The sequence below is a fragment of the Squalius cephalus genome (assembly GCF_949319135.1).
Source record: "Squalius cephalus genome assembly, chromosome: 9".
NCBI classification, from domain to species: Eukaryota; Metazoa; Chordata; class Actinopteri; order Cypriniformes; family Leuciscidae; genus Squalius; species Squalius cephalus.
The window spans coordinates 37,694,611-37,975,411 of NC_137130.1; the positions used below are offsets into that span (position 1 = coordinate 37,694,611).

The following is a 280,801-nucleotide window of genomic DNA, read 5'->3' on the forward strand; positions in this document are numbered from 1 at the left end:
ACTGCTTTTAACACCCCCAGGGGTCACTTTGAATACTTGGTCATGCCCTTCGGGTTGTCCAACTCCCCAGCAGTCTTCCAGGCTCTCGTCAATGACGTGCTGCGAGATATGGTCGATCAGTTCATATATGTTTACCTGGATGACATATTGATTTTTTCTTCTTCTCTCCAGGAACATGTGCAGCACGTCCGACGAGTGCTTCAGAGGTTGCTAGAGAATGGGCTTTTTGTCAAGGCGGAGAAATGCGAGTTCCACGCACAGTCGGTTCCATTTCTTGGGTACATCATTTCGTCTGAGGGAGTACGTATGGACCCTGATAAGGTTAAGGCTGTGGTGGAGTGGCCAATCCCAGATTCTCGCAAGGCCCTGCAGAGGTTTCTGGGATTCGCCAACTTTTACCGACGTTTCATTCGTAATTTCAGCCAACTAGCCGCACCTCTGACTGCCTTGACCTCCCCCAGAACTACGTTCAGGTGGTCAGACGCGGCTGAAGCCGCGTTTGCCAAACTGAAGAGCCGCTTCGTTTCGGCTCCCATTCTGATAGCCCCTGATTCTTCACGTCAGTTCGTGGTGGAGGTCGATGCGTCAGAGGTGGGGGTAGGTGCAGTGTTGTCCCAACGTTCTTCCACAGACGAAAAGATGCATCCCTGCGCGTTTTTATCTCATCGTTTGTCCTCTGCCGAACGTAACTATGACATTGGTAATAGGGAGTTGTTGGCAGTCAAGTTGGCGTTGGAGGAATGGCGTCACTGGTTAGAAGGGTCGGGGGTACCTTTTATCGTCTGGACCGATCACAAGAATTTGGAATACATTCGATCTGCTAAAAGATTGAACTCCAGGCAGGCTCGGTGGGCACTTTTTTTCGGTCGTTTTGATTTCACTCTATCGTACCGCCCGGGTTCTAAAAACATCAAACCCGATTCCTTATCTCGCATTTTTGATCGCTCCGAACGCCTGGTTACTCCCGAGTGCATTTTACCCGAGACCCTATTTGTCTCCACACTCACATGGGAGGTCGAGTCGAAGGTCAAGAAGGCCTTAGAAGGGGTAACGCCCCCGGTCGGTTGCCCACCGAACCGTTTATTTGTGCCGGAGGGATTACGGTCAGACGTTATTCAGTGGGGACATTGTTCCAACGTAGCCTGTCATCCAGGAGTGACTCGTACTAGTTTTCTGGTTAAACAACGATTCTGGTGGCCTCTCATGGCCCGGGACATTCACAGTTTTGTTTTGGCTTGCTCGGTTTGTGCCATTGGTAAGTCTTCCAATCGACCCCCAGATGGGTTACTTCAACCGCTGCCTGTCCCTTCGAGACCCTGGTCCCACATCGCGCTAGATTTTGTTACCGCCCTCCCACCCTCCCAGGGCAACACGGTAGTTTTGACCGTGGTGGACCGGTTCTCGAAGGCGACTCACTTTATTCCCTTGCCCAAATTACCCTCAGCCAAGGAGACAGCGGTGGCTGTCGTGGATCACGTCTTTCGTTTACATGGCCTTCCGATTGACGTGGTTTCCGACAGGGGACCCCAATTTGTGTCCAAATTTTGGAGAGAGTTTTGTAAACTACTGGGCGCGACTGTTAGTCTGTCCTCAGGGTTTCATCCCCAGAGCAATGGTCAAACCGAGAGAGCCAACCAGGATCTGGAGAGAATGTTGCGGTGTTTGGTATCCAAGAATCCTTCTTCCTGGAGTCAACAACTGTCTATGGTGGAGTACGCCCACAATACATTACCAGTGTCATCCACGGGTCTATCTCCGTTTGAGTGTAGTGTAGGTTACCAGCCACCTATTTTTCCCAGTCTGGAGTCCGAAGTCGCGGTTCCCTCCGCACACGCCTTTGTCCAGAGGTGTCACCGCACCTGGACTAGAGCCCGTGAGACTCTACTCCAGGTGAGGTCGCGCACCAAGGCTAAAGCCGATCGCCACCGGTCGAAGCCTCCCGTATACGTCGTTGGTCAAAAAGTGTGGCTTTCTACTAAAAATATTCCTCTCCGTTCCGTATCGAATAAGCTCGCACCCAAATTTATTGGCCCGTTTTCTGTCACCAAGATCATTAGTCCGGTGGCAGTCCGCCTCAACCTTCCTCCCGCGTACAGGAGAATTCACCCCGCTTTCCATGTATCCAAGATTAAGCCTGTGTTTCGATCAGCAATTAACCCGCCAGTTCCGGTTCCTCCCCCGCCGCGTCTCGTAGATGGGGAACCTACTTATTCGGTAAATCGTATTCTGGACTCTAGGCGGAGGGGACGCGGAGTCCAGTACTTGGTGGACTGGGAAGGTTACGGTGCGGAGGAGAGAAGTTGGGTTCCTACAAGAGACATTCTGGATCACTCCCTTATCGATGATTACAATCGACAGGTAAGGGAGTCTGGGGACGCCAGGAGGCGTTCCTAGGAGGGAGGGTACTGTCACGGTTTTCAGATGCATTGTTTCCTTCTTGTCTCGTGCTTTTGTTATTTGTGTGTGTGTCTGTGTCGCGTGGGTTGGGCGTGGCCCAAACAATCCTGTTCATTCATTCAATCTCTAATCAGCTCGGCACCAGCTGCAACTCATCTCCATAGCCTATTTATACTCACCGGTTTCTTCTCTCCACTGTCAGATCGTTGTCGATGTCTAGATGTCTGGTGTTCTTCGTCTGTGATCGTGTGGTGTTGTTCGAGTTTCCTGTTACCAGTTCCAGTTCGTGTTCACATCGGATTCATCACCATCATCATCACATCACCCTGCACCAGCTCTTCTCACTGTGTTTGGCCATCGAGGTCCCTGCGCTGCCCACCCACCAGTGTTGTTTGTTGCCTCTGTTTGAACTTGTCTCTAATAAAGAGTTGACTGCACCTGCTTTTGCTTCCTCGTTAATCCAGCATGACACCTTTAAAGCTGCAGTCCGTAGCTTTTTGGGGTTAAAAATTATACAAAATAAATGTTTGAGCAAGTACATCACCAGCCAGTGTTCAAAACTCTCTGCTTGCCGTAGCTTGATTCAAAATGGTAAGCTTGTAATAATGTTTTTAACTCCAGTGGAACTGGTGGATTTCCGCGGGAAGTAGGGCATGTCTTTGCGTCATTACGTCACATCTGTACACATAAAGAAGAGTTTTGGCTAGTAGGCTATGAGTGTGAGGATGCTGGAGGTGGAGATTTATAGCCTTTTCTCACAGCACTTGATATAATTAAACTTATGTATTTGATGGCGGATCCAGAAAGGTTCAAACGACGATCACCAGTGACAACTGGAGATTCACCCGTTGTTAAACACAAAAGACTTCGGACTTCGGAGTGGCTACAGAAAAAAAGAGACTGCGACCGGCCCATGCGAAAACAAGGACAAATATTGGAAGGGCTTTAAATGTAGTCACGCAATGCTGATGTTGTTAACATTAACAGTTTGAGAGCAAAGTATAATTTGCACGGTTTAACGTGATATGACAAGCGATCTTTAGATTTAATCAGCGCGATTTTCTGCAATGCTTTTTTCCCCTTAGTTGGTCAGAACAAAAGTGAATGTTACGTACTTGTTCAGACGACATTAACCGGTGAAAATTATTATGTTGGTCATACTTCCAAAAAGTAGGATCTGTGATTGCGAATGACAGGATCCACACCGGCGCGGTGATTGATAGACGCACATTCTCCTCAAAACACTGGATTCATCCGTGCTGTGCCATTATAATAATTATCATAATTCCGCGAATAACTGCAATTGCAGATTTCGAACAGAGATGGCGACAAAGAGGAAAAACTGCGGACTGCAGCTTTAAAACCCAAATGCAAATGAACACAGACACAATGTGCAAATAAAATCTAAACATCCTGACTGTATTTTACAGTGACGGATATAAGTGTCTCTGTGTACAGAGGACACACGCTGCCACAGAGGGTAAGAGACGGAGAGAGCGTCTGATACACACTGACAGGGTCACCCAAGGTCATCAATCACCCTAAAACACATGCATCAGCAGCTGAGCGGTGTGGTCATCAAACAAACAAATTAACAAAACACTGAGTACAGTAAACAAGGTCATTCTGTCAGCGCAGGTTAAGTGTGAGCAGCGAGGGCTGTTCTGAGCTGATCTGAGGTCAGGGGCGGCACTGCGGTTCTGTTCAAAGCTTTCCGTCTAAACAGATGGCCTGATCTCCAACCAGTTTACCCACGACAGGAACACACACTCTCACAGAGCGAGAAGTGGCTGTCATTCTTAATGGAAGGACAAAGGCATATGCACATACTCAAACTTTGAATACACAACTATTCGCACACACAAACACACACACACACACACACCCACACACACACACACACACACACACACACACACACACACATATGTTGGTGTACTGTGCATCTATCATTATGGGAACATTCCATAGGTGTAATGTTTTTATATTGTACAAACTGTATATTCGCTCCCTTAACCCTAACTATCACAGAAAACGTTCTGCATTTTTTAATTTTTAATAAAACATGGTTTAGTATGGTTTTAAAATCCATTTTAATTACAAGGACTTGTAATAGTACTCGAAATCTCCTCATAAACCACATTTATGTTGTAATACCCAGTGTAATACCCATGTCATTATACAAATTTGTGTCCTCATAAATCAAAATTAACAACCACACTCATTTACACACACACACACACAATTCAATTCACATTTAATGTAATTATTTATAGCGCATTTCACAATACATATTTCAAAGCAGTGTGTCTACATTGTGTCTAAATTACAATTTAGAGTGATCTGTTATCAGAGGTAACTGTGTCCAAGTTATGTATTTCAGAAATGTACATATACAAATCATACAGTTAGCTGATTAAGTGGTTAAGATGTATAGAAAATTTAGCATGGAGTCCTGTCGAGTCATCTCTTCACAGGTGTTGGCGTCATCTGAAGTCTACATAAGTGCTATGATTCATGTCTGTGTTCCCCTGTCTTGTCCCATGGTTAGCAGTTCCCTGTTATGTTGATTAGTTTCCCCAGGTGTTTCTGATTAGCCACGCCCCCTTGTTATCTTGTTTAGCTTGTTTGCCTCTGTATTTAAACCCTGTGTCTTGTGTCAGTGTTTGTGGGTTCTTGATGTTGTTAAGTGGATGTTGGTTGTTCTGTTCCTGAGTCCTGTTCCTGTTCCTGTATCTGAGTTTGTAAGTCTGGAGTTGGTTTAATAAAGTGTGCTGCATTTGGATCCTGCTTCCTCCATGTTTTAACCGAATCATAACAATAAGAGGCTGGACCAAACTGGAGCTGATGGACTCTCTACACTGTCAGAAAGAAAGTACAAAACTGTACCTTTTAGGGTACAAGTGGCCATCAGTGGGTTAGCCCCAGTGGGTGGTGCCCTGAAGGGTACCTTATTGTACCTTTGATTGAAGGTTGTACCATTTAAGGGACAATTTTGTACCCCACGTAACAATTGCGCATACTGCAATTAAAGTACAACATTGTACCTTATTAAAAGGATCCCCAGGGTATTGCCCAATGACAAAGCAGTTTTGATCCTATGGTGGGCAAAAACAAAATATCTTAAGCCCTATTCGCACGGGATTAGTATTACCTGGTGACCTCAAGTAATTTGTAATAATTGCGGAGGTTGTCTGTGATCTTAATCCCGTGCGAATCGGCCATGTCTGTAATTTGTAGAGTAAAAATTCCCCCGCAAATGACCTACCATATTTCGCCGAACACCGAGGTCCTGTGATAATATTAGTCCCGTGCGAATCGGCATCTCTGTGATTTGGCGGGGTCGTAGGCTATATAATTTTTAAAGGTTTTTGTTTCCTGTGCGCTTTTTTATCCATCTTTCGCGAATAATGGAGGCTGCGTTGGAGTGTTTTGATAGTGTTATATGATATTTTGGGTGCTGGGTCATATCACTATACACCATTCAACTATACACAATTTGCAGAAAGAGAAAGCTGACAACCATCAGAAAAGCAAAAAGAATGATTAGATGGAGATGAATGACACAGCAGCATGCGGCAAGGAACATTATTCTGTTTATGACGATCTCATGAAAGGCCTATACCAGAAATTTAATTTCTCGTGCTATTTATACCCAAAAATGTTTTTTTTTTTTTTTTTTTTTTTTTGCATATGCTACGCACTATAAATTTTAGTATTGGGAGTGTGGAGTGCGTGCGTATTACACGCCATAAAGTGCGTATCATATGCATGCGAAAACTGTATCATACACACGCAAAAACTATTTTTGCCATATAAATGGCACGAGAAATTAAATTTGTGGTATAGATACGCACTTTCATGAGATCGGGCTGGATAAGTCCGTAAAATCAAGTAAAAATCACAGGCTTCGTTTATCCCGTGCGAATGCGCCACATGAAAATCAGATCTGGGTGGGTAATTTCTAAATCACACGTGGTCCCCAGATAATACTAATCCAGTGCGAATAGGGCTTTAAACTGGCTTAGATATGCAGGTTTTACAGATATTACATTTATTTATATTTAGAGATTATATAGAATTTATATTTATTTATTTACAACCTTCTTTTACAAAGAGAATTACTTGAAATGCATTATATCACTTCACAGCAGCAGGTGTGAGCAGCAGCAAATTAATTGTTCATGGCACATAAAAACTCATTAGACATTACTCAACAAATATAATCAGAAGTATAAAGCAGTCATTTAAAACTGTAACACCTTCAAAAAGAAAAAAAAAAAAAAAAAAGGTAACAGGAGTACAAGAAATTGTCTGTAGAATACTACCAAATGAACATTAAAGAAAAGTTATACATTGTTTCAGTTTTCCACTGCATGGTACGGCTCGGTACAGCTCACTTTTGGGGGGTTTTCCACTGTGTACAGTACCTAGTACTTTTCTTTTAGTACCACCTCAGTTGAGGTTCCAAGCGAGCTGTACCGATACTAAATAGTGACATGTAAACACTGTAGATCACTGATTGGTCAGAGAGAATCGTCACTACTTTCGTCATTGGATGTGTGACACGAGACACCAAACCCGCTAGATTTAAATAGTCAGCAACAGCCACCCCAGTATCATTTCTTCTCACTACTTTTTTAAAGCTACACTGTGTAACTTTTTTAGTTGATTCTTAGCAAAAAACACTTAGTTCTTTCAAAAATATATGTGCTCATTAATGTATATTTACTTCTTTCAAGTAATAAAGTATTCTCGTAAGTTTATAATCTGCCATTGAAAGTACATACGGGTGAGGGGTTTGAATGCTGGTCGCCATGTTGCCCCTCCATCTTGAAACTACTTTAGCCAAAGAGGGACATACCAGTAAATTAAAGCTTCGCCTTTCGCGCTTTACACTCAGTGACGCAGAGACGAATGCGAGGGGGAGATTACTCGCGACTGCTGGCAGATTTGAAAGATAGTGTGGTGTGTGTGTGTGTGTGTGTGCGTACTCACATTTGAAAGAGAGAATTAAAATGTCAACGCGACAGACAAATCAGCAAGACCATAGTCAATATTGGAGTAACTTTTCCCAGATGGAAAGAGCTCATGAGGAGAAAATATTTTAAAACGGACGCCGAGGTTGCCTGCTTTCTTCTCGACAGGTAATTCAGCCTGTTGTAATTCATTTGTGTAAATTCGAAGTTTTATAGTTGCTTGTCTAACCATAGCATGGTTGTGCATAACGCCAGAACAACCTCTAGTATAACTTCATCCTCGCGTCAATGGTGAAAAAGTATTGTTTACCTTGTAACATAAATCTGTGCTGCGACGGATCACAGGTGATGGCGCAATTTTTTAAGATATATATAAAAAAAAAGGACACTGTAAATTTTAGTTATTTTTAATTGCTTTTACTTTGTACACATTGTAACGTTAGCCTAATCTGATTATGCTGGGATAGCCGATTCCAAGGGTGACGTTTACCTCCTGACATCTGTCCTGTAGTTTTATTCATTTTAGACGTATTGTTTATTATTGTCATGGACGAAGTGATAACTGGAAGCCATGTTAATCTTGGAATAATACGGCCACCGTAGGAGTTAAAACGCCCTCGAAATTGAGAGGAACAGAAACTAATATTCACTGGGTAGTCATATACAATTTCACCGCTAGATGAGGGTAAAAATCACACAGTGTAGCTTTAAACTATACTTGCTTTAAATGACAATCGCACGCAACTTGAAAATAGAAATGGCTGTATTGTTGTCAGTAGATGAGATGGCGGCACAACTTTCATGATCAATCTATAATCCATCCCACTTTGAAGCAGTACTAAACTGCAGTGGAAAAGTAAACTTAAGGTGTCTGCGGCAGCCATAGCTTGTGGCTATGTTTGTTGTCACCACCTTGTGACTGTTGTACCCTGAGGATGAGGCCTACGGCTCAGGTTAGAGTTCCATCATGGGATCTACCCGTGGTTCTAGAAGCCCTTGGACTCTCCATCTGACAAATGCATCATTCTAAATAAGGCATTCTTGCTGGTGATCACATCACTCAAAGGAGTAGGAGACTTTCAAGCTACTGCCCTGTTAGGCCCGTTGAGTTTTATGTCCAGACGACCTATCAGTGGAGAAAAACTGATCAGTTGCTGGTACTGTATGCTTCAGGCTCCCTGAGAAGGTCTGCCCGGCTACCAAACTAACTGTAAGATTGTGGAAGCTATTTCTATGACTTATGAGGCCATGTGGAATGTCCTCTGATTAGAAGCACTGTGTGTGGCATCTTCTACTGTCGGAAACTCCTCTCCGTGTAAATTCACTGTCAATCACGGCTTTGCAGGGCTAATTGCTTTATTCTATAATGAGGACAGAACTGTTTGTGTATATAATCTATATAATTGTGTGTATGTCCATTTGTAAGTACTACTGACTCACCATAGCTTTAACTTTCCCACAACTCAAAAAAAAAAAAAAAAAAAAAAAAAAAAAAATTCTAATTTAGGATATTCCCAAATGTACCCAAAGGGACATTTTTGTCAAATTTATCTGACTTCTGGGGCTAAACCTGACCCCAGATGATAGCTAAAAGTCACTATTATATTATAATAGTAGTAGTAGTAATATTAGTAGTAATAATGTGATCACTATATATAATTTGTTTAATTTAAAACAGCTGTTTTCTTTGTGAATATATTGTAAAGTGTAATTTATTCCTGTGATCAAAGCTGAATTTTCTGCATCATTACTCCAGTCTTCAGCAAAAGCAGTTTATGCTTAACCTGCTACTGTAGCCAACACAGCACAACACAACACAACAAAACTTCCTTTTTCTTGACAAACTCATTGGAACAATTTCCGTTGCATCTCTTTTGTCAGATGACTTATGTTTCGATGAGCCAGCATATGTTTTTTTTTTTTTTTTTATTGGTTTTGTTTTTTAAACTGTCACCCAGGCTGTGTAGAGGTCAGTGTGTGGTGGAGTGACTGATGGAGACAGAAGTGGACACCATCGAAGGGCAGGCCTCTGTATTCAGCCAGGAAAACCCTCTTTATGGCAACAACATGAAGCTCTTTGAGGCCGAGTGCTACGACTTCCAGCACAGCGGTGAGTCTGGAATGGAATGTTTCATTCTGATCAATCATGACATTCAGTGCTCTGATATTTCATAATATTGATTGACTGTTGTTGGTCATGGAAAGCTATGTATTGTAACTTAAAATAGTGCTAATCCCTCATATCATATCACTTATAATGGACTTATGAAATCAGTTTTCTGTAGTTTAATCAAGAGTTCTGCATTGTTTGTTACAGAGCTGACACCAAGGAAACCAGCGAAGAAACGTCACTGTATTCCTGTCCTCATAGTGTTTCTCCTGCTGCTGATTGCACTGAATTCTGTGCTGGCCTATAAAGGTAAGATGGAACTGAAATAAATTCACATTTAAAAAGTATAATTTTATAAATGTCCTTGCATTATATACAAAATGTCAAACCAAGTGGCATTGATTTTAAACCAAGCAAGTTTTAGGGTTTAAATAATTACATTATAAATAAACTGATAGTTAATGTGATTTCTACACCTGTGGTTTCTCTGAGATGACTCTGACTTAAAAATTGCGCTAATAATCACCAAAACACCAGCTGATTAAAACCTATTGAGCAAAAATTATGAAGAAAAGGAAATGTATTGAAGAGAAAAGCTATATTCCTTTACAGATGTCACCGATAGGTTGTTGTATAATGCAATGAAATTTGTATATTTTTAGTTGTAGCCTTAAGGTGCAGTCACATTCACCATTGCTTGGCGAAATTTCATGGGCAAAACTCATTCTAACAGGAATCCGTGCGATCGGGTGCAAAAAAATCCCCTATGCAGATTTCACTGATTTTCAAGATGGTCAGTTGAATTCACCACACTGACCAATAGAAAGCTGCTTGGTTTGAAAGTGAATTCTGTGTGAGCTGAGCTTTATACATCGCTCTACTATTAACAATAACTGACCATTTTTATCTAATGTGATTGCACCTTACAGTAAGTGTCCAACACTTTTTGTGAACATGAATATTTCACGGCATCATGTAAGCTATCACCTTGTTTCTGTTGTTCCATGATTTAATCTGCTTTGTATGATGTGTATTGTATGCAGTCTTCACTCTGGAGGCTTGGGTTCACACTCACTGTACATCAGCTGAAACCAGATCAGAGGAACTCCAGTCTGCTGAAGGATTCAAGCTGGGCAGCTCCAGCTCAGATGAGGTTTATACACACACTTCACACCATCATTCATGTTGTGCCATACAAACACATACTCGTATTAGGCCTGTTTTGAGTGTGTCAGAGCTGAAGGGGGGTGTGTGTGTGTGTGTGTGTGTGTGTGTGTGTGTGTGTGTGTGTGTGTGTGTGTGTTAACAGGAGTGTCTGTCCGATCTGTGTGGGAACGATGGGACTCTAGAAAAACTGAGGACTCAACTAAACCAACTCAACGTTAGTGCACATAGAGGTACACAACTTTGTCTTTGGTACACACAAGAGAAATCCTATTGGTTGACCAGGTACTATTTTGAGAATCTGCCATGATTTCAATCATTAAATGGGTCATGAAATGCATTTTCAGATCTATACATTATATTTACTGCCTTTAACAACTACAGTATGTATTAACATTTAAATTAATAATTTGATACAATGCACTTATTGTGCACATGCTTTAACACTGTACTTATGTTTAAAACATACCTGCATGTAATTACAGCTGTTATTCATTTCTGTAATTACATCTACAATGACTCTGTTGACCTTCTCTTACCCCTTAACCCTACCCATACTACCAAACCTGTCCTAACCTCACCTGTATCACCTCAATAGCAGCACAAGTGTTTTGGATAGTCGTTACATCATGAATGAGGAGATTTCAAATCTTGTCGTTTCATAAGGGTGGAAAACAAAAACACATATTTAACTAATATTAAAGGTTTGAAAGTTGCAGTATGATTTTATTGTTTATGTGGAAATATCCAAAACATTTAGATTTTCCATTTCATGACCCATTTAAAGCATTTTGTCTGGAGACACCATAGGTGTGTCTCACAGAATTAAAGTTATTGTTTTCCTTTATATTTCATAGTCATGGTTTGTCCGCCTGGTCCACCTGGAACACCTGGATTACAAGGTAACTGTGTACTGTGACAATGCCTTGAAAATATTGTCACTCAGTCACCTTCTCACTCTAACATTAGTAGATTGCAATATTTAGGCAATAACTAATAAGGGAGATAATCGTGACTTATTTGCCCAAAGCTTGGCTACAACTATCAGCGTGAGGCATCAGCTTGAACAATTCAAAGCGTTTAAAATTCAGTAAAACAACTTATTAAAAGTTATTTGAACAAATCATTTAAAATCTAGCTGTTTTTTGAGGGATGTTAGCAGACTACGCTAATGTAACTATTCCTACTCGCACCACTCCGAACGGGATTCGTCAACTAGGGCGCTTAAAGCCAAAGCCCCTTGAAGTTTTACCTGCACAGCTCTTACTAGCTGGCATCCAGTACACAGAACACCCTGAACGTCACTCCACTCCGGGTCACGGCACCAATGTAACGGGTCCTACTCGCACCTCTCCGAACAGGATTCGAACCATCGTCAACTAGGGCGCTTAAAACCACTGCCTCTTGTGCATCTCTTAAGGTTCACCTGCACAGCTCTTACTAGCTGGCCTTACTAATGGGATTCAAACCATCATCAACCGGCATGGGAAGACAGAGGAGTGAGGTTTTACCTGCACAGCTCTTCCTAGCTGGCCTCCAGTACACACCGCCCTGAACGTTTCTCCCCTCCGGGTCACGGCACCAATGCAACCGGTCCTAGTCGCACAGCTCCTAACGGGATTCAAACCATCATCAACCGGCATGGGAAGGCAGAGGAGTGAGGTTTTACCTGCACAGCTCTTCCTAGCTAGAATCCAGAAGGATACCAAACATCTGTGAGGCACCCAAAATCTCTGAGATCCTGTCCCCAGTTTAAAGGGGTGAAAATTGGCTAATTTTCATCTCTTCTATTGAAAGCAGCAGCAGATCTCAGTGACCAGAATAGAGCCGATCACTTTCCACATGTTCCTTCACAATCTGTGTGGTTTTAGTGCTCCCTGCTGGTCAAAACAGACATAAACACTGAACTGAACTAAAGCTGTCATTTGACCTTTGATGACTTCCATCCTTTTTTCCAACAGATGCATGTGAATAGTATTTTGTCATTGTTATGTCATGCTTTGAGCAGTCAGTTTTTATACTCCAGCTGTGCTCTGTATTAGGTTCTCCTGGAATACCAGGGTACCCAGGACAGAAAGGAGGCCTTGGCTCACCAGGTTAGTGTATTTTTGTATATCTGTATGAGTTTGTATGCATACTGTATGTGTATGGGTGTGAGTACTCTTGAGAAGCATGTGTGAGTATTGTGCTCTTCATTTTTCACCAGTTTTAACGAGCTGCATAGGCTTAGGAAATAATTGTACGTTAGTAATGCTAAAGCATTCACTTTTTTGGTGTACACAAAGAAAATGCTGCAAAACAATGAACATTAATTGAAAATGATTGTATTTATTTCAGGGAGGGTAGGTGAGCCTGGAGCTCCAGGTGAAAAAGGACAGAGAGGAGACCCAGGTCTCGCAGGCGTAAAGGGAATGGTTGGCGCTCCGGGTGCACCTGGTAATCGCCTCCTTACTTTCACACACGTCTCATCCCAGTATAGCAGATCCACATCTCTCCCTGACTGTATTTATTTCTGTCTCCAGGTGTTTCAGGCTTAAAGGGGGATCCAGGAGAGAGAGGAATACAAGGTGCCTGATTATTATGATGAAAGGCCACCTTAATAATTCATACTGCAATAAAACAGAAAATATGTGTTGTGGAATGCCTTGCACATTTTTCCATGCTGTAAGAGTTTTATACTGCTCTAATGACTACTGCTCTGTGCACACAAGGTTTACCTGGGAATGACGGTCGTCCAGGTGCCGATGGAAAGAATGGTTTGGCAGGAACACCAGGGGCCCGTGGAAATCCAGGTACTTCTTGAAAGATAAATCTGACCCGAATGATTTGATAGTTTGTTTATAGCTGCTAATTACTACTACTGATAGAAAATAAGATTTTTTACAGTGTAGTGCAGTTGTGCAAAAGTACAACCACACCGCAAAACCACTGATGCTTTCCTTATTAAACACCACTAAAACTAAATCTCAGTCAAAGCCACACTTTGTTCTGCATTTTGTCACTTTTTGATACCTTGAAATCTCTCTTCCTCAGGGCCTAAAGGAGACCAAGGTCCCAGTGGCGAGCGAGGAGGGCAGGGACCTCCAGGTGTAAGCGGTAAGAAACCTTTTGGAAAGAAACAATACAACACTACTTAAAGGTATTTAGCAGTGACATTGTCAGGCTTTTTTATTTACAACAAAATAATCTAATTGCATGGTCCAGATGTAATATAACAATATAACAATGACGTTTACAGTGGATTTATAAATTAATTAAAAACATAAAAAAGCAAAACACACCTGATTCAATTATTTGTTCTTCGTTCTCTAGAAGTAGAGTTTAAAAAACTTGCTGTATTTTTGTGTAGTTAATTAAGAGAAGGTACACTGCCATCTTGCTCCGACAAAAGAGATTTACCAAAAACTTACCAACTCGTAAATTTCCCCAGAGGACTTGAACTTACCAGTAGCCAGACTTATGACAAATGACATAAAAATCTGGTGTACTTTGATTTATCTGAAATAGCTGATACCAAAATATCGGAGAAAGCTTATTGCACAGCAGTTTCATTCCAGAATCTATTATACGGCAAACACAAAAGTACTCAAAAGTAAAAAGGAAAACATATGTGTTGACTTTCAAAGATAATACGTTTTTTCAAAAACTACAGATTCTTTCACAGACAGTATTTACCTTCAAGTCACTAAACTCTACCACAAATTGGCAACTTCATTAAATACAGAGATTATAGTTCTTCCTCACAAGTGCTCATTGTATCATCCTGGTACCTTGTAAATGTGACTGTTTTCAGGCAGAATGGTGCACCCATGAAGTTTCATAATTCCTCATTTGGGCCCTAACCTGTGGTTGATTGGTCTTTTAGGGCCTCCTGGTCCACAGGGACCTCCTGGCCTGCGAGGACCACCTGGAGATAAAGGCTCGCCTGGACCAAAGGGAGACAGTGGCCTTGGCCTTCAAGGTATTGTAGGAGTGCTAAGAACATATGCACATAAAAGTGATATATGCTGTTGCCAATAATTTTGGGTAAATAATTGTTTTCAGGGCCCCCAGGACAACAGGGGGTAAAGGGAGATCAAGGTGTGCCAGGTAAATAAAGACAAACATGAAAACAGATGATAAACATCGGGTTTATATCATTCAGTCGTCATCTGAGTTCGATGTTGTATGTAGGTGTCCCAGGATCTCGGGGTCTGAATGGAGTAAAGGGCAGTAAAGGGGATTCAGGTGGGTTTATTAAAAAGTTTATTAATGACAAGAAGGCAACATTCATCTGTGTCTGTTTCTTGACTTTCTTCCTTTCCTCTTACCCTATTCTCTCCCAGGGCAAAAGGGGAATCAAGGTATGTTGTGGCATATTTTGTGTGTATCCACGATATCTGTGAGTGCACAGCAGTTATGTGATTATTAACCTGTTTTGCAAGTGAATTGATTGTATGTACATGTATGATGGTCTTAAACAGGTCTGAAGGGTGAGAAGGGTGATGTAGGACCCAAGGGTGGTGTGCCTGGTAATTTCCATAAATACAGATCCATCTCTCTGTACTACTGTGTGTCACTAGCTATGTTTCCATCCAAAGTTGCAGATTTAACTTGTGCGCAAAATTGCTTAAAACATTTGCGAATAAAGCAACGTTTCCATCCCATGTGTTCAAGAGAGCAAAATCATCACTTCCTGGGAAATTGATAATAAAAAATAACAACATTATCCGCCGCGTAAGTTTTTATGCATTTTTTAGAATTTATGCACATCTTGGTGATTCCATCCAGCGTTTTTTATGCAATAACCCAAAATTTGCATTAAAATAGGTGGATGAAAACATAGCTAGTGTTAACGTTTATTAAATTCTCAGAGATTCTTGTATTGTTGTTGCTGTTGTTTTTTTATCTACTCTACAAAATAACAGTCACTTTAGCATGACATATGAATGCCTGAACATGTTTCATATATGTGTATTTGTCTTTAGCTGTGGTTCGTTTAGTGGGAAGCTCCACCCGTGGAAGACTCGAGGTGCTGTATAATGGTGTCTGGGGAACGGTGTGTGATGACAGCTTTGACACTGTGGATGGGTTGGTGGTGTGTAGGATGTTGGGCTTCCAGAGGGCCATCCAGGTGTTCACGGCCCCTGCAGGTGATGTATCTGTCTATGCTTAAGGGGTTTTAGTTAACGGTTCATGGTATACAGGCTATAGTTTCCAAAACCCACTCAGAACGGTCTGCTGTGTATCTCCTGCAGGAACTGGAAAAATCTTGCTGGATGAGTTGAGATGTACCGGGACTGAGAGGAGCATTTTTGACTGTCCACATGGAGGAATTGAAGTTCACAACTGTAACCACGCTGAAGATGTGGGAGTTAGCTGTGCCTGAATAAAAAGAGGAAAAATTTTCACACCAAGAACTAATTTTGTCTGTGTTCTTGTGATTTTTAGAAAGGCAGTTCTCCTTACACAGATGCAGTTAATCAGATTAACTATTTTCCACTAATGTTTGAAAGTGTTTCATCATATGAAACCAAATTCTTTTTGTCAAATGTTAAAAAAAAGTGTGCATGGTGTCATCAAGGCAGCATTCATGCATTATTTTTTAAATGGGACTTGTGTGTGCGCAAATATTTGTTGTCTTTGTACAATATGAATGTATAAACAAACTCCTATCCTAAATCCTAAAACTGTCCTAACTCATAACACTTATACACAGCAAAATAAAGGGCTTACAGTAAAATAGCTTTTGACTCTAAAATGTGTCTTGTTTATGTACCTGTTCACTCAGGCCTTGTCCAAACTAATAGGTTTTCGTTTGAAAACACATCTTTTTCTCTCCGTTTTGGCCTTACGTCCACACTGAGACGGCGTTTTAATTAATGAAAACAAAGCTTTTTGAAAACACTCTCCAAAGTGGATAAATCTGAAAACGCTGTTGTAGTGTGGACTGTCAAAACAGGTATTTAAAAATAGATATTCATGTTACCAGTATTGTGGCTGTTATGTGCTGTTCACTTTCACACTGTTGTTAAAATATGTTACTTTGCACACATTTCATATCACAGTCATGCAAAGATTACAGAAAATGCACTCACATTTGCTGTCCTGTGAGAAAACATGAGAGCAATTGCGTTTTAGACCAAACAAATAATGGTGAGTGAGTGCGAACTGGACGCATCAGAAAATGCTGAGATATTTTGCTAAATAAAATGACCCTGCCAAAAGAATTGTGCGATAACTTTATTATTTATTATTTTCCATCTGTATCATCTCATTGAGCTTTTGTGAGGTTTTATGCATGCGCAGTAAAGGTGAATTTATCGTCTTCAGGCGTTTTCCAAGAATCCCAACAAACCCAATCGCATTTCTCTCACGATCCTTCTTTAACTAGCACTGTCCTGAATTTTGGATCTAAGAGACACTAAGCTACGATTATCATTCAGCTCCTGTTCTCCTCTCCAGGGAGTTCCTCTCCAGTCCTCTCTCTCTCTCACGGTGTCTGTCTGGCCCCTCATTAGCCGTGGGACCCTGGGTAAAGAAGACTGGGTTTGGGAGTGAGGTCCTCTGAAGGGCTAAGATGGTGCAGTAATAAATAAATGATCCAGTCGGTGACAGTAATAATAATGAGAGAGGAAGGGATACGGTAGCATTTATAAAGAGCTCCGGTCCACTGGGAGCAAGAGGCTCTGTGCTCTTTTATACTGAAGCCCAATCTGAGAACTGATCAACACCAGAGTGTGTCACTTACAGACAATAATTACCACAACACACTTACAATGGGAGCATTCAAGGATATACACCTCATGGACTTCAATGCATGAATCGCTAAAATTATTGACTATATTTTGAGACAAATGTCTTGTTAATGATTTTCAGTTTTCAGTTAGTGAGGGAAGGCATAAAAAAGCTATTTAAACAAAGCGCTAGTTGACTAAATGCCACTTAAAATCAAGGAGATACAAAAATCTGATACAAAAAATACTTTTTCAGGTACTGGACAAGAGATATTATCATGAATAATATATGAGCGGACCTTTATTTATTTCTATTAAATGTTTTACTCTTATTTTTCATTGACAATAATTTAATTGTATGTATTTTTCATGTTTATGCCAAAATTCTTAATTATCATTCATAGTAGTAGTAGTAGTAGCGCTGTCTATGTGTTATTGTTTAAGACTAATTAAATACATTTTACATTGTTACATTTCTTTATAAGGCAAGTACTGCAAGAACTGCATTAAAATGATGGATAAGACCACAACAAGCAACACACACAAGCAGCAAATCCTGTTTATCCGTCAAATTCATTTAGCCTATAAATTAAAACTCAACAGGTATGAAATATGATCAGTGAGTGAAAAAAAAAAAAAAAAAATGAAGTTCCTAAACGCAAGTTAGGGAGGAGTGAGCCCATCTAATCTTTCAATCAACAGCCTGAGTATATAAGCAGCCGCTTACCTCTCTCTAGCATCAAGCTGTTCCAGTATCCCTCCACCTCCCCAAACTCCACCTTCATCTCCGGTACCTTGCCCTTCAATTATCATATCCTACATTTAGCCACTGGGGGGTATATCAGAGCTCGAGTTGAAGCTGCTTCATCGAGCCCCTCTTCAGTGGACAGCAAGCCAAATAAGTTTAACCTAATATCTGAAAGATTTTATGGGCAAGCAAACTCGTTAAACATAAATGAGAAGATGAACACTTCACCGCTTCAGGTTAGCAGGGACATTTATTTATTATTCAAAATGCACATTTGGAAATAGGAATTTTATAGGAAGATCTCAGCCGGTTCAATATAATTCAGAAAAATATCCAAGGTACTTCTTCCAGCTTAAAAGAGTTAAAAAATGTATTTAACATCATGGCTAGCACAATAGAAACATTAAAAATGGCAGAAACGCTTCACACTAATGCATTTCAGCCATCAGCCTTCCTCACAGTGTGTCAGGGACTAAATGAGTCGCTGCTGTAGATGTAATCAGTTACTCAGTAGAACTGGGAAAAACTGGGGCTGCGTCCCAAATCGCGTACTTGCTTGAGTACATCTGCTGCCTTTAAAATCATTCAGATGAAGGAATCTCAGGAGATAGGAAGTAGATATAATATTGTTACCCATTACAAAGTATAATGACATGCATCAAACAAAAAAGCAAAAAGAGTAAAAAAAAAAAAGAAAATAATAATAATTCATGCAAAAAAAAAAATATTCATGTAAACACAGAGCATATGATTCATTGTGTTTTAATCAACTGACAGTCCTAAAACATAGTAATAATCTGTGTCTCATGAGTAACTGTCTGTATGGAGGTGCGCTGAATGGAGCGGCATTCACTACAAAGAGCCGTAGTTAACTGACAAGCTGAGCCATATCGCATTAATATCGTGGACGTATCGCCAGCGATAATTAATGCGATATGGCTCAGCTTGTCAGTTACCTACGGCTCTTTGTAGTGAATGCCGCTCCATCTGAAAGCAGGTGATGGCGATTTACTACTAATCAAGGAACCGGCTTTACTGAAGAGATGCGCCTAACAATGTCATGAGATATATCGCCCAACCCTAGAATGCTGTTAAAATGCCTGAGCCGTACAAGTAGAACGAGGAAGTAGTTGTGCAAGCTGGTCATTAACAACTTGTGCAACAGGAATAGGAAAGCATTTTAATTATTTATAAAAAAAAAAAAAAGTTATTCTAGAGAGTAAATGAGGAAGTACAATTGCTGAGGTTTCTGTAAAAGTAGCAGATGTGTGTTTGTAAGTGGGAGTGTGTGTACGCATGTGTTGTAAACAACACCGCAATATAGAGAAACTGCTGACCAGATCCAGCAGAGCTGAGTGTTCATGCCCGGTGTCCAGGATATCAACTAACTATTCATACGCGTTATTTTTCTTCTGGTGGACATCTGGTGGCCTGGCTCCGCCCTCCGACGTACTTTCGCTCAATTTTCATTTTTCTTCAGTACTCCGTCTGGGTTTGCGGTATATTCATGGGTTTTCTCCGGCCAAATTTTTACCGGTCCAATCAGTGAAGAGAGGGAGTGGCTGAGAACGATGACGTTGAGGTTGTGCACTAGTTTGAGTTGTAGGGTTACGTCACGAGCTCACGACCAAACGTTAGCGATTGGTTAAGGCAGATCCAGAGAAACTCTGGGCAGATCCAATAGTTTTAAACTTCAACAGTATACCCGACTTTAAGGTTAAGTTAACGCTTGTCAATGGAGAGTGGTGTTGGAACCTTTATTCCTTCATCGAAGCAAGACCAGGAGACTTGGGATGTATCTTTTAAGCAGAAGAGATTTATTCTTCCAAATCTATAGTTAATCAAGTCTGACTAAGGGAACATTTTCTTACAATTTATATACATTTAGGGGCAGGAACCAAAACTTTGTGACGAGACAGGTTTAGGAACCTGTTCTAGACTGAGAGTGTTGCCAATCCTAATCCACTCAGCATATCTATTCAAATGCTGAGACTCGAGTACAGGACTGGCAGGACTCTCTTGCTAAAACACAAGCTCCAAGAGCCATTAAGAGTTTCAGTAATCTTACAAATACAGAAAACAGGACTGGCCGGAGTCTCAGAAACTCTGATAATCATCATTTATACATAACCTTAACATGCTAAATTCAATGTAAACCTAAATTAAACAAATACAAATGAAATGTACGAGAGTCTGGTAGGACCAGGCTAGATATCTGGTGGATCACTTCTGAAAATTCCAGCACAGCACTACAACAACCATAATGAAATGAGCCTTCACAATAGATAATGCTTTACAAGAACTCTGTTAGAGAGCTACATAGGCTATGGCTGTTTATCTGTTCAATAAAATACCTTACTGACCTGGTAATACAAATAAACGCCATCTCCGCATCACTTTTACTGTTCCTAACTGAAGAAATAGACAAAAGAAATGCTGTCTTCAGTGTGAGAAGTGTCTAAGTGTGTAAGCCCCTCCCCTCGAACGCAGATGAGCCAATGGCAGTTGAGTATCAGTTGCACTGCGAATGAAACATTGGAAGATCCGAAGCTTTCATCGGTTTGATGGTGTTTATGCTACAAAAAATGGTAAAACACCAATCCCAATGAAGACGAAACCGTTAATTTTCCACCAAGAACTGGAGAAATTACAAGACTGACTCCACCTCGCATGAAACTGGGTCCATTTCCCTGGACTGACACCATTGAGAGAACCTTTCCCACTAGCAGCATTAGATGGGGCTTGCAGTGTTGTCAGACCTGCTTCTCCAAGAGCTCTGGAAGACTCCCGTCTAACGGCCAGACATGTAGATTGTACCTCCCTGGATCTGGTGCCAGATCTGACTTGGGCCTTCAAGATCCCCACTTTGGCCAGAACCGCTGGTAGATGTAGTAGAGGAGGAAATGCATAGTAGTAGAGGTGGCCATTTGCTTGCTAGAGCATCCACCCCGAGGGACACTATTGAATGACAATGTGCTCTAAACAAGTTTATAAAACGGATAGTTCCAGTCCTTGATTCTGATTGATTGAATCGCGTTCGAAGCCGTTGTAAATTACTCAACAAACACACACACACCTGTGACCGCGTTACATTAGTGTTACTGCGCAACTGCCATTTGTGAAGTTTTGTTGCTGCATGTGTTGCTTGGCAACATCTTTGGAACTATATTGCTTGGCGGAGGAATAAATGTGCTATCACGTTATAGATTTTGTTGCTGGTGTTTATTTTATGAATAAAATAAATATTAAAATGAATCTTTTTTATGGAGTAACCGTTATAAAAGCAATAAGCCACTTGAAGCCGTGTTTTACAGTGAATTTAGATCAGCTAAGGGGGTTTAAGGCACGACGGCTTCGAGGGGCTTATTGCTTTAGTTTGACCCTGCATGATTCATTGCGTGTTATGGTGCCTTCACACTGTCGTTGCTGTTTACCATTGTGTGTTTGATAAAAGCTCAGCAAACGGAGGCGCACATGAAACTGCCTGGTGGCCCGTCAAACTGACGTGGTCAAATGGGGTCAGAAGTTGTCTGATGTGGTTTCTTGGGGGTCTGTTGAGGTCTGATGGGGTCTGAAGTCATCTGATATGGTCTGTCTGAATTTGTATTGATCTGTCTGAGTTGGTCTGATTTTCTATCCGTCTAACAGTAAAAACTTCATATAACTACATATAACTTATCGCTGCAAATGTGATTATAGGCCAGAGAATAATCTGAGTGCTCATTTTGACTGACGGGGTCGTAAAAATTCTGTCATAATCTCTTACCGTCATTTTAATTTTAACTTAATAATTAATTTAATTTTTCATATTTTAATGATAATAAGACATTTAATAGGCTCTGTTTTTATTCACATTTTCATTATTTTTATTTTTTTTCCACAAACTTACAGGACAAGCATATAGGCTATGAAGAGAAAGTTGAACAGAGGCTGGGTCACTTTTCAGGTTTCATCATGAATGTTTGTCCAATAAATCGCAGTAAGCTTTGTGCTTTGTATCTGCTTTCAAATTCTGTCCATTTTATCACAAAATTCAAACAATACCGTTTTGGCGCTCTTTAATGTGGCGCGAGAGATCACTAGCGCCTCAGTTCAAGCGAAGTGCGAGTGAACGCGACCCTCCCTTCCTCTTTACTACAGAACGAAATAAACATGAATGAACATCAGAAAATACGTTGAAAGATACAGTCCAACTTACCGAAATCCGTATCATGTCTCTCATGTAACTGCTCAATCAGTGTTTCAACCGCAGAAAGACATCAATAAAATATAGACTGTATAAAAACAGCTTAGTAAACAATGTAACTCAGAAAAGCCATTAACTTTATAGTCAGCAAGAGCGCACTCGCCACCAAGTGGACAGGAGTGAGAATTACAGTTACAAGTTACAATCGTATCATTATCCTCAGTGCATCTGTCAAAATGAGATTGATTTCAGATTTTGCCATTCAGTGAAAAAGAAAAAAAAATCATTTGAAAAAAAAAAAAATTCCGGTTAACGCGACATCTGCTATAGGCACCTTCATCTGGTGTGTGACGGACATCAGCAAAAAATGTTCAGAAAGACTAACCTTTACCAGCCGCATCCCATTAAAGTCTCCTTTCTCCTGAGCTAAATGTATGACAATAATACGCTTCATGTCCTTGATGTGACCAATAACACATTTTGTTTTGTTTTCTATGGGAGCTGTGCAGTGAAATAAGAGCACAGTAAGTACGTGAACTGCTGTTTTGTGTCAGCTTTTACTAAATTGTGTATTTTAAAACTGTAATGTTGTATTGACGAATCAAAATTCAGGATCGGAACATCACTATATTCACTATATTTCAGCCTTTTTCAGTGCTCTTGTCCCATTACTGCTCTGCGAGAAGATTTTTTATTGACCTTTGTGACTAAATAGTATTAAGGCTTTGGATATGATCCTCTTTTCTAAAGTGTCATGTTGTCCTCTATAACACATGATATTGGGGAAGGAAGGTCTCATTTGGGCAGTGCTGTGTCCTTTGACCCAGAATCTGTTTTTCTTACGAAATATTATAAATTTAATTGTGCAAGTAATCATTTTTCTTACAGAGGGTTGCATGACTCTTCACTGTCATTTTTGTCAATGCTTGTACTTTTTACCTCTGTATATTCTACTGATAAAAGCCTGGTGTTTGTCTCTGTACTCTTGAGGCACTGCAGAACTAATGCAAATGTCAAAAAGTAGTTAATGTCAATGCAAAGAAAGACACCAAGCTCTTGTAGTTATTTTGATAATGCTGATATGTACAGCACCACTATCAATTTATTTGAAAGTTAGTGGAGTAAAAATTACACGTTACAACAATTTTGTAAATGAAAGTTTCATCACAAGTATTCATATTACAGTACGCTTTTATTCAGAAGGACTAACAAATGAGAATAATAAAAGAAGAAGTTATTAATCCAAGGGTGAAAACATGGCAAGCACAGCCATACAACATTTCAGCTGAGTGGATCAAAAGTGTAAATGCAGAACATTTCAAGTGCAACTAAATTAGTTGCTCAAATTTGTTATGTTCTTTAGATAGACAGACGAACACGAGCACCTGCTCCATCACATAACTTTATTAAACTGACTTCAGTAACAAAACATACACACGTGACTCTGGATGTCATTATATCAGATGACCACTAGATGTCCTCATAACCTCATATATGTATAACCTAATATGTAACATCCCCCTTCTTAAGTATATTCCTTTATACTGATGCATAGAACTTCTGCACAAATTTCTAAACACAACATTTGAGTTTCATTTACCAAACTTTCAGCATAACTGCAAAATTATTCAACACATTTTCACAAATGCATTTGTACTCATAAACTATTGCATATCCAACAATGCACATACATTGTGTTCACTCTCAGTCTTTGTATTTTTCAGGTATTTTTACAATTCTTCCAGACCTTGTACGGTGAACTTGCTCTTTCTCTACGCTTTCATTACCCTTTCTTTCATTTGAAATGTCCTTACTGTCAAGTGCATTGCTCTGTGATGCATCAACCGACTGCTGACTATCAGTATCCATGTCAACGCTTTTCTCAAATGTTGAAGAGTCTGTTTCTCTTGTTTTTCTTAAATGTCTGCGATTTCGTCTGAACAGCTTTCCATCAGGAGTCTTTACTATAAAAGAACATGGCTGTTCATGCTTTCCCAGAACAACAGCTGGCTTCCATGAATCTCCCTTTTGTATCCTTATTCCTTCTCCAGGTTGCAGATCAGGTAAGTATATTTAGCCATCCTGTCGTAGTACTGCTTCTGTTTCTTCTGTCACTGCTTAAGTTGCTCATGCACTTGTGACATTGTCTCCGTGGTAAGCAATGCAGATGATGTTGGTAGCTTCGTCCTGAGACGTCTCCCCATCAGTAATTGTGCAGGTGATAATCCTATCCCTTCCATTGGCGTGTTACGGTACTCCAGTAGTGCTATGTACGGATCACATTGACTACTCTGCGCTTTCTTTAAGAGATTTTTCACTGTTTGCACTGCTCTCTCGGCTTGTCCATCAGACTGTGCATAACCCGGACTTGAAGTCACATGCTTGAATCCCCATTCCTCTGCAAAACTTGAAAATTCAGCACTTGCCTACTGAGGTCCATTGTCAGATACTACTATATCTGCAATTCCATGTCTTGCAAAGATGGACTTCATTTCCCTGATGACTCCACAGCTTGTCATGTCCCTGAGTCGTTTTACCTCAATGTACTTTGAAAAGTAGTCCACGCATAACAGAAATGCTGAACCACTATGGTAAAAAATGTCTGTACCTATTTTTTCCCAAGGTCACCCTGGCACTTCATGTTGGAAAAATGGCTCTTTTTGATTGTTGTTCCTGTTTTCATTGCAGGTAGCACATCTGGATACTGCATCCTCAATTTGTGTCGACATACCTGGCCAGCACAAAATGTCTCTGCCTCTTGCCTTACATTTGACAATTACCAGGTGTGACTCATGTATTTTGTTTTTAACATAATTTAATAAACATAATTTTAATATCTGCTATGTATAGTTCCTTACCAGGTTTGTACATCACCTTCAGATTGTATCTCTGTAGTCATAGAAGCATTCTTTGTAATCTCATAGGAGCCTGATGCAGCGGCTTCTTAAATATACTCTCTAATGGCTTGTGATCACTTTCAATCGTGATTTCCTTTCCGTACACATACTGGTGAAATTTCTTACATCCATAATAATGGCTAACAACTCCTTTTCAATTTGCGCATATCTACGCTGACAGTCGTTCAGAGCTCTCGAGCCATAAGCCACTGGCCTTCCTTCTTGCAGAATCACAGCTCCTATTCCTTCTGAACTGGAATCTACCGACAATGTGACCGGTTTGCTCACATCAAAGAATTTCAAAGTAGGACTTTGAGTAACCAAATATTTTAGTTTTTCAAAACTTTGCTGTTGAGCATCCTCCCAGTGCCACTCTGTCTCTTTCTCCAGCAATTTCCTCAAAGGTGCACTTATGTCAGACATATTGGGAATGAACTTTGCCAGATATTGCACTACTCCAAGAAATCTTTGCAGTTCTTGCTTGCTTTGTGGTGGTGGAATTTCAGTCACTGCCCTTTTTCTTCATCTGGCTTAACTCCTTGAGCACTCAGTATGTGTCCTATGTATTTGCTCTCCGTTATTCTTATTTTGCACTTGTTCCTGTTGAGCTTTAAATGTTTTTTTCTTGCACATTCCAGCAGCTTTATTAGCCTTTCATCATGCTCTTGAATGGAGTCTCCCCACACCAGCAAGTCAACGATGATATTTACCACACCTTCCAGTCCTTCTATCATTTGTGCAATGGATCTCTGAAAGACTTCTGACGCTGAGTATATACCGAAAGGTAACCTAAGAAAACGATATCGCCCAATTGGCGTGTTTATTGTAACACTGTAATGAATTGCTGTAAAAATTACAGCATTATTTTACAGCAGCTGGCTGTTTTCTAATAATACAGCATATTGCTGTAAACTGCAATGCATTCTGGGGTCGCTAGGCGGTTTAATTCAAAATACAGAATATTGCTGTAAATTTCAAATCTTCAGAGGCATTGTGATCTTCAACGGTCGTGTCGTCGACTTTCGGGTAGCGCAAGAGGAGTGCTTCACAACTCTGTGGTAAGTGACATTTCAGTTTCTTATTTTTCATGTTTGGTAACTCGTAGACTATGAAGGTAACGTTATATTCGCGGTTCATATTGGTAACCCCGGATCACGCATCCTCCACCTCAGACCGCGGGGCGCGAATGAGCATTGCGCCGGGCTTCAGCAGCGCGGACGCGGTAGCTAGCACTTTACACATCTCACCCCGGCGCTACAGCGGCTATGGGCAGAACATCTATGGGCTCTTATTTTAAGAATTACATGCTTTAATGACAACAGTTGGTAGTCACACGAGCTTCGTGTTGATCAGCACACTTCGCCGTGATTATTTTATGGTGTAGTAGCCTAAATCAAATCAAAATCAAGTTATCTGTTAAAATGGGCGCCGAAATGAAAACGCCGTTGCTAAAGCCTTGCGTCAGACTCACGGAGGAGGTGTGTAATATAAATTCTGAATGATGCTGTAATAAGTTACCAGTTTTGTCGCACTTTTAATATGCCGGTGTAAAAATCCCTAGTTGGCTTACATTTCAGTACGAATGTGTTTTTTAGCTGTAGCCTACTCTGTGTGTGAAATTTGCTTATTGTTTGTTTGCAATGCTGTTGTTAACTTTATTTAAAATAAAGATTTCCTGCACTCTGAATACTAAAATATAGTTTAAATGTAAAAAGCTGAAAAATAAAAATGGTATAGTTAAAAATAACTATTGTCACGTTGTATTGTTTTAGGAGACAAGTGGACACTGGAAGGCCAAGTTGTGTGTGAGGAGGGCTTTCAGCACAGCTTCCTGTCTGGCCTTGCCATACTGTTCACAGCATATTACATATTCAATCAGGAGGAGGCAGTCTGTACCTTGGAGTTCATTCAAAGGTAATGATTGAATTCTTAACAACCTCAGTACCTGCATTTTACACATTCAATATCAGAACTTGCCTTTTATAGATATATTATCTGTTGAGGCCTTTAACACAATGTTTCTCAACTCGAGAAGGGAGATTTTTTGGGCGAATGATTTAGATGTCTCCCTCTTTAACACTAGCAAGCTAATGACTAATGAGTTAAATCAGGTGTTTTAATTAGTGGACATATAAAACTTCCTGGGAGGTCCTCATGACTGGAGTTGAGAAACACTGCTCTAATATATGGTCCAATTTGAAAAGCATGATTACAAGCCTCAAAAACTTAAAACCAATCTTAATTACATATTGTCTGTTTCCTGACCCTTAAAGCCTGGTTCACACGGCAGGATAATTAGGCCGATTTTAGCCCCGATTCACCCCTTCCGACAATCTTAAGGATGCTCCGATATCGTAAAATAATCTGATCAGATATTCCTGCCGTGTGTGGTGTGTTAAGACTGCTCTCGTCTGCTCGGAAGGACTTCGGGACCGCTCCGATCTCAAATCGGGGATATCCAACATGTTGGATTGTTTTGGCCCGATTTCTCCTCGTGTGTGGTGTCCCCCGCGACAAACGAGCACGCAGCCTGTGGACTGTGGCGTGTAGATTTTTTCTTTCATCCATTGGCTGCTCTATACTATAGTATTTTATCACGCTATTCATTCAAGTGCTAAACTATTCAAGCGCGATAAAACGCAAAAAAAGAACTTAAATCTGTACTGGCGGTGCGCTGTCTGTAAATCTCCTCTCTGTGTGATACACACACACACACACACACACAGAACTCATGCGCACAGAATGCCGCTTCAGACAGCGCGCTGCCGCATTGAGTTCTCTTTCACGCTTGAACGGACAAAAACACACAAAAGTATGCCAAAATGTTCACTTTGTCAAGTATCCTCGTAAGCACAGTATTAAATTACGTTTGATCTCGAGGGATTTTGCGAGATTTCCCGTCTGACATGGGAATGCTCGGAGTCAAATCTGTTTGTGTGTGATGTGTTGATTTTGCCGTGTGGCTGCGCACCACACACTGTACGACCAAAACTGTTAGACCCGTGATTTTTTATCGCCGTGTGTGGGGTCTCTCAGGTTTGGAAAATCGGCCGACAATTTTAAAATCGTCCCGTGTGAACCAGGCTTTAGGCGCTTTGTATGTATTAATCTGGAAAGAGGAACAAAGAAGTCAAGAGGAAAATTGCCATCTAAAACGACAGGGCAAATGGTACAGAAGAAACAGGTTGCAGTGAACCCACATGTTGCCACTCTGCCCAGCAAAGTGATGGATTATCAGTGGAATTTCTGAAATGTAAGTAGTACACACACACACAGATCTATTTTTCCTTTAATTGTAACCTTTTAATATTCTCTATCTGTCTCTAAAGCCCCTTTCACACAGCGTGATGATCCCGGCAAATTGCCGGGAAATTGCCAGAACACCTTCTGTGTGAACGCAAACACGACCCGGGATTGATGCCGGGATCGATGCCGGGTTGGGGACCTAGTAACATTGGCCTGCTCAGTCCCGGAACGCGCGCTGTGTGAACAAAAGCCGTAATAATGCCGCGTCGTAGTGATGACGCTGAAACCGGGATCGTTCGCCAGCTGTGAAACGGTACGTAATGCGCAAGTTTATGATCAAATCAGAGAAAAAAAATGCATAAGCATGGTTTCTCGAGAGAGAGAGAGAGAGATCGCAGCTCATAAGCAAACTTAAGACGCCGCTGAGACATTACAAGTCACATCGATGTCACGTGTCTTTACGGGATTTTTACGGGTTGTGTGTGAACGCACTCTCTGATTCTGGAAAATCACTGGCAGTGTGAATGAACCAAAATCAAACTAACCCGGGTCAAATCTCGGGTCACTTTATCCTTGTATTTTCCGGAATCTCTGTGTGAAAGGGGCTATGTATCTGTCATCCCTCTTTCTGTCTCTGACTGTATCATTATGTTTTGTAATATATCTAATATACTGTCCTCTTTGTTCTTTTCAATGTTTCTAGCCACTCTTTGCATCATGTGATGGAACAGCATTCTGGAGCTGAACTGTTCTTCATTTTTGATCAGAAGTTTGTTGGACTCACTTAGGGCCTTGTTGTTTGGACATTTTTGTCTGGTAATGAAGTGTAGAGCTTAGATCGGGCCCAACAAATCAAGCCCGACCCTACCCGAGCCCGAGCCCGTTGTGTCCGAGCCCGGCCCGGCCCGACACGTTCACTGTAATTATGAGCCCGAGCCCGATTTAAACCCGACCATTTTTAATATGTGGGCCGTTATAACCAGAGGCGGCGCCAGAATTTTTTTTTAACGCAGGTGCTGCTGTGCTAGATTATTTAGGCTGCTACAGGGGGGAGCTGCGCAGTTATATATATTATATAAATACTATTAATAAATGAGCAAAAATTGGCCACTCAATATTTAATATTCAAATATTTTAATTATCACAATTAAAGTTTTAATATTATTAAATTGAACAAGCACAACATTCAGCATTCAATCAAATATTCTTAAAGATTAATTATTATTAATAATGTTACTTCAACATATTGTTATTTTAACATAATATGTGTGTGAGCAACAAGCAAGATATGCATTTGTAAATTCGGTGACAGCGTGTGTTACGAGTTTAAAATGGTGTAAGTGACCGCGGCGCGGCACGCCGACGACTCCATCCATGTCATGATTATAGTGTCTGCTATGTTGCTTTTTATGTATTAAACTCCAGGCAATTGGTTGATGAAAAATGTATCAAAATTTAAGATACAATTTATACTAAACGAAATTCACTTTAAAGAAAAGCTTTCTTCAAAACAAAACTTAAACTTTAAACTAAATGTGCTTATATAATGGCTGAAACACGTAAGGCACTACAGACTCTCTTTTTGTACAAATTGCAGCACATTCATTTAATTCTGAATTTTGCACATGTTGAAAGGCATTTGTTTGTGGAAAGTAAAACATATCTGTAACATTTATCAAGTTCATAATTGTGCCTGCATTTATTAATTATTATCTTAATGAATAATGCGACAAGGAAGAAGCATGTAAACTGCGTTGTTTATTCAGAAATAATTGAATGGATCGTAAATAGATCTGAAATTCCGAATGAAGAAATGTAAAAAATAAAAATAAAAAATAAATCGTGAATAATGATAAACAGAAAATGATGGCCTAAGATAGGCCTACTACTTTAATATAATTAAACAATGTTTTAGAACATATAATATTTTTTAAACAAAATAAATATTTGTAAAGCCTATTATAAAACGTAGGCCTATAGTGCAAAAACACTGCTCCATTCTGGTAGCCTCCTGCTGTGTATGAGCCGAGCCTGTATGAAGTGTGAGAAATTGATTAGGCCAAGGCTGCCTGCTATATAATCATTATATAATACCATATTAATCACAAAGCTATAGCCTACTTACATGGTTCTACATGTTGTCATGCAAGAACAAGATTGCGTCCACAGTTTCTGGTTTCAGAGCGGTCCTCCTCTGCTCTATCGTTCGGCCAGCTGCGCTGAACACCCGCTCGCTGCTGCTGCTGCTTGCTGGAATGCAGAGGACGGATCTTGCCAGCCTGGCTAGTTTTGGGTACACCAATCCGTTCACTTTCCACCATTTCAGTAGGTCCCGGTCGTCATCCATGGCATGCTTCTGTGAATTGTACTTAGCCACCTCATCCTCATCTGGTTCGTTATCATCGTCTTGGTTCTCCCACTCAGCAAATTCGGAGTCTCTCCTGGGCCTGGCTGCTGGTGGTGTGAAGCCAGTACTGCTCATTGCACTGTCAGCCGCTGCAGCATCTTCCTCCACAGGCAAGAGTAGGGTGCGAACGTGGGTATGTACTTCAGCTATCTCTACAGGAGACATCATCCTCAATTTGTTGAATTTGGGCCAGAGGAAAAGAGCAACTTTGTGCAGCATGTTCACCTTGATTTTTTGCACAATGAACTCGGCATGTCTCTGGCGCACAAATGCTTGCTGCGGTGAGTCTGTGGGAGAGGGCTCGCAATGTCTCTTCAGTCTCTCAACCCAGAGGCAGACCAGGTTTATGGTTGCGTATTTGTCACCCTCCAACTCTCTCTGGGCATTATAGAATGGCTCCAAAAATGTGACCAGAAAGCTCAATAAGTCAGGTGCAATATTTTCGATGCGCTCAACCTCACCGCGGGTCTCCAGTTTCTCCCGTAGCTCTGAGTATATGTCTTGCACTGACTTGAGTGTGAGGTACACTGTGCTGAATCGCGTCTCCCCCATCTGTAGCACTGTCTTTGACAATTGCGCAACCAGGCCAGATTGTTTTAGATATCTTACAAGTCCTTTCGCAGCAGATATGGTCTCTCCTATATCCGGCGCGTTTTCGGACAGTGCGTCGGCATGCAGACCGTGGCGAAGGACAGTATTAATTAGGTGATCGAGACAAGAAAGCCTCCTATATGGTTCCAGGGCTTTGATTATGTTGCTGCCTTCATCTGTTACCCACACTATTCGGCTGAGGGAGCTAGGGTCGAGGCCAAATTTGTTGACCAGCAAGCACACTATCTCGCGTCTGATGTTTTTTCCCGTTTTAGCATCTTCCACGGGAAACATTGCGGTGGTGAGAGTTTTACCAACTAAATTATAGTCGTCGGTGATATAATGGCACGTTATTGCGATGTAACTGATCTTTTTGTAGTCATCAGTCCACATATCTGTGCTCATTGCTACGTCTCCATTCTTCAGAGCATCTTTGAGCGTCTGTGCCAGAATTTTCCTCCTCTCATCTGCCTTTTCTATGCAAGCCTTGGAAACGGTGCTATGGTGAGGCAGAATGGACTGGGCCGATACACGACCATATGTAGCACCAACATTGATTAATTCTTGAGCTAGCCGCTCGAAGCCCTGGCCACTTACAACGTAAAATGGCCTTATGTCCCTGCAGCAAAACTCAACGCATTTCTCTGTGATGGCTTGCCTCGCCCTCTGGGGAATGCTTGGAGAAGTAACAAAAGAGGACATTGAGGGCTGAGGCTGACTACTTTTATCATTTCTGTCATGGCAAGCCTGCTTCATGTGCCTGTTCATAGTCGAAGTCCCCGTTTTTTTGCTGTCATAGGCGAGCAGCGTGCCGCATTTAATGCAGGAGACAAAGCCAACACATATGTTGTCACTCCCTTCGACTAGCTTAAAATGTTTCCATACCTCTGATTTTCCTTCAAACTTGCGCAGAGTTAATTCTCCTGTTTTTATTTGTTTCTTTGCCTCTTCAATCTCCATGTTGCACTATAGTACAGTAGAATAGTAGGCTACAGCACGCCCAGCAGGTGTGATACGTCGAGCGTGCGAGACTTAGTTCGAGTGCGAGTGGACGAGACGCTGCGCATGACACGTGACGTGCTTTATCAAGGGCCCGACCCGACCCGGCCCGACGACAGTGAGGGAAATATCGGGCCCGACCCAGCCCGCGGGTCGGGTCGGGTCGAGTCCGGGCTCGGGCTCGGGCAGAGAATCTAAGCTCTAATGAAGTGGTGAAAATTCATCCGTGTCTTTGTGTTTTTTATTATGATCATGTTGGTCAACTTGTGGTTTTAAATGCATTTTGTTTGCGTATTTCTTCTTTGTGTGAAGGGCCATGACGGCTAATTTGTTTCAAGTAATTTAAAAATATTTAATTTCATGTCCATTTAAAAAAATACAATTTTGTTAATAAAACAAATCAAAATGATACAAAATACACTGTTTTATGACTTTTTTTCCATACAGATTTTAAAGTTATAAATTAATAAATTGACCTGTTTTTCAAGATTAGTATGTTGAATAATTATTTTGTTATTGTGAAGTAATAGGGGAATTAAGTTGTGCATTATACAACACTTTATGTATTTAAAAACAATTGTTTAAAGCTTATGCAGTTCATAAATAATTTACATTTAAAATTCAGCTGCCAGTCATTAATATTCAGAAATCAGGAAAATATATTGTATATTCTCCATTTTACATACTTCCTCTAGATATAGCAAATACAGAGATTATGTAGCTTACTGTAAAAATATAAAAAATACAGTTATTTACTGTAATCAGAGAACACAGTAAAATTCTGTAAATTAAATTACAGAAACGCTACTGTAAAAAATACAGTAACTGGCTGGCAACCCTGCTGCCAGTATTTTACTGTAAAATTTACAGGTCATTTTTAACAGTGAAGCTTTGAACTTTCATGATCCAGCTTTATCTGCCAAAACCCTTGATTCGCATCTAGCACAGAAAAGTACTTTGCATTCGGCATTCTTGAGACCACATCTTCTACTGTCAGCATTGGATAATGCTCTCTTTTTAATCGCCAGATTGAGATCCTTAGGATCCATACAAATGCGCATTTTCTTCGATGTAACTACAGTTACCATGCTGTTGACCCATTCAGATGGCTCAGTTTGCTTTGCGATGACCCCCATCTGCTCCATTCTTTGTAGTTCTTCAACCACTTTCTCTCGCAGAGCTACAGGTATCCTTCTTGGCACATGCACAACTGGTCTGATATTTGGATCAATTTGTATGTGGTGTTCTCCTGGTAAACAGCCTAATCCTTCAAATAGATCATTAAAATCCTTGAGAATGTCACTGCTCTTTTCAATTTCACAGTCTTTTGACCATGCCAATTTTTTGACATGCAGATCGTCCTAGAATGGCAGGTGCATCATGCTTCATTATTTCAAACATGATTTTGTATTTCTGTCCTTTGTACTTTCTTGCCCAATGGCGCCATCTTGTGTCCAGAATATGTAACAAGTTTGCAGCTTGACCTCTGCAGTCTCCCTGCTATGTTTAGCAACTTGTACACTCTTTATGACATGACATTACATTCGGCTCCTGTATCCAGTATCACTTTTACATCATTCTTGTTTATCTGGATTGTCTCGACCCATTGTTCATCCTCCTTACTTGAGTTGATGGACATTACATTTCTTTCTTTTTCCACTGTTACTGTACCAATAAACATGTTACCATCTTGTTCAATCACGTGCATTCTTTTACTCTGACTCTGCAGGTCTTTGGTATTACACATCTTTGCAAAATGATTTTTCTTCTGACAAGACTTACATGTTTTCCCGTAGGCTGGGCATTTTCTGTACTCGTGCTTGTTGCCGCATCTGCTGCATTCCTTTCTCATCACTGACGCCTGCTCTGATTTGGTGTCTCTTTTCTTTGGCTTTATGGATTCAACTTTGTGTACATTTACTTCATCATTGAGTGCTTTCATCTGACTCGACGTGATCTCGCTGGCCCTGCAAATGTCTATGGCCTTTTCCAATGTGAGATCCGTTTCTCTTAGAAGTCTGCCTTTTAGTTGATCCTCTCTTATGCCACATACAATCCTATCACGAATTAATGAATCATGCAGATCACCAAATTCAGTCTTTTGCTTTGCTTTTCAGATCAGTGACATACATGTTGATTGTTTCTGCAGGCCCTTGCGATCTCGTGAAAAACACGTGTCTGATGTATGGTAGGTTTTTTCGAGGCTCACAGTAATTTTTAAACTTGTCTTTTAGTGCTTGTATTTTATTTCTCTCCTCTTCTGAGAACTCAAATGTATTACATACTTTTATGGCCTCTTCCCCCGCCACGTGCAGAAATGTAGCACACTGCACCGTCTCAGACTTCTCTGCTACTCCGCTAGCTAGCGAGCAAAGTTCAAACCTCTGTATCCAGTTCTTCCAATTTTCCGAGAGATTTCTTTGCAGAATCAATGGCGGTGGTGGCTGTAACTGTGCCATCCTCTTTTCTTGCATTTATATCAGTTTTATTCTGACACCATGTTCTGTTCTCTACACAGACCGAAGAACACGAGCCCCTGCTCCATCACATAACTTTTATTATCGCACTTCCGTCAAAACATACACACGTGACTCTGGATGTCATTATATCAGATGACCGCTAGATGTCCTCATAACCTCATATATGTATAATAACATATATAATATGTTACAATAACTAAACTAAGAGAAAGCAAGAGAAAACTTAAGAAATACACTATTGTGGCCGCTTGTTGTCACCATCACTGCTCCTCAACTATACAAAGGATAAGGGGAGCCGAGACATGGACCTGTTGGAGAGAAGGGCCCCCCTCCTCCCAATGGGCTCATTAAACTCATCATTTAACGGCATCATACAGCACAGGTTAAGCCATCTTTAAGCCATGCAGTAACAATTACTTTAAAACTTTTACCCGCAACATTAACACATTTAACACATCAACTACCAAACAAACAAAGGATCCAAAACGAGAGTCCATTGAAACAAGAGTCCATGTGAGCTTACCGATAGCCCGTCATGATCAAAAGTCTCAGTTCCTCACAGTGAATGCGTTTGTGCCTCTGCCGTCCTCTTTGTCCATCGTATTTCAGTTAAATGACTAATGCGCGTATTTGAAACCATTTCGTGAACTGAGCGCGAGCTTCCAATTTCCCCAATTCAATTCACCTGGTCAAGCATGCACCAGAGCGCGCGCAGTCACGTGCGGGCTGCCTTGCAGAGCGCGCGCAGGGGAGGAAAAGACGGGTACACAGGAGACAGCCACACCTCCACCGGGTTAGCGCGACAGATAATATTTCCCTTATTAGGGATATGTATGATGTCTCTAAGTTATCAAATAGTGATATTGGATTGATTTCGCTCGACCAAGAAAAAGCTTTCAACAGAGATGAACACCCATACTTATGGGAAACGTTAAAAGCTTTCGGTTTTAGTAAAAGTTTTATAAATAAAATTAAAGTTTTGTTTAGTGATGTTGAGAGCATAATTAAAATTAATGGTGGCTTATGCACTCCTTTTAAAGTTTTTAGAGGTGTGAGACAGGGATGCCCGCTCTCTGGAATGCTATATTCGCTAGCAATAGAACCTCTACTAAAACAATTGAGAAAAAATGTGCAAGGTTTTAATTTGCCTAATTTATAAGTATAAGAGTCTCTGCACATGCTGAGGATGTTTTAGTGTCTGTTAGTCAACAGAATGATGTACAGGTTTTAATGAGTGTACTTGATGATTTAAAAAAACTGTCCTCTGCTAAAATTAATTTGGAAAAAAGTGAAGCAATACTAATAGGGGATTGGAAAAATGGTTCTTTTTCCCTTCCTCCTGGCTTAGTATGGAAGAAAGGAGGCTTTAAATATTTGGGGTTTTTTTAGGAGATGAAGCAAATATGCAAAACAAATTGGGAAGGAGCTCTTGAAAAAGTTAAATGTCGACTTGAAAAATGGAAGTGATTGATCCCAAATATATCATATAGAGGTCGAACTTTAGTTATAAATAATTTAGTAGCTTCCTCTTTATGGCATAAGTTAACCTGCATTGATCCTCCTTTACAGCAGAGATTCAAGCGATTTAGTAGATTTTTTCTGGGACAAGTTACATTGGGTTCCTCAGAGTGTTTTGTTTTTACCTAAAGAAGAAGGAGGACAAGGATTGGTACATCTTCAAAGTAGAGTAGCCGCTTTTCGTTTACAGTTTTTGCAAAGATTTCTTAATGGTTCAATAATTTCAAGCTGGAAAGTAGTTGCGTGTAAAATATTACAAAATCTTGGAAATTTGAAAATGGACAGAAATCTTTTCTTTATGGACTTGTCAAAACTGAACCTCAATGGAATACCTATTTTTTATCGGAATGTTTTTAAAGTGTGGAACATGTTCAAAGTACAAAGAGAAGGACAATTTGAATGTCTTCACTGGCTCCTTGAAAAAACGCTAATATATGGAGCACGTTTTGATTTAACACACAATTCCTGGACTTACGGAATCACTTGTGGCTTCCAAAATATGTACAATTGGGAGTCTAGTTGTAATGTCGCAGACGCTGAGGGATCCATTTGCAGTTTTTTATTAGAGTGGTCAACAGGCAGGGTAAATCAACAGCAAACAGATCAACGGAGAGAACACAGAGCAGAACGAGGTCACAGGCAGAAGTCAGGGCAGGCAGCAAAAGGCAAAGTCCAATAAGCAATCCGGGTCAAGGCAGACAGAGAACGATCAGAGGTCGGGGTACACAGTCCTAGGTCAGTAATCAGATCAGCAAACACAGAGATAAACGCTTGGAATTGAAAGCCGGGGCAATGCAATACTTCGCAGAGAAGTGGAGTGTGGAAGTGGGTTTTGTGTGTGTGAATGAGGTGCAGGTGTGTAGCGCAATCAGTCCCAGGTAAGAGGTATGATGGGATATTGAGTTCATGACGGTGTTTAATATTCCGGAGACGGATCCCTCCGGTGGTGGAGAGGAAGCAGTACGGGAGCCTGCTCCGTTACACTAGTTAACTTGACAGGGCCAGACTTTGGGAACATGGAAGAACCCAGATAGCAAATTGGCTTTGGGCCGGATCTGGCTAAATTTCAGCTGAGATTTTGGCCCACATACCGCATGGAATTACGGTCCAAGGTTGGCCCAAGTGCTGTTTGCCTAAAGTCAACCAGATCAATGCCGGAAGCAGACCAAAACTCACCCAAAGTCTTACAATGTACCCAGATATTATCCAGAACTGGCCCAAAACAACGCCGTAATCCCCAGATGTCTGCCAGACAAGGGCCAAACTGCCACCAGCTTTACCCCAGAACTCAGCCACAACTTATCCAGAAGCTCCAGAAAACAGCCATAATGGGGCCAATATTATACCAGTCCCCAAAACTGAACCAGAAATGATCCCTGTGTAATACTTATATATTGTGCAAGAAATAATAAAATAATGACACTACACAAATGTAAAGTACAGCATTTTATTGAGAGGGGAAGAAAATCTCAGCCAGATAAATGTCAAAATAAAAACTATTGGAAAAAGACAAGATAAACCAATACTAGAGTAAGGCAAAACAAAAGCAACAAATAGTCACAATACAAGAATAATAAAAAGACAGAGCACTAAATTAAAATGTTACAAAAATAATGCAATTTAAAAAAAAAAAAAGTGTATGTGGCATGCTTAAATAATGAAATACAGAAACGAACCAAAATACGGTGGCCGAGAGATCTCATCGCATGGAAACAGAAGAAAACATGCAAACAGGTAAAAACACCAGCAAATTATGAAAACATCTTCATCAGTTTGACAACACACATGCTGAAAATACTCAACGCAACCAAATACAAAAACGCGCTGCAAACAGCAAAAGACTTTAACGTCCTGCAACAGAAGAAAACATGCAAATAGGAAAAACACCAGCAAGTTAAGAAAACATCAGTTTTCTTAATTTGCTTGTGTTTTTCTATTTCCATGCATTTTCTTCTGTTGCAGCGTGTTGAGCCCTCTCGGCCACCATACTAAAAAGCAACAGAAACCAAGCAATAAATTAAACTGATACAAACAATAAAGCAAAAGTGTAAAAGCAAAAGTGTAAATGTGTCATGCATAAATCGTAAAATACAGAAAAAAACTAAAATATGGTTATAAAAGACAAATGAAATACAATTTATATTTACAGATGTGCAAAAAAGGTAAAAATATAAGTTGCAACAATGCAAAAGTCCCTAATAACTTAAAATGTGTGGTTTACATTAACATTTTGCAAAGGTGTCTTTCTTTTTCTGCCACCCTCGCGATCACCAGCTAGATGAAACCACCTTTTAATAACTTTTTCGACCTCCAGCTCAGATGTCCGTGCACACACAGGATTTCTTCTTACAGCCTCTAGAATAGGAGCATACAAATACAGTTAAAAAAATACTTTTAAATAAAATTAACAATAGAGACATAAAGCATTTGTATTAAAAGACACCACCAGTCAAACAATTAAAACTTTCAACATTCATTTCATGAAGGGGGGAATAGTCATGAAGTTCCAGATAGACTTAGACACAATAAAAATGCACTTACCAATCACAATGTTTTTAAGCTGCAAGCTTTTCCCATGTACACTTCTCCAGTTTACCACTTTGACAAAGTCATTTTTGATTGCTTGCCTCATAATCTGCCAGACGGTGTCCTTTACGACGACTCCACCCAACAATCCCAGTACAAGCATAGATATCATATATAAACGCTAGATGTCTTATGGCGCAGTCACTTCCGGTATCACCGTTCGGCCATCTTACGGCAGTGCTCTGTGCATTAAGGTTAATGATCAGCACGTACACAAATCCTCATATCTCGATGAAATCTCGACGGATTTACAAACGGTTTGGTTTCTTACAAACGTTATTAACATGGCTATAATTCCGAATGCTTGAACATGCATGTTATAATTTTTCATATGTATGCAGTTTATGTATGCAGTGTCGTAACTACATCTCTGACGTTTATAACAAACCAAACCGTTTGAAAATCGGTAGAAAATTGAGCAAGTTATGGTTATTTTAAAGTACATGCACCATTAAACGAGTGAGCGAGCACCCTGTCGCAAGATGGCCGCCGTGTGCGGACGTCGACCTCCATTGGCCAACAGCGCGGACGAGGTATCTAGTGTTTATATATATATCTATGAGTACAAGTACCTGAAATATTTTTAAAACATGCCATCACTATTAGGTCAAAACACTAAAACATGCTTTTGTTTCTAATATAGATATTATATTTACCAAATTAGACAAATATAAATACTTTTTGTTATTGTTAGATTTTTTCATGTTTTAAATTGATCACACACACCATTTAATTACAACAGTAATTACAACCAGACTTATGAGTGATAACAGCATGCAACTGTGCATTACTGACAAGTGTTACCTACCACTTTTTGTCTTGTTTCTGGACATGATCGAAGATCACTTTGCAGGGAAGTTAAGTCTTCAATTGGAAACAGTTTTGGATTTTGGTTCTGTGCCTCTGTGATCTCCCGAACGTTGTTTCCTTTGAGATCTTGCACCATCCAATGTTCCTCTGCTGCGCCATAAGAATTTCTTCTTTAGATATTATGTCATGGAGAAGTGCTAAAACATTAAACACAGGTATTGAAAGGTTTACCACACCACCTCTGCTATGACATGAGCCTTACGCTAACAGTGAATATATGATGGAAAAAAAACCAAGAAGAAATCTTACATCTTATTAATCGGTCATCGCTTGAGAGGCTTTTTCTCTGTGGTCTGGGTGTTTCATGATGCCACGGTGATTGTATTGCCTGTTCGGGAGACTGTAAAGTTGTATCCTGAATTAATTTCTTTTTCCAAAGATTCAAACATCTTGTTGACTCTTTTAATAGCTTTTTTTTAAAGCGGATTTAACACCGTATATGTAAATCAACTACTATTTCCATGATGCATTGCAAACTGCGTCATCGTATCAGCAACCACAGACGCCGCATTGACCCGTCTGCCGAGCAAGACTGCTCTAAAAAACAGTTTAACCACGGTTTTTGTAGTAAAACTGTCGTTATACTGTACAAATGGTAATCAATTCGCCAAAACTTTTTTTGTGGCATATTGACTACCATTTGGATAATCACAAAGTACTCATTCAGTCCCATTCAATCTTTTGTCTTATATGATGCTGCAGACTGAACTATTTGTCTTTGTCTTCAAACATTTTGCAAACATCTCATTTTTTTTGTTGTTGTTTTTTTTGTTGTTGTTTTTTTTCATTCTGCACATTGTCACCTCCTTAACTACCTATTAAAATAATCTTGCCAACAGAATAATCAAGTCTTATTTCCTTTAAAAAAGGAAAGGTCTTCTTGCCTCCTTATGTGTAAAAGTGTACTATTTGAATAAATATCTATAGGTATTTTTTAACTAGGCCTATAATAAACAGATTTCATTTGATTCTTTTTGACAAAATTAACCTTATAATTATGTATAAAATATGAACCAATTAACACCACATCTTACACGCTATTTTACAGTAGAGCACATTCATGCCAGAGATCTTTTATTTCCTCTTCTACCAAAACCCAACCAGATCTCAGCCAAATATTTTCTTATTCTGGCAGACCGAGCTCAAGCCAGGGCTCAGCCAAAAAGATACAGTACAATTAGATTTTTGTTTCTTTTGGTTAGCCAGACTCCAGCCAGAGCTTAGCCTAGTACTGTTTCACACAAGAGTGTGAAAAAAACAGTGCCAGAATTAAGCCAGAAGTGCCTAATGTAAGCCAGACTCGGCCCAGACTTTGTTGCTATCTGGGAAGTTGCTTTGAGTCTGAAAATTAAGTCTAGACGATTTGTTTTTCATATATTAGAAAAATGGAAACAAAGACTCATTTCTGATGAACTGAAACTTTTATCAGACTACTGTGAAAAAAGAAATGTTCCTAATGAAAAAGTATTATCTGAGTTTTTAATTTTTCCTGTTAGATGATGTTTCAGGAATATTTTTAAGCTCTGGAAAATCCCTATGTCTTAATTTTTTTTCAAGTATTGGTAAAGTTTTTTATAAAGCTTGTGTTCTTGTTTTTAACAAAAAAAGTGCTTATAAGAGGGTTGAAACACCATGGCGTAATGTTTTAAAACTGTGTGATGATGATAAACCAGAATGGAGATCATTGTATAAGCCACCTTTAAGTAAAAGAGTTGGGGACATACAATGGTATGCTAATGCTATTTTTCTTTTAGGTCAAGCAAATCTGGCAATCTATATGAGTAGAAAAAACAAGATAGAAATGGGTGCAGATCAAGATATTAATATTCTGTTTTTAGCCACAGTTAAATCCAGAAAACTCATTGATTTTATAGTTCCATGGATGATGTTATCACATTTGAAATGAAATGGTGTAAGAATGAGGCTCTGTGCTCTGTTATTGATGGAAAAATATATTTTTCTCTTCTGCTAATGTAGGAATTTTTATTTTATTTTTTATTTGTAGTTCTTTGTGGTATTGAAGGTAAATGTAAAATGGTGTAATAAGGGATCCACTGGAGGCAAGTTGAAAGATGAGAACCCAAGTGCAGTTTATTGTAACTAAAATAAAACATGAAACAAAAACATGGCGTGGCATGAAAACAAAAACCAAAGCATGAACATGAACATTGCACAACAGCAGACTACAGGAAACAATACTTGACCAAGACACATGGCAAACATGAGGGCTTAAATACACAGACTAATGACAAAACAAGGGACACCTGTGAACAATGATCAGACAATTAACCAATGACAAGACATGGCAGGATCACATGACAAACAGGGAATCACATGACAGACATGGAAACAAGACATGACACAGAAGCATGACAAGAACAAACCCAAAACGTGACAGAATCCCCCCCTCTAAGGGCATCTCCCGACGCCCAACAAAACCAAAACACAACATAAAACCAGGAGGGAGGTGGAGTGGAGGAGGTCATGGGGGAGGGATGGTGGGCCTGGGTCGTGGCATGGCGTGGGCGGACCTGGGCCGTGGCAAGGCGTGGGCGGACCTGGGCCGTGGCAAGGCGTGGGCGGATCCGGCAGTGCAGGAAGCCAGGTCGAATCCGGCAGTGCAGGAAGCCAGGTCGGATCCGGCAGTGCAGGAAGCCAGGGCGGATGCGGCAGTGCAGGAAGCCAGGGCGGATCCGGCAGTGCAGGAAGCCAGGGCGGATCCGGCTGTGCTGGAGGCCAGGGTGGACCAGACAGTTCAGGTGGCCAAGGTGGACCAGACAGTTCAGGTGGCCAGGGTGGACCAGACAGTTCAGGTGACCATGGCGGCGCGGCCTCCATGGTCCTATCAAGGTCCCTACTGCTCCCCTCCAAAATTTTCTTGGGGACAGCTATGGGGTTATGGGCTGGAACAGACAACGGCTCAAGAACAGAAATGACGTGAAAAGTCTCAGCAGTCGTGACGTGAACAGGCTCTAGCTCGGCAGACGTGACGTGAACAGGCTCTGGCTCGGCAGACGTGACGTGAACAGGCTCTGGCTCGGCAGACGTGACGTGAACAGGCTCTGGCTCAGCAGACGTGACGTGAACTTCAAATGTGTGCACCGACCACACACACCATATGGCTGTGGCCATAATTGTTAGTGTAGCCATAATTGAGGACTCAAGATTAGTGGCAGCCATCTTTGCTGAGGGCTCAGGTTCAGGCGTGGCGTTGGCCATCTCTGCTGAGGGCTCAGGTTCATGCGTGGTGGCGGCCATCTCTGTTGAGGGCTCAGGTTCAGGCGTGGCGGCGGCCATCTTGTCAGGAGACACAGGCTCGGCGGCGGCCATCTTGTCAGGAGACACAGGCTCGGCGGCGGCCATCTTGTCAGGAGACACCGGCTTGGCGGCCGACGTGGCGTGAATAGACTCAGACTTGGCAGGCATGACGTGAAGAGATTCAGGCTTGGCAGACATGACGTGAAGAGATTCAGGCTTGGCAGACATGACGTGAAGAGATTCAGGCTTGGCAGACATGACGTGAAGAGATTCAGGCTTGGCAGACATGACCTGAAGAGATTCAGGCTTGGCAGACATGACGTGAAGAGATTCAGGCTTGGCAGACATGACGTGAAGAGATTCAGGCTTGGCAGACATGACGTGAAGAGATTCAGGCTTGGCAGACATGACGTGAAGAGATTCAGGCTTGGCAGACATGACGTGAAGAGATTCAGGCTTGGCAGACATGACGTGAAGAGATTCAGGCTTGGCAGACATGACGTGAAGAGATTCAGGCTTGGCAGACATGACGTGAAGAGATTCAGGCTTGGCAGACATGACGTGAAGAGATTCAGGCTTGGCAGACATGACGTGAAGAGATTCAGGCTTGGCAGACATGACGTGAAGAGATTCAGGCTTGGCAGACATGATGTGAAGAGATTCAGGCTTGGCAGACATGACGTGAAGAGATTCAGGCTTGGCAGACATGACGTGAAGAGATTCAGGCTTGGCAGACATGACCTGAAGAGATTCAGGCTTGGCAGACATGACGTGAAGAGATTCAGGCTTGGCAGACATGACCTGAAGAGATTCAGGCTTGGCAGACATGACATGAAGAGATTCAGGCTTGGCATGAAGAGACTCAGGCAAGGCGTGGAGAGACTCAGGCAAGGCGTGGAGAGACTCAGTTAAAAACAAAATAAAGTCTATTTGCTGGCATAGTGTAGAATGGTGATCAAACGAAGGCATTAACTCAGTGAGTTCATCATCCAATCCATTTTGAAAGCACCATTTTAAATAAGTCTCATCCCAAGGTACCTGATCCGTGAAACATAGAAAATCCTTAATATACGCTTCCAGGGGACGATTCCCCTGCCGTAGATTTAGGAGTGCAGCTGCTGGGTTCATTGTACTGTAGTAGGTCAAGTAGGTCAAGTTTGTACACATAACATTGAAACTATGGAGTGTGTTGTGGTTGCTTCATCTGCAAGAGCTTCTAACACAGGCTTCTGGCTGCTTTATTTTAAATAAACACCAGATGGCGCTGTTCTCGACACTCTCGAAGCTTTGAATCTTTTCCTGGAACAGTCAGGGGAAAGCTTCAGTGATTCATGAGGCTTCATTTTCCCATCCCTACCAAGACACATGGCAAACATGAGGGCTTAAATACACAGACTAATGACAAAACAAGGGACACCTGTGAACAATGATCAGACAATTAACAAATGACAAGACATGGCAGGATCACATGACAAACAGGGAATCACATGACAGACATGGAAACAAGACATGACACAGAAGCATGACAAGAACAAACCCAAAACGTGACAGATGGTAAATGTTGATTTGTTGAAAAAATGGTTCATGTGAAAAATTGTAATAAAGTCGTCTTTCAAAATTCAAATTCTCTCTCTCTCTCTCTCTCTCTCTCTCTCTCTCTCTCTCTCTCTCTCTCTCTCTCTCTCTTTCATCTGATCGTGCCCTGTGAAGTAAGATTTCAAATCGCAGGCAGTGTATATGTGCAATCAAAATATATATTGATATATGATTTTGAGCACAACCTCAGCACTAGACAGTTTGGCAAAAATAAAGGAGTTGAGGGTCTGGTCTTCCATTACAGAGTCGGCGAAAGGGGCATAAATTATCCCCAACTTGAAAATCATACATGGCCCATTCACTTATTTGTCGGACCATAAACAAACTTGTCGCAACCATGAAACAAAAAGCTACTGAGCAAATGCAGATGGTAGAGCAATGAATAATATTACATTAAAGGTTGTATCAGCGATTTCAGGCCCAAAAATAAATTATCACATTCATCTAATCTTTCCTAACGATCCGCTAGCTGCTCGCCCCATAAGCATGCCTTCAAAAAAACGCGTCTCTCTAGGCAACCTAGGCTCTGAGATCTGCACACAAAAACAGTTGCTTTCACTACCACTCAAAACCAAAATAAATAGTGTTCCAACCAATCACAGACAGGGGTGGGTGTTGTGAGGTTTTCGCGTGCAGCTGTCATAGGCAGCCGTGCACGAGTGCAAAACCTCACAACACCCACCCCTGTCGGTGATTGGTTGGAACACTTTATTTTGGTTTTGAGTGGTTGGTGTACCACTCAAAACCAGATTGTTTTTGTGTGCAGATCGCGGAGCCTAGGCTGCCTAGAGAGACGCGTTTTTTTGACGGCATGCTTATGGGGCGGGCAGCTAGCAGATCGTTAAGAAAGATTAGATGAATATGATAATTTATTTTTGGGCCTGAAATCACTGATACAACCTTTAAGCAAAAAGGAAAACTGCCTAGGCCAACGTATTCGAAAATTCGATCTCATCAATACACAATTTCAGCAGTTTTACAATGAATGCAGACAAGTTATTTTGACTCATCCTTCCTGTTTAGGAATTGGCCCCTTTCACTTCCACTTCAAGTGCCTCATTGTAACCCAGATTTTATTGAGACCTTAAAAAATGTAAATCCCATTACTAGACATAGATAAGTGTGAGGCACACATGTGACCATTACAAAGACCATAGTAATAGTTAAGAAGGTTTGTAGGGAGCAGTGGACACTGCAGTGTAACTTGTCTTCTTGTCTTTTCGGTTTAGCTTAATAGGTTAGCTTTTTTGAGTAGGCACACTTGCTTTAATACTACTTTCCACCCTTGACCTCTTAGCAATAATCTCCCCCACTGACACTAACTTTAACTTGTGATTGCTTCATGTTAAACTTATTTTAAACGGTTACTTTTTGACTTAACTTGATATTTTTATTTGAAATAACATGTTTCAATCAAGTAACCTAACCATGCACTCCAAAAAAAAAGCTATTTAAACTAACTCAATTATGGACAGTGGTTCCACACAACCAACTTAGTTTTTTATTAACATTATAGGTTTGTTTTTAATCTATGCAAAATCCTTGTGTTGTGACAAAACAACTGACTGAGGAAGAATCTAAAATAGTCCTACCAACTCAATTCAATCACTTCACTGTAACTTAGACTGGTTACATTTTCTGAACATGTGTTAGTAACATGTGCATCACTCAGTCAAACAGGACTTTCCAAAGGGGCTGAATTAGGAGAGTAAATATTGAAATAAAGTGTTATTTTAAGCATTTATTAGCAAGATGAGAAGATGGTGAGACCTTTTAATGTTTTATGTTCTATGATGTTTGTATTTAAAAGTTTCTGTAATGTTAGTGTTTCATCATTGTGGTGAAGTGTCGAGCGTGTGCTATGGGTTGAGGACCTGCTAACAAGAATTCAAATCACGCTAATAATAAAGCCATCATATGGTAGTGCTCTGGGTAAAGCCAGTATCACTACTGCCAACACAAAAATAAGTTATATATAGTTTGATGTTATGTAAATCATAGGACTAAACAATATGTTGCTTCGGTGAAAAATATTTGGATAATTTTTACTAGACCAAAACATGTTCAGAAAACGAAACCAGTTTAAGTTACAGCAAAGTGATTAAATTGAGTTGGCTGGACATCATTTTTCATAGATTCTTCCTCAGTCAGTTGTGTTGTCACAACGCAAGTATTTTATATTGATAATTTTGGAAAATAATGGTAATTAAAAATAATTTGGTTATATAGAACCACTGTCCATAATTCAATTGAGTTAAAGTATAGCATTTTTTTAAATGTATCCTAACTTACAGTGACCCCTAAATATGCCAGCAACTGCAGAAACATACTTGTGTGTGTTTCACCACACTGTACTGTGTGAGATTCTCCTGAGAAAGCAGAAGTACAGTGAGGTCATCTTCCCTAAAAAACACCTCTCATCCTCATGTTACCCCCTCTATCCTCAACGAGGATAAAAAGTTGAGTAAACTTAAAAAAATAAAGCAACCAGCTGCAAAGCATTTTTGAGTTTCACTTCAGTACTTAACTTCAGTGATCTAAGTTGTGTCAAATCATTTTTTAAAGTTCACTAAACTTATTTAAGTTACTTATACCTTCCTCAGTAAGTTAATCTAACTACCAGTCAAACTCAAAGAAATGAGTAAGCACAACTACAGAGGTCCTGAAGATCAGTAAACTCAAAAAAGCTTTGCAGCTGGTTGCTTTACTTTTTTAAGTTGATTCAACTTCTTCAAACATCTCACCCAGATACTTGTATAGCCTTCACATTAAGAATCCAAATGCAGGGAGTAAACCATACCATAAATACAACACAATACAACACAATACAAAAGACATTGCTATCATTCAGAACTTATTTATTGACAAATATTCTGCATTCTGCAAAACAGCACATTTTCTATCTGCATTAGGTACACATATTAGAAGGTGATGAAGTTCTATTCCACTCTTCAAGATTTATAAAAAAAAAAAAAAAAACTATGCCCAAAATTAGAGTACAAACTGATATAAATAAATGCTCAACCTTACAATTACCATATGGATTGCAGCTCATTGGACAATTTTTTGAAGGACTATGCAAAAAATCAGCCTTGCAGAGCACTTTAGGTCAAGATAAATAAACACTTAAAAAAAAAAAAAAAAAAAAAAAAAAAAATCTTAACCAGTTACTACTGGTGTATTTTAATACTTTAGGATAGTTCACACTGAGGGCATAAATCAAGCCAAAGAGGAGAGTAACAGCTGTGGCAAAGGTCTTGCACATTATCTGGCCGAATCTGCTCTTATAGTACTACAGAGAGGCACCTTATATATGGGTTTGAGTGAATAGTGGCAACATCATCTTCAACGATAGTTCAACGATCCTCATCTTCTCCCCTTGTGAATGTCTCCTGGCTCTGCATTAGAAAATAAATCAGCATAAAATTAGAGTACTTTTTTTTTTTTTTTATTGAATTATGTTAGACCACAGAGTGTTCCTAAAGATGTGATCATGTACAGTTTGAACTTGTACAAGGCCACTTGAAAAGTAAAGGTGGTCATTTTTTTTAAGCATGTTCAAATTCAGCCATAGAACTAAAACTGATAAACTGAAAACGTTTCCCAACTCCAAACAATGCCATATCAGCATTGATGTGATTGCCTGTGGCACTCGTCCACAGCAGAATCCACGGCCATTCTGATTTAATGCTTTTTATTTTAGGTCACCCAAAATCGTACATCACATTCTCATGCTCACATTCTGTTCATCACCCAAAACTGGTCGTATTGCATCAGTGAAGATTGGTTTAAATCATTAGAGTCACATGGATTAAATTCATGCTTCCTTTTCTTGTTTATATCCCCTATATTCATATTCTTTCATATTATATTAATTTGATTTACTCTGCTATTGCTACATTACTGTTTAACCTTATGATTGTGCACTGTATTGTTTTCACAGGTTAGATATCAGAGGGAATGTCTCCGGACAGTTTTGTGAAGCAGTAATTTTCCACTGTCTTTGCTTTGGTAAAATAACAACTTGTTGAATTTGTGCTATCAGATGAAGTCAAACTGATCACTGAGAAAGTTTCAACTACGATTATTTAATTATTTTTACCATGACTTTGTCTGTAGATGATAAGTTTTGTATATCACACAAAACCTATCTCCTAACAGCATCTGGTAAATAGGTGAAATATATAAGGTGTGAGTGTATATGCTGTTGATCTTCTTACCAGGCAAGTCTTCAGGATGTTTCCAGACTTTTCCCTCATAAACAAAGGCAGACCTTTAAGAGTTGTAGCCTTTCTTTGAGCAAGCACATTGGAGTTTCTGTGTCTGAAAGACAGAAAAACAAATACGGAACCAGTTATATCCAAAGAGAAGCATGGGAATTACCTTGAAAAAGAGATGGCACCATTCAGCCTTTAACCAGAGAGATATGATCACACGCACAATAATTACCTGATGATCAAGTTGGTCTAGGAGGATCTTCATCTCATCTCCATACGCTCCACCACTTGCTCTGTACAACTAGATGTCTATTCATCTAACAAAGAGAAAAAGGTACTCTTTGGATTAGTTTGTGTGATTCTGTAATACTCAGCAGAGTCCCTTAAAAAAAAAAAACATTGTTAAAACAGTAAGAATTAAGTGTAGACCAACACAAGTAAATTCAGTTCAGCCAATTAAAAGTAAACTCACCTGATCTTTTAAAAAACAAAGGCCACTGTTTTAGCACATCCAAGGATCTTGTCACTGTACTGATGTTCTTTAGTCTAAAAAGGACAAATACAACAGAACAAAGATACATAATTTTTCTAAACAAAACAACAACCAAAAAAAATCAGTTACAGTAGGTTTAATTTAACATGTAGTAAAAATAATACAGAAATTGAATAATCAAGTGTGAAAAAGAGTCAATGCATAGTTTTCACTGTATTAATTAAATATTACAGATATTAAAGATACAAAAGTTATTATAAGAGCAGTGAGCGATTTTGTCTTTTGTTAACTGATTAACATTAAGGATATAGCCTAATATTTGTTTAAGGATACACAATATTTTTTATCCAATATTCACTTTAAACATACCGCACACATACTACCCATTCTATTATTTAATATGCAAAGCTAACATACATATTTTTAACATAACACATTAGTTTTGCATATAGGCCTATATTATTATTTTTTTCTTATAAATTGTATTGTATTTAATTATATTGCACTACTGTAGAATGCCTGAGCCTCAACCTAAGCATGTACAAACTGTAACTGACATTTGTATATGTGACAAATAAACTTGAAATTAAATTGAATGGACTGCGGTCAATTAAGAGCTCATGGATCTAATATTGAAACAACTGGGTTTCACCAAATTGGTTCTGTTTCATTCCTACTGACCGCCAGAGGCAGTGCAAAGCACTAGTGGATAATCGCTGCGCCAGCTAGATAGATCAAGAAGAATATAACAACAAAGTCACGTCATGACGCAGACCGAGACGCGTGGATATAACCCACAGCGACTCGGTGCCCAGCCTCTTTCGCTTTCTCGCTTTTGATAGGTCGTTTGTTTTCACGCTGTCCCGTGCAGCTTACCTGAGTTGCGAGGATTCGCTCTCCCCAGCTGTGACAGCGCGCTCTACACTATCATCAGGACGGATATCTTGGATTATTTTTCTTCATTACGTGAGTGCTTACGATTATTTGTTGTTGTGTCGGCGATACTCTGTGCTTCACGGTACTATCCGGTGGCTGGTTTCCGCAAACCTATAACGTTATATCTGTTTTATATAAATATATATATATATTTATATTATCATATTGTGGCATGAGTTACACTGCAGCTTTAAGGAAACCGACTACGCCACTCTGACATCACAGAGAATGATTGATACCCTTTATCTTAAGGCACACAAGTTCGTTGCACTAGTAAGGAACAGAGAAATGCAAATCATACAAAAATAATTCTTTATTACTAAAAGCACACAGGAGTAAACTGGGCGTATCAGGCAAGACTCTCACAGCATCTGCTCATAAAGTATATATGTTATGCAAGCAGAGGATAAATACGGTCATTCAAAAGTCAGTCACTACAAAATGAACATACAATGTTACACTCAAAAGCTTTCCAGCTGAGGACTAAAGAACAAGGAACCCAACCACACACTGTAGAGTAACTCTTATCACTCACACACAAGATCCATGCGTCTCACTGCACACAGCACCCAGTGTTCAAACCACCACCAGCACGCTGAAGAAACAAGGGAGGATTCCTGACTGAAGTCCCCAGCATCTAGCAGAAGAAGTTTACAGTTGCACATACACACAAAATCAAGAGACAAAAATATCACAATTGGAATGAATCAAAACTGAATCAAGTCAATATAAACAAAAAAACAATAATAACAATAATAAACCAAAAACACACTTAACTAGAAACTATAATCACACTAACACAATCTCAAAAGAAAAAAACAAAGGAAACAAAGAAAATGACTAGCAGCGTCATTCAACACACATAAAACAAACCACACTTGCCAACCAGACTAAATAAAACAAACAAAATCCACAAAACCGTAGGTTGTAGGACAACGGCGATTCCTCGCATTAAATACTGACAAAAAGGCAGAGAGGAAAAATCTCAGACACCTTAGAAGGGAAACACAATGGTTAAACGCCCGCACGAATGCCCAATGTTCTCAACCCAATCAGGAACAGACTCACCCGCCGATAGAACCAGGTCAATCACTTGGAACAAACCACTCTAGATCGCTCGTTGATTCATTTGGATCCTGCAGCGCTGCATTAACTGGTTTGCGTATGCCTGAAACAAGCTAAAATCATATCCACTTTCCCAATCAATGCTTAAGCACACATAACCCATAACTTCCTATGATAAAGACTTACCCGACGATAGAATCAAACACTCTGAACCGTATCACTTTTAGATCTCTTGGTCTCATTTTGATCCTGCAGCGTCGCACATGTTTGTTTACATATGCCTGAAATACGCTAAAAACCATACCCACTCGTCAGAATCCTGACCAAACAGTTGGTTCCCACAAACTTACTGCAATAACAGCTTACCAACAGAAATCATTTCAGGAGCACGCAAAAGCTGGCGTACAGCCGCAGTCAAATCTCCCGCACGTTGGAGGCAAATGGGAACCCCCGGGTCAATCGGAGGTGACGCATGTCTTGACAGGAATGGAAATGCGCTATTTATAGCCTGATCGGAAATGACGCGTCACCCAGACTAAAAGGAAATTTGTCGGCGGCAAGCTCTAATTAAATAATTAATATTCATAAAAAAATGGGAGGAGAGCATCTGGTCACAATATCTTAGATTCATTGCATACTCGCCATTGTGCTAGTCATTGAATGCCACGCGGTTCTATCCGAAGGCAGACTTGACTTTAACGTTGTGAGAACGTTTCATGTAATAGAATTTTCGGTTCTATACGAAGATTTTTTCAAATTGCTCAGTGGGTGTTATTACAGTTTTAAGTGCCTACGGTGCGAAACGAAGACATGTTATTGACGGAGTCATGGATCATAGCTCTCTCATCTCCGTTTCAAATTGCAAATTGTGTCCGAATATGCTTCTTCCCGACGACGGACACGATCAATGCCCATCATGTTTAGGCGCTCAAAATCTAAAGGAGGCCCTGACTGATCCGTGTTTGCATTGTAGTATGCTACTGATGTCAGAGAGACAGCTTCGCCTTGCTGAGTTAGACAACTCGCCTGTTAGCCTCGCACAACAGCCGCGTCGCGCGTCAGCAGCTGCTGGCGCTCCGCCAAGCAAGGAGAAATCTGTACAACAGAAAGACACTTCAGAACACTTGTTATCGAAGACTGTAGCTTCTCTCTCTTCAGAAATGATGGAGATGAAACATCTTCTTCAGTCTCTACAACCCCCAGTGCCGGCCCCACATACTGAGAACACACCAGTGGATGAGAGTGATTTCCAACCCCCACATGCTATAGATTTTGACGCTCTCTCCATGAGCTCGTCTAATTCTCATTTTCTTGATGGAGAATTGGTGGAACCTGTCATACAACCCACCCTCCCAAACGATGTTTTTTCTAACCTATCTGCTACAGGTGGTTCAAGCGGTGGGTCTGTACATTCATCGGGAGCAGGCCCATCTGCTCCAGACGATGTTTTATCTGTTCTGCAGATGGCGGTGGCTCGTTTGGGTCTTGACAAATCACCTGTCCAACCCATTCAAACCAATGTGTTCTTCAGACAAGCTGCTGATAGTAATGTGTTCACAATGCCTCTGTGTAAGGATTTTGTGACAGAATTCTCCAGTGCACTTACCAGTCCCTATGTGCCTAGGAGGAGGTCAAAGACAGTCCGCACTCTTGCCACAATGGCTGAGGCTGACTCCATTGTGGTAGGACGGGCGCCTGAAATTGAACAGCCGGTTGCAACTTTGGTGGTATCACCAGATGAGGCTCTAAGAGGCAATGTACGCTGCCCGAGTGCACAATGTGGACGTACTGACACTTTCTTGAAGAAGGCATACGAGTCGGTAGCCTATATAACTTGAGCTGAGAATACTATCTGCCAGCTGCTTCTTGCCTGCAATAACACATTAGAGTCAGCGAGCGTTGACGCTTCTACATCTCATTTCTTACAGACGGCTCTGTTGACTATGGGTCATGTGACTCGGGAACTTGGGACACTTTCAGCGACCCTTCTAACAGCCCGGCGTCAGGTATGGCTTGCTCAGGCAAGGTTACCTGAAGATTGTAAGAAGACACTGAGAGAACTGCCAATTGTACCAGGACATCTTTTTGGCCCCAATGTTTCTGAGGTATTGGAGAAGAGAATAAAGTTGTCAGAAGCCACACGACAACTGACTCAGGTTCCACGAGCACCACCTTGAGTGCGACAGCAGAGCGTTTCTCAGCTTCAGGCTCCACACCGACATAGAGGGGCTGAGGAGGCCCAGGGACGCCGCCCTTTTCACCGTCACCAGCAGGGGAGACCACGTCAGCGCCCCCCCACAGGTCCTAAAGGCAGAGGCCAAAAACCCTGAAGCTATGGGGCCGGCGGTCGGTCATTTCAGCGTCTGTGCAGCATCTACATTATTGGGAAAATTCAGTATCCGACCCCTGGGTTCTGGCGACTTTGAGCAGGGGATACACTCTGCAATTCCGACGCCGGCCTCCCAAGTTTTCAGGATTCTTTCCGACAGTTGTCAAAGATGTAACCAGTTCAATGGCCCTTTCCTTAGAAATTCATTCACTGTTACTGAAAGGAGCCATAGAAAAAGTTCTTCCCCTCAGTCAGAGGGACGGGTTTTACTCCACGTACTTACTTGGTCCAAAGAAAGATGGCGGTTTTCGTCCAGTTCTGGACCTGAAACGCCTAAACGTGTTCTTAAAGTCTCTTCCTTTCCGAATGTTACGCACAGTCGACGTTCTTCGATCTGTGACGAAAGGAGACTGGTTTGTGAGTGTGGACTTGAAGGACGCTTACTTCCATGTTCCCGTTGCTCCCCACCACAGGAAGTTCCTAAGATTCAGCTTTCAGAATCAAGCCTATCAGTTCAGAGTTCTACCATTTGGTCTATCTCTGGCTCCTCGTGTTTTCACAAGATGCATGAGTGCGGCCCTGTCTCCTCTTTGGTCCAAGGGCATGAGGATTCTGCCCTACTTAGACGATTGGCTGCTCTATGCCCCAACAAGACGACATGCGTTACACAACACCAGGATTGTGCTGGAGCATATCCAGAGGTTGAGCCTTACTGTGAACGACACAAAGAGTCATCTGGTCCCAGAACAGACCATAACCTTCATAGGAATAACACTCAATTCAATCACAATGTCTGCCACATTGTCTCACGCACGAACAGACAATATTTGTCAGTTACTGACTCGTTTCGGTCAGGGGACAAACCTTCCTTATGGTGTCCATCTGCAACTAATGGGGATGTTAGGCGCCGCCACATCCGTGATGCCCTTGGGCTTGCTTCACCTCAGGCCTCAGTCCAGATCGCAGTTAATGGATTGTGAACCAACAGTAGTGAACACTATCGGCAACGCTAGGGCTCCTTCGACACGACAGCTTTATGCTGCTCGTTGTAGGATATTTTCTTCTTAGTGTGGGGATCAAGGAATTGACCCAGTTCACTGTACTGTGCCGACAGTATTGAGTTTGTTGCAGCATCTATTTGATGACAACAGGGCTGCCTCCACTTTAAAAGTTTATGTTGCTGCCATATCTGCTTATCATGACCAGGTTGCTGGTGCTTCCCTTGAGTCTCATAACCTTGTTTGTAGTTTTCTGAAGGGTTATATTCTGTTATATTCTTCTCGATCTATCTAGCTGGCGCAGCGATTATCCACTAGTGCTTTGCACTGCCTCTGGCGGTCATCCGGAATTCACAGAACCACAGTTACATACGCAACTAGCGTTATGCTCACTTAAGACATTGCCGACTGTGTTTACTTTAATTTTTTTTTTTTTTTTTGACATAATTGTAAAGTTATGTGTATTTCACTGTTAAATCACAATACGCCATGAAAGATAGCTGAATTCACTCTCAGATTCTGTCCGAGAGAAGCAGCTTTCTATCTCTCAATCAGCGCAAGCACCGCATTTTAGTCTTTATTCACGACTTACTGAACTTAAAGCTATAGTAGGTAATGTTGGAGAGCTAGCCAGATTTGAAAGTGGCACCTCTTCTAAGCTCCGCCCCCTCCTGTCAGTGCTCCGTCCAAAGCTACGCCCCCCCCCCACAAACATGAACGCTCATCCACATTTGGAGTCAGCTGCAGGTCACAGGAAAGCCGAGTACTTCAGCACATTATGGGCATCAACCAAACTACTTCATGTCTCATTCACCTGTAAGTAAACTATATTATAATTACAATGAATGCAATAAAAAAATTAAAAAACATGGCTATTGTTAGTAATGTTACTCGCAGCTGTCAGGCTAACGTTACACGTTTGGTGTTGTATGAACTCGGAAATGTAGCTATGTCTCTTTGGATAAAAGCGTCTGCTAAATTAAATGTAAAAATTTAACGTTTTGTTTTGTTACTATCACTGGCAAACGTGAATTTTATGTTTTTATAAATCTTCGTTATTTTCGTTCAAATGCTGAACCAATGTTGACCCGAGTTTGTCCTCTGGCTTTATCAAGTGCCAGTTTCGTTGCAGCCTTTTCTGCCTCAGACTTTCTTTTTTTAGCCTTTTTGTCAGGGCGAGTAGTTACAAGCAAAGCTGGTATTGGTAGTTTTGGCTGCATTTTATCTGCCATTGTGCCGCAAACTCCTGCTTACTCGGTGTAGTGAGCTAAATGTTTCCGGAAACGGTGACATGTGATTAGTGCACGCAGGGCTGTGCACGCAGTGGTGCTCGGGCACGAGACATGAAGGCATCTGATTGGTTCTTTACAATGGCAGTGATTGGTCAGAGTTTTTACTGTCCTACAGCTGCTACAGAGGTCAGATTTTTTTCATTCCTTTTTCTGAACTCATAATGTATTGACTACTATCAGAATGGAAGGACCATTTCACCCAGTATAAAAAAAATGTTTCCGAACAGGATTACCTACCCTAGCTTTAACATTTTTAACATCTTTTAAACACCATGCACGTCCTTGTCCTTCTTTTCTCATTCAAGCATGTTTCCTCACTCTAGTCTGGGTAGCAATAACGTTAAGTAGCAATGTGCTACATGGATAATCTCTAACAACAGAAACTTATCGTTACCACGAAATATATCTTTTAACATAATACTATACTTTATCAACATATGTGTGCAATTTATAGCTATTTTCATTCATAAAGCTTAAAGAAAACTTAACGCAATCAGATGAAATCCAGTCCCTTCGATAGCGTGGTGGAAGGAGGAAACCCCGACTAATGTACAGCGAGACAGACTGCGCATGCGCGATGACGGGAAGTTAAATGTTCGAACTATGAAATCAAAATATTACGTTTTCTCAACTTAATTGTTTGTGTTCATCGGACAAAATAGTAGTACACTTGCAGTTAAATAGTTTTTATAAGTAAACTCAACATTGCAGTTAAAAAATTGCCCACTCAACTTAAAATTTTCAACTGAGTTACCAATTTGCAAGTTGGATTTTTTACAGGTTTCACCATCAAGACAAACGAGTTGCGCATCAAACTCAACTTCCTGCATGATTTTGTTGTATCCGCAGTTTGTTTATTTGTGCTTATCAAGTTGTTGTTCCTTCCTTAATCACAGTGACAACTAAATGTGAAGATCTAAATGTCCCATCCATATGAGGGGATACTTTGTTTTATGTAGCAGGGTGGAGTAACTCCACCTATTGGGAGATCGTGCGCATGCGTGTGGCTTATTGTCTGCCCTTGTATGGAGTATAAAAGGAGTGGGTTTTGGCGACCGGATATGAAAGCTTTAGCATAAGTTCTGCCGGGAAGACTCAATTACTACGTCACCTATTGCCTTCACTTCTATCCAATCATATTCGTAGGCTCATTGTATAAAAGCTCGGTACTTACACATGTTTGAGTTCGCAGATACTGAAGCAACGATTACCCCCATCCTCCCCACCACCACCAGGATGGTCCTGTCCATACCTCCCGGGGGGATCGGCTGCGCCCCTGCCCTCATCTTCAGGCAGGAATTGCAGATCCGATACCCTCGGATTATGCACTACGGACGGGGCCTACGCCAAATGACTTTGTATATTATCAGCTTGCTGAGCTGTCAATAAATGTATGGTTTATTGAAATAATTCTCCCGAGTCTTTCTGGAGATGCGTTTTTGGTATTGCCGTGATGTCATGTCATCTGTTGCCGCCGACGGTTTAGGCTGTGTTCTTGTCTTCCTGTCTGCTGTGCGCTCGCTGTCTACTTATTACAGGTATGTTCAGCCTTATAAACAAGTGTTGACCGTGTTAAGCTGCTATCTGTTCTATTTCCAGTAAATATTTATAGCATGTTATTTACAGCGGTATGTTTCGGATCGAGCGGCTGTATTCCCGCATGGTGCGCGGCCATGAATGGTTTGTTTACATTGACCATCCCGCGGTATGTATAATTATAGCTTTGTTGTTTAGTAATCTGTTACTCTCTTTTACATATTGTTGTTATGCTCTGCAGATCTGAGGGTCCTCCCGGCCTACTCAATGGGATTGAGCGTCAATATTGAATCGTGAAGCGTCTAATTGTGACTACGTTGCTGTTTTGCCTCTACGTCTAATTTATAGTAACTGTGCGCACGTTGCGGTGTCGTTACGCGCCTCGATCGGGGCTGGTGCGGCTTGCTGGCTGGTTCGTCTTTACCAGCTGCTACCTGCTTGATCCTTGATTGTGCACCAGCATATTGAGTCTATTTTTTTTATGAATGTTTATTTTTTCGTTATGGTTCATAATTCACTCTGGGCATTGTAATTTATAACTGCTGAGAGTCTGAGTGAAGTGTATGCTTTTAATTTGTTTTCTCTTAAGATAAGTCATTTGTATTTTGTGTCTGTTTTCTTTTGTTATACCTATATTGTCTTTTATAAGCTTTGTATCTGTTTATTTTCTGTGCAGGAGCTGGGGGTTTCTGGAGTGGGGAGGCTAGCTGCCATCGTATGGTGTGTGGTGATTACACCTAGTGCCGTGTGTTTTCTTGCATCCAATCTTCACATGTGTGTGCGGGCGTGTGTTTGGGTTACTAGGGTTCTTCTAATTGAGGCAGCTAGCCTGTGCCCCCAGGCACCTCCGCTGCTGGTCAACTAGTTCAATTTAAATATAGATTTGTAGTTGTTATCTGTGTCTGGTACAAATTGTGCACGTTACTGTAAAATTGATTCTAAGAATCTTGTGACATTTTAAATATTTATATTTTCAATGTTGATGAAAATAAACGTGTATGTCTTTTTTCTATATGACTCACGTCTCCTCACCCATCCTTGATTAACAAACCTGTGCGCCCTTAGGGCTGTTATTCCCCAGTATTCTGGGGTGGCGTAGTCGACTATTGTTGCCATTATTGGCGTCTCCGCTGGAGTCGCCACTGTCCCCCGCTTTGCCACATTTGGCGTAGTCGGCAGGATAATCTGTGTTTGGGCAGAGACGTGGGTCTGTTTAAAGAGAAAAAAATTATGTTTTTGTCTGTTTTTTATTATTTTTTTATATTTTGAGGCAAAACAGCAGCGTAGGTGGTTTGAACCGGATCTCTTCCGTCGGCTGGCTCCCTCTACGGTTGGTAAGTGGGATGTGAGTTATCGAGTAAGAATTGCAACATTTAGAGGGAGAGGCACGGGAAGAGATTTAGTATCATTCTTATGTATTTCTCGTTGTGTAGCCGTCATGGCAGAGAGCTTGTGTGTCACTCGTTTCTCATTGTATAGCCGTCATGGCAAGAGGTCTTGTAACAAGTATCTCTCATGTGTTTCTTGTTGTATAGCCGTCATGGCAAGAGGTCTTGTAACAAGTATCTCTCATGTGTTTCTCGTTGTGTAGCCTTCATGGCAAAGAGCTTGTGTATCACTCGTTTCTCGTTGTATAGCCGTCATGGCAAGAGGTCTTGTAACAAGTATCTCTCATGTGTTTCTCGTTGTGTAGCCTTCATGGCAGAGAGCTTGTGTATCACTCGTTTCTCGTTGTATAGCCGTCATGGCAAGAGGTCTTGTAACAAGTATCTCTCATGTGTTTCTCGTTGTGTAGCCTTCATGGCAGAGAGCTTGTGTATCACTCGTTTCTCGTTGTATAGCCGTCATGGCAAGAGATTTAGTATTATCTCTCATGTGTTTCTCGTTGAGTAGCCGTCATGGCAGGGCACTGGTAACAGGTGTCTCCCTCGTGTTTCTTGTCGTGTAGCTGTCATGGCAAGAGGACTTGTAACAAGGGTCATGTTCTGGTGTAACATCCAGTGAGGAATCAGCTCCCCTTTAGGTCTCGGGATGATTCCTGAGGTTTGTTCATCGTCGGGACGACGATGTGTAATGGGGGGGTAGATGTAGCAGGGTGGAGTAACTCCACCTATTGGGAGATCGTGCGCATGCGTGTGGCTTATTGTCTGCCCTTGTGTGGAGTATAAAAGGAGTGGGTTTTGGCGACCGGATATGCGTTTTGGTATTGCCGTGATGTCATGTCATCTGTTGCCGCCGACGGTTTAGGCTGTGTTCTTGTCTTCCTGTCTGCTGTTCGCTCGCTGTCTACTTATTACAGGTATGTTCAGCCTTATAAACAAGTGTTGACCGTGTTAAGCTGCTATCTGTTCTATTTCCAGTAAATATTTATAGCATGTTATTTACAGCGGTATGTTTCGGATCGAGCGGCTGTATTCCCGCATGGTGCGCGGCCATGAATGGTTTGTTTACATTGACCATCCCGCGGTATGTATAATTATAGCTTTGTTGTTTAGTAATCTGTTACTCTCTTTTACATATTGTTGTTATGCTCTGCAGATCTGAGGGTCCTCCCGGCCTACTCAATGGGATTGAGCGTCAATATTGAATCGTGAAGCGTCTAATTGTGACTACGTTGCTGTTTTGCCTCTACGTCTAATTTATAGTAACTGTGCGCACGTTGCGGTGTCGTTACGCACCTCGATCGGGGCTGGTGCGGCTTGCTGGCTGGTTCGTCTTTACCAGCTGCTACCTGCTTGATCCTTGATTGTGCACCAGCATATTGAGTCTATTTTTTTTATGAATGTTTATTTTTTCGTTATGGTTCATAATTCACTCTGGGCATTGTAATTTATAACTGCTGAGAGTCTGAGTGAAATGTGTGCTTTTAATTTGTTTTCTCTTAACCCTCTGGGGTCTGGGGTGTTTTTGGGGTCCTTGAGATGTTCTGACATGCCCTGACATTTGTGCTTTTTTCAGTTGCTTATAAACATATTAATGGCAAAGGTGTAAATTCACTCTATATAGCACAAACAGGACTTCCATAATATGTGAGCCACATGTATGTACATGTTTTCATTTTTGAGAGAATAATGTTTATGCATGGTTATCGAAAAAACAAAAAATTAAAGTTTCTGAAATAAGGCCACAAAACACATACTAAATATGTGGCAATAAGACTTTTGACTAATGGATTTCATCGCCTAGTGTTTTTCTTCAAAATGATATGAAAATCATCCTGCCTAATCATTCACAAAAAAACGATACATTGATTTTAGTTTTGTGAAACACTTTTAGTTTGGAAAGCCAATATGCAGATGGGGCGTAACCGCTCCAACAGCATCATGCATATTTAGTAGTTCACACCTGGTGAGACTACGTCCCTGCATACTTAATGAGCCATTCATTCAGGTGTGTCACCTATAGCTAACTTTTCTAGGAGAAAATTTCAGATGGCATTTAGAGGCTTTTGCATCTGAACTCTTCATATATACACACACACATATATATATGCATGAACATACATACTTTATAATCTTTTCAAAACTAGTCAACGTCTTTCAAAACTAAAGTATACATTTTATCATACGTATTTCAAAGTAAAGGATTCATTAGTTAGTTGATGACTTTATTTTTGACAAAACACATACAGTATATATTCCTCATCTCAGTATAGCAATAGAGTTTGCTAAAAGCTGTTCATTCAATACAGCAGTATTTGAAAATCGATCATATTTTGTAAAATTACATTTATATTTGCATTTATGTCAAAACCTAGACACTTTTAAACATCAAAAGGACATTTATTAATATGTATTCGTGTCAAAATGACAAATAAACAGATTTTCCTATTCAATTTTGCATGGAAACGCTTCCAAGACGCTTGCGTGTCGCGTGAAAAATAGGCGTCGGTTCTATTTCTAGAATGCACGCGTTTTCCACGCGCGTCTCACACAGGCAGTATGCAAACTCTAAACTGTTAACATGGATGGGAGCCGAAATAAAAACGGACACGCCACGCAGCCGAGACGCTTACGCCACGCATCCAGTGTTTCACCGGCCTTATCCAGCGGATGTGGGCGTTTCACAGGTTTGTATGGATCGCCTCACATTTGCGTTTGAATAGCGCGGTCTCCGTAGGCGGAGTCACATTAAAACTTAATTAGCTGAGATGAGAACGACTGACATCTCTCTCTTTACATACATATTATATAAACTGTGAATATTTGTTTTTTATAAAAATTACTTCATTTGAAAGAAGAGAATTCAAGCTTCATGCCTGTGTGACTGTATGCCTGTTTGACTGAGTATTCGCTGAGTTACAGTTCATTTTCGGACGCGTTTCAGAATTGACTTCACTGACGGAGAGTAGGCAGAACTCGCATCATGTTTATTTTTCTTTATTTGGCGAAAAGCACAACACTTTGTTTTTATTATGAGCATACACAAAAAAAATACACACTAAACAGGATCGATTGATGTATAACACAAGCATATAAGATACAAATTAATATTTTTTATTTATTTATTTTTTGCACTCATACGGAAAAAAACGAGCGGCGCGATAGCCGACCTCAGGGGGTTAAGATAAGTCATTTGTATTTTGTGTCTGTTTTCTTTTGTTGTTATACCTATATTGTCTTTTATAAGCTTTGTATCTGTTTATTTTCTGTGCAGGAGCAGGGGGTTTCTGGAGCGGGGAGGCTAGCTGCCATCGTATGGTGTGTGGTGATTACACCTAGTGCCGTGTGTTTTCTTGCATCCAATCTTCACATGTGTGTGCGGGCGTGTGTTTGGGTTACAAGGGTTCTTCTAATTGAGGCAGCTAGCCTGTGCCCCCAGGCACCTCCGCTGCTGGTCAACTAGTTCAATTTAAATATAGATTTGTAGTTGTTATGTGTGTCTGGTACAAATTGTGCACATTACTGTAAAATTTATTCTAAGAATCTTGTGACATTTTAAATATTTATATTTTCAATGTTGATGAAAATAAACGTGTATGTTTTTTTCTATATGACTCACGTCTCCTCACCCATCCTTGATTAACAAACCTGTGCGCCCTTAGGGCTGTTATTGTGGCGTAGTCGACCATTGTTGCCGTTATTGGCGTCTCCGCTGGAGTCGCCACTGTTCCCCGCTTTGCCACATTTAGTTTCTTGTAAATCGTGAGACTGTGATGTGAAGGACACTCTTGTGTGAAAAGCACTGTGTATCTAAACATGATTGAGCTTTTAATCTTAGGCAATCAGTATTTTCTCCAGAAGGGTATTGCACAAAAGTAGAATTAAGAAAGCCAGGATAACAGAACAGTCACGGCTTGACCTAGTTTAATCAGTGCACCCTGGCTTAATCCGTTGCACGTTTGCTGAGCCAGGATGAGAACGCGCGGATATGTCAAGCCAGGTGTATATAGTTTGGATAAATGCACGTTCACGGCATTCTAAAAAAGATCACGAAATCGATCACAGAATCACAGATGCAAAAATGGACAAAACCCGTGCAGCATACTTTTCGCCTAATGAGTAACAGCTTCTTATGGAAACGTATGAAGAAGTGAAACATATAATATGTAAAAAAGGCAATACAGCTGCTGTAATAAAGAGAGAATGCCTGGCAAACAATAGCGGACCGACTGAATGTGTAAGTAGTCCAAATAACCAGTGCTCCACTGAAACCCTCATAATTATGACCGCCGCTAGCGTAGCTAGCGAAAGCGGTCATATAGGGATTGTCAAAGTTGTTTTTTTTTTTTTTTTCATCATCTACTGAATTTTTCGTCAACGATACCAGGGACACCGAAACACCGGGGAACATGAAATTTGGTGGGCATGTAGCCTCACTAGACTTTTACGGAAAAATTTCGTTTGGTCCCCGGGGGCCACTCCCCCCCCGCGCTGGGCCTCCCCAAACCCAAAAAATGCAGTTTTTCCTAAATAACTACCTGAACCGTGGCACAGAGGATGAAGAATTTTTTATGGTATGTTGGTCTTAAGGGCCCACATCAACCTAGCCCATAATCGATTGTCAAAGTTTTTTTTTTTTTTTTCCCGTCATCTACTGAATTTTTTCGTCAACGATACCAGGGATACCGAAACACCGGGGAACATGAAATTTGGTGGGCATGTAGCCCCACTAGACTTTTACGGAAAAATTTTGTTTGGTCCCCGGGGGCCACTCCCCCCCCCGCACTGGGCCCCCCCAAACCCAAAAAATGCAGTTTTTCCTAAATAACTACCTGAACCATGGCACCGAGGATGAAGAAATTTTTATGGTATGTTGCTCTTAAGGGCCCACATCAACCTAGCCCATAATCACTCATTTGTGATTTGCGCCCCTCCCATAAAAAATGAAAATGCAATATTATTCTGCTTTAATCGCCCCTATCTTCAGTTGAGACGTTCAGAACTGCACCATATTTCATGTGTATGATTAACTTGACATCCTCTGGGGGTATGCTAAGTTTCGTAGAATTTCATCCATGGGGGGGTATAAAATAAATTCATTTATGTGCACATTTAGTGACTGTACACTCATCGGCCTGTAGATGGTGGTGTTGAGCGAAGGGTTGCTGGTTTAGGATGATACTGTCTCACACTCACACACATGCAGGAATACAAACAAACGCAAGCATGCACACACACTGACATCCACACGCACAGACACACACCCATACACACACATACAAATCCACATGCACAGACACACACACACAAACACACACGCGCACACACATGTACGCACGCACACATACACGCACAGACACACACACACACAGACACACACATACACAACACACACACACACACACACACACACACACACACACACACACACACACACAGACAGACATGCACATACTACTACTTTTTTTAGGTATCAGCCATATACCCGATTTACCAATACCCAATGTGTTATGCTTGGGCAGTATACTAATGACGTGGGTGGGACATGTTTCATGCCATGTTAGATCACATCCTGAGAGTTTACGCTTTCAGAAAATATATAGTTTATATAGTTGAATCAGTTTTCTCTTCATGGTACAGACCAAAATGTATTATGTGTACACTTTCTTCACCTAAATCCATAAAATCCCATTAATTTCAATGGGACATTTACTTAAGTGTTCTACTAGGTACAGTGGGAATGAGTTTAATTTTGTTAACATTGTTTTTTTTTAAACTCTGGGACCAGGGCTACAAGATAAAACCACTTTTTTGGGGAAATTTTTTTTTTTATTTCAGTAAAACACAACAAACCCATGCCAAAGTCAGATGACGTTTTCACATTATGGATGTTAAGTGTCTAAACTAATGACTTTTGATATAAAACTTAAATAGTAATGGCAAATAATTACAAAACTCTAAATTATCCACGATCCACAGGAATACTCCAGAAAGTCTTTTAAAATATACAACTTATATACATAAACACGCAATACAGCCAAATTGCTCCACGTCATTTATTTTTGTGGAAAGCCAGTGCAGGCCTGAGCGGCGGTCATATTTTGTACCGCCATGCGGTACATCTAGTTACAATTCAAGGAGTTACTTGTCATTTTCAAATATAATTGTATACTTTGCCTTAAATGTGACCAGTGGACATGCATTTAACATGAAGAAAAATGTCAAACACTTACCCACTATGTGCATCTATTTGATCTATTCAGTTTCTTTTATGTCTATAATCTGTTTAATCTTTTTACTCTTATCTATTTGTATGTAGGTTTTGTTTCTAATTGATTTGATGTAATCTATAATCAGATAATTTGCTCTATTTTTATCCATCTAATCTATTTGATCATTTGTATCTATCTATTCCTCTTAAAGAACAAACATGTCTGGCCAAAAAATATTTTGCAGGCTGGTAAGTGACTTGTTTGTGGAGAACATATGTGACATGTTTGCTGACATTTTATTGTCTGTGCTGATTTTAGCAATAAAAAAAAAGTCATATATCTGGTACGGGGGGTGGCCCTCCAAACCAAGACTTCACCACAGCAGAGGAGCTGGCCCTGGACTTAAATAAAGGGAAGCCAGTGATTGAAGGGATCCAGGGAGGGACAGCCACTGACTCTGGCCCAGCAAGGGATACTGGCCTCTTCATACAAGGTACATTATTGCCATACTACTGCACATGGAAAATATTGAAATCCATATATATTTTGTTATGTGGACTGTGTAACTTTGCCTTACCTTGCAGTGGCTGGTAACACCCTTACACTTTTGGAGCCACCAGACTATGATTCGCCGGTGAGTACACTTTATTAAATCATAGGCTTTGCATGTCCTGTCAAAAATATCAATACAAGTATTGAATATGGCAGAGGGAAGCCACATCTACAGCAGTGGAGTGCACTTCTGCCGATGATGAGACCGTGTTGCTGGACTCCATAAGGCTCGAGGTATCATGTCAATTTTGTGGAAATAGACACATTTTTTTAAGTTCATAATAGATAAGAAGTCAGGGAAGTGGTACTAATAGAAAATATCATTTGTTACAGGATCCTGACATTGGGCAGCCTGATAAACAGCCTGGTAACATAGTGAGTATTGCCTAAAGTAAATTTACATTAGGCAAAAATTCTGCTATGCTAACTAAAAGGTGTTCACAGAATTCACAAACTGTCAGATATCTCTACACAACGCATCTTAAGAGACAGATCGAGCTGACAGAGGTCAAGATTGATGTGAACAAAAGAAAGCTGCAGGACATGGACCTTGAGATGCAAATTAAACGCAAGACACTGAGGAAACTAGAACTGGAAATCCAGAAACTAGAAAGAGAAGTAAGTGACTTCAGTTCATACTGTAACCATGACGGTAACACAATGTATTAATCATCATAATTTTTTCTCTCCAAAGCTCCAAGCTGACAAGTGATAACAGCAAAATAATAAAAGAAAAATATTCCAAAACCATTGTGGTCTTGTAACGTTTTTTATGAATGTCAAGTACACTTTATAGTTATTGATCCAGTGAAGTGGAACTAGAATTTGGGAAGATAACCACAGTGTGTGCTACCGATGCCAAATAAAATGCATGTACAAATGAAAAAGTTATATAGCCCACATTATCCTTTATTAAGGGATGGGCTAAATCAAAACTAAATTAACTGAAATAATTTGCAATGTATTGTTCTCTAACAAGTCTACCATTTCTGTTATTTTGAAAATCTCAGCACTTGAGACCAACGCCAATCTTCAAGACGAGCGTATTTCGATTTTGGAAAAGTCCAGTGCTTCATTGTTGGCAAATAACGCTAAACTGCTGGCCAAAGTGGCTGATCTGGAATCACGCAGCCGGCGCAATAATATTAGGCTATTGAGGGCGGCCAGCCCTCTTCCTTCTTCTCGGTGCTTTTGATGGAGGTATTCGGTGAAGGTGCTCTTGGCTCCCTGCCGGATTGTGACATGGCTCACCGTGCTCTCTCTGCTAAACCAAGCCCAGGTCAACGACCTAGGCCAGTTATTATACGTCTTTTAAGACACCAGCAGAAAGTGACTATCATACGCGAAGCCAGAGCTAGAAGAGGAAAGCTTCAGTACCGTGGGTCACCTATCGCGATCTATGATGACTTTACTCCTGAAGTAATGGAACAGCGATCAAAGTATCGTGAAGTTATGTCGGACTTCTATAAACTTGGACTTAAGCCCGCGCTACTGTTTCCTACAAGACTTTCCATCAATGCGAAGGAGGGAGGTAGGAAAATGTTCTCCTCAGCTGATGAAGCCAGAGATTATGCAGCACTCCTTTCTGCTAAGTAGCGTTCTTTGGTATTTTTGTTATTGTGGTTTGCAGCTTTGTGCTTTGCTGTTTTGATTTAATTTGGATATTTTAATGGCATAAACACGCTATACTGTTTTTTTTTTTTGTGAAGGCCTGATTGAGGATGTTTTAGTCTGATGTCCCGATCTGGTTTGTTTTTGTGCTCTACTTAGCTATTGTGAGTCTTTGTGCATTAAGCTACTCATAATTTGTAAATGTATTAATTTATTTAAGGCCTCTAGTAAAGTCTATGCCTACTATGAATTGATTAAAGATTAAAATAAAGTAAAAAGCTTAGCCATTTTTAGTTATGTGGGCTTTGAGATTCCCTGAGTTATTTATTTTCTATAGTTAACTTAATGACCACCGAGCAATTGTGCTCAGTTGAAATTTTGTTGGTTTGTTGTATGTTTAATTGTATGTTTTTGTTTTTTGTTTTGTTTTTGTTACTGTGGCTTTTTACACCTTCCCCTTATATACCTTTCACCATGGCACCATGACACGCTTTTCTCTTCTCATTTTCAATGGAATCCACTAAAGGTCTAAAGGTTGTTCACATTAATATCAGGAGCCTTACTTCAAAAATTGATTATCTTAGAACCTGGGTTGCCTCAGTACAAACCTAGTATTATTACCATCTCAGAAACTTGGCTAAATAATTATACTTCTGATAGTGATATTGAAATAAATGATTATGTATTGTACAGAGCTGATAGGCTGTCCAGAGGAGGTGGTGTGGCCACATATGTTGATGCAAATCTTAGCTCTGAATGTATTACCCCTGAAGCTGATCCAGTTAACTTTGAATGTATTTTTATTAATATTATTTTTCATGCAAATAAACACTTAATTATTGGCAATATTTATAGACCTCCGTCTGCCCCATCCGATTCCACAAAGTGTATTTTGTCTACTATCAATTCATTAGGCAGGCATAAAGAATTGATTATTCTTGGTGATTTCAATTGCAATTGGCTGAATCGTTCCTCCACTGGGGATAAAGATTTATTTAGTAGTATTAATCTCTCACAGCTTATTAAGGAACCCACTAGAGTGGATAGCCGGTCCTCCTCTTTGCTTGACTTGATATTGGTTTCTAATCCGGAAAGGATAGTTAAATCTGGTGTCTTATCAGATTGTTTTAGTGATCATTCTGTCATTTATTGTGTCTGGGAAATTAAACTGCCTCATTTTCCTCCGAAATATATTAAAATACGTCAAAGAAAAAATACCAATGTTGATTGCTTTATACAGGATTTGAAATCTATTAATTGGGACAGGTTTCAGCTAATTCCTTTTGTGGAAGATGCATGGACTTTTTTTCACTCTGAACTCATTAATGTAATTGATAAGCATTTTCCGTTTAGAACTATTAGAGTTAAAGGGAAGCACTTACCCTGGATCAGTTCTCATTTACTCAATCTTTTTAAGCAAAGAGATAAGGCATGGGCCAAATACCGCCTTACTAAATCTGCCCCCGACTGGGATTATTACAGATCTCTTAGGAATCAGTGCAAGACCCACACCCGAAATGCTAAATCCAGTTACTATAGAGATGTTTTCTTAATGACTTTAAAAACCCTAGACAGTTTTGGGATCATTTGAATCGAGTTCTCAATAGGAACCAATTGAAAATGAATAATGTTACAATTACTGATCCTACCGCTATTGCTCATGCTTTCAATCAGCATTTTACTGCAATTGGTGACTCCAATCATGTTTATTCTCATACTAATGATCATGTCTCAACCTTTTCTTCTGCATCTGGCTCATTTAAATTTAATACAATTATGCCCATTGATGTTTTTAATGCTATAGCTGATCTGAAGGAATATAGTAGTGCTGGTCCGGACGGGCTTGAGGCTAGGTATATTAAACTTGCTGCTCATGTATTGATATTTCCACTCGCTGACCTATTTAATCTGTCTTTGAATACTTTTACTGTCCCCGCTACATGGAAATGTGCGAAAGTTACCCCTTTATTAAAAACTGGTGATGGTTCTATTATGAATAATTATCGTCCTATCTCTATTATCTGTTCCACTGCCAAAATATTTGAGAAAATTATTTTTAATCAATTATCCAAATTCATTATTCAGAATAATATCTTATCTGCATTTCAATCTGGCTTTAGGCCCAATTTTTCTACCACCACAGCTTTATTAAAGTTTACCAATGATATTTTTTCTGCCTGCGATAAGGAACAGCTAACTGGTGCTATTTTTATTGATCTTTCAAAGGCCTTTGACATGGTGGATCATTACATTCTTCTTGATAAGCTTTATGCAATAGGTCTGAATCAAAGTGCTCTATTATGGTTTAATTCTTATCTTCATAATAGAAGGCAGTGTGTTGCTTTTAAAGGTTCACTGTCTGATTATTTATTGGTTGATAAGGGTGTTCCTCAAGGTTCCACTCTAGGACTCCTTTTGTTCTCGATCTTTATCAATGATTTATCACACATCTTTTCCATGAGTAAGATTCATCTTTATGCTGATGATACAGTAATTTATACTGCTGACTCTGATATTCACCAGACCCAGAATAGGTTACAAGTTGACTTTATTATGACTCAAAAATGGTTTCACAGTAACAACCTGGTGTTGAATATGGAAAAGTCCTGTTGTATGTTGTTTGGGACGAGGCACAGAAGACCATGTGCTCTTAACTTACAACTGTATTTTGCTAATGGGTCCTCTATGGTGAAATCTGAAAAATTTAAATATCTTGGGTTGTGGATGGATTCTGAGCTTACCTTCAAACCTCACATTGACTATATCACAAAGAGAATATATGGTTGTCTCAGTACACTTTATAGATCTGTTAATTGCTTTACATTGGAAGTGAGGAAACGGTTAATTTCTCAGTTGATATTGCCGATTATTGATTACGCTGATATTATCTACATGAACACTAGTGACGCTGCTCTTAAGCCACTTAATGTTGTTTTTAACTCTCTATGTAGATTTGTTCTGAGGTGTCCTTTTAAAACACATCATTGCGTAATGTATGCATCATTGAATTGGCTTCAGCTGAATTCAAGAAGAGACTTTCATTGGTTTCTTTTTATTTTCAAATGTGCCTACTTCGAATGTCCTCCATATCTGAGAGAACTCTTGGTTCCACGTAGTTCTTTGTATCCCCTTAGAGATATGCAATCTCTTGTCTTTACTGTACCAGGAATCTTTTCAGCCACTGGTCGTAAAACTTTTCACTACAAAGCTACTAGTGATTGGAATAATCTTCCTCTTTCATTGAGGTCCATTTGATCTTTTCGTAGATTCAAGTTAACTTTATTCCAATATCTAAACAATGTGTGTGCATGCTTGTCTTTTGTTTCATGTAACTGCACTGTAAAAATAAAAGGTGCCTGGAGGAACCTTTTGGGGTTCTTCACTTTGCCACACCGGCAGAACCGTCTGTAGATCCTCTAGGCACCCTTTAAAAAGGGGTGGTTCTCTGAGGAACCACACAAGTTTCCTGAGGAACTCTTATATTAGGCACTGTGCGGGACCACTTTGGGTGCCTCCAGGAACCAAATTTCATTTTTTTTTTATATTTAATTTCATGTTGTTACTATGGTTACCTTTGACTTCTATTATAATAAACAAATTGAACCAAATACAAAATAAGAATTGTTTATTACATATTTGATATTCATTTTATTACATAAACTTCCATGCACATGGGAAAAAAAAGCTAACTATAGATTAATATCAATGAATACACAAAAAAATGTATAATACATAAGCAACATGAATAATCAACCATGTATATACAATAGATAAACAAGAAATGACATCTCAACAAAATGCATGGAAACACATATGTTCCACGAAATAAATCAATGTAAAAAAATTAAATTTTGACTAATTAAAAATGTCCATCTTTACTTAACTTTAAAACATTGGTGTTTCAGTCCGATGGTAGGTCTGACATCACTGTTTCCAAGTCCAAAAGCTCTATCAGATGCCAAAAACAAACAAACAGTGCTAATATGCACTCATTGTGCTGTAATATTCCTGAAAATTATGATCCTAACCTTTATCTCTATACCGAAATCTCAGATGGTTAGTTTTTCAGCTATTTTGAATCATAAAATGTTGAAGTCTGGGATGCCGTTAGACTGGAGACTGTAATGTACACTATGGCTTTTGAAAAGCTTAAATGTGTGACTTGAATCAACAATGTTCATAAATGGTTGTTGAGTATTCTCATGAAACAAGATAGAGGAAGTAGAAGTAGAGGCTTCGACCCAGAAACAGTATTAAGGTGCAGTAAAATTATCTGTTGTTCTGTGAATGTTTACTGGTGAATTCCAGTCATTTTTAAATAAGAATCCACACGATCAGCAATTTCGTTTGTGGTCAAAAATGTCACTAAGGGACCAAGTTGGTGTGATACTTAAAGAGTTAGAAAAGTGAAAAGGTACAGCAGATTCATTTTCCGTTTGTTTTTCCTCTTTTCTGGTGGATGGTCCAGGCACTTCAATGATTTTCAGGTCTACAGGAGGATTTTTTATTCTTGATCAAACTTGTATTTCAGCTTACCGAGATCCCTGCAAAGTACAAAAAGTACTGTTAGTAAGGTTATTAAAGTGATAGTTGTGAAATTTAAATAATTTCCTCAGCCTTGTGACGTTCCAAACCTGTTTGACTTTCTGTCTGTGGAACCCAAAAGCAGATCTCAGGCATAATGCAACCCCAGTCACCATTCAATTTCACTGTATGAAACACAAGCAGAAAAAAATTGTGTAAATCATTCATGAAACCATTCTTATGTACACTTGTCTAGTTCAATTCAATGAAACAATTTATGTAAAAATGGTTAAGCTCCAAAAATGTCCCAGAAAAGATCCTAAAAATAATCAATGAGTTCACAACTCATGTGTTATGGGTTGTGTTGTAAGTCTTCTGGAGCCATATAATAGCTTTTTCCTTTTTTTGTCGAAAAAGACTAAACTTGAAGATAGAATTCAGAGTTAAAATGTCTTATATTCAAATGCAAATGATAAAGATATAAGAAAAAGTGCATAGCATTATTTGTGAACCAAACCTGTGATATTATTTTTCTGAGTAACATGAATGAGATTTGAGAGCATGAGGAAAGATTTTCAGAGAATAACTGATTAAAAAACACAAGTACACAGTCAAACAATACAATTTCACACAGATAAAGTTCATAGTAATAAAGTACTTACATGTGGTTCAGGTAACTTACTGTAATTCAATGTTGCCACTGAAATGTTCAGATTATTTTAGAAATGTAATGGTTGTTCTGGGGAAACAAAAGAACAAAGCAAAATATTTATTGACCAGTAAATAGCTTTAAATGGTATTTGAGAGAATGAGGGCACCTGTAGTAAGTTAAAGTTAAAGTTAAAGTTAGGCTAACGTAAACAAAAACAGCCCAAACTTGATTTTGTTAGCAACTATTCATAACAAACGCCAATGACAAAATAAATGAGTTACGTTAGGCTATATCAGCAATTTGAAGACACAGTTGTACAGAATATGTTGAATTGAATGACTAAATCAATCTAAGACAATAAGTCAGTAATTTCCATTTGTTCATTAACGTTAGATCAACGTAACGTAGTTAACATCGCGGCTAAAACCTTCATACCAGATACTGTGCAATAAACGAGTGGTAAACACTGTAAAAACGTAGTAATGTATAATAAATTTAGTTTATATATGTGTGTGTTTGAATATATCGTGAGTATACTCTGTATTTATATTTATTTGGCGAGTTTACAAACCTTGTAACGGAGAGCCGAACAAACGGCGGAAGCTGCGGCAGGCGTTGATGAGAGAGGAGCTGTTACTTTCAAACCCGATGACGTCGATCAGCTGAGCTTAGTTGCGCGCGAGTAGTGCGAGCATCACTGAAGTGACGACAGTAGCAATAGCGGCAGTTTCGTGACATAATAAAACTTCTCTCCTCCTGGTTCTTCTTCTTCATATTATTAATATTATTATTATTTAGTGTTGTTGTTTAAGGTTTAAATTACTCGATAAAATAGGCCTACTAAATAAATGTAAGCTACCCAAGTGAAAAAGACGTAGGCTACTGTTAAATGTATTAAAAATACATTAAAGTATATTTGTATTGTAGGTCTACTAAAAACACACTCAAGTACATTTTTAATACATTTAATAGTATGTATTTTTCACCTGGGTATGTATAGGCCTACTGAATCAAACTTAAGTATAGCCTCGACTACTACTACTACTAATAATAATAATAAATATAATCTTATTCTGGCCTCACTGAACCATTGGGTTCCTCCAGATGCTGGCTTTAAAATAAGAAATCTTCCAGGAACCACTTAAATGTTAAAAGATCTTCCAATAACCCTTTTATCGCATTCAAGTTCCTCTATTTTCCCCCAAAGCACTTCGAGGTCTCATGGTAATGAAAAGGTGACTCCAGAACCTCTGAACTAAATACAAAGTGCTTAAAGGATCCGATAAGTTCCAGCAAGAACCTCAAAGATTGTCAATGCTCCTCCAGTAACCCTACTATAGGAGAAAGAGCTTTGAGGCACCAAAATTACATTTTGAAGTTCCTTGAGTATCCGACAGGATATTTGAGGCTCCTTTAGTTTTTACAGTGTGTTTAACTGATTTACCTTCTGTTGATTCAACCTCGGTCCTTCTTATGTGACACCTTTTTGTTTACTGCATTTCTTGCATTATGGTTCCAATTGTATAATGAGTAAATGTGATGTGCTTTTTGAGACATTTATAACATGTCAGGGCTATGATGTGTCTTAGGTTTGGTGTAATGGTGTAAGCTGCCTAGTAGCTCAATGGTTTTGAGCATTTGTTTTGCCTGTTTTTTTTTTTTTTTTTTTTTTTTTTCTGTTGTTGTTGTTGTTGTTGTTGTTGTTGTTTTATGTCTATGTGTACTTGGACCCTCTTGAAAATGGGATGTTGCATCTCAAGGGGCTATCCATTAATAAATTGAAATTGAAATTGTCTGGGAATATGGCAGCATTGTCCCAATCAACATCCAAAGCAACTCTGGGAGCCCTTTCTTTTCTTAGGCTGGCAATATTGTGCAGCACTGTGCAGGCAACAGTCACGTCACATGCTCTGTCTGGGGAGACCCTCAGGTGGTGCAGGCACTGAAATCGTGATTTCAGGAGGCCGAAGGTCATTTCAATTTGAGCCCTGGTTTTGGCATGGGCATGGTTGTAAGCTTGCTGTGCTGGGGTTTGGGGGTCTGTAAGGGGAGTCATCAGAAATGTCTCACAGGCATAGCCTTTGTCCCCCAGCAGCACACCAGAGAACTCACCTGCGAATACAAAACATAATTCTTACAAGTACTGTACTCTTGGTGTTCAAGGTGCTTAAAAAAATGGGGTGGGTTACCTAGAGAGAGTCTCTGGTAAATTCTACTGGCCCGAAAGATTCTGGAGTCATGGACTGAGCCAGGCCACTTTGCCTCTAAATTTGTGATAAGGCAGTCAGCATCACAGATCATCTGTAAAAATATATAGCCTATTAAGGTCATTTAATGCACAGAATAATTATGTAGCTGACAGTAACCATAACTCAATCTTACCTGAACATTGACACTGTGGAAGGATTTCCTGTTAACATAATCTCCCTCATGTGCCCCTGAGGGGCGTTGGATACGAATATGGGTGCAATCCACTGTACCAATTACATTAGGAAAAGCTGTAACACAAAATAATGAGTGTCATACTGTGACTGTGCTAATGTAACATTTTGTAGTAATCTGTTATTATTCATACCTGCAATCTTGTAGAACTCCTCCTAGATGTGGATGAATCTTCTGTGACCAGGGAAGGTGATAAATATGTGCACAAGAGATTTCAATGCCAGACTTACATTTCTTATTGTGCGACAAATAGTGGCTTTATTGAGGTTTTCTGCATCACCGACAGAATACAGAAACATGCCACTTGCAAAGAATTGCAGTGCTACGCAGACCATCTGTGGGACAGTGAGAGCATGGCTCCGTGCTGTCCTGTGCTGTATGTTTGGACCCAGCAGCCTACACAAATATCTGATGCCATCACCTGAGAATCTGTACCTCTCAGTCAGATATTCGTCTGAAAAGGCCAATGGGTCTGCCCTATCTCGGAAGACTCTTTCATGCCTGAATGCTCGTCTGAGTATTAAAACTTCCTCATCAACTACATCATCCAACAAAGGGCAAGCCATTGTGAATAGGAAACACACAAATCTTTAGTCTATATATACATATTGACCTCGTTACGGACTTAATTGAAACCACATTTGCAACTTCATGAGCCATTTCTTATTATCTCATCAACTGCAATAAAATATAATATATTGATATTCTTTCTCATTCAACAGTACATTTCTACTCTATACTTGCATAGATATACATAGTCTATATTCTATTTCTCATATTGTATAGTATAGTTCTTTTGCACTGTGTTGACATTCATTGTGGACAGCAAAATAATAATTGCTTAGGAAAATCTGCTTTCCTCACTGGGTGTATGACAATAAATGCTTTAAATCTCGAATAATATATATATATTCATCAAACCTCTGACAGTGAAATGAACAGCAGTTTTCAATAATAACTAAATTCAGCCAGGATAACTGGCAAATCCCAGCTTAATCCCTTATCTTGCTTTTGTGCAATACCCCTCTGGTGTGTGATGCTTATTTACCCAATAAATGCAGACAAATCATAAGCAAAGAACAAACAAATATGTCTAATACTTCTAAATAACGCCTGCATAGTTTCTGTTAGTTATTGCATGACTATGCGCTATGCTTATTTGTTTATGTTAGTGAATATACTGCTTTTTATAATAGTAAATTACAAATGTATGTCTAAAATAAGACATTACACACCACAAAAATGACACGCAGTGCTATTTTTGTAATGGATTTCAAGTATTTGGAAACCAAAGAAAGTTGTATCACTAAAATGTCATGTTTGTGCATGTTGTACAGTTATTTATTAAAAAAATACAGGTTTGTGATTTTGTAATAATAAATAATTATTTATTATTATATTATATTGGATATTGTACAGATATATAATCTTTGTATTATATATATATCATTCTTGAATTTTGAAATCAACTACATTGAAATCAACATCGGCACAGACGGCAAAAATGTTTCACAAAAATAAAGGTTTTTTTATTGCAGGTGATGGTTCCCTGAAGAACCTTTAACATCCATTGAAACTTTTCGTTCCACAAAATGATCTTTATAGTGGAAAAAGTTTCTTCAGATTATTAAAATGTTCTTTACATTAAGAAAAAAATATTAATTTAAGAACTGATCATTGAAAGAAATCTATGGCATCACTTGAAAACCATCTTTACAACCTTTATTTTTAATTGGTTTATTTTATTGTACCCATCATATGTTTGCAGAACCAAGTCTAAACATAAAAATGTATATATTCATAATATGAAAAATAACTTTCACATGTCTCCTTGCTGTCTATAATTGATGGAATATAATATTATAATGGAAAGAATGAAATGCTCATATTTCATGAACGGAAGGTGTTTTGGTGGGTTGACCATATGCAGGTAATAATTTTCGGGTGGGACAGGTGGGTCGTGTCCCCACCACTGTTTTGACGAGGAGAAAAAGTCGACCCGAGGGTGGATTAGAGCCCAGAACCTCTGACACAATAAACAAAAGCACTCCCACTAGACCAGAGTACACAAACAAACTTTGCGGATCTATGTATTTATTCACGTGAAAAATCTTGTCACTAACATATGGAGCGAAATCAATCTCATTAGGCAAGGCAAGGCAAGGCAAGTTTATTTATATAGCACATTTCATACACAATGGCAATTCAAAGTGCTTTACATAGAAGAAATTAAAATAATAAAAAGAGATAAGAATAATTAAAACAGTTTAGAAAAATAAAATAAAATACAGTACAGTACAAACAGTCGGACGAACATTGGCACAGTGCTCATTCAGTAAATGCATAGCTAAACAGAAGTGTTTTGAGTCTGGATTTGAAAATGACTACAGTAGGAGCACATCTGATCTCCTCTGGAAGCTGGTTCCAGCTGCGGCTGGCATAATAGCTAAAAGCGGACTTGCCATGCTTAGAGTGAACCCTTGGTATTTCTAGCTGATATGATCCTAATGATCTGAGTGATCTGTTGGGTTTATATTCAGTGAGCATATCTGCAATATATTGAGGTCCTAGGCCATTGAATGATTTATATACCAGCAATAATACTTTAAAATCAATCCTAAATCTAACTGGGAGCCAGTGTAAAGACCTGAGGACTGGTGTGATGTGTTCATTTGTTCTGGTTCTGCTCTGCGTTCTGTATGAGCTGACACTGTCTTATGGTCTTTTTGGGAAGGCCAGTGAGGAGTCTATTACAATAATCCACCCTGCTGGTGATGAAAGCATGAACAAGTTTCTCTAAGTCTTGTCTGGAAACAAAGCATCTAATTCTTGCAATATTTTTCAGATGATAGTATGCTGATTTAGTTATTGCTTTGACATGACTACTGAAACTAAGGTCTGACTCTAGTGACACACCAAGATTCCTGACTTGATTTTTAGTTGTTTGACCACTAGAGTGAAGGTATGCGTTCACCTTGAGAACTTCATATTTGTTTCCAAACGCAATGACTTCAGTTTTGTCTATGTTTAACTGAAGAAAGTTTTGACACATCCAACTGTTGACTTCGTCAATGCATTGGCACAGGGAGTCAATGGGGCTGTAATCGTTAGGTGATAGGGCTAAGTAGATCTGTGTGTCGTCTGCATAGCTGTGGTAAGCAATTTGGTTCTTTCTCATTATTTGGCTCAGTGGGAGCATATACAGGTTGAACAGGAGTGGCGCAAGAATTGAGCCTTGAGGGACTCCACATGTCATGGATGTCCACTCAGACTTATGGTCTCCTATACTCACATAATAACCTCTCCCATCTAAGTATGACCTGAACCATTTTAGGACTATCCCAGAAAGCCCCACCCAGTTTTCCAGCCTGTCAAGAAGTATGTTGTGATCGACAGTGTCAAATGCAGCACTGAGGTCGAGTAGTACCAGCACTGATAATTTTCCTGAATCAGTATTTAAGCGAATATCGTTTATTATCTTTATGAGCGCTGTCTCTGTGCTGTGGTGCGGTCGGAAACCAGATTGAAAGTTGTCAAAGTATCCATTCAAGCATAAGCATTTGTTCAGCTGATTGAAGACAACTTTTTCAATGATCTTGCCTATGAAAGGAAGATTTGAAATCGGCCTATTGTTGCTTAATATGGTCTTATCCAGATTGCTCTTTTTCAGGAGGGCCTTGACAACTGCAGTTTTCAGGGAGTTTGGAAAACTCCCAGAGAGAAGTGAGACATTTACCACTTCTAGAAGATCTGCTTCTAAACTGTTTAACACACTTTTGAAAAAAGATGTGGGAAGTGTGTCAAGGGCGCATGTTGATGTTTTAAGGTGCTGTACTGTTTCTTCCAAAATTTTGCCATCAATTTCTTTGAAATCAGACATAGTAACTACTTTCTCAGGTGGTCTGATCTGTCTGACCCCAGCGCAACTCAAGCATGTGCTGATCACCTTTCTGATATTATTGATTTTCTCAGAGAAGAAAGAAGCAAACTCACTGCACTTGTAGTCTGAGAGCATTTCACTGGGAATCTGGCTTGGGGGGTTTGTCAGTCTCTCTACAGTAGCAAAAAGAGTGCGTGTGTTGTTTAAATTGCTGTTTATAATATTTGAGAAGAAAGTCTGTCTAGCTTTGCCTAGTTCCATATTGAAAGCATGCAGGCTGTCTTTGTAGATGTTATAGTGGACTACAAGTTTTGTCTTCCGCCACATGCGCTCTGCTTTTCTGCATTGTCTTTTCATATTTTGCACTGCTGTTGAGTTTCTCCAAGGTGCTTTTTGTCTGCCATTCTTCTTCCTGACTTTCACAGGAGCAATATCATCAATTATACCTTTAACTTTTGAATTAAAAGAACCAAGGAGAAGATCAACAGAGTCAGCAGATATGCTTGGTGTTAAAGATATAGCCTTCATAAATAGTACACCAGTGTTCTCATTTAAGCATCTCTTCTTGACAGACACAGATCTAGCTTCAATGGCAGAAGAGATCAATATATCAAAGAAAATACAGAAATGATCAGACAGTGCTACATCCTTAATAACAATCGATGAAATGTTTAGACCCTTACTGATAAGTACATCTAGAGTGTGTCCACGATTGTGTGTGGGTCCATGTACATGCTGAGTCAGATCAAAAGTTTTTAAAACAGTTTTGATTGCTTTTGCCATATTGTTTTCTGCACTATCTAAGTGAATGTTAAAATCCCCAGCAATGGCAAAACAGTCAAACTAAGGTAACTAAACTGAGGAAATTGTTGATAACAGTTCTGTAAAGTCCTCAGCAAAGGCTGGAGAGTATTTTGGAGGCCTGTAAATAATGATAAGTAAAATGCGTGGAGCACCTTTTAACACAGTACCCAGATATTCAAAAGACGGGTAATTCCCAAATGATATTTGCTTACATTGATAGATATCTTTAAAAAGAGCAGCTAGACCCCCACCTCTCTTAACAGCTCTGCAGACACTCATAAAAGTAAAGTTAGGAGGGGCTGCTTCATTGAGGACTGTTGCACTGCAGCTGTCTTCTAGCCAGGTTTCATTTAGAAACATAAAGTCCAGGTTGTTTGTGGTTATTAAGTCGTTGACTAGAAGTTATTTATTTTTAAAGGGGGGGTGAAATGCTCATTTTCACTCAATCTCCTGTTAATCTTGAGTACCTATAGAGTAGTATTGCATCCTTCTTATCTCCAAAAAGTCTTTAGTTTTATTATATTTATAAAATAAAGATAGGCTGTACCGAGTCTTTCCGGAAAAAAACGAGCTGCTGAAGGCGGGCCGTGTGGGCGGAGCTAAAGCTGTGCTAACGCGCCGAGCTAACAACACACAGAGACATTTGAAGCAGTTTTACTCACCGCCCGGTTCCAACGCACGACCGCAAACCTTTATCATTGTGACTGCTCGATCCTTAAGCATTAGACGATCTGCAAATCCGTCGATCTGGGCTTTGTTTATAAAACAATCATCGTCGAAATGCAGGGAACAAACAGTCTTGCACAACCTCCGTTGATGCTCTGGAAAAACAAACTCCATCCACTGGTCCCTTAACGCTGGGTTCTTTGGGAATCTGTGCAGGGTTGTCTTGCCCTGGCAACCAAAAACCCACTTCTTTGGTGACATTGACTTCCCTAAAGCCGAGCATAGCGCTTTGATGGGCGTACTGCTTTCGCTCTCTTGCTCTGGTCTACGGTTGCGCGCGCACCCACGTCCTTCCGGAGAAGTGCCCCCCCTTTTTAGCATTTCACCCCCCCTTTAAAGAAATAAAATATAAATCACTTTCTCTGTTCTCATTTCTCATCAATTCACATAAATGCAGAAAAACTATAAACTTAAGTAACCATCTTTTACATATTTTGTATAATTGAAAAACAGATAGAGGAAAAACGCCGACCTAAAATGGCGCAGTTACACAGTTCAGCACGTGCGAGCACATAGCACGTGTGTTAATGCTAATACTCAACTCGGCTAATACATTTCCACACAGAACATGACAAATCCAAATATAACACATACCTGGGACAAACACGACCAAAAGTTGGTTAATGTGCATCAACGTTGCTCAAAGTCTTGAATGAAATAAACAGAGATACTGAGTTCACAAGCAGGTTACACACACACACACACACACTAGGGCTGGACCCGAATATTCGAATAATCGTTCGGTGGGTTGGTATTTGATTTGAAAATTTAACATTCAAATATTTGGGGGGTTTTTTTGTTTTGTTTTTTTTTGTTTTTTTTTTGCACACCTGGGATCCCCCGCGAAACGGTTCTCATTCGCGCTTGAATAAGGCCGGCTACTCACTGGCTGCGTGGCGTGTCTGTTTTTTTTCGGCTCCCATGTTAACAGGTTGGAGTTTGCACACTGCCTGCGTGAAACACGCGTCTCAGGCGCGGCTCGAGCCACGCGGAAAACGCGTGCATGCTAGAAATAGAACCGACGCCTAAGTTTTCCAGCAATAGGAGTGTTTTCTTTATTTAAATTTCGTTTTTCTTTATTTAAATTTCGTTTTTCTTTATTTAAATTTCGTTTTTTCTTTATTTAAATTCGGTTTTTCTTTATTTAAATTTTTTTTTTTTTTTTTTTAAATCTAGCCTTGACTGTATCAGTATTTTGTTAGTCAGAAAAATATTAGACTTCCTCAAAAGTATTGCTTAATTTAACAGACCTGTGTGTGTGCGTTTTATATCACTAGTGCAGTGTAAAAAAAAAAAAAAAAAATAGATAAATAAATGTGATAAATAAATAAATAAATGTGATAATAGGAAAATAAAGAAAGAAATAAACGACTTGATAAAATAAATATGATTCATTTTTAATCAAATTCATTTTTGTTTTATTTTTTCCACTTAATGTATTATTTTCTGCTGTTATACATTTTTACATTTTTAAAAAATCGTTTTAACTTTTATTTATTCGTTAATTATTTATTTATTTCTTTTTATATTTTTATATTTATTCTTACATTTATTGTTTATATTTATTTATTTATGCATTCATTTATTTATAGATTTATTTATTGATTGATTCATTTATTTTTACATTTATTTATTTATTGATTCATTTATTTTTACATTTCTTTGTGTAACATGGAAATGAGGAAGGCGGTCCTTGTGTAGCTTCAGTGCATCATTGGTTGAGAGCGGTTGAGAGCTCACGAATAGAATCGTCAGGCTTAGCTAATAGAGAGGAGATTTTTCAAAAAAAAAAAAAAAAAAAGGCGGCAAGAAATAATTCGTTGTCCAGTTTGCTACGGGATGTGGCAGATCAGCTGGAGAGTTGTAAGTAATTTTCACCTAATCACATTATGCCGAAATATTTTGTAGCGTCAACTATTTTTCTAGAAATAATAACACGAAGCTGAAACTACTTATGTGATCCCTCTCAGCATCGTCGTTATCCCTCTCAGTATCGTCGCCGTCATCGAGTGTGGAACCGTCGGCGTCGACGTCAGACGCTGGGTTTATGACACCCAGACACCCAGTGGATGGTTGGTTTTCTAGTCTAATGACTGTTCTGTAATAAATGACTAGATCTTCACTCTAAATGACTGAAATGGTTGCATTTCTCAACCACCGATGGCTATGAAAATCGGAACAATCCAGGGCCGCGTTTCCCTATTATAGGTCCACGGCTAGGCCTTTTGGGAAACGCGGCCCTGGATTTTTCGGTTCTATGATTGTCAATGTCAACTGGGTAAAAATAAAAATGAAATCCAGACACAGTATCTTACTGATAAGGTTATAAGTAAGGGTTAATGCCCGACGAGGTGTCCATTGTCAGGTATTAATGGACGACGGCGAGGCGTGAACGATTGCCTCCGCCAAGTCCAAAGTCCATTAATACCTGACAATGGACACCTTGAATAACCCGCTTATACCATGGTCACTTGCCAAATAACACATTTTTAAAAAATTAGTTTATATTTTAATTAGTTTTACAATCAAAATCTAAAGTTTTTACAAACAATAACTTGGTTTCGGAGATATTTAGGCTATAGTCCGCTCAGCTCGTAGAACCCTTCAGTGGTTACTCACAGCTGATGTAGCCAGCGCATTTATTTATTCATTTCGAACGGTAAACAGTCAGTTTCACCCATAGACAGTATATAAAGGTTTCACCAGAGCTCCTTTACTAGGTGTCCTCTATCACTTTTTAATGGACACCCTGCAGCCAATCAGAATCGAGTATTCACCAAGACATGGTATAAAGAGGTTATAAATAACTCTGTAAATGAGTTATGTTACAGTACATACCTGCAAAATAAACGTTTAATGCTCAAATGTTTGTAGTAAGTTACTTGGAGGATCATAAAATTGTCATAGAAAATGAATAATAAAATATAGGAATTAGTGGTTATTGTTCAGTATTTGTTTTTTTATTTTTGCCAGCTAAAAGCAAGAAATAAGAAAAATAAAACATGTCAATTTGACAAAGGTCAGACATTTTTGTTTTATTGCACTTCTGTTACTATTGTCCCCTTCACTTAAAAATGATGGCTGATTTGTTTACTTTCCTACACGTTCTAGCTGAAGTTGCAAGACTATTTACACCTTACAACAGAGGAAGAGGATTTGCAAGACGAACAAGCTTGCCTGGAATAAGTCGAGCAGTGTCCTGCAGCTTTACACATAACTTTTGCTGTCTTGATGACAAAAATGCAGAATTAGTACCCAGTCGCTGTGCAAAAGACAGTTTGTTCTCTGCTGGGTTAGGGGAGAAACGTGTCACCTTTCGAGGTATGTAAAAAGCAGCTTATTGGAATGTTATTGTTTAAAAGCAAGGTTTTCTTGAACACATTTGGATTATTAATTAACTGTTGTCTTCTATAGTAGAACACAATAATATGGTTCTCAGTGGTGCCCCAACACTGTTGGTTGCAAATATTCTTTAAAAAACATTCCTTTTAAAAAAACAGTACGGTCTGTCAGTAGTCATTTTAAATAAAATTTTAACAGAAGTTGTCTGGAGCTTTCAAAACTGAACTGAACTGTATGTCAAAAAATAAGTGATAACTGTCAGATTTGTCCCAATATCTTACATTTTATCTTTTTATTATTATTTTTATTAAATGGTGCCATGCAGATCCCAAGAAATTTAAGGATGTCATCTTGGAGGCTTATCCAAAACTCAGACAAGGTGGTGGGTTTGAGTTATTAAAAATATCTGGGAACACAAGGAGCCGTTATCTCAGCCTGATACCCTGTCCAAATGAGGGATACAATGTTAAATATTTGAAAGATCCTCAAAACCAAATTGGTCATGCAACCATTTTCAAGTTGAACCAGTAAGTTACATACTTTCAAACAGGGAATGTTTTAACATTTACATTAAACATGAATGACATGTTATTTTGTTGTGATGTTTTCTTGCAGGCGAGTCTTCCTAGCAGAGATGAGTTGATTGGACCACCTCAGAAATGCGTTGTGTGTGGAGACGAATTTTCCTTTGCAGCTATCAAGTCTCACAGTGATGAGTGCGAGAGGTATTTGAGGTTTTATTTTTTAAATGTGGAGTCTCTTATGGAAATGTTTATTTATCATTGTTTTGGGTTTACAGGACAGAACTATTATCTATTGAATGATAGTAGACTTTGTCAGTTTGAACCAGTCAATGTATATATAAACCCTCCTAGTTACTAAAATGTCATTATTATTATTATTATTATTATTATTATTGTTGTTGTTGTTTTTAAACCATTTAAAGGCTAAATTCACCCAAAAATGAAAGTTATATTAATTACTTGTCCTCATGTCTTACCAAACCCATAAGTTTTTCATTCATCTTCACAACACAAATGAAGATAAAACCCTCCATTAGACAGAATAGTGTCCATTGAGAACTCATATTTCATTAAAAAGATCTAATTTGTGTTCTGGAACAACATGAGAGGGATGAATTGATGACAGAGTTTCCATTTTTGCATGAACTATCCCTTTAAACAGTCCCTTTTCTGAAGGTCAGTGGAGGTCAGTGTTGAGGTAGTGAGTGAGAGAGCTACAGAAAGGGCCACTTCAAGCAGCACTGAAAGTACAGTTGTGAGGCAGGAAAGAAATGATGTAAATCCCAGCACCAGTTACTGCACAATGCAAGATCAGGAAAGCATGACAGTTTCACAGCTCATCACAATAGATGAAGAGAGCTTGATGGTTTGTATAGTTGACTTGCACAATATATCTTTGAATTATGCATTCATTTATTTTTAGATTTATTTATTTCCACAATTAATAAATTAAGCAGAGAAATACAGGTATAGAACAAAAAGCAAATCTCATAATGTTCATTTGAAAACACAACATGTGCCTACGGTCTTCAAAGATTACGGGTCATGTTTTTTGGGGTTTTTTTTCTTTTCTTTACCCGATCATATGCCTGTTAATGTTTGTTTCTGTGGATAATGTCTCTGGTTTTAGATTGGAAATTTGAGCCAGATGCAACAGAGGCCTCAAAGAAGTACAGAGAAAACCTTTTGAAGACACATGAAAGGGGAAAGGAGCTCAGTTTCCAGATGGACATGAGAGACAGTCCTGAAGACAGGGAGAGAGCAATCTTGACTTTCTACAAGATGGCAAAAGTAGAATGGGCTTGTCCTTTAAAATGTACACTACATGGTAGGTAAAGGAAATCCTATAATACAGGGGTGTCCAGCCCAGCTCCTGAAGGGCCACTGTCCTGCAGAGTTAAAGCAGGGCTCAGTAGTTCCGGGATTTCTTCGCTGTATTCTCGCTTTTTGCTCGCAGGTTTCTCTCTATAGCTCCCCCCACAGCTTCGGAATAGATATTTGACAACACTGACTACGTTTACATGCAGCCAATAACCCGTTCAAAACCGGGATATTAGCAATAACCCGGTCGCGCACGGCCATGTAAACACCGGCAAAAACCCGGATATGCTCATATCCCGGTTTTTAAAAACCCGGATATTATACCTGGGGTACCCCTTTTCTAACCCGAATATGTGGTCATGTAAACGCGTATCGGCATATCCCCATCAAAAGGAACATTGATTTGTGTTCTGCGCATGTTCTATTCGCAAGGAATCTTGGTCTTTTGAGTAGAGACGGCGCATACAGAAACCCGCGTGCAGTATACCGGAAGTAAACAAGAAGTAGAGGTAAACATGGCGAGACGCAGCACAGCACCACACTTTTGGAGCGAGGAGGAAAGCGCAAACAAAGGCGATCGCTATCTGCCCCGAACTATTCATTATCCGCGTGCTGCTGCTGTTGTTGTTGTCTTTGGATACAGGAAGAAGAATCGGAAATGACGCATATTGCGTCTTAAGGTTGTCCGTACGTCCAGACGCTAACCGTGCGTCGCCGTTTACATCGGGATATTACCAATTGATTACAAGTTCCATGTATACAGGAGTAACTCTCTCTGCTCACGCATGTAAACGGGTTATTCCGAATGTTTCAGAAACTCGAATAGTGACCTTAACCCGACCATAACCCGGTTATTGGCTGCATGTAAACGTAGTCAGTGTTGTAAAAACTCGTTGGCAATTCTCAGACACCAGCGGATCAACAACATCAAAGCAGATGGGACATTCTTTAAAACTTCTTCTTCATTCGGGTTCGAACAGCGTGAGGGAGCGCAATAATGACAGCATTTTAGCAGATTTCTTTTGGCCGTAAAGCAATTGTTTACATCGCGAGACCTGATATCACGCAATGCTTCCTGATGCGGCGGCCAGCCGGCTCAAAGTTGCAAGTGCGGATTTTCCGCTCACGGGCACCAGGGGGGTGCGAAACGACCACCATTCAACCCGAAATAAGTAATAAGTAATATAACCATTCCAATGACCCCGAAGCTGTTCAGTTGAGGTAAAAAAGTTACTTAGTTCACCTTTAACCCGCTGTTCTGCACATTTTGTATGTCTCTCTTATCTGACACACTCAAATCAGTTCATGGAGTTTCTCCTAACGAGCTGATGATCTGGGATATTCGTTTCTCTAAATACCACGTGTAAATGTGGCCTTAACCTCCAACTAGCTCCAACAGACTTGCCTTGAAGTTTTTAGTGAGTCTAATGGTCTTAATTAGTTGGATCAGGTGTGGTTAATCAGGGTCGGAGCTAAACTCTGCAGGACAGTGGCCCTCCACAAGCAGGATTGGACACCCCTGCTATAATGTGATACAGTTCTGAATCTGATTTTTGCTTGCATTAATGTCCTGTTATACCTTTGCCTTTAAGGGGATCCTGCAATTGGAGACGGTGTGACTCGTCATGTTTTCGCAACCATCATGTCAAAACTCCAGCATGGTTTTGAACTACAACTTGGTTAGTGACCTATACAATACATGTTCTGTCTTTTTCTGTTTTCTTAGGATAACTTTGAAAGAAGTTTGCAGCAATTTGTTGGCATCAACAGTTAATTACTTGCCATTACTTAGGGTTGATGCATTAAAGGAGACATATCATGCTTTTAAATCGTTCCTTTTTACATATAAATCATACATTTGTGGTCTATATAAAGCGGAACTGCAATGCTTGGGTCTGAATATTGGGTCCTCATTATTATTATTATAGCTCCACAGGCCCCTTTTCTACCCCTTTTCTGATGTGCGTCTCAGGTCAACTCGTTTTGGTGCGGTCTTTTTAAATGCAAATGAGACACTTCATACCCCGCCCCCTCTCCAGGTTGCAGAGGTGGCACTCGGTTCAACTCCACCCCGTTCGGCCATTTTTGTAGTTTGACCTGAAGAGACTAATTTCAAATTTTCTATACTTCTAAACACTAAAAATATACAACAAAATGCATTTAAGGGCTAAAAAAGGGCTAAAAAAGTGGATTTAGCATGATATGTCCCCTTTAAGGTTTCTGCATTTTGTATTATTGTGATAGGTGTTTTGTGTAGCAACAACGTTTAGTTCACGAGTTATTGAACGCGGAAGTCCGCGAATGTGCGAATATAAAACCAACTTTACCTAAGTTTCAAGCTGATATTTATTATTGTAATGCATGCCGGATTGTAACATGTTGCTTGGCTTTATTTCTTTAAGTGCCCGGAGGAACACTTCTTTTTGAAGGTGAAAAGGATCACTTGATTCCCTCAACATCACAGAGTCTTCTGGATAGTGACTTCTTTGTGGTGGCTGGCCGTATAATCGGACACTCATTCCTGCATGGTGGTCCATGCTTAACTGGTTTAAGCCCAGCAATAATCCACGTGCTTTTTGGTGGACCCCCTGAAACTGCCACAATAGATATACTGGACTGTGTGGACACTGATGTCCGTCAAGTAATAGAGATGGTTAGTTAATCTTTACTCTTATTCATTTTCATTAAATATATTAGCTGGGAATAAAAAACGTACTTACACAAAAACAAATACACTATGCAGCCAAAAAAAAATTGTTGTTTAGATTTTATTAGGCAAATACTTCGGAGACTATGATTGGATCATTATTGCAGTGATTATTATGTTTCTAGCATGTTATATGTTTGGCTGCAGTTCTTCTAACCCTAATTGATGGAGTGTGCAGCTTTTCATTTCTTAAACAACCATGTAGGAAGAAACATCATGGCCATATTCCAGGATGACAAAGTCCAGATTCAACAGGCTCAAATTGTGAAAGAATGGACTATTAGGAGGAATAATTTTCACACGTGAATTGGCACCTCTGAGTCCTGACATTAAAGGAACACTTCGACTTTTTGGGACTTTAGCTTATTCACCGTATTCCCCAGAGTTAGATAAGTCCATACATACCTTTTACATCTCCATGCATGCTGTAAGTCTGTTTGACCACCCACCGCTAGCCTAGCTTAGCACAAAGACTGGATGTAAATGGCTACAGCTAGCATACTAATCCCAATAAGTGACAAAATAACGCCAACATTTTCCTATTTACATGTTGTGACTTGTATAGTCACAGTGTGTACAAATAACAAGGTCATATGAGACACAGCCATTTTTTAAACGTTTAAATGCTGGACTTATCTAACTCTGGGGGATACAGTGAATAAGCTAAAGTCCCAAAAAGTCGAAGTGTTCCTTTAACCTCAGTGAAAGTCTTTTGGATGTGCTGGAGACTTTACAGAGTGCTCACCTCTTGCGTTGTCAATACAAGATTGACACTTCAAGTATTTGCCTATTAAAATTCAAACTTTGACACTTTTTTTTTGGCCTGGCAATGTATATAATTATTATTTTATGACCAGTTGGAAGACACAGGTGAATTATCAGAGGAGGAAAAGAGGGCTATTACAGACCTTGCCGTGTCCTGGGATTTGCCTGCTGTGACATCAGAGAACAGAAGATGGCTGCTTGAGAAACTGCTCATTCATGCAGTGAGTATGCACTATTGGTTGGAATACTCTTAAAATGTAGAAATGTAATGTATGTTTCCAATCCAAATTAAATTATGTGAAGGTCCTTGAAAGAACTTCCAAGCAAGTAAAGCAGCTTCGGCGGGGTTTGAAGGAAACATTGATCTGGCCTTTGCTTACTGAGAGGAAAGACACTATTCCTCTTCTCTTTCCTAGGACTTGTGATACAGTGTACACCCCACTGGTAAGATATGGACCATTTATGTAATTTTGTTGAGCTCTACAATTCTTAAGTAATGCTAATTTTGTCAATGTGTCAGATGGTTTTAGAGAGGATATTTTGGCCAACACATGATGAAGACAGCGAGGCTTCTCTTGAAGACACATGTAGGCTCACCGGATTCCTTCGCACCTTCATTGGAAATGGTAATTATATGAGAAATCAACTGATTTTTTTTGCTTTAGATGCTGGATTTTTTTTAATTATTTTGTTTTTTGAGGTGCATTCATGTTAATAGGGCTGTCACTAACGATTATTTTGGTATTCGAGTAGTCGGTTCATTATTCCGACGATTAATTGAGCAATCGGATTTATTTTTTGGTGATTAATAAAAATAGCACACATTTGTAAGTGAGCAACAGCCTTGACTTAGAATATATATCTAGTTACTTCCTACCTACTGCAACTTGACAGACAGACAGACAGACAGACAGACAGACAGAATCACACAAAATCACACAACACACAAACACACTGCACAGGTCAAATAGACCTATATTCAGTCTGTCCAATGGTTGATACAACACAGTATCCCACCGGTCACAATTGTGACCGATCATATAACACACTTTTTCACACACTTTTCCATGAAAATTTCTAAAAAGTATGATTGATTGTTTCAAAGGGATACTAATACTAATGACACATGATTTGGATATTTTTGTGTCTGGGAAAAATTTGGGATTAAATTGGTTAATATTGACTTAGAACATTTAATCAAATGTCCACTTAATTTTGTATATTTGGACATTTAGAAATGCTACAGCCACTGTAATTTCTTGAACAAGAACATGCTGAGTGAGGGTTAACTTATTTTGAAATCACAATGAGCAGTTAGCATATTTTTAATTAACATTTAAATCCAATATGTAAATCTGTGATGCTACAAATGCCTTTTTCTTTTCTTTTTCTTTTTAATGCAGCTTCTTGTAATATCTTACGGTTTCTAATGAAATTCTGGACTGGATGGGATGTGCTGCCCAGAAGCCTAGACGTCGAGGTGGTGGATGGAAACCTACCCAAGTCTTCCACATGCTATCAAACTCTCAAGCTTCCTAGTCATTACAAGGACTACGTTTCCTTTGAGAGAGATATTTTAGCTGCTATCTGGAGCTCAGATTATGGATTTGGAATGGTCTAAGTTATAATATCAGATGCCATTTTTCAAAATGTTTCATGTCTAAATCGGATATTTAGTCAGAGAATCTCAAACATGTTTGGTATGCTGCAATGTTCAGAGCTTTGGCTATGTCATAACATTTGTTATTAAATGTAAGAATTTATTTGCTTGGATGTACTAAAAAGATACTGTTCTAGAAATTCTAGCTATACTAAATGGTTTGGAAATATGGAAGAATATTCATTGGTTGCGAGAGTTCATTCATATTAACTGCCACTGTTAAAATGTCCCACTTTTTCTTCCTGGAAATCCAGTCTGTGAATCTTGTAAGCAATTTTTACATGTATTCAGACCTTTGTTGTCAAATTTATACTAAACTAAGCTTTGGTCAAATAAGTTATTTGAAATATTTATTGACCTTGGTACATTACAAATATTGTGTGGCTGTTCAAAGTCATTACACAAGTTCAATAAAAATGTTTGGTCGTCCATGCATGGTTCTGCATTACTGAGATCAGAACTAGTGAAATACATATTTAAACAATGTTGATAAGAGGTCAAAAACAGGCACATAACATTTTATGCAACATAAGCGCAACTTGCTGATGCTCTTTGAAATTGTGTATACTTGCTACTCAAGCATTTCGGATAACATCATTACAGTCTCTCTGTACACCTCCAACACATTAGACATCTGGGTCTGGCAATCTTTCAACATCCTTCTGTGTAAGTTGATGTATTTGTACTTCAGGAATCACCACACCGGGTTCATGGTGACCACATGGCCCTCTCCAGTCAATACCATATTGCATAGCATCTACCTGTAATAGACAATTGATAATTAAAAAATTCTGACTGGGGTTGCTATATGTTGTCTAATTGATCTAACTTATGGTTTTCCTAAAAATGATTATCAAAACTCAGAAAAATCCCATAGATTATGGAGAGAATCTTCTGATGAGCCAAGACTGTTAAAACTCAATTTAAACACACTGAAGCCCATTAGACTAATTTAAGATCCTCTAATTTATAATCTATCATCTAATATTTGTATCTAATATTTATCTATCCATTCAATCACATGTTAATTCATGTCATAATTGCTAACCAGCTTTGATATAAATACCTGGATAGGGTCTTGCAGTTGATGACTTAACCAGAGCTGTATTGGTGACTGGTTTCCTTCTGTCCGCAACTTGTGGTGGTTCCAGCCATCCAGAAAGTACTGAAGATGTTTCTGTACATGTGGCAAGAAGCACCTTTGGAGGGCATAGAGATGCACTTCATCATCTGGATTCAGAAGCCCGTCATTCTCAAGTTTGGTGAAGATTGTGTAGAAGAGATCAAGCACTCCACCATAAACATCTCTCCACAACCTTTCAATCCTAACACAGTAAAATAACCAAAATACAAAACATTTAAAACAACAACCAATATTTATAATGTTGTACATGAAGTGGAGTTTCCGTAGCCTAAAATATGAATAAAAAAATCTATTTTACAGATGTGGGGATTTAGTTTCACATACATTACAAACATTTAAAAAAGAAATTAAAGAATTTTGTTTTCAAGATTGATGGCATAGTCACCTGGTAACAATTTTCTAACGTTTTATTTTAGTCTAGAAACCATGCATATCTTGGTAATTGCTTGCATTTCTTTGTAAAAAAAAAAAAATCAAGGGGCCTGAAACCGCAGCAAGGCATTGTATATGTTTGATTATACCTCTGATTATGGACACTCTTCCCTGTGATGTGCGAGTTTCTGTTCTCTCCTCTGGTGGAAACCATGAAACGAGCAACCTCGATATTCTCCCCACCTTTATCTGACCTCACACGTGATGGCACACCATACAGGTTCACACCTTCTAAAAAGCTGGTCAGGACTGTAGCAGCTTTATTATTGGTGGCAGCTTTCAAAAATACGATTAGACGGCTAAAGCCATCGATTCCACCATGAACCACAATACGCCACCTGGAACAGATATAGGAAAATTTATTTCAACAACATTAACAACTAGGCTTTTGAGTGATGATAGAAAACACATTTTACTTTCTATACATCACAGTACATCACATACTTAAGACGATACCTTTTACATACAGGGGTTGGACAAAATAGGTGTGAAATAGACAATATTTCTTTATTACTGTTTAATCAAAATGTGCCTTTAATACAGATTACAACCTTATTAAACTAGATTAACAGATTAACTACATTAATAGCCTCCAGTTGAATGTCGTCTATCAGAACATCTGCAAATTTGTTCAGAGATGTTGAAGTTGAGAGTCTACTTCTCACTCACACTTCTCTCCAAAAATTTCCCGCAGTAGTTCAATAATACGCAAGTCAGGTGATTAAGCTGAGCAGGGCAGATGCTAAAGTTTATTTTAGTGCTCCAACTAGGGGTGGGGGAAAAAATCGATCCTTCGATGCATCGCGATGCGGACGTGGACGATTCTGAATCGATTCACAAATGTCAAAAAATCGATTTTCTAAAAAATATATATATTTTTTTTCTAATAACGTAATATTGACGGAACGCAAAAGGCGGAACTATAAGCGAACGTGCAGTGCGCGGACAGTCTGTGGCGTGCACATAATAGTAGGGAGGTTAAGCCCAAAAAATAGGCCTTTGACTTCAAGTCATGATGCAAAGGTCGTCTTTGGTATGGAAGTACCTTAGGGTCATACAAATAAATTTATCCTAAGACACAAGTGAGATCACACTTTGTATCAGAAATAAACAGTTTTTTTCAAAAATGGCCGCCAATGTGCCGAAAATACTCTAGAGCCCATATCTTTGCTTCTGTTATCACTATAATGACAAATTTGGTGTCAAAGTGTACATTTTTGGGGTCAAGGAATCCAATAAAATTGGTTTCAAGTTTAAAAAAACAAAAATTTTCCCCATACCATGACAATTGGGGGTAAATATGCACATTTCACATAAAAATTGTGTCATCAGAGTGACTTTACTTATCTTTTCCTTCAAAAACTTTAATTTTGTATTTAAGCAGTGCAGCTACTTCTGTACATTACATTTGTCCTAAGTAGCATGAGATTTCGACCAGTCAGGAGTAGCCTATAGCAAATCAGTTCCTGCAACGACACATCCCATCTGTACCAGGAGCTGTGACAGCTGTTGAAGGTCAGAGGTGACAGGTTAACACTTTGAGGTTCGTATGACTTCCTCATTAAATAGAAAAATGCTTTTAATGTTAGATAACTAGTAACTAGCTAGCTAGTAACTAGTTAGCTTCATTATAACTAGGTCGCTAGTAACTAGTTAGCTTCATCATAACTAGCTAGTGACTAGTTAGCGTCATTTTTATTGAAGCAAGCACATAGCCTACATGTTGCTAGCTAGTTAGTTAGCTTCATTATTTGATATTTTTTTACTTTTGCGAATGCTTGTTAATGCTCATATTATCTCTCTTATGATGTTAAAGCAACTTCATTTCTTTTTTCAGATTAGCCATAATGGAATGCCGTGACTGGAGTTTATGCTTCCTATGTCAGTCCGCCCTAAAGATTGAAAAAACATTAGATCCCTCTTAAACCGAGGACCGTGACGTCGCACGGTATGGCGCAGCCGGGGCCCCACCCTGGAGCCAGGCCCGGGGTTGGGGCTCGTATGCGAGTGCCTGGTGGCCGGGCCTCTCCCCACGGGGTCCGGCCGGGCTCAACCCGAAGGAGCGACGTGGGGCCGCCTTCCCGTGGGCTCACCACCTGCAGGAGGGACCGTAAGGGGTCAGTGCAGAGTACCCGGCCTTCTTGGGGTCTCTGGGAGGGGTGCTGGAAAGTGCTCCAACTGGGGACTCCGTCGTTCTACTGGGGGACTTCAATGCCCACGTGGGCAGTGGCAGTGACACCTGGAGGGGCGTGATTGTGAGGAACGGCCCCCCTGATCTGAACCCGAGCGGTGTTCAGTTATTGGACTTCTGTGCTAGTTACAGTTTGTCCATAACGAACACCATGTTCAAGCATAAGGGTGTCCATCAGTGCACGTGGCACCAGGACACCCTAGGCCGTAGGTCGATGATCGACTTTGTGGTCGTTTCATCTGACCTGCGGCCGTATGTCTTGGACACTCGGGTAAAGAGAGGGGTGGAGCTGTCAACTGATCACCACCTGGTGGTGAGTTGGATCCGATGGCGGGGGAGGAAGCTGGACAGACTCGGCAGACCCAAGCGTACTGTGGGGGTCTGCTGGGAACGTTTGACCGAGTCTCCTGTCAGAGAGATCTTCAACTCCCACCTCCGGTGGAGCTTCGACCGGATCCCGAGGGAGGCTGGAGATATTGAGTCCGAGTGGACCATGTTCTCCACCTCCATTGTCGAAGCGGCCGCTCGGAGCTGTGGCCGTAAGGTCTCCGGTGCCTGTCGAGGCGGCAATCCCCGAACCCGGTGGTGGACACCGGAAGTAAGGGATGCCGTCAAGCTGAAGAAGGAGTCCTATCGGGCCTGGTTGGCTTGCGGGACTCCCGGTGCATGTTGGACTCCGGCAGGGCTGCCCTTTGTCGCCGGTTCTGTTCATAATTTTTATGGACAGAATTTCTAGGCGCAGCCAGGGGCCGGAGGGTGTCAGGTTTGGTGACAACACGATTTCGTCTCTGCTCTTTGCAGATGATGTTGTCGTGTTGGCCTCATCAAACCAGGACCTTCAGCATGCACTGGGACGGTTTGCAGCCGAGTGTGAAGAGGCTGGGATGAGAATCAACACCTCCAAATCCGAGGCCGGAAAAGGGTGGCTTGCCCACTTCAGGTTGGTGGAGAGTTCCTGCCTCAAGTGGAGGAGTTTAAGTATCTTGGGGTTTTGTTCACGAGTGAGGGAAGGATGGAACGGGAGATTGACAGACGGATTGGTGCAGCTTTTGCAGTAATGCGGTCGATGTACCGGTCTGTCATGGAGAAGAAAGAGCTGAGCCGCAAGGCGAAGCTCTCGATTTACCGGTCAATCTACGTTCCTATTCTCACCTATGGTCATGAGCTTTGGGTCATGACCGAAAGGACAAGATCCCAGATACAGGCGGCCGAAATGAGCTTTCTCCGCAGGGTGGCTGGGCGATCCCTTAGAGATAGGGTGAGAAGCTCGGTCACTCGGGAGGAGCTCAGAGTAGAGCCGCTGCTCTTCCACATCGAGAGGGGTCAGTTGAGGTGGCTCGGGCATCTGTTCCGGATGCCTCCTGGACGTCTTCCCGGGAAGGTGTTCCGGGCGCGTCCCACTGGGAGGAGACCCCCGGGAAGACCTAGGACAGACTATGGAGACACTATGTCTCCCGGCTGGCCTGGGAACGCCTCGGTGTTCCCCCGGAAGAGCTGGATGAAGTGTCTAGGGAGAGGGAAGTCTGGGCATCTCTGCTTAGACTGCTGCCCCCGCGACCCGGCCCCGGATAAGCGGAAGAAGATGGATGGATGGATGGATGGATAGATCCCTCTTCATCATTCAAACTGAGAAACAATCCTGAAAGATTGCAATCATGTTACAAAGAAGCTTTAGATAACATCCAGGAGCTGAAGGCATTAGGGGATCTGCCTGAGTTTATAGTGGACATTAGTGGTGGTAGTCAGGATGTAGTTCAGCTGATGATTCAAAATCCTATGGTGTGGCACAAAAGCTGCAGAAATGCGATTGATAAACAAAAAGTTGAGAGAGCAAGAAAAAGAAAAACGCATGAAGAGTCTGTGAGTCCAGTAAAAACATGGCGCATGAGTGACAAGTCCACCACACTCGCTTTACCCAGACCCTCAAAATCATCATGTGAACCATTTGATAAACTGTGTCTCTTCTGTGGTGAAGTGGGCAAAAAAAAGGAACTGAGGAGGGCTGCCACCCTTGGCTTGGATAGAAAAGTGAAAGAATGTGCTCAGGTGGTGGGTGACAGGCATCTATTGGCTGAACTAGCTGCTGGTGACATGGTTGCTATTAATGCTGTTTATCATCGTGCATGCCTGACTAGGCTCTATAGAAAAGCAGAAACTGTTGGATGTGACTCAACTGAAAGTAATGTAACTCAGGTCATCAGAGCACATGTCCTCAATGAGTTGCTCGAATACATCGAGGACTATCGTTGCTCAGGGGAATCACTGGCAATGTCTGACTTGACAGCCCTCTATGACGAGCGCATTGCTGATCTTGGATTTCCAAACATCAAATGCAACACCACACACCTTCGGAAGGATATTGAAAGCCTGATTCCTGACATCAGATCAGTACAAATAAATCGTGTCTGGTCCGTTGTATTTGATGATGACCTGTGCAAAGCTGTTGCTAACATGAAAAACAACACTTCTACCGATGTCTCCATCATCTTCAAAGCAGCCAAAATCCTCCGGCAAGAGTATCTCCCCATGAAGCATGCTTTTACAGGTGCCTTCTCAACTTACTGTGAAGCTGATTCTATCCCTCCCATGCTGAGATCGTTCTTACACATGCTTCTTGATGGATCAGGTATTGATCAGCCACCTCCTGGACCTGAGAAGTTCCAGGCTGCAACATCCATTGGGCAGCAAATAATTTTCAACTCTGTAAGATGCAGATCCAAGAAACATGGCAGTGTTCCTCGTCACATAAGAGAGAGGGAAACACCAGCTTCGCTATATCTGGCAATGAAACTACACCAGCAAAGTGGTAGTAGATATCTGGTGGAGGCCATGCATAAAAGAGGAATGTGTGTCATATGACTGCTTGAAAACATTTAGCATAGATATAGCGAATTCAGTGATCAGTCACTAGGAGCAGATTGGTGTCGTGGTCCCACCTCAGGCAGTCCACTGAATAAAACGGCCAATTTTGTCAAATAGGGTGTCAAATTTCATTCAACCTACCCTCCATTAGATGGCAGACATGTCATACTTCATCCCCGACTCAAAAAACGTCATGCTTCTATACAAAATCTTAGAGCTAGAGTGCATTGAATCAGTGCGAACAAAAGTGGAGCTAGTGTGCGAGTGAGCCATTTTATCAGAGCAATATTGTCAACGTCAGCGAGTATTTGCATTAGATTATTATTATTATTATTATTATTATTATTATTATTATTATTATCTAATGGCATCAATAAAGCTTACCCGCAATGAAGTGTTGGGTCTTCTATTCGTGGACCCTGATTCTGAAGGGGAATATCTGCCTGATTCTGAAAGTGAAAGTATAGCCCTACACCAAGCACAAACGGTGAATCCTTTGCCCAATTTAGATGGTCCTTTACCCAATGTCAGTGGTGGGAACAATGTTTCTCGGGGTCGGAGTGTTCATCGCGAAGTTAGCAGGCGTGTTAGTGTTGTGGGGAACGAGGCGGGAGATTTTTACCGTGTGTGCCTCTCCACAATCGCGGCGACAGTATTGTGGTGGAGACTTTGTTTGTCTAATGCCACTGGGTATGTTAGACGAGGTCGAAGTATTCATAGGACAGTTAGGGGGCAACGTGGAGGCAGGGTGGGGAGTCACAATGACAATGACAGTAGTCCGAGCTGTGCACACTCGGCGCGCGCGCGAGGCAGATCTGGCCGCGCTGCTCGCAGCAGGAGCAGAGACGGTGTGACACGGGGCAGAGGGGCTATTATGCATAGTCTATTGCAAGCTGATGGGAATGCCGGCTTTTGAGTACTTGGCCAATGAGGATGATTTACTGTATGTAGTAAATAGAAAATCTCTACAGCAAAAGGCCAACCGCTACTTGCATTTGTTTCTACCATTTATTAGTAATGATTTACAGTTTGTTTACTACTTACTATTTACCTGAGCATTCAGTATTGTGCAATATAGCATACAGAAGGTGAGGGACATTTTGGGGGGAAAGAAGTGGTGCATTTGATCATTTTATCATTTAAACGTGACTTTTCATGAAAATTCTATAATCCAAGATGGCCGCCACCATAATGACGTCATAATATGCAAATTAGATGAGAAAATTTAATCCCTACATAAACTTTGGGTCATCCTTAATATTTCTCTAATTTACAGAAAGTCTCTATCTTTTATCACTTTTAAGATATAGCCTTTTGAAATTAAGATGTCAAAATCGAACATTTTAGGAAAAAACCTCTGGCGCCGAAACACTGTGTTTGGCATGTGTTTTTTAATAAAAAATTGCATACTTCACCTCCAATTGTCATGGTAAGGACAACATTATTGTGTTTTAGTCTTGGAACCTATTTTATTGGACTCCTTGACCCCAAAAATGTACACGTTGATACCAAATTTGTCATTATAGCTATAACAGAAGCAAAGATATGGGCCTCTCAAGTATGGTCGGCGGCCATTTTTTAAAAATGTGCGTATAAGATACAAAATGTGATCTCACGTGTGTCTTAGGATAAATTTATTTCTATGGCCCTAAGGTACTTCCATACCAAAGGGGACCTTTGCATCATGACTTGAAGTCAAAAGTCACTTAACCTCCCTACTATAACAGTTCTACCAAAAAGACTCAGGAGGATTCTCGAATTAAATAGAATTTATTTTATAAAAGGTTTTACAGACAAAATAAAAATAGATGCACGACAAGCTCCGTCTCAGTTCTTTGGCATAGGCCCCGTCCTCCGTCCGGGTCTGAAAGTTAGCTTGTAGGTCCTGCCTGATGATAGAGGCAGGGGCGGAGCCTACCCCCAAAAAGTAAGGAATATGAGATGAATTCTGGATTCATCAGGATTCTGAAAAGCATGCAGGAGAATTAGTAAAAATAGGAAAGACAATTAGACAACTTCTTATGATAAAATCTTTAATGCTTATCTAAGGTGCAGTATATGAGAGACTAAAACTAGACTAAAACTACGAGATATGCGCAGATAAAGACAATTGATTAGAAACTTTAACAAGATCGAGAGTGAGAATGTCACTGTATGTGAGCTGAGCTTATCTTCTAAATGTGAACAGAAGCCACGACTGGACGCAAATGATGAGGTGTAGATTTTAAACGAAGCCTCGATAGGCAGGGATGTTAAGCTGCATCCATCCGGGTTATAAAGAAAGGGAGAAAATAAAATAAAATAAAATAAAAGCAAAGTTAAATAGCATATGCACCCGCCCATGTCTTTCTTTAAAAATAGGTCCGTAATTAACCTTACATTTATGAATAATGAGGGCAGTCACCAGGCGACTTTACGAGGAGCCACAATAGGCAGAGATAACACAATAGGCAGAGATAACACATTGGGATGATGGCTATCAGGGAAGCTACGATATGCGTTGACGCACGAAGGCTGCGATTGGCCATGAAATATTTGGCTTTAGCGTACGGTCATGAAAGCTCGTTCAATAGTGATGCCTCGATAGGCTGAGTTCATACATCAGAACTAAGATTAGTCGAAAGCTTTGATAGCATTAATGTAATAGGCTACGTTTAGCCATGAAACAATAGCAGTGATCGTAAAATAGGTCCATGATTGACCTTACATTATAATGATAAAGGCTGAAGCCAGGGCGACTTTTCCTAGGAGCCACGATAGGCAGAGATATGACATTAAGATGATTACAATCAGGAAAGCTACGATATGCATTTATGAACGAATGCCGCGATCGGCCATGAAATATTTGGCTTTGGAGTACAATCATAAAAGCTTGTTCAATAGTGATGCCTCGACAGGCTGATGCCTCGACAGGCTGATGCCTCGACAGGCTGAGTTCATACATCAGAACCAAGATTAGTTAAGAGCTTCGATAGCATTAATGTAATAGGCTGCGTTTAGCCATGAAACAATGACAGTGATCATAAAATAGGACCGTGATTGACCATATATTTATAAATGAAGAGGGCTGTTGCCAGGCAACTTTCCGAGGAGCCACGAGAGGCAGAGATAAGACATTGAGATGATAACAGGAAAGCAACGATTTGCGTTTGTGAATGAAGGCCGCGATCAGCATGAAATATTTGGCTTTAGAGTACAATCATGAAAGCTTGTTCAATAGTGATGCCTCGATAGGCTGATGCCTCGATAGGCTGAGTTCATACATCAGAACTAAGATTAGTCGAAAGCTTTAATAGCATTAATGTAATAGGCTACGTTTAGCCATGAAACAATACCAGTGATCGTAAAATAGGTCCATGATTGACCTTACATTGTAATGATAAAGGCTGAAGCCAGGGCGACTTTTCCTAGGAGCCACGATAGGCAGAGATCTGACATTAAGATGATTACAATCAGGAAAGCTACGATATGCATTTATGAACGAATGCCGCGATCGGCCATGAAATATTTGGCTTTGGAGTACAATCATAAAAGCTTGTTCAATAGTGATGCCTCGACAGGCTGATGACTCGACAGGCTGAGTTCATACATCAGAACCAAGATTAGTCGAAAGCTTTAATAGCATTAATGTAATAGGCTACGTTTAGCCATGAAACAATACCAGTGATCGTAAAATAGGTCCATGATTGACCTTACATAATGATAAAGGCTGAAGCCAGGGCGACTTTTCCTAGGAGCCACGATAGGCAGAGATATGACATTAAGATGATTACAATCAGGAAAGCTACGATATGCGTTTATGAACTAAGGTCGCGATCGACCATGAAATATTTGCCTTTAGAGTACAATCATGAAAACTCATACAAGTGATGCCTCGATAGGCAGAGTTCATGCGTCGAGAACAAAATTAAGTCGAAAGCTTCTATAGCATTAATGAAATAGGCCACGATTGGCCATTTAAAAAAAAAATAAAATAAAATAAAATAAAAAAAATCAGTAATCGTAGAATTTCAGAAGCCGCGATAGACTTAGAATTATTGCAGATATCAGAAACGAAAGTCAAGTCAAATATATTTGTATAGCGCTTTTCAAATACAGATTGTATCAAAGCAGCTTCATGGTATTAAATTAAAATAATACAACAAGGTTTGTTTCTAGTGGAATTTATTGATTGATAAAATTAAATTAAATATCCCCAAAATATCCCCAACTGAGCAAGCCAAAGGCTTGCCAAAGCCAAAGAAAGAAAGCAAGCCAAAGAAAGCCAAAGAAGAAAGCAAGCAAAAGAAAGTCACGATAGACATAAGCAAGCAGGGATACAAATAACCTTGGAGCGTTGTTATGGTATTTTCACAAAGCTATACTTCATTAATCAATTATGGGCTGAGTTGACGGTAAAGAACGAGATAAAGAAATTGACTGCGTGTATAACTAAACAGATTTAGCAGCGAAAAGCAGACATATGATAGATGTATGGATCGTTAACCACCACCAGTAGCTAGCGAAGAAATTTACCTCGATTTTGGGTTGAGAGGGCTTGTTGAGCATTTAGTAGGCTACAATCTGAATATGAAAACAGGAAAAGTGACCATAACGGATGGGAAGTAATAAAAGGGGGGTTAAATGAATTTCACTTTTCTGTAATGTTGCTGTTAAAGCATAAACAACATCTGAAAAGTTACAACGCACAAACTTCAAGCATGGAAGACTTAATTAAAGAGAATGATTTTAAAGGACTGCAACAACGCTAAGAGGGACTGAGTGGCACTCCCTCTGGATTAGTGGCATCACAAACCCCAAAGTCACATAAATCCAGCTCCCGGAATATGATCTATAGCATATCAAAACAGAATGCAATGACAATTCCAGAACAGTATATTAAAATATCTTTGGGGAATTCCAAGCAAAACCCCTCACATGCACCCTGGGGACACTGAAGTACCCACCACACATCGATTTTGTAATTGTAGACGAGGAAGGAACAACTGGCCGTGATCAGGATGGGAAATAAGGGAATCTGAAAAGAAAAGCGAAACATTATAAACAATTCTGCAGAATATAAGCTTTTAAGGTGTAGGGAGCCACACCCATACGGTCTAGCTGGATTAAGCAAAGCGACTGATCGGATCGCTTAATTAGCACTGAGTGCCAGTGATAACAGACGAGAGATGAGCCTGCCTTGAAGAGATACATTTTTTATTTTTTTAAATAACCATTAAATCTTAATCTTATTAATATTAGTACGATACTTACCTGAAGTAAGGTGACGCATACCGATAAGATACAACCTCAATCACACTAGATATTCTGTTGTTGACTTTAAGCGTAGAATGTATTTCTCAGCTGTGCAGCGCACACCTGACATTACTCTCGAGTTGCTCTTGTATGAGTGAAGTTTTATTCACAGCCGAGAGATCACTGGCCATGGCAACCAAGGGAGTCCCTTGAATAGAATAATAAATGAACATTTAAATCATACAGATGAGTAAATACAATGTCACTCGAGTCTTCTTGACTGTGATTTGTCTGGTGATTGGTTTGAATTGTATGGTCTTATAAATTGTAATCTTAACTTATAACTGTTAGTTCTACGGTGTTAAGCACGTTTTAGTCTGTGACATTTGACCTGAGCATCCTAGTCTGCCTTTGTACATTTAATATCAACTACCTATAATGTAAATATTTCTATGACGCATATCGGTGGATTGACACCAAGAAAATTTGTATTAGCGATTGTACCATATTTATGTTAGTGAAGAATTTAAATATAAGTATTAAAAGATCTTGATATGAAAAAGAAAACAGTAGAACAGTTGTAGAGCACTGTAAATGTATCACTTACTTCCAATGTATTAAATACCCCTGCAACATATACCCATAACTCCTACCCTTCATAACCATGACTACTACGGCATACGCATAACATCCAATGACCAACTTGCTTTAAAGGTCAGCTTCTCTTTATGATATGGACATATTTACATGCATCATTTTCTAATTTTTACAACCCTTTTTAAATTATAACTTTCCCGGCGGTCGGGAAGTGATTTGGCTAAAACATCTCATAAATGCCGAAGCAATACCAAATCAGAGAAGGGAGTAAAACAAGTTACTGCTCCTTTAAGATAGAAGGCACTCTCACGTGGTAAGTGAGCAGATGAGGAGCGCGGACTGTGAATATGGCATAAAGCCGATTTAATAACTTAGTTGCTCTTAAGCTTAATTTAAATCTATTCAGCAACCCAGTTGTTAGTATTTTGCAACTACCCATGAGTGCGTGAGATCGACAACGCTAAAAATAGATTACCACTGCGTTCGCTGAGGAAATCAGTTACGTGAATCTTTGTTTACACTTGCTACAACCATTCAGCGAGCTATCCAGCCCTACTTTTTAAAGCGTTACAGTGAGTATGTTGCGTTGCAGACTGCTGTACATGTATCGGCAGTTTAATAAAACTACCACTTCGCCACAGTCACCATTTGATCTTATGAAGGTAAATCAGTAGCAAAACTCGAGAGCACGTAAATGTAAATTTGAGAACTTGTACAATAAATATTCGTACTTGTACATGAACATTTACACTCACAGCTCCAATGTGAAAACCTGTAAAATAAAAATCTGAAGTTGAATGTTGAAATTTGCACTCGCATACAATAGTCACAAACCTGTATTCTGAATCTGAAGCTGCAGACAAGTAGACACAAATGTGTAAAATGCCATTCACAGAAATACAACGACAGACACAAACTTGTAATATATATTTTGCGTTTAATCTTACGTTCACATTCGCAGTACTACCTCAATTAGGCACTTGCAACTTCTCAAATCTGTCACTGCAATTTCAAATTTCGCGCCTTGACTTTTGCTACTCTTTTCGCGATATATCAGGTGCAAAACTAACTTGTGCACTTGAAACTCAGAGGCGGTGAGAGAGAAAGGGGGGCGGGAGCGGGGGGTTAAAGGAGCTGTTTTATTGGTTGGCAGCTAGCCAATGAAATGGGACTTCGATGATGTCACGAAACCCGTGTGCACTGAAACGTTAACATGGCTTAATGCATTAGACTGATATTAAAAGAAATAAACGATTTTATCAAACTCAGTAAACACAATGCTTATAATGTATACTACAGAAAAGCAGATGAGCACAGCATATGAACACAACGCGTTTAATTGAGACAGTGGTATTAAAAGACCAAACTCAGGAAACACCATACAAATAAAGCAAAGCAATTGAGCTCTGAATATGGATGCAACGAGTTTAATTGTACGTTTTCCTCCCATAGAAAACCAAGAAAACGCTTAATAAGACTTAATGGACCAACAGTTATAAAATAAATAAAAAAACAAAAAAACACATAATTCGTTAAATTATTAATAAAACACAGGCAGCAAGTTTATTTGCACTGAACACACATTTGCTTTCTTTCGTCATATTCTGTGCTCATCTGCTTTTCTGTAGTATGCATTATAAGCATTGTGTTTACTGAGTTTGATAATATCGTTTATTTCTTTTAATATCAGTCTAATGAATTAAGCCATGTTAACTTTTTTTTTTTTTTTTTTTTTTTTTTCGAACAGGTTTTATTTTTTTTATTTTATTTTTTTTTTTTTTTTATTATAACAAAAACATTTCAGTCTTTCCAGTTCACATTCATTATAATAGCAACAATACAATACGTTAAATGTAAAAAAAAAAATAATAAAAATAAAAAAAATAACAACAATCAAGTTACCACTAAAGAAAAATAAATTAGTGACAGATTTGTATCCCATGACAAAAATAGTTCTCGTGACATATTATCCATTAAACATTTCTAAATGAATGTTCATTACTGATATGCATTTCTTGTTTGTAATTAATTTAAGAGACTTAAAATAAAAATCCACCTCTATCAAAAACAACTTAAATGATGGTGAAGAATTCTGGAATTTACATTTATGGATATGAAACTTGCCTAATAAAATGTAAAGGTTTATAATAGTACATAGTTTCTTTTCTTTGTATTCAAAATAAGTGATAATGTTCTTTCCCTCAATGATGACTTTGTGTTTCGTTTTACATAATATATAATTCTCAAGTTCTTTCCAAAATGCATTACTGTATGAACAACCATAAAACAAATGGGTTACATTTTCAGGTTCCTTTTTACAAAAAGTACATTTGTTATCAATATCAAGAAATCTTGAAATGTACATCTTAGATGGGTATATGTTGTGTAGTATTTTTAGATGTAATTCTCTAATTTTATTTGTGACACAAAATTTAAAAGGAACAAGCCATGCTTTCTGCCAATTAATATTCATAAAAATAGCATTCCAAAAAGATTTCCCTCTAGGTATTATTTTTTTGGCATTGTAGAAACATTCTCTGATATGTTTATTAGTACATTTTTTGCTTAGAATGTCAATACCGTTTATGTAAAGAATGTTAGGAGTAGTGGCTTGTACATTTTGCTCTACATAGCTTTTCATTAATTCTAATATTCCACTGGGAATAGAGTTAATTACTGAGCTAAATTCTTTAAATTTTACAGGGAAAGTTTTCTGTGTAAGAAAGTTTTCATAGCTAAGAAGCTGACCATTAGGGCTAAATAAGTCTTTTAAATAAATTATATTTTTATCTATCCAGTTTTGTAAATACAATGATTTGTTCCTTTTAATAATACACTCATTATTCCAGATGATAGATTTATGTGGTGAAAAATTGTGTGAATAACATAGCTTCCAGGCTAACAAAGCTTGTTGATGAAATTTCGACATCTTAACTGGTAATTTAGAGATACTGTAATTACAAGACAGTAAGAACTTGAGACCTCCAACCTTCTTGAATATATTATGAGGAATAAAATTCCATAATGAATCTGGGGCTTTTAAGCATTCCTTTAACCATTTAACTTTAAAAGTATAATTTAAATCCACAAAATCTAATAGATCAAACCCCCCTTTAGCTTTAGGACCAGAAAGCAAAGCTTTTTTCAAATGATGGTGCTTATTCTTCCATACAAATTTTACAAACATATCATTGATTTCTTTACATGTAGAATCACAGACATTAAGGGAGAGTGCTGGATACACAAATCTAGAAACTCCTTCAGCCTTAGTCAAAAGGACCCTACCTAAGATTGATAAGTCTCTTTGAAGCCATAGGTTCAATATAGTTTTAGATTTTTTCATTTTGGGGGAGAAGTTAAGTCGTTGGCGCTCTATAACATTCTTACAAACAAAAACACCGAGATATCTAATACAATTTTTAACAGGCATATTATATATGGTTTTATCATTTGTTTCAAACAGACATAAAATTTCGCATTTTGATTTATTCAATTTTAGTCCAGAAGCAGCTGAGAATTCGTCTATTAATGCTACAGCTTTTTCAATCTGATGTTTGTCCTTTAAGAATAATGCTGTATCATCAGCTAATTGGGTCAGTTTAATTTCCTTTCCAAAAATAGACATACCTTCAATTATTGGGTTATTTAAAATATGTAATGAGAGCAATTCGACAACAATCAAAAATAAAAAGGGAGAAATCGGACAGCCTTGACGGACGGATCTCAGCACTGGAAATCTTTTGGTAGTGTTTGGATATAGTATGACACAACTATCAATATTTTTATAAAACATTTCGATTGTTGAAATAAAATTTTGACCAAAACCAAAGATTTGAAGTGATTTAAATAAAAAATGATATTCCACCGTATCAAAAGCCTTGTAAAAATCAAGAAAAACTATAAGGGAGTCATTATCAATGTTTTCAGAGTAGTCTAATAAGTCAAGAACAAGCCTTATGTTGGAACTAATATGACGGTTGGACATAAATCCAGTTTGAGTTTCGGCAATAATTTCTCCAAGATCTTTTTTTAACCTTTTAGCATATACTAATGAGATAATTTTGTAATCTATATTTAAGAGCGTAATTGGTCTCCAATTTTCTATCATAAGGTGATCTTTTTCCGGTTTAGGAATTAGTGTTATAATACCCTGTTTCATACTTGTTGACATTTCTTTCCTATCTTGACATTCCTTAAATAATTCCAATAAAGGATCCACAATAATATTCCAAAAATGTAAATAGAATTCAACTGAGAGGCCGTCGTTGCCTGGAGATTTTCCTTTTTTCATTGATTGGATTGCTTCTGATATTTCTGTTTTTGTGATGGGTCGTTCACAATTAGTTTTGAAGGGCTCTGAAATGGTTGGTGTATATTTTTTAATTGATTCAATAAACTTATCACAATCATTGATTCGGGAATTTGATTTGTATATGTTACTGTAGAATGAATAAACATATTTTGAAATGTCCAAATGATTAGTGGTTATGACATCATCAATCTTGAGTGCAGAGATATTGTTTCTTTTTTGATTCCGTTTCTCTAGGGCAAAAAAGTAGCTAGAGTTCTTTTCGCCTAATTCCAACCATTTTGCTCTTGACCTTATGAAGGCTCCTTTGGCCATATTAATATATGTATGATCTATTTCTTCTTTTAGTCTCTTCAATTTAATTTCTTCTTCCTCTAATAGACTATCTTTCTTCAATAATATATTTAGTTGGTTCATGATACTAATTTCTTTTGAGGCGTTATTATTTTTTATTTCTTTACTCCGTCTTATTGCTGCTTCTCTTATCTTAAATTTAAAGTATTCCCATTTTTGTGTATGATTCATTTTAGGATCCCTAAATATTTGTTTCGCTGTTCTTTTAACATCATCACAAAATATTTCATCATTTAATAAATCATTATTTAGCTTCCAGAAACCACGAAGATTGTTTTGATTTTGTTTAGTGCCTATTAAATGAATTTTAATCAATTTATGATCAGATAAGGGAGCAAAATCATGAGATGCTTCTGAAACAAATTGTGTGCAAGAAGGTGATATAAGCCACAAGTCAATTCTGGATTGTAAAGATCTATGCGTATTACTCCAAGTAAATTATTTTGTATCAGAATTTAAGTATCGCCATACATCGATAACCGAAAGTTGTTCGCAAATATATGCAATGCTTTTAAATCTTGAATGTTGAACTGTTCTCATCGGTAATCGATCTAAGAGATCATCTGGAGCATCATTATAATCTCCCCCAAGAATCAATTGTGCTTCTTTGTACTTCAGTTTAAGAGCTTCAAGTTTCTTACACAATTGCATACACATTGTTTTGGCTAGAGTTGTGTTGTTATGATTGTATAAATTACAAACTATAAAAATTGTGTTATCCAGTTTGAAAACTAAAATAATCCATCTACCCTCATCTGAAAATAATGATTCGATAATAATACCTTTAAATTTGTTGAGGAGAATTGCTACACCAGCAGACTGTTGAGAGGCATGACAAAAGTAACACTGATCACCCCATTGTGCTTTCCAAAATTTCACGTCATTTTCACTTGAGTGAGTCTCTTGTAAAAGGATTAAATCTGCATTTTTTCGTCTGCAAAAAATAAAAATAGACTTTCTTTTGGTGTTGTCACGGATACCTCTAACATTAAGGGATATTATTTTTAAGGAACTGAAATGGAAATCTGTCATAGAAAAATAAAGTAAAGTGAACTAGAAGTCTGTAAAATAAACAGAAACTGGTAAAATGTTAAGATATAGAAACACAAGTAGGTACTCTCAAATGAGAACTCTAAATATTGAGTACCTTATGAAATTGAGGACTCATATTATTTCTCTTTTTTAATATAAAGAAGTGAACAAATTGCTTAATTAAGCAAGTACCGTGCCACTGAAGTAGGTTACTTAACTAGTAGTACTCATAGTGCAGTATACTAATTTCGAACATAGGTAACCATCACATCAATGTGATTGTGCTATACAGTGGACAATAAGTGCCTTAGTAGGAGAATTTAACTTAAGTTATGAACATTTTCCCGGTAAATCAATACAGATAAACAAACATGTAAACTTAAATTAACCATTGTTCCTTGTGAACAGTAAGCTGAGTTAGCTTGAGGTAGTTAAGGGATCTTATTAATATTACTTAGCATTCAACTTAACTTAAGATCACCTTATTATTCATCAAATTGACTCTTAAACTGTATGTCTTACACCATCAATGATGGCCACCGGGCCGATCCATTTGGTCTTCTTCCCTTCGTCTCGGGCTTGTTTAACCATTGGCCAGAGTTTGTTCCTGCACTGTCTCTCCATGTAAGTGAGGTCTTCTGCCATCCGTAGATTTTTTCCTTTCAACACATCGGAGTTGAGGGAGGCTCTCCATACTTTGTGTCGGAAAGTGCGCATGGTGAATTGCATGATAATGGGACGTGGTTTGTTATCATCTTTATTTCTCCCCACTCTGTGTACAGTATCTACCAGGAACCCAAGTCTGGACTTTTCTTCTGGAATAATCTGGGCGATTATTCCCATCACCTCCTTCCTCACATCTTCGTTGCTGTATTCCGGGAGATTAAGCAGACGGAGATTCCATCGTCGGCTATATCTCTCAGCCTCCTCCTGCCGCTCCTGAATTGCAGTCGCTCGCTCATTCAGCTTCTTCACGATGTCATCTGTCGCCTTACACTGCATCCCAAGGTCTTTCACGTGCTCCTGCATGATAACAATCTCCGCCGTGTTCTTGTTCACCATTTCTTCAAACTTGGAGAATCGGTCATTCAGTCCGTGAATAGCTTTCAGGATATCAGCATTGGACACATTTTCCGCTCCTTTCTTCGAAATTTCGGTGCGGACCTTCTTTGGACTGGGGCTATTCAGAGGGGTCTCGGGAAGAGGTGAACATAAGCTTGGGAAGGCATCAGACTCCATCTCCATTATCAGTCCTCCCTTGCGTCTTGCTTCTTTTTTAGCCATGTTTTCAGTGCTAATCTGTCACGTTGCTAACTTTTCTTTTATAAGCTAGCCAGTTCACTGTTTCATAGCGCGACGACGGAAGAACTTCACTTTTTTTCTCCTTTTTTAGGTTAAATAGTCCTACTGTCCGTGCATAAAATACAGAGGCAACAAGTCACTTATCAGAAAACAATATTTGAGTCCATTAGGATCATTCTAAAAGTTTGGTACTTTGAAAAATTCACGAGCTCACAGGAAAGCGTCTACCCAGGTCGCCATCTTGGCTCCGCCCATTAAGCCATGTTAACGTTTCAGTGCACTCGGGTTTCGTGACATCATCGAAGTCCCATTTCATTGGCTAGCTGCCAACCAATAAAACAGCTCCTTTAACCCCCGCTCCCGCCCCCCTTTCCCTCTCACCGCCTCTGAGTTTCAAGTGCACAAGTTAGTTTTGCACCTGATATATCGCGAAAAGAGTAGCAAAAGTCAAGGCGCGAAATTTGAAATTGCAGTGACAGATTTGAGAAGCTGCAAGTGCCTAATTGAGGTAGTACTGCGAATGTGAACGTAAGATTAAACGCAAAATATATATTACAAGTTTGTGTCTGTCATTGTATTTCTGTGAATAGCATTTTACACATTTGTGTCTACTTGTCTGCAGCTTCAGATTCAGAATACAGGTTTGTGACTATTGTATGCGAGTGCAAATTTCAACATTCAACTTCAGATTTTTATTTTACAGGTTTTCACATTGGAGCTGTGAGTGTAAATGTTCATGTACAAGTACGAATATTTATTGTACAAGTTCTCAAATTCACATTTACGTGCTCTCGAGTTTTGCTACTGATTTACCTTCATATGATCTTTACCACTGATGAAGGGAGCAGAAGAGCAAGTTTATACTTATCTGAATGAAGTTTAATCATAGTAATGGGGACATGTAAACAGTGGCCGCTGGAAGCGCCTACCAACGTAAAAGCCTTGAAAGTGGAACTTGAACTACCCTGTGAAGAGATCGTCTCTCGTGAGATTTCAGCCGCCACGTCCTTGTTTCCTACACAAGCGTGTCGCACTCGCGCACCGCGAAAGTTGCTGAGATCAAATCAACGATATGACTTGTGTTGTTATGATTGGAATCGAAACGCGAGTAAGTAAACGCCGGCGTCTGTTTCTGCGAACTGAATGGAAGCGTAATTGGCAGCTAAAACTTTACTACGACACCTGCAGGCAACAAAATGGGACGGTAAGAACAGTCTTTTATATTTGATGTCAGGCTGTGATTGGTAGCGTGTAATTGTGAATTAATGACGTGACAATAGAGTCTTTCTAGTAGAACTTTCGCTTACGCTTTCATAGACGCGCACATAACAGAGTCGCGCACATACAGACTCATGATGGCTGAGCGCCAAATTCGAACGGCACCTTCTTCGTTAAAAGCTAGCGTATGTAAAATTGGCAATTTCATTTTTACCTATTTAGTATTTTTGTATGAGAGCTGATTTCTGTATTGTTTAGTTTTCACATCAGTACACTGTGTAAACCGATCTGTTATACGTACGTTACAGTAACTTACTACTGACGTTTCAGTATTATGGTTTACACATGTTAATGTTCATGTTGTTTTGTAATGTTCATGCACTTTTATCTGTCTAGATGTACAGTGTTTACATTTAAGACCAGGATTCAGTGAGTTATTATGCAAATGCATATTTCTTTGCACAATGTTGGAAATGTTGGCATTAATAAATGCATAAAATTTCTTTATTCCTTCTTTTTCTTTTCAGTCACATATATCGTGATATATCGTTGATGAAATTTCTTCCAATATATTGAATATCGTAGATATCGCGAATCGTGATATTATCATATCGTGGACCACATATCGCCACAGAATTGAATCGTGAGGTACCTGTATCGTCCCACCCCTAGCTCTAACTGACCATATACACATGATGGAAGAGGTGCCTGTGTCGCATAACATAAGGGTCTTCGTGAATTTAGAGGCAGAGCTATCAAAATAGGGGTGTTATCCTTTTTGGGTATGGGCATTTTGCTTTGGTGATTTCAAATATCAACAGTGTTTCTCTAGAAATCCCTTACTGGACCTTTAACAACACAATCAGAAAGATCTGCTTGTATAATTCCACCAATAATGTCTTTGAAAATTCAGTTGAACAGACCATGTTAGAATAAATCTTCAAAGATGTTCTAGTCAAATGGATATGTTTCTCTGTTGATCAAGATATTTCACCACTCATTCAAGTGGGTTCCTCAGTTCCCTAGCATTACACACACACACACACACACACACACACACACACACACACACACACACACACACAATGGAATCTACATTTTAGAACAGTTAAGTGAGGAAAGGTCTGATTGCCATCTTCTTATAACAGTTCGTTCAACCTTACTCCAACAAATTCACACTTATATCTACATGGTTGTTATGAAATTTAATTTCATGGTGTTAAAGAGATCTGCATTGAATTAACCTATGAACACATCCCACCAATTACACATTTATGCTTTTGCTTTTTTGCAAAAATTGCATTTTCTTTTGTTCAACTGTACAGACATTTTCAGTCTGAAATAGAAAACGCATCCAGATGAACATGATAAATAATAATAAATAATATTCCACTATTGTCAGCATACCTTATTAACTTATGGTTACCATCGATGTGCCATAAACTGTTGGGTGGGGACTGAGTATTTTCTACGCCGCCGAGGGTTCAGTTGAAGACTGCGTATAAGGACACCCTGAGGATCCACCCGTCTCATGCATTCTTGAACACGTTGCCCTAAAAAAAGTAAATTCAGCAATATATGCAGTAAATATTCCAGTCTTTGAGTTCACCTTTGACATGTTCAGTGGTGACCTAAAGGACAAGTTCAAAAATATTACTGTACTGACATAATCAGATGTGCATACAAAAACCCGCCTTACTCTGTACTCGAATGCCCTGTGCACCGAGATGTCCAACCATCATTTTGTATCCGGCATTTGGGTGGCGCTTTAGTACATCTTCTACCAGAGCATCCAGTTCAGCTTCCTCCAAAGTTAAGAACAGGTCGCTTACTCTATGAGAATAAAATAAACCCATTATCAACCACACAACACACAAATATAAACACTAATGTGAAAGCTTAGTAGGTTATAAGGCTATGCTACTAGGAGCTGCTTACCTTACACCATGATGCGCCATCCTATTCCGGATAGTTCTTTCAGAGACACCAAACAATTTTGCAATGTTTACAGCAGTTTGACCCATTGAGAGATAAGTTTCAATAGTACTTATCGGAAGCAAGTACGATGGACGTCCCGCCGTAGTACCATCGGACTCGCACAGATTTTGAATGTATTGGGAAATATTTTGCAAAGAACCTAACAATTCAGGCTGTTCTTCGACGTTCATGTCGGCAAATATCTCTCCTAAAACATCGATAAGCACATCTAATCTAAACAACACATAGTCATTTGATGCGTTGTTATCAACTTCATTAGCTAAGTTGCGCAACTCTCTAGCTATTTGTAAAACATCCGCCATAGTACACACCTGTCACCACCACCCGACGTCACTACAAAACCAGAGTAATCGAGCAAGCGCCTCAATCAACGATGAACCAATGGTAAGCAAGACCAACCCACCTAATTAGCATACAAGACAAATAAATGTAAAAATAAATGAATCAATAAATAAATAAATCTAAAAATAAATGAATGGATAAATAAATAAATCTACACGATAAATGTAAGAATAAATATAAAAATATAAAAATAAATAAATAATTAACGAATAAATAAAAGTTAAAACGATTTTTAATAATAATAATACATTAAGGGGAAAAAATAATACAAAAATGAATTGATTAAAATGAATCATATTTATTTTATCAAGTCGTTTATTTCTTTCTTTATTTTCCTATTATCACATTTATTTATCTATTTATCACATTTATTTATCTATTTATTTATTTATCTATTCATTTTTAATTTCTGCAGGTTTGGTCCTCCATAGTTTATGCGTGTTTTGTGAAAATACAAAAAAAACAATTGTCACTGAAATAAGGTCATGAAACCCATACTGATTATTTCTTCACAAGACTTTTGAAAATTGTATCACGTAGCCTAGAATATTTGCTCCAAAACTATGTGAAAATCACCCTGACTGCTCATTCAGAGAAGACAATATATTGATTTAAAAACTGTAAGACGTGTTTTGTGTAAGAAAGCTTTATGCGGGAGGCGTGATCACATCATTAATGTGTATGGTTTTTCACACCTGAGAAAGACAAAGACCCTCCCCCTAATGGCCCTATTAGGAGCTATCAGGCCTTGTCATTCTGAGCAACCTCCTCATAAAATTTATTTTTAAAATTCACAGAATACACACACACACACACACACACACACACACACACACACACATGTTTCCAACAATAATGAATTGTTGCAGTTCATTATTATCGCGTGCAGCCATCATAGGCAGCTGTGCACGAGTGCAAAACCTCACAACACCCACCCCTGTCGGTGATTGGTGGGAACACTATTTATTTTGGTTGAGTGGTTGGTGAAACCATTTGTTTTTGTGTGCAGATCTCAGAGCCTAGGCTGCCTACAGAGACGCATTTTTTTGACGGCATGCTTATGGGGTGGGCAGCTAGCGGATCGTTAGGAAAGATTAGATGAATGTTATCATTTATGTTTGGGCCTGAAATCGCTGATACCACCTTTAAGTATGAAGCACAACATTCAGTACAGAGAAATATATGTCTCTTCCAGAGTTGTGAGATCCAGTCAGAGTCTTCTTTGCTTTTAAAGTATATAAATATAAGTGCAATGCATCAAGTGAAAAATTAACAAATGAATTGTGTTTAATCCAGTCATTAGTAGACCTTTCTGTTAGGACATATCAGATATTGGTCTGATATTTAAAATAGTAAAAACAATACTGTCGTAACCCCGGTTCTCTGAAACATCGAGTGGAGAGATCCACCTATGGGAAGGGCATCCGTACCTGACCTCTGCAGAAGCATCCAATTGCACCAAGTCTGGCTAGACAGACAGAAGCGCTCAGCCAATGCCAGGTGAGGCCACACCCCCTCACCTACGGGCATATAACAGCTGGGCGCGCTGCTATTCCTCAGTAAGTATATTCGCTTCTCGTGCGGCAAGCGGGGCAAAGCTGGTGGATCTCTCCACTCGATGTTTCAGAGAACCGGGGTTACGACAGTAACCTATTGTTCTCTTTCATCATCTCGTGTTCGAGATCCACCTATGGGAGAGACATGGACAGCTCCCCGATTGCCCAATACACTCACAGTGAGGTTCCGAAAGCCAGAGAAGGACGGTCACCTCGGGGAGGCGGTGCCTGACACGTCCATTAATCATGAACCTGCAAAGGTGACGCCACACCTAACTGTTCTGTGGACAAGCAGGACATGAAACATGCATGAGACACATACATGATAGTAACCCCAACCCACCAAGACACATAAACTATACCCAAGAAGGGAAGTAAATGTTTGGTGACAGGAATGAACATGGCTGGCCGGCCCATTCACTCTTATTGGTCTTTACCCAACAGGGTTACAGGGAGGAGCTAAGAAGACCCCACTCCTAAAACCGAATGTGCTACCGAAGTTCTGGTGACATCCAGCACAAAGGTATGAGGAGAAGCCCAACTGGCAGCGGAGCAGATGTCCTGCAGTGACACTCCCCTAAACAAAGCCCAAGAGCCTAAGCCTAAGCCCCTTGTGGAATGAGCTCTGATGCCCCTTGGGGGCTGCACTCCCTTTGCTTCATAAGCCATAGTTATAGCGTCCACAACCCAATGTGAGAGGCGCTGCTTCGATATGCCCATGAAACAAAGAGCTGGTCGCTCTTCCGGAAAGCACTGGTCCTGGTCATATATGCCTGTAAAGCACGGACTGGACACAGAGCATTCAGCCTCTGATCCTCTAGAGAGGTAAAAGGTGGAGGGTGAAAAGCGGACAGCTCCAACACCTCCGAAGTGAACGCAGGGAAGCACTTCGGCATGAAGGCCGGGTTAGGCTTAAGGGAAACCTTATCTCCACTGAGGGAGAACTTAGTGCACGAGGGGTGAACCGAGAGTGCATGTAGCTCACTGACACGTTTAGCAGATGCCAAGGCCAAGAGCAAAGCTGTCTTGAAGGACAGCAGCTTAAGGGAAATACTCCCCAGAGGCTCAAAAGGATGTTGAGACAGCGCTTTCAGCACCATGGAGAGGTCCCACTCCGGAACAGTTCTCCTGATGACTGGCAAAGAGCGGCGTGCACCCTTCATAAATCTGCAGATTAGAGGGTGCTGCCCGACAGTAGAGCCATCAAAACCCACATGGCAGGCTGAAATCGCAGCCAAGTAGACCTTAATGGTGGAAAAAGACCTCCCTTTTTCCATGAGGTCTTGAAGGAAACACAAAATATCAGGAACTGAGCACTGATAAGATGTGAGACCGCGCCCATCGCACCACCCTTCGAACACTTGCCACTTACAGCCATATAAGGACCGCGTAGAAACGGCCCTGGCATTCTGAATAGTGGTGACCACACGCGGCGAAAGCCCAAGTGCGTTCAGGTTCGTCCTCTCACGGGCCAGGCCCAGAGGTGGGGGTGGTAAATCTCCCCGTTGGCTTGGGACAATAGGTCCGTGCGAACGGGAAGGCACCACGGCTCAGCGTATAACAGAGGAATTATCTCCGCCAGCCATGGTGCTTTGGGCCACCTGGGTGCTATCAGAATGAGAGACAGGCCCCGTTCTCTCACCCTGGCCAATGTGGGAATTATCAGGCACAGGGGAGGAAAAGCATACAGGAGCACTCTGGGCCATGGGTGGGCCAGTGCGTCTACCCTGAGGGGCGCGTCCATGTCCCTTAGAGAGAAGAACATAGGACAATGGTAGTTTTCGCGCGAGGCGAATAGATCTACGCTCGCCTGTCCGAATCTCATCCATAGCATTTCCACTATCTGCGGGTGAAGACGCCAATCCCCGTAGATTGGGTTTCCCCTTGATAGCAGATCCGCGCCTCTGTTCAGAATGCCCGGAACATGAGTTGCGCGTAACGACAGGAAAACCCGTCTGCTCCACACCAAAAGCTTGTAAGCTAGGGCGTGAAGTTTCGACGAGCGCATGCCGCCCTGACGGTTGATATAAGCCACAGCCGTGGTATTGTTGCACCGTACTAGAACGTGATGTCCCTGCAAGCGGGGCAGAAAAAGATTCAGAGCTTTCCAAATGGTTAAAAGCTCTAAATAGTTTATGTGCGCTGAACGTAGTCTGTTTGGCCACAGACCGTTCACCGTTCTGCCCTCCTGGGTGGCACCCCAGCCTGTTAAGGACGCATCTGTCGTCACAACTTTCCGCATCGTAACCACCCCCAGAGGGGTTCCCCGTGCGTAAAAGTCCTCGCTCTCCCAGTGGCGCAAGGCTGCCGAGCAGGCGCGTGTCACTGTTACCGAGCGGCAAAGGTCGCGAATCGGTCTGAAATGTAGTGACAAAACCCATTTCATGAACGCCCTCATCCTCAGGAGTCCCAACGGCACAACCTGGGTGGATGAAGCCATGAGACCCTGCAGCCTGAGGCACGTGCGATATTGTACTTTCGCCCCTTCTCTGAACTGCGACAGACAGTTCATCAGAGAGCGAACGCGCTCTTGAGAGAGACGCGCTCGCATGGAGACCGAGTTCAACTCCAAGCCCAGAAAAATTACATTCTGACTGGGCGTGAAATTGCTCTTGCTCACATTCACTTGGAACCCGAGCGATGTGATGTGACGGCCGGTGTCCTGCAACACCTTCTCCTTTGATTCGGCTATGATGAGCCAATCGTCTATGTAAGTCAGGATTCTCAGACCTGATATTCTCAGAGGTGCTAAGCCCGCCTCCGCGCACAGACAGAAAGACCGGGGACTCAAACTGAGTCCAAACGGAAGAACTGTGATTTCTTAAAGGAGTCATGACCTGCAATTTTCACTTTTCCACGAGAATCAATGTATGTTATGATTGCCTAACGATTATACACTGGCCGGGAAGCCGATATTTAAAAGTGAAGCGTTCGTTTACCCCAGGGTTCATAAACCAGCGCGCGTGCACGCGCACTCAAATACGAGATTTTGATTTCAGCCCCGACTTGACGTCATGACGGGGCAGGATATACCATATATGGACACCGCAGACCTGCCGCAGGAAGTGCGCCCTGGCGCCCCTCCTCCCCTCATATTCAGTCGAGAAAGAAGCAGAAACGTAGTGCACACTGAGTTGCTCTGTTGTTGACTGCCAGAATCAACATGTAAATGTGTTTTCTCTCCCAAGAACGGACCAAGCTGTCAGGGACCAGTGGATTAAATTCATTTTTAATGACGCAGTTCCTACAACCCTTCCCACTGGCTTAACGTTATGTGTCTGTGCTAACTAAACATTTTACGCCGGAATCCTTCACAAATTTGAGGCAATATCAGGCGAAGTTGGCATCGAAGCTCGGGAAAAAGGGGCCATTTTCAACAATCAGACACTTGCCTGCAATTGAAACAGTAAGAATGTGTTTTTATTGCTCTACTCTGTGTAACAAACAGCAGCCAACTGCTAATGCGGCTATTGTATGCTAGCGGGAGTATTAGCTTCGAGGTAAACATGGGGAATGGCTGCTAACGTTACTTTGCAAACAACAAATGACTGAGATCATCATGAATTCGGCTATTGTATATTGATTGCCTAACGCTTATATATGAGGCGCCGTCTAGTTTGTGTGTGTGTGTGTGTGTGTGTGTGTGTGCTCGCGTCTCATATGAGTATGTGCGCGAGTTTGTGTGTGTGTGCTCGCGTCTCATATGAGTATGTGCGTGGAGAGTTCATATACATGTATGTGTGACTACTTAGTATGTATGCAAGCGTGTTTCATATATGTGTGCGTGAATGAAGTTTGATTTAAGCCCTAAACGGCGCCTCATACTTATACACTGGCCGGGAAGCCGGTCGCGGCCAGGTCGGGTTCATTCATAATTTGCGCCATGATGTCATTTTGTAATGATATGCTAAAGCGTCACCTGCGCTGTCAACCCCCTCCTTCCTGCCACCAATCAACGCGCCCCTCATTTGCATTATTAAAATGACTGTCCACGACAGCCAAAATATCGCATCAGATCTCGCGAGACAATAATGCCTTCAGAAATAAGGGTCTGAGGAGCTCTGTGTTTATTTTTTTTCCACTTTTCTTTTTTAGAAGGGCCTGAAAGACTATAATACAGCAGTAGGTATCCAAGGTAATACTAGGTCATGACTCCTTTAACATATGCCCTGGTAGGCGAAACGAAGAAACTTCCTGTGCGGAGGATAGATGGTTATGTGAAAGAAGGCATCTTTCAGATCGACTGATGTGAACCAGTCGTTCTGTTTTATGGCACGGGCGAGTGCGCCTTGCGTCAGCATTCTGAAATTGTATTTCCTCAAATGTTTGTTCAACACTCGAAGGTCCAAGATAGGGCGGAGAGAGCCGCCTTTTTTCGGGACCAGAAAATAACGGGAATAAAAACCCTGGTTCATCAGATTGGGGGGTACCACCTGAATCGCTCCCTTGTTCAGGAGAGATGAAATCTCCCCTTTCAGAATGTGTGAAGCATTCTCTTCCGTGTGAGAAAATAGAATGCCGTTGAAATGCGGGGGTTTTACTGCGAATTGCAATCTGTAACCCTGCATTACTGTACGCATCACCCACTCAGGAGCCGAAACGGTTCGCCAAGCCACTTCGTGACTCGCGAGTGCTCCGGCTCGGGCCAGAGCGGAGCTGTGTGAGACCAACAGGTTTATTTGTGATGCAATGGCGCCATCTAGTGGGCACACTGGAGGTGACATGCAGGGGTTCGGAGGGATTTCCTCTCTCTGCGGTGAGATCAGTTCTCTCTGCGGAGAGAGGTCTTCTCTCCGAAACGAATTCATTCGATTCGTAATTTTTTTGTGTTTTGTGTGTTTTGTGTTGGGCAAACACTGGGGCCGAAGCCTTTATTGAGAGAGTGAGGGGAATAGAATGTGGCCAGTGTGGTGTCACTGTGCTTAAACTTTCCCTCACAAAGGGCCCCCTGAACGTGGGGGGAAAACACACATTTCCTGAACACACGAGCTGGGCAGTCTCGACAGGCGGTGAGCTGACCCATCCGCGGGACCCCCTGAGTCTTTTGGACGGGGGTCCTAGAAGAGGAGGGGAGTCCGAAGGGCTCGCGGCCCGTGAACATGGACTCGATGCCCCCATCGGCTGAACATCAGGCAGGCCGCTTGCGTTTCGAGTTGGTGGTGTTGGGATTCGCAGGTCTCCCGGCCGCGGCCGCGGCGGGAGCGGGCTTACCCCAGTGCTTGTTTGTAGGTGCTGGGTTATGTTGCCGTGGCGGTGGTTTGTTGCGGGGCTTTTCCTTGCCCTGATGAAACTGTCGTCAATCGACAGTTTCATACATCAATCGATTCTGTTAAATGTGTATTATTTTTGTGTATACTCACAATAAAAACAAAGTGTTGTGCTTTTTGCCAAATAAAGAAAAATAAACACGAAGCGAGTTCTGCCTTCTCTCTGTCAGTGTAGTCCATTCTGAAATGCGTCCGAAAATGAACAATAACTCAGTGAATACTCAATCAATCAGGCATACAGACACACAGGCATGAAGCTTGAATTCTCTTCTTTTAAATAAAGTAATTTATATAAAAAACAAATATTCTCAGTTCATGTAATCTGTAAGAAAAGAGCGAGATGTCAGTCGTTCTCATCTCATCTAATTACTTGTAATGTGACTCCGCCCACGGAGAACGCGCGCTATTCAAACGCAAATGACTGAGGCAATCCACGCAAACCTGTGAACGCCCATATCAGCTCGAGAAAACACAAGTTTAATCAGATCATTGTAGCCTACTTGTTTACACCGTCTCGCAGCGCTGAGGAATAATAATAATGGAAAATGTACCTCAGAAGTGCGGGTATTTCGAGGAGCAAGGATCCGACTGAGCTAAGGAATACTGTAGTAAGTTTTTTTCCCTTCTCAAGTGATTCGCGTTTCTGTGTGAATGAATGAACGGCAGAGATGCGCGCTGTTTACCACAGCTCGCACACTCGCGTTTCTGTGTGAATGAATGATGATGTTTTAGCAAACTGTATTGCTATACTGAGATGAGTAAAAATCGACTGAAATATGTTGAAATAAAATGTAGGCTATTTGTATAAGCAACGTATTAAACTGCTATTAACATTTATATGCCTTAATATTTCATAAAAACAACGTTACAGTCAGTCGAAATATGAAAGACAACATTTTGTTGACTAGATTTGGGTACAGTTTTTACTGTGAATATACTGCCACATCAAATAAGCTTTTGTTTAGCAATTTCTGCTCATATGTTATATATATATATATATATATATATATATATATATATATATATATATATATATATATATATATTAGAGGTGGGCATAGATTAATTTTTTTAATCTAGATTAATCTAGATTAATTTTGAAATTAATCTAGATTAATCTAGATTAAAATGGCTCATTTGAATTCTGCCGAAGGCATTCAGAATATGTGTGCTACCCAAATAATGACTATAAAAGCAAGTCTTTGAGAACGGGTTTCTCCAGCCAGGTGGCGCATTAGACCAGGGGCTCATCTCCTGTTTCCAAAATGCATCACAAACTGCTTGAGAAAGCTGTTCTACTCATAGACTGTAAAAGGTTACTACTGTACTGTTACCGTACGTAGGCAACATTAGGTAGGCCTATGTTATTATCAACTACTATAGGCTATCAATTAGGGATGGGCGATATGGCCTAAAATCCATATTGTGATATACATTGCAGCCTCTTGCGATAATGATATATATTATAATAAAACCATTTCAGAACAGGTTACACAGACCCTGCTAAACAACTGCTAATTTTTTTTTTTTTTTTTTTTTTTTGAAAGGGTGTATGTAGTTTTGAGAACATATATTGTGCAAAACTGTAAGTATACAACATAATTTTGCAGATAAATAAAATGTAAGTACACTAGCTGCAGAGACTTTTAGGTCTAATGTTTATTATGGCTTGGAGCTTATGAAACCCCAAATTTAAAATGAGAATATTGTCTAACTGATGTCTTTTCAGTTAAAAAGAAACACAACAACGATTCTTAAAATCGGGCGCTTTTAATAAAAAGAGATTATGTGCTACACCACTCACTAAGATATATTGGGAATAGGGCTTGGGCGTCGTGACGTCATACTTGGCGTGGCGGCCATGTTGATGGCCTCGCGAATGTAAACATACAGCAAGTCGAACGAGGAGAAGCAGAGTTGGGAGAAAGAAAAAAGATGTTAAAATCCCGAAAAGGATGTGGAATTTACGGGGATACGTTAAATAGGGAAACCAGGGACCAGTAAGTTATGTGGACAAATTTTCCTGTAAAATATCCCGTATTTTAATAACTTACTATCATAACATTAATGTTAGCCCTTCCATCGGACCTGTCAGTCTCTGTACTGTTGTCCTGTTGCTACCCCCTTGCCCTTCCAGAAAAACAGATGTTTTCAAAGCATCGTTTTGCTTACTTGAAGGCAACCTTAGCGTGATATTGGCCTTTTTAAGATAACAGCGTGGTTGTTGTGAGAGCACGATTTCACGCCAATCTGTAAGCAAAGTCACGTTAGACCTAGCTTCACAACTCGCTTAGTTAATGCTGCAGTTTTGCAGAGGGATAGCAACAGAAAGATGAATGTTGAAATTGTAATTTTTCGGGATATTTTATAGGAAAATACTAAACGGGAAGACAGCGGGAAAAGAGCTCAAATACGTGAGAAACCCGGAAAAAACGAGAGGGTTGACAGCTACTAACTACACTTTTTTTTTGCCGATTTTGTCCACATACTGGTCCCTGGCTTCCCTATTTAACGTATCCCCGTAAATTCCACATCCTTTTCGGGATTTTAACATCTTTTTTCTTTCTCCCAACTCTGCTTCTCCTCGTTCGACTTGCTGTATGTTTACATGCGCGAGGCCATCAACATGGCCGCCACGCCAAGTATGACGTCACGACGCCCAAGCCCTATAATACGCGCGCGCTGGTATTCAGTGATATCATGTTTCGTTTTGAATTTGAGGTGGTAGAACGGATTAATCGTGTGTTTACTTACCGAACTGTTACACCACACAGTCTACGTCGGACGGCTTAAATCCGAACCAATTGTCCAAATAATGGATGTTGCACCGATCTTTTACACCAGCTTTCACTTTCAGCCGTGTTTACTTAAGATGACGACGAATATGATGCGTTGCAGCCGGGTGTTCCCCGCGGCCGCGGGTAGATTGCGTCATCATAGCTTGTGTAGCTTGAGCCAGCTCCCAACCTTACCCAACTTGGAGAATAGATTAACCCTCTGGGGACCAAGCTGTTTTTGGGGTCCTTGAGATGTTCTGACATGCCTTGACATTTGTGCTTTTTTCAGTTATTTATAAACATGTTAATGGCAAAGGTGTAAATTCACTCTATATAGCACAAACAGGGCTACCATAATATGCGAGCAACGTGTATGTAGATGTTTGTATTTTTAAGAGAATAATGTTTATGCGTGGTTATTGGAAAAAATTCAAATGAAAGTTGCTGAATTAAGACCACAAAACACATATTAAATATGTGTCCACAAGACTTTTGACTAATGGATGTTGTCCCTTTGAGTTCTAGCTTCAAAATTATGTGAAAATAGTCTTGCTTTATCGTTCACAAAAAAAAAATACATTGATTTAAATGGTGTAAAACAGGTTTTGCTTGAAAAGCCAATATGCGAGGGGGAGGAGCAGTTTACACCTTAGATTACAATGTCCCACCCACTCTGCATAATTAGCCATTCATTCAGGTGTGACACTGACTGAGCCACAATGCAAGGAGAAAAGATGTATTTAGAAGAAGACTTATATTGACCATTTAAGATTTCGCTTACATCTATCTTGTAAATATGTTTTGCTATTTTATTAAAAATGTTACAATTACAACAATAATTACAATTTCAACAATGTTTCAAGTGTACTCTTTCTTTGTAAAAAAAAAAAAAAAAAAAAAAAAAAAAAAAAGATTATAGGCCTACATTTTATCATATGTATTCATTAGTTTGAATATAGCCAACATTGGAACATCTAACATCTTAGTCTATGAATTTATTTTTGACAAAAATAGTATTTTTTTTGCAGTTTAATATGTTGCTTATACAAATACATTTTATTTCAACATATTCCAGTCGATTTTTACTCATCTCAATAGGCTATAGCAAAGCAGTTTATTCTTTCACACACAGATGCGCGATTCATATTTAGGCTAAACAGTCTTTACAAATATGTCCCCTTCATTCATCTCACAGAAAGGCGAGTCATATTATAGAAATGGGATTCATCTTTTTGCGGTTTACATAGGCCTACACTAACGTTATTCCATAACGTTATTCCACACGTGAGAAAAGAAAACAGCCTACCTCACTCCTCAGCGGAATCTGCTCCTCATTTCAGGAGATATTGCTCCTCATCAGCACTGTTCTGAAGAATCTTTTCTTCATAAGGTAGGCTATAATGTCTCACTCGCGAGGAGTCACGACGCGCTTTGTTTACAGCTGATGTGGGCGTTTCACAGCTCTGAAATAGTTCTCAGAATTTGCGTTTGAATAGCACGCGCTCTCCGGGGAGTGGTCACATTACAGTGAATTAGCTCGTAATGAGCTCGACAGGAGTCACTCTCTTTTTATACAGATTACAGAAGCTGATAATATTTGTTTTTTATATAAATGACTTCATTTAAAAGATACGATCTCAAGCTTTATGCCCGTGGGTCTGTTTGCCTGTTTGACTGAATTTTCGCGGAGTTATAGATCATTTTCGAACGCGTTTCAAATGGGAGTTTACTGACAGAGAGAAGGCAGAAATCGCATCATGTTAATTTTTCTTTATTTGTCAAAAAGCAAAACACTTTATTTTTATTGTGAGTATACAGAATAAAAATAGAAACTGAACAGGATCGATTGATGTATTACACGAAAATGAAAAATCAAAATTAACAGAGCATTTCATGTTTATTTTCATTGCTAAAAAAAAAAAACGAGCAAAACGCGCAGGCGCGTTTGTGGTCCCCAGAGGGTTAACGGCGATATTTTTTTTATCGCGCGATAAGAGTCTCGCGTTAACGCAGCGCGTTAACGCCGATAACGGCCCACCACTAATATATATATATATATATATATATACACATGTACATGTACATATATATGTATGTATGTATATAGGCCTATATATATATATATATATATATATATATATAAATAGTAAGTAAGTACTACTAGTAAGTAAATACTATTTTTGTCAAAAATAAAGTCATCAACTAAGATGTTAGCTGTTCCAATGTTGGCTATATTCAAACTAATGAATACATAATAAAATGTAGGCCTATAATAATTTTTTTACAAAGAAAGAGTACACTTGAAATATTGTTGAAATTGTAATTATTGTTGTAATTGTAACCTTTTTAATAAAATAGCAAAAGATATTTACAAGATAGATGTAAGCAAAATCTTAAATGGTCAATATAAGTCTTCTTCTAAATATATCTTTTGTCCTTGCATTGTGGCTCAGTCAGTGTCACACCTGAATGAATGGCTAATTATGCAGAGTGGGTGGGACATTGTATTCTCAGGTGTAAACCACTCCTCGTTCACGCCCCCCTCGCATATTGGCTTTCCAAGCAAAACCTGTCTTACCCAATTTAAATCAAAACCCTGGGAGGCCCCCGGTAGCGCGTCGTCATCACCGTGTCCCCCGTCCGAGTCAGAAGGGCTGAGCTCGGAGCACTGTGTCACTGCCACCTTAAAACGGCGCTTAAGCAGCTTCCTAGGCAGCATGAGGCAGAAACTGCAATTCTCCGGGTTCTCCAGGGCTTCTCGAGCGTGCTTAGAACCCAAACAGACAACGCAAAGCTGATGAAGATCCTTAGCTGCGATAAGGGCACCACACGCGGCCGGGCAGGCCCGTGAAAGGCTATCCCCTGGAGAGGCTGCAGGCTTGGACAGTGACATACCAGCGAAGAAATCAGAGAAATCCGTGGCGGGCAGCCGTGAGGAGAAACGGTGAAAATAGCGAGAGCGTGGGCGGCTCCGAATGCAAAGCAGCAGCAGCTGAAAAATAAACAACTGTCACGTCCAGCGGAGGCTGATCTGGCCGATATGTCCTCCTGAAGACACGAGGTGAGCAGTGTAAATTCAACCGAGCTGTGAGATGCAGAGATCGCGAGAAGCGAATGTCAACTGAGGAATAGCAGCGCGCCCAGCTGTTATATGCCCATAGGTGAGGGGGTGTGGCCTCACCTGGCATTGGCTGCGCGCTTCTGTCTGTCTAGCCAGACTTGGTGCAATTGGATGCTTCTGCAGAGGTCAGGTACGGATGCCCTTCCCATAGGTGGATCTCGAACACGAGATGATGTAAGAGAACCTATAGTACAAGAGATGCAGACAGAGGACGTGGGAGATTAAGTGATGGTATTTGAATATAGTTTACTGAGTAATCTCAGTTGCATAATCTTAATTGCCTCCACCTTTGTCTGATCATCATAAAATCAGATTTGCCTATTTTACTAGGCAAAGTAAAATTAATGCTTCACAACATTGTCCTGTGACACTAAAAATCTTGAAATGACAATACAGCACAAAACATAAGGAAATGAATGTTGAATATATTGATAACACTTTACAATAAGGTTCATTAGTTCCCTTTCGTTCGGGAACTCCTACGTCTCGTAGGAGGAGTTTCCAACAAATTGGGATCACGCTAGGGAGACCAATTGCCTTCGAGTGAATTAAAACGAGCCAATGAACATTGGCATGCAACATTTGCATTCCGCGGCCCACCTACGAGTACGGGTATAAAGGCGGAAGCAAGCGCATACACAAACATTTTCTGCTTCAAGGCCGACCGGTTGTGTCCTCTGAGTGTATGAGCGTTTTGGATTATGTTTCCGTGAGCTCAACGAGTCTGCTGTTGAGACCTCTTGGTGTTGGTGTTAAGGCGTGGCAGTGATCTTCGCGATCTCCCGGATCTCATCTGTCACTTCAAGCGATCTGCTTTTTCAAAAGAGCTGTTGTCACAGCTGGTATTCGGTTGAGTGCACACAGCGGGCTTGCAGTTTCCCCGCTGTGTTGCCGCGTTGATCCCTGCATGCTTCAGCACACTAAAAGAGTTTTCTCTGAAAGAGCAACACGAGTGAAGATCACGTCCTTTTAAAGGGGACCTATTATGCCCCTTTTCACAAGATGTAAAATAAGTCTCTGATGTCCCCAGAGTGTGTATGTGAAGTTTTAGCTCAAAATACCCAACAGAATTTTATTTACAGCACGTTTAAATCATCATTTTTTGGGTCTGTGAAAAACGCACTGTTTTAGTGCTTCTCCTTTAATGCTAATGAGCTGCTGGTTCACGGCACAGGGGGCGGAGCCTAAGCAACCGCGATCAGAGCCAGAACAGGGAAGATGATAATAATAAAACAGACAGTCACAGTAATGGTGTTCATTTCGACCATAAAAATGCCTACAGAGTCAGAGAATATATGCTGTATGGAGTTGGAACAGGTATAGTTTAGTTTAATTATGATTATAAACTATTTGGCATTGCTTGTATACACTATTAATGCAAGCCTGCTGTAGGACTTCGTCTGACGATCTGAATTGTCTGAATGATGACAAAATATACTGATGACTTTAATAAAGTTTACTGTATGTCACACAAAAGATGAAGCATCAGTTTTTCTTCAGAAAATCACTGTTAGAGCTGAGTAAACAGTATAAGAAGTGCATAAGAAACTTACATACATTTCTGTAGAGTTGAGGGAGCATTTTCTTTGAAAACAAAATTAATCCACCTCGTCTTCAGTGGCTGTCAGATTTCAAGAGTAAATAGAGAGAGCTATGTGAATGAATACATCCAGCTACAACACCTTCAACGCTTGGGAGATGCTTCGACGCTTCTCGTGAGTGCATTGCTGCAGCAATGGTGGATGTGTACAACTTGCAGTGAACTCGATCAGGGCGGGTCTAAGTTATAACGGCAGTGTCAGTCAACACTCGTGGGCGGGGCCTGTGGCTTTAGTGATGTCACTAAAGCCACATTCTGAAAACAGGTCGTTTGGAGAGACTGCTTATGATTTATGGGGATTAAAAAAAAAGGAGTGAGTGGATTTTTATCACTGTAGGGTGGTTGTGTACACACACTGCCAACACACATTTATGTCCAAACACCATACAAAAGTGAATTTTGCATAATAGGTCCCTTTTAAGGATGACCTTTCACCCGTGTGTTTCTAGGTGCGGTCAATATCTACCTCCGCTTGATGGTCAAGATCGCTGCCTCACATGTTTGGGCTTTGCGCACACTGAGGCAGCGTTAGTGAATGAGTCATGTTTTCATTGCAGGAACATGACCATCGCAACACTAAGATCGAGACTGAGATCCCTCAAACGAGGGGGAGTCCCTTTGGCGATTCCCCGATCTAGTTCTTCTTCTGGTTCAGTTCAGAAGAAGCCTACTTCGGCTAATCCCATTGGTGGTCTCAGGATTACTGTGAGGAATAACCCGCCGGGTGAAAGACCCCCACGGGCCCCTCAATCCTCCGTGTCGCTGCCATCGGAGTCTTCGACGGAGATCTCGGCCATCTCGTGTGGCTCCGGTTGTTTCCTTTGGAGCTCCACCGGAGGACCAGATGTCAATCGCTGAATCGGAGGGAGAGCGGTCATCTGAGGTCGCTTCGAGCCATTCATGTCCCTGGTGTGCTCAACCGTGCAGCCGACGAGCTCTCACGGCAGCCGCCCCTTCCGGGAGAATGGCGACTCCATCCCCAGGCGGTACAGCTGATATGGGAAATCTTCGGAGCCGCTCAGATAGATCTGTTTGCCTCTCCGGACACGACCCATTGCCAGTTGTTTTATTCCCTGACCAAAGGAACTCTCGGAGAGACGGGGCACCCTATGGCACCTGCGTCCAGACCTCTGGAAACTCCATGTCTGGTCACTGGACGGGACGCGGAGGTTCTAGGTGGCCTACCACAGGCTTTGGTAGACACCATCACTTCCGCTAGAGCCCCCTCTACGAGGCGCCTCTATGCGTTGAAGTGGAACCTGTTCGTCGGTTGGTGTTCTTCCCGCCGGGAAGACCCCTGAACTTGCCCTATCAGTGTCGTGCTTTCCTTCTTGCAAGATGGGTTGGAGCGAAGGCTGTCTCCCTCCTCCCTCAAAGTGTATGTTGCCGCAATACCCGCACATCACGATGCAGTAGAAGGTAAGTCTTTGGGAAAGCACGACCTGATCCTCAGGTTCCTCAGGGGTGCTAGGAGATTGAATCCTCCTCGTAATCAGCACCCCTTACCCTCTTGGGATCTGACTTTAGTGCTCAGAGCACTCAAGAATCCACCATTTGAGCCCTTGCATGCAGTCGATTTAAATATTCTGTCAATGAAGACAGCTCTCCTGCTCGCTTTGGCATCCATCAAGAGGGTAGGGGACCTGCAGGCATTTTCGGTCGATGAATCGTGCCTAGAGTTCGCGCCGGACTTCTCTCACGTTGTTCTGAGACCCCGGCCCAGATATGTGCCTAAGGTTACCACTCCTTTTAGAGATCAGGTAGTAAACCTGCAAGTGCTGCCCCCGGAGGAGGCAGACCCAGTCCTGGCTTTGCTCTGTCCTGTTCGCGCTCTGCGCTGCTACATTGACAGAACTCAAAGCTTTAGGACCTCAGACTAGCTCTTTGTCTGTTACGGAGGCCAGCCGAAGGGGAAGGCTGTCTCCAAGCAGAGGTTAAGCCCACTGGCTAGTGGATGCTATCGTCTGAGCTTATGATTCCCAGGACATGCCTTGTCCACCTAGGTTGAGGGCACACTCTACTAGGAGTGTTGCCTCTTCCTGGGCTTTGGCTCAAGGCGCCTCGCTGACAGATATTTGTAGAGCTGCGGGCTGGGCGACACATAACACGTTCGCTAGGTTTATAGCCTTCGTGTAGAACCTGTTTCCTTCCGTGTACTCGCTTCGGCCAGTAGTGCGAAGAATTAGGTTAGTGTCGGCTTGCTACGCTATTCTCGCCCCAGGGGCCAGATACGTGCGTTTCCTGCTCCGTTGGTTACCCAACAAACAGCTAACCTTCGCGGAGGACTGGACACCATTTGGCTCCTCAGTGAAAAGCGTTTGTGTATGCGCTTGCTTCCGCCTTTATACCCGCACTCGTAGGCAGGCCGCAGAATGCAAATGTTGTATGGCAATGTTCATTGGCTCGTTTTAATTCACTCGAAGGCAATTGGTCTCCCTAGCGTGATCCCAATTCATTGGAAACTCCTCCGATGAGACGTCTCCGTTCCCTACTCAGGGAACGAGGGTTACCATACGTAACCGAGACGTTAACATTAGTTAATGTATTAACTAACCATGAACAATACATTTGCTGATGTGTTTGTTAATTTGTTGAAATTAAAGGAACCGTATGTAAGATTATGGCCAAAACTGGTACTGCAATCACTTTCTATTTACTGTAGAGCGGTGTATGCCCTCCCCCTCCCCCTCCCCCTCCCCCTCCCCCTCCCTGACTCGAGGTTGCCAGATAGGCTGCAGGATCCAGCAGGAACGTAGGCTGCTACATGGAGCTTCCAATGCCAAGTGACGAGTCCTACACAGTAATTTTGTTTATGCTTCATGAGAGATGTTTTGCGAAGTAATTATGTATCGCAAAAATTTACTAATGGCGATTAGCCAAATATAATCGTAAATATGTACGCTCGTATGTGACAGTGCATTGTTAGAACAGTAGCTGTTAGTCTAACTTGTAATGGTAGGTATCTGTCATTAAAGTAATTACAAGCACAAGCCTAAGTCACTATGTCTAACAGATAGCAAAGATACAGCTATTCATTTAGCTGAAGCTATAAGTGAAAGCGACCAGCTGTATTTTTTAACTTACCCTGCAGTACCCTAACGTTAGGCTACTGTCTCAATTACATTTCACATTGCCATAATGGGCGTGCTAATGTTGTTTTCCTCAGCGTGCATAATGACAGAGAAATGGGCTCTGATAATGCATTGCTAATGTTAGTAATGACCACTCGCCGTTTTTTTTTCCAAAACAATTCCTTATACCTTTTCAATTCGATGACCCACCTCCTCCATATGTGCTAACGTAACGTTACTTTGCACGAACATGCATAACTTTATTCGACTGTCATGAATATTTGAAAAGTCCATTTACATTAAGTAACGTTACAAGTTAGCCAAACATAGATGAATCTTACCTGTCCAGGAGAAAATTAGCAACGTTGGCGTCTGTCTTCACATTCTTATGCATTTTCAGCCGTCTCCTTTTTTCAAAGGCATCTCCTATACAAATCCTTGTTTTATTTTGGACTTTGTCACGACATATTTCTGATTCATAACGAGGTCTTTTAGGTTTTTTAACATTAGACATGTTTTATCCGACACGTTTGTAGCTGCAGCTGTGGTAACTAGAGCAGAGCTGGCAACCCGGATCCCGAAACACTACTGACTTTGTGATTGGTAGATAGGTGGAGGGCGGCGCATCAGGCCAAAACAAAACATGACAACATCAACATCAGTTGAGGGCTGCAACTTCACTTTTAAATGACAATATCCTGGCTGGACTATTGTTGTCAGTGATATAAGTATTTGAAATGAACATGATTTCTTAATGTCTAGTGACATATCAGGGCCATTTTATGATAAATTGAAATACATTTCTTACGGTTCCTTTAACATTAACAAAAAATAATACATAATATATACATGCAGTTCATTATTAGTTCATGTTAACTAATGAAACATTATTGTAAAGTGTTACCCAGACATTAATACAAAAAAAAAAAAAAAGTATAAAAGAGAATACAGAAACAACATGAATTAAGATGTTTGTGACTGCTATCCAGATGTCATGCCAAAGGTGAGTAATCCTGAAAACTGCAGGGAAACAACAAGTGTTTAATAATTAAACAACATTCACAAATGGTAAATTAACACTGTGTGCTCATTAAAATAGGTCTATACTATTTAAAGAACAATCTCGATGAGGCCAGTCCTAAGAGAGCTAGGGTATTGGCCACAGATGATTGTTTTGCACTCATTAGCATGATTGTTGTAGCTGTGAGAGCTGTCTGTACCTGCAGCAAAATACAACAAATCAAGCGTCATTCTTCTTCATTTTTTATACGATATAGGACATCTGATTACCACAGCACTTGCTTACATCAGTAAATAGTTCATAAACTATAGCTTCAACTGATCTCTAACTTCTTTAACTTCAGTAAACACTGAAATGAACGATCACACATACCTCTGCTTAGCCATGAACTGGTCGAAAGCTGATGACGTAACCTGCAGGTAGGCCCGCCCTCACGTGATACTGATTGGTCGATTGATAAGCTTAAATCTGATTGGCCAAAGAGTATGAATAATCTGTGTTCTGTCACGGAATAGATGATCATGAGACAAGGATACAAATGCAGAGGAAATTTATTAGTGACATTCAGACAAGGTACAAAACAAAAACTCAGGAAACTCCAGGAACGAGAAACTCGGACAACGAACCAGCACAGGACTACAAACACAGGGAGGCTAAATAGGGGAACAGACAAGGAGGGTAACGAGACAGACAGGTGGGACAAATTAACCAATAATCAGATAACAAGATGGGAGGGGCTAGACAATAGACACGAACACATGGCCCAAAATAACAAAACACCCATGTGCAGCACAAGACAGGACAGGCATGTGACATTACCCCCTCCCTACGGAGCGGCTACCAGACGCTCCATAAGACCAGGGCGGGACGGGAGGGACAGACCAGGGCGGGACGGGAGGGACAGACCGTCCATCTGGCGACCAGGGTGGAACGGCCCTTCGGGCGGCCACGGCGGAGACGACCCCTCGGGCGGCCACAGCGGAGACGACCCCTAGACAATAGACACGAGCACATGGCCCAAAATAACAAAACACCCATGTGCAGCACAAGACAGGACAGGCATGTGACATGTAGGAGGATTGTGCTGCCAGGAAAGTCTCAAAAATGCACACACACTAGGGCTGGGCGATATATCGCGCGATATTGTTATGCGCATCTCATCAGTAAAGCCGGTTCCCTTGATTAGTAGTAAATCGCCATCACCTGCTTTCAGATGGCGCGGTGTTAAATTAACACTCCTGGGGCTGTGAGTGTATATGAGTCCACACTCAAGAGTGTAAAGTGTTAAAATAAGAGTGTTAAATTAACACTCAAGAGTGTTAAAGTTAATGAGATAATTAAGAAGACACCTGATGTTAACAAGCAGAATCACGGAAGGAGAAAATCACAAATTGTAAGTTACCATTAAGGTGATGGGTGTTTGCTTTAGTTGGGCTCTTGACCATTACATGTTTACTTTAATTTTTACTGTTTGTCTGCTGTTATTGATTTATAACAGTTAAATGAACAAAGTAAAATGTGATCTGATAGTGTTGGTTATGTTTTGACATAGTCATGCTGTGATCTGAAAAATAAAATTTATTGATATAGTTTGGTGTAACTTGTTAGCAGCAGTTTTGGGATTCTTCAGCCTATGATTATCAGTACTTTACTTATAATTCAAAATATTTTATAAACATTGTTCTGATCAAAATACTTTCAAATGAATTCATTTAGAAACACAGACATCAATAATCAGCCTGTGAATCTCAACAATGGTGACAATAATAAAGCATGTTGCAGTGGCTGCCACAAATCACAACTCATTAATGGCTCCCATCATGCATTGCGGTATGAATAAATTATGATCTGAATTGTCTATGTAATTTACTTTTCCTAATTGAATATTCTGCTCGTCACCATTGTTGAGATACATTGACTGAATCTTGATGTCTGTGTGTGCCTAAAAGAAAGATTTTTTTTTAAACAACTTTTAAGAAATCCTTTATATTATATAAAAAATTCTGGGCATTTATGCAGAATCACAATTATGCTGTAACCAACAACATACATCGAAGTCAGAAATAAGGGTCTTAATGAGTTCAGTGATCAAGTTCAAATGATGAATGTCATAATATAACCAACACCATCAGATCACTTTTTTTCTTTGTTCATCTGGCAGATATAACTCAGATACAGAAGACAAACAAAGTCTAAAGTAAACATATAAGGCTCAAGAGACCAACTAAAGCAAACAATGATCGCCCTAATGGTAACTTACAATTTGAGATTTTCTCCTTCAGTGATTCTGCTTGTTAACATCAGGTGTCTTCAATAATGTTCAATCATCACTAAATTAATCACTTAATTATCTCATTAACTTCAACACTCTTGAGTGTGGACTCATACACTCCCAGGAGTGTTAAATTAACACTGGAGTTTTTGCTGTGTACAAAGAGCCGTAGTTAACTGACAAGCTGAGCCATATCGCATTAATTATCGCTGGCGATACGTCCGCGATATTAATGCGATATGGCTCAGCTTGTCAGTTAACTACGGCTCTTTGTAGTAAATGCCGCTCCATCTGAAAGCAGGTGATGGCGATTTACTACTAATCAAGGAACCGGCTTTACTGACGAGATGCGCATAGCAATATCGTGCGATATATCGCCCAGCCCTAACACACACACAACCAAGGCGATTCACACACGTGAATGACGATTTGCACATTCAAATTCAAGGATAAACTCGTACATTTTAAACATCCAAAGGTTATTGTGCACAGTTGTATATCTGCGAATTGTGTTTTGCATTTGTGAAGTATATTTTACGAATATATAATTTTATTTTGCGCATGTGAATTGCTTTTTGTGAATATATTTTTTTTCACACACGTGAAATTTTTTTTGGGTACGTGAATTAGGTTTCATGCATGTGAAATTGTCTATGCATGTATGAATCATGTTTTTTGCGTGAATTATTAATGAGATTGAGGTCAGGGGCGGCACTGCGGTTCTGTTCAAAGCTTTCCGTCTAAACAGATGGCCTGATCTCCAACCGGTTTACCCATGACAGGAACACACACTCTCACAGAGCGAGAAGTGGCTGTCATTCTTAATGGAAGGACAAAGGCATATGCACATACTCAAACTTTGAACACACAACTATTTGCACACACACACACACGCACATGTTGGTGCACTGTGCATCTATCATTATAGGAACATTCCATAGGTATAATGTTTTTATATTGTACAAACTGTATATTCGCTCCCTTAACCCTAACTATCACAGAAAACGTTCTGCATTTTTAATAAAACATTGTTTAGTATGGTTTTTAAATCCATTTTAATTACAAGGACTCGTAATAGTACTCGAAATCTCCTCATAAACCATGTTTATGTTGTAATACCAGTGTAATACCCATGTCATTATACAAATAATTCCTTTATACCTCATAAATCATATCAACAACCACACTCATTCACACACACACACACACACACACACACACACACACACACACACACACACACACACACACAATTCAATTCACATTTAACCCTCTGGGGTCTGGGGTGTTTTTGGGGTCCTTGAGATGTTCTGACATACCCTGACATTTGTGCTTTTTTCAGTTGCTTATAAACATATTAATGGCAAAGGTGTAAATTCACTCTATATAGCACAAACAGGACTTCCATAATATGTGAGCCACATGTATGTACATGTTTTCATTTTTGAGAGAATAATGTTTATGCATGGTTATCGAAAAAACTAAAAATTAAAGTTTCTGAAATAAGGCCACAAAACACATACTAAATATGTGGCAATAAGACTTTTGACTAATGGATGTCATCGCCTAGTGTTTTTTCTTCAAAATGATATGAAAATGATCCTAACTAATCATTCACATAAAACGATACATTGATTTTAGTTTTGTGAAACACTTTTAGTTTGGAAAGCCAATATGCGGATGGGGCGTAAACGCTCCAACAGCATCATGCATATTTAGTAGTTCACACCTGGTGAGACTACGTCCCTGCATACTTAATGAGCCATTCATTCAGGTGTGTCACCTATAGCTAACTTAAATATACAAGCTTCATAAAAATGATCATTCTAGGAGAAAATTTCAGATGGCATTTAGAGGCTTTTGCATCTGAACTCTTCATATATACACACACACATATATATATATGCATGCACATACATACTTTATAATCTTTTCAAAACTAGTCAACGTCTTTCAAAACTAAAGTATACATTTTATCATACGTATTTCAAAGTAAAGGATTCATTAGTTAGTTGATGACTTTATTTTTGACAAAACACATACAGTATATATTCCTCATCTCAGTATAGCAATAGAGTTTGCTAAAAGCTGTTCATTCAATACAGCAGTATTTGAAAATCGATCATATTTTGTAAAATTACATTTATATTTGCATTTATGTCAAAACCTAGACACTTTTAAACATCAAAAGGACATTTATTAATATGTATTCTGTCAAAATGACAAATAAACAGATTTTCCTATTCAATTTTGCATGGAAACGCTTCCAAGACGCTTGCGTGTCGCGTGAAAAATAGGGGTCGGTTCTATTTCTAGAATGCACGCGTTTTCCACGCGGCTCGTGCGGCTGAGACGCGCGTCTCACACAGACAGTGTGCAAACTCTAAACTGTTAACATGGGAGCCGAAATAAAAACGGACACGCCACGCAGCTGAGACGCTTACGCCATGCATCCAGTGTTTCACCGGCCTTATCCAGCGGATGTGGGCGTTTCACAGGTTTGTATGGATCGCCTCACATTTGCGTTTGAATAGCGCGGTCTCCGTAGGCGGAGTCACATTAAAACTTAATTAGCTGAGATGAGAACGACTGACATCTCTCTCTTTACATACATATTATATAAACTGTGAATATTTGTTTTTTATAAAAATTACTTCATTTAAAAGAAGAGAATTCAAGCTTCATGCCTGTGTGTCTGTATGCCTGTTTGACTGAGTATTCGCTGAGTTACAGTTCATTTTCGGACGCGTTTCAGAATTGACTTCACTGACGGAGAGTAGGCAGAACTCGCATCATGTTTATTTTTCTTTATTTAGCGAAAAGCACAACACTTTGTTTTTATTATGAGCATACACAAAAAAAATACACACTAAACAGGATCGATTGATGTTTAACACAAGCTGTTCTAACACAACCTTTTTTTTTTTTTTTTTTTTTGCACTCATACGGAAAAAAACGAGCCTATCGCGCCGGCGCGATAGCCGACCCCAGGGGGTTAATGTAATTATTTATAGCGCTTTTCACAATACATATTTCAAAGCAGCGTGTCTACGTTGTGTCTAGATTACAATTTAGAATTATCTGTTATCAGAGGTGACTGTGTCCAAGTTATGTATTTCTGAAATGTACATATACAAATCATACAGTTAACTAACAATGTACAGTATTAATTTAAACAATGTATTAATTTAAGGAATAAACAATGAGCTCATTGAAGTAATGAATACATGGTTTTAATAAATGATTAAGATGTCTAGAAAATTTAGCATGGAGTCCTGTCGAGTCATCTCTTCACAGGTGTTGGCGTCATCTGAAGTCTACATAAGAGGCTGGGCCAAACTGGAGCTGATGGACTCTCTACACTGTCAGAAAGAAAGTACAAAACTGAGTGGCCGTCCCCCTGAAGGGTACCTTATTGTACCTTATAACTTTGTACCATTTAAGGGGCAATTTTGTACATCAAGTAATAATTGTGCAAACTGCAATTAAAGCACAAAATTGTACCTTATTAAAAGGATCCCCAGGGTATTGCCCAATGACAAAGCAGTTTTGATCCTATGGTGGACAAAAACAAAATATCTTAAAGAAACTGGCTTAGATATGCAGATTTTACAGATATTACATTCATTTATATTTTGAGATTAGATAGAATTTATATTTATTTATTTATAGCATTCTTTTACAAAGATAATTACTTGAAATGTATTACATCATCTCACAGCAGCAGTCTAGTGTGAGTCAAGCCAATTAATTGTTCAAGGCACGTAAAAACTCATCAGACATTACTCAACAAATATAATCAGAAGTAGAAAGCAGTCATTTAAAACTGTAACACCTTCAGAAAAAAAAGGTAACAGGAGTACAAGAAATTGTCTGTAGAATACTAATAAATGAAAATTAAAGAACAGTTATACATTGTTTTCAGTTCCCTTTCGTTAGGGAACTCGCACTGCGTGGTTGAAAACGACACTTTGGGGACGCTCCCTTAGCGTGCGCCTCTGAAGTATGAATGAAACTAATCCAATCCTGATTGGTGTTGCGTCATGACGTAACATGTGACGGCATAACCGGATGCATAAAAGTGACGCTGGCACACTCACACATTAGCTTTTGCTCTTCAGCAAGCGTTCTCTGTGAAACTGTCTGTCTTATTTGGTGTTGTTTGTCTGTTGAAATCCACTATATTATGCGAGTGGAAGATACACTAAGTGTGTGCAGCCCTGCCCTATATTTCTCACGGGTGGGGACACGCATCAGTTGTGTGTACACTGTTTAGGAGCGCAGCACGCACAGGCAGCTCTCGAGGGGGCTGCCTGTGAACATTGTGAAAGTACTCCCGATAGAGTGCTGCGCTCCCGTTTGGCTATTTTTTCTGATAAAGGCCAGGCTCGCGATCCCCGCGGTTCGGGTCCCGCGTCCGTTGAGGCGGCGCGGCGGCTTAGATCGTGGGGATCGCAGAAGGATCTCGCGGATGAGAACGAGACTGCCGAGGCACTTTCTCGTTCATCATCCGCAGATTCTATAACGCTCGCTCACGACGCAGAAGCCCGCGATGTGGTTTCTTCTGCCCGTGACGAGTGCCCGATGCTCGAGCTATCTGCTTCTGAGGAAGTGGATGTGCTCAGCATCGGGATCGAGGAACATGAGTCACACTCGCCGGTGTTGTTTGAATTGTCCCACTGCATTGCAATACAGAATCTATAGTAGATAGAACAATAAGATTTTGTGTGGGTGCGAGGCATGCACAGTCAGCTCCTGAGGGTGCTGGCTGCATGTTCATTGAGAAATATCTCGACGCACACAGCCGTGCGTTTCGGGTGTTTCAGCCTCGCGCCCGTTAACTTTCTTCTCGAGAGATGAAAGCCAAATATATTGTGAATGACTCGAATCTCGCGTTTGCCGAGGCAGCGCGTAGATTACTAGTCTGCAATAAAAGGGACACACGCGATCTGTGAAATAATACTGTTTGGGTGCGAGGCATTCACAATCAGCTCCAGAGGGTGCTGGCAGTGTTCATTGAGAAATATCTCGGGCGCGCGTGCTAAATTCCGTGCGCTTTTGGATGTTTCAACTTCGCACCTGATGACTTTCTTCTCGAGGGATGAAAGCCAAATATTATAACGGCTCGAATCTCGCGTTTGCCCAGGCAGCGTGTAGATTACGAGACCGTATAAATAAATATTAAAACAGTATTGTCTGGTGATTATGGCTGCATTTAATTCTATGAATTAAAATGATGGAATTGAGAAATTATGGAATATATTATCTGACTTTAAGAAGTTAGATATTTTAATTCAGCCTACCATCTAGACCGTGTTTCACTTATCCAGTGTTTTTGGCTGCATTTAATTCTGAGGAATTAAAATGATGAGCAGCGAACGTCGAAAATCGTTTTCGATTTTTTCCCTGCCGGTCCTCCGCATCAGGGTATCGAAAACGAGACGAAGATGGCTGTCCCCCCCGTGGAGGGACGAGCGAGAATCGCTCCTCCGCGGAGCCCTCAGGAAATCGATGTTTGTATCCAGCATCAACTGCGCTTCGGGACGCATCGGTTTTCAGCGAATGTACGCTGTAGTGCCCGCCCAAAAAGGCTTGCGGCCAGGCAGTGTTCCTGTCCGCATATCGGAAACTGTTTTCGATTATTCTCTGCCGGTCCTCCGCTTCAGGGTGTCGAGAACGAAACCGAAAGAGCCTCCCCTCTGGGGGAGCCCTCAGGAAATCGATGTCTGTATCCTGCCATAAAGTGCGCTTCAGGCCACATCGCTTTCCAGCGAACGCACACCGTGGCGTTCGCCCCAAAAGCTTGCAACAGGGCACCGACTATGGTCACAAAATCTTTCTCGACTTTTTCCCGTCGGTCCTCCGCTTCAGGAGGTCGAGAATAGTGCTCGGAAATCACCCGAGGTCAGTCTCGAGGGGCTGGTTCCCCATTTTGTAGAAGAATGGCAACGCCTTCCGAATATATCTATATGGGTCCTGAATATTATAAAATATGGGTACAGAATGCAGTTCGGTCACCGACCTCCCAAGTTTGCTGGGGTGGTACCGACTGCAGTGGTTCCAGAACAGGCTCGGGTTATGGAACAAGAGGTTCAGACTCTACTGGTCATAGGGGCCATAGAAATTGTTCCCCTACCAGACAGGGAGTCCGGGTTTTTACAGCCGGTAATTTATAGTTCGAAAGAAGGATGGCGGGCTGAGGCCGATTTTAGATTTGAGGCAGTTGAATCGTTCTCTGAGGAGATTCAGGTTCAAGATGCTCACTATTCCATCATCGTAAATCAAATCAGATCCGAGGATTGGTTTGTCACGATAGATCTAAAAGACGCCTATTTTCATGTCTCCATCCTTCCATGTCCCAGGAGGTTCCTGAGGTTCGCTTTCGGGGGCGAAGCGTACCAACATCGGGTTCTTCCGTTCGGCCTAGCACTCTCTCCCCGCACATTTACTAAGTGTATGGATGCAGCTCTGGCTCCACTGAGGCTTCAGGGCATCCGTATTCTGAATTATATCGATGACTGGCTCATATTGGCCCAGTCTCGAGAAATGGCAGTTCGGCATCGAGATGTCGTTCTTGGCCACATTCAGAAATTGGGGTTGAGACTCAACACTAAGAAAAGTGTGTTAGAACCAGCTTAGAAAACTACTTTTCTGGGCATGGTATGGAATTCGGTTACGATGCAGGCACGTATGTCTCCCGCACATATCGAATCCATTCTGACCATGGTGTCAGGGATAAAGCTAGGCCAGGCCATCACTGTAAAGCAATTTCAAAGACTGCTGGGCCTCATGGCAGTGGCATCCAACATAATTCCTTTGGGCCTTCTTCACATGAGGCCCCTTCAGTGGTGGCTCAAAGCCAAGGGTTTTTTCCCCCAAGGGGAATCCGTTCCGTATTATAAAGGTTACGTGCAGATGCCTTCGTTCCCTATTAATATGGAAGAATCCTTGGTTCTTGTCCCAAGGGCCAGTATTAAGGGCGTCATGTCGCCGGAAAACCGTTTCGACAGACGCTTCCATCACTGGCTGGGGCGCGGTTATCGGCCGCTTTGCCAGGGATCTGTGGCAGGACCATCATCATTCTTGGCATATAAATTGCCTAGAAATGTTGGCTGTGTTCAGGGCTCTGAGGAGCTTCCTCCCAGACATCAAAGGTTACCACGTCTTGATACGTTCGGACAATACATCAGTGGTAGTGTATCAAGGGGGACTCAGATTGCGCCCTCTATCCAGATTGGTCCCAAGGGAAAATATTATATATAAGAGCAATATATGTCCCGGGGGTTCAGAATCAGGGAGCAGACATCCTGTCGAGGCAGGGGCTGAAGCCCGGGGAATGGAGACTCCATCCAGAGGTGGTGGAGCTGATATGGCAGAGGTTTGGACCAGTGGAAGTGGAGCTGTTTGCGTCTCGAGGGACGTCCCACTGTCCGCTTTGGTTCTCCCCCACTCATCCAGCCCCGCTGGGGTTGGATGCCATGGTACAGGCCTGGCCGAGGCTTCGCCTGTACGCTTTCCCCCCGATCGCTCTGCTCCCGGGAGTCCTGGAGAGGGTCCGTCAGGAGGGCATCAGTCTTCTTCTGGTAGCCCCGTTTTGGCCGGCCCGAGTATGGTTTTCGGACTTAATTTCACTCCTGATAGCTCCGCCATGGCAGATTCCTCTGAGGAGGGATCTGTTGTCTCAGGCGGAGGGCAGTATATTCCATCCTCGCCCAGAGCTGTGGAAATTATGGGTCTGGCCTCTGAGGGGGCTCAGTACCTAGATGCTGTTATATCAATTGGGGTGCACGGAACCATACTTATCTCTAGGGTTCCGTCTACTAGGAGATTATATGACCTTAAGTGGAAATGTTTTTCCGCTTGGTATAGAGAACATGAGTTAGACTCAGTTAACTGCCCAGTGGCTTCAGTTCTGAGTTTCTTCAAGATTGTTCTCTGCTAATCTCTCCCCGTCCACATATATGGTGCACATGGATGCCATTGCGGCATTCCATGCACCACTGAATATTGGGCCTTTTGGGGTGGCACCAACTGGTCATACTATTTCTCCTTGGTACATAGAGGATGAGACTGATAGTCAGGTCCAGGGTTCCTTCCTGGTATCTGGCGGTGGTTCTCGAAGGCCTATCCCTGGCTCCCTTCGAATCCCTTCAGTCGGCTTTGCCTAGGACCTCACATTCAAGATAGCCTTTCTCTTAGCTACTTCTTATAAAGAGACTGGGAGATCTCCAAGCCATGGCATTAGTACCAGCTTGCTTGGGGTTTGCCCCCGGCGGAGTTAAGGCCATCTTGCATCCGAGACCCAGCTATGTGCCTTAAGTGCAATCTAACATGGCTAGGTCCATGGTCCTGCAAGCATTTCATCCTCCACCACATGTGGGGAAACTGAGATGAGTGTCCCTGAGAGCAGTGAACATCTCTGGGCACCTGAATTTGGGAGCAGATGTCCTGGCGAGGCAGGAATGTATACTGTACCCCGAGTGATTTGGAGAAAGTTTGGCCTGCCGACATGGACGGGGTCTGTCTTCTCCTTGTAGCCCCGTTCTCTTTCTCTTTCCCCATTCACACTTAAGGTGTCTGCGGCAGCCATAGCTTGTGGCTATGTTGTCACCGCCTTGTGACTGTTGTACCCTGAGGATGAGGCCTACGTCTCAGGTTAGAGTTCCATCATGGGATCTACCCGTGGTTCTAGAAGCCCTTGGACTCTCCATCTGACAAATGCATCTTTCTAAATAAGGCATTCTTGCTGGTGATCACATCACTCAAAATAGTAGGAGACTTTCAAGCTACTGCCCTGTTAGGGCCGCTGAGGTTTATGTCCAGACGACCTATCAGTGGAGAAAAACTGATCAGTTGCTGGTATGCTTCGGGCTCCCTGAGAAGGTCTGCCCGGCTACCAAACTAACTGTAAGATTTTGGAAGCTATGTCTATGACTTATTAGGCCATGTGGAATGTGCTCTGATTAGAAGCACTGTGTATTGCATCTTCTAAAGCCGTACTGTCGGAAACTGTTTTCCGCCCCTTAGCTGTTCTTAATTCACTGTAAATCATGGCTTTGCAGGGCTTATTGCTTTATTCTATAATGAGGACAGCACTGTTTGTGTATATAATCTATATAATTGTTTGTATGTCCAATTGTAAGTACTACTGACTCACCATAGCTTTAACATTCCAACAACTAAAAAAAAAATCTAATTTAGGATATTCCCAAATGTACCCTAAGGGACATTTTGTCAAATTTATCTGACTTCTGGGGCTAAACCTGACCCCAGATGATAGCTAAAAGTCACTATTATATTATAATAGTAGTAGTAGTAATATTAGTAGTAATGATGTGATCACTATATATAATTTGTTTAATTTAAAACAGCTGTTTTCTTTGTGAATATATTGTAAAGTGTAATTTATTCCTGTGATCAAAGCTGAATTTTCTGCATCATTACTCCACTCTTCAGCAAAAGCAGTTTATGCCTGCTACTGTAGCCAACACAACACAACACAACTTCCTTTTTCTTGACAAACTCATTGGAACAATTTCTGCTGCATCTCTTTTGTCAGATGACGTATGTTTCGATGAGCCAGCATATGTTTTTTTTTGTTGGTTTTTTTTTTTTTATTGGTTTTGTTTTTTAAACTGTCACCCAGGCTGTGCGAGGTCAGTGTGTGGTGGAGTGACTGATGGAGACAGAAGTGGACACCATTGAAGGGCAGGCCTCTGTATTCAGCCAGGCAAACTCTCTTTATGACAACAACATGAAGCTCTTTGAGGCCGAGCGCTACGACTTCCAGCACAGCGGTGAGTCTCGGGCAGACTGACACTGTTCACATTCAAATATGCTTCAAAATGTTTGTGTGTTTCTGGAATGTTTCATTCTGATCAATCATGACATTCAGTGGTCTGATATTTCATAATATTGATTGACTGTTGTTGGTCATGGAAAGCTATGTATTGTAACTTAAAATAGTGCTAATCCCTCATATCATATCACTTATAATGGACTTATGAAATCAGTTTTCTGTAGTTTAATCAAGAGTTCTGCATTGTTTGTTACAGAGCTGACACCAAGGAAACCAGCGAAGAAATGTCACTGTCTTCCTGTACTCATAGTGTTTCTCCTGCTGCTGATTGCACTGAATTCTGTGCTGGCCTATAAAGGTAAGATGGAACTGAAATAAATTCACATTTAAAAAGTATAACTTTATAAATGTCCTTGCATTATATACAAAATGTCAAACCAAGTGGCATTGATTTTAAACCAAGCAAGTTTTAGGGTTTAAATAATTACATTATAAATAAACTTAAAATGAAGAAGCATTGTGACGTTTTGTGGTTGTCAGATGTCAATGGATCATGGTGATAGTTAAAGTGATTTCTACACCTGTGGTTTCTCTGAGATGACTCTTACTTAAAAATTCTACTAATAATCACCAAAACACCAGCTGATTAAAACTTATTGAGCAAAAATCATGAAAAAAAGGAAATGTATTGAAGAGAAAAGCTATATTCCTATACAGATGTCACCGATATTTTGTTGTATAATGCAATGAAATTTGTATATTTTTAGTTGTAGCCTTAAGGTGCAGTCACATTCACCATTGCTTGGCGAAATTTCATGGGCAAAACTCATTCTAACAGGAATCCGTGCGATCGGGTGCAAAAAAATCCCCTATGCAGATTTCACTGATTTTCAAGATGGTCACTTGAATTCACCACACTGACCAATAGAAAGCTGCTTGGTTTGAAAGTGAATTCTGTGTGAGCTGAGCTTTATACATCGCTCTACTATTAACAATAACTGACCATTTTTATCTAATGTGATTGCACCTTACAGTAAGTGTCCAACACTTTTTGTGAACATGAATATTTCACAGCATCATGTAAGCTATCACCTTGTTTCTGTTGTTCCATGATTTAATCTGCTTTGTATGATGTATATTGTATGCAGTCTTCACTCTGGAGGCCTGTACTCACTGTACATCAGCTGAATCCAGATCAGAGGAACTCCAGTCTGATGAGGTTTATACACACACTTCACACCGTCATTCATGTTGTGTCATACAAACACATACTCGTATTAGGCCTGTTTTAAGTGTGTCAGAGCTGAAGGGGTGTGTGTGTGTGTGTGTGTGTGTGTGTGTGTGTGTGTGTGTGTGTGTGTGTGTGTGTGTGTGAACAGGAGTGTCTGTCCAATCTGTGTGGGAACAATGGGACTCTAGAAAAACTGAGGACTCAACTAAACCAACTCAACGTTAGTGCACAAAGAGGTACACAACTTTGTCTTTGGTACACACAAGATAAATCCTATTGGTTGACCAGGTACTATTTTGAGAATCTACCATGATTTCAATCGTTAAAGGGGTCATGAAATGCATTTTCAGATCTATACTTTATATTTACCGTCTTTAACAACTACAGTATGTACTAACATTTAAATTAATAATTTGATACAATGCACTTATTGTGTACATACCGATACATGCTTTTACACAGTACTTATATTTAAAACATACCCGCATGTAATTACAGCTGTTATTAATTTCTGTACATCTATAATGACTCTGTTGACCTTCTCTTACCCCTTAACCTTAACCCCTTTTATATCACATCACCCGTCCTTACGAGTTACTTAACAAATGTAACGTCAGAAAACAACATTTGTTTTACGTTTTTTTTTTTTTTCATGAATGTCTTTCTTTATCTAGCAAAGTCCTTGAATCTCTTAGGAGTTGTGACAATTCGTCCAGACCTTGTTTGCACTCTTTTTGGTGAACTAACTGTAGTGTGACTGGAATCAGACTCAGGTAGATCAGCACTGTACTGTCTGGGACGTTATCAGGCTCAGTTGCAAGTTGATTTTGACTATATGAACTTTATTTTTCCTCTGAGTTTGTTGAACTGAAGTAGATACTGGTTCAGTGTCACTGACTGTAGGCATCAGGTATCGTCGATTTCGTCGAAGTACTCCAGTTTCAGATTGGATGAGGTAAGACCGTGGTGATTCGCACTTTCTGAGAATAGTCCCGGATCTTATCCAACCTCTTTCAGCATCCAGCTTGACTGCAACAGAAGTTCCAGGTAGAATCTCTGGTAATGTTCTGACACCGTTTCTTTTGTAATACTTCCTGTAGGTCCTTTTTGCCTTTTGATCAGCCTCTCTCACTTGCCGCAGATCAGGCCATTCAGGTCGCATGTGAGACTCCAATGTGGGAACTGTAGTTCTACCAGAAAGATACTGTGACAATTATCCATTTATTAACAACCCAGCAAGCAATAAAGTACTTTGGCATAGGCCCCGTCCGTAGCTCGCAATCTGAGGGTCCGGACTCTGCATATCCTGCCTGAAGATGAAGGCAGAGGCGCAGCCGACCCCCGTGAAGTATGGAAGGGACCATCCTGGTGGTGGTGATGGGGAGGATGGAGGGAAGAATTAGACTTGGAGGTGGTGGGGAGGATGGTGGTGAATTGGAGCGTCAGCATCTGCGAACTCAAACATGAGTAAGTACCGATCTTTTATACCACGAGTGTGATAATGTGATTGGATAGATGAAAGGTAAAGTGACGTAACAATTAAGTCTTCCCGGCAGAACTTTATGCTAAAGCTTTCATTTCTACCAGAAAGACTCGGGAGAATAAATACTGTGACAATTATCCATTTATTAACAACCCAGCAAGCAATAAAGTACTTTGGCATAGGCCCCGTCCGTAGCTCGCAATCTGAGGGTCCGGACTCTGCATATCCTGCCTGAAGATGAAGGCAGAGGTGCAGCCGACCCCCAAAAATTAGGTGGAAGAATGCTTCCACCAGGACGGAGCCTACCCCCCAAAAAACGGTATATAAAGTAGACCCACCGGTCTTGTGTCCTGGAGTTCCTAAAAAGAAGAAGAACAAGAGTTAACATGGTAAGTGTGGACATGGAACTCCGCGTTCTGATAGCTAACTAGTAAAAGGCCACTCCATGATTAAACAGAACTTGAAGTTATAATTTGTAGATGAGTACTACACATGAGCAATTAAATCTGCTGCTGCATAAACGTAAATGTTTGTCCGTTGCTGACGCTTCCAAAATTCTAAGTGTATATTTTTATTTATTTATTTTTATATACAAGGCCGCAGCCACACGGTCTGCTAGACCACAGAGACAAGGCCGCAGGGCCACACGGTCTGCTAGACCACATATACGAGGCCGCAGGGCCGCACGGTCTGCTAGACCACAGAGAAAAGGCCGCAGGGCCACACGGTCTGCTAGACCACACACAGAGACAAGGCCGCAGGGCCACACGGTCTGATAGACCACACACTGAGACAAGGCCGCAGGGCCACACGGTCTGCTAGACCACATATACAAGGCCGCAGGGCCACACGGTCTGCTAGACCACACACGGAGACAAGGCCGCAGGGCCACACGGTCTGATAGACCACACAGAGACAAGGCCGCAGGGCCACACGGTCTGATAGACCACACACAGAGACAAGGCCGCAGGGCCACATGGTCTGCTAGACCACACACAGAGACAAGGCCGCAGGGTCACACGGTCTGATAGACCACACACAGAGACAAGGCCGCAGGGCCACACGGTCTGATAGACCACACACAGAGACAAGGCCGCAGGGCCACACGGTCTGCTAGACCACACACTTTTTTTTTTTCTTTTTTTTTTTAATATTTAAATACCACCACCAGTAGATGCATAGGGATTTACCTGGACCATTACTGGAGAGCTTGCTGAGCTTCTATGATGATTTTTGAAACTGTCTTATATAAGACTCGAGTGCAGAAGAAGACCATCTGCCCAGGATCTTGAATGGCTGCAGTAGAAATGCCTCGTTCAGCTGCTGTAGTGGCTGCCCCAATCCTGAAGGAATGCCCGGTATACTGGGAGGGAGATAGGCTGCAGCTTTTGAGGACAGAAACTAGGTGATTCCTAAACCAGCTTTAGAGAGGGGTGCTCCGTTAAGTAGGATAAATAGAGGTGAATGATCTGAGGATCTCTGATGAACTTTAAGAAATTTAAGCATAGATGAGAAGGGACAGAAATTGTTGTTGATTTTAGAAATTGTTAGTGTGACTCCAAAACCTTCAGAATCATTCTTAGAGTGCTTGAGAAAAAGTGTAAAGAAATTAGGTGAGAAGGTGAATCAGAAAAAGAAAGACCACGGCGAGATCGGAGTGTTTGAACTGAAGTAAATTCCCCTGGATGCATGAGCCTAGCCTGACTACGTCAAGACTTCATACTTCCGCTCAATTTCAGTTCGCTTCTGTGCGCAGTCTGAGATAGCGACCTATCTCTCAGATTTCCTCCGCCCGCAAAATGCCGGCCAAGCAACGAACAGAGGCGGGCTGAGAGCCGTGACGTAGATACTGATTGTACCTTGGATGCGTAGATTTACTTCACACAATCTGCGAAAGTCATTCACAGCCATGTTCACTCCGGTATTTTGCTCGATGGTATTGTTTTCGCATCATACATGTGTTATCAGTGGAAATTAGATGCGGCTGAGCCTGCGCATAACACACGTCATAACCAAACGTTATGTGATTGGTTTACGGGTACCAGTGATTTTAAACTTCAGACAAGCACCCCCACCGCGATAAGGAAAACACTTTTCAATTATGCCCTTCCAGACTCTGTCTACGAAGCGAAGCGAAGTAGCAGAGTTTGGTTTTACCATGCTAGCATGAGCCCTGAATTGTGTTAAAATGTGGCTACAATCTGAACATGAAAATAGGAGGAGAAGAGACCATTACAGATGGAGGTAATAAAGGGGGGTTAAATGGATTTCACTTCCTGTAATGTTGCTTTTAAATCATAAACAATATCTGCAAAATTACAATGCACGAAGTTCAAGCATGAATATTTAATTTAAAGATTGCCTTTTAAGGACTACAACAACGCTGAGAGGGACTGTGCGGCCTTCCTTCTGGATTAGTGGCATCACAAATCCTAAAGCTACATGAATCCAGCTCCCGGAATATGATTTATAGCATATCGAGACAGAATGAGCTAATCAATAACTAGAAGATAACTACGCACAAGCTACATAATTCATCAACTAACCATCTGGAATTGAGGTCTACATGTTGACGCTTCTTGATTCTCTCCATCTTTGTCTGACTCCGGTTTGAATATAAAGCTAAACGTTTTGAAATTGTCTGTGAGGTAATCAAAGCTGCAAAACGAGCGGTTGAAACTCATTCCCTGTGCCGGGAGCAGCAGCCCGACTGCATCCAAAGGGACAGACAAAAAACATGCGCTTTACTCACCCTCAATGACAATTCCAGCATAGAATATTAACATGTATTTGGGGCATTCCAAGCCAAACCCCTCACACACATCCTGGGGACACTGACGACCCACCACACAGCGATTTTGTAATTGTAGACGAGGAAGGAACAACCGGCCGTGATCAAGATGGGAAATAAAGGAATCTGAAAAGAAAAGTTAAAAATTATAAACAATTCTGCAGAATATAAGCTTTTAAGGTGTAGGGAGCCGCACCTTCAGTTATATACGGTCTAGCTGGATTAAGCAGAGCGACTAATTTACATGATCACTGTTAGAGGAGGCAGTGTGATGAAAAGGTTAGCTGAAGGGCAGAGCCACCTGAAGACTAAAGTTCACAGCTATGGCATTGCAGTGGTCAGAATGTGCTCACACAACCTTAATCATGAAATTGGAGACTACTGATTGCCAGATAAACATCTCAGGAATAGCATGATCGTCTAACAAGAAGATCTGCCTTAGTGATACATCCTAGCTTTGTTAGCACATGCAACATAAGTTTTGCCACCACTTGAACCCAAAGATGTTAGCAGCCACTATAGAATAACTTCTGTGAAGCGCGAAGGAACGAAGCCTGAGCAGGCTCGGTAATTCATCTGACCTTTGCTGTTCCAAATGTCCAAAATCTGAACGGATATGCACCCTTCGTCTAGCTGATCGGATCGCTTAATTAGCACTGAGTGGGCCAGTGATAACAGACGAGAAATGAGCCTGCCTTGAAGAGATACATGGTGTGTGTGTTTTTTTTTTTTTTTTTTAATAACCATTAAATCTTAATCTTATTAATCTTAGTACGATACTTACCTGAAATAAGGTGACGGCATACCGATAAGATACAACCTCAGTCACACTTGATATTCTGTTGTTGACTTTGAGCGTAGAATCTATTTCTCAGCTGTGCCGCACACACCTGACATTACTCTCGAGTTACTCTTGTATGAGTAAAGTTTTATTCATAGCCGAGAGATCACTGGCCATGGCAACCAAGGGAGTCCCTTGAATAGAAAAATAAGAGAACATTTAAATCATACAGATGAGTAGCCTAAATATAATGTCACTCGAGTCTTCTTGACTGTGATTTGTCTGGTGATTGGTTTGAATTGTATGGTCTAAACTTATAACTGTTAGTTCTACTGTGTTAAGCACGTTTTAGTCTGTGACATTTGACCTGAGCATCCTAGTCTGCCTTTCTACATTTAATACCAACTACCTATAATGAAAATATTTCTATGACACATATCGGTGGATCAAGTAGATGCCAAGAAAATTTGTATTACCGCGATTGTACCATATTTATGGTAGTGAAGAATTTAAATATAAGTAGCCTATTAAAAGAGATATAAAAATAAAACAGTAGAACAGTTGTAGAGAATTATCAGCACTGTAAATGTATCATTTACTTCCTATGTATTAAATACCCCTGCAACATATACCCACATAAGACCTACCTTTCATAACCACGTCTACTACGGCATACGCATAGCATCCAATGACCACCTTGCTTTAAAGGTCAGCTTCTTCTTTATGATATGGACATATTTACATGTATCATTTTCTAATTTTTACAACCCTTTTTAAATTATAACTTTCCTGGCAGTCAGGAAATGATTTGGCTAAAACATCTCCATAAAGCCGAAGCAATAACGAATCAGAGAAGGCGTAAAACAAGTTACTGCTCCTTTAAGATAGAAGCACTCTCACGTGTTGAGTGAGCATATGAGGAGTGCGGACTGTGAATATGCAGAAAGCCGATATAATAACTTAGTTGCTCTTAAGCTTTGAGCAACCCAGTTGTTAGTATTTTGCAACCACCCATGAGTGCGTGGGATCGACAACGCTAAAAATAGATTACCACTGCACTCGCTGAGAAATCAGTTACGTGAATCTTTGTTTACACTTGCTACAACCGTTCAGCGAGCATCCAGCCCTACTTTTTAAAGCGTTACAGTGAGTATGTTGCGTTGCAGACTGCTGTACATGTATCGGCAATTTAAGAAAACTACCACTTCGCCACAGTCGCAATTTGATCTTTACCACTGATGAAGGGAGCAGAAGAGCAAGTTTATACTTACCTGAATGATTAATGGGGACATGTATGTTTAATATTGGGGACATGTAAACAGTGGCCGCTGGAAGCGCCTACCAGAAGCCTTGAAAGTAGAAATTGAACTTGAAAAACCCTGTGAGGAGGAGATCGACTCTCATAAGATTTAAAGCCGCCACGTCCTTGTTTCCTACACAAGCGTTTTCCTACACTCGCGCACAAGTTGCGCTGAGATCAAATCAACGATATGACTGGTGTTGTTATGATTGGAATCGAAACGCGAGTGAGTGAACGCCGGTGTTGGTTTCTGCGAACTGAATTGGAGCGTCAGCATCTGCGAACTCAAACATGAGTAAGTACCGATCTTTTATACCACGAGTGTGATAATGTGATTGGATAGATGAAAGGTAAAGTGACGTAACAATTAAGTCTTCCCGGCAGAACTTTATGCTAAAGCTTTCATTTCTACCAGAAAGACTCGGGAGAATTATTTCAATAAATCGTACATTTATTGACAGCTCAACAAGCTGATAATATACAAAGTCATTTGGCATAGGCCCCGTCCGTAGTGCATAATCCGAGGGTATCGGATCTGCAATTCCTGCCTGAAGACGAAGGCGCAGTCGACCCCCCCGGGAGGTATGGACAGGATCATCCTGGTGGTGGTGGGGAGGATGGGGGTAATCGTCGCTTCAGTATCTGCGAACTCAAACATGTGTAAGTACCGAGCTTTTATACAGTGAGCATAAAAATATGATTGGATAGAAGTGAAGGCAATAGGTGACGTAGTAATTGAGCCTTCCCGACAGAACTTATGCTAAAGCTTTCATTTCTTATTTGTCTTCCCATCATCAGCTGTGCTGGACTTACGCCTGTAGCTTGAATGGGTGTGGTTCTGTAGCTCATCAAAGCTGTGAATGGGTCAGACTGTTTCAGGATCCTTTTAGCTGTTTGCACAGCCCTTTCAGCTTCTCCATTTGACTGGGCATAATAAGGGCTCGAAGTAATGTGCTGAAAATCATAATCTCTAGCGAAGTCTTTGAAAGCACTTCCATTAAACTGTGGGTCGTTGTCAGTAAAGAGAACATTGGGACAGCCCCATCGTGCAAACATGTTCTTTAAGCAAGCACGTGTTGTTTCACCTGACAAGTTCTGAAGGTGAGCAATGTCAATATATCTTGAAAAATAGTCCACGACTACCAAGTAATGTTGCTTATTCACCTCGCAGATATCAGCACCGATTCTCTCTCAAGGACGGTCTGCCAGTGAAGTGGTTAACCCTCTGGGGTCTGAGCTGTTTTCTGGGCCCTGGAGGTGTTCTGACATGCTCTGACATTTGTGGTTATTTCTGTTACTTGTGACATTTTCATGGCTAAAGTCTAATTACACTGTATTCAGCACAAACTCTGCTACAATAATATATCAGCAGCATGTATGTAAAAGTTTGTAGTTTTGAGATAATGACATTTATGCGTGGTTTGTGAAAATACAAAAATTAATTCTCACTGAAATAAGGTCATGAAACCCATACTGATTATTTCTTCACAAGACTTTTGAAAATTGTATCACGTAGCCTAGAATATTTGCTCTAAAACTATGTGAGAATCACCCTGACTGCTCATTCAGAGAAGACAATATATTGATTTAAAAATTTTACGACGTGTTTTGTGTTAGAAAGCAATATGCGAAGGGGCGGATCACCTCATTAATATGAAAGCTTTCCACACCTGAGAAAGACAAAGAACCTCCCTAATGGCCCTATTAGGAGCTTATCAGGGCCCATCATTCTGACCAACCTTGCACAAAGAATGAGGAGATTTAAAAAAGAATGGCTTTTAAAATTGTTTGGATTTATTTACAACACAACATAATCCAAAGATACACAACAAAAAAGCACTTATTGAAGAAAGAGACCTTTGTGCCATTCCTAAAAACATTGTACATACCTTTCATTTTCTAAGGTGTTTGATTTTCACTTTACCATGTTCATGTACAGAGACATGTACTGTGAATGTTGAAGTCAGCAGGACTCAGTGGCATCTGGGCCCTGAAAAAAAAAAAAAAAAAAAGTGCACATACTGATATCAAGAGAAAGGCCTGCACGATTTTGGGAATACATTTTAGATTTTTCTTGTTAAAATTGCTTTTTAAAATTCACAGAATACACACACACACACTCACACAAATGTTTCCAACAATATATAATGAACACCAGGTTTGTTGTGCCTTGTAGGTATAGGCTATGCGCAGTGCTGCATAAAATAATAACAATATAGCAGCCTATTTATATTTTCAAAAAGATTTCAGTAACAACTAAGCTAGAGAAAAATATATTGATTATCATGTTACTTCAAATGTTTCCATTCGTTATGATGATATGAAATGAGATAATAGTAAAAACATGAAGCCGTTTGGAGCGTTTTGCTTTTCCAAAATATGATACATTCAAACGCGATCGCGATCAAAAATATGATACATTAAAACGCGATCGCGATCAAAAATATGATACATTAAAACGCGATCGCGATCAAATATAAAACATTATGGTTAGGCCTACCATATACATATCTACGTTTGAGCAGATATCCACAAACACAGTAACAGTAAACACGGGTCTAAATATTATAATATTCACCATATATCTAGCAACAGTTCAACTGCAATGTGAAATTTATGCAACAATAGCAAACTAATATGTAAGAATTTCTTACCTTATCTTTCTTGTCTTCAAATATCGTTCTTCTTCTTCTGATGTAAATCCAATGTAAGCTCAGGCACGTCTTTCAAACTCGACGAAAAGTGAAGTGAAGTGTTTTGTTGTTGAGGTAATGAGGGCGATCGCGTTCCATGTGGAGATTTGCATGTGAATATCTTTTGCGCGAGTGGGCGTGGCCGAATTAAAAATAATTAGGAAGCGTTTGAGAAGCTGGACATCTTGTTGGTTTTATACAAATTACTTAAACAGAGAATATTTGTTTTCGTTTTGAATCCGATCATTTAAAAGTACACACTTAAATGTTTATAAAGGTGTATGGCTCATAAATGTGTGACAAGTATTCGCTGAGTTTTGTTTCAGTTTATAGACGTGCTCAAGAAAAAAAAGTTCACTGCGACGGAGAGGCAGAACGCACACCCTGTTTATTTTCTTTATTTTACAAAAGCACAATGTTTTGATTTGATTGGAAGTGGACACATACAAAAGTAGAAATACCACAGATTCTTTTTTTATATTTCTTTTTTCTGTATGACCATAAATGACGGAGAAATTTAAGTTTATAGTGCTACACTGTGGAGAAAATCCAGCAAAACGCGCCGGCGCGTTTGTCGACCTCAGAGGGTTAAAAGTGGCTCCTTCCTTTGAGTAGGTCTTGATTCCAGACAGTCCTTGCAGCTGTTAACTAGCTGCTGGATTTCCTGACAAGCCTGGCCACCACACACTACATCGGGCTCTCTCTTTACATTTCACAATGCCTTGGTGACCGCTGTGCAATCTTTGCAGTATGTCAGACCTCATATTTTGGGGAATTATGATCCTGTCACCATAAAGCAGTAGATCCTGGAAAATTGACAAATGATGGCATGCACTGTAGTATGATTTCAAGGCTTGAGGGACATTAGCTGCATACCTGGGCCAGCCATCAGTCACATACTGCCTCACCTTTTGTAGCTCAGAATCCATCTCTGTCTCTCTTTTCACATATTCCAGTTTTGTGGGAGAAATTGGCCATGCACCACTGATTGCATTCTCATAGGCTTCCACTTCTTGGACTAATTCAGAGACCACTGATGAAATGGTTGGCTAAGGGTGTCGTGAAAGCGTATCAGCAACCACCAGCGACACTCTTTTTCGATCTAGGCGTACCCTTTTTCAGCATCGGTGAGCACCCTGGAACAGTAAGCCACTGGTTTCAGCTGTCCATCATTGTCCTGCAGCAGAACAGCTCCTAGACCGTAGCTGCTCGCATCTGCACTGATGACTGTGGGCTTTGTAACATCATAGAATGCTAGCACAGGGGCTTTTGTGATTAGGCGTTTCACATTTTCAAAGGCCTCCTCTTGTACAGCACCCCAGTACCATACTTCATCACGTTTCAACAGCTCGTTGAGAGGTCGAATAACCTCTGAAAGATTAGGAACATACCTGCCCAGGTAATGAATCATTCCTAGCATTCTCTGTAGGTCTGAGACGTTCTTTGGCTTTTCAAGGTGAGTGATAGCTTCGATTTTGGCTGTGTCTGGGCGAATTCCCTCTTTGTCTATGACATGTCCCAGGTACTTGAGTTGACTCTGACATAACAGGCACTTTTCTGTGTTCAGCTTGAGACCAGCCCGGTCAATGGCTTCCAGAGCCTTCTGCAGTCGCTGCTCGTGTTCCTCTGGAGTGTTGCTAAATACTAAAATATCGTCCATGAAGACTGCAACTCCTTCAAGGTCTTTGAGGATTACCGACATTTCCCGTTGGAAGATTTCGGGTGCGCTGGTGATACCGAACGGTAACCTGTGGAAAAAATATCTTCCAAAAGGAGTAATGAACGTTGTCAGTTTAGCACAGTCCATATCCAGTGGAAACTGCCAGAAGCCACTAGCTGCATCGAGAAGTGAGAAAACTTCGGCGTGTGCTAGCCTAGGAAGGATGTCGTCAATTGTTGGCAGCACAAATTTCTCTCTTTTTACAGCTTTATTTAGTTGTTTTAGATCCACACAAATCCTTATTTGCCCTGTCTTCTTTGGAACGGCCACCATAGGGGCGCACCACTCAGTAGGCTCAGTGATCTCCTCAACAACACCACATTGTACCATTCTCTCTAGCTCCGCCTTGACTTTTGGAAGCAAGGGCACGGACACCCATCTTGCAGTGTGCACACTGTATGGTACAGCATCCTCTTTCAGGCAGATTTTAATGGGTTTTGTCTTCACTAATCCCAGTTCAGAAAAATAAATGGGTTGGAGCTCTTCTAGCCTTTTAACTAAACCCATTTCACTTGCTGAATCACGACCAAGGAGATTGTTTACATGGGGACCAGTCACCACAAATGCTTCAAAAATATACTGCTCATCTTTAAAGGTAGTCTTAGCTCTGAACTGACCTTTGCATTGCAATGTTCCCCCTGGACTCTCAAGTTTCACATTGACTTTGTTAAGTTTTGGTTTGCACTTCAAAACTGAGAAGGTTTTCTCAGAAATTACACTTATGTCAGCGCCTGTGCCAATTTTAAAGTCTATGCCCTGAATTGGGAGTGTGACAATCCAAGCTCCACTTTTGTCATCAATGTGAGTTAAAGGGATAGTTCACTTTGAAATTAAATTGTGGTATGTTTCTGAGGGCGCGCGCGCATCCTGGTGTGTGACGTGTACGCAGACTGGTGCATAGATATATATACACTAGAATAGATGTCGCCTTGCCTACGGCATTCGTTCCAATGAACTGCCGTAGCCAAGGCGGCATCTAGTGTATATATATGCACCAGTCTGCGTACACGTTAGACCCCGAAGTCGCCGCCAGGCGCCGCCATTTGCGCCATTTAGAATTTCAGCCGCCGCCAGCCAATAATTTCGTAAGCCAAATTTAGCCGCCATCTGATAAAGTTTGGCTGAGCCGGCTAGAATTATTTGCATCAAATAATAATTCTATCACATAGAGACATACACACGAAATATATAAACAATACACGAGATCTATTTTCCCACTGGATTCATAACAGCACAGTCTTGTGCTCGTTGCTACGATACACAGACTCACAGTGAATTGACGACCAATTAAAATTGCTCGTTTTCCGTACAGAAGAAGCGATGCATTTTTTTCTCGCACTGAGGTGAAATGGCGGAAAGAAGCAAGCAAGGTAATTTTGATCTCACTTCTCACATACTTTCCTAATTCCTACTTACTTTTTTTTTTTAACTTAGGCCTACCCAGACTTTTGTTAAATCTTCAGGGCACGGTTGCACAAACACCTGAATCAAAGATTGATGTTATGAACCAAATATTCTGGAACGGAGAGATTTATAGCACTGAACGTGATATTACTGCAGTAACAAACCACCGTTTCTAATTCACGATGCATGCTTCAGTGTACATTGAAGTGAAATGTGCAAAACTTTGTCCAAAATAATACTGATAACAGTGTGTGTTTATATTAAGGCGAGACACGGCAGGCAAAAACATCGTTTCTCTTACGAGAGGTCTCTCGTACTGCGTTAGATATCTAACGCTAGGGGAAAATCCTTTTTCCGCGAGATATTGAAGCCAAAAATTATCCTTAATTTTGTAATAATGCAAAACGCATTGCGGCAGCATACAGACATAGGCGAGGCAGCTCGCGCGCCTATTGGCTGTTCTGCGGCAACTGCAGCAGCCTATCGAGCGAGGCCTGCGTCACGTCCCGCCGAAACGGGCGTGGTCTAGGCCTATAAATACCGCTCGCAGGCAGCTATTATCCGATTTTTTCATCCTTCAAGCGAAGCACACGCATCGCTGGAGCTGGAGAAGAAGCCGCGCCGTCTGAGAGAGAGCACCTTCAGCGGGACGAGTCACTGAAGTCGCTGGCCGCGCCGCCTTCCTTGCCTTCCTGCTGCGCTTTCCGGCGCTTATATCCTTTCACCTTATTTTCTGTACTCTGTGTGTGTGTGTGTCGCCGCCGCGACACACATTCTAAAAGAGCAGCGTCTTTTTCAAGATGCCTTCCTGCGGCTCGTGCAGAGCCACACTCAGCGACGGGGACCGCCATGTTATCTGCGTTTCCTGCCTGGGTGAGGAACATGCAGCTCTCGCGCTCGCTGACGGCGGATGCCCTCACTGCGAGCTGATGCCTATGGCAACTCTGAGGACTCGCCTGGCTTTCTTCACCGAGACTGCTCCCCCGCCCGCCGCGGCGTCGCGCCGTAAAAAGTGCCGTGCCCAGCGGGTCCCGGAACCTTCCCCCAGCAGCCAAAGCTCGCCGGTTCGCCCACCTGCTTCACCGGCTTTGTCAGCTTCTCTTCCTGACGGACAGCGGCCGCCGTCTGCCGCCGCTTCCGTCGACATCGCTGACGAGGAAGCCCTGCTGGGAGAGGATGATTCCTGCTCTATCCTGGCGTCAGGCAGTGAGGATTGGGCGAGCTCTGAGGATCTCGCGCCCCCTGCCCGCACATCGTCAGGCAAGAGAGCGTCCATCGAGACGGAGCTCATGCGGATACTCGCACAGGCCGCGGCGAGCCTCGGCCTCGAGTGGTCTTCGCCCGAGCAACCCGCTCACAACCGGCTGGATGGCTTTTTCCTGCCTGGGGAGCGCGTTTCGCCTACATCTAGACCAGCGCCCTTTCTTCCTGAGCTTCACGAAGAAGTCGCTAAGTCATGGAACGCCCCCTATTCAGCTAGAGTGCGTCCTGCTGTTTCTGTGGTATTCTCTGCAGTTGACGATGCCAAGAACAGGGGATACCTTTCGCTGCCGCCGGTCGAAGAGGCGATAGCGGCCCACTTATGTCCGCCCTCCGCTGGACGGCGCGCTAAGCTGGCCCTACCCTCGAAAGCTTGCCGCACGACGTCAAGCCTGCTCCGCCGCGCTTTCTCCGCCGCCAGGCAAGCTGCGTCAGCGCTGCACACCATGGCCACGTTGCAGATCTTCCAGGCCGATCTCCTCAGAAAGCTGGATGAGAAAGGACCTGACGCGATCTGCGTGCCGGACCTAAGAAGCGCCACGGACCTCGCTCTCCGTGCCACTAAGTCCGCAGCACAGGCCATTGGACGGAGTATGGCCTCTCTCACTGTGACCGAGAGACACCTGTGGCTGACGCTCTCAGAAATGGCCGAGTCCGAGCGCACCGCATTCCTCGACGCCCCGCTTTCTCCCGCTGGCCTCTTTGGATCCTCCATCAAGGATTTCGCGGAGAGATTCGCAGAGGTACAGAAAGCGTCACAGGCTATGAAGCACTTCCTCCCGAAGCGCTCCAGCTCTGCAGCAGGCCGTGCGAAACCGTCTGCACAGAGCTCACAGCCCCAGCCACCGTCCACTGCCGCCACTTCGCAGCGCTGCCAGGCCCGAAACGCGAAGCCGCGCTCCCGCTCATCCAGCCGCCGCCCCGCGATGCATGGCCCGCGGCCTAGGATTGTGGTTAAGCCCGAGGCCCCGAAGTCGTCCTAGCACGCCTAGGAAAACGACGGTGTTCGAGTCCCGCTGCGGCCGGACTCCCACCAAAGTTATTCGCTCGTCCAGTTCCAGAAAATGTGACTGTTCCAGTGTTTTCTGCAGCCAACAAGCCGGTTCTGTCACCCGCTTGCCTGCACACAAATGCCGTTTTCACGGCTACCCAGATAAATCCCCAAGAGAGTGTATTTTCTGGTGTCCCGGCCACGGCCGATGGTGTCTCATGTGTAGTAAGAATGCCCACTGCCCAGTGCCCATCTCTACACACAAGCACAGCCTGTCACACAGGTCCCGCGCACATAAAATCGACTCAGATCGATTGCGCTTCAAACGTGGTAAATGTGCCCACTACCCAGTGCCCACAAACACCACATCATGCATGTCTCACGGTTTCTGTAAAAACTAAACCAGCGTGCATTCGCTTCACTCAAGCGAACAACGCTTTCGGTGTGATAAATGTGCCCGCTGTCCCGCGCCCACATCCACACATAGACATGACAGTTCCCACGGGACTCGCCCCCTCGCGGCTGACCGCCACAGAGGAGTCGAGCGCGGGCAATCTGCCCGCTGTTATCAGCGCGCCCCATGCCTCAAATGTCACGAGCGGGACGCTTGTGTTACAGCACACCGAAGCCTCCCATCGCTCAGCGAACGGAGCGCGCTTCGTATTCAACCCCTAGCTATTCATGCAGACGCATGAGCAAAGCTGCCCGGGGTTTCGAAGTGGGTGCTGGACATTATAAAAAGAGGCAATTCGCTACAGTTTTGCCGACGCCCTCGCCGCTATGCGGCACGCGTCGAGACCACGGTAAAAGCAGAAGTAGCACATTTACTTCGAGCCGAAGTGGCAAAACTATTGAACAAAGGGGCCATAGAGCCTCTCTCTCAAGTTCAGAGCGAAGGAGGGCTATACAGCAGATACTTCCTGGTACCGAAGAAAGACGGGGGTCTCAGACCCATACTAGATCTAAGGCAACTGAACAGAGTGCTTGTGAAGCGACAGTTCAGGATGCTCACGACCAGAAAAATCCTCGCGCAGGTTCGCCAAGGAGACTGGTTCGTGTCAATAGATCTGAAAGACGCGTATTTTCAAATACAGATAGCGTCACGTCACAGGCGATACTTGAGATTCGCCTTCGAGGGCCAGGCATATCAGTACACAGTCCTGCCGTTCGGTTTATCCCTGGCACCCCGTACATTTACGAAGTGCATGGATGCGGCGCTCGCACCCCTCAGAATGAGGGGCGTGCGAGTACTGAACTATTTGGACGATTGGCTGATTCTAGCGCAATCTCGCTCAGTGCTCATAGAACACACGACCATTTTAGTCGATCACCTCGAGAATTTGGGTCTCAGTGTCAATTGGGCAAAGAGCTCTCTGTCCCCCAGTCAGACGATATCTTTCCTGGGCACAGAGTTGGACTCGCTGTCCATGAAAGCGCGACTATCACCACAGCGCGCGGTAGACATTCCGTGCACAGCGAACTCGTTCCGCTGCGGCGCGTCTGTCCCGCTCAAGAAATTTCAGAAGATGCTGGGTCTCATGGCCTCAGCATCATCAGTTCTCCGGCTGGGCCTGCTCCGCATGCGCCCGCTGCAGTTTTGGCTGCAAGCGCGAGTCCCACGCCAAGCGTGGGCATCCGGTCTGCTTCACCTCAAGGTCAATCAGAAGTGCGTCACAGCTCTGAAACCTTGGAGAGCGGACGACTGGTACCAATCAGGTGTAAGCCTGGGTACTTCCTCGAGAGTGAAAGTGGTGTCCACGGACGCATCCACCTCGGGATGGGGAGCGCTGCTCAAGGGCAGACCGTTCTTCGGCCAGTGGTCAGAACGGGTTGAAGCTCCTGCATATAAACTGCCTCGAAATGCTGGCAGTAGACAACGCGCTGACGCGTTTTTGTCCCCAAATAAAAGGACACCACGTCCTGGTCCGCTCGGACAACATGTCTGTGGTGTCCTACATAAATCGCCAGGGCGGCCTCAGGTCCAGGAACCTGTACAGGCTAGCAGAACGCCTCCTAGTATGGGCTCAGCGCAATTTGCGCTCGCTGAGAGCTGCGCACGTGCCAGGGCTCCTAAACATAGGGCCAGACAGACTGTCCAGGAACAATGTTCCGGCAGGCGAATGGTCTCTACACCCACAGACAGTCCAGCTGCTGTGGAAGAAATTCGGCAGAGCGGAAGTAGACCTGTTCCGTCTCAAGAAAACGCTCACTTCCCGGAATTTTTCTCCAAGAGCAGGGACGCGTTGGCTCATGTGTGGCCACGCCGCCCGCTCTATGCTTTTCCCCCCGTCTCTCTCCTGCCTCAGGTGATAGAACGGATCAGGGAAGAAGGATGCTCAGTACTGCTTGTAGCACCGTTCTGGGAAAACCAGCCTTGGTTCCCAGCTGTGATGCAGCTAGCGAGCACTGCCCTGTGGCCAGTACCAGTGAGGAGAGACCTCCTCTCTCAGGCCCACGGCTCGATCTGGCATCCTCACCCGGAATTGTGGTCCCTTCATGTCTGGGCCATCAACGGGTACATGTTGAACTCCCTAAGGGAGTATTAAACACGATCACACAGGCTAGGGCTCCGTCTACGAGACGGCTCTACTCCTCGAAATGGTCAGTGTTTTCGGGCTGGTGCACAGCCCGTGGCGTGTCACCCACAGACTGTGGAGTGACGGAGGTGCTTTCCTTCCTACAAGAACTGTTGGATAAGGGCAGGACCCCTTCCACACTCAAAGTTTATGTGGCGGCTATAGCAGCGTTCTCAAGAACAACGCTTGGTCAGTCAATAGGAAGGAACGATTTAGTCATCCGCTTCCTTAGAGGGGCTAAGAGACTGAATCCTCCCAGACCTCCCTCAGTCCCCGTATGGGACCTTTCTATGGTGCTGGAAGCCATGAAAGGTGGACCATTCGAGCCTTTACAGACGATTGATCTGAAACATCTGTCTTTCAAGACTGTGTTTCTGCTGGCTCTCGCTTCAGTGAAGCGCATAGGGGACTTACACGCGCTCTCTGTGAGCGCCACGTGCATGGAATTTGGGCCTAATGACTCAAAAGTTATACTCAAACCTAAGCACGGTTATGTTCCAAAATCCCTCAACACACCGTTTAGGGCGCAGGTCATCTCCCTGTCAGCCGTACCAGTCCCTGATGAGGAAAGAGACGCGGGCCTCCTTTGCTCAGTCAGGCCATTACGAGCTTATGTGTCTCGCTCGTCTGCTTTCAGACAGACAGAGCAGCTCTTTGTTTCGTTCAGCGGGCGTTCTAAGGGACTAGCCGCGTCGAAACAGAGCCTATCCAGATGGATAGTTGATGCTATAGCGCTAGCATACGCCTCCAAGGGCATGCAATGCCCGTTGGGTGTCAGAGCGCACTCCACGAGAGGCATGGCCTCTTCGTGGGCCTGGTCGAGTGGGGTTGCCTTGCAAGATATTTGTACGGCGACGGGCTGGGCCTCCCCGTCTACATTTATAAGGTTTTACAACCTAGAGGTTCCCGCCCTGCAGGCCAGGCTGCTGTCAGTCTAGTTAACCAGTATTATCTGACCTGATGCTATCAGCTCGGAATGCTGCGTCTACTGAGCACAGCTCGGTGATCGACTGCGAAAAGCAGCAGCACAAGTTGTGCCTGGGCAAACTGTGTAAGACCCACATTTCCCCATCAGTTCAGGCCGTACCCCGCCCTGTCTGTATGATGAAATTCGCGTCTGAGCGACGCTGCCATATGTGGAAGAGTGTGGCTTCGCCCCTCCCTCTTCCCGGACTCCCTGTGAGTTCCCTGAGTGATTGTGCACTATATGAACCCCGGGTTTTCGCCCTTGGGTCTTTGGTGTCAGATCTCGGCATGCACGGCGTTTTGCATTGGGTCCCCTAGCGTTAGATATCTAACGCAGTACGAGAGACCTCTCGTAAGAGAACGTACTCGGTTACTAACGTAACCTCGGTTCTAGAAGAGGGAACGAGTACTGCGTTCCTTGCCGTGCATGCGCACGCTCTGGTTGCTTCTATGATGAAAAAAACGGATAATAGCTGCCTGCGAGCGGTATTTATAGGCCTAGACCACGCCCGTTTCGGTAGGCTGCTGCAGTTGCCGCAGAACAGCCAATAGGCGCGCGAGCTGCCTCGCCTATGTCTGTATGTTGCCGCAACGCGTTTTGCATTATTACAAAATTAAGGATAATTTTTGGCTTCAATATCTCGCGGAAAAAGGATTTTCCCCTAGCGTTAGATATCTAACGCAGTACTCGTTCCCTCTTCTAGAGAGAACCGAGGTTACGTTAGTAACTGAGTACGTTTTTTTTTACTGGTCAATTTTGAGATTTTTGGATATTTGTCTTCAATAACATGTCTTCTTTCAGACTTGTGGTGAAAAAAAGTCCGAAATACACATTTAGGTCTTTATTTTGCTACACTTCGTCTGTTTGCGTCTGTAGATTTCTCATAAATTCAACAAAAGTTTGCGTTCTTAATCAACATACTTCTCCGCGATCTCTGCTGTCACCCTCTCATCACATGCACCATTAGGAAGCGCTCTCTCTTCTGTACAATCCTGTTGGATCCAAATATGGTAATTTCCTTTTTATCAGCAACCAATCGTGAAAGTAAAAAGACTGAATGCGCAATCTCATTGGCTGATGATAAATCTTTAAAGCCTGTTTTCTCAAAATGACCTTTCTCTCATACTCCAAGTCCGAAATCTCCACTTCACTAGTACCTAGTTATATTTTGAAGACATTTACAGAAGGATTTGTAAATATATTATTCCTAGCTTGATATATATAACATTTTATTACAAAAAACATGGCGAAAATCATTTTTTTAAGGCTATTGACACAGTATATTCTGATTTACAGGATAACTAAAGTAGATATCCATAAATCCCTCTGTAATTTTTTTCCCATCTAATATGTGAACACAATGAAAAAAATATTTTTAACCTGGCTTTATCCAATACTCAGATTTCGTTTTTTAAAATATATGCAAATTAGCACATATTTAATTAGATATTGCCTCATTTGAATATTTAAACATTAAATTAAAGAAAACTTGTAATACATTTTTTTCTCATCTTAATGTAAGTAATCAACTGGGAAAGTTTCATGGTGATATCTGCTAGTTAAAAATTTTACCCTATTCACCCGTAGTGTCTCGCCTTAACTATAAAGTTGAACAGCGAATTACTGTACATGTCATAAATATATGCATAACGTTACTCCGTGAAGTTTGACAAGTGTGCATTCTTACACAGCAGCAAGCTAACGTTACAGTGGCTATTGAATGCGCCTAGCACTATAGCTAATATTACCAAATAGCTCAAGTAGGCTAGTTCTAGTTCTAAATCTTCACTTTAGGTGTTTTGTGCAACCGTTCTTGTAAGTAAGAATGCCTTTTTGTCAGGACTATAATGCCATTTTGTCATTGTGTCAGGACTAGTGTTTTATGGATATTTTTGTTCTCTTTTAGGACGCGGAATTAACAAATATATCAGCACATCACGAACACATCTGCTTAAGGATTCTGGTGTGACATGGAGGCCTCACAGTGTTGATTCTGCTCGTAGCCTTCGTTCACATTTTTGGACATATATGGGCGATCTGTATGTGAACAACAATCGCATTGATGACAAACTCTACTGCAAACTCTGCTTTGAAGCAGAAATGACAAAAGAACATGGAATGCTGTCAAAAGTGTACAGCTTGGGGGAAAAACATCAAGTGGAAAACTTCCTTGCTCATGCCAAAGCTGCACACAAAGAGAGTACAATATTTCTCAAAGAACAATCAAGTAAACTGACTAACTGGATCCAAACTGTGCCGAAAGGAAGCCCAGCTACTTCCCAGTTTGATGTTAATCGCGACATCATGTTGTGGCTGTGCCAGGACCTGCTCCCTTTTGAATTAATAGAAAAGGAAGGTTTTCAAGCATTCAACAAGAAAAATATTCATCTCAATTTGCCAACCAGCAGAGCCCTTGCAACAACAGCCCTGGCAGATGTCTACATGGGTTTGAAGTCCAAAGTCAAAGAACAACTGGCAGACATTGTCAGTGGTACTATAATGTTAGATGGCTGGACTGATGCTCATCATCGATACCCATATGTTGGTGTGAGAATCTGCACTGTAGATGCGAACTGGAATTTCCTTCTGTTTACACTTTGTGTTAAACCTGTAGAAAATCACACATCAGAAAACCTTACAGTGTTTGTAAGGGAATTACTCGAAGAATTCCTTCCCAAAGATAAAAATGTGTTGCTCTTTGACACAACAGATGGGGCAGCGAATATGATTAAGTTGTCCCGGTTACTGGGCCATGAGAGAGTAACATGCGTAGCACACTGTTTACACAACTTACTCATAACAGACACTCTTACCAAAATCCCTGAAGCACAAGCCTTAATTTCCCAATGCAAAGATATTGTCAGTGCACTGCACTTCAAGGCACATCTAATAGAGGAATTTGTGTTGTAGCAGAAAGAGGCAGACATATTTGCCAAGATTCAAGACCTGCAGGATGAAATTGATGCAGATTCCAATGATCCTATTGATGAAATGGATGATGCAGAGGATTGGCAGCTGGGAACTAAGAAATCAAAACAGGGCTCACAGACACACAAAACACTGAAGACCACAGTGCCAACACGTTGGAACAGTGTCCTCAACATGATCAGAAGCTTAGTCAGTATGGAGACAGAAGTCACTGAAATCCTGAAGAGGATAGGAAAGCCCTTGTTATGCCTCCTACCTAATGACATCAAGCTACTTTGTAACTTAGCTAGCTTTTTGGAAGACTGAGAGAAATTCACTCTCATTATAAGTGAAGTCAGTCCAAACCTGAGTGCCATACCACTAATCAGGGCTCAAATCAAGAAAATCTGTGCAGTGGCTCCCAGAGATCCACTACTAATGAAGAGAGTCAAAGAACGAATAGTGAAAAACATGGACAAACGAATCCCCATGTCAGATCTGGTTAGAGCCACCGCAGTGTTTGATCCAGCTGTCAGAGATATCACTATGACGAAAGATGAAAGCAGAGAGCTGCTGCAGAATCTCCATGAGAAACTGAACTCTTCCAGGTGACATTGATATTTCCGTGTACTTGCTAACCACTTACTTTTCTCATGGTTTTGATTTTAACAGCCATTTGCCTTATGCATATATTTCACTTTTCAGATTCAGTTCAACAGTGTTTGGGGTTGGAGATGAGAGGACAACTACTGATGGTGGTTCTGGAGGTCCTTCTGGTGGGAATGGTGACCACGATGGCGATGTGGGAGGAAGTGCGAAACGCCTGCGACTAGAATTATTAGCAGAGGCACAAGAAGATGCAGAAGCTCATTCTTCAAGTTCTATCCTTGACCAAGAGATAGATGCTTTTCTGGCAGTGAGAACAAGAGACCAAGGAGCATTGGACTTTTGGCGAACCCATAGCAATACTTTCCCCACACTGTCCGCTATGGCCCGGTGCTACCTCTCCATTTCACCAGGTAGTGTGCCGGTGGAATGCATGTTTAATTCCACTGGCCTACTGCTCAATGGCAAACGATCATCACTTGCTCCTTCAAGGTGTAATATGATAAGCTTCATCCATGATAATGCCAAGTTATTGTATACAACTTAGCCTACATACATTTAGCCTAAGCACAACACATTGTAGGCTATTTGAAAATGTTTAGTAGCATACAGACTACAAAATAAATATGTACATACGTTGTGAAAGTAAAATCTGGTGTTTTCTTTATTACATTGTATTGCATTTTGTAGAAATATAGTGTAAGCCATGCATTGCTTGGAAATATTGAGATCTAGTAAATCAGTATAACATAGACATCTGTAGACATGAAGTGGCAGCTTCAGCCATTTGCAGCTATGAAAAGTTTGGCGGCTGCAGCAGCCATTTAGGTTTTGGCTGAGCCGGCTAGCCAGCCAATAACTTCATCAGCCAGCCATTATTCTCAAAACAAATGGCTTCGGGCTCTAGTACACGTCACACACCAGGATGCGCGCGCGCCCTCAGATCACTTGGACGTGGCTGTGTACAAGAGTTAAAAACGATATAAATACTGTTCGTTTTCTCACACAAACCGCTCGTTTCGTGTCTTAGGCCATCAATGTGTACTTACGATGGAGAATTGTTTAATTTGGACGATGGGGAATTGTTTTAATTTGGACTCTGTGCATGCTCTTTGAGACAGTGACCACAGACCTGCATGATAGGACTGACAGACAAGAACGGTTTGACCTAAAAATGGTACTGGAAAAAAAGACACCTACATCTTGGATGCCCTTGAGGTAAGCTAAAACATACAAAAATTTAATTTCAAAGTGAACTATCCCTTTAACTCACCCAGGAAATGCGTTACATTGCTGCCCTCTTGTGGTCTGCTGACATCATGGACTTCTCTGGTTCTACAAACTGCAGCGAAATTACCCTTTTTTCTGCATTTGCGACACTCAGCACTTTTTGCTGGACAAATTTCACCTTTTCCATGATTTCTGCCACATCTTTTACATCTCCAGTCAGAAACATGCTCATTTTGGTTTCATTTTGAGCCACGGTGCTGTCTGCCTCTTTCACTTTGGTGGAATTTTCCTCTCGCGCCGGCCACCTCGCTGATTTGTGCACTGACGCTGGCAGCCTGTTCATTAACGTGTCCACGGACTTGTTCAGACTGCCTCACGAGCTCTACGGCATTTCTGAGTGTTAATTTGGGTATTAATTAGAGCTTTTCTGACAGCTTTCGGCCCTGAATCCCGATCACGAGCCTATTGCAAATATTTTCATCTTTAGCAGCACCAAAGTCACACGTGTTTGCTAGCTCGTGGAGGCTACGAATATACTCTTCGGCCATTTCACCTGGCTGTTGAGCCCTCGTGTAATAACATTAACTTTGGGTACAAAGTAGTCATCGAGCTTCCTTATCACAGTTTCATAGTCCTCTCGTTCTTCCTCCCCAAATGTAAATGTCTGATACACTTGTTCAGCTTCTTTTCCCAATGAATAAAGCAGTGTAAAGACCTGTACTTCAGCCTCTTCCTTATCAAGTTTAGTGGCGATCCTGTAGCGGCGAAATTTCTGACGCCATTCTGGCCATCGTTCGGGGTAACCAAAATCAAAACTGTCCGTGGGCTGAAACTTTGCCATGGTGTTAACAGCGCTTCACTTCTGACAACATGTAATGTTCCAATAAAGCAACTTAGTTTCTCAAAGTCTGAGCTTTATTAACATTAAGCTTTGACTGTAAGTTACATGCAAACACATAATGTGACTACTCTTAGGAAAACTGCAGACTCGCGTCTCATTTGGATGTCTGCAACTTAACTCCTAGCAAACACTCGGTCGCTACCTAATGGACTAAAGACACGTTACCTATAACAACGATATAAACTGTTTTATATCACACCCTTAACCCTACCCATACAACCAAACCTGTCCTAACCTAACCTGTATCACCTCAATAGCAGCATTTATTATAATAGCAGCAGTATTTTAGAAAATCGTTACATCAAGAATGGGGAGATTTCAAATCTTGCCGTTTCATAAGGGTGGAAAACAAAAACACATATTTGAGTAATATTTAAGGTATGAAAGTTTCAGTATGATTTATTGTTTATGTGGAAATATCAAGAAAATTTAGATTTTCCATTTCATGACCACTTTAAAGCATTTTGTCTGGAGACACCATAGGTGTGTCTCACAGAATTAAGGTTATCATTTTCCTTTATATTTCATAGTCATGGTTGGTCCACCTGGTCCACCTGGTCCACCTGGAACACCTGGAACACCTGGATTACAAGGTAACTGTGTACTGTGACAATGCCTTGAAAATATTGTCACTCAGTCACCCTCTCACTCTAATTTAACATTAGTAGATTGAAATATTTAGGCAATAGTTAATAAGGGAGATAATGGTGACTTATTTGCCCAAAGCTTGGCTACAACCATCAGCGTGAGGCATCAGCTTGAACAATTCAAAGCGTTTAAAATTCAGTAAAACATCATTTAAAATGACAACGCAGTGCTGAAGTGCCAACTAGTCTCTCCCTATGGAGGATCCCTTTACCACTCTACAGATAAAGCGTTGTCGGGAAAACTCAATTTGCGTATCTACCCCGAATTGATAAAATAAAATAAAATTCTTAATCAAAACTATAAGGAAACTGTAATTTGTTTAGGCTTGGTTTGTAGCGAATTCCAAACCTGCGCACATATATTCAAACGCACATAATTATAGAACCAATTCTTAATGCCCATGTGAACGCCATCAGCGTTTCTCACAGGATCGCGTTTAAAATTTGTGTAGAGAGAATGGTGTCGTCTTGGCGGCCCCTAATTTAATAACAAATGATTGTTGCGATGGAAGCGAATCAATCAAAAATAACTTTAGCTGGAAAATAACTTTATTAAAGAACCGCTATAAAGCCAAAACAAGCTTACCTTAAATTATACGTTTATCACTGTAAAGCTGCTTTGAAACAATCTACATTGTTAAAAGCGCTATATAAATGAAGATGACTTGACTTGACTTGACTTAAAACAACTTATTAAAAGTTATTTGAACAATTCATTTAAAATCTAGCTGTTTTTTGAGGGATGTTAGCAGACTATGCTAATATAACTGTTCCTACTCGCACCACTCCGAACGGGATTCGTCAACTAGGGCACTTAAAGCCAAAACCCCTTGAAGTTTCACCTGCACAGCTCTTACTAGCTGGCCTCCAGTACACACACCACCCTGAACGTCACTCCACTCTGGGTCACGGCACCAATGTAACGGGTCCTACTCGCACCTCTCCGAACATGATTCGAACCATTATCAACCAGCATGGGAAGGCAGAGGAGTGAGGTTTTACCTGCACAGCTCTTCCTAGCTAGAATCCAGAAGAATACCAAACATCTGTGAGGCACCCAAAATCTCTGAGATCCTCTCCCCAGTTAAAAGGGGTGAAAATTGGCTAATTTGCATCTTTGATTTTGAACCCAGCAGCAGATCTCAGTGACCAGAATAGAGCCAATCGCTTTCCACATGTTCCTTCACAATCTGTGTGGTTTTAGTGCTCCCTGCTGGTCAAAACAGACATAAACACTGAACTGAACTAAAGCTGTCATTTGACCTTTGGTGTCTTCCATCCTTTTTTCTAACAGATGCGTGTGAATAGTATTTTGTCATTGTTATGTCATGCTTTAAGCAGTCAGTTTTTATACTCCAGCTGTGCTCTGTATTAGGTTCTCCTGGAATACCAGGGAACCCAGGACAGAAAGGAGGCCTTGGCTCACCAGGTTAGTGTATTTTTGTATATCTGTATGAATTTGTATGCATATGTGTATGGGTGTGAGTGCTCTTGAGAAGCATGTGTGAGTATTGTGCTCTTAATTTTTCGTCAGTTTTAACGAGCTGCATAGGCTTAGGAAATAATTGTACGTTAGTAATGCTAAAGCATTCACTTCTTTGGTGTACACAAAGAAAATGCTGCAAAACAATGAAATTAATTGAAAATGATTGTATTTATTTCAGGGAGGGTAGGTGAACTTGGAGCTCCAGGTGAAAAAGGACAGAGAGGAGACCCAGGTCTCGCAGGCGTAAAGGGAATGGTTGGCGCTCCGGGTGCACCTGGTAATCGCCTCCTTACTTTCCCACACGTCTCATCCCAGTATAGCAGATCCACATCTCTCCCTGACTGTATTTATTTCTGTCTCCAGGTGTTTCAGGCTTAAAGGGGGATCCAGGAGAGAGAGGAATACAAGGTGCCTGATTATTATGATGAAAGGCCACCTTAATAATTCATACTGTAATAAAACAGAAAATATATGTTGTGGAAATGCCTTGCACATTTTTCCATGCTGTAAGAGTTTTATACTGCTCTAATGACTACTGCTCTGTGCACACAAGGTTTACCTGGGAATGACGGTCGTCCAGGTGCCGATGGAAAGAATGGTTTGGCAGGAACACCAGGGGCCCGTGGAAATCCAGGTACTTCTTGAAAGAAAAATCTGACACGAATGATTTGATAGTTTGTTTATAGCTGCTAATTACTACTACTGATAGAAAATAAGATTTTTCACAGTGTAGTGCAGTTGTGCAAAAGTACAACCACACCACAAAACCACTTTAATCTGTTTAGTCTGAACAGTAGTAATAGTGATGGTTTCCGTATCAAACACAACTAAAACTAAATCTCAGTCAAAGCCACACTTGACTGTTCTGCATTTTGACTCTTTTTGATACCTTGTACTTGAAATCTCTCTTCCTCAGGGCCTAAAGGAGACCAAGGTCCCAGTGGCGAGCGAGGAGGGCAAGGATCTCCAGGTGTACGTGGTAAGAAAGCTTTTGGAAAGAAACAATACAACACTACTTAAAGGTATTTAGCAGTGACATTGTCAGGCTTTTTTATTTACAACAAAATAATCTAATTGCATGGTCCAAATGTAATAGCACTGCAATATAACAATATAACAATGAAGTTTACAGTGGATTTATAAATTAATTGAAAACATAAAAAATCTAAACACACCTGATTCGATTATTTGTTCTTCATTCTCTAGAAGTAGAGTTTAAAAACCTTGCTGTATTTTTGTGTAGTTAATTAAGAGAAGGTACACTGCCATCTTGCTCCGACAAAAGTGACTTACCAAAAACTTACCAACTCGTAAATTTCCCCAGAGGACTTGAACTTACCAGTAGCCAGACTTATGACAAATGACATAAAAATCTGGTGTACTTTGATTTATCTGAAATAGCTGATACCAAAATATCGGAGAAAGCTTATTGCACAGCAGTTTCATCCCAGAATCTATTATACGACAAACACAAAAGTACTCAGAAGTAAAAAGGAAAATATATGTGTTGACTTTCAAAGATAATGCGTTTTTCCAAAAACTACAGATTCTTTCACAGACAGTATTTACCTTCAAGTCACTAAACTCTACCACAAATTGGCAACTTCATTAAATACAGAGATTATAGTTTTTCTTCACAAGTGCTCATTGTATCATCCTGGTACCCTGTAAATGTGACTTTGTTTTCAGGCAGAATGGTGCACCCATGAAGTTTCATAATTCCTCATTCATTTGGGCCCTAACCTGTGGTTGATTGGTCTTTTAGGGCCTCCTGGTCCACAGGGACCTCCTGGAGAAAAAGGCTCGCCTGTGTGGTTTTAGTGCTCCCTGCTGGTCAAAACAGACATAAACACTGAACTGAACTAAAGCTGTCATTTGACCTTTGGTGACTTCCATCCTTTTTTCCAACAGATGCGTGTGAATAGTATTTTGTCATTGTTATGTCATGCTTTAAGCAGTCAGTTTTTATACTCCAGCTGTGCTCTGTATTAGGTTCTCCTGGAATACCAGGGAACCCAGGACCGAAAGGAGGCCTTGGCTCACCAGGTTAGTGTATTTTTGTATATCTGTATGAGTTTGTATGCATATGTGTATGGGTGTGAGTGCTCTTGAGAAGCATGTGTGAGTATTGTGCTCTTAATTTTTCGTCAGTGTTAACGAGCTGCATAGGCTTAGGAAATAATTGTACGTTAGTAATGCTAAAGCATTCACTTTTTTGGTGTACACAAAGAAAATGCTGCAAAACAATGAAATTAATTGAAAATGATTGTATTTATTTCAGGGAGGGTAGGTGAACCTGGAGCTCCAGGTGAAAAAGGACAGAGAGGAGACCCAGGTCTCGCAGGCGTAAAGGGAATGGTTGGCGCTCCGGGTGCACCTGGTAATCGCCTCCTTACTTTCCCACACGTCTCATCCCAGTATAGCAGATCCACATCTCTCCTTGACTGTATTTATTTCTGTCTCCAGGTGTTCCAGGCTTAAAGGGGGATCCAGGAGAGAGAGGAATACAAGGTGCCTGATTATTATGATGAAAGGCCACCTTAATAATTCATACTGTAATAAAACAGAAAATATATGTTGTGGAAATGCCTTGCACATTTTTCCATGCTGTAAGAGTTTTATACTGCTCTAATGACTACTGCTCTGTGCACACAAGGTTTACCTGGGAATGACGGTCGTCCAGGTGCCGATGGAAAGAATGGTTTGGCAGGAACACCAGGGGCCCGTGGAAATCCAGGTACTTCTTGAAAGATAAATCTGACCCGAATGATTTGATAGTTTGTTTATAGCTGCTAATTACTACTACTGATAGAAAATAAGATTTTTTCACAGTGTAGTGCAGTTGTGCAAAAGTACAACCACACCACAAAACCACTTTAATCTGTTTAGTCTGAACAGTAGTAATAGTGATGGTTTCCGTATCAAACACAACTAAAACTAAATCTCAGTCAAAGCCACACTTGACTGTCTGCATTTTGACTCTTTTTGATACCTTGTACTTGAAATCTCTCTTCCTCAGGGCCTAAAGGAGACCAAGGTCCCAGTGGCGAGCGAGGAGGGCAGGGACCTCCAGGTGTACGCGGTAAGAAAGCTTTTGGAAAGAAACAATACAACACTACTTAAAGATATTTAGCAGTGACATTGTCAGGCTTTTTTATTTACAACAAAATAATCTAATTGCATGGTCCAAATGTAATATAACACTGCAATATAACAATATAACAATGAAGTTTACAGTGGATTTATAAATTAATTAAAAACATAAAAAGCAAAACACACCTGATTCAATTATTTGTTCTTCGTTCTCTAGAAGTAGAGTTTAAAAACCTTGCTGTATTTTTGTGTAGTAAATTAAGAGAAGGTACATAAAATCTGGTGTACTTTGATTTATCTGAAATAGCTGATACCACAATATTTGAGAGAGCTTATTGCACAGCAGTTTCATTCCAGAATCTATTATACGGCAAACACAAAATTACTCAAAAGGAAAAAGGAAAACATATGTGTTGACTTTCAAAGATAATAGGTTTTTCCAAAAACTACAGATTCTTTCACAGACAGTATTTACCTTCAAGTCACTAAACTCTACCACAAATTGGCAACTTCATTAAATACAGAGATTATAGTTTTTCTTCACAAGTGCTCATTGTATCATCCTGGTACCCTGTAAATGTGACTTTGTTTTCAGGCAGAATGGTGCACCCATGAAGTTTCATAATTCCTCATTCATTTGGGCCCTAACCTGTGGTTGATTGGTCTTTTAGGGCCTCCTGGTCCACAGGGACCTCCTGGCCTGCGAGGACCACCTGGAGATAAAGGCTCGCCTGGACCAAAGGGAGACAGTGGCCTTGGCCTTCAAGGTATTGTAGGAGTGCTAAGAACATATGCACATAAAAGTGATATATGCTGTTGCCAATAATTTTGGGTAAATAATTGTTTTCAGGGCGCCCAGGACAACAGGGGGTAAAGGGAGATCAAGGTGTGCCAGGTAAATAAAGACAAACATGAAAACAGATGATAAACATCGGGTTTATATCATGCAGTCGTCATCTGAGTTCGATGTTGTATGTAGGTGTCCCAGGATCTCGGGGTCTGAATGGAGTAAAGGGCAGTAAAGGGGATTCAGGTGGGTTTATTAAAAAGTTTATTAATGACAAAGAAGGCAACATCCATCTGTGTCCGTTTCTTGACTTTCTTCCTTTCCCTTTTACCGTATTCTCTCCCAGGGCAAAAGGGAGATCAAGGTATGTTGTGGCATATTTTGTGTGTATCCACGATATCTGTGAGTGCACAGCAGTTATGTGATTAATAAACTGTTTTGCAAGTGAATTGATTGTATGTACATGTATGATGGTCTTAAACAGGTCTGAAGGGTGAGAAGGGTGATGTAGGACCCAAGGGTGGTGTGCCTGGTAATTTCCATAAATACAGATCCATCTCTCTGTACTACTGTGTGTCACTAGCTATGTTTCCATCCAAAGTTGTAGATTTAACTTGTGTGCAAAATTGCATAAAACATTTGCGAATAAAGCAACGTTTCCATCCCATGTGTTCAAGAGAGCAAAATCATCACTTCCTGGGAAATTGGCACATTATATCTGTAATAAAACCATAAGTTGCTGCAATCAGGCTCTGTTTCCCTCCATCATAAATGAGTTTGTCTCAGAGCGTCAGACGAAACACAATAAACACTGTTATGTTCTCTTGCGTTCGGATGCTGGTGTTTGGAAACGCAATCGTGTGAGACGCTTCCGGAGGAATTAAACCAAATCATTCTGATGACAGTCTTTAAATCAGGCGTTTCAGAAACACCAAACCAACAGTTGAGATGCTGTGATGCCATTGGTCCACTGGTTACTCCAGTAATCCAATCACAGCCTCTGCTGAGGCAAAGTCACATGAGGTTATTGTTGCTCTGCAAAGGTGTTTCTATCATAGGTTATGCACACGTCTAAATACAAAATTACAAAATTATCCGCCGCGCAAGTTTTTATGCACATTTTTAGAATTTATGCACATCTTGGCATTTCCATCCATCGTTTATTATGCAATAACCCAAAATTTGCATTAAAATAGGTGGATGAAAACATAGCTAGTGTTAACGTCTATTAAATTCTCAGAGATTCTTGTATTGTTTTTGTTGTTTTTTTATCTACTCTACAAGATAACAGTCACTTTAGCATGACATATGAATGCCTAAACATGTCTCATATATGTGTATTTGTCTTTAGCTGTGGTTCGTTTAGTGGGAAGCTCCACCCGTGGAAGACTCGAGGTGCTGTATAATGGTGCCTGGGGAACGGTGTGTGATGACAGCTTTGACACTGTGGATGGGTTGGTGGTGTGTAGGATGTTGGGCTTCCAGAGGGCCATCCAGGTGTTCACGGCCCCTGCAGGTGATGTATCTGTCTATGCTTAAGGGGTTTTAGTTAACGGTTCATGGTGTACAGGCTATAGTTTACAAAACCCTCTCACAATGGTCTGCTGTGTATCTCCTGCAGGAACTGGAAAAATCTTGCTGGATGAGTTGAGATGTACCGGGACTGAGAGGAGCATTTTTGACTGTCCACATGCAGGAATTGAAGTTCACAACTGTAACCACGCTGAAGATGTGGGAGTTAGCTGTGCCTGAATAAAAAGAGGAAAAATTCTCACACCAAGAACTCATTTTGTCTGTGTTTTGGTGATTTTTAGAAAGGCAGTTCTCCTCACACAGATGTAGTTAATCAGATTAACTATTTTCCACTAATGTTTGAAAGTGTTTCATCATACGAAACCAAATTCTTTTTGTCAAATGTAAAAAAAAAAGTGTGCATGGTGTCAAGGCTGTCTTTGTCTTTTAAATGGGACTTGTGTGTGTGCAAATATCTGTTGTCTTTGTACAATATGAATGTATAAACAAACTCCTATCCTAAATCCTAAAACTGTCCTAACTCATAACACTTATACACAGCAAAATAAAGGGCTTACAGTAAAATAGCTTTTGACTCTAAAATGTGTCTTGTTTCTGTTCCTGTTCACTCAGGCCTTGTCCGAACTAATAGGTTTTCGTTTGAAAACGCATCTTTTTCTCTCCTTTTTGGCCTTCCGTCCACACTGAGACGGCGTTTTAATTAATGAAAATTTAATTTAACTGCATTAAAAGGTTGGATAAGACCACAACAAGCAACACACACAAGCAGCAAATCCTGTTTATCCGTCAAATTCATTTAGCCTATAAATTAAAACTCAACAGGTATGAAATATGATCAGTGAGTGAAAGAAAAAAAAAAACATTAATGAGAAGATGAACACTTCACCGCTTCAGGTTAGCTGGGAAATGTATTTATTATTCAAAATGCACAGTAGAACTGGGAAAAACTAGGGCTGCGTGTTACGAAGTGGAGGACGCATTAAGATCCATTTGCAGCTTTATTTAGAGTGATCAGACAGGCAGGTTTAAACAACAGCAGACAGAACAACGGAGAGAACACAGAGCAGATCGGGGTCACAGGCAGAAGTCAGGGCAGGCAGCAAAAGGCAAAGTCCAATTAACAATCCGGGTTAAGGCAGGCAGAGAACAATCAGGAGTCGAGATACACAATCCAAGGTCAGTAAACGAGAACAGCAAACACAGGAATAAACGCTCAGAAATTGTACGCCGGGGCAATGCAAACACATAATCAAAATAACAGGCAGTGGGTCAAAACACAGGTAGGCAGTCCAAACAAACAAACAAAAACAAAACAAGACAGGCAGGGGTCAGAGGCAAGAGAGTAATCCAAGGAAGAGGCAAGAAATCCGAAAACCAAGAAACAAGAAAACCAGGAAAAACGCTCAGAGTTGCAGTGTGACACTAAACAAAACTTCGCAGTGTGTGAATGAGTGAACATGATATAAATAGGCTGAGATGGTGACGAGACACAGGTGAAGAGACACAGGTGAATGCAATCAGAAATGATGAGTCTGGGCAGTGAGTTATGGGAAATGTAGTTAGTGAGTGAAACATGATAGTCTGGTGTGGAGTGCCCTCTGGTGGCATTCAAGGGCACTCCAGCTGGTGCCCGTTACACTGCGTCCCAAATCGCTACTCGCTTGAGTACATCTGCTGCCTTTAAAAATCATTCAGATGAAGGAATATCAGGAGATAGGAAGTAGATATAATATTGTTACCCATTACAAAGTATAATGACATGCATCAAACAAATAAGCAAAAAGAGTAAAAAATTAAGAAAATAATAATAATTCATGCTAAAAAAAAATATTGATGTTAACACAGAGCATATGATTCATTGTTTTAATCAACTAACAGTCCTAAAACGTAGTAATAATCTGTGTTCTCATGAGTAACTGTCTGTATGGAGGTGCGCTGAATGCTGTTAAAATGCCTGAGCCGTACAAGTAGAACGAGGAAGTAGTTGTGCAAGCTGAACAACTTGTGCAACAGGAATAGGAAAGCATTTAAACTATTTATTTTAAAAAAAAATATTCTAGAGAGTAAACGAGGAAGTACAATTGCTGAGGTTTCTGTAAAAGTAGCAGATGCGTGTTTGTAAGTGAGAGTGTGTGTACGCATGTGTTGTAAACAACACCGCAATATAGAGACACTGCTGACCAGATCCAGCAGAGCTGAGTGTTCATGCCCGGTGTCCAGGATATCAACTAATTATTCATACATGTTATTTTTCTTCTGGTGGACATCTGGTGGCCTGGCTCCGCCCTCCGACGTACTTCCATTCAATTTTCATTTTTCTTCAGTACTCCGTCTGGGTTTGCGGTATATTCGTGGGTTTTCTCCGGCCAAATTTTTATCGGTCCAATCAGCGAAGAGAGGGAGTGGCTGAGGACGTGGAGGTCGTGCGCTAGTTTGAGTTGTAGGGTTACATCACGACCAAACGTTAGCGATTGGTTAAGGCAGATCCAGAGTGGCTCTGGGCAGATCCAATAGTTTTAAACTTAAACAGTATACCCGACTTCAAGGTTAAGTTAACACTTGTCAATGGAGAGTGGCCAGACTCTCTATACAAATGAAATGTACGAGAGTCTGCTAGGACCAGGCTAGATATCTGGTGGATCACTTCTGAAAATTCCAGCACAGTGCTACAACAACCATAATGAAATGAGCCTTCACAATAGATAATGCTTTACAATGAACTCTGTTAGAGAGCTACATAGGCTATGGCTGTTTATCTGTTCAATTAAATACCTTACTGAGCTGGTAATACAAATAAACGCCATCTTTGCATCACTTTTACTTTTCCTAACTGAAGAAAAAGACACAAGAAATGCTGTCTTTAGTGTGAGAAGTGTCTAATGGCTCTAATTGACCTATCGGTAAGCCCCTCCTCACGAACGCAGATGAGCCAATGGCAGTTGAGTATCAGTTGCACAGCGAATGAAACATTGGAAGATACAAAGCTCTCATCGGTTTGATGGTGTTTATGCTACAAAAATGGTAAAACACCAATCCCAATGAAGACGAAACCGTTAGTTTTCCACCAAGAACTGGAGAAATTACAAGACTGACTCCACCTCGCATGAAACTGGGTCCATTTCCCTGGACTGACACCATTGAGAGAACCTTTCCCACTAGCAGCATTAGATTGGGCTTGCAGTGTTGTCAGACCTGCTTCTCCAAGAGCTCTGGAAGACTCCCGTCTAGCGGCCAGACATGTAGATTGTACCTCCGTGGATCTGGTGCCAGATCTGACTTGGGCCTTCAAGATCCCCACTTTGGCCAGAACCGCTGGTAGATGTAGTAGAGGAGGAAATGCATAGTAGTAGAGGTGGCCATTTGCTTCCTAGAGCATCCACCCCGGGGGACACTATTAAATGACAACGTGCTCTAAACAAGTTTTTAAAATGGATAGGTCCGGTCCTTGATTCTGATTGGTTGAGTCTAGGGCTGCACGATTTGGGAAAAATGTCATATTGCGATAATTGAGGTCAATATTGCGATTACGATTGCGATATGCGATATAATAAACAAATGGTTTCATGAGTCAACTTGCTTGGTTCTCAAGGAAAATAAATGCACACACAGATTAGTGATAATCAGCCTAAAGAAAAAAGTTCTTTAGTCAAGAGCAGTGAGTGTTTTTCTCTGTTCCCTTTGTTCTTTGGTTAACTTTAGCGACAGATTTATTTATTTTTTTTTGCATTTTAACAAGAACAAAACATAATTTACATACAAGAGTACATATAACCATACATGTCAGGGGTAAAGAAAAATAATAATAAAAAATAAAAAAAATAGAAAAATTAAAAAATTAAAAAGAATAACTTTAGCGACAGATATAGTGGCTACTGTGTACTGTCCCTTTAAGACCAGCCGCTGTCGGATCTCACACGCGCCTCATTCTTTCACGAGTCATCACAACTCTTCATTTCATGTTCATCATAAGACTACTCTTATGTTATGAAGACACTCGACAAAAAGACATTTTGGCATAATTGTGTGTGTTATTGTTCGTTCAAGCTCGAAAGAGAACTGTATTCTGTCATGCTGTTTTGTGCGCACGCACGATATTAGCGCGAGTCTTTCTGTCTGTCACAGTCAGGACATTCACAGGCAGCGCGTTCATTTTGGCATACATGTGTGTTGTTCGTTCTACCGCTAAAGAGAACTTGATACTGGCGCGCGTCTATCTGTGTGTGTGTGTGTGTGTGTGTGTGTCTGTCAGGAGGACATTCACAGGCAGCTCGTTCTTTTGTCTTATCGCGCATGAATGGTTTAAAAGCATTTGCATTAATAAGTGCGTTAACAGCGCTAATTTGTTTATTTAATATAAAATCACAGCATTTTGCGTCATATAATCGCGTAGGCTTGACATCGCGATTGCGATTGCGATACGATTAATCGTGCAGCACTAGTTGAGTCACATTAGAAGCCGTTGTAAATTACTCAACAAACACACACCTGTGACCGCATTGCATTAGTATTACTGCGCAACTGCCGTTTGTGATGCTTTGTTGCTACATGTGTTGCTTGGCGGAGGAATAAATGTGTTATAACATAATTTTTTTGTTGCTGGTGTTTATTTTATGAATAAAATAAATATTAAAATGTTTTTTTTTTTATGGAGTTACTGTTTTATAAAAGCAATAAGCCCCTTGAGGCTGTGTTTTGCGGTGAACGTGATTTCACCAAGTACCACATGTTCCTGGATCAACATCTTTGTTGATCCTGGAACAACTTTCCAATCAACCAATCAGATTTGAGGGACAAGTTTACAGTTTATGTCAAGTTTAGGCTTAAAACCAGGGTGATGTGCTTCAACATCAGTGTTATTCACCTATCATTTCCCTCTGATTTTAGGGAAAAGTTTGGGTAGGGTTAGGTTTAGGGGTGGGGATAGAGTTAGGACTAAAGTTTGGGGCAGGAATGTTATTCCAGGATCAACAAAATATGTTGATCCAGGAACATGTCTAACTTGGCAAAATCACGGTGACCGTGTTTTACAGTGTTTTTAGAACAGCTAAGGGGGTTTTAGGCACGACGGCTTTGATTCATTACGTGTTATGGTGCCTGTTATGGTGCCTTCACACTGTCATTGCTGTTTACCATTGTGTGTTTGATAAAGGCTCTGCAAACGGAGGCGCACATGGTGGCCCGGTGGCCCGTCACACTGATGTGGTCAAATGGGGTCAGAAGTTGTCTGATGTGGTTTCTTGGGGGTCTGTTGAGGTCTGATGGGGTCTGAAGTAGTCTGATATGGTCTGTCTGAGTTGGTCTGATTTTCTGTCTGTCTAACAGTAAATACTTCAAGCTTATAAAAACTACTTGAATCTTTCAAACAAGAATTTGTCAAGCAAACATTAAAAATCATCTTTTACAAACTTAGCTTTTAAGCCCCTAAATGGAAAGTTGGTGAAAAAAAAAAAAAAAAAAACGTTTAGGCCTTTAGGCCATTAACCAGTTTGTACTATAAAAAATATAAATAAAATATAAATAAAAATAAAATCAACATCAACAACCAATTTCATCCTTTACTGAACAGCACAGGGTAGAGCAAACTATTGTCATCCAAAGTACTTACAGAAGCAGCAGACTTATTGAGCTATAAATATATAACTGCATATAACTTATAAATCACGCTACAAATGTGATTGTAGGCCAGAGGTCGCGTTGGACCTCCGCATTGTCCGTCATTTTGACGGACGTAAAAATTCCGTCATAATCTCTTACCGTCATTTTAATTTTCATGTTTTGATGATAATAAGCCATTTAATAGGCTCTGTTTTTGTTCACATTTTTATTCACAAACTTACAGGACAAGCATATAGGCTAGATTATGCTAAATATAGGCTATGAAGAGAAAGTTGAACAGAGACTGGGTCACTTTTCAGGTTTCATCATTAATGTTTGTCCAATAAATCGCAATAAGCTTTGTGCTTTGTTACTTTTGAAATGAAACAAAGTCTCAGCTTTCAAATTCTGTCCATTTTATCACAAAATTCAAACAATAAATGGGCATTTCTCAGATTAAGGGCCAAATTGGTTTGCTGCAATTTTGAAAATTAAAATTCCAAATTTGACTAATTGGTATACATCAAATTATCAGTCCTTAAGTCAGGAGCGACGTTATGAGCTTGGTTGAGACCATAAGATAAGGGAATTTATGATTTTTTGCCATTTTCTTAACTATGTCAAGTAAATGTGTCATTACCATCACATCATCAAATATATGTAAAAAATAAAACTTAAATGATAAATCAGTGCTATTAAAATATTTTGTGGTTTCACATAACAATCTATTTTATCTTGAACTTAATGGGATTGTTAATTTTTACTTGCAAGATGAATTACACTCACCTAAAGGATTATTAGCAACACCTGTTCAATTTCTCATTAATGCAATTATCTAATCAACCAATCACATGGCAGTTGCTTCAATGCATTTAGGGGTGTGGTCCTGGTCAAGACAATCTCCTGAAATCCAAACTGAATGTCAGAATGGGAAAGAAAGGTGATTTAAGCAATTTTGAGCGTGGCATGGTTGTTGGTGCCAGACGGGCCGGTCTGAGTATTTCACAATCTGCTCAGCTACTGGGATTTTCACGCACAACCATTTCTAGGGTTTACAAAGAATGGTGTGAAAAGGGAAAAACATCCAGTATGCGGCAGTCCTGTGGGCGAAAATGCCTTGTTGATGCTAGAGGTCAGAGGAGAATGGGCCGACTGATTCAAGCTGATAGATGAGCCACTTTGACTGAAATAACCACTCGTTACAACCGAGGTATGCAGCAAAGCATTTGTGAAGCCACAACACGCACAACCTTGAGGCGGATGGGCTACAACAGCAGAAGACCCCACCGGGTACCACTCATCTCCACTACAAATAGGAAAAAGAGGCTACAATTTGCACGAGCTCACCAAAATTGGACAGTTGAAGATTGGAAAAATGTTGCCTGGTCTGATGAGTCTCGATTTCTGTTGAGACATTCAGATGGTAGAGTCAGAATTTGGCGTAAACAGAATGAGAACATGGATCCATCATGCCTTGTTACCACTGTGCAGGCTGGTGGTGGTGGTGTAATGGTGTGGGGGATGTTTTCTTGGCACACTTTAGGCCCCTTAGTGCCAATTGGGCATCGTTTAAATGCCACGGCCTACCTGAGCATTGTTTCTGACCATGTCCATCCCTTTATGACCACCATGTACCCATCCTCTGATGGCTACTTCCAGCAGGATAATGCACCATGTCACAAAGCTCGAATCATTTCAAATTGGTTTCTTGAACATGACAATGAGTTCACTGTACTAAAATGGCCCCCACAGTCACCAGATCTCAACCCAATAGAGCATCTTTGGGATGTGGTGGAACGGGAGCTTCGTGCCCTGGATGTGCATCCCACAAATCTCCATCAACTGCAAGATGCTATCCTATCAATATGGGCCAACATTTCTAAAGAATGCTTTCAGCACCTTGTTGAATCAATGCCACGTAGAATTAAGGCAGTTCTGAAGGCGAAAGGGGGTCAAACACAGTATTAGTATGGTGTTCCTAATAATCCTTTAGGTGAGTGTATAGTCATTTAAGTATCTAAATTTCTGATTCATCAATCTACCCTGGCTTGGAATATAATCTTATTTTAAGTGAATGCCATATATCAAAACTTTTTAATACAGTGAAAATTTAGACTGTCCAACGTTGTCAGAAATATATCATTGTAGGATGTTTATAATTTATACATAATTTATTGGCAAAAATATGTATGGTGATGGTGATGACACTGCAGTTTTGGTAATGACAGTTTGTTGCGGTGATGACAAATCACTGATCATAAGCTATTGTAATTTAAGAGCCTAAGTGACTTCAGACCAACAAAAAAAAACAAAGAAACAAAGAAACAAAAAAACACCAGCTAGTAATCTGTTTAAACATCAAAACATAGTTTAATCTGATCATGGAAGACCAAACATGAACTGTGTTCCTTGTGAACAGGATTGGTTCAGTATAATTATAGTCTAAACAGACTATTTAATCATTTCATAGCCATGTTGAATAAAAAAAAAAAAAACATGAAACAGGAGGGCAGTTAAGACCAGGTTGTCACAGTTGTGTTATGTTTGTGTTAGTCCTATTAGTCCTATTTTGGTGTGTGTAACCTTCTGCCTGTCTGTACCCGTTGGATATTATTATAAGTAAAAGTTTGTATTGGAACTTTTGTCTCCTCATCTTCTTCTGCCTGCACCACACCGTGACAGAACTACGGACCTTCAAAATGGATGATAGAGCTCAGTTTATTTCGGTGGCTCAGGAGAGCACTGATTTTTTGAGTTTCACAATGAACTTCTGTCGTCTTGCATTTACCAGCCTGCTTGTTCCTGATCGGGGCCATTTTTAACATTCCCATTGATCTCCCCTCAGCCAAGATGGCCATCGCCTCACCATCTGAGCCCTCAGCCAAGATGGCCATCGCCTCACCGACTGAGCCCTCAGCCAAGATGGCCATCGCCTCACCGTCTGAGCCCTCAGCCAAGATGGCCATCGCCTCACCATCTGAGCCCTCAGCCAAGATGGCCATCGCTTCACCAACTGAGCCTTCAGCCAAGATGGCCATCGCCTCACCGTCTGAGCCCTCAGCCAAGATGGCCATCGCCTCACCGACTGAGCCCTCAGCCAAGATGGCCATCGCCTCACCGACTGAGCCCTCAGCCAAGATGGCCATCGCCTCACCGACTGAGCCCTCAGCCAAGATGGCCGCGGCCACGCCCAGTCCAGAGTCTCGTCCCTCCGAGACTGCCCGTCCAGAGTCTCGTCCCGCCGAGACAGCCCTTCCTGGATCACGTCTAACCGAGACTGCCCTTCCAGAGGCCAGTTCTGCCGAGCCTGAGAATCTTCACGTCATGTCTACCGAGCCTGAGAATCTTCACGTCATGCCTGACCAGCCTGATCTTCACGTCATGACTGACCAGCCTGATCTTCACGTCGAGCCCGCCGAGCCAGAGACGCTTCACGTCAGTCCGGATGAGTCTGAATCTTCTGTCCCTGAGCCTGAATCTGAATTCCCACCCAGCCTCCCTCTCCCAACTCCTCCCATCTGCCTCCTCTCAACCCTTCTTCCACCACTGCCAGTCAGCCCCTCTGCTTCTCTAACAACCTTCGGGGAGGTGGAGTCGCCATGGGTCTGCCTGTCACCCACTTCATCAGGGTCGGTGGATCCCCGGTCTCTGCCTCCAACCTCCTCGACCCGGGACTCAGCTGCGGCCTGTCGGACCATTGGCTTCGCCATGGCTCCTGCCTCCCTCATCTCCGCCGTGCCCCATCAGTACACCAGCTCCGCCGGGCTCCCTCGTCCCCCCGGTTCCGCCTTGGTCGTTCCTTGCCCTACCCTCGCCTTGGGACTACCCTCCTCTGGCTTCGCCTCGTTCCTTCGTCCCTCTGGCTCCGTCGAGCTCCTCTCTCCCTCCAGCTCCACCTTGGTCCTCAGTCACTCCGGCTCCACCATGGCCTTCTGGATCCCCGCCTGCGCTTCAGTCGCCAGAGCCATCTGCGTCGCCAAGTCCCTCCAGATCCTCTGCATTGCCCTGTCTCATTGGCTCTCTGGCTCCACTCTGGTCTCCTCTCCCACCTGCTTCAGTCGGCCCCCTTTAGTCATCAGCCCTGCCTCCACCATGGCTCCTCCCTCCGTCGGCTCCGCCCTGGCCGCCTGCACTGCCTGCTCCACCCTGGTCCCTCTTGCCTTTTGTCTGCCCTCACCTACTGTATGGATGTCAGGAGATCCTGGAGGACTTTTCATTGGAAGATATTTTTCTATTTCTCTTTTTTCTCTGTCCTTAGCTCTCTTCCTTTGTTGATTAACTTCCCATTTGTGTTCTCGCGTGCTCAATAGGGAAACAGATTTAAATTTTCCTGTTTCTCTTCTTCTATGATATCTCTTTTTCTCACTCTGCAGCAGTGGGGATTTCTTTAAGACTTCAAGGGAAGCTCGGCTTCCCCTATAATGTCAAAAAATTAATGGTCAAATATGTAATATTGTGTTAACATTTTATTGACTAAAAATGCGTTAGAACACGTTCATCTCAAAGACAAGTTCGTTCAGAATCAGTTACATATAGCAGGCTAAATGGATTTCCTTCTCATACATTCACGTAGTGTCACATTGCATTTCCCTGTTGAAGCCCAGCGTCCATTGACTTCAATGGGGCTGCTTCGAACTGTTTTTTTCAGTGCTTCGAAACTAGACGGTCATTGGATAAATGCTGCGATTATGTCCCGCCCACGGATGCTCAGCGTCTCTGGGGGTGAATGAGGAGTGGGCTGGCCCGGACTCCGGGCTTCCGCATGATGATTGGAGGGTCTGTCGAAAGGCTGCATCTCCTTTTGATTGACAGCGATTTCATAAAATAAAACGTCCCTGACGCTGAAGCTGTTCGAGCTCAGTCCCATCGCTGATTTTGCGAATGTAGTCAAACTTCTTTGTATTTGCTTGTCGAAATTGCTAGCCAATTTTCATAATACATTTCACACAATTATACATTTATATCTTTATTATATTATTACTTATTATATTTTTTATATTATTATTATTAGTAATAATTAAAAAATAATTATTAAAATAATTTAAAAAATATTATTGTTAGTAGTATTATTATACTTTATTATATTATTATTTATACCTTTATTATATTATTACATTTATACAATTATACCTAACTCTGCTGGCCATTGAGAGTCACTGGAAAAGACGGCTAGTTGGTAAGACAGGGTCACAGAGCATTTTCTTGAAAAGGAACGTAGGGCAGAATTTACGTATAAATAAATGGACAATTTTTATGATGTAGGCATAAATGAGCTTCCCCTCTTTGAAAGACCAGCAGCCGCCACTGCTCTGCAGATACTGTGCATATTTCTCGGGATTATCTTTTAGACGTTTTCTGTATGATTAGGACCTTTGGGCAGCTGCTTTTGGAGCCATGTCACACCTAAACACAACAAATATAATTAATTAATTTAGTATTTTAAAAACAAATGCATTACTTAATTTAAAATATAGTGACTTTTGATTGGTAAATGTATATTAATTAATTTAAGATAACGTACTCAACATAAATTCTTTAAAGAACAGTATGTTTAATGTATCTGCCGTCATCACCAACACAAGCTGTAATGTGCTGGTAATGACTGTGCTGGTAATGACATTTTTGTAAAAAAACTAGCCTTACTAGCAAAGATGATGACTAAGCAAGTGTAGCTAAATTTATACATGTAATGTACACCATTTTAAGTATTAAAGTGATAAAAATAATCCAAAAATGTTTAAAAATACAGAAATACAACACATACAGTATGGTAATGACGCATAATAAGTATACATGCCCAACACAAAGAATAAAGAGTAGATTTACTTACTTTTCTGGACATAAAGGAATCAGTCTTGCAACTTGAAATCCATGTGCTCCACTATGACATTAGGTTACCATGGCTACCAAATACACTTTTGATGAAAAAAAAAGTAGGAAAGTGCCTTTATGCAGAGCATGTTGGTAATGACGGCTAAACCATGGGACAGGTAGAAATTAAGCAAAATAAAGTAAAAAATGCATATATATGCTTAATCTGTGCATGTAGTTTATTAGTTCAAGTAACATTTAATTAATTTGCATTTTTTTTTTTATTAATTTGTAATAAATAATGTTTGAGATATGGCACGACATGTGAAAACTCTGGTGGCAGACAACACCAAAACACAGATAATGTACCACAAAACACCAATAAAATGCATTAAAATCATTAGTAAGAGCAGCCATAAAAAAGTCTAGGCTTGTTTTTGTTTATACTAATTAGTAGTGCTAAATGTATTAGATTTAATTAGTTTTTAATAGAATTACACCCTATGGACAAAAATAGGCCCGAATTCTGGGAAATACCCAAATACGGTTTTGAGAGATCACTAGCGCCTCAGTTCAAGCGAAGTGCGAGTGAACGCGACCATCCCTTCCTCTTTACTACAGAAAGAAATAAACATGAATGAACATCAGAAAATATGTTGAAATATACAGTCCGACTTACCGAAATCCGTATCATGTCTCTCATGTAACTGCTCAATCAGTGTTTCAACCGCAGAAAGACATCAATAAAATATAGACTGTATAAAAACAGCTTAGTAAACAATGTAACTCAGAAAAGCCATTCGTTGCCCATTAACTTTATAGTCAGCAAGAGCGCACTCGCCACCAAGTGGACAGGAGTGAGAATTACAGTTACAAGGTACAATCAGATCATTATCCTCAGTGTATCTGTCAAAATGAGATTGATTTCAGATTTTTCCATTAGGTGAAAAAAAAAAAAAATCATTCCAAAAAAAAAATTCCGGTCAATGAAAGATTTCCGGTTAACGCGACATCTGCAGTAGGCACCTTCTGTAGACATGCTGTAGACATCTGCTGTTGGCACCTTCATCTGGTGTGTGACAGACATCTGCAAAAAATGCTCAGAAAGACTAACCTTTAAAGTCTCCTTTCTCCTGAGCTAAATGTATGACAATAAGACGCTTCATGTTCTTGATGTGACCAATAACACATGGGAGCATAATTTTTCTATGGGAGCTGTGCAGTGAAATAAGAGCACAGTAAGTACGTGAACTGCTGTTTTGTGTCAGCTGTTACTAAATTGTGTATTTTAAAAATGTAATGTTGTATTAACGAAGTAATTAATTAATTAAAAGCAAGTAATCATTTTTCTTACAGAGGGTTGCATGTCATTTTTGTCAATGCTTGTACTTTTTACCTCTGTATATTCTACTGATAAAAGCCTGGTGTTTGTCTCTGTACTCTTGAGGCACTGCAGAACTAATGCAAATGTCAAAAAGTAGTTAATGTCAATGCAAAGAAAGACACCAAGCTCTTGTAGTTATTTTGATAATGCTGATATGTACGGCACCACTATCAATTTATTTGAAAGTTAGTGGAGTAAAAATTACACGTTACAATAATTTTGTAAATGAAAGTTTCATCACAACAAGTCTTCATATTACAATACGCCTTTATCCAGAACGACTAACAAATGAGAATAATAAAAGAAGAAGTTATTAATCCAAGGCAAGCACAGCCATACAACATTTCAGCTAAGTGGATCAAAAGTGTAAATGCTGGACATTTCAAGTGCAACTAAATTAGTTTCTCAAATTCACAAGTGTCAGTATCACAAATCTCCCCAGAGTGAGTGGAAGTTATTATAACATCAGTATGCACTAAGGAGAATTAAATGCTAAAGATGTGCAGATGACAGATTCTGAGATGTGATACACTATTGTGTCATGTGATAATGTATTTCATCAATGACTGTAAGAAAAAGAGTTGTTGTTTTAGGGAACGTTTCAGCCATGCTAATAAGTTTAGATGACATGTCTTGCTGAACAAGATGAAAGCTGCAGATGAATATGATCCTGTCTTTCACTGCCCCCTTTTGGTGTATAGCTGTCAGACGAACAGTGTATAGTTGATGAGGAGCCAAGAGACCTAATTATGCTCCAACAAATTAGCTAATAGACTTAAACATAGTATGCACGTCCTGGACTGTGAGGTCATCTCTCTGGTCTTCTGAAAGGTTTTGCATTAATTGATTATGACTAGTATGCAATAGGGGAAAGTGTGATAGTAAGGCAGTAGAAGAGGGTATGATGGTGACAAGGAAGAAGAGATGAGGAAAACGTTCATAACCGAATGTAAGAATGTAGGCTTGTCAATAATTTATGTGCCTATTTATAAATTACTGCCCTACTGAAAAAACAAATTGAATTGGTAAGCTAGCTAGTTTTGTCCAAAATGGCAACTATGGGGCAAAGTGAGTCAGATGATGTGGGGTAAATTGAGCCAGTGTTTTAACTTACCCCACCATAAGGCACTATATTATATATCTGAAGTATAAACTGGTATAATTTCAGTGTAATATTATGCAACTGGTTTAATCATCATTGTTTTTTTATTTATTTTTTTATTTTATTTTTTAGTTTGAGTGTATTTGATGTACAAGTACACCAAATCCCTTTCTGATAAGAACCAGAAGATGCTCAATCATATATATATTTCCATCTGGAATCACTTATGGCGTAACACGTTCAGCACTGCAGAAAAACTACCATGCCTAGAACCTTTTTGTCACCGCTGTGTTCATGGAGTTTTCAGTTAGTTGTCATTTGTCACATGTTCCTTTGTTCAGTTTCCCGCCACTAGTCTGTCTCCCTGGTTACCATCATTAGTTCATCTGTATCACCTGTGTCCTATTAATTACCATCATCTGATGGTGACAAGGAAGGGGACACTTCCCAAAGGGGACACTTCCCCGGGGACACTTCCCAAAAATCCTGATGTACTCGTTACATCATGAGAAGAATGGCATCTACGCTAATTTTAGTGTCTGTGTTTATCCCGAGGTTTTCCTGCAGCCTGCCGGATCCAGGCCGTATCCAGATCTGACGAAGAACCTTCGCCTGGACCGATGACAACGCAGTGCTGAAGTGCCAACTAGTCTCTCCCTATGGAGGATCCCACTACCACTCTACAGATAAGGCGTTGTCGGGAAAATTCGTCTCGCGGTCCTACCCCAAAGCAACAAATAAAATAAAATTCCTTATCAAAATTTATAAGGAAAGACAAGTATTTTGTTTAGGCTTGGCTTGTAGGGAATTCCAAACCTGCGTATATTCAAACGCACATAACTATAGAACCCATTCTAAATGCGCATGTGAACGGCATCAGCGTTTCTCACAGGTTCGCGTTTAAAGTCTGTGTAGAGGGAATGGTGTCATCTTAGCGGCCCCTAATTTAATAACAAATGATCATTGCGACGGAAGCAAATCAATTAAAACTAACTTTAGATGGAAATAACTTAACTCTGCTGTAAAGCCGAAACAATCTCTGTTACCTTAAATTATACGCTTATCTCTGTAAAGCTGCTTTGAGACAATCTACATTGTTAAAAGCGCTATATAAATGAAGATGACTTGACTTGACTTGATCTGTGTTTGCTATTTAGTTCCTCCTGTTCACTCTGTCTTTGTCTGATCTCTGTTATGTATGGTTGTTGTGGTTCTTTTGCCTTTCTGCCTGCTAGGAGAACTTTCATTAAAATAGATGTATATTGATCTTAATCTGCTTGTCTTCGTCTTCCTATCTAAGCTAACCATGACACTTTTGACTAAATGTTTATTAGTTTCAGTGACATTAATTCATTCTAATTCGGTTTTTATTTGATGCTACTCATCAAACTCTCTGTTTGGTCTATGTTTGGGAGGGTTACAACTTTGGTGTTCAACATTGTTTCAGAAATTCAAACAATTAAATATATTGAAATTACAACTTCATTTGGTTTTGTGTTGGAGTTGGCTTTAAGAAAATAAATGTGACTATAAGGAAAATGTATTATTAAATTAGTTTTAAAAAGAGGTAAATTCTCTAAAATTTTGATTTAGTTAGATGGTCAGTTTACACCCAGATGGTGCAACCACTGACTCGGATCAACTTACCCCTAACTTTTTTTTTTTTTTCTTTTTTTTTTAAATAAAGAAAAATAACAAAATAGTCCTCAGATGCCATGTCTGTAATTTATATCAAAAAAAGAATTAAATTATGCGTTAATTCGATCTCAAACAGTTTCATTAAAATAAGTTATTTCTCCACCACGTGCGTGACGTAACGTGGTTGAACGACCAATTTGCGAGAATATGGTTTAGCAAAGAAGATTTAATGCATGGTTGCAGAGAGACTTGACCTTGAGAGGCAGAGTACTGCTTGCTAAGGCTGAGGGTATCTCCAGGTTGACTTATCCTGCACTCTCTCTAAATGTGGACAACAAAATGTGTAGGTCAGTCGATAAAATCCTCTTCAATTTTATTTGGAAGAACAAAATCCATTATATTAAGAAGTCGGTAATAATGAATACATATGATAATGGTGGTTTAAATTTTCTGGATTTCTCATCTCTGAACAACACTTTTAAAATTAACTGGCTTAGACAGTTTTTGTGTAGTCCAAATTCAATTTGGAACTTTATTCCTAATCACTTCTTTTCCAAATTAGGTGGTCTCCCTTTCCTATTGGTCTGCAATTATAATATTGCTAGAGTCCCTTACAATTTATCTAAGTTCCATAAGCAAGCATTACTTGCATGGTCATTAATCTTTAAACACAACTTTTCCCCTCATCGATACCTCATTTGGAACAATCAAAATATTGTATATAAGAAGAAGTCTTTGTTTTTTAGTAACTGGTTTGAGAAAAATATTTTGACTGTTTCCCAGTTACTCAATTCAGAAGGTTTTATTTTAAATTATGAAGAATTTTTATGTCAATTTAATTTCCCAGTAACTCCCAAGGAATTTTCCATTGTAATGGATGCAATCCCTAAAGGAGCTGTTATGCTTCTAAAGGACTCTGTTAGATCATCGAACACTTTTCCTATTTCTGTAGACCCATTTGAACTCCCAATAGGAAAATTGTGCTTTTTTGTCAAATCCTTTATCACGTAATAATAGAATTAGATCTCTCTTTCAAAAGGAGCTAGTAACAATTCCATAATGTGACCTCGTATTGGAAGAATTTGTTTGATCATATTGATTGGAAAAAAGTATGGACTCTGCCTTTGAAATACATAATAAGTAACAAGGTTAGAGAAGTTTCATTTAAATTATTACACAAAATTTACCCTGCTAAAGCTTTTTTGAAAAGGTTTAAATCAGATATAAACACAAGTTGCTCTTTTTGTGGTGCCCCTGATGAAACTGCTCTTCATATCTTCTGGGATTGTCCTCACACACAGTTATTTTGGGTTGAATTTTCTAATTTTATTAAGTGCAATGTGCTTCCGGATTTCTCTTTGCTTTTTAAGGATGTACTGTTTGGTTTCTTTAATATACAAAAAGCTAAATTGAGTATTTTATTATTAATCTATTATTGCTCCTTGCAAAATTTCACATTCACCGTAGTAAATTCACTCAGCAGAATCCCTTATTCATTGTTTTTAGAAGAGAGGTCCAACAATACATCCAAAGCATTTCGTCATCTAAGAATCTTAAAGCTCTTAAGACAATAAAATTGTTTCAACATTTTAATTTATTTCATTAAAGCTTTCTGTTCTGTTTTTTATTTTATTCTTATGAGTATATGTACAGGCTATATGTATGTATATATATATATATATATATATATATATATATGCTGCTTTTCTTTTTTTATTCCATTGTATGTAATTTGTACATCTTTGCTATGTAAGTTATATTTTTGAAACCTTGACATTAATAATAAAAAATAAAAAAAAAAAAAAAAAAAAAAGAGAATATGGTTTAGGGAAACAGCATAGACAGTAAAAGAAAGTAAAAGAAAAGCAAAATAAGCAAGCTGGCATTCATCATTACAAACTGTGTCTTTGAATTAGAATACATACAATGTCATTTGCATCTTTTAGTTTGTCAAGAGATTTAAAGCACCGTTTATGCGCATGTGCGAACGTACTATGTTGAACGAGCATGATTGAATCTGGAAATAAAGCAAAATAACTGAGAAAAAATAGAAATAGTCCTTAGATGCCATGTCTGTCATTTATATCAAAACATCTAGCATTAATTCGATCTCAAACAGATCATTAAAATAAGTTATTACTCCACCACCTGCGTGACGTCATAAACTAACGTGGTTGAACGACCAATTTGCGACAATATAGTTTCGGGAAACAGTCGTGACTAGCTAGTTTATTTCCTCAACAATGCATCGTACTGTGATAGTGAAGCAGCGAGTTACGTCGTAGCCTACGGGAAACGCACCCCTGCTCAGTTCATTTCTCATATTATGGTGTCAATGCAGGCAGATGAGATCAATAATATTGTTTAATATTAAGTGTAATCTAGTCCCTTTTATCTTTAAAAAGCCGGTGAAAGACCCATCGAAATGCTTTCGTTATCTTATGAATTACCTCACTATGCATTTTGCGGACGCGTCATCAGTACTGATAAACATGAGCTCGCTCTCGCGCATGCGCTCTTCGTCAGGACTGTGGCGTCACTATTCTAACCGGCCACGAGAGGGCGCAACATATTGCAATATATCTGCAGTGTTGTGGTTCATATTCATCCACCAAACAAACATACTGATCACATTTTGGCTGTTTATTGTTTCAATACTAAACACTTTTTTAGGTTAAAAGCATTTGTTGAACTGATCTAATAAAACTCGTCTTCCAACCAGGAGATTTGGAAACGTTTACACAGAGATTATTTTACTCATAGTTTAGCTAATTAAATAATATTGTCACAATAGATACATGAATTATTCTTAGCTATATTATTTTACAATAAAACATTTCGCCAGATGTTCCACTCGTATTTGCCGTTTCTTTAAAGTTGTCAGTATTTTCCATAAAGAGAATTTGGCATTGTGCTTTCCTTAAATGTGAGAATCTATACTTTTTTTCTTCTTCTTTTTTTTTTTTTTTTTTTTTTTGGACCATTAAAAAAAGAGAGTTCGAATTTCAAGATAAGAGAAAATGGACGGACGAATATGTAAAAGTATGGTATTTGGGGTAAAAGGCGAAAGACACAATAATTAACATGATAATAAACAGCTGACTGACTTTTCCATTTGTTGACATGACAAGGTCAGATTCAGATGGTAAATATCATATATTAAGATGGGTGTCCACCTTAGAGATAATCACCATAATGAAACCATCATGTTTAAAAAATATATATATCCTATTATATAATTAAAAATGATTTATTGTGACTAATGTAAATCTATATTAAATTATTATGGGATCTCACTCAATGCTTTCAGAATATTTACTTTAATAAATAAATAATTAATTGTGTTTTTGTATTTTTAAAATGATGATCATATTAATGACAGTATATTTATTGAACAAAAAAAAAAAAAGAATTCTTTTATTTATCAAAATAAACAGAAAATAGTGCAAACTTTGCTAAAGTGTTTGTTTTGTCTTAATTTAGAAATTATTAAAAACATATTATTTTATCTTTAGTATTTGCATCAATCCTGTGTGTATTTTGCCCCAATGCTGGTTTTACCCCGTGTGTCTGTGCGGTAAAAGACCCATCTTGAAACCTCATACATTTATAAGATTTTTAAACAAAACGTGCACTTTTATGGTTTATTTTCACACAAAATCTGTTGCTCCATCAATGTTCAACACAACATTTTTTTTTCCTGCAATCATACACTGGGAGCAGTGAAAAACACAAAGCTGTGCCTTTAGCCCCTTTGGACCAATTTAGTCGCCTAATTGAAGAATTTATTCTGTAATCTGAAGTGGAAATGTAGGCCACAATCACAATCTGAAGAGATTTGACCGATGCACATCTGTTCTGCGAGCACATTCTTCACGCATGACTGAACGCGTAACGATATCTGTGATCCTCGCTGCACACCTTTACTCACGTGATCCAGATATGTGAAACACTGGCATGACAAGAACCCGAAGAAGGCATACAGTCCTGTGAAGAAGTGTGTGGACCGAGAAAAGTGTCTCATTGCGTTTTACAGGTCTCTGCTTAAAGATTATTCACCATGTGCATGTTTTATGTAGGCCCAATTTACATTTATAGAGAAACATTTTTTATAATGTGTTTTCAATACTTTTATATTATAGAACTATGGTCGCATAGGCACTGTCGTTACCATTAGAGTTCAATAGAAATTGCGATAGTTGGCCAACGATGCCTTTGGAAAACGCGATTTAACAGGTTAGTTATTGCAACTATAGGCCACATGAAGGTCTGAATTTCTAAAAGTTGTAGAATAGCCTAGCAGAAATTCATTTCTGAGAATAACGATTTTCCTCTATTTTTACGAATATCGGCCCTGGTGTTTGAACTGAGCTCACAATAACACATTTTAAACTGCTGAAAGTTACACCTAACACTGAGCTCAATACGCATAATCATTGGTAATATCCAGGCTCGTTTACATTTTGTTTAACAATGAAAAAATACATTCATCATATTTTCACAAAAACTCTGCCATGTGAGCGATAAAATTAATCACTGGGCATTTAGCTGTCAGTTCAGCCGTTTATGCAAATAGAGCTTTTGCTACAAGCCAAGCCTCATCAGGACGCGCGCGTGTGTGTGTGCGCGCGCGCGTGTGTGTGTGTGTGTGTTGTGGCAGCGCTTTAACTCTGTTGTATTCACTGTTGTCTGTGTGATAAACGCCCCACTGATCGCGTTGAATGCTCGCTAATTAAAAGCTATAAATTATGTTTCTATAAGGCGCGTCTGTGAGAGAGATAGCGGGCTCTCAGTGCCTGCTCTTCAGAAGGAGCCGGTAATAGGCCTGCTGTTGTCATTAGAAATTAATTAAGAGCAAACGCGATAGGCTAGTATTTTAGGCTATATATTCCAATCTGACTTTCAATTGTCCTGAATGAGGTCTAAATTAAATGTAACGTATTAGGCCTACTTTTTAATCTCCAAAAATAACCAGTTTTTTTTTTTTTTTTTTTTTTTTTATAGGCTACTATAGTAAAAGTGTAGTAGGCTAAGTAACCATGTTTTTGGCGGATTGATTACCATTTGTATAACAGATATAACAGTTTTACTAATACCATCGCTAAACTGGTTAAGTTCATTTTGTAAGGGAATGATACAAAATGAATATTAGTGGTAGGCCTAATATGTACATATTTTTCTATTTAAATTAGTGGAGTCAAATATGACATACACATTTTTGTTTATATAATCTATCTATCTATCTATCTATCTATCTATCTATCTATATATATATATATATATATATATATATATATATATAGCTTATATATATATAGCTTATATATATATATATAGAGAGAGAGAGAGAGAGAGAGAGAGAGAGAGAGAGAATCTACACATAATAATATAATACATGTCTGTATATATTAGGCTATTATATAGATATTATATACAGTGTATATACAGTATATAATATTTATATAATGATATATACACACATATATTATATAAACACATGTTTTAATGTTATATGCGAATAATCGATTTGACTGAACTTTAAATTAAATTAAATTAAAGCATTTAGAAGACACTCTCTTATCCACTTGCCAAGCTAATTTGGCTTTGGCTTTAAAAGTGACGCAGGCATATATTTTTTGCAAAGTATTGTTGTAGATCTACATGAGGTATTTTGTGATCTTATAATTAATTTATTATGACATTATTTTACTAGAAAAATCTGTAAATGGCCAAAGATGTCTGAAGACATGTTTTCAAGTCTAATTCTCTGCTCTGTCTGTTTGTGTGGAGGGTGGGTGAATTTGCGCGTGACAGGAGGCAGAATGTTTGATATCTCCGCGCACAGGCGCGGAACGGACACTCGTGGCGCGCAGAGCTCTTTGTCATGGATAGGCTCGCGCTCATCTGCGTGATCTCATGTGTTTCCGGTTAGCGGCCACTAAGAGTTGTTGTGCACGAGTAGAGCTCCAGAAAAAAAGAGGTGTCAAACTCAGGTCTGGTAATGCAGAGGGTGTGCGAAACCTGCGCGCTGTCAGTCCTCTGGAAACGCGCTCGAGGTGACAGACAACACGCGAGTGTTATGTCAACAAGTTGACTTACAACATGTGGGGAATTAGCGCGCTGGCACGGATACCTAGATAACGTTATATTTGGAGCAGAACAGGTTATATCCACGCGCAGGAGCGAGTATCAGTTGTTATGGAGGAGCAGCGGGATCAGGGTGAGGATGACACTGTTTCTCTGGCCTCTCCGCAACACGCGCACAGAAACACGAACTTCTTCATTGATAATATCCTGAGACCGGACTTTGGCTGCAGGCGCGAGCGGGGCGCGCGCGCGTCAGTGCGGGGTGTTTCTGCCAGGCGCGCGCTTTGCCCGGGTTCATCATCATCTTCATCAGGCTCGTCCACCGGCTCGTCTCCGGTCGGCGGGCGGGTTCCCGAGGCCGAGAGAGGGAGCACAGAGTCATCCAGTGCTCTGAGTAGCCCAGGTGAAGGGGAAAGCTCCTCGCCCGGGAAAGACTCCCTGTGGCCCGCTTGGGTTTATTGCACGAGATACTCTGATCGGCCTTCATCTGGTAAGGCATGGTAACAAATAAAATATTTCTGTTAAGTGTATTTTCTTTCTGTGTTGGCCATATATTATTTTGTTACCTAAACTAAAAGCAGGATCATGAAATGTATTTTAATTCCTTTAGTTTTCTGCTATTTACGATCGTTGCGATTTTACTTTCACGAGCACACACACTGTAGTGTGTAGGCTATCACAAAAGTGCTTTCCTCATAAAGGGTTTCATCAAACCAGACCTAATGTACCAATTGCTGACACTCATACAGGCACAGAAAAGGCCATAATTTACAACATGCACGATCCAGACCTATTAATACACTGTACAATTATGGGTTTCAATTTATAAGACAATATTTTTTAAATTATTAATTTAAGTTATTTCATTTATTATTATTATTTACAATTTATAGTGCCACAAATATTTGCATTAATCATTTGATCAATGCAATTAAGGAAAAGTTGACTATAAACGTACGACAATAATAATATTAATTTATTAATATATAAATTATTATTATAATAATAACTAGATAGATAAAGATTGTAAAACTTGTGAAAGCCTTGACTGAATTTTTAAAATAGTTTGTAGAATTCGAGACTGAAATTTTTAAATAAAATAGCCTAATAATAATAATCATCGTCGTCATCTTGTCAGACGCATTGAATAAACGTAGTTTAATAATAAACGTTATGTAAACGTCTTGCAAGAACAAAAACTAAACTATATAATTGTTGAATAAATATGTTAAAATCTAAGAAATTAGCAAAAATAATCTGTTAGTTCGATTGAGCTCGAAAATTATCTTGCTTGTGGCTTACTGACATTAGTTTATTTACTCTCTCATATATATTTAGCTTATTCATTTTAATTTCGTTATTTTTTTTTTAATCAGATGCTATATTTTATTTCTATTTCTCGTTTAAACATTTAAAACTGAATGAATGGATTTTTTTTTTTTTTTTTCATTCCCGTGGAAGGTTGTAGGCTATAATCTAAAGTCGCTCAGTCTCTTATGTCTTTGCTGAATTTTGCATTTAAGAACTGGACGTCATAACGAATATCATTTCAGTGAACACTTTTTAAAAGAACCATTTTTTCTCGATGTGAAGAACATTTAAAAATAAAAAATCTAAAGGAGCCTTTGTCGAGGTTCCATGGATCTTAAAGGTTCTTCGGCTACTTTTAAAATAAGAAACAAGTTAGACTCAATTATGTCTCAGTATTTTTTATTTGTAACACCACCAACATCATTAAAATATAGTTCATATGTCCACAATACTAATGTAAATACAAATTGATAATACACAATATCAATAGCCAATGTTTAGAAGTTAAATGAATCATCGGATGCCCAACGATTCAGATAAAAATTATTCTGTGAAGTAAATACTACTGAAAAAACTAATGTAATTTTAAATAAGTTGTAATTTAAAATAATACCTAAATAAGTTAGTTCTGGCAAGCATTTAAAAACGAAGTAAATTCTCAATTTAAGCTTATATAAATTAAAGCGTAAATATCAGCATTATAAAATTAATTAAAATCTACTCAGCTTTCTGATACCGGTGTTCCCATCATGCACTGGGGCATACAAAATAATAAGATTGAATGTTCACTGTTTTCCAGCTGTATTTACTCTGTTTTATAATTGCTTTTGTTGTTGTGTAACTTGCTGTTTCGTGACATCTAGAGTTCATTTTCTATTCATACTCAAAAATGATCCATTGAATGTTAGTGTTATTGTGAGATCTGTGTGTTCGGGTGGGTATCATTTTATTATTAAGATATGTTGTCCGTATTATTTACTTAGATGTTCTAAGTTATGCGTTCACTTAAACTTGGCTTAATTCAGTGCTATATTGTTGGAGTAAAATGGGTATTGCAAATAAACTTCAGTTAAGTAAAAAAAACTCAAACTTTAACTGGCAAAAACTCAAACTTTTTACTTTTCTTTGTTAATTTTACTTAATTTAGTTAGGCCTAAGTAGATTTTGCTTAATTCCATGTGTGAAATTTACTTACAAAATCTGTGTGCAAAACCTTGCAAAATTAAGTAAATTTTACTTATTGTTACTCAGTGATGTTGAAATCAATCGCATGACTGGAATTTCCAAGCTATTGTTGTTTAAAATAAGAAGAATCTCTTCTGATGTGCATTTAAATACAAGCAACAGCCGTCATTTCACCGTCTGGGTTAATATAGACCCTATATAGTCCGGCTATGAGTACCTTGAGTTTACGTTTACATGTCGTTTTTGCCAAAATAACTTGCGAGATGTATGATATTCCATCATGTAAGCAAAGTAAACAGTGATTACAAGGTGTTTGGTTTCATTTTTTCACTCATTTCATTTCTGTGTTATCTAGTTGATGACTAGTCTATTCTTGAGCTATGGTTTAAAGGTCTATTAAATTTTCTCTGACTGCCCAAATTTTGCCTTGTTTTAGCCTAGACGTCTGGGCTGTGTTTGGACGGCTATTAGACGTCTTTTAAACGCAATATTGCTTGCTGGGCCAGCGGTGTGGCATCATGACAACAATACCAGTGCTCTATTGTGTGTGTAGTCCAGACTGGCTTTGACACTTAATGAGCTGGTTGATATTCATGGATTCCTCTCATTGTTGTCTCCACACAAGGCCCTCGGACCCGGAAATTGAAAAAGCAGCATTGCTCCAGTGAGGACAAGCGAGGCAGAACCGCGTTCACGGCCGAGCAGCTGCAGAGACTGAAGACCGAGTTCCAGGAGAGCCGGTATATCGCAGAGCAGCGGCGCCGGGCCCTGGCCCTCGAGCTCGGCCTCAACGACGCGCAGATCAAGGTCTGGTTCCAGAACAAGCGGGCGAAACTCAAGAAGGCCAGCGGCTTCAAGAACGGGCTGGCGATGCAGCTGATGGCGCAGGGACTGTACAACCATTCCACCAACACCGTTCAGGAAAAGGACAGGCACTAGCAGAGCAGCCCGATCTCATGAAAGTGCGTATCTATAGCACGAATTATTTATCGCGTAATTTACGCAAAAAAAAAAAAAAAAAAAAAAAAAAAAAAAGTTTTTACGTGCATGATACCCACTTTATGGCTTGTAATAGGCCTACGCACGTACTCCACACTAAAGGGACATACTACCCAAGGGGGTTACAATGCGAGTCGTAGCCTCGTAAAAACTATTTTTGTTGCGTATAAATTGCACGACAATTCGTGCTACAGATAGGCTACTTATTTTTAATGAGATCGTGTTCAGCAGAGACAAGGAGAGAAAGGACAGATGGAAGTGAAGCAAGAAAAACTATAGTACTTGACCGGACGACAAAAATGGGAGATCATAAGTTACTTTATCAACCTTTTTTGGACGAGCGGGTGTTTTTTTATATGTGGAATTGATGAAAACGCAGCCCTCTGATTTTGAGGATTCAATTCAAATCGCGTTTTGTTGTTTGAAATTGTTGCGTGCCACTATCCGTCAAATGGAACTTTACATGTCATCAACAATTATTGTGTTTATGCTGTTAAAAGCAATATTTCTTCGTGCCAAAGATTTTATTCGATTTATGTATTCATATTACAATAGGCTACATTTTTTTATATTTTTCTTTGCTGATGGGACTTGGGATAATAATGGGATACTTATCTGATATCAGATATTATTCTTTACAATATATTTAATACTGTATCCAAATAAAAACATTTTGTACCTGCAAAACGCTGCTATTTATTCTCCTGGACTTCTGTTACTTTGTCCCTTTCTTATTATATTTTTCAGAGAATGGAGTAACCAAAGTCATCAAACTCGCTTCGTCTTGTTTCGCCATTATGTTTAATCAAGTTTCTTGACTCTCGCATCATTTTACATGACAGTCTGTCATGTCAGTTTATAGAAATATGTAATGCAAGTAAAACAATATAATGTGACATCTCCACACAGACAGCGTGATAACAGTCTGATGCATGTTAAATCAATAGACCATCCAAAACACTAAAAGACTTAAACTGCTCAAATACCCCAAATAAGGTTTATTAGTTAACATTAGATAACAACTAACATGAACTAACCATGAGCAATACATTTGTAACTCTATTTGTTCATCTTAGTTGTAAATTTGTAAATACAGCTGCTAGGCTAATTGTTTGTTCATTAGTTCTCAGTGCATTAACTAATGTTGACAAGATTTTAATAAAGTATTAGTAAATTATGAAATTAACATTAACCAGATTAATAAATGCTGTAAGTGCAGTTCATAATTACTTCATGCTAACTAATGTAACTAATGTTAACTAATTAACCTTATTGTAAAGTGTTGCCGCAATATTTAAATATAGACTGATAACAACATATTTATTTATTTATATTAATTTTATATTTATGTGGGAAGACAAAGACGTGGTGCAAAATATATCGTGTTAACTGAAAGAGTACACAACACAGCATACTAATAATAATAGTCTACGTATAACAATAATATTTTGATTGAAGGGAAAGTAAGGCTTGTTATTTCTAAACTATTATCCGCTAATCCCCGTTTAGCTGCATGGCTCTGAGAGTTTGAGAACAGGATAGGCTGTAGTGACTTTTTCGATGTTTTGTGGGCATACCTTGCCTTTTCTGTAACCGATTAATCAAAGCAATGTCAGAGAGTCGTGAACACCTTATCCAGATGTGAATGAATCACTGTTTGTTTTCTGAAGCTCATGGCCTGAAGCATATGGCATATGGCATCTGCATCTCTCTCTCTTTCTCTTTCTCTCTCTCTCTCTCTCTCTCTCTCTCTCTCTCTCTCTCTCTCTCTCTCTCTCTCTCTCTCTCTCTCTCTCTCTCTCTCTCTCTCTCTCTCTCACACACACACACACACACACACACACACACGAGACGCGCCCGGACAGGCTCAGTGAGAGCAGCAATCACACACTGTCAAGTTCAGAAGTGAGTCACACTTCATTGAGATCCTAAACCTGTTTAAAACCACAATAGTAAATAGACTTCAAAATATGTTTGAGAAACTCCTGCCTATAACTGTAATCTCTCTCATCTCTACACGCTAGTTCGTTTGAAGACCCAGATTGAAGACATGCAAACGAGCTGTTCCTGGCAGAAGTTATTCTCCATCTATCACTGCTATAAAGCTCACTTCTCCTCTTGTCTTCTGAGATTTCGTGTCTAATACTGATCAACAGACAAGAAACAGATAACCGATAACACCAGACAATTACAGCAGGAACATCAGGGATTACTGAGTGTAAAAAGGTTTTATTCACACAGATAAACCCGTAGCCTTATCGAAATTGGCGTCAAAACATTTAGAAGCAATTGAAAGAATATTTGGAACCTATAGTAGCCTAGCTATTTCGTGCACAAAATACGCACAGTGTCGTTGTCAAAATAACTATAAAAAGTTACACAGTGATACTCATTTGACGTGTTTAGGCTAGGCTACTATATCAGCAGTATTTTAGGTCAAAAGACCAAAGAAGTTAAACTAGCCAACATGTTATGCGTTTAGCAGATGCTTTTACCTATGGCGACTTGCAACAGAGGAAACTGAGCAATATTACACAACTAATGCAGCTAGAGGTGAAATGCAAAGAAGAGGAAGGTGTGTGTGTGTGTGTGTGTGTGTGTTTGTTTAGATGTTGTTTAGTATATGTTGTTGTTGTTTAGTGTTGGTTTCAAATATTAAAAAAAAAAAAACATAAAAAAAAAAAACTGTCAATTTGCCATAGTGTGACAACACTGTAAAAAATAAGCGTTTGCATAACATTCATTACTCAGATGAAGGAGAACACGTTTTAAGTGTGGGCCTTTGAACTGTGAATGCTGTTGGTTCAACAACAACAACAACAAAATCTGTAAGTGTACATTTTTAGAAATTCGGAATAGCTATACATGTAAAAAAATAAATAATAATAAATAAATAATAATAAAAAAAAAATCATTGATTTCTGACAATATTTCTTATTTTTATATTTAAGAATTGGGTTTTAAATATAAGCCATTCTTGAAAATAAGAGTTTTAATTACAAAAAAAACTAACCTTTTTAAGATGGGGCATTTGGGCACTGCTGAAATGTTCAACAGCGAATATGATATACAGTTCATATACAGGCCTAAGAGCAATGGAAACATCAGAGATCTCATCAGATTTATTCAAAAGTCCACTTGCATAAATGTTTTTTAGCAGTGCTTTTGTTTGTGTCATGTTTTATATATCAACAAACCAGTCTTAAATTGGGACATTTGTGAGTTCTGTATCTATACTGAACCTACTTTTGAAAGATTTTTTTCCTTTTTTATTTTCTTCTCATTATTTCTCTCTTAAGATTATTAAATAGACACATTGCCCCCCGGATCTTCAGCGACAGCGTAATTAAAAGTTATGAACTGAAATCGGAAATCCGTTTAACTGAAGTCACTTTAGATCGAAGAACAGAATGCTGGATTTATAGCGCAAATCAAGGCTTGTGAAATCATTTAAATGCCATCGATGTTGGAACCAGGCTCGTCGCAGATGCGCATGACGTCACTGTTGTGCACGAGCCATATTCAGCAGGACAGGTCTCCACTGGCACTCAGCAGGGCTCGGGCAGATCTCCATCTGTGTCTTGGGTTTCCACTTTCCACCGACAGTATTTTTGGAATGAAGTTCCTGTCGGACCGTGGATAACGCGTTTAAAGCCGGTCACAGCATGGTGTGTGTGTGGTCCCGCGCATCAGTCCTCCACTGTAACCCCCTCGCCAAGCGCGCATTTGTTCATTGTATATGCGAATACAACGAATAACTTATATTTTAAATTATGATATATGAGTGCATTTGGCAATCGGTTAATGTCCTTTACGAACATGACTGTCTCTGTGTGTGTGTAGACAGACAAACTAGTTTTAAACCCTGGGAAGAGTGTGCTGTGACAAATGATCATAGGCTACTGTATTGGCACTATACTGAGAAATAAAACAGGAATATTTAAAAAATTTAGGCCCGGAATAAAGAGGTTAATCAAACATTGTTGGAATCTTCTGCAACCTCAAAATAATGTTCCATTTCCATAAAAGAAAGTTTCCTGGCAAAAAAAAAAAAAAAAAAAAAAACACGAACTGATTATAACTGGTATGGGAAAGCGGTTTGGTGATGAGACGGGGCTAAGGCGTATCAGGGTAAAGGCGCCTTTGATTTATTTTCCTCTAAACCTCTAGATGGCGCAAAACTTGCCGATGCACTTTCCATATCATCCGCTTTTCGAGATGCACGTGGATTTTTGGCTGATCCGTAATTCCGCAAAGTTGATTCTGCGCTAATTTCATCTAATATTTTATGTTTTTTTTTTGTTTGTTTTTAAATATTGTAGATTTAAGTAGCAAATGAGAAATTACGGAATATATTTTGAGACAAAGGTCCTGTTAAATGATTTTCAGTTTTGTTCAAGGTAATTAAAGCAACAGTTTTTCAGTAACAGAAGAATATGTAAAAGTATGGTATTTGGGGTAAAAGGTGAAAGACACAATAATTAACATGATAATAAACAGCTGACTGACTTTTCCATTTGTTGACATGACACAGTCAGATTCAGATGGTAAATATCATAAGTTGGGTGTCCACCTAAGAGATAATCCCCATATTGTATAATGAAACCATCCTATTTGGAAAATATGATATTAATCATATCATAAAATAAAATATATTTATTTGTCACTGTAAATCTATATAAAATGATTATGGGATCTCCTTCAATGCTTTCAGAATTCAGAATTTTGTTTCCGTATTTTTTAAATATATTTTTATATTAACATATTTTAATGACATGTTTATTGAACATATTGAACAATTTTCAAAATAAACAGAAAATAGTACAAATAGTGTGTGTGTGTGTGTGTGTGTGTGTGTGTGTGTGTGTGTGTGTGTGTGTGTGTGAAGTTTTAGCTCAAACTTTAGCCCACAGATATTTTTATGTAGCATGTTAAAGTTGTCACTTTTTTAGGGTGAGCAAACACGCACCGTTTTTGTGTCTGTCCCTTTAAATGCAAATGAGCTGCTGCTCCCGGCACAGGGGCCGGAGCTTCAAGAGCTTGTGTCCTTTAACCTCACACAGACATGCACTGGAAATTTCAAAAACTTTTAGCCTTTTATGTTCAAACCAGAGTCAGACAATGATGGAGAGACTCAAGAAGAAGCGACAACATGTAGAAGCAACAGGACATTTCTGAATGTTTAGTTGATTAATTTTTGTAGCTTATGTGTAGTTATCTTCTAGTCATTGATTAGCATATTCTGTCTTGATAATCTATAAATCGTGTTCAGGGGGCGGGGTTTATATAAATATTAGGGTTAGACTAGTGATGTCACTAACCGGGGAGGAATGTCGTGTAGTCCTTAAAAAGCAATTTATTTAAAAGAAAAAAAAATCTCCCTTTGCTTTGAACTTTGAGCATTGTAATTTTGCAGATGTTGTTTATGCTCAAACAGCAACACAGTTGTGAAAAGCACATTTATCTTAAGGTGTGCCTTTAGCCCCTTTGTACAATATGTTTACATTCATAATAATAATCTGTTTTACGTTGCCAAACAGTGGTGGGACATTATACTACATGTGTGGTAAAACTAATGGTTCAACTCTGAATTCTGATTGACAAGCCATTATTCCTTGATAATGTGACCTTATATTTAAAGGGGGGGTACAATGGTGTTTCATGTATTCAGAGTTGTTTACAGTGTTAAAGAGATAGATTCTCATGCTAAACATGGGCAAAGTTTAAAAAAAATATTTTGGACGAATAACGGAGAATTTCTATGCTGAAAATCTTACTTCTGGGTTGGTACAAGTTTCGGCTGGTTTTTTTTAGATCGTGGATCTAATGACGTAGATCAGAGTGGAACTCCTTATATGAGCATTTCTCTCGGAAAAGCGCGCCCGCGCACACGTCGACCAGAGGAGAACGAGACCGCGCACATCAACAGGAAATCATCGGCAGCGCTGCATAGGATTTGTTCAAGAATGTCTCCAAAAAAGTGTGTATTTGGATGTGAGGGAAAGCTTACCGTGTTCAGTTTTCCAAAGAACCCAGTGTTACAGGAACAGTGGATGCAGTTTGTTTTTCCGGGGCAGCAACGGAGTGTAGGAAGTGCGGTTGTGTGTTCTGGTCATTTCAGTGACGAATGTTTTATTAACAAGGCCCAGGTCGACGCTGGATTTGCAAATCGTTTGCTATTAAAACGTGGAGCGGTCCCAGTGATAAAAGACCCCATTCATGTAAGTACAACTGGATCAGATTTCTGTCTTTTGCTGGAAATCAAGCACTACCGCTTGACTCTATAGCTCCGCCTCCAGGACCTCGGCTTTTTCCGGAGAGAATCGGAAAGCTGTATTTTTCTTTTCTAAATATAATAAAACTAAACACTTTTTTGAGATATTAAGGATGCACTACTACTCTATAGGTACTCAAGATTAACATGAGATTAGGTGAAACTGTGCATGTTATGTACCCTTTAATGTTACTGCTCCTGCTGCTACTTCAGTGATATAGGCCAGCCCTAAACAGCCTACAATTAGACAAAGTAAGTAGCCTATACTTGCTATATTCAGATTTTTGAAAATCATAGAAAAAAACTTGTTTATCACATTGAACTTCACAGCACATAAATTAAATGTATAAATGAAAAGTTTATCTGGTACACCCTAAACTTAAACAAGCTGTAAATATTGGCAGCCACATTAAAAAATATATATCACTTTTATTGAATAGAGTTTTAAAATAACACTGCGATTATTTTGAGATTAAAAATGTAAGGGACATGGATGAGAAGGGCTTGAAATAAGCAGCCAAACCACTAACTGACACATGCCACTGATAATGACTGTCAAAGCAAATAATCACTTGTGTAATGTTGTAAAGTCTGAAGCAGGAGAGAATTAGCAACAGAGGGAATGAGTTTAAAATACAGGAAACACTTGGAGACTGATCACAGGGTGTGTGTCAGAAGAGGAAACGCCACTGAGTGTGTGTGTGTGTGTGTGTGTGTGTGTGTGTGTGTGTGTGTGTGTGTGTGTGTGTGTTTCTTCATCACTGAAGGGTTTCAGATCTGACAGTATAACACAGCAGCACCGCATGATTATATAGGCTGAAGTCACCATACTGGCAGGAGAGAACACTAACCATCAGATAAAATGCTTTCGCCCTCCAGGCAAAGAGTTCTCCTGGCCAATATCACCGTCAGACTGACTTTAACCTGCAGATCCTCAAGTATTTATTATCCAGCTAAAAACATATCTGTTAAAAAGCACATGTGATAGTTTTACTTTTCTACTGTGTTTTATTTAAATAATAGATATTAAACTGTTAAATGTTACTCTTATGCACCGATGTATTGGCCGCCGGTATTTATCGGGCAGTTTTTGAACAGTTTAAAACCATCTGCATATTGGCTATCATGAAAAATGAACTGTGTGAAGGCACTGAGAGGTGTAATGTCTGTTGCATAATCCAACAATTTCTGTGGGTAAAGTAATTCAATTGTATGAAATATAGCAGGGCTGCACAATAAGGACTTGCATGGGCCGGCGTGAACCGTCACGGGCCGACCGAGCCAGTGCTGCAATCGTGACGAAAGTTTATCCTTTGAACATGTTTTTAAGACTAGCCAATTTAAAGATTCAAGCACAAGGAGATGCGACTCAGAACTCAATTTGGGACTTGCCCTGTGAGAAGTTTTGTGTGCACACACCCAAAGTGTGCGCCCGGAAAGCGGTGTCTCAGACATCAGCGCGAATACTGGACTGAGCGCTCTTTCACTTCTTCTTGTGCGTAAACCGACAAATTCACACAAAAGGATATCAAAATGCCCATCTTGAAGAATATCCTAAACACAGAGGGTTGTGGCTGAAGTGAATGTAAACAGTTGAGAAATCAGTATTGGATCTGTGCAGCTCTTAAAGTGACAGCATCCTAATATTCCTGCTGCGCTGCTGTCTGTTTTAATGTCAATCAAACAACAAAATTAAAAAAACTACTCTTAACTAAATAACTTTTGTACCTTTAAAATATTTAATTTATACAGCAGTGTTATATTTGATTACTTTATAGTGATGCACCGATATACATTTTTTGTCTGATACCGATAACCGATAACCCTTTATATTTGCAAGCCGATAACCGATACATTGGCCGATAAATCTAAATCCAAGTTTTTATTTAAATTTTGAGAGCCTGATTAAAAAAAAAAAAAGTCTCACCATTGAAATTAATGTCCCAAGCACACAATTATAATGTTCTCATAATTTTGTGTAGCCGATATGACAGACTTGCGCTGCTCATGTTGCACTGAACTGTATTTTCCTTTTTCAAAGTGATTTTAATCATATTTCATGCATTTCAAAACCATCATGTTGAACAGTGCGAATCTGAAGAGTCTCAGTTGGAGGAAACAAAACATTATTTATCGGCTTTATTATATCGGCCAAATTTTCTTATTGGGTCAATAACGATAACATTAAAAATGAACATATATCGGCCGATACCCATATGGTGGCCGATATATCGTGCATTCCTTCTTTATTCAATTTCTGTTCCTGAAAATATTAGACCTACCTGAAAAGCACTGTTTATTAAATTTGCATCTTTGTTGTATATATTTACCTGTTGAATGTTAAATGGATCCAGTCCATGTTCAATGAAGATGATTTGATGATGCAGTAATAAACTGCTATACCTCAATACATGCATTTTTGAACTTTGCTAATTTAAAATATGATCAAAGCAATAATCTATTTTAATGACAAAATTTATATCGGTATCAGTATTGGAATTGGCTCATAGTTGTTAAAATCGGTATCAATCAAAAATAAAATTCCCTATATTATATTCATAAAAAATTATGAAGAAACAAAGTTATTTCAACGAAAAAAAAAATCAAATGTAAAGTGGAACGCAGGGAATTGTGGGAATGTCAATTTACATTTTTTCACTGTAAATTATACAAATTATACACTTACAAAACCTAAATTTAAGTTGAATACATTAAATCTATTCACAGTATATACGGAAACTTTCTGTTAAAGGGGTGGTTGTAATGATTTGACTTTTCTAACTTTAGTTAGTGTGTAATGTTGCTGTTTGAGCATAAACAACATCTGCAAAGTTATGACGCTCAAAGCTCAAAGCAAAGGGAGATATTTGCTTTTAAAGAAATCTTGGTAACACTTTAGAATACTGTTCCTTCATTAATGAATACCTACACAGGAACAAATGAGTAATGCATTAGTAACATTCTAGTAACTACTATTAACTAACAAGAAACTCTGATTAACGAATTAGTAAGTAATCGCGCTCAGTCGGATGTGGTAGTTCACTATTAGCTAATCAATAACTACTATTTTTCATACCTCACTGAAGACTATAAGAACTACTATATACAGGTTAATAAATATTTATAATGCACAATGTTTAATATAAGGTAATGGTAGCCCATTAGTAATGAATCAAGTGTTACTACATCCTTCTAAAGGAACTACTAATAATTTGGATCAGTATCTAAAGTGAAAAACATGATAACAACCTAATATTGACTGAAGTCACTGTAAGCTTTTATGGCTTTTGTAAGGTTTTGGATAGTAATGAATCAAGTGTTACTACATCTTTCTAAAGGAACTACTAATTATTTGGATCAGTATCTAAAGTGAAGATCATGGGAACACACTAGTAATGACTAAAGTGTTACCAAATCCATTGGTAACCATTATAAATTATGCATTATTCATGTTAATTATGAACCTGTAGATAGTAGTTCTCTGGGAGGTATGAAAAAAATAGTAGTTATTGATTAGCTAATAATGAACTACTACATTCATCTGAGCGCTATTACTTACTAATTTGTTAATCAGAGTTTCTTGTTAGTTAATAGTAGTTACTAGAATGTTAATAATTCGTTACTCGTTTGTTCCTGTGTAATGATTCATTAATGAAGGAACAGTATTCTAAAGTGTTACTGAAATCGCTTATTTAAGGACTACAACAAACGGCTGGTAGAGACTACACGACATTCCTCCCGGGTTAGTGACATCACCAGCCCTAGAATTTACATAAACTCCACCCCTGGGACACAATATATAGATTATCAAGACAGAATATGCTAATCAATGACTAGAAGATAACTACACATAAGCTGCATAAATTCATCAACTAACCATTCAGAAATGTCCTGTTGCTTCTACATGTTGTCACTTCTTCTTGAGTCTCTCCATCATTGTCTGACTCCGGTTTGAACAAAAAAGGCTTAAAGTTTTTGAGATTTTCAGTGCATGTCTGTGTGAGTGTAAAAGGACACACTCTTATGTTTATATTGGTATCAATATTGGAATCGGCTAATAGTTGTTAAAATTGGTCTCTGCCCAAAAAAAAAAAAAAAAAAATCCTTGGTGCTTCCCTACATTATATTCATATTCCCACATCTATCCATAACTTTCTACATTTTTCAATTGTCTTTGAAAATGAACAAGAGAACCAGAACTACAAATCTTGGGAAAAAATTCCGCACAGGAAAGCATAAAACAGCGATATTTAACGCATGTCAATCAGTGGTGTCCACCCCTCACTTTAACACACAGCACATCTGTACTGAGGAATATACGGTAAATTCCTCTTCTGACATCCAGCGCTGATGCAGTGCAGACTACGGCTAAATTGCAGAGTGTGCACGTCTGCAGGATGTCAGAAGCTACCTATTATTATTATTATTATTATTTCTCCGAGCGGACAGAGAGAGAGAGCGGACATACGGCCTCAAATCACACACACACACACACACACACACACACACACACACACACACACACACACACACACAGTCAGACGAGGATGAGCCAAGTGCAGACAAGACTGATCTCCGGATAGCAGTAATAAATCTCGCTGGGATCAGATGCTATCAGTCAGTCAGTGGTCAACCACAACTAACAGGAGTCATCCATAATACACATTCACACTGAGCGGGATGATTCCTGAGGAAAACACAGATACTATCAGACAGACACTGAACAGAATACACAGCCTTAGGCTATCACACACTCCTTTTTTAAACGGTTACATGTTTAAGCTGAACATAATAGCTTGCATCATTATTATATGTTATTATCTATTATTAATTATGTCAAGAGCGTAAAGAAGCACCGTATAATTTCACGTTTCTAAAAGTATTCTCCGCGAGCGCAGCTGAAATGGCCTTATGAGCCCCACACACTCATTTATCATTGTTTTAGTGTCATCAGCTGATAAATGTGTGTGTGAGAGGGATCAGGAGAAGGGGAGCACATGCTCTCTGACCTTTAGATTGGCGCGTAAAGGAGAGCATTATGGGATCGCTCGCATCACTGCTTCCGAGAGCTATAGTGTCGCGAGGCTGTTGCCATGGAAACAGTGTCTCGACTCGTTTTAAAGTGAATGATAAATTCGCTCCACAGATTATCTATTGCTCCACGGTTCATTATAAACCATATGAGTTAAAGGCCTAGACAATGGTGCGCGAGGAACACAAATCAAGTACTTGAGTAAAAGTACGGATTCCCTGATTCAGAGCAGTGTGACAGCACATGAAAATAATATGGTCAGATATAGTTTGCGATATTAACCAGCATAACCAGCTGTTCAGTACAGCTAGAAAATATGTGGAAAGGAATGACTCCGAAAGCCAGACGCACATAGCCGCTTACAGTCAAACCTAAATGTACTCAGACACCTTCAACATTTCTCACATCATCACAGTTTATTCGCTATAGTTTAGAAAAAGGTGATGAAATATGAGCAGAACTCAGAGTTATGAACTCAGCTGATATCTGACTGGTTTTGTCCGTCTTCTGTTAGACTCTCTCAGAGGAATGATGCTGAATATCTGTCAGCTGTTAAATTTAACTACACTATTAGATAATACCAGTTTAGCTCAACCAGTGACCCAGCAATGCTTCATTCTGCAGTGTGTGTGTGAAAAGAGCATTAGTGATTAAAGAAAACACACTTCAGCAAAACATGATCAGCTCAAAGTGTCGGAATCATTTCTGGTCCCAAATGTGTATAAGTGTCACTGATAGTCACTGTGTGAAGAGTTTATGGGTATAATATGTCACAGTTTACTTTATTTTGCTCTCCTCACTTACATACATGAACTATAGAGTCCTGCACACACTAGGAAAACAAATATATGAAAAAATATATCTGGTGTCTGAATCATTTTTGGTTTGACAGTACCTTAAAAGCAAGCGTCTCGGAGCTGATGCCATTTCTGCCGTTCGGAATGTTCGGAGTAAAATCATGATATTATATAAATATATCACAATAAGAATACTCAGAAATGTTTATTCTAAATTCTCATTGGTAGAGTGAAAACAGAAGTTACTGTGAATAGTATGTCTATAATTTAAGTTAATTTATTGTTAACCTTTTATTTATTGAACTGTTTTAAACACACGTCTTGTTGATATGCAGGTTCAGTTCTGCATGTGAAGCATTGAATATGTCACTCCACATGCACAATTTCTTTTTGTGATTCTTTATTTATTAAACATTTTGTGTGTATAACTATTTACAACAAAGCCCAAGATCCACGGCCACAATCATAAGACTAAATAAAAAAAAATAAAAAAAAATTACAAGAAAAGTAAAATAAAACTGATATGTATAATTTCTGACCAAAAAAAATGTTTCTTGCCATGGCCAAACTTGGCAGTATTCAGTGTATTGTTGTGGGCGAGAGACTGCGAGAGAGGAAACCCCTGTGTGTGTGATGTTCTGGTGCTGAGACATTGCTTCATGTTGCTATACGGGTTGCTAGGGTCCTCTAAATGGTTGCTAGGGCGTGGCAGTTCTGCTGCTGAGATATGGCTTGTGCACTTTTGTTAGCGTGAATGTGAATATCTAGTTTGTGTCTATTGATTAAATGATAATAATCAATCATGCTCAGATTGCAATGATTAATTGGTCGTAGTAAATGATTCAGGAATAATGAGGAAATGATGTGATGTTCAGAAGCGTTGCGGAGGTTAATGGGATAATCATGAGATGAAATGAATGAATTAACCTCTCAGTCCAAATCTGTGTGTTTAGAGAGACTCCACATGATGAAACACAACGTTACAGCAGTTCATTACAACCTCAGGGTCAAGAGTCAACATGACTGCACACACCATCTGCTGCACACACACACACACACACACACACACACACACACACACACACACACACATGTCTGGTGCACTATCTTTGTGAGGACTCTCCATAGACGTAATGGTTTTTATACTGTACAAACTGTATATTCTATCCCCTTACACTGCCCCTGCCCCTAAACCTACCCGTCACAGAAAACTTTCTGCATTTTTACATTTTCAAAAAAACTCATTCTGTATGATTTATAAGCTTGTTTACCCATGGGGACCTCAGTTTAGGTCCCCACTGTGACACGAGTCCCCATGAGTCTGTGTGCATTCAGGTTGAAGTCCCCACCGGGATAGAAAAACATGAACACATACACACACACACTCCCGCACACTCACACACACGCACAGTCTGAGTCTGGAAGCTTGTTCCTCCACTGAATAATATGGTAATAAAGGTAATTTATTATTTTTCTCTCACATATTAAACTCACAAGTGAGAGAAAATGACAGATTTGTGAGCCGTTTCACAATTCAGAGTTCACAATAACCTTTTGTATTTGTTTTATTTTGTGTCAGAAACAAGCTTTTATTCAAGACTTTATTTCGAGTCGGCCTTGAACACTTTCAGCTGGTCTTGAACTGACCAGGGGTGCGTTTCTAAACTAAGTTAGCAACTTTGTTGGTTGCAATGCAATTTCCCATTGCCAACCAACTAAGTTGCTAACAGGTTAGCAACTAGTGTGTGTGTGTGTGTGTGTGTGTGTGTGTGTGTGTGTGTGTGTGTGTGTTGCTAACAGGTTAGCAACTATGGTTTTGGGAAACGCACCCCAGTGTGTGTGTGTGTGTGTGTGTGTGTGTGTGTGTGCGTGTGTGCGTGTGCGCGTGTGCGTGCGTGTGTGTGTGTGTGTGTGCGTGTGTGTGAGCTTCTGTGGGTGGCAGCGGCTGCAGTTGCTTTGAGCAGCATGACCTAACTGGGGTTAAAGGTCAAAGGTTTATAAGGAAAGAGGTTATTAACTGTTTTAAATAGGGTATGAAACCTCCAAGTCGCTCCCCACCCCCCACCTGCTCTGCACTGAACACCTGACACACACACACACACACACACACACACACACACACACACACACACATGCTAACTGAACAAGCCTGCTCTAATGTTACAAAACTTGTTATTATTCATAACCTTCATGCAACAATGTAATGTGAATTTTAAGTTGAGAAAACTCAAAAACTTGAGGTAACTTATGAACTTTCTCAACTTTGTTGTATGAACTCTTAAAGTCTTAAAGCTTTTAATGTTGTTTATGTGTCTATGTGATGTTTTTATTGTGCTTTAAGACAAACCATGTGTAAGTTCATAAGTCGACAGCATTGCTGAGTATTTTCTCCTTAAAACTGCAGTGAACCAAAGACAGTCTCAAAAACACGCTTTGAAATCGCTGGTGTTTCTGACGTCACAAACTACCTTGTAACCAATCAGATCAACGTGTGATCGTCAACCAGTGGATCTCTGAGCTGAGTGAGTGGAGGCGGGGCTCATTTGCATATTCATAAAACCGCGCATACTAAATGAGACATGTGTGTCGAGTTACATTCAAGATATTTTTAGGAGTGAAGATTTTTTTTCACAGGAAAAAACATTTAAATGTCATTTTGGAGATCAAAGATGAGTTATAAGGGATAAAATGATCGACTACAGGGGGGACTTTTATTAAATTTGGCCTTTCATTAAACACATCACAATAGTGGCATTAACTCGAAATGAATAATGTTTATTACTTGTACATTCAAGTTTGATCAGCTTGCATTTCTTCCCGCTAATATGAGCATTAATATTACATAATAGCAATGTAGAGCTTTCTTAGTTTGTCTAACTGGTTGAACAAACTGAAACGGTTATATAGAATTAACTCTATACACCAAAGCAAGCTGTTATACATGTGCTAGAAATCTCACAGAAGAAAACACTAATGGTGATGAAACATTTTACATATAATCAAAAACACTACATAGAGCTAAAATGTCTTTATTTCTAAATAACAGATATTTATGTCCATGTTGCTCAAACTAAATGGCCAAAAACATTACTTTAATTTTACTTCTTTACTTCTGCTAATGCAGGGCAATAGTGACAACAACATGATTCTGCTTCGCTAAAAATACAGAATTATATTAGACACATATAAACATTTAAACAAGTTTTAAATATTGTATTTTATTATATAATACATTTTATTTTTAATAATTATTATTAATAAATTAATATTAATCCATATGAATAAATGTGGAAGCTCAAAGGTGTGACCTTCTGATGCCAAATCAAATCTGTCTAATCTTTTCATGTTGTTACATTTTTGTGTTGCAACATATTGTTACAGCCTTAATAATGATTGTGGTCTAATCTGAACTTAAACTTGCATCTTTCCTTCCAAAAAAAAAAAAAAAAAATGCATTTTTATAAACGTATTTATTTGATGAATATTCCTGTCTGACTGAGACAGTCCTGATGTCCCTAGGGAGAGTGTTTAGCTGAGTAAAGACACATGCACATATAGAGAGAGAAATGCTCATGGACAAAGAGAAGAGCTCCAGTGTTCAGACTGCAGTCTAGACATCGTCTCTCTCTCTCTCTCTCTCTCTCTCTCTCTCTCTCTCTCTCTCTCTCTCTCTCTCTCTCTCTCTCTCTCCTGCAGAGCTGAAGAAAGAGAGGAGGGATTTCTCGCTTCCTAAACATGTAAAGGTCTTGCCACGTCGTGCCAGAACCACTGTGCGTGGAGGAAACTCTGATCACTCATGCTCACAGGAACAGCAGGAGAAACCACGCTCACACAAACACACACACCCACACACATACACACACATGCACGCACACACCCACACACATACACACACATGCACGCACGCTCTCTCACACACACAGAGAGACTCACACGCACACACACTTTAGGCGTTAACGCGATAATCCTGTATTTAGTATTTTAAAACTGTATTTCAAAAAAAAAAAAATTCTACTCACTTCAGCCTATTACTGTGCTTTACTGTTGATGAATTGTTTACTGATTTAATTTATTTTAATCAATTTATTTAATTGAATCAGTGTTTTTTAGACTTTTCCATGGACCCCTAGCGCTCCCTTGCAGCTCCATAAATATGCCATTATTCTTGATTGTGTTTAATGTCCCATACTATAAGCACACCTCATATGAGACCATTTTATTGCAGCATTTTGGAGATAAGTCACATTATTACAATTCTCAGATCATTTAGTGTTACAATCTTGAAAACAGCTTTAAAAAAAAAAAAAAAAAAAAAAAAAAAAAACTGTTTTGTGAGAATCTCATTGAAGGAATCTCCCTTCAATCTCATGTTTACTATTCAAACTTATTATAATTACATTTTATCACTTTAATAATAGTTCATCTATAATCATTAATCTTTGTATAAAAACAATTAATTCTAAGACTCTGTAAAGATTATTGTGAGTGTCTGTCTGTGTGTAAAGAAAAAGGCTGTTCCCATTCACTCGGTCACTCTCGACGTCACGGCGTGTCCGGCGAATAGGAATCTCGCTAGAGAGGCCAGTCTACTTTGAGTGTAACTAAACGAGCCAATGAACATCGGCATGCGATAATTGCATCAGCTGCTCCGCCTCGCAGCGCGAGTGTATAATGAGCCGAACCTTCAGCCCGCTGCAGGCAGGAGTTCCCCTAGAACAGGTGTCCAGGCATGCTGTGGTGTTCACGGATGGCTCTGCCACCGGCTGGGGGGGTCACGTACAATGGGCAGGCAGTGTCTGGGGTTCGGATGGGTTCCCACCTGCATTGGCACATCAGTTGCCTTGAGTTGATAGCAGTGCGTTGTGCTCAGAGCACTGGGACGTACTAGTCCATACGGACAACACTGCGACCGTTGCGTACATCAACCGCCGGGGTGATCTACGCTCCCGTCACATGTCACAACTCTTCCTCTGGAGTCAGAAGCATCTGAGGTCGCTTTGGGCCGTTCATGTCCCGGGCCGGCTCAACTGTGTGGCCGACAAGTTGCGCTCCCGGTAGAGTCCAGCTGATCTGGAGACGTTTCGGAGCCGCTCAGGAAAACCGGTTAGCCTCTCCAGAGTCCTCCCACTGCCAGCTGTTTAACTCCCTGACCGAGGGGATCCTCAGCACGGACACACTGGCACACAGCTGGCCCCGGGGCCTTCACAAATATTCGTTTCCCCCAGTGAGCCTTCTCGCACAGACCCTGTGCAAAGTCAGGGAGGACGAGGAGCAGGTCTTGCTGGTTGCCCCGTACTGGCCCAACTGAACCTGGTTCCTAGAACTCATGCTCCACGTGACAGTCCCTCCCTGGCCCATTCCTCTGAGGAAGGACCTTCTCACTCAGAGACGGGGCACCGTATGGCACCCGCGTCCGGATCTCTGGAAACTCCATGTCTGGTCCCTGGATGGGACTCGGAGGTTCTAGGTGACTAACCCCCAGAGGTACTTAACACCATCGCTTCGGCTTCGGCACGGGCGCCGTCTACGAGACATGCGTACGCCTTGAAGTGGAACCTATTCTTCGAGTGGGCTTCCTCTCGCCGAGAGAGTTCCTCACCCCCGAAGATGTTTGATCAGTAGAGTCCTTATTAAACCTGACATTTTGACATAATTTTTCTAAAATGGTTTAATGCTTTTTTTTTTTTTTTTTGCAAATGCAAAGTTTGCATGATTTACCCCAGTGTGCAGTGGCATTTCTCCCTTTTAAAAATAATGGTTTGATCTCTCTGAAGTGATATTACAAAAAACTGTCTTTGAGCACAAGGTTGAAACAGTATGAGGCTTCTTCTAGTCTTTGTCAGTAGATCATAATGTTTATGCTTTATACTGACCTCGTCAAGCTCAGTATTTCAACTGTTAGTGGAAAAGCAAATAAATACATTTTTACAATGTTATTTACACAGAAATATTGACTGCGAATACTAATCATATTTGATATATAAAGCTATTAGTGGCCATTTTTTTCATATTATATTTATATTACTTAGCTGCTTTAGTGTTAGGGTTATTAGCAATACATTTTTATTGATACTTGCAAGGGTTTTACCACTTATTTAGGATTAGATGTAATAATCAAGAATAATAAAAAATGTGAAGCCCATTGATGATAAATCTGGTGTCCCTCTGATGGCGAATGCGTGTGGTTTATAGTCTGTTGTCGGAGTGTGTGGTGACAGGACTGGATCTGTTTCCCACAGTCTCTGTGTGGCTGCTGGTGGCCTCCATACCCCTGACCTCTGACCTCTGCACAGGTGGCTGCCACACCGTTTAAAACCAGTTATCTGACCCTGCTCACACTGAGGTCCTGACCTTTGACCCGACAGGCACCTGCTTTGGGTCTACAGTGAAGAAGTAGATTACTGCATGTCAGAGAAATATGCCAAATGTAATATTGTAATTGTGTATAGTAGTTTGAGTGAGCTAAACTCACAGCATCTCATATTTGTGCCGGAGGAAATGATGTAGAAGTGATGAGACATTCAGCACAGGCACAGTTACACCCTCATCCACTCCCAGAATCCTCTCTGCTCATGCATGTGCACTTCAGTACATTCAGTCTGCCTTGTAAAAAGCCACACATTATAATTAGAAAAAACAAATTCTCTTTGTTTTGGGGTTGAAGATCAGTTTAAGTGTCTAATAAGCGCCTTACATGAAACCACGTTATTTACATTCATATTATTGTGCTTTTGTGCCATTATATATTTTTTTCTTCTTCAGACAAATAAATAAAATCACTTTCAGTGTAAGTGTAAAAAAAAAAAAAGATCAGTACCTTCTCTGATAAGTTAACCATAAAAGCACAATGCAAAGCACAATATTTTGTAATTCAAAATATGTATAAAACACCTGTGAAAAATCAATACAGAAAATTCCTTTCTTTTTTACATAGACTGAAAATATTGAACTTGATGAGGCCAATATAAGTGTAAACATAATGAAAGACTTAGTAACTCTTTGAATAAAACATTGCAATGCATGTTTAAATATCACTATAATGGGGTTGAAATAGATATTTTGCATTTTATTTATATTTTAAAAATAAAAAGTAATCCAAACTAGCTGATATTCTGTTGCAAAAAATAATAAAATAAAAATAAATCTGTTCAATAAAATTATTGTTTTATGTTTACTGTTTCTTTGCATCACACACACTAAACACGTAAATTCAATTCACCAAATACTGTTATTGTAAATTCAGAATGAGTCTTCTGCTTGTGACTGCAACTGTCAGTTATTCAAATGATTTATTGCAGGACATATTCATGAATTGAATTCCTCTGCTCAGCAAGTGTGCTGTGTTTGTGAACAAACCACTGCGAGTAATAAAGGACAAAAGATGACACATTTGTGGTTGGATTTAAAACTTTAAAAAAGCACTAGGCTGAAATGAGGATGATCATGTGTGACAGGACTCATGAGGTGCCGCTTTGGTTCCAGAGCTTTCCACAGTAGTAACATGCATTCTCACTGACTCTGGAGCAAATCAGAAACAGAGCTGACATTTGACCTGATGTGCGTGTGCGTGTGCGTGTGTGTGTGTATGTGTATGTGTGTGTGTGTGTGTGTGCGTGAGTGTGCAGCACATTGACACTACAAAAGACAACTAGTACATGTTTAAATGAAATAATGAAAGTTTACTTGTCAATTCTTGTCAGTCAGCGCTCTCTAGTGTTAATGAAGCGTTTCTCCATCTGTGGTGTTGTCCTATTCTCATGCGTTTTTGTTTGTAATCTCTATTAATTCATGTGGTGATAATAATAATAATCATCTTATTTAATTTAAATACTGTAAAAACTAAAATAATAGAATTGAATAATTATAATTATTATTATCATTATTATAAATTTTATATAATAATTATTATTAAATGTATATAATCATATAAAAAAGTTTTATTTAATTTATATAACAACAATTTAATTTTTATAATGTATAACAATACTTTATTATTACTATCATTTATTACATTCATAATAATATAAATTTTACATAAGAATAAAGAGATTAATTTTTGTTTAATGTATTATTATTTATTATTGCCATGATCATTATTGAATTTATATAATATTAATAAAAAATATTTTATAAAATGTGACAAAAATAAATAAATAAATATATATATATATATATATATATATATATTCCAGGGGGTCTCCTCTGTTGGGCTAGGCTCTGTGGGGTAAATAGACACAGGTGAGTGGTAAGGTTTTAACAGTGAGACATGAAATGAAGGGTGAAGTCTGTAGGGCAGAGGTAACTGTAAGTGATGGTAACATCCAGATGGTGATGAGCAGCGTCCTAGACCCTCTCACTCTCTCGAGACCAACGATCGACTGATGGGACATCCGATGGTTCCCCGGACCAAGGGAACAGTGGAAGCTGGTAGCAGAGTGTGCACTGGAAGGGAGTGAGTCTTGTGGCAGGCTGACAGAGGGAGTTCTGTACATACTTGGCCCTGTCTAGGAATTGGTTCCAAGAGTTCTGGTGGCCGTGGCAGAAGGTTCTCAGGAAGCACCCAAACTCCTGGATCTTCCTCTCCGTTTTCCAATTCGACTGGGGATGATAGCCAGGTGAGAGACTTACGACTAGGGTTGGGAATCGTAAGAAATTTTCCGGTTCCGGTTCCGCCAAATGATTCCGGTTCCCATTCAATAAAAATTATTAAAACAACTAATGAAAAAATAGTATATGAACGTATATGAGTAGCACGAGGGCCAGTGCATTCATTACTCTTTTAATATTTGTGAGGTGAGACATCGCTATTAATGGATAAGCTCCCAGCACTTTGCCCACACATCGCACCAGAACTGTTTTCGGAACCGAAACTTAGGAATTTTGCACGATTCTGGCATTTTTCAAAAATACTAACGGTTCTGGATATGAACCGATTTTCGGTTCCCAACCCTACTTACGACTGACACAATGCCCTTTGGGATTCCACAATACCGGAATACATGGTTAAACAAGAGTTCAGCTGTGACCATGGCTGTGGGCAAACCCTTTAGAGGAATCAGACGACAAGACTTAGAAAATCGGTCTACAGTTACTAGGATGCATGTGTCACCGTCAGAGGGAGGTGGGTCTGTAGCGATATCCACTCCTAGGTGTGACAAGGAGCATTGTGGAACGGGCGGAAGTTTGCCATATGGCGTGGGCTCTTCGAGATGGCACAGTCCATACATCCCTGAATGAACATTCTCCCGTCCCTTGCCATGCTGGGCCACCAGAAGCGTTCTTATAGCAGTGAGAGGGTGCGGTTGGCACCTGGGGGGCCAGTGCCCACTGAAGGGTGTACAGAGTGAATGAGGTTGGTGTGTTGTGTCCTGGGAACATAGGTACACCCCGGAGGACACCCCGGCAGAGAGGGCTCAGAGGCATTGGAGGAGGTGAGTTGTTGATCAAGATTGCACTGGATTGGATACGTGATGATTTGACGAGGCAAGACGGGTTCTGGTTCTTTGGATTTCTCCTCAGGAGCATGGAGACGTGACAAGGCATCAGCTTTAACATTTTTTTGTGCCTGGACGATATGAAATGGAAAAGTTGAAGTGAGTGAAGAATAATGCCCATCTTGTCTGTCTGGGGTTGATTCTCTTTGCATCTCTGAATTTTTGAAGGTTCTTGTGATCAGTGAGAACAATGAATGGTTCCAATGAATCACCCTTCAACCAATTCCCCCATTCATCTTGAGCAAGCCATTCTGTTCCCAATGTCGTAGTTAACCTTCGCTGGGGATAGTTTTTTGGAAAAGGTGGCACATGGATGGATTTGGGCTGGATTCCCCTGCTGCTGACACAGCACCACAGTGACACAGTACTGCTCCTACCCCGGGGTGGATGCATCGACTTTTCACAACAAAGGGCTTGTCGGTACACTGGTAAAGGCCTCCTTGTGGCTCTGGAAAGCTTGGGTGGCGGCAGGTGTCCAAGACAGAGACTTGGGCTTGTTCTTCAGGAGGTTGGTTAATTGATTAGTGATGGAGCAGTAGTTCTGGTTGAATCGCCGGTAGAAGTTTGCAAAACCTAGGAAGCGTTGGAGTTCTTTGACACTTGAAGGTATTACATACTGTATCAACCTTACCCTCGTCCATTTGGATGCCATGTTCACTGATGTTATAACCAAGGAACTGCACTGAGAATTTATGGAAGGAGCATTTTTCAGCATTCAGGAACAGGTGAAACTCTCTTAGGCATTGAAGGACCTCCGCAACATACTGGCAATGTTCGGCCATACTCTGGTATTGCACTAGGATGTTGGCGATGTACCTAGCACGAATCGGTGCATGAAGTCCCGGAGTACCTCATACATGAAGTCCTGGAATATGAAGGGGGCATTGACCAGGCCATATGGCATGACAAGATATTTGTAGTGTCCTGTAAGAGTCACAAAGGCAGTCTTCCACTCGTACTCCATACGTATCCGGATGAGGTTATATGCACTGTGGAGGTCCAACTTGGTGAACACTGCTGCTCCACAAAGTTTTTTCAGGGCCGCTGGGACAAGGGGAAGTGGATACCTGAACTTGACAGTTATTTTGTTGAGAGCTCTGTAATCAATACACGGCAGCAAGTCTCCATCCTTTATTGCCACAAAAAAGAAGCTTGACGCGGCAGGAGATGTGGAAGGGTGGATGTAACCTTGCTGAAGAGCTTCTTCAATGTACTCCTCCATGGCCTTTTCTGGAAGTTATAGTGGGTAAATTTAGCCATGGGGCTCTGGCTCACCTGGAAGAAGGTCAATGGCAGAGTCCCATGGCCAGTGTGGAGGCAACAACGGGAATCTTTTGTCCAGAACTCATTACTGAAGAGGGCGTAGCAGGCTGTAATATCCACTGATTGCTGTTTTACAGGGCTCTGATTCACTGGAAATGGTTGTTCTGGCCGAGGAAGATGAGGGAAACATCCTGGGAAACAGCTATTGCCCCACTTCAGGACTTCTCCAGAGGTCCAGGATAGGTCGGGGTCGTGTTGCACAAGCCATGGGCGCCCTAATACAATACCAGTGGTGGAATTCTCCAGAACCAGAAAGGGAATTGACTCGTTGTGAAATCTGACTTACAACTGCAGGGGTCCTACTGTATGTCTCACATGGTTTCTGCAGAGGGGTTTTCCGGTTATCAACTGGACTTGGTAATGGGCTTCGGTGGACTTCCTCTTCTTGAGGTTAAGCTGGCAGCAGAGGCTCCTGGAGATTAAGTTTCCGGCTGACCCAGAGTCGATGAGAGCAAGCATTGAAAGAGATATCAGAAGCAGTAAGGATAGGACTTCAGAGGTGAGTGGTTTCATATTGACAGACAAAGAGTGAATAACACTCACCGTTGGTCATGGAGTAACAAATAGGACATGCAGATATGACATGTCCTCCAGCACCACAATATAAACAGGGAGCCTGGGTCAGCCTCCTCTGCCTCTCAGTAAACGTGAGGACGGGTATTATCCAGCTGCATAGCTTCTTGGCCTGGTTATGAAGAGCTTGTATTCTCTGGCTGGCGAGAAGAATGAGAGGATTGCTTGCCCTGTAGGTCTTCTAAACAGGGCTGCATATGACGGGCCACACGGGTGTATAACTGGATGAATCTCTCAAGGCCGATGGTGTCATCGTATGCAGGAGTGTGCGGCTGGAGTTCAATCCCTACCTATAGGTGGTGAGGAGCGAGCACTCGTTCCATCCACTGGCTGCAGCGAGTGTTATTAACTTAAGAGCATAGTCATCAACAGACATTTTTCCTGGACAAAGATGATATAATTGCTCACCAACTGATGATTCATCCTCAGGAACTCCAAACACTTCGTGGAAATGAGTGATGAAACTGTCCAGAGTCTGTGTGACAGGACCAGCTTGATTCCATATTGTTTGGGCCCATTGCAGTGCAAGCCCCGTCAGCAGGGATTTGATGAAGGCAATCTTTGCTCGCTCCGTGGTGAAGCGGTGCAACTGCATCTCCAGGGCCAGCAAACATAGCAGGAGAAATACATTGCAATCCTCAGATGAGCCAGAGTGAGCACTGGGTTGGCCACGGGACTGGCGACTACTGGTGGTGATCGATGATAGGGAAGAGGTGCTTGTGAGTGCTTGCTTGAGTGCATCCACGATCTCCTGGAATGGATCCTAGTTGCTCATATTGAAACTGTGTTGGTCTGGTCTTCTTTTACAGAAAAAAAATAATAAGAAAAATCGATAGTTGTTTCTTTATTGAACACAGATGAACAAATAAGCAATGTAGGTGAGTATTGTCAACAGATATATAGAAGTTCGTAGATGGATAATGGAATGATACTGACAGTCTCTCCTTTTGCAGATGTAATTGAGATTGTGAATGGATAGAATGAAGGAGCAAAAACCTCAACGGCTTGATCAAGTGAGTAACAACAGCACAGAAGACACTGGAAACACTGGGGAACAGGAAAAAGATGGAGACTCGTTACATGGAGAGAACAGGTAAGTAGTCCGTAGCAATGACGAGACTAGACAAAGTGGCTGTGTGAGTTGTGTGCTTATATGCAGAGGGAGATGAACAGTGAACAGTGTTCACATTTACAAAGAAAGCCTGGTGGCGTTACCATGCTTCAGGGATTTCTGATGGTAATACTATGATATTACCATATATACCATGATGATACTGAATTACTGGAAACTTGCAGGTGTGAGCAGGAAATTACTGCTCTAAATGACCACTACAAATGAAGAAAGAGTGATTCAACTAACATGTCATGACACATGATCAGCGCTGACTGTCATGTTTTGTGAGCTTGTCATGCTGTCCAGCAGATCCTTCCTAATGAAGAAGCCTGTGCGGTTCAAGTCCGCTGGTTTCCACTTCAGAGCCCAGGAACACACTGCAGGAGATCTTCACCTGACCCGTCTGTGATCTGCTGTGTGCCGAGGAGAATGAGGCCTGCTGTCAGCTGTCAGCACTCGCAGGAAAACAAGCCCGCTGGATTAATGTGTGTGTGTCTGAACAGCCTTTAGTGCTCAGATGCTTAGAGATCAGACTGAACACATATCAAGAGCTTGTGTTATTCGAACGCATTCTCATCCTAGGGCGTCATATACTGACGCTTTTGACATTTCGTCTACATCGAACGCACATGGCACCCTTTAGCGTCAATATGACACGCACAGAGCTTTGTTCGGTTATGGGTAGGTTTAGGTCTGGGGTAGGGTTAGGGTTAGGCCGCTAGGAGGAGCCTTCTGGCCCATATCTATCTGCGTCTCATATTGACGCTAAAGGGTGCCATGCGCGTTCGATGTAGACAAAATGTCAAAAGCGTCAGTATATGACGCCTTGGGATGAGAACGGGCTGGTTATTCACACACAGTGGACGGAATGGAAAATGGAAAGAGGAATGATGGATCTTCATGCATGTGTAGTATATAAATATATATATATATATACACATACACCGATCAACAAACATACATTAATGTATGAAAACCAATGAGATTTGTTCTCGCGCCACACATTCACATTGAGCTTCTATGTTTACCATATTTGAGATCTACAGTGTGTATATGCATTGATAAATGTCTATATATGAATAACAGTCTAAATTAAAGTCGGCATGAAAAAGAAGTTGTGCTCCACTTTCTATTGTGATGCATATCGAAGTGAAACGCTTCTGGAAGAACAAATGATTTTGTCTGTGTGGAATTGATTGGATGGTTGTGGTTTGCTATTGGCTGATCTCATCAGTGACAGGTTGCCCCGCCCTCATCATCAGAGAAGAGATGAGATGAGCTGCAAGAGGGAGGGGAAGTTATTCTGATTCAAGATTATGAGGACCATGATATTTAAAGCAGTAATAATGTCCAAAATATAATAAATACTGCAATTAATATTGCATAAAAATAAGAATTGTCAAAAAATGTTTTGATTTCATAGTGACTTCAAATCTGTTCAGAAGACTTGGATTAAACCGCTCGATTCATATCGATTGCATTTATGATGTCTTTTTATACTTTTTGAGGCAGCAAAGTCTTTGGTTGCATGGACTTTCAATGGATATAAAATTATAAGAGATCAGTGTTTATATACGAGTCTAAAACTTTAAAATTAAATCTTTTCATCATGTAAAGCGATTGTCTATTCAGAAGACTCAGATTAAAAGATTAAAACTAACTTTAGAAATAGTTAATAAATTTCATCTTATTTCATTTTATTTTATGTGTTTTATTTAACCGCAATGCTTTTTATTTCTTAAAAAAATAATTTGTGACATTTCATCTGCTCAGAAAGATTTAAGGAACTGTGACTTTAACCAGATAGACGCATAAGGATCACATCATTATGGTAAGTTCAACACATGTTTAAAACTTACTTGAAAATACTTATACTTAATAAAATTAACTTCTTATTTCATATATCTGGCATTTTATATGATTTATTTGTCAATGCTATTTCTTAAACTCATTCCCCCTTTTTTTTTCTTTTTTTTTTTATTAAAGATTCATATATCAAACATACAACAAAGCACATTGTAATATTCAGTCAATCTTACAACATGAATTGAACATGGAGTACAACATTGATACATTTTCCAAAAACAAAACCAAAACAAAAATAAATTAATAAAGGGAAAAGAGACCAAGAGACTCAGCAGTAAACACTAAGGAATGAGTTTGCATAAGTATTCATGAAAAAATAGGGCTTTTTTTTTGTTTTGCAACATTTCAGGGATTGTTTATACAGAATTACATCATTTAGAAAGGCATTAAAGACAGGGGATATTTTAAGAAATCGACATTTGTGTATGAAATATTTTGCCATTAAAATCAGATTATTCACTCCAAACTCAGTTGTTCTGTTCTCCATTTGAAGACCAAATTTAACGTATTCATATGTTAAAATTGGGATATTTTGTGTATGATCCAACATGTACATGATCCAATACTGGAAAGCATCCCAGAAGGTCTGGGTTACACTACAAGAGAAGAAGAGATGTTCTGCGGTTTCAATGTCAGAATTACAGAAAGTACAAACATTCACATCCATATTAAATCTTTGATGCAAGAAGTTGTTACATGTATAAATCTCATTCTTCACTTTGAAGTGAACTTCTTTTACCTTCGGTGAAATAGGAAAAGAAAGGTAACTGGTTCTTATCTTCACTAAACAATTGCTTGTAAATTTCTGGAAGATATGTTTTCTCTTGAATGGTGAAGGGAAGCAGATCGAAGTGAGAACATTTCTAAAAAAATTATTATTACATTTATTTTTATCTAAAAAATTATATGCATCTATGATTAACGTGGGCTCTCGAGGAATAACCACAGAGTATGTTAACATGCCTTTTACTAAAGTGATCAGAGCTTGTGGGATTGCCTGAATTACAGTTTTAAATTGCCTCTCAGTGCACATCAAACTGTATTTCTGGATGAAAACATCATATGTTAAGAAGTTACCACAATTATCTAATAAATGAACAATCGACCAGACACCCTTTTCCATCCATTCACCGTAGAAAAAAGATTTTCCCTTAATTAATATACTTCTGTTATTCCATATTGGGACCGTGTGAGGAGTAAAGTTATGTTTGTATATGAGTTTCAGTATTGGAGAACCTGTTGATGGAAAGTTGAAAGCTTGGAAGTTTGGAAATGCTGAAGTCACATCTTAACAAGAAATGTATGCCACCAAACATTTTGAAGATTTTGAAGGGGAAATCAAACCAGAAATTATCACCTTTTATAATAAAATTTTGTAACCATTTTAATTTGAATGGTTTAATTTGAAGTCAATGGCATTTAACCCCCCTTATTTGGCAGGTTTCACTGTATCGCTTTTATTTACATAATGATATTTATTTTTCCATATAAAATTGAAATTATCTTGATTGATCTTCTTAATTAATTTGTCGGGTATATCCAATGAGTAGGCTGGGAAGGTAAGTCTTGACAAGCTTTGCATTTTAGTAAGTAAAATGCGTCCAAAAACAGATAAGTCTCTTTGAAGCTAACTGTTAAGAATAGTTCTATTTTTCTGAATGATATTTTCTATGTTGGATGTTTCTCTAACCTTTTTATCTTATCTGACTTCATTTTTAACTGGGATATTATACATATTAATCATGTCATGGTCTTGAATAGTTAAAATTTCGCATTTTTCCATATTCAACTTTAAACCAGATGCTTTGGAGAACAAAAAAATCTCTTTTAATGCCACTGGAATTTTTCTTGCATTCTTTCAAAAAAGTGTGGTGTCATCTGCCAATTGACTTATTACCAATGAATTTCCCATGACATTTAAGGGTTGGATGTTCGGGCTATTTTTTACATGGATTGCTAGTAATTCGGCTACAATGATAAATAACAAAGGCGAGGTTGGACAACCTTGTCGAATGACTCTCTTTATATCAAAGCGCTTAGATGTTCCAAATGGCAGAGACACTGAACTATTGATGTCTGTATTTAGCAGATTGATTATGTCAGTAAACTTATTCCCAAACCCAAAACACTCCAGAGTCCTTAAAAGAAATGTTCGACCATGTCGAAGTCCAAAAAAAGAATAATTCCATCATCCTTCATTAAGTGCTTATAGTCTAACAGATCTAATACCAATCTTATATTATGTATAGATCTGTCTCGGAGAAAACCAGATTGAGTATCACTTATAACATCAGCCAGACCATTCCTCAACCTGTCAGCAATCACATGAGAAAACAGCTTATAGACAGTGTTCAATAAGGTGACAGGGCGAAGATTATTGATATATCTTTTGTCTTTGCCTTGTTTGGGAATGAGAGTTATTAACCCCTGTTTCATTGATAAGCAGTCACTAATTGTACAGAGCTATTATGAGATCAACAATTGATTATGGATGTATAGTCTATGGAGCAGCAGCTAAGACAATAAAACATAGACAGAGACAGTATAGAGCTCTATGGCTGTGTATTGGAGCCATAAAGTCAACCCCCATTAATGCTGTTCTAATAGAAGCAGGTGAAATACCACTGGAGCTCAGAAGAGAAAAATGATCACTTTCATACTGGATTAGGTTAAAAAGATGTGTAGAGGAAAACCCCACAAAAATATCAATTCAGAACTGCTGGGAATATGACTAATTAAAGAGAAGTGGATTTGGATGGACATTGAAAGGAAGAGCTAGAAAATATGGCTTGGAGTCTATAGAGTTCACTAGGACTTCCCAAATTAGTAATATTCCACCATGGCTTTATCCAGCAACAGAAGTAGATATTAATATAATAGAAAAAAAGAGAGAATGGCAAACGAATGAAGTGGGTAACAAAGCTAGTCTATATGTAAGAAATAAGTGTTTCAACTCCCTTAAAATTTACACAGATGGGTCAAAGAATAAGCAAGGGAGTGTGGGAACCGGTGTATTCATTCCTGAGTTTAAAATATCCATTGCTAAAAGACTTTCTGATTATTTATCAGTTTACACAGCAGAATTAGTGGCATTTATAATAGGGTTACAATGGGTTGAAGAGGTTAAACCGGATAGGGTGGTAAATTGCTCTGATTCAATCTTTTTGGGAAGCATCCAGTCGAGGAAAAGGGATAGAGATGATCTGTTACTGAAAAATAATATCTAAAGAGAAGATGGCTGCCGAAGGCAGGGGTGGTTTGTTGGGCTCCACTCAAGCCCTTTGTATTTTATCACTTTTATTATTGTTGTTTTGTGTTTGGAGTACCAAGTTTTCATCTTATGAGGGTATCTCAGACGGCTTATTCTATGGTAAACAAACTAAGCTCTATATGTTTGGGTATGGACACAACACTCTGTATACCATCTGGTCGTCATTCTGGTGGAAGAGCGGCAGGAGCAAGGACAACAAGGGCAACAAGGCAACATCTCAGCAGGGCAAAGCACAAGCATCCAAAATACTACTGATGCTTATGCTTTTAGCTGGGGATATACACCTAAATCCTGGCCCAAGCTCGCTGGAGAAGCAGGCTAGCTCTGGGGAGCAGGTGGGGCTAGGTGCTGGTGGATACGTGGAGGCACAGCCCCTGCACACACTGGAGCCCCGCGGAGCAGAGCCCTGGCCCGCTCAGCTGTTGGCTCTGAGCCAGGAACTACAGGAGCAGCGTCAAGTCGATGAGTGCACCGCTATTGATCTTAGCCACTGTGTACAACGGATCGCAGCCTGACCGGTGAGTCATTCTCTTTGATAGACTCATGCGCTGGTGCTGAGATTATGCAGACCGCGCCGATTACGGTTTTATGCTGATGTAGAACCGTGCGGGATGACTCTCAATCGGTAAACATCTTTTCTTTCAAACGGTCAATCATGCCCGAGTGCTCTGGGAACCTGTGAGCAAACCAAAAGGAATACTAGGAGGACAATTAAACATCCGCAGTCTAATCTCCAAAAGGGATCAGATCTCAGCACTTCTCCTGGACTCCAACTTGGACTATATTTGTTTGACTGAAACCTGGCTGCACAACAATATTTCAACAAATATGATCGACGTTTCTGGATATCAATGCTACAGAAAGGACAGAAACTCTGGGAAGGGGGAGGCGTGCTAATCTACATCAGAGATATATTTAAATGTCACGTAGTAGAACTTAACACCCCCCTTGAATGCCTTGCTCTTAATGTAACTCTATCAACATCAATGAACTTTAATATTGTAGTCCTCTATAACCCACCTTCTCATAATGTGTCTTTTTATGATGAGCTGAGTAAGGCAGCGAAACAGCTTGAGGTTCATAGAGAGACAATATGGTATGGTGACTTCAATATCAATTGGTCTGATAAGGTTTGTAGACTAAAATTAAAAACTATAATGACTAAATTTGACTATGAACAAATGATTAAAGGGCCTACGAGGATTACTCGGCAAACAAAAACGCTCATTGACATGGCTTTTACTAACAGACCAGAGCGTATTACTAGGACCTATAATCTGATAACTGGACTCTCAGACCACAACATGACCCTGACAGTTAGAAAACTCACTAAAAAGAGACTGCAATATTTTGGTAAACCTGATAATAATAATAATATAAGATTAGTTATCCCTAAATCCAAAACTGTGCAGTTTGAAAGGGAACTAAAGAACTGTAATTGGGAACAAATTATGGCCATGGAGGATGTGGATGAATGTTGCAATTCTATGACAGCAGCAATCTCAGGGTTAATAGAAAAATTTAGAAAGCAAAAGAAATACAAACAAAATAATAGTACCCTTCCGTGGCTAAATAATGACATGAAAAAGCTAATGAAGATGAGAGATATGGCCCTAAAGAAATCTTTAAGCTCAAAGCTTAATATTGATATCTTAACTTACAAAAGCTTAAGAAATAAAGTGGTCCATGAATTACGAAAAGCGAAAGCATCTTATTATACTAAACTTATAGGAAATACAAAGGGAAACAATAATTCTCTCTGGAAATACTTAAATAACTTGACTAATAAAACAACTAAACACAAAGGAATTCGGGGACTTACTATAGATGGCAAAAATTTGAATGACGCTGCCGTAATGGCAAACGAATTTAACTCATATTTTGTGCAATCAGTAGAAGACTTGTGTAAAGATTTTTCAACAACTGAAAACTTAAATTGTTCAGCTCCTTCTGCCTCGGCAGATTGTTTCTACATCCAAACAGTTGATGAAACAATAGTGACATCAATTATTGCAAAATTATCTAATTCTAAATCAAATTATATTTTTAATATTGATTGTTGCTTTCTTAAAAAATACAGCAGTGTCCTGAGAAGACCATTGACACATCTAGTTAATCTGTCAATAAGAACGTGTAAATTTCCTTCAGATTGGAAAAAGGCCATCATAATACCAATATTCAAAGCAGGAAGTTTGGACAGTATGTGCAATTATCGGCCCATATCCATTTTGCCTATTTTATCAAAAGTACTGGAGAAAGTAGTAGCTGCACAATTGATTGACCACTTGGAAACCAATCAGCTCCTCCACCCACAGCAGTTTGGTTTTAGACCAGGTTATTCAACCGAAATTGCAAACTGCTGTTTGATTGAAAATCTAAAACAGTCCATGGACAAGAGTCAGGTGGTAGGAGCGGTGTTTTTAGATCTAAAAAAGGCTTTCGAAACGGTCAGTCATAGCCTACTACTATCCAAGATGACATCCTTTAACTTTTCTGCTGAGACAGTTAGCTGGTTCACATCTTATCTTCAAGACAGACATCAGTGTGTTAAAGTTGGTCAGGATAAGTCACCATTCTTACGCATTCAAAGGGGCATACCACAGGGCTCTATACTGGGACCTTTGATGTTTAGTCTTTTTATAAATGATTTGCCACAAATCTGTCCAGATGTAAATTGCCAACTTTATGCGGATGATGCTGTTTTTTATGTACCCGCTAAGTCACCGGAACAGTCAGCGGAGGTTTTGACCACTTGTATGGCTGAGGTCAGTCAATGGCTCATTCAAAATCAGTTGGTGCTAAATTCAACTAAAACTGTAGCAATGTGTTTTTCTATTAAAAGACAAAATGTGGAACAAAATTTTCAGATTACTTTGCAAGACACAACTATAAAATTGGTAACAGATTTTAAATACCTTGGATTGATCCTTGACCCCCAATTAAAATTTGACAAACATCTTAAGAAAATCTCAAAAACTATACAAAGCAACCTAAACTGTTTCAAACTAATTAGACAGTACATTCCAAACCAGGCCGCCCTCCTGTACATGCATGCTATGATATTCTCTCATATATCATACTGCATGACAGCATGGGCACAGGCCACATTCTCAGCAACTAAAAACACCAGGTCATTATACAATCAAACTATAAAGATTATGGACAAGAAGCCAATCCGCTACCATCATTGCAATATTCTCCAGAAGTATAAATTGTTAAGCTTTGAAAGATTTAGTGATTTATGTTTTCTCAAACTAACTTTCAAATGTCTCAATAATATAGCACCTGAGCCACTCAGTTCATTTATGCAGAGACAAAGCATCAACAGAGTCACCAGAGGCTCTATCAATAACAACTGTATAGTTCCGTACCGTAAGACTTCATTCGGTCAGTCTGCTTCCATTTCATATAAAGGTGCAAAGTTGTGGAACTCATTATCCACTGAACATAAAACCATGACTGAGCTTAAAATGTTCACTTCTCGAGTTAAGTCTTGGATGAAATCGAAACAGGAATGTACCCATTTGTAAATAGCTAGTTTGTGTATGTAAGTGATTTATATGGTGTGTCTATAGATACGTTTTTATGATGAAATAGAAAATGTTGTAGTGTAATGGCCCAACCAGGGACTGGAGTTGAAAATTAGCTCTAGCAATAAACTCTTTTTGCATAGCATCAGTTACTAACTTGTTTTGTACTATGTTTAATTGCAATGTCCCTGTCAAATAAAATAAAAATAAAATAAATTATCATTGAACTCTTTCAAAATTGGTTTAGCATCCATTGTAACACTTTATAATAACGTTCAGTTGTAAGTCATTTATAAGTGGTTAGTTAATGATGAACTAATCATTTACAGAACCATTCATAAATGATTAGCAAGTGATATACTAACATTTTATGTATGTTTTGTAAATTGTGTTACAAGTAATTTACAATTGATTAGTTAATGATTAACTAATCATTTAAAAAACATGAATATGCGTTTCATAAATGTTTAATAAATTATGTTACATTTTTTTGTATGCTTTGCTCACATCAGGTGCACAGTGGTTAAAGACTCCATGTGTTTCAGAGAAGACAGCTGTCTACACCCTCACCAGTCAGCACTTACACTGCAGTACACACTACACTACACACTACACTGACTACACTACACACTACACTACAGAAGACAGCTGTCTATACCCTCACCAGTCAGCACTTACACTGCAGTACACACTACACTACACACTACACTGACTACACTACACACTACACTACAGAAGACAGCTGTCTATACCCTCACCAGTCAGCACTTACACTGCAGTACACACTACACTACACACTACACTGACTACACTACACACTACACTACAGAAGACAGCTGTCTACACCCTCACCCGTCAGCACTTACACTGCAGTACACACTACACTACACACTACACTACACACTACACTACACTACACTACACTACAGAAGACAGCTGTCTACACCCTCACCAGTCAGCACGTACACTGCAGTACACAGTACACTACACACTACACTACACTACACACTACACTACAGAAGACAGCTGTCTACACCCTCACCAGTCAGCACGTACACTGCAGTGCACACTACACTACACTACACACTACAGAAGACAGCTGTCTATACCCTCACCATTCAGCACTTACACTGCAGTGCACACTACACTACACTACACTACACACTACACTACAGAAGACAGCTGTCTATACCCTCACCAGTCAGCACTTACACTGCAGTGCACACTACACTACACACTACACTACACTACACACTACAGTAGACAGCTGTCTATACCCTCACCAGTCAGCACTTACACTGCAGTACACACTACACTACACACTACACTACACTACACACTACAGAAGACAGCTGTCTATACCCTCACCAGTCAGCACTTACACTACACTACACACTACACTACACTACACACTACACTACACTACACACTACACTACACTACACTACACACTACACTACACTACACACTACACTACACACTACACTACACTACACACTACACTACACACTACACTACAGAAGACAGCTGTCTATACCCTCACCAGTCAGCACTTACACTGCAGTGCACACTACACTACACACTACACTACACACTGCACACTACACTATACTACACTACACTACACACTACACACCGCACTACAGAAGACAGCTGTCCATACCCTCACCAGTCAGCACTTACACTGCAGTACACACTACACTATACACTACACACTACAGAAGACAGCTGTCTATACCCTCACCAGTCAGCACTTACACTGCAGTACACACTACACTACACACTACACTACAGAAGACAGCTGTTTATACCCTCACCAGTCAGCACTTACACTGCAGTGCACACTACACTACACACTACACTACACACTACACACTACACTACAGAAGACATCTGTCTATACCCTCACCAGTCAGCACTTACACTGCAGTACACACTACACTACACACTACACTACACACTGCACACTACACTATACTACACTACACACTACACACTACAGAAGACAGCTGTCCATACCCTCACCAGTCAGCACTTACACTGCAGTACACACTACACTACACTACACTACACACTACAGAAGACAGCTGTCTATACCCTCACCAGTCAGCACTTACACTGCAGTACACACTACACTACACACTACACTACACTACACACTACAGAAGACAGCTGTCTATACCCTCACCAGTCAGCACTTACACTGCAGTGCACACTACACTACACACTACACTACACACTGCACACTACACTATACTACACTACACTACACACTACACACCGCACTACAGAAGACAGCTGTCCATACCCTCACCAGTCAGCACTTACACTGCAGTACACACTACACTATACACTACACACTACAGAAGACAGCTGTCTATACCCTCACCAGTCAGCACTTACACTGCAGTACACACTACACTACACACTACACTACAGAAGACAGCTGTTTATACCCTCACCAGTCAGCACTTACACTGCAGTGCACACTACACTACACACTACACTACACACTACACACTACACTACAGAAGACATCTGTCTATACCCTCACCAGTCAGCACTTACACTGCAGTACACACTACACTACACACTACACTACACACTGCACACTACACTATACTACACTACACACTACACACTACAGAAGACAGCTGTCCATACCCTCACCAGTCAGCACTTACACTGCAGTACACACTACACTACACTACACTACACACTACAGAAGACAGCTGTCTATACCCTCACCAGTCAGCACTTACACTGCAGTACACACTACACTACACACTACACTACACTACACACTACAGAAGACAGCTGTCTATACCCTCACCAGTCAGCACGTACACTGCAGTGCACACTACACACTACACTACACACTACAGAAGACAGCTGTCTATACCCTCACCAGTCAGCACTTACACTACACTACACACTACACTACACACTACAGTGTTCAACACAGGTGTTATAGATGTGTAAACGCATGAATAAATCATTTCCAACACTTTCTGCATCCCCTAATCTAAAGTGTAAACTTTTCATCACTTGTAAATGTGTTACACTTACCTGTTACAAATGATCTGTTTGTGTATTCAAGGCATTTACAACACTTTCTGAACCCTTTAATTGCTACATACATACAAAAAAATAAATAAAATAACATTATTTATTAAACATTTATGAAACGCATATTCATGTTTTGTAAATGATTAGTTCATCATTAACTAATAAATTGTAAATGACTTATAACTGAATCTACAAAACATACATACAATAATTACCATATCACTTATTAATCATTTATGAACGCATAGTCATTTTTCATAAAATATTAGTTAATCATTTACTAATCACTAGAAAATGACTTGTAACGGAATTTACAAAACATACATAAAATGTTAGTATATCACTTGCTAATCATTTATGAATGTTCTGTAAATGATTAGTTCATCATTAACTAACCACTTATAAATGACTTACAACTGAACCTTATTATAAAGTGTTGCCGCTAACAGTGGAGAATAGTGTTGTTGCACAGTGATTGTGTAATAAACCTGCCAGCTGTTCTGTTTAAAAAAAAGGTTACGTCTCCTTGTGAGTCTTGTCAATTACTGCTCAGAGCCTAGGTAATAGATATATAGCTATCATTCTAATTCAGGTTAGAGGTGCTACATCTGTTTTTACTCTTTCTAATAGGAAAAGACAGAGAAAAAAATAGAATAGAAGTTAAAATAGAAGTTCCTGAACCGAATGATATAAAAATCAGCAGTGTTGTTGCGCGAAATAAACCCAGGGACGACTGAAATCAATGTTTAGGAAGCCCATGTCCGTTTTTTTTTTTTTGCGCAAAAGTATAACGTAGTGTCAATAAAATCATTAATCTCAGTATTTATCATGTTATAAATGAAAATGTAAGTATTGCATCTCAAAACCATTGGTATAATCTGTCATTTACAGCAATAAACACACATGGCCTATTTTTGACATTTTTATGGCTATGACTACTTTGACGCTTGTTAACTCATAATTCGATTCTGCGACTTTAGCCGGGGTTTCACAGGCGGGGTCACCTATAACATCTCAGCGTTTATGATTTATCATGCAGCTCAAAGCATTATGGGTAGAATCTCTCTACAGTCTATCCTGATTCATCAACACAGTTTCATTGATGATCGGATACCAACCCAAAACCCAGGATAGAGCGGTTGAGTGAATGTGGTCTGGACTGTGTGGATGAGGCTCATCGTGTCAGAGACGCTGTAGAAGGACAGAGTTCCTGCACTGTGATTCACATACACTCCTGTTCTACTGTGATCCACACACACTCCTGAACTACTGTGATCCACACACACTCCTGTTCTACGGCTGATGGGCTTTACAGGGAGTTTAGTCTCTATGTTATTGTGTATGAATGAGTAACTGGAGGAAGAGCAGATCAAACTCCAGGACTGATCATTACGTCCAAACCAACACTCATCACCCAATCCCTTCCTGCTGATGCTCTTATATGACACTGATATACACACACCATATTCTCCACTCCACTCAATCTCCCAGTAACAGCGTCCACACACACTCTCTCTACACAACACCTGCTGATACACATCAAATCTGTCTGGATGATCAGGATACGACTGAAGCTTTGGGTAAGTGCAAGTAATCACTCTGTTCCTCTCAGACAGACGGAGGCTTTCATTCACTGTGTTCAGATCCAGATTGAGCTGATGGGAATCTGATGGAGATAAAACACATCAGAATCAGGAATTATGAATCTGTCTGATCTTTCAATGTATCTGAACTCTTCATGTTCAATATATCATCAGTGTCTCAGTGCAGTTTACCAGATATCCTGAGCAAATCATCATTTACATGATAAACTCTAAAACTCTTCTGTCATGTTTTCTTTCACTTCTCCAGGAAGAACATGAACACACTCAGTGAGTTTTTCTGCTTGTTTTCTCAGTGACTTACATTGTAGGAAGTCGTTCCGGGAAACAATGTTGGAGAAAGTGGCTGTGGAAATCAACAGACATGAAGAGTGTGATTATCATGTCAAAAGAAAATTATCCCTGCATCCGTTCCTAAGACATTTCTAATATGATCTTCTACATGATCTGAGATGATGGAGGATCATTTCTGAGAGTAGAATCTACAGGACTTTACCTCTGTCAGAGATCTTCTTCAGCTCCTCTTTGCAGAAATCCTCCAGTTTGACTCTCAGCTGACGGACAGATTCTCTCACTCCATCAAAAGAGGAGAGAGAACTGAAGGGATTGTCATTTACGTCTGTAGATTCAGGAGGAGCTGAGAGAGACTGGAAACTCTAGAGAAAACAGAAATCAAAGCTCATCACCTCCACACTTCATCAATAACCTGCTCTACTGTCAGATTTGTGCGGCTCTTGTTGATCTTTAGTAACTCTCCTCAATCCAGCACTTTCACAGCATCAGCTTCATTCTTCTCATATTCATTATGTGACATTAGAGACACAAGTTCTAGCGTTTGCCATTTACACTTTATGTGAACTTTCTTGGAAATCAATTTAGGCTCAGTATTAGCTTGAGAAATACATGATTTTAATTAGAAATACTGTGATCATAAATCCAAATTTAGTGTGTTTTTTGAAATTACATATTTAAAAAATAAATTGGCAGAAAAAGCCAAATAATTGTTAAAAAAATTCCAGAAAACACGAAAGTGGTTAATTAAGATGTGGAAATAAAATCGAGAGGGAATGGAAAAATGGTCGGCGCTCCCGGCGCATGGTCTAAAAGGGTCGTTCCTATTCTCTTAATGAGAAACCAATCAGAGTCTCATCTCCCATTCCCTTTAAAAGCCAGTTGCTATTTGCAAGCGGAAAAACTGAACGCTTCTCTAGAGAGGAAACGGATATGCTCGTGCGCGAGGTTAAAGCGCACAAGCAAACCATCTACGGGACAAAGTATTCTCGTGTTGTGGACCCGCCTATAGGCGCATATTAGTAATGCGCTCTTTAAATAACAACAAATATATTTTCCTGTTCTTCTCGACCTCTGTTACCTGCAGGAAATGTATGTGATCCTGTGTGTGTGAAAGCTGCTCCAGCTCAGCGTCTCTCCTCCTCAGATCATTGATCTCCTGCTCCAGTCGCTCCAGTCGTTCTTCAGCTCGACTCACTGCAGTCTTTTCCTGATCTATGATCCGCTGTGTCGCCTCAGAGCGGCTTCTCTCAATGGAGCGGATGAGCTCAGTGAAAATCCTCTCACTGTCCTCCACTGCTGTGTGTGCAGAGCGCTGTTAGGACACACACCACAATCACACAGTGAGCTTCAGTGAGTCCTGACCAGGGCCGGATTAAGAATTCAGAGGCCCCTGGGCACAATGTCTTGTAGGCCCCCCCTTAGGCAGGCCAAATGTATAGTTTCTCCAAGGACATTTTAATTTGGCATTAACAGTTTTAGTTTTACTGACTTAAAAGGAACTTTGTTTGTACTATGCTGGAGTAAAGTTCATAAATGATCGTTCTTTCCTATAGGATTTTGTAAAACTATGTTGGGTGGACATCTGTCCCTCTATGGGGGTTCGGGGGCATGCTCCCCCGCAGGAAACTTTTGTACTTTCGTATTTTAAGGTTAAATGCATCAATCTGGTGCACTTTGAGAGCTCAAAATTCAAAAGAGCTTCAACGGGCTTCAACCCATGAACTGTGCACAAAGAAAATATATTGACTTGTACCTGGACATTAAAGAGGGCTCAAACATATTTTTTAGTTATGATATAGAGTCTCAGTCTACATTAGATTATCACTGGTGTTTTAGGATGCCAAACAATTAGTATAATAATATAATAATGATTTATATAATTATTCCTATGACATAAAATCCATATAGCTTATAAATGTACCGTATAAATGAAAATGAATATTTCAAAAGTATATTTTACATTACACTATAGGAAAATTACAATACTTTTGTCCTAATGTCTTCACTTGCAAGAAATAAACCCTTTGATCGCGTGAGAAAAGTGCACACTTTTCTTTAAATCACGCAGCACAAACATAATGCCTATATAGGATAGGCTACTTAAAGTCTTGTGCTGTTTTATAAAGCACTAAGCCATATCACGGTTTCGATTTTAGTTCGTTGGCAAAATATAACGTTAGAGACCTTTATGTTAGGCTATACATTTTACATCTCGTGTGTTGGGAAAAGGGGGAAAAGGGAGAAGAGCGAGTTTGGCAAAAGGCGGATTCGAACTCGGGTCGAATGCGTCAAAAGCTACTTAGTTTCAAGCACCTCACTCATGCCCAACGACCTATGCCACTGTATTTAGTAGCGGGCGTATACGCTCCGTTATCGGAAATGTAAAAGGAAAAAAAAAAGTAGTTTTTTTTTCCTCGCTTGGGCCCCAAGTGCGCATGGGCCCCTGGGGGCCCATAATGCCCATTGGGTAATCCGGGCTTGGTCCTGACTGAGACTTCTCAAACTTATCTTCTTCTCCAGACTCACCTTATGAGACTCTACAGCCTCTCTCAGCTGCTGAAGATCTTTCTCTCTCTGCTGGATCCTCTGCTGGAATGACCTCTGCCTCTCCTTCAGCTGCTTCTGCAGCACAAACCAATAACACAGATGGCACTTTATAATGTCACTATATCATCATGTGAAAAGTTTTTTGCAAAAAAGTTTGCCTTAATAAATGTTTACGGTGTATTTTCACCATATTTTCTGTTAAGTTAAAAATACACTCAGCAGTGAAAGTCCACTTGCTGCTTCTGTTCACTTCTGTGACGTCTGCAGTGTGAATGATGTTTCCTGATCATATGGTGCCAATATAAATAGTGTCAGCATTATTTAATCGTTGTCTAGTTTCATACCTGTTTCTCTGTCCTCTGTGCTGCAGCTGATACAGTGTCGTGGTTTTTATGTTCGTCCATCGTACACAGCACACATATAAACTTCTGGTCAGTGCGACAGAAAACCTCAAGGAGTTTATCATGTGTTTGGCAGATCATCTCCTGCAGTTGTCCAGTGGGATCAGTCACTTTATGTGGCTTACGGGAGAAATATTCTTCATGACGGTCAAAATGAGTTTGACAGTAAGACTCCAGACACACCAGACAGGACTTGACAGCTTTGTGTTTTCTTCCAGTACAGACGTCACACTGCACATCTCCAGCTCCAGCGTAACAGTCAGCAGGAAGTTTAGTCTTCTTCAGTTTCTCCACCACTTCAGCCAGCATGGTGTTTTTAGCTAAAGCAGGTCTTGGACTGAAGGTCTGTCTGCACTGAGGGCAGCTGTAGACTCTCTTCTGATCCTCCTGATCCCAGCAGCCTGTAATACAGATCTTACAGTAACTGTGTCCACAGGAAGTGGTCACTGGATCCTTCAGGAGATCCAGACACACTGGACACATGAACTCATCCTGAGAAAATCTGGCTTCTGCCATTTTACTGCATTAATACTGAGACACAAACACACAACAGCTCAACTACACTTCAGTTTCTCTTTCCCGAACTCTTCCTGCTTCCTGGTTCTGTGTTTGAGTGACGTGTGCAAAACAGGTTTATCAAGTCTATAAACCATCATAAAGCCTCATTCCTGATGAGTTCAGATTCTACAACAGTAAATGCAAAAACATTCACTGTAAACCCTAATCCTCAAAACAATTAATTGGTTTGAGAAGGGTAAATTTAAATTAAACAAAATAGTTATCTTTTATGATTATTTAGAAAAGAAAGCTTTAGCGTAAGTTCTGCTGGGAAGACTAAATTGTTACATCACTTATTACCTTCTCATCTAACCAATCATGTTCTAATACTTGTAGTATAAAAGATCGGTACTTACACATGTCTGAGTTTGCAGATGCTGACGCTTTCATTCCCTCAAAAATACTTTCATTTCAGTTTTATGAAATTGTTTCTTGAAATTTAGACAAACTTATATTTAACTGAAACTGGGCTGGGATTTCTATTTCTCAGCATGCTTTGTAAATGCTAAAATTAAGTGTTATATAATATTGTTTGTTCAAGATTAATGTTAAGTGGGATATATAGCTATGTTTTTAGGGGGTTTCCATCATGGTGATGAGTAGAGCATGAGTTTGGTTTGAGAACAGATATATGATATATACAGTATATATACAATATTACTGTTGTGCAATTCCAGGTAAAATGTTACGCAATGTTGGGGTGTGGAGGGCCTGAGATCCTGACTTTGCTTGGGGCCCACAAAATGGTAAACCCAACCCTGACTGGAGATCACGTCGGGGTCACCATTTTGTAAGGAGGTCTTTACATTATCATACAACTGCATGACCAATAACACCTTCTGTACCTATAAATACAGTATGTCTTGTCATGTTACTGAGGACGATACTGATACATCCTTTTCAAATTTTTGGGCTTTCAGATTGTCGCCCACACATTGAAAACATCCTGTGGGTGAGCGGATCAGCCTACACAATAGAAGCAGTTTCGGATTCTCTTTCTGTCCCCACTGCCCTTCCAGAATCTTGTCCCGTCATGGCCGCCACCCTTCCCGAGTCTCGTCCCATCGAGACCACCCTTCCAGAGTCTCGTCCCACCGAGAACACCCTTCCAGAGTCTTGTCTCGTCGAGACCACCCTTCCAGAGTTTCGTCACGTCATGTCTGCCGAGCCTGAGCTTCTTCACGTCATGTCTGCCGAGCCTGAGTTTCTTCACGCCATGTCAGCCACGCCTGTGTCTTCAGACGAGATGGCCTCCACGCTTAATCGGCTACAGAGGATGCAGTGCTTATCATGGTAGCCACGGCTGTTTTGTGTGTGTGGACAACCGTTCCGTTCCGGTTCCGTTCCCGTGGGCCCTTGACCAAGAGGGTTGCCGCCGTTCCAGAATCTTGTTCCGTCGAGGCCGCCACTACATCCACATCAGCTACATAAATGCATCAACAAACCATTCAGAAACGTACTTTTGCATTCTACATGTTGTCACTTCTTGAGTCTCTCCATCTTTGTGTGACTCCGGTTTGAACATAAAAGGCTGAAAAGTTTCAGACATTTTCAGTGTGCGTCTGCGTGAGGTAATCGAGGCTGCTAACACACACACACACACACACACAAGCTCTTAAAGCTCCGCCCTCATCTTGGAAGAGGGTTGGGAGGAACAGCTCACTTGCATTTAAAGGGACACACACAAAACAACACATTTTTGTTCATCCTCAAAAAGGGACATTTTTAACATGTGTGGGGTATTTTTTTTGCTAAAACTTCCCATACACACTTTGGGGACATCAGAGACTTATTTTACATCTTGTAAAACGGGCCATTATACCACCCATTTAAGCATTTATTAAAAAGCATGAAGGTAGAATAGAAAGGAAGAAAAATGTATTAGAAAGAGCTTTGCTGGAGAAAGAAGAAAAATGCAAGTATTACCGTCAGATGTGTTGCAGACAAGGCACAGGAGACAACAAAGAAGAAGAGTCCGAAGAGGCGAAGAGGCAAACAGAGGACTCAAACTCAGAGGTAACGTGAACAGAGTTTATTAGAACCTTAGGAAATACGACCTCCAAGGTTAGTGACACAAGTGCTCAAATGGTAATGTAACACTGTAACAGTTGTCAATATAACACCATAAGTGTTATATCACTCTGAATATGTATAAGTATGGGACTAGGTTCGACTCTTTGGAGGATAAAAATAAACTTTGGGCCAAATAGTGTGAATCTATGGTGACACATTGCTGCCATATACATATTAATTTTCCACTCAATTATGTCGTAATAACGAGATTTTATGTCATTAAAACAACATTTTCCTCCCATAGAAAACCCTTATTATAAAGAAAAAGCTTAACCCCCTGGGGTCGGCTATCGCGCCGGCGCGATAGGCTCGTTTTTTTCCGTATGAGTGCAAAAAAATAAATAAAATAAAAATATTAATTTTTATCTTATATGCTTGTGTTATACATCAATCGATCCTGTTTAGTGTGTATTTTTTTTTGTGTATGCTCATAATAAAAACAAAGTGTTGTGCTTTTCGCTAAATAAAGAAAAATAAACATGATGCGAGTTCTGCCTATTCTCCGTCAGTGAAGTCAATTCTGAAACGCGTCCGAAAATGAACTGTAACTCAGCGAATACTCAGTCAAACAGGCATACAGACACACAGGCATGAAGCTTGAATGCTCTTCTTTTAAATGAAGTAATTTTTATAAAAAACAAATATTCACAGTTTATATAATATGTATGTAAAGAGAGAGATGTCAGTCGTTCTCATCTCAGCTAATTAAGTTTTAATGTGACTCCGCCTACGGAGACCGCGCTATTCAAACGCAAATGTGAGGCGATCCATACAAACCTGTGAAACGCCCACATCCGCTGGATAAGGCCGGTGAAACACTGGATGCACTGCGTGGCGTGTCCGTTTTTATTTCGGCTCCCATGTTAACAGTTTAGAGTTTGCACACTGCCTGTGTGAGACGCGCGTCTCAGGCGCTGCACGAGCCGCGTGGAAAACGCGTGCATTCTAGAAATAGAACCGACGCCTATTTTTCACGCGACACGCAAGCGTCTTGGAAGCGTTTCCATGCAAAATTGAATAGGAAAATCTGTTTATTTGTCATTTTGACACGAATACATATTAATAAATGTCCTTTTGATGTTTAAAAGTGTCTAGGTTTTGACATAAATGCAAATATAAATGTAATTTTACAAAATATGATCGATTTTCAAATACTGCTGTATTGAATGAACAGCTTTTAGCAAACTCTATTGCTATACTGAGATGAGGAATATATACTGTATGTGTTTTGTCAAAAATAAAGTCATCAACTAACTAATGAATCCTTTACTTTGAAATACGTATGATAAAATGTATACTTTAGTTTTGAAAGACGTTGACTAGTTTTGAAAAGATTATAAAGTATGTATGTGCATGCATATATATATGTGTGTGTGTGTATATATGAAGAGTTCAGATGCAAAAGCCTCTAAATGCCATCTGAAATTTTCTCCTAGAATGATCATTTTTATGAAGCTTGTATATTTAAGTTAGCTATAGGTGACACACCTGAATGAATGGCTCATTAAGTATGCAGGGACGTAGTCTCACCAGGTCATTTCAGAAACTTAAATTTTTAGTTTTTTCGATAACCATGCATAAACATTATTCTCTCAAAAATGAAAACATGTACATACATGTGGCTCACATATTATGGAAGTCCTGTTTGTGCTATACAGAGTGAATTTACACCTTTGCCATTAATATGTTTATAAGCAACTGAAAAAAGCACAAATGTCAGGGCATGTCAGAACATCTCAAGGACCCCAAAAACACCCCAGACCCCAGAGGGTTAATGTGCCTTAATAGACTACTATGACAGTGATAAAGATCAAATGCTGTACACACCTTATTATTAAACCATACTATGCTACAGAAAAGCAGATGGGCCCAGAATATGAATGCAACACATTTAATTATACGTTAAGCGTTTTCCTACCATAGAAACCCTTTATTATAAAGAAAACTCTTAACGTGGGAGGATGGCATTGCGGTGCACAACAAATCCTTTAAATGGTATTCAATGCAAAACAAAGTAGCCTATAGTCACGGTCACCAGCTAGTCACCACCTCCTCACTACATTTACCATCATCTTCACTGGACCTCATCTGCATGGACTTCCCAATCACAGAGAATACTAATCACCTGTTGTTAATCAACCATGGACTATTTAAAGCACACACCTCAGTCACACACATTGTCTGTTCTCCCAAGTAGATGCTAGACTGACACTCTAAATGCTACTTGCCTATTGACAACGTCTCTACAAAATATTCCTATACCTTCTCCAGCGTTCCACAATCTCCACTCTGTCACCATCTCCATAGTCGTTCTCCTTCGTCACCGTGCATTTCCCTGTCACCGTGGTTTCCTTCTGGTAATCGACAACTGAGCTGACATCTCATCATCCCTCATCACGCTGTTTCTTCCTGCTATCCACGTATGGTCATTCTCTTGCAATTTCAATAATACTGTTCACCCAATGTGCTCTGAATCTATATCGTTACAGAAGAACAGACCATTACAGAAAGGAAACAGTATGGGCATCCTGCTCAGTCCCCTAGACCCTGTCGATCTGCTTCTGGCCATCTCCCAGGACCACCGCCCCATTGAGACCTACATTGAGGAATTCCTCCACCTCACCCACCAGGTGTCCTAGAAAGAGGCAGCCCTCAAGCACATCTTCTGGATAGGTCTGGATGATCCACTGTTTAGGCAATTCCCAGCTACTGCCACCACATTTTCCTTGAGGGAATATATTGTGTAAGCGCCAGGTATGGTTTAATTATTCTGAACACCTTTTTTGGTCACTTACGGTAATTAAGGCACATGGTGGTGGCGGAGGAAGTAAGAGCATATCATCTGTTCACCTGTGTGGTTTGTGAGTGGAGAGAGGGGGTGACGGGGGAAGTCCTATTTTTGTTGACCACTGTAGATCGCTGTAGAACGCATTTCTAATGCTGTTTGGACACCATATCATATGTCAGTGAAACAATTATGGAATGTATTGGATACACAACCTTGTTTGTTTCTCACGCAAATAAATCTACAAAACGCAAGTCTTTGGATTCATGATCATTGAGAAAGCACGTCTGGCAAATTAGTTACCCCTACTCAGCCTCTCGGCCGACACATTTTTTGGCTTTCAGATTGTTGCCCACACATTGACAACATCCTGTGGGTGATCTCGGATTCTCTTTCCATCCCCATCACCCTTCCAGAGTCTCGTCCCGCCGAGACCACCCTTCCAGAGTCTCGTCACGTCATGTCTGCCGAGCCTGAGCTTCTTCACGTCATGTCTGCCGAGCCTGAGCTTCTTCACGTCATGCCTGCCGAGCCTGAGCTTCTTCACGCCATATCAGCCGCGCCTGTGTCTTCAGACAAGATGGCCGCCGCGTCTGAGTCGGCTACGGAGGATGCAGAGCTCATCATGGTAGCCACGGCTGTTTTGTGTGTGTGGGCAGCGTACACATCGTTTCCGTTCCCGTGGGCCCTCCACCAAGAGGATCGCCACCGTTCCAGAGTCTTGTTCCGTCGAGGCCGCCGCTACAATAAAATAAGAAAATATATAAGTAGCCTATAGTGTTGCTTTCGTCAACGAAAATTATGACGAAATATTGTCGTCAACGAACCGTTATCACCTGACGAAAACAAGACGAGACGAGACGTAAATGCTGGTCATGTGACGATGACTAAAATACATGTATGATGCATTATCATTGACGAATAAAAACGAGACTAAATGTGGTTTACAAAATAAAAACTATGCTAAAATGTCTCTTCATTTTCGTTGACCAAAACGAGACGAGACAAAATGTTATAACGTCACGACGAATGAGAGAGTTGTGCGTGAACCCATAGCTTTGTCGGCTTTAAATTCTGGTTTGCGATCTGGTCACCCGATTATCAGCGAATTTAACAATATTATTCCATTAGTTATTCTATTAAAATGTCTCATTGATATATTTGACACATTCATCATAATCATTACTTTTGCCGGTTCTTTGTGACAGCTGAATTATGTGCGTTATTGGCAGCGTCTCTGGTTACATGAACGCGTCATCGCATCAGCACCAGAACATGGAGATTTTATTTTAGAGAATAATCGCACAACCTATTCGATATTCTATAATTAAATAAACTAATCGAATATCCAAAAATCGTGACTCATCCCTGCATGGAATCTCTTGTTTCTTTTCCCAAATCTTCACTCACGTCTTACCCATTTTCTAAAGGGATTATAAACGTTTCTTCATTGGTTCGCTTTTAATTAGGCCTATTATATTCGTATTCTTTACTGTGGTAAAGTATAGCCTACATTTGTACTTGCATGTCAAATTCTTTTTAACACAGTTTGTGCTTGTTATATTAGACATAGGCGCGTCAAGTTTAGTTGTAAAGCGCGTTTCACACGCGCGGGTGATTTTTAGTTTCACTTTCTCTGGCAGCGCAATCTCAAACATAGCCTAAATATTTCGCCCATGACACAAATATTGTTAACTTTTCTATTAAAAGAATTGTGTTTCTATTTGTTCTCTGGGTCTGGGCTGAAGCCCCTCCCTGTGCACCTGTTACTTGTTTCCTGATTACCTATCGGGTATTAATTGACTGCATGTCTGGTGTTGATTCATTATGAGCATTGAGAATAGCTGGATGGCTGAAACGTCTGCTCTTGCTCTATTAAAATAAATTGATTCTTTTTGTTAAAGACTTTGTCTAATTTTTCAGAGTGCGAACCATTTACAGCCTCTCACACATTTCATTGGTTTTCACGCACCTGGACTTATAACTAGCCTTCATCTGAGCGCAACAATATTTCCTTGTCCCATGTGGAGGATAAAATTCGCTATTCAGACCAATTTACATCAAGTAGAAAACACGAAGATATCATAAAGAGATCGATGGTCTCTTTTCTGCTCGTGTCCAACATCCCTCTCAGAGCGCAGACTGGTAGGCTATATCCTGCTATATCACGCGTCTTTGTGTGGAAGTATAAAACGAGTTTTTATTTTTTTAAATAACCCCCCAACCACCGCCGGTAGTTGGTCCATTACCGCGGTGGTAAAAAAAACTGCCACCGTCACAGCCCTAAATATACTAAATATAATAAGATAACCTTGTTTGAAATTCTATATTGACCGGGTTAAATAAAATTGCATTACTAAAAAGAGACTAAAATACAATTTTCATTGACTAAAACTAGACTAAAATGTCATGAGTTTTCGTCGACTAAAACTAGACTAAAATGTCATCAGTTTTCGTTGACTAAAACTAAACTAAAATGTCATCAGTTTTCGTCGACTAAAACTTGACTAGACTAAAAAGAGTATGAGCGTGACTAAAACTAATAAAAACTAAAACGACAGCTTGACACAAAGACTAGACTAAAACTAAAATTAAAACAGGCCGCCAAAAACAACACTAGTAGCCTATTGTCATGGTCACCAGCTAGTCTAGCCTGGCCCTCATCTGCATGCACTTCCCAATCACAGAGAATACTAATCACCTGCACCTGTTGTTTATCAACCATGGACTATTTAACCGTCTGAGGTCGGCAAACGTGCTGGCGCGTTTTGCTGGATTTTCTTCACATGGTAGCAAAATAAACTTAAATTACTCCGTCATTTGTGGTCACACAGAAAAAAGAAATATGAAAAAAGAATCTGTGTGATATGTCTACTTTTATATGTGTCCACTTACAATCAAATCAACACATTGTGCTTTTGTAAAATAAAGAAAATAAACAGGGTGTGCTTTCTGCCTCTCCATCGCTGTGAACTTTTTTTTCTTGAGCACGTCTGTAAACTGAAACAAAACTCAGCAAATACTATTCACACATTTATGAGCCATATATCTTTATAATCATTTAAGTGTGTACTTTTAAATGATCGGATTCAAACTGAAAACAAATATTCTCTGTTTAAGTAATCTGTATAAAACCAACAAGATGTCCAGCTTCTCAAACCCTTGCTCATTATTTTTTTATTTGACCACGCCCATGCGCGCAAAAGAGATTGACATGCAAATCGTCCACGCGTCACACAAACGCGCTCGTTAACTCAAAAACAAAGCACCAAACTTCATAAGTCTCTGCTTTTCGTCGAGTTTGGAAGACACGCCGTGAGCTTACATTGGATTTACCTCAGAAGAAGAAGAACGCGATTTGAAGACAAGAAAGATGTAAGGTAAGAAATTCTTAACTATTAGTTAATGTTATTGTTGCATAAACTTCACATTGCAGTTGAACTGTTGCTAGATATATGGTGAATATTATAATATTTAGACCCGTGTTTACTGTTAAATACTGTGTTTGTGGATACCTGCTCAAACGTAGATATGTATAATATGGTAACCATAATGTTCCATATTTTGGAGTGCGCTGTGCCTTTGAATGTATCATATTTTGGAGCGCGCTCTGCATTTGAATGTATCATATTTTGGAGCGCGCTCTGCGTTTGAATGTATCATATTTTGGAGCGCGTTGTGCGTTTGAAAAGCAAAACGCAAGGCACAACAAACCTGGTGTTCATTATATATTGTTGGAAACATTTGTGTGTGTGTGTGTATTCTGTGAATTTTAAAAAGCAATTTTAACCAGAACAATCTAAAATCTATTCCCAAAATTGTGCAGCCCTATAGTTTCTCTTGATATCAGTATGTTCACAGTTTTTTTTTTTGTTTTTTTTTTGGGGGGGGGGGGGGGGGATGGGGGGGGGGGCAGATGCTACACTGAGGAGTCCTGCTGACTTCAACATACACATGATTCTCTGTACATGAACATGGTAAAGTGAAAACCAAACACCTTGGAAATGAAAGGTATGTATAATGTTTTTTTAGGAATGGCACAAAGGTCTCTGTCTTTGGATCATTGTTTTCAATAATGTGCTTTTTTGTCATTTGTTGTGTATCTTTGGACTATGTTGTGTTGAAAATAAATCCAAACAATCAAAAAGCCATTATTTTTTAAATCTCCTCATTCTTTGTGCAAGGTTGCTCAGAATGACAGGGCCTGATAGCTCCTAATAGGGCCATTAGGGGAGGGTCTTTGTCTTTCTCAGGTGTGAAAATCCATACATATTCAGGATGTGTTTACACCTCTTTGCATAAAGCTTTCTTACACAAAACACGTCTTACAAATTTTAAATCAATATATTGTCTTATCTGAATGAGCAGTCAGGATGATTTTCACATAGTTTTGGAGCAAATATTCTAGGCTACGTGATACGATTTTCAAAAGTCTTGTGAAGAAATAATCAGTATGGGTTTTATGACCTTATTTCAGTGACTTTTTTTTTTGTATTTTCACAAACCACACATAAATGTCATTATCTCAAAACTACAACCTTTTACATACATGCTGCTGACATATTATTGTAGCAGAGTTTGTGCTGAATACAGTGTAATCAGACTTTAGCCATGAAAATGTCACAAGTAACAGAAATAGGCACAAGTGTCAGAGCATGTCAGAACACCTCCAGGGCCAGAAAACACCTCAGACCCCAGAGGGTTAAGCACACACCTCAGTCACACACATTGTCTGTTCTCCCAAGTGGATACTAGACTGACACTCCAAATGCTACTTACCTATTGACAACGTCTCTACCAGAGGTGTAGTGGTAAAAAAAGAGGTGGGTAAACTATAAATTCTGGTGGACCACGACGTGGTCACCCGGTAAGGTGGGCCACTACAGGTGTATGTGTATCCTGATGACATCGCTATAGGCTATCATTTGATGGTACTACCAAGGGTATCACTGGTTGTTCCCTCATCATAGGTCACACAATCACTATTCAATTCATACATTAATCTAAGTTCATGTTAAAGAGACTCAAGAAGGTATAATATGGTTGAAATCTATAAAGTTTACTAAATGACAAAACAGAGAGAACAAAAATATTTAAGAGAGATAGAGAGGGAGGCTTATATCCAGGGCTTCCAATTCAGTGCACTTGTACCTAATGATTAGGGATTTGGGATTATTTTCATAGTCGATTTATCTGTTGAATATTTTCTCGATTAATCGATTAGTTGTTTGGTCTATAATATGTCAGAAAAATGTGGATCAGTGTTTCCGAAAAGCCCAGGATGACGTCCTCAAATGTCCATCAGGAGGAGGGCTGCTGTCTTGACGGCGCTTAAAAAATTGCTGGATATTCATTTTTACAATTCATTCATCATTACATGAGACATGTAGGCTAGTTTGGGCTAGTGACTGATGAATCTTGATGCAGTCTGCTGCTTCCTGCTGGCAACAGCGCAAGAGATTGGTCAACACTGACAGTAATGCAGCGCAATATGAAAGACTTCATCTTAGGTTTAACAACCTATGAAACTAATAATGAACAATATGAAACTAAAACGACATAAGCTTAATTTAAAATGGCTTAGGAACTATAGGCTATTTAGAGGTGGATAAACGCAATTTAGAGGTGGATAAATGCTATTTCCGAATTTTGGGAGGTGCGCAAATGGCGTTTACGTGCGTTTAGCCTCCACTACATCCCTGGAGCCGGTTGCACGAATAGGGCTTTACTAAGCCTGGTCCTAACTGCTAAGTAGGTCTTAGTTAAGACCAGTCTTTAGAGTTGGAGAGGATTCCCCGGGTTTTATTGGTTTGGTCGGTGCAGAAAGTGGCGGTACCGACATGGAAGAAACTGCTGTCTCTCCAGAGATGGATGTTGATCACTCAAGCGAGAGTGTGAATTGTGAAGGTGTGTAGCCTATATATTAGAGTAGCCTAGAATAACAGTTTTAGTAGAATGACAGATTCTCTGTATTTTCAGACTCGATGGAAGACCCAGTCACTCCACAAAGTTCTCATGAACACAGCAGCGGTGCACCGCCGGTGAAACGGATGAGGATGCTGGATAATCTGCAGCAGACACTTCTTGAGAATGAAATTGTTAGAGTGGAGACTGAAACAAAAAAATTACAGACCGAGCAGGAAAAGCTGGAACTTGAAAAACAAAAAATATTGTTAGAAATACAGTTGCTCCAACAACAGATAAACAGGTCATCTTCGCCTATTTCTGAAGAGGATGGGCGGTCTTTTGTAATTCTGTAAATAAGCCTAATGGCAAATTGTGTGCAATGAATCAATGACAAATATATGTAAATTAAAAAAAAAAGTTTATTATAGACCTACTGGACTTTCTTTGTGGCTTATTTTTTATGGTTTACAACCTGCAGATAATTAGCAGAATTATTTTAAGTGAAGCAATAGTTAACATTTTATAAAGCATTAATAATGCGTGTACGGACTAGTCGTCCACCGACATCTTCATGCCCTGCATGTTCCACAGGGTCGACACCTTCCTCCGGCACTGGCTGATGGCGTTGCCAAGGGAGAGGGATCGTCTTGGTGACACAGATGTTGTGGAAGACAGTGCACGCTGTTATTACGGTGCAGACTCGCTCAGGGTGCATCCGCATCTCTCCATGAAGACAATGAAACCTAGAAAAAATAGTTAATGATTACTGTAAAACCTAAATGTGTCACTTTTGGCGAGTTTTGTTGTATAGCCTAGGCCTAATCTATTTATATAGTTTTCAGTGATCTAGAGACCGCACTACATCAGCACCATGGACAGCGGCACAGACACCGCAGAAAGGATTTTACTTGTGCTTGAGTATATTTAAGTTCAGTAATTTCACTTAAATGGCAATGAAAATTACCTATGAATTGTCATTTAAGTGAAATTACTGAACTTAAATATACGAGCTTGATAAAAATGATCATTCTAGAAGAAAATTTCAGATGGCACTTAGAGGCTTTTGCATCTGAACTCTTCATATATATATATACACATATATAAGAATTGTAATTGTTTGTTTTTTATATTATGCAGCATACGTTAATGTATATAAATTTAATGAATGTCAAGGAATACAAAAAAGGAAAAACCACAAATCTTATCATGTGTTACCTTTTAATTAAGAAAGATCATTTGTGATAATTGACAATATGTCAATGTTTTGTATTAAAATACATATTGTAAATAGTTATTTTGGTCTTTTGATAATTGGTACTAAATGCATTTTATTAAATTGAGCATAACTGGTTACTTGAGACAGTGTAGTCAACAATGAATTAAAGATCTTAAAAAGTAAACACTACAAGTCACAAACACATAATGTTATATTTCTTTAATCAGTTTTAAACTAACTAGTTAATTTATTAATTAATTGTTGTCTTAAACTATAATATTAGTTTATAATATTATAGTTTAAGACATAATATTTACTATTTTTAATAATTATAATATTTTTGAGAAGCAAAGCAAACTATAATTATTTAATTATTTATTTATTTATTTATTATCATTTAGATGCATCTTTGCATAGCCTTTTGTCACGAAACTGCTCCAAGACATGGACGTGAGATCCAAATGCAGCTTTATTTTAAGGCGTAATCCAGAATCATAATCAAACACAAGCAGAGGGTCAAGCACAGGAAGGCAGTCCAAACAAACAAATAAACAAACAAACAAACAAAACAGGCAGGGGTCAGAGGCAAAAGAGTAATCCAGGGAACAGGGCAAGAAATCCAAAAACCAAGAGACATGAAACCAGGGAGAATGCTCAGAATTGCAGTGTGACACTAAAACAAGACTTCGCAGGGAATGAATGAGTGTACAAGGTATACATAGGCTGAGACTAACAGGGTAATGAGATACAGGTGAATGCAATCAGTGATGAGTCCGGGCAGTGAGTTCTGGAAAATGTAGTTTGTGAGAGTGACAATAGTCTGGTGTGGAGTGCCCTCTGGTGGCTCTCATGGGCACTCCAGCTGGTGACCGTTACATAGCCCCCCCTCAAAGGAGCGGCTTCCAGATGCTCTAAATAGTCCAGGAGGGAGGTGGAGCGGAGGCGGACCTGGGGGCGGGATGGAGGGCCAGGCCCGTGGAGCGGAAGAGGACCTGGAGACTGCGGCAAGATGGGAGGCCAGGGCGGAGCAGGCAGTGCAGGCGATCAGGGCGGAGCAGGCAGTGAAGGCGACCAGGGTGGAGCAGGCAGTGCAGGCGACCAGGGCGGAGCAGGCAGTGCAGGCGACCAGGGCGGAGACGACCCTTCAGGCGGCCAGGGTGGAGACGACCCTTCAGGCGGCCAGGGCAGAGACGACCCATAAGGACAGTCACCTTGTAAAATGTCCAGTGCTACTGATCCAGTGGAGCGTTACTGCCATATAACTTCTGTTGTTAGCAGTCCAAATATCCGCGGTAGTTGACACAAAGTCGACCTCATTCAGCGCGGCCTTCAGATTTCTCTCCATCACTGCATACTCCTCCATGTAAGAAGAAAAAGCTGTTCTGTGAGGCAGCGCGGCATTGACAGTAGTAGGGATCTTGTTTATTATGGCACGAAACGAGGGCGAGTCAACCGTGTTTAATGGCAGCATTTCCTCTACAACAAACTGCCCAACCAACTTCTTCAGCTCTCCCCCACTTACTGGTTTTGCACCGAAGTCCAGCTTTTGTTGTTTGGGTGGTGGGGGACCTCCCTCTCTCTGCTTCGCATCACCTGGTGGGACTTGCTCTGTAAGTTTGACTGTGCAGTGCTGCGACTCCAAATGTTTTTTTTCAAATTTGATGTAGTGTTTCTTAAATTTGTAGCTAGATAGCGCTTTGTCACCAGCACAGATTGTATAACGAACCTTAATGTTGCCATCTTTAGCTGACACAAACTCAAAGTAGTGACTGTATTTCCAGCTAAAAAAGGCGCATCTCTCTCCTCCCTCCATTATTGTTTATGTTTGTCTCGCTGCGTGGTACGCATTACACGTGAGGTGAACCTAGCCTCACAGACATGAGAAATATATCTATATAAAGCTTGAAATGTTCACCAACGACAAAAATCGAATCGAAAGCAAATACGGTACCATATGATTATGTAATCATGTCCGTATGAAATGTGCATTTCTCTCTTATGGTGCATCTACTTTACAGCGGAGATGTATGGAGATATGTTTGCAGCCTACACTGATTTAAAAAACAGCAGTTTATTATAAACAATTAAAATGCTTTGTTATTTTTTCAGATACATTTATTATCATTAGCCTACTTTTGCTGGTGCTTTGCGGCAAGATTTATGTATGCGCTTGAGCACAGAATAGGCTATATATGCACCCAGGATTGAATATAAACGTGCGATTAGTCCTAATTGCTTAAATGAATGACTACTAGTCTAGAACAATCTTTAGTCTATGGCAACTCTAATCAATAGCCTACATTTAATAATTGACATTATATAATTAGTAATTAGTATCCAGCTCTTTACATTAAATTAGTTTAGTTAGCATAATTAGCTAATGAACTAATAAAATAATAAAATAAAGTTTAAATTAAGATGCTAACCATATATTTCTATATAGCATTGCTTATTCAACCACAAGGACTGTTTATAAGGTGACAATCCGTTATACATGTTAAGACTGTAGGCTGTATCTTGAAGATTTTTGTATTGTATATTATCTTCTGTTATAAAGACAAAGATTGACATTCCGTTAATTAAAAAAAAATAAGAACACAATGTTGTAAAAAATAAACAACTTAGGCTATGTTCTGTTAGATGTGTTTTGACTACTTTTTGTTTAATTATATCTCTAGGCAATGAAGATATAGCCTTTTAACAAAAATAAATCTTATATATTAATATAGTATATATATATATAAAAAAAAAACCTTATAGGCTTATATAAAATATAATTTAAAAAAGGGACTCAATGATTAATTTTGCCTGGGCCCCAGTCAGTGTAGGTTCACCTCTGATTGGGGGCTGCTACTATTTACTTCAGCTTTTTTAATGTAGAAGTATGATAAAGGCGTGATAGGCTATATCAATTTTATGTGGAGAAAGGCATATTTTGTGCATGACTACACGTGTCCTTATAAGACCAAGAAAATATGCTGTTTTAACGACATAACATCTCGTTATTATGAGAAAAGATGTTGTTTTAACGGCATACTAGGTTGTGTGATGGATTTTTTAATGAATAAAATAGTAAACTATATCAAACTAATCATAACTCTAACATCTAACCTTACTTCCCTTTTTAGGCCTAACACTTTGAACAAAATGTACTAAAATGTTCTGTTCTTTGAATATTGTGTCCTTGGAAAATTCTGAAGTGCTGACCATGACAATATCAAAAATATACTGCCTAGAATTGTCACATGACATATTGAGTGATCAACTGAACTCTTAACCCTTTTATATTTATAATGATTTGAGATCTAAGTTTGCTCCTACCTACTGTAGTAACAGAAGGGTTTGCATATGAAGAACCAATTAAATTGTAGGGAAATTATGTAATGTTTCATGTCATTTTCTCCTATTCTATAAAAACTGTTGAATTCCTTTTGCTGGTGGGATTCTCTCTGAAATCTTTCTGAGATCCTCCGGCCGTGATTAAAGCATATTCAAAGGCATTGTCTGAAGTCTGTCGGTTATTATTGCTGCGCAGCAAGTTAGGATTAGGGGACTCGGCCAACGTCGATGAGGAGACGCGCTAGAATATAAATATTATTGAACGGGGACGTTGACTGTAGACGAGACCCAGATAAACTAATGTCGACTGTAGACGAGACCCAGATAAACTAACGTCGACTGTAGACGTTCGGGGATGTCGACTGTAGACGAGACCCAGGTAGACTTAGGTCTGATGCAGAAAGAAGAAAAAAATCAACCACAGAAGTGACATAATTATGTTGTTTTAACGACATAACATCTCGTTAATATGACATTATTATGTCGTTTTTAATGTCGTTTTAAGAACATTACATCTCGTTATTAGGCTACGACATAATTGAGGGGAACAATAATATGTATCAGCTAATCAGCTAACAGCTAGCACATTTATTGTACACGAAACATGTAATAGCCAAATACTACAAGAGCAAGTTAATGCATTGATATCTCATTCCAACACAATGCAAACACGTCCGGGTTGAACGTCAGTAGAATGCGCTGTTAGCCCTTCACCAAATCACAGTCTGGTGGTGTGATGCAAATTAATTCGCAAAAGCATCACTCACATGTTCCTACATGTGTTAACTTAGCTAATTAACATCAGTACATGTGAGCATACTAAATTAATCATCTGCATTTCAAAAATACTCACTTTCATGTATAAATATTTTTTCCCTCCATATATATACAGTTGCTGGTCATAAAATAAGAATATCATCAAAAAGTTGATTTATTTCAGTAATTCCGTTAAAAAAGTGAAACTTGTATATTATATAGACTCATTACATGCAAAGTGAGATATCTCAAGCCTTTATTTGTTATAATTTTGATGATTATGGCTTACAGCTTATGAAAACCACAAAATCAAAATCTCAGAAAATTAGAATATTACATGAAATCACACAGTAATTACACAGTGATACCATGGTCATTGAACCAGGTTTTGGTTCTTTTGGCAGTGTGGGCAGGTGCAAATCCTGCTGGAAAATGAAGGAAGCATGAAGTGCTCTGGAAATGTCCTGGTAGACGCCTGCGTTGACTCTGGATTTAATAAAGCACAGTGGACCAAAGTCCTCTTTTCTGAAGAGAGCAAATTTTGCATCTCATTTGGAAACCAAGGTCCCAGAGTCTGGAGGAAGAATGGAGAGGCACACAATCCAAGACGCTTGAAGTCCAGTGTGAAGTTTCCACAGTCTGTGTTGGTTTGCGGAGCCATGTCATCGGCTGGTGTTGGTCCACTGTGCTGTCCACTCAACCGAGCCGTCTACCAGGACATTTCCAGAGCACTTCATGCTTCCTTCAGCAGACAAGCTTTATGGAGATGCTTCCTTCATTTTCCAGCAGGATTTGCACCTGCCCACACTGCCAAAAGAACCAAAACCTGCTTCAATGACCATGGGATTACTGTGTAATTACTGTGTGATTTCATGTAATATTCTAATTTTCTGAGATTTTGATTTTGTGGTTTTCACAAGCTGTAAGCCATAATCATCAAAATTATAACAAATAAAGGCTTGAGATATCTCACTTTGCATGTTATGAGTCTATATAATATACAAGTTTCACTTTTTTAATGGAATTACTGAAATAAATCAACTTTTTGATGATATTCTAATTTTATGACCAGCACCTGTATATATATATATATATATATGGAGGGAAAAAAAAAATGTATACATGAAAGTGTAATATATATATATATATGTCACAAATCAGCACAGAACAAACAGGTAAGTTGCAATGATGTTTATTAACACAGTGAACAGTCACGGCAGGTGAGTTTGAAGAGATATGAATAACGGTTGCAGAGTTTATAGAGGATATGGATCTGACTGAGTCTCTTATCTGTTTCAGGTTTGTAGATGACAAGATGAGGTTTGATGACGGCGGCAGGATGGCAGAAGAAGACGGAGGATCCAGAGGACAGGCTGAAGGCGGGTAAGTCGATGAAGGTAAGTAGGGGTTTTGCATAAGCATGAGTATCGGAGAGTCAGTAAGTTGAGAAGGTATCAACGAGACCTGACAAGGGACTGAGGGAACTGGAGGTGAATATAAGGAGTGCGGGAAGTGGCAGGAGATTGATGACAGGTGGAGAAGACAGGTGCAGGTGATTAGTATTCCGGGGATGCTGATCGGGTGGGTGGAGTGTAGAGAGCTGGCGCTGACGCTGATGTATCCGTGACAGTACCCCCTCCTCCACGGCCAGCTCCTGAGGGCAGAGAAGACCGACGACGGGGACGACCACGACCTCTCGGCGCCGGACGATTGGGATTAGCAGAGTGAAAGTCCTGTAAGAGTGTGGGATCGAGGATGTCATCACGGTGAACCCAGCATCTCTCCTCAGGACCAAAACCTTCCCAGTCCACGAGATACTCCAGTTGACCGCCCCGTCGTCGGGAGTCGAGAATGTCGTGGACCCGGTAGATGTTGTCGACTTCGGGATCCACTGGAGGAGGAGGTACCACATCAGCGCCAGACTCTGTGGAAGGAGGAAGAAGAGGATCAATGTATGGCTTTAACAGGGAAACATGGAATGAAGGTGAGATGCGGTAGTGAGGAGGTAGTGATAACCGGTAGGTGACATCATTGATCTGCCTCTGTATCGCGAACGGACCAATGTACTTGTGACTCAGCTTGCGACAGGGCTGTCGGAGACGGATATCCCTGGTTGAGAGCCAGACCTTTTGCCCAGGTTGGTATAATGGGGTAGCTGATCTTCTTGCATCGGCCTGGCTCTTGTGTCTCCGAACAGCCCTTTGCAGATGGACGTGTGCTGAGTCCCAGACCCTCTCGCTTTCCTGGAACCAATGATGGACTGCTGGAACATCGGAAGGCTCACCTGACCAGGGAAACAGAGGCGGCTGGAAGCCGAGTATGCACTGGAAAGGCGTGAGACCCGTGGTGGACTGTTGAAGGGAGTTTTGTGCATACTCGGCCCAGGGTAGATACCTGCTCCAGCAGTCTTGATGATCATGGCAATATGACCGCAGGTATCTCCCGATTTCTTTCTTTCCCGGTATCTTTCGCTCAGTCTGGCCGTTGGACTGGGGGTGATATCCAGACGTTAGGCTGACTGAGACTCCCAGAAGATTGAAGAAGGCTTTCCATACTCTGGAGATGAATTGTGGACCCCGTCAGATACGATGTCTTCTGGTATTCCGAAATGTCGAAATATCTGAGTGAAAAGAGCCTCAGCCGTTTCAAAGGCAGTAGGCAGACCAGGCAGAGGAATCAGTTTGCAGGCTTTCGAAAATCGATCGACGACAACGAGGACACAGGTGTGAGAGTCAGAAGAAGGAAGGTCCGTGATGAAATCTACCCCTAAATGAGACCAAGGCCTGGTGGGTACTGGAAGGGGTACCAGTTTACCTTCTGGAAGACGTCGAGGAACCTTGGCCATGGCACAGACTGAGCAGCTCTTCACGAATCGGGAGACATCCTGGGTCATATTGGGCCACCAGTACCGTTGTTGTACAAGCGAGAGGGTCTGTTGGCTGCCTGGGTGCCCAGAGCCCGGAGATGTATGGATGGAGTCCATGAGGGACAGACGCAGGCGAGTGGGTACGTAAGTCCGTCCCTCAGGACCTCCCGGCGGAACAGGTTCAGTACGGGTAGCATCAGCAATGTGATCGTCTAAGCTCCACTGGATAGGACTGACAATCATGGCTGGAGGGAGTATGGATTCTGGAGTAGAACTGACGATATCAGGTTGATGCAGACGAGAAAGAGAATCAGCTTTGACATTCTTGTCCCCAGGACGATAGGTTACTTTGAAATTGAAACGGGTGAAGAACAATGACCAGCGGGCTTGACGAGTGTTGAGTCTTTTGGCTTCACGGAGGTATTCCAGGTTGCGGTGATCCGTGATGACTTCGAAGGGGTGTTGTGCTCCCTCCAGCCAGTGTCTCCACTCTTCTAGTGCTAGCTTGATTGCCAGCAGTTCCCGGTTGCCGATGTCATAATTCTGTTCCGCCGGGGACATCTTCTTGGAGAAGAAGGCACATGGATGGAGTCGAGGAGGCTCCCCCTGCCGCTGCGACAGAACCGCTCCTACCCCGGTGCGTGAAGCATCCACCTCGACGAGAAATGGCAGATCTGGGTTGGGATGGACGAGAGTAGGAGCGGAACTAAAGGAGTGTTTCAACTTCTCAAAGGCTAGTAGGGCTTCGGTGGTCCAGGACAGAGACTTGGCCCCTTTTTTCAGAAGAGAGGTGATGGGTGCACTGATTTGACTGTAACCTTTTATGAATCTGCGGTAGAAGTTCGCAAACCCCAGGAAACGCTGAAGTTCTTTCAAGTTGGAGGGTTGTGGCCAGTTGGTGACGGCATCCACCTTCCTCTGGTCCATGAGGAGTAATCACATACCCCAGGAAATGGATAGTACTTTGATGAAACTCACATTTCTCCAATTTCAGATACAAGTGGTGTTTGCGCAGATGATGAAGGACAGACTGGACATGGCGGTGATGCTCAAACAGGTTGGCGGAGTAGATGAGAATATCGTCTATATAGATGATGACGAATTGATGCAGGAAGTCTCTGAAGATCTCGTTCATAAACCCCTGGAATACTGCGGGAGCGTTGGACAACCCGAAGGGCATGACCCTGTATTCATAGTGGCCTGCAGGGGTGATGAACCCAGTCTTCCACTCGTCTCCCTTTCTGATCCTTATCAAATTGTATGCACTGCGAAGGTCCAGTTTCGTGAAGATCTGAGCACCACGGAGTTGTTCCAGAGCTGCTGGAACCAGAGGAAGGGGATACCGATACTTGACTGTGGAGTTATTGAGGGTCCGGTAGTCAATACAGGGGCGCAAGCCTCCGTCCTTCTTGCCTACAAAAAAGAAACTGGAAGCGGCAGGGGACGTGGATGGCCGGATGTAATCTTGACGTAGGGCCTCCTCAATATACTCCTCCATGGCCTTCTGTTCCGGGATGGACAGTGGATAGATCTTACCACGCGGCAGCACCGCCCCAGGCAGCAGGTCGATCGCGCAGTCCCATGGCCGGTGTGGTGGATGCTTGGTGGCAAGTTGCTTGTTGAAGACATCCTGGAACGCCCGGTAGATGGCTGGAATTTCATGGTGTTGATCAGTGGCTGGACTTTCGATGGAGGTCGAACCCATAGGAATTTCCCGAACTGAAGAAGAGGATGAGTGACGAAGTTTCTTGACTTGGGTCAGACAATTGGAAAAGCAGCTGTTTCCCCATTGACAAACCTCTCCCGTAGCCCAGCAGATGTTCGGGGAATGTAGTTCCAACCACGGGCGTCCCAGGATGATTTCTGCCGTAGAGCCCTCCAGCACCAGAAATGACAACTCCTCTTGATGAAGACAACCAATCTTCATAATGATGGTTGGACTGCTATGGCCGATCTTCCCACGACCGAGCGGTTTCCCGAGGATGGATTGGACCTGAATAGTCTGTGGAATGGCTCGCTGACGGGTTTGAAGTTTTTGAAGAGTGGAGAGAGAGATAAAATTTCCAGCGGACCCTGAGTCAATTAAAGCTTGCGCTGAAAGAGATCGTTTGAGGTAAGAGATCTGGACAGTAGTATATTGCATTTGAGAAATGGGAGAATGCAAACGTACTGTACTCACCGCCGGTCGTGGGGGTCGAACTGGACAGGTGATGAGCAGATGACCCGCGGCTCCACAGTAGAGACATAGATTATGGTCCATGCGACGCTTACGTTCAACAAATGATAGATGTGCAGAACTAATATCCATGGCTTCTGGTGCTGAAGGGCTGGCAGATGATGCAGGTCGAGGAGGAGGCAGTGCAGGGAGATCGAGCTGACATGCGGTGCGACGTTGATCCACCCTGATGGAACGTTGAATGAGATTTTCTAACCCAATGACGTCATCATGAATGGTCAGTTGCAAACGAATCTCGGGCTCTAATCCTTGACGGTAAGCGGTAATGAGAGCCGGTTCATTCCATCCACTGGAAGCTGCCAGTGTGCGAAATTGAAGTGCATACGAAGAAACAGAGGATTTGCCTTGTCTTAAACGGAACAACTGATCATGAATGGTTAGTGCACTGGAGACTGGAGAAAATACTTCTCGGAAATGGCTGATGAAATTGTTAAGTGTTTGAGTTACACTACCTTTTGCGTCCCAAAGCGCACGTGCCCAAAGCAGAGCGCGTCCAGTCAGAAGAGAGATGAAAAAAGCGACCTTCGCTCTCTCAGTGGGAAATTGTGAAGCATTCATTTCCATGTATAGCTCGAATTGAAGTAAAAATCCGCTGCACTCCCCCTCCTCGCCTGAGAAGGGCGCTGGCCGGGCCATGGGACTGACAGAGGCAGATGAAGAATGGATGACGGGTGGTGGTGAAATGACATGTGAAACACCGGCGTTCTGAATGGGGATTTCCTCTTCGCCGTGATCTGTTGGTTCGTGCATGTTGGTCAGGTCTTCTGTCACAAATCAGCACAGAACAAACAGGTAAGTTGCAATGATGTTTATTAACACAGTGAACAGTCACGGCAGGTGAGTTTGAAGAGATATGAATAACGGTTGCAGAGTTTATAGAGGATATGGATCTGACTGAGTCTCTTATCTGTTTCAGGTTTGTAGATGACAAGATGAGGTTTGATGACGGCGGCAGGATGGCAGAAGAAGACGGAGGATCCAGAGGACAGGCTGAAGGCGGGTAAGTCGATGAAGGTAAGTAGGGGTTTTGCATAAGCAAGAGTATCGGAGAGTCAGTAAGTTGAGAAGGTATCAACGAGACCTGACAAGGGACTGAGGGAACTGGAGGTGAATATAAGGAGTGCGGGAAGTGGCAGGAGATTGATGACAGGTGGAGAAGACAGGTGCAGGTGATTAGTATTCCGGGGATGCTGATCGGGTGGGTGGAGTGTAGAGAGCTGGCGCTGACGCTGATGTATCCGTGACAATATATATATATATATATATATATATATATATATATATATACAGGTAACATCATAAAGTTTCATCAGTTTACCCAATCTCCGTTTGTATAAAGTGTATTAAAATACTTTCAATAAACAATCTTTTAACTCTGTTTTTTTTTTCTCATTCACTATAACATATATACAATTTTCTGATCATTAATCAGTTAAAGCACATCAACTAAACATTTTTATGAACAATAGAGAAGTAATGTTTCTCAATCAACATCATTTGGAATTCCTTTTGAAACCCATGAACAAACTATGTGAAAAGGTCAAACATCTTTTGTCAGAAAACATGAAGCAGCGCCACCTCGGACGGGGAATGAAACGAGACAGAGAGAACAGCCCAGAAACTATCAGCTGTCACTCCTCGTCTAAGCGTCCTGGACACAGTGGTGAACAGGGTAAAACATAAAACACCAAGACCACAGATCTACGTGAGATGAGAAACCCTTAAATGATCTACTGAAAAATAGGGGCAGACACAGCAGAGAATATAAAGGAGTAGGAATAGGAGACAGGTGTGGGAAATCAGCTCGTGATCTGTGCGCAGCTGCGCTGAATCAGCACTGATTGCCCAGGTCACGGGCTGCAGAATATGACAGGACAAGAGTTGTCATTTGTTCAGACTCAACTGCCGCCCTGTATAGTTTGAATTCGAAAAAGACAGTAAGAGATTATTTATTGATTGAAATATATACAATAATGCTGAGAATACAAAGAGCTGAAGTGTATGTACAATTTGTTTGGGTCCTTGCTCATGTTGGTGTTGAGAGGAATGAGAAAGCAGATGAGATTGCAAAGACAGCGTTGAAATTAAAAGATGATGAAATAATGAAAGTTCCCTTTGGAAAAGGAGAGGCCAAATCATTAATTAGAAAAGTAATGAATGACGTATGGCAGAAGAACTGCGACACAGACACTAAAAAGACACACTATTACAGCTTACAGAAATCAATTAAGGTGAAGGGTTTCAAAGGGAAATGTAGAAGAGATGAAGTGTTTTTTTCAAGATTAAGGTTTGGACATACTGGGTTAAAATCGACGCTGTATTTAATGGCAAAATGTGTGTCTGATAAATGTGAGGTTTGTAATGTTCCTGAAAATGTCGAGCATGTCATCATGAAGAGTAGAAAATATGATTCTGAGAGGAAGATCTTACGTGACAAGATATATGAATTAGGACAGGATGGAATTTAGAAGGGATTTTAGGGATGAGTGAGGAAACAAGATAGTGCTGCAAAGCTCTCTTTAATTTTCTCAAATCTACAGTATTAGACCATAACATTTATTTTTTTTATTTTTTTTTATTGTTTTGTTGAGTTTTGTTTTCTATTTATTTATTTACTTTGTGGTTTCACTGAATCAGTAATCTGAAGTACTAAAACCTTGATATTACACACTCCGGTACAGTAGGTGGCGGTATGTACCTGAACAAGTTGGTTGCGACCCGCCATAAATCTCAGAGAAGAATAAGAAGAATGACCGGACAAACACAGAACACAGGGAGAAAGAAAATAATACATTTACTAAGAGCAGTGGCTGGATATGATTGGGGGGCTGATAAGCAGTCACTAATTTATATATACAGAGCTATTATGAGATCAACAATTGATTATGTATGTATAGTCTATGGATCAGCAGCTAAGACAATAAAACATAGACAGATACAGTATAGAGCTCTATGGCTGTGTATTGGAGCCATAAAGTCAACCCCCATTAATGCTGTTCTAATAGAAGCAGGTGAAATACCATTGGAGCTCAGAAGAGAAAAAGTATCACTTTCATACTGGATTAGGTTAAAAAGGACGTGGAGAGGAAAACCCCACAAAAATATCAATTCAGAACTGCTGGGAATATGACAAATTTGTCATGGTTGATGAATTCATTGGCTCTTCTTTGCGCTGTGTTTATGTGTGTGTGCATGAGTGTGTGTGGGTGTGGTTGCTGATGATCCTCCGGGAGATTCGAATTACTAGTTTCGATTTATACTCACCTCTTGCATCTTGTGTTTGTCAGATTGTTGTTTGTGGATGTTTCCCTGTGCTGTTTAGTTCCTCCTCGTGTTTCCGTGCTTCAGTTCCTGTCTTCATGTGGGGAGTTATCTGTAGCAGTTCCAGTTGTCGTTCCTGCATCTTCACTTCGGAGTCTGCACTTCACTCATCTGACTTCACGCACTGACCGAGTTGCCTTCTGCAAGCCTGCGCTGCCAACCGCCTGTGCCGTGATCTGCATCCTTTCTCTGAGACTGTTCCAGTTATCTTCAGTTTACCATAGAGACATTTCCTGTGATCTTTATGCGAGCTCTGAGTTCGTTCGTGTTTTAAGTCTGGTTTCTGTTTGCACATTAAAGAACCAGTTAACTTGCTTTTGCCTCCGCTGTTCTCTTTCCCGTGATAAAATTGAAGAGAAGTGGATTTGGATGGACATCGAAAGAAAGAGCTAGGAAATATGGCTTGGAGTCTATAGAGTTCACTAGGACTTCCCCAATTAGTAATATTCCACCATGGCTTTATCCAGCAACAGAAGTAGATATTAATATAAAATAAAAAAAGAGAGAGAGAATGGCAAACGAATGAAGTGGGTAACAAAGCTAGTCTATATGTAATAAATAAGAGATTCAACTACCTTAAAATTTACACAGATAGGTCAAAGAATAAGCAAGGGAGTGTGGGAACCAGTGTATTCATTCCTGAGTTTAAAATATCCATTGCTAAAAGACTTTCTGATTATTTATCACTTTACACAGCAGAATTAGTGGCAGTTATAATTGGGTTATGTTGTATTACAAATTTATTAAATGTTTAATTTAGGTTCCAATACAATAGTATATAAACTGAGAAAGGGCAGGTTCCTAAACCTATATACTTCATTTACATGCTTTGTTCCGAGTGTATCCTCTACACTGAAAAAAATGATTATGGCCCCAATTAAATTAAGCATAATGAAATTTTGCTCATTTAAATCATTTAAATTTAGTTGTTGATTTTAATTTAAAAATCATTGGTTTTATGAGAATGACATGCATTTTGAATCAAGCTATGTGAATTAATTAAAGTCACTTAAAAAAAATAAGTTGGTTCTTTGCGCATGCGCACATCTTTGGCGCCTTTCCGGTCAGCTTCTTCAAGAGTCGGAGTTGAATTTTTTTGGAGGTGGAGTTTTTTCATTCCATTTGCACAGTAAGTAATAATTCTTATTATATATCACTGTTTATTACAATACATAGTTTGTTGGTTGTATAAAGAGTATAAAATGCTCTGGTTCAGATTCAGAACATGTAAAGTTAACGTTATAGCAGCTAGAAAAACACACAGCGACCGTCACATACTTTGCGCGCGCACACCATAATTGTTCAAATATTACTGATTTTATGTCACGGTATGTACTTTTAAGATATTTTAGTCGAGAATGTAGTTTTATAAACTTCAAATATGGTCTTTGTTTATAAAGATAGCTCCTATTTAAAAATTGTTCAACGTTTTCTGAGCTCCAGACCGTCATCCTCCGAACAGACTGTTTACGTTATACCCGGTTATCTGGTTAGCTGCTATAAGTTACCTAAGTCCTTCAAGAATTTGCTGCGGCTTCTAATGTGTCTTTGGTGGTTACACGTGAGATATAAATCGTTCTGGACGGGTAATATTTGATCTATTATTTCTTTTAGAGCAGCTGGGTGTTTTTAGCCGAGCGCCTGGCGTTTTCAGTGGCTGAAAAAGACTTTGGTGAACTCGCGGCGGTGAAAACACGTCAATTTAGCGTGTGCTTACATAGAAAAACTATAGAGTGGAAAACGATTTCTGTGGGAAAGGCCTCTAAGTTAATCGTTACGGTTTGCATGTTACCGAAAATTTTTAACTTCAGTTAGCGATTATGGGTTTTTGAAGCAATGAGGGGGAGATTGTGCTTCTGCTTCCTTGTAAGTTACTTTGTCAGTCAACGACTGTGTGTGCTGTAGTATTTTATAATATGTGGATAATTTCATATTGGTAAAGTTCAAAATATAGCATTGGATTTCTGAATCTTTCAGTGACACAAGTTAACAATAGGGATCCTGTAAATATGTACCTGTAATTATGATCCTGTGATTTAAGCAAACATCTTTACTACTGAAACATCTCCTATTTTCGCTAGTTTTATTGTGTGGTTGTGGTATGTTCAGTATATATCTTGAACTAACAATAATAATCATTGTGTGCTTGCTTTCATTTGAGGTGCTGTCTGCGCATGCGTGACACGGAGGTTCCAGTAAGTAATGTTTCATTATGCATCATTCATTACAGTTAACAATCTATTGACTGGTTAAAGAAAATAGTGGTTATGAAGCATAATATAATATGCTCAACGCTAAAGCATTTACATTTGGTTACATTATGCTTTTTTTACCTTTACTACTGACTGAGACAACCCCTAGTTTCGCTAGCTTTAATGGTGTGGTATGAAAATTTATCCAGATTCCAGAACAAACAATAATAATCATTTTGTGCTTGCTTTCATTTGAGGTGCTGTCTGCGCATGAGTGACGCAGAGATTCCAGGTTCACGTTTTCAGTCCAGTCCCAGAGTTTTTTTCAAACGATTTGCACAGTAAGTAATGTTTCATTATGAAGCATCATTCATTACAGTAAACAATCTGTTTACTGGTTAAGGATGTGGTTTTTTTTGTACCTTAGGTCGGCATTGGATGTGAAGTTGCTGGAGTTTTATTATTCCAACACTTTGCACAGTAAGTAATTTTATATTATTATAAATTAAAATTATAATAATTATAATATATTAATTTTATTATTATCATCACTCATAGTAGGGGTCTTAAAGGGGTCATGAACTGCATTATTTTGTTTTATAAATGTTGCAAAGGTCCACTTGCAATGTCAGTATGATTTTACTTCAAAAATTGCCATAATTTTGAAATAAAATCAGTTTTTCCTTCCCTGATTCTAGCCCTCTGATTTGAACGCTTTGCTGTGAGGCTTAAGTGTAAACGGAAGCAAAAAACTAAATGTAATTTCCGCACACTGATATAACGGCTCCTTAGACATTAGGACATTACGTTTAGTTTTTTGCTTCAGTTTGCCTCCTTTGTCCTGCACCTGAGCCCAGTTTGGGTTTGAGGAACTTGCACACCTATTTTGTATTATTGACTTAAGTGTAAGCACCCACTGTTATGATTGCCTAACAAGCTATTGCATATTGCATTTTTCTTCCAATATTGTGCAAGCCTAACGATGAGCATTGTAGCCGATCACAGACATTATGAGAGTGTGAATGCTGTGATCTAGTCATTGCAACTTGATTTTTGCGCTCACAAAGGATTTCATCATAACTAACAGTGCAAACACAATGTAAATAAAAGCTTAGTTGATTATAATGGGACATTTGGCAAGAGTCCAGATTCAGAACTCACCTAAAACTTGCGCTGTTTGATTGACAGCTCCAGCGATTTTAAAGGGAGCGTTCTTTGATCGCTTTCTATATATAATTTAATCAGTTTAAATAACAGATTGTTTTCATGCTACTACCTGGCACTGCGCATTATTTTGCACTCTTCAAAGGCATGTTTATTGCTTAGTTGCTCAATCCAGTGTTAGCGTCAAGCATGTTATTTACCTACTACTTTTCATGCGCAAATCAGTTTTAGCAGGGCCACAGTGGTAATGATGTAGTAGGCGTTGATCTTCTGCGGTCTTCTCGAGACGGTCTTTCACCGATAAATAGGTACCGGTATACTCCCAAAACTAGTTGTTTTCTGAGCTTAGTTAATAACAATAAAAGCTGTTACAAGTATAGACAAACGCAATGTGCTTAAGATACCAGCACAAACACTATATAATTTATGAATTTTGTAAATGACTACCTAAATGATCCACAACTGTTTTGTGTGTGTGTGACAATGATTTGCCTTTTTTGTCCAGAGCTGTTAAACTGCCCACTGTTCTTCAGAAAAATCCTGCAGCTCTTGCAGATTCTTTGCTTTTCCAGCATATTCTATTCATATTTTAAAAAAATTAAAACATCTTACTGTTTTAATAATTATATATATATATGTTGTGGTCCTAATTTCCTTTGATTGTATAGACTTTTCAAACAGTTATGAATCAAAAACAATTTCTAATAACAGTTTCTTGTCATTTAAATATAGAACACTCAAAGAAATGAGTTCTTGGAAGACCTGGCAAACATCACCATGGGCATCACCGTGATTAAAAAGGAAAGGGGAGTTCTTGGAGAGTATGTTGACATCGGCATTGTTATTGAAGGAGAAATGATTCTGGAGCAGATTAAATCTTTTGCACAAGCCTGTGCAATGATGCTGGGTGCAATCTATGCATTTGATTTGGCATACCCAAAAGAACTCAAGTACTATTTTGAATTTGTTCAGAAAGTCATTCTGCAGATGGATTCTGAAAGGCTGTTCTCCAAAATTCAAAGACTGAAAAACAGTGTAATGCTGTAATCATTTTGCAACATGCATGAGTGTTCAGCCTCATGAAATTTGTTGCATGAAATGTGAGAACTTTGTTTTTAGGAGTTGTACAGTTTTATTGATTCACAAACAATGTGCTGTTGCCTGTTTCCACATGTGATGTATTTTTTATGTTTATGAATATGCAATGTTATTTGTTAGCACTTTTTTTCAACATTTGAGCTTTTGGCACTGTTTTAATGATTCAAAAACATTTACATTTACATTTACATTTAGTCATTTAGCAGACGCTTTTATCCAAAGCGACTTACAAATTAGGACTACATTAAGCGAGTCGTCATGAAGAGGCAAAAACAAAAACAACGCAAGAAGTGCTCAAGATACGAAGGTCAGGCATTATTCAGAGTAGTATAAGCCCGATAAGTGAGGTTTTAGAGGAAAGGGGAGGTTTTTTTTTTTTTTTTTTTTTTTTTTTCATGCGGTTAAGTGCTCACGGAAGAGATGGGTTTTCAGCTGTCTTTTGAAGGTTGTCAGGGATTCTGCATTCCGGATGAGGGTGGGGAGAGCGTTCCACCAGCATGGAACTGTGAATGAGAATGTTCTGGAAAGAGATTTTGTGGCTCTCTGTGATGGAACCACGAGACGTCGCTCGTTGACCGATCGAAGGCTTCTGGTAGGGATGTAGGCTTGTAGTAGTGAGTGAAAGTAGGAAGGAGCTGAGCCTGTGATAGATCTGTAAGCGAGCGTCAATGCCTTGAACTTGATGCGAGCAGCGAGAGGTAGCCAGTGCAGAGAGATGAACAGAGGAGTGACGTGGGCCCTCTTGGGCTCGTTGAAGACAAGACGAGCTGCAGCATTCTGGATCATCTGTAGAGGTTTGGTTGCACATGCTGGAAGTCCGGCCAGAAGAGCATTGCAGTAGTCAAGCCTAGAAATGACCAGGGCCTGGACGAGAAGTTGTGTTGCATGCTCAGTTAGGAAAGGCCTGATCTTCCTGATGTTGTGCAGTGCAAACCTGCATGATCGAGCTGTCTTTGAAATGTGATCTGTGAAGGTCAGCTGGTCATCAAGCGTTACTCCAAGATTTCTAACCGACCTTGATGGGGTGATTGATGATGATTCTAGCTGGATAGTGAAGTTGTGCTGTAGAGACGGATTGGCGGGGAGGACGAGAAGCTCAGTCTTTGCCAGGTTGAGCTGCAGGTGATGCTCCTTCATCCATGTGGAGATGTCCGCCAGACAGCTTGAGACCCGTGCAGCTACTGTGGGATCATCTGGTTGAAATGAGAGGAAGAGCTGTGTGTCATCAGCATAGCAGTGGTAGGAGAAACCGTGTGCCTGTATGATGTGTCCCAGTGATGTGGTGTAGATGGAGAAGAGGAGGGGACCAAGAACTGAACCCTGGGGAACACCTGTGGTCAGTTGATGACTTCTGGATACCTCGCCTCTCCATGCGACCCTGAAGGACCTACCTGTGAGATAGGACTCAAACCAGTGGAGTGAAGTTCCTGTGATGCCCAGTGATGAGAGGCTGGATAGAAGGATCTGATGATTCACAGTGTCGAAGGCAGCAGACAGATCCAGGAGAATGAGGACTGAAGATTTGGAAGCAGCTTTTGCGATCCGTAGGGCTTCTGTGACTGACAGTAGTGCAGTCTCAGTTGAATGCCCTTTCTTGAAGCCAGATTGGTTGACATCTAGCTGGTTGTTTAGAGACAAGAAGGATGTTACTTGGTTGAAAACAGCTCTTTCAAGTGTTTTCGCAATGAATGGTAGGAGAGAGATAGGTCTGTAATTCTCTACCAATGATGTGTTTAGTGTTGGTTTTTTAAGCAGTGGAGTAACCCGAGCCTGCTTGAATGCTGTAGGGAAAGTGCCAGTATGGAGGGATGAGTTGATGATGTGTGTGAGTGCTGGGAGAAGTATGGGAGAGATGGCTTGTAGAAGGTGTGAGGGGATGGGGTCAAGAGGGCAGGTGGTAGGATGACTGGAGAGGAGAAGTGTAGATACTTCTTCCTCGGTTAGCGGAGAAAAGGAGGACAGAGGGTTATTGGTTGTGGAAGGGGTCAGTCTGGGTTCCTGTGTGTGTGGAGCTGAGAACTGACTGCTGATAGTTGTTGTTTTGTGGGTAAAGAAGTTCGCAAAGTCGTCAGCAGTTAAAGAGGAGGTGGGTGGTGGTGGAGGTGGACAGAGGAGAGAGTTGAATGTCTTGAAGAGTGATCGTGTGTTGGAGGAGCTGTTGATCTTGTTGTGGAAGTATGAAGATTTTGCAGCATGAACATCAACAGAAAAGGAAGAGAGGAGAGATTTATACATACTCAGGTCAGATGCTCAAAACATACTCAAAAACAAATGTATTGTGGCCTATTCCCACTTTTTTTTTCACAAAGAAAAGGACTTATTAAACGTTCACTACATTTGATGGCAGTCATTAAAGATAAGTTTAAAATATTAAAGTAATTTCTCTGTGTATTTGAAATCCATTTAATAACCTCATACTGTCAATTAAATACCTCTAGACGTTTAACTAGTAGATTTAGCTTAATAATTTTGACTACTCAATAAAAATAAATAAATAATTTAAGTAGAAGTAAGATGACTAAACAGGGGTGGAATTACAAAAAAAAATTATATTAGGGTAACTAAATAAAATTGATTAAATTCAACTAAATGAGTTTAGTAGAAGTAACATGATTAAATAGGGGTGGAATTACAAAAAATAATTATACTAAGGTAACTAAATAAAATTGATTAAGTCCAACTTAATTGATTTTACCTACATTTAAACAAATGCATTGCGTGGAACCACTTGCGATAAAAAAAATTAGTAAATTCAATGAATCATTTTTTTCAGTGTATGTAAATCCCTCCCCCTTGAAATGTATATAAACTACAATGTCTACTGCCATAGTTAGACTTGATGACTACAGCAATGCACAGCGAGTTCTCAATAAAGAGTAACATCTGTTGAAAGATATCCCAACGTCTCCTGGTCTCTGCTTTGACGAAGGAAAAGTTTCCAACAGTTACAATGGGTTGAAGAGGTTAAACCGGATAGGGTGGTAATTTGCTCTGATTCAATCACTGTTTTGGGAAGCATCCAGTCAAGGAAAAGGGACAGAGATGATCTTATCATAGAACTCTTTCAAAATTGGTTTAGGATCAATAGATATGATATTGATGTGCAGTTTTGTTGGGTGCCAGCTCATGAGGGACTGAAATGAAATGAGGGTGCTGACTTGCAAAAAAAGAAATTACAATATCAATTACATTAGGAAAAGGAGAAGGGAAAGCCCTGATTAAGAATAAAGGTATGGTGATTTGGCAGGAAAAGTGGGATGAAGATTTGAAAGGAAGGAGATATAAAATTAGACAAATCAGTTAAAACAAGTATCTATAAATATTAACCCTAACCCTAACCCTAACAGAAGAGAGGAAATATTAATGACGAGACTCAGATTAGATCACACAGGATTAAATAGTACGTTGGCTGTTCTAGGGAAAATAAATAGTAATAAGTGTGCTAACAGTGGAGATAAAGAAAATGTAGATCATGTCATCATGCACTGTTCTATATATGAATCTGACAGAAGAAACTTACATGACAAAGTAAGAGAAACAGGACAGGTGTGGGAACTAAAAGGGGTTTTGGGAACAGAAGGGGAGGAAGAAGGGGTAGGAGAGATCAGGAGGACACTTTCACCTTTTTAAAATGCACTAGATTGAATAATAAAAGTGACATGGTGATTCACAGTACAGTACAGTAGGTGGCTGTATGCACCTTTAAAAGTTGTTTGCCAGATTCGCCCAACATTATTATTAGAAGAAGAAGAAGAAGAAGAAGAAGCAGAAGAAGAAAAAGAAGAAGAAGAAGAAGAAGAAGCAGAAGAAGATGATGATTAAGAAGAAGCAGAAGAAGCAGAAAAAGAAGAAGAAGCCGAGGAAGAAGCAGCAGAAGAAGAAGAAGAAGAAGAAGAAGCAGAAGAAGAAGAAGAAAAAGAAGCAGAAGAAGCAGCAGCAGCAGAAGAAGAAGCAGCAGCAGAAGAAGAAGAAGAAGCAGAAGCAGAAGAAGAAGCAGAAGAAGAAGCAGAAGAAGAAGCAGAAGAAGCAGAAGAAGAAGCAGCAGAAGAAGAAGAAGAAGCAGAAAAAGAAGAAGCAGAGGAAGAAGAAGCAGAAGAAGAAGCAGAAGAAGAAGCAGAAGAAGAAGAAGAAGAAGAAGAAGAAGAAGAAGCAGAAGAAGAAGTAGCAGAAGCCAATAATGCACCCTGAACTGGCAGGTTCTTATAGGGGATTATATAAACGGGTTTTAAGGGGATTTCCGGAACTTATGACTGTTCAAGACTTCGGATTTGTCCATAAAAAGACTAATGAATTATGAGGGGATTTACAAAGATGAATACCGCAAGAACTCAGATTGTGAACACAAGGCTGACATGAGAAGATCAAGGCAGACGCTGATTCTCAGGAACGGCCTCTCCGGTGTTAGATGCTCTTTGCTATTAGCATTTCCTGCAGACAAAGCTTGTAAACGATTTGTCTTTGACTTTCTTTTCTTTTTATATATTAGTACTTTGTATGTCAATACAATACAATCTGCCAATCTGCGTCCCATTCTCTCATCCTCACACACACCTCTCTCTCTTTCTGTGGGTCTATGGAATTGTCAGTCAGCAGTCAGCAAAGCTGACTTTATTCCAGCCTTTGCATCTCATTTTACTCTTAGTATCTTAGGCTTGACTGAGACCTGGATTCATCCAGATGACTCAGCAACCCCCGCTGCTCTCTCTAGAAATTTCTCTTTCTCTCACTCCCCTGGGTCAGTCCGGGAGTCTACTCCGCCAGTCTGGGAGGGGTGGGGGTACAGGGTTTCTTATTTCTAACAATTGGAAATACTCAGCGCTCTCTTCTCTATGCAACAACAACTCATTTGAATATCATGCTATTACACTTACAACTCCCAATAAGATCCATATTGTAGTCATTTATCGCCCCCCAGGTCAGCTGGGTAACTTCGTAGAGGAGCTGGATGTCCTGCTGTCCTCTTTTCCTGAAGACGGCACCCCACTTGTAGTCTTTGGTGACTTCAACATTCATCTTGAAAAGCCGCATGCAACAGACTTCATCTCTCTCCTAGCCTCTTTCCATCTCAAACGGCTCATCATCACAGGTACTCATAAATCAGGCAACCAACTGGACCTGGTTTACACACTGCATCACTGACAACATTTTGGTGGGACCTCTCCATGTTTCAGATCATTTCCTCATAACTTTCAGTCTACAACTCACTACCTCTGCACCACCAACCCCCCACCAGTCACTTTCAGACGAAACCTGCGCTCACTTTCACCCGCCCATCTTTCCTCTGCCGTGTCATCTTCTCTTCCCCCACCCTCACAATTCTCATCTCTGAATGTGAATACCACAACGGATACCTTATGCTCCACTCTAACCTCTTCTCTAGACAATATCTGCCCTCTCTCCTCCAGGCCTGCACGCGCTACTCCCTCTAACCCCTGGTTATCTGAGGTCCTTCGTGAACACCGGACCGAACTAAGGGCAGCAGAGAGGAAATGGCGCAAATCAAAATACACATCTGACCTGAGTATGTATAAATCTCTCCTCTCTTCCTTTTCTGTTGATGTTCATGCTGCAAAATCCTCCTACTTCCACAACAAGATCAACAGCTCCTCTAACACACGATCACTCTTCAAGACATTCAACTCTCTCCTCTGTCCACCTCCACCACCACCCACCTGCTCTTTAACTGCTGACGATTTTGCTAACTTCTTCACCAACAAAACAACAACTATCAGCAGTCAGTTCTCAGCTCCACACACACAGGAACCCAGACCGACCCCTTCCAAAGCCAATAACCCTCTCTCCTCCTTCTCTCCGCTAACCGAGGAAGAAGTATCTACACTTCTCCTCTCCAGTCATCCTACCACCTGCCCTCTAGACCCCATCCCCTCACATCTTCTACAAGTCATCTCTTCCACACTTCTACCAGCACTCACACACATCATCAACTCATCCCTTCAGACTGGCATTTTCCCTACTGCATTAAAACAGGCTCGGGTAACTCCAATGCTTAAAAAAACCAACACTTGCATCATTTGCAGAGAATTACAGACCTATCTCTCTCCTACCATTCATTGTGAAAACACTTGAAAGAGCTGTTTTCAACCAAGTAACATCTTTCTTGTCTCTGAACAACCAGCTGGATGTCAACCAATCCGGCTTCAAGAAAGGGCACTCAACTGAGACTGCACTACTGTTGGTCACAGAAGCCCTACGGATCGCAAAAGCTGCTTCCAAATCCTCAGTTCTCATTCTCCTGGATCTATCTGCTGCCTTCGACACTGTGAATCATCAGATCCTTATGTCCAGCCTCTCATCACTGGGCATCACAGGAACTTCACTCCTCTGGTTTGAGTCCTATTTCACAGGTAGGTCCTTCAGGGTCGCATGGAGAGGCGAGGTATCCAGAGCACATAAACTGACCACAGGGGTTCCTCATGGTTCAGTTCTTGGTCCCCTCCTCTTCTCCATCTCCACCACATCACTGGGACACATCATACAGGCACATGGTTTCTCCTACCACTGCTATGCTGATGACACACAGCTCTTCCTCTCATTTCATCCCACAGTAGCTGCACGGATCTCAAGCTGTCTGGCGGACATCTCGGCATGGATGAAGGAACATCACCTGCAGCTCAACCTGGCAAAGACTGAGCTTCTCGTCCTCCCTGCAAATCCATCTCTACAGCACAACTTCACTATCCAGCTAGATTCATCATCAATCACCCCATCAAGGTCGATCAGAAATCTTGGAGTAACATTTGATGACCAGCTGACCTTCACAGATCAGATCTTAAAGGCAGCTCGATCATGCAGGTGTGCACTAGAGGGCTGCATTGGGATTGAGTCCCGCCGGGTCCCACGGGACCCAACGCAAATCTCGCGGCAGCGGGCGGTTTGAACTTTGCTGCGGGCGGGAATGGGCGGCTAAAAAAAAACACTGCGGGATCGGGGAGGTAGCCTAGCGACATGATGGAGATGTCAATAATGGCGCTTTTCCACTACACAGTACCAGCTCGGATCGGCTCGACTCGACTCGCCTTTGTTTGGTTTTCCACTGTGTAAAAGTTGTAACTGTATCTGCTTCCAGGTACTTTTTTTCGTACCACCTCCGGCGAGGTTCTGGGCGAGCTGAGGCGATACTAAAATGTGACGTGAAAACACGGCAGACTGCTGATTGTTCAGAGAGAATCATTACTATTCACTGCGTCATCATTACACGCGCCAGATGGAGTATCCTGAATAAAAAAAACAGCAAAAACGAAAACAAAACCATCCAAAAACAGCATACACTCGATTTCCTCCATTGTCCTGTGTGTATGTGTCCAGAATACATGCCGCCCAGGAAAACGAAACAAACAACCCCATGAATCTCTTTAATAATAGCAATACAAATATGTGTTTTTTCCTGCGGGACGGGAGAAGACACAAAATCAATGCATCTCTATTATTGTGCGGGAATAAATTCTCAGAGTTTTGCGGGTGCGGGCAGGAGTGGACATACATATTGCGGGAGCGGGCGGGAGTGTAACACATACGTTGCGGGAGCGGGCGGTAATGGTCAGAAATTAGGCGGGCGCGGGCGGGAGCGGGATGAAGAAAACAGTCCCGCGCAGGGCTCTAGTGTGCACTGCACAACATCAGGAAGATCAGGCCTTACCTAACTGAGCATGCAACACAACTTCTCGTCCAGGCCCTGGTCATCTCTAGGCTTGACTACTGCAATGCTCTTCTGGCTGGACTTCCATCATGTGCAACTAAACCTCTACAAATGATTCAGAATGCTGCAGCTCGTCTTGTCTTCAACGAGCCCAAGAGGGCCCACGTCACTCCTCTGTTCATCTCACTGCACTGGCTACCTCTCTCTGCTCGCATCAAGTTCAAGGCATTGACGCTTGCTTACAGATCTATCACAGGCTCAGCTCCCTTCTACTTCCACTCGCTCCTACGAGCCTACATCCCTACCAGAAGCCTACGATCGGTCAACGAGCGACGTCTCGTGGTTCCATCACAGAGAGCCACAAAATAACTTTCCAGAACATTCTCATTCACAGTTCCATGCTGGTGGAATGCTCTCCCCACCCTCATCTGGAATGCAGAATCCCTGACAACATTCAAAAGACAGCTGAAAACCCATCTCTTCCGTGAGCACTTAACCTCATAAAAAAAAAAAAAAACTTTCCTTTTCCTTTGAATCCTTGCTTATCGGGCTTATGCTACTCTGAATAATGCCTGAACTTCAAATTTTGAGCACTTCTTGCATTGTTTTTGCCTCTTCACGATGACTCGCTTAATGTAGTCCTAATTTGTAAGTCGCTTTGGACAAAAGCGTCTGCTAAATGACTAAATGAAAAATGTATGTAAACTATTTAATCTGTAGTTAATAAAAAT

General features: G+C 40.4%; 5 protein-coding genes and 3 long non-coding RNA genes across 12 annotated transcripts; 4 read left to right on the top strand and 4 right to left on the bottom strand.

Annotated features, from left to right (window-relative positions):
- Positions 1-9,319: 9,319 nt before the first annotated feature.
- On the top strand, positions 9,320-177,182 carry marco (macrophage receptor with collagenous structure). Of its 4 annotated transcripts, XM_079880602.1 has the most exons (27): positions 9,320-9,486; positions 9,694-9,795; positions 10,530-10,639; positions 10,796-10,883; positions 11,508-11,552; positions 12,693-12,746; positions 12,988-13,086; positions 13,173-13,217; positions 13,362-13,442; positions 13,684-13,746; positions 171,081-171,134; positions 171,370-171,468; positions 171,555-171,599; positions 171,745-171,825; positions 172,108-172,170; positions 173,184-173,237; positions 173,473-173,571; positions 173,658-173,702; positions 173,848-173,928; positions 174,211-174,273; positions 174,956-175,051; positions 175,135-175,179; positions 175,264-175,317; positions 175,418-175,435; positions 175,556-175,603; positions 176,423-176,587; positions 176,693-177,182. In XM_079880602.1, exons 1-27 carry the CDS (start codon positions 9,369-9,371, stop codon positions 176,821-176,823), a joined length of 2,046 nt encoding a protein of 681 aa, XP_079736728.1. In that variant the 5' UTR covers positions 9,320-9,368; the 3' UTR covers positions 176,824-177,182. The 4 variants fall into 4 exon arrangements, with proteins under 4 accessions (XP_079736728.1, XP_079736729.1, XP_079736730.1 ...); XM_079880604.1 differs by lacking the exons at positions 9,320-9,486; positions 9,694-9,795; positions 10,530-10,639; ... (5 more) ...; positions 13,362-13,442; positions 13,684-13,746 and adding exons at positions 144,074-144,215; positions 144,474-144,575; positions 145,366-145,436; positions 145,597-145,684; positions 169,589-169,651; XM_079880605.1 differs by lacking the exons at positions 9,320-9,486; positions 9,694-9,795; positions 10,530-10,639; ... (6 more) ...; positions 13,684-13,746; positions 175,418-175,435 and adding exons at positions 144,074-144,215; positions 144,474-144,575; positions 145,366-145,436; positions 145,597-145,684; positions 169,589-169,651.
- LOC307164169 lies at positions 71,834-73,167 on the bottom strand. Of its 2 annotated transcripts, XR_013822231.1 has the most exons (4): positions 73,119-73,167; positions 72,578-72,634; positions 72,006-72,080; positions 71,834-71,915 (listed from the first exon to the last, which is right to left on the bottom strand). It is a non-coding gene; the product is annotated as an uncharacterized lncRNA (long non-coding RNA). The 2 variants fall into 2 exon arrangements; XR_013822232.1 differs by lacking the exon at positions 71,834-71,915 and having other exon boundaries at positions 71,955-72,080.
- On the top strand, positions 87,041-91,166 carry LOC307164157 (G2/M phase-specific E3 ubiquitin-protein ligase-like). The gene is made up of 6 exons (XM_079880618.1): positions 87,041-87,264; positions 87,988-88,238; positions 89,150-89,278; positions 89,361-89,501; positions 89,578-89,683; positions 90,461-91,166. The coding sequence occupies exons 1-6, from the start codon at positions 87,228-87,230 to the stop codon at positions 90,676-90,678; spliced, it is 882 nt and encodes a 293-aa protein (XP_079736744.1). The 5' UTR covers positions 87,041-87,227; the 3' UTR covers positions 90,679-91,166.
- Positions 91,276-113,351, bottom strand: LOC307164670 (uncharacterized protein; the record flags this gene model as incomplete). Its single annotated transcript, XM_079881704.1, has 6 exons — positions 91,276-91,478; positions 91,784-92,042; positions 92,383-92,631; positions 112,801-112,861; positions 113,093-113,226; positions 113,332-113,351. 6 exons carry the CDS (start codon positions 113,349-113,351, stop codon positions 91,344-91,346), a joined length of 858 nt encoding a protein of 285 aa, XP_079737830.1. The 3' UTR covers positions 91,276-91,343.
- On the bottom strand, positions 173,674-188,759 carry LOC307164167. Its single transcript, XR_013822229.1, has 4 exons — positions 188,690-188,759; positions 174,184-174,282; positions 173,854-173,934; positions 173,674-173,744 (listed from the first exon to the last, which is right to left on the bottom strand). It is a non-coding gene; the product is annotated as an uncharacterized lncRNA (long non-coding RNA).
- A 9,313-nt stretch (positions 188,760-198,072) lies between these two features.
- On the top strand, positions 198,073-201,813 carry en1a (engrailed homeobox 1a). The gene is made up of 2 exons (XM_079880620.1): positions 198,073-198,711; positions 201,343-201,813. The coding sequence occupies exons 1-2, from the start codon at positions 198,333-198,335 to the stop codon at positions 201,654-201,656; spliced, it is 693 nt and encodes a 230-aa protein (XP_079736746.1). The 5' UTR covers positions 198,073-198,332; the 3' UTR covers positions 201,657-201,813.
- Positions 201,814-238,017: 36,204 nt separating this feature from the next.
- On the bottom strand, positions 238,018-243,494 carry LOC307164152 (tripartite motif-containing protein 16-like). The gene is made up of 6 exons (XM_079880613.1): positions 242,846-243,494; positions 242,481-242,576; positions 241,033-241,266; positions 240,157-240,316; positions 239,965-240,006; positions 238,018-239,725 (listed from the first exon to the last, which is right to left on the bottom strand). The coding sequence occupies exons 1-6, from the start codon at positions 243,416-243,418 to the stop codon at positions 239,145-239,147; spliced, it is 1,686 nt and encodes a 561-aa protein (XP_079736739.1). The 5' UTR covers positions 243,419-243,494; the 3' UTR covers positions 238,018-239,144.
- Positions 243,495-270,414: 26,920 nt separating this feature from the next.
- Positions 270,415-272,200, top strand: LOC307164165. Its single transcript, XR_013822227.1, has 3 exons — positions 270,415-270,492; positions 270,579-270,631; positions 272,048-272,200. It is a non-coding gene; the product is annotated as an uncharacterized lncRNA (long non-coding RNA).
- Positions 272,201-280,801: the final 8,601 nt, after the last annotated feature.

Excerpts from the sequence above, each read along its gene's own strand:
- marco (XM_079880602.1), top strand. The coding sequence starts at position 9,369 with ATGGAGACAGAAGTGGACACCATCGAAGGGCAGGCCTCTGTATTCAGC. Across the intron at positions 13,443-13,683 it reads AGGGGCCCGTGGAAATCCAG|GGCCTAAAGGAGACCAAGGT; the intron begins GTACTTCTTGAA and ends TCTCTTCCTCAG. Across the intron at positions 175,604-176,422 it reads ACCCAAGGGTGGTGTGCCTG|CTGTGGTTCGTTTAGTGGGA; the intron begins GTAATTTCCATA and ends ATTTGTCTTTAG.
- LOC307164157 (XM_079880618.1), top strand. The coding sequence starts at position 87,228 with ATGTCAAAACTCCAGCATGGTTTTGAACTACAACTTG. Across the intron at positions 88,239-89,149 it reads TCCGTCAAGTAATAGAGATG|TTGGAAGACACAGGTGAATT; the intron begins GTTAGTTAATCT and ends TTTTATGACCAG. Across the intron at positions 89,684-90,460 it reads TCGCACCTTCATTGGAAATG|CTTCTTGTAATATCTTACGG; the intron begins GTAATTATATGA and ends TTTTTAATGCAG.
- en1a (XM_079880620.1), top strand. The coding sequence starts at position 198,333 with ATGGAGGAGCAGCGGGATCAGGGTGAGGATGACACTGTTTCTCTGGCC. Across the intron at positions 198,712-201,342 it reads CTCTGATCGGCCTTCATCTG|GCCCTCGGACCCGGAAATTG; the intron begins GTAAGGCATGGT and ends TCTCCACACAAG.
- LOC307164152 (XM_079880613.1), bottom strand. The coding sequence starts at position 243,418 with ATGGCAGAAGCCAGATTTTCTCAGGATGAGTTCATGTGTCCAGTGTGT. Across the intron at positions 242,577-242,845 it reads CACAGAGGACAGAGAAACAG|AAGCAGCTGAAGGAGAGGCA; the intron begins GTATGAAACTAG and ends TTTGTGCTGCAG. Across the intron at positions 239,726-239,964 it reads CCGGAACGACTTCCTACAAT|ATTCCCATCAGCTCAATCTG; the intron begins GTAAGTCACTGA and ends TATCTCCATCAG.